This window comes from Pelobates fuscus, chromosome 8 (assembly GCF_036172605.1).
Source record: "Pelobates fuscus isolate aPelFus1 chromosome 8, aPelFus1.pri, whole genome shotgun sequence".
Lineage (NCBI taxonomy): Eukaryota > Metazoa > Chordata > Amphibia > Anura > Pelobatidae > Pelobates > Pelobates fuscus.
The window spans coordinates 68,384,316-68,625,260 of NC_086324.1; the positions used below are offsets into that span (position 1 = coordinate 68,384,316).

At 40.5% G+C, this 240,945-nt stretch overlaps 1 protein-coding gene and 1 non-coding gene across 16 annotated transcripts; one reads left to right on the forward strand and one right to left on the reverse strand.

Moving 5' to 3' along the window:
• Positions 1-60,110: 60,110 nt before the first annotated feature.
• On the reverse strand, positions 60,111-214,020 carry LRRFIP1 (LRR binding FLII interacting protein 1). 15 transcript variants are annotated; one of them, XM_063429997.1, is made up of 25 exons: positions 213,375-214,017; positions 139,051-139,137; positions 119,583-119,600; positions 117,602-117,649; positions 116,911-116,955; positions 115,919-115,969; positions 115,154-115,210; positions 114,700-114,762; positions 113,692-113,772; positions 112,549-112,593; positions 112,157-112,222; positions 111,347-111,424; positions 109,319-109,354; positions 109,008-109,133; positions 106,959-107,030; positions 106,586-106,756; positions 104,849-104,941; positions 103,477-103,569; positions 102,680-102,772; positions 102,482-102,590; positions 92,291-92,340; positions 72,156-72,222; positions 66,303-66,382; positions 61,820-61,924; positions 60,111-61,636 (listed from the first exon to the last, which is right to left on the reverse strand). In XM_063429997.1, the coding sequence occupies exons 1-25, from the start codon at positions 213,462-213,464 to the stop codon at positions 61,526-61,528; spliced, it is 1,935 nt and encodes a 644-aa protein (XP_063286067.1). In that variant the 5' UTR covers positions 213,465-214,017; the 3' UTR covers positions 60,111-61,525. The 15 variants fall into 15 exon arrangements, with proteins under 15 accessions (XP_063286067.1, XP_063286066.1, XP_063286053.1 ...); XM_063429996.1 differs by having other exon boundaries at positions 72,123-72,222; XM_063429983.1 differs by lacking the exons at positions 60,111-61,636; positions 61,820-61,924; positions 66,303-66,382; positions 72,156-72,222; positions 92,291-92,340 and adding an exon at positions 98,219-100,094 and having other exon boundaries at positions 213,375-213,552; positions 213,783-214,020.
• On the forward strand, positions 208,800-208,908 carry LOC134572127 (U6 spliceosomal RNA). Its single transcript, XR_010085240.1, has one exon. It is a non-coding gene; the product is annotated as a U6 spliceosomal RNA (small nuclear RNA).
• Positions 214,021-240,945: the final 26,925 nt, after the last annotated feature.

Below are 240,945 nucleotides of genomic sequence, written 5' to 3' on the forward strand. Positions count from 1 at the left end.
TGGATGCAATCTCTAAAAAAGAAGTTTCGTCGAACTGTTCACAAAAGGATAAAGCATGATATCTGTTGTTTCTAGTTAAGTCATGTGGGGATAGTTGTTTTGTCTCTTCTTGTCTTTTATAGAATTTCTTTGGATTTTCCCAGGAGTGTTTGGTGGTGCGCTGAGGTTTCGGAGAGTCTGGTATATAAGTGTACCTATGTGTTTTAGGTCTCACTATAAGGGGAGAATCAAGAGCGTCGTGGTGTGTGGTGTATTTGTGTTTGGCTTGGTCTCCAGCCACATTAACTAAATATATAGAAGGAAAAATCACCCCAAGAGGTCTGAGACTATTTAAAATGCCCACATCAGACACCGATAATACAAACTTCATGGAAGAATGGTATAACCACCTGGAGTTCTGTACTTTCGGTCTGATGAGAAGTCTCATAAAAGTTAAAAGTGAGAAACTCTCCACACTAGACAAAAAAATAAACACGCTAAGGGAACAACTAATCCCGTTTGGTGATACAGAAGAATTTTATAATTCATCACAAAAAAATAAAAAAAAATGTAGAAAAAATTGAAACAGACACAAAAAGGATAAAAATTCAAAAATTTAATCGAGATAGATATGACTACGCACACAAACAAGTCCGCACTTATAACATAAAAAAACCCAACACACAAAATAGATGGAAAAATGCTGAAATGCACACCAACACTAACACACGTGTAAGTCATCAATTTAGACCTAAAAGGTTTCAAAGTAAAGAATTTCACGAGAAAAAATACTCTCACAATTATAGGCACAGATCACCAATTAAATCTCCTGAAAGATACAACACGAGATATGATAAAATTCACACCAAACATCACCAAAACACTTATAAAACATGTGACACCAAACCCATTCATCCCTTAGAAAAAACTGGAGACCAAGCCAAACACAAATACACCACGACGCTCTTGATTCTCCCCTTATAGTGAGACCTAAAACACATAGGTACACTTATATACCAGACTCTCCGAAACCTCAGCGCACCACCAAACACTCCTGGGAAAATCCAAAGAAATTCTATAAAAGACAAGAAGAGACAAAACAACTATCCCCACATGACTTAACTAGAAACAACAGATATCATGCTTTATCCTTTTGTGAACAGTTCGACGAAACTTCTTTTTTAGAGATTGCATCCAACCGAGAGAGACAAACCCATCGCCTCAGCATCTCCCCTATAAAAAACCGCAAGAGAGACTTAGAGGAAGGAGGTCAGGAAAAAGACAACAAAAAAGGAAGACTAGAAAGCTTTTAAACCCAAAATCACCATCACCCCCTACAGGCATTTTCAACCTGTCTGAAAAAATATTAAATACCACAGAGATTAATATTTTAAAAAGAGGCCTCAAGTTTGCTCCAACCCGAAATTATAACTCATTTCTTACATATATAGATGTAAATAAGTTTGTTAGAAATGCCACTTTAAAACGTTTTTATCTTAGTAAATCTAATGATCACCAATCAACTAACAAATATTACAAACCTCAAAGAATACAGATGTAGTGAACTTAAGAACAAATCCACATTTTACCCCGCATATTTTAAATCTAGTGCTCTCGATATATTTGAAAAAAAGGTATGCAAAGAAATAAAAACCCTAGATACCAAACACAAAAACAACATATCAAATCTAAACAGAAGAGAAATGAAAGTCTTAAAAGATTTATATAATGATACTTCCATTGTAATCAAACCCGCCGATAAAGGCGGAGGTCTTGTAATCCAATCAAAAGATAAATATGAAACAGAAGCTTTAAGACAACTAAATGATTGTAACACATACGCTAAATTAAATAGTGACCCCACAACAGACATAAAGAATAAACTTAATGTATTTCTAAAAAAAGGTAAAGATATGGGGATCCTAAGTGATAAAGAATACCACTACATTACCAACCCATCTCCTAAGATTCCGGTTATATACTTCCTGCCAAAGATCCACAAAAACTTGAATAACCCCCCTGGCCGTCCCATTGTATCCGGCATAGGATCACCCCTCTCAAACCTTTCCGAATACATTGACATTATGTTACAACCGTATGTAAAACAAACCAAATCGTATTTAAAAGATACAATAGACCTTTTAAAAAAATTGGAAAATGTCACCTGGGAGACAGATTACACTATGATCACCTGTGATGTACAATCTCTGTATACTATTATAAAACATGACAGAGGTTGTAAAGCAATTAGATCTATTCTGGAAAGGGATGAATCCATGCCCCAAGAACATACAGAATTTTTAATAGAAGGCATAGACTTGATTTTAAAGCACAACTACTTCTGGTTCAAAGATGGTTTTTATTTGCAAAATACGGGAACAGCTATGGGTACCAGGTTTGCACCCAGTTATGCCAACCTCTATATGGCGGAGTGGGAAGACCAGTCCGTTTGGAGGGGGCATGACTGGGTGGAGTGCCTGGTATCCTACTCCCGGTACATAGATGATCTGTTTTTTATCTGGAAGGGATCTGAGAGCTCAGCCAAAGATTTTATTTCGTTTTTAAATAGGAATGAAGATGGTATTATTTTAACTGCAGATTTTAGCAATTCGATGGTTACTTTTTTAGACTTAAATATTTACATTAAGAACAATAACACACAAAAACTCATTTTAAAGATGTAAATGTGAACAACTATATAAGTACAGACAGTTGCCACAACAAGATATGGTTGGATAGCATCCCCAAAAGCCAAATTATGAGACTCAAAAGAAATTGCTCAGAGACACTAACTTTTCTGGAGCAAGCAAACACACTAAAAGAAAGTTTTACACAAAAGGGATACGATGCAAAAAATATAGACCTAACAATCAAGAAAACAGCTGCAATAGATAGAAACCAGCTAATACATAAATTAAAACCCCTGCCAAACCAGGGAAATCCAGATTTTACCCTACCAATTGTTTTAGATTACAATAATAAAAACAAACAACTGAAAAAATTTTTAACCAAGCACTGGCACTTATTGAAAGAAGATGAAATTCTGGGAAAAATAATCCCAGATAAACCGAAAATAGTATTTAGAGGTGCTCCAAATTTAAAGATGCATTTAACTAAGAATTTTACAAAGAATAGTCCAAATAAAACCAATAATTTTATGGACAACAAAGGTTTTTATAAATGCAATTGTTGCATAGCGTGCAAGAAAACTAAAAAAACAAAAAGAATGGTGACAGAATTTAAATCTAATCATACAGGCAAGAAATATAATATAAAGGACGTCATTACATGCAACAGTAAAAATGTCATTTACCTACTGGAGTGCCCGTGCGGCCTCCAGTATGTGGGCAGAACTATTAGACCCTTAAAAATAAGAATAGCAGAGCATTGTAGAAATGTCGAAAAAGGTTTAAAAACCCACTCTGTACCCACACATTTCTGCTTACATAACAATGACCCCAAGCACCTTTCTTTTACTGGTATAGCTGTAGTTAAAAAACATTGGAGGGGAGGGGATATTGTCAAAAAGATCGGCCAGATAGAAATGAAGTGGGTATACCAGCTCGACACCCTACATCCTAAAGGGCTTAATGCAGATTTTGATCTCTATAATTTTTTATGATTATATCTTTTTTTATATATATATTTTTATTAGCTCCTTTTGGTTTTTTAATCTGCCCACAGAGCTGCTTATTTTATTCTGTTTTTTATCAATACCATGTGTATTTATATTATCTCTTTATTTTATATATTTTTTTTTTTTTATTTTTTATTTTTTTTTTTTTTTCTTCATTTCATTCGATCTTTTTTACACCTATCAACACCCCTCTATATACCCACTTGTTTTGCATGTTTTTGGTTTTATATAAATACCCCTGCCTGTAAAAATATAATACAGGAGTACTTTGACCTCTAAGTTATGTTATGTATGAATTTCACTGTATGATAATATATTTTTATTTATTTATACAATATATATATTTTTTCTGTGCCTTATGCAGAATATTTATAAACTTTACGTTTTTATTGCATTTATTATAACCAATTGTAGCTCCACAAACTTTTGCTACATCATATATTGATTTATATATGTATATTATATTACCCCTGAGGCTTAAAGTACCCCACCTTTATATTGCTTTTATATTGTTTTCATACTAATGTAATTATCGTTGAAATGTAAATGCCCATAACGAATATGGCGGTTTAATACTCAGATTACTGTGCCCATATTTATTTTTTTCTATTGCAGCTATTTGCATATAGACGCTCTGGAACGCAACGCACGCTGTTTTCGGACGTTGCGTGCGTTCCACTTGAGCGTCACGATCATTCTGGCCAATATTCCGAAATGACGCACCTACCACGTCATTTCCGGTTCGACGCGGGTGCCGCGTCATCACTCTGGCGACACCTGCGTTCCACAGACACAACCCGGAAATAGAAACGAGCGTTCCAGGACAGATAATCCGGAACTAGAAAACACTACACCACAACTTTTCCTAAATTGACAGCCATATAAAAACGGATCCATGAAGGAGATGCTCCACACTTCTGAAGAAGCCCTGTGAGGCGAAACGCGTAAAGTGGACTTTTATACTTGTTATTATACTTGTTTGTTTTATATATTAAAGTACTTCTTTTATTATACTTTTTTATATATATCTTTATTATTATCACCTTCTACTCCCTGGATCCTGCATATCCCTGGTGGGGATTATACCACCTAGGCTGTCCAAACTAGAGCAGGTTACATGCTCTAGAAATTGTAAGTATAATACTTTTTTTATACTTGTTACTACTTCACCAGTACTTACTTCACCATATGCTGCCATATTTTTATCTTTGGATTTTATGATCTACGCACCACTGCACCTTGGAATATCCCTGAAGTTATACCACCATATATCCCGAGACGGGGATTGTACCGTCCAGGCGCATCACAGCTGAGCTCTGTTATAGCTCATCCCCATGTGAGTGGACTGTGTGTAGCTTTATCTGACCTTTCTTGTTTATTTACTGTATTGCACTATTATGTTTTGCTTTTTATTTTGAGGTTATCATCTATTGTCAAAATCTCCATCGACTATATGTATGTATAATTTTTTATAATTGTTTAAACCAATACCTCTAGGCGCGGTATACACTCCTCTCTTCCGATTTCTACTCTCACTTACAAGGTTTTGGGAATCCTTGTTTTGTACACTGCTGCCTGCCCACCACTTACTATAGCGAGCGCCTATTACCCTCTGCTTTGTGACCATTAACCCCTTAACCCTTAACGACGAGTGACGGACCTCGTCCGTCACCCGTTAAAATTAACCCCAGATCGCCGCAATCGCGGGGTTAATGGTGCTCCGGTCTGCCTCTGTATTAGAGGCAGACCGGGAGCACCGGATCCGGCTGTCCCAGCTCATGTGCCCGCTCTGACAGCATGTCAGAGCGGGCACATGTTCTCAGTATACTCACCTCCGCCTCCCTGCACTTCCGGGTTCACTGTGAAATGCAGCGTGACGGATCAGTGCTGATCCTGCCTCCTTGTGAAAAAAAAAAGTTAAATTAAAATCCCACCCCCCTTAACCCTTTTTAATAAAAAAATTAACCCCTTCCCTGCCAATTGATCACTGACTACAGTGATCAATTGGCAGGGATTACATTTTACTATGATCTGATTTTTATTTTTTTTTAACCCTCAGGGGTTAAATTTAATTGTATTAATTAATTTAAAAATTTTAAAATGATAAATTTAGCAAGCTGGGGAGGGTGGAAGTTAGTGGGGAATTGGGGGATTTAGTGTTAGGCTAACTAGGGGTTAACGTCAAAAAAAAGTTTTAAAATAAGCTTTTAATAAGCTTAAGGACACATGACATGTGTGACATGTCATGATTCCCTTTTATTTCAGAAGTTTGGTCCTTAAGGGGTTAAAAAGTAAAAAAAAATTAAGTTAAAAAAGTTTTAATAACGTTTAAGTAAAAAATAAAAAAAAATAAACCCTTTACCCAGTCCAAATAAAAATTAACCCCTTCCCTGCCAGTCGATCACTGCCTACAGTGATTAAAATACAGATCACAGTATTATACTGTGATCTAATTTTTTTTAACCCCTGACGATTAACTTTTATTTATTTTTTAACTAATTTAAATATTGTATAATTAAATATTTTGCTAGCTGGGGTGGGTGGGAGTTATGGGAAAATGGGGAATTTACTGTTAGTGCTGCTTACTGCTAGTTAGGGGTTAACGGTAAAAAAAAAAAGCTTAGAAAAAAGTTAAATCCGTAAAAAAAGAGTTTTACGAAAGTTTAGGAAACTTTAAAAAAATTAATAAGCAAAATAAAAGTTTAAAAAATAGTTTTAAAAAGTAAAAAAGTTTTAAAAAGTAAAAAAAAAATACATTTAATAACGCTCATTACCACTACACCTGGTACAAGCTAGCGGAAAAATGATCCCACGCTAAAGTTCAAAATATGCCTTTTGAAATACCCTGGGATGTCTTCTTTAAGAAATGGTATGGCTTTATGGGGTATTTGGATTATATAGCCTGCGAAGATGCTTGGAAATTGCACATAGGCCCAGCGTCAAAATCTGATATGGCTTGGTCTCCTATATGGCACTGTAGCTTCACGAAATAGTGCCAAAGACATTCATTGGGGGTGTCTTTACTCAGAAGACTTAGCGGAGCATAATTTGGGGGTTTTGAACTTAGTGGCACATATGAAATATACAAAATGCCCAGCAAAAATGCAATCCGTATGTAAAAAATGCCCAAAATTATTTTTTACCACATACTTTGGCATATATTGGTGGAAAAATGGGGGCATGCTAAGGCACAATATGCACCTTATGAGCTACCCTGGAGTGTCTACTTTTACAAATGGTAAGCCTTTGTGGGGTTTTTATTCACAGTCAAACTGTTATAATACCCCAAATGGAAGCATAGGCTCATTAAATCCGTCTCTCAAAACTCTACTGTGAATACTGAAAAGGGCAGGTCTTCTGTATGGCACTGTAGCTTCACGAAATAGTGCCAAAGACATACAATGGGGGTGTCCTTTTACTCAGAAGACTTAGCTGAGCATAATTTGGGGGGTTTGAACTTAGTGGCACATATGAAATATACAAAATGCCCAGCAAAAATGCAATCCGTATGTAAAAAATGCACAAAATTATTTTTTAACACATACTTTGGCATATATTGGTGAAATAATGGGGGCATGTTAAGGCACAATTTGCACCTTATGAGATACCCTGGAGTGTCTACTTTTACAAATGGTAGGCCTTTGTGTTTTTTTTTTTTTTTTAACAGTCAAACTACTATAATACCCCAAATGGAAGCATAGGCTCATTAAATCCGTCTCTCAAAATTCGACTGTGAATACTGAAAAGGACAGGTCTCCTATATGGCACTGAAGCTTCACAAAAGACATACAATGGGGGTGTCATTTTACTCAGCAGAAGTAACTGAACACATAATAAAACTTTGTACAGGAATAGCACACACCAACTTTACAAAATACACATGAGAAGTTCTTTGTTATAAGTTTGTGTGCCAAAACCCCAAAAAAATACAATTTTACTCCAATATTTAGCAGAGGTTGGCGGTGAAATGGCTACATAGAAAGTGTCAAAACAACCTTAGGTAAATAGCCTGTGGTGTCTACGTTATTTAAATATATACTTTTGTGTGGCAATTTTGTTTTATTTTATGGCTATTAAGCTTACAAGACAAACATACCAAATTCTAAAATCGCTCCACATTAAAAGTTTATTTTACTCCTTGTGCTTTGTGACCTGTAACTACCACAAAAACCTGAAAATCCCAGACACATTATATATTCTGTAAATCAGAACAACTAAATGAATTTATTTGTAATTACTTTCCTTAACCTGCAAAAACTGAAAAAAAAAAATCTAAATTTCTCTTTTTTTTTGCATTTTTCTGTATTTAATAATAAATAAGCATTTATGTATGTATATATATATATATATATATATATATATATGTTACATCAAATTAAAGCCCTTTCAGTCCTTTAAAAAACGGTATATAATATACGTCGGTGCAATAAATTAGTACAATGCAAATTGCAGTTGAACGCAAACAGCAAATAATGCAAAAAATGCCGTTGTCATTAAGTGAAAGACAAGCTTCTGAAGCAGTTGTTTTTTCTTAGCAGTCATTTACTCCCCTACTTGTGTATTCCACCATGACTATACAGATCAACCTAATGTAGTTAATATCCAGCAACCGGTTTATCTGACTTACCATAAAACTAGCCGCTTTAATTGCAAGGCTTTTAACGCACTTTTTAAATTTATTTTATTTCTGGCTCAAATATAAAAGAATTGCCAAAACCTGGCCAACTTTTCATAAAATAACACCACTTAATCTACACCAACACTAAGTGAACACAAAATATAGTAAAACTTCAACCCTTAATGTTAAAGGGACACTGCAGGTTGGAGTTCACACTTTTCAATTCAGTGTGTCTAAATCATCCATCAATTATCTAAAAAAACCAACACATTCATCTCTAAGTTCCTGTGAGTTCTTACAAATTCAGGAAGTGGCTGTAATGTCCATTTATCCACTAAGGTTTTAACAGCTATATGTGATGGTATCACATGTACATGTACTATTGCAGCTGTAAGGAAAATGCTGTAGAAGAAGGTGGATAGATGGGGAGAGCACATGGGTATATGCATTTTTAACTAAATATAAACATATTTATAAATATAAGTGGCCACTAAACCTACAAACACTTCTTGAATCAAATCAGTATAGTAGACATGAGCCCTAATACATACAATAATACATACAATAAAAACCAAAGGGGTTACTTGCACACTATATTATTGAATGCTTTCCTATTGGGATTCCGGCGACGCTGGAGGTTCTCGTGCATATCGTGAGGACTTCCAGCATTGTTTAAAATACTTAGTGTTCCAAGAACACGGAAGTCCCTCTAGTGGCTGTCTAATAGACAGCCACTAGAGGACATAACCCTGCAAGGTAATTATTGCAGTTTATAAAAACTGCAATAATTACACTTGCAGGTTTAAGGGTGGTGGGAGTTGACGTGGATGGTCATTGTGATGTGATAATAAAAAAAACATCCAGTTATTTAAATGTGCACAGGGATTTGGAATAGCGTGCAAATAACTTGTCTTCGGTCTTGAACTGGTGCCTTTAAAACAGGCTGAAACGATATCACAACAGAATTTTTCTGTAGAAAAGTTTCCGTTGCAGTGAGATCTTTATATCTGAATGTTCACTTTGGGAGTTATTCACCAATCACCAAATTTTGTGCACAGACATAATTTGGTGAAAATGTCCATATTTCGCATTTTGGATCCGGCTTGAAATCTTTTACACAGAAATGCACTATAGTGTTATGGAGATGGAAATTTTACTTTAAAATGGTACTTGAACTAATACAGACCAAAACAACAAAAAAAGTGTGAGCCAACACAGACTAAAAATCTTATCACGTTTATCGAATCAATGAATGAGTATTGTTGGAGTTACATTCCACATAGGCTGTTAACCCCTTAAGGACACATGACATGTGTGACATGTCATGATTCCCTTTTATTCCAGAAGTTTGGTCCTTAAGGGGTTAAAGTGTGAATCCAACCACCATGACCACATCAGTGGTTTGAGGTGGTCATGGTTGTAGGAGTCTGTATGTGCAGGGTTTCTGTTTGTACAACTGCACATAATGTGTTTTTAGTTTTGCTCTGTAGGCTAGGTGCGCCTCCAACAAACGTAACATTGGCAGCCCAAAACTCTGTTCCAGGCTGTCTAATGTCAATTCTGTGCATAACATGATTCTCCCCTTGCAGGCAGAGCTTGAACGGGAAGCTACATCCCCACTCCTTCCCTCTCTTCCTTCATTAAATCCTTCCACTTCACTGCCTCCTTGCATATATCTTTTGTCTTTTTCTTTCTTCTCCCTTACAGGCACAGAGCACAAGCATGTGCTCTGAGCTAACATAATGGTCCAATCACAGGCTCAATGCGAAGCTTGTGATTACTCTGCGCAATGCTCCGTGACTTCAGACAGAGGTTTGTGCTGGGAGTTTTACCAGGAGCTGGATTGCAGGTTAGTGTTAACACTTTTTTTTCCTCCAGCATTTCACTGGGGTGAGACTTATTAGTAATGATTAATAGGGCATTTAAATTTAGAGGGGAAAAGGAGGAACTCTTCCTAATTGCCCATTATAAATATATATATATTTATTTTATTTATTTTTTAAGTCTGTTGTCAGCACAATAGCAAAATTGAGTTCCAAATAAAGTTTTTGTTTTGGTTTTGGTTTTTTCCCGTTTTTACCACAAATTATAGGGGGGCCTGATGAATAGTGAAATCACTGATCTGGAACAATTGGCTCAGCAGGCTATGCTTCTAGTGTGGCTTACATCCGGGGAATTCGAATGGAGCATTAAATGTAAGGCCCAGACAGCCGACTGAACACAGAGCTGGTGCGAGGAATCTTTCTAAATGGTCCATTCTGCCTTAACATATTGCGCAGCCCGCATTCCTAACTTCACCTCACCATTCACCAAGAGCGTGCGCTCCGCGTGGGACAGCGAGAAGGAAGAAGAGCTATGTAACCAGTAACACGCTAACTATAGCTGAGAGATCCCGCACTCTCTATGTAAACACAGTCTCTCCCTCACAGCCACCCACCGGCGCGGAGCAGCTCACTTACCTACACACAGCCGCTAACCTGATCAGCCCCGGGCACGTCACACACGCAACACGTGACGCAACCTTCCCAAGGGCGCCATTTTGGACGTCTCCTATTGGTCTGCTGAGCAGCGATCGTCTCCGGTCTGACCTGCTATTGGTGTGCGGTGCAGAAGGCTCCCTCCAATCAGGCTTGCTATTGGTTCAGGGGTGCAGAAGGCTCCCTCCAATCAGGCCTGCTATTGGTTCAGGGGTGCAGAAAGCTCCCTCCAATCAGCCCTGCTATTGGTTTGGGGTGCAGAAATCCTCTTCCAATCAGCCTTGCTATTGGTTTGGGGGTGCAGAAAACCTCTCCCAATCAGGCCTGCTATTGGTTTGGGGTGCAGAAATCCTCTTCCAATCAGCCTTGCTATTGGTTTGGGGGTGCAGAAAACCTCTCCCAATCAGGCCTGCTATTGGTTTGGGGGTCATGAAAACCTCCTCCAATCAGGCCTGCTATTGGTTCAGGGGTGCAGAAACTCTCATCCCCCTCCAATCAGGCCTGCTATTGGTTTAAGGCAGGGAAAGGCAACCTTCGGCCCTACAGCACTCCAGATGTTGTGGACTACACCCCCCATAATGCTCTTACACCCATAATGCTGGCAAAGCATCATGGGAGGTGTAGTCCACAACATCTGGAGTGCCAAAGGTTGCCTATGCCTGGTTTAAGGGACTAAATATAGCAGTTATCACCCCTTACTTGCCATTAGGTTAGTTGAAGGCTGTGTTTTTACATACGGCAAAATGGTGTCTGTGTGGTGATAACATGTTGTTGTGGTGGGGGGCGCCTGTACGTATCTGTTTGCAATAACTCATCTAGTAGTAGTAATAATGTATGGAGTCGGGTAGGATGACACTGAGGGTGTATGGAAGGCCTGCAGATTGATGGGTTTACAGTGATCACATTGTGTAGGTGGATATTTAAGCGTTTAATGGTGAATAAGTTTCAGGTTATGTGCACTATTCTCCATGTCCATAGGCACCTGCTGTAATTGTATATTCTTTATCCTGGTCAAACATCTGATTATCTGCCTGCAGCATTTCACTGTTACATAGAGAAGTACATATTTTCATGTATAATTGGAGCGTCCAGGAAAACATGGCAGATCTGGCAAATTGCATGAATACAGTGGAACTGACACTATTCACTGAGAATGGTATGGAGTGCAAAGGGGATTTCAAATTAAAGCCAAATTATACAATTTAGGGGGGGGGGGGGGAATCTCCAAGTTAGCTATGTCTCTAATCGGGTTACTATTTTTCCTTAAATGGTCACTCCAACCCTTTAAAAAAAAAAAAAAAAAAAATTGTCACTTGTTCCCATTGCATTTTGTTTCTGTTAAAACTTTCCTTGAATCCAGCACTGGGCCTGGTCACCTCCATGTCTCCTCTTACATCAATACACAGTGTCCGTGGCCCAGTGAAATGTTGGGAGGTAGTGAAGGAAGAGTGCTCTACGAACAACTGTTGGTGAAGGAGAGCTCACTATAAAGTGAAAAAGGTGACTACATCTGTTGTCTGCGTGCTGATAGAATTAACATTAGGCAGCTCTGTTCTGGGCTACACGAGTCACGTGTGCTGAGGCTGTAACCATTTAAATTTGAAATTCACCTCTAGACCCTAATACAGTACTTGGTGTGTATTGTACATATAACAGGATGCCCCTCTAATGTCAAGGGCCTAAATGCCATGAGTAAGATTTTTTTTTTTAAAGCAGAGCTGTCACTGTATTAGAACTTTGCATAATCTGCAAAGACCCCCCACTGGTGACAAAATTTGCAGGGGGTCTGGTGGCCAAGGGGGGATAAATGTGAAATTTACTTACCTGAACCTTTTGCTCACAGGTGCTGACGTTATCTTCTCCTCCTGGGGCTTCGTCTCAGTATATCTTTTGGCTGGGTTGGAATTTCAGTGAAATACCAACACAATCCATATAAGTATTTCATAAAGATTTTAACTTTATGAAATACTAATTTTGCTGGGGGGGTTGACAGTGCTGTTTTAACTTACTCCCACAGCTGTAATTAATTAGTCACTGCCAGTCAGTTAGTCCAAGCACCATGTCCATTTAAGTGTTTAGAAGTGATCCTGGTGCCTGGAGTCTTTATGTGCCTTGTTTTGCTATGAAGAGCTGCACCATAGGTCCCTATATTGTCCCCTACGTTCATGCAGCCTCCCAAGCAGCATAGAAAAGGTTAAAAAAAAAAAAAAAAAACAGGTGCTGCCGTCATCTCCTCCTGGGGCTAACTGATGCTGGATGTCCTCACACTATGCATGAGGACATCCAGCATCAGCTAAAACCCCATAGGAAAGCATTGATTCAATGCTTTCCTATGGGGTTGTCCTAATGCGCTTGCCGTGCATTAGGTCACAAACATCGGGGTAGGAGAAGCGAAGGCGGAGCTTGACCCAGCACCGATGTACATTTAGGTAGGTGGATTACGGCTGTTGTTGTTTTTTTCTGCACTGCTTGGGAGGCAGCACGAATGTGGGGGGCAATATAGGGACCTATAGTGCTAGCCTGTAGTTTCCATTTAAGCTGTAGTTCGTTTGGTGACTATAGTGTCCCTTTAATAAAGCAAAAATGTATCTCACCCATACGGATGCCAGACACTACTTTTTGCACATAAAAAAAAAATCGAAATGTAAAAATTGACGACAGTTGTACTTTTGGATTTTTTTTTTAAGTTAATACACTTAATAAAACTTAATAGTTTTTAAATTATGTGTATTGATTTTTCTGGGAAAATATCGCTTTTTATCTTGCTGAGCAGCCATGTTTGGTCAGACTCTACTGTTATTTGACCAACTACTTCTCAACCTAAATTGTCTGGCTGCTGCAATTCACACATAGCAATCACTGCAGCTTATATATATACCGTATTTATCGGCGTATAACACGCACCTCATTTTTAGAAAGAAATTCCAGGAAATTTCCCCCCCTCCCATAGTATTCCCCCCCCCCTCATCCCATAGTGTTCCCCCCTCATCCCATAGTGTTCCCCCCTCATCCCATAGTGTCCCCCCCTTTCCATAGTATTCCCCCCCTCCCATAGTATTCTCCCCCCTCCCCTCCCATAGTATTCTCCCCCTTCCCCTCCCATAGTATTCTCCCCCCTCCCCTCCCATAGTATTCTCCCCCTCCCCTGCCATAGTATTCTCCCCCCCTCCCATAGTATTCTCCCCCCCTCCCCTCCCATAGTATTCTCCCCCCCCTCCCCTCCCATAGTATTCTCCCCCCCTCCCCTCCCATAGTATTCTCCCCCCCCTCCCATAGTATTCTCCCCCCTCCTCTCCCATAGTATTCTCCCCCCTCCCCTCCCATAGTATTCTCCCCCCTCCCCTCCCATAGTATTCCCCCCTCCCCTCCCATAGTATTCTCCCCCTCCCCTCCCTTAGTATTCTCCCCCCTCCCCTCCCATAGTATTCTCCCCCCCTCCCCTCCCATAGTATTCTCCCCCCTCCCCTCCCATAGTATTCTCCCCCCTCCCCTCCCATAGTATTTCCCCCCTCCCATAGTATTCTCCCCCTCCCCTCCCATAGTGTACTTCCCCCCCTCCCCTCCCCTCCCATAGTGTACTTCCCCCCCCCTCCCCTCCCATAGTGTACTTCTCCCTCCCCTCCCATAGTGTACTTCCCCCCCTCCCATAGTGTACTTCCCCCCCCCTCCCCTCCCATAGTGTACTTCCCCCCCTCCCCTCCCATAGTGTACTTCCCCCCCCCTCCCCTCCCATAGTGTACTTCCCCCCCCCCTCCCCTCCCCTCCCATAGTGTACTTCCCCTCCCATAATTACTTACCTGTCCTGAAGCGTGGGCCGGCTTCACAGCTTGCACCGCGGTACAGGAACTTTAATTTCATGTTCCGGTTTCCGGCGGGACTGAAAGGAAGTGTGCACACTATTGTGCACACTTCCTTTCAGTCCCGCCGGTAACCGGAACATGAAATTAAAGTTCCTGTACCGCGGTGCAAGCTGTGAAGCCGGCCCACGCTTCAGGACAGGTAAGTAATTATGGGATATCGGCGTATAACACGCACCCACGATTTTCCCCCTATTTTCAGGGGAAAAAAGTGCGTGTTATACGCCGATAAATACGGTACATAGTTATTAATATTTTGGGTGTTAGAATTTGGTTGCTAAACTTTTCAATTGTATACAACACATTGCTACTCTACTCCCATCCAGGCTTTGGGAAAGTGTATATTTCTTTTAAAAGGGAAAAGAAGAACAATATATATTATACAGCTTTGTTGTGAAGATTAAAAACATTTGCTGAATAGGAAGCCAGCATTGGCCTTGTCTTTGGCTCTTTCAAACGACTTATCCATAATGAGTTCCCATGATGCCACTTGTCAAGGAGTTTTATGTGTTTTAGACTTCTTACAGGCCTTAGTTGTTTTTCTCTGAATAAATGATGTTTTAATACACACAAATTGAGACATATAAATGTTCCACTTGGTTTCTTTCATAATTAATATATGTCAGAAACTAAATGCAACAGGTTTTATATATTTTTTTTTTTTTTTGCTGAATGTTTACACTTTTCACTAGTATGTAACCCTGACAAGTCCTGCCTAGATAAATTAAAATGGATCTGTCACTTTTCAGGTGTTCATAAAAATAATCTTTATGAAATACTTATCAAGACTGTTGGAATTTCAATTAAACTGAAAATTTAGGAACTACTTTGTCTTGTGGTAAAGCCTGAGGTAGACAAAAGGCAGAGCTCCACCATCAACTTTGGTCAAATCCCAGCAGTCGACACAAATGACGGCTGTGAGATTCAGGCTTTGTCTATGGAGGGTCTTGCATTATCCTCCATAGACCCCTGTTTTGTACTCTCCTGCGTGCATCAGATTACAGCAGAGGAGGGCCTGCGTCTGTTATGTGCGTGTATGTGTGCATGAGAATATTTGTTTATTTAGTAAATAATTTCCTTTGTTATCCTTATATGTGATTGCCATATTTTAGGATAGCAAATAGGGAGCAATCTACTAGACCGCTGAAAGATCAAAATTAGGAAAAGTGCTTTTACTTGATCTTTCAGATGTTTAGTAGATAACTGCCTAAATGGGTACCCTTATGTGGACAGCCATGTATAAGGATTCCAGATTAGGAAACGGATTAGCATTTTGTTGCTTTTTTGGCATCCTAATATTGGCAATCTCACATTAGGATATCAAATTATAGAGTTATCTCTTAAACAACTTAAAGTTAAAAATTAAAGGGACACTATAGTCACCAGAACAATTCTAGCTCAATTAAGCGATTTTGGTCTATAGATCGTGTCCCTGAAGCCTCACACCTTAATTCTATGCCAGTTAGGCGTCAAATGATGTTGTTTGTGCAGCTCTAGTCTCACCTCACTGCATGTAATGTGCACAGCCTTTCTAAAAAAAAATACCTCATGCCACTCCACTGGTCCCTCGTTGCAGTCCACACTACGATTGATCATTGATTCAGTTATCTTAAACCCCCCCCTCCCCCCAGTGAAGCCCTCCATTCAATTCCTTGCCACCACTGGTCAATTCTTCCATTTTATGTAACCTGCTGGAACCACTTCCCATGCCATACTTTCCCCCTCAATTTTCTAGTTTTCACAGCGATATTCCTTCAGCAATGCATCCCCAGTTACATCAGTTTCCAGTACGTACTCTGACAGTGATATCTTTTCCCAGCAGACCCCTTAAAACCACTGACTAGTAATGTGAATAACATTAATTATACTTGGCACCTGTCAAGGGGTGGGATATATTAAACAGCAAGTGAACAGTCCGTTCTTGAATTTCATGTGTTGGAAGCAGGAGAAATGGGCAAGTGAAAAGATCTTTGGCAAAGGATAAATAGTGATGGCTCAATTGGGTCAGAGCATCTCAAAAACAGCAAGTCTTGAGGGAAATGCCCAGTATGATGCAGTGTTTAGGATTTATCAAAAGTGGTGCAAGGAAGGACAACTGGTGTCAGGTTATTGGGTACCCAAGGCTCATTGATGAACGTGAGGAGTGAAGGCTAGTCTGTCTGCTCTGATCACACAGAAGAGCTACTGTAGCTCAAATGGCTGAAAAAAAATTAATGCTGGCCAAGATAGACGTGTCAGAAAAACACAGTGCCTTGCAGTTTGCTTAGCCGCAGACCTGTCCAAGTTCCCATGATGACCCCTGTCCACAGTTGAAAGCGTCTTCAATAGAGTCGTTAGCATTAAGTCCGATCCATAGAGGCCCCACCTCGCAACTTGCAGGATTTTAAGAATCTGCTGCTAATGTCTTGGTGCCAGATATCACGAGACACGTTCAGGAGCCCTACATGCTATTAGGGAGGATATTAATGCTGTGCCTGATCAGTGTATATTTCTATTGGTCTCTCCCAGCCTGAATACTCCATAAGACCAGTGTGATTAGTTAGATTTATGCCAGATTTGCCAAGTAATGTGTACACATTATCTTCATTCAAGATGCCAACAAGTCTACCGTATATACTCGAGTATAAGACGAGTTTTTCAGCACATTTTTTGTGCTGAAAAACCCCAACTCGTCTTATACTCGAGTCAATTGTCTGTATTATGGCAATTTACATTGCCATAATACAGACAAGGACCGGGGGCTGGCAGGAAGCTGTTACTTACCTTTCCTGCAGCTCCTGTCAGCTCCCTTCTCTCTCCTCCGGTTCGTGCAGCTCCCAGGTCAGCTCCCTCTGCAAGTCTCGTGAGAGCCGCGAGACTTGCAGAGGGAGCTGACCTGGGAACTGCACGGACAGGAGGAGAGAGAAGGGAGCTGACAGGAGCTGCTGTGAAGGTAAGTAACAGCTTCCTGCCAGCCCCCCTCCTACAGCCCATCCACTGGTCCACCAGGGAGTGAGAGACCCCCTCCCTGGCCAGCTAACAAGCAGGCAGGGGGGGACGAAAAAAATAAATAAAAATATAAATAATAAAATATTAATAATAATAATTAAATAATAATAAAAAAATGCCCACCCCCACCAATGCTCTCCATCACACACACACACTGCACTCATACACACACACACTGCACTCATAATATACACACTGCATTTATTCACACAAACTGCACTCATACACACACTGCATTCATACACACACACTGCATTCATTATATACACACACTGTAAATAAATATTCAATTAATATAATTTTTTTTAGGATCTAATTTTATTTAGAAATTTACCAGTAGCTGCTGCATTTCCCACCCTAGTCTTATACTCGAGTCAACAAGTTTTCCCAGTTTTTTTGGGTAAAATTAGGGGCCTCGGCTTATATTCGGGTCGGCTTATACTCGAGTATATACGGTAAATATTTTTTTAACAGGTTTACTACATTTTTAAGAAAATTAGGGCCTCCTTTCATTATTAAAGATTAGTGTGGAGTGTTAGGTACTCCCCCCCCCACCAGCACACATTTGTAGACGGAGGCCAGGTCTCTCCTAGTATCATTAGTGTTTTATTTACTTATTTATTCATGGAGAGCTAGTTGGCTCTTTCTATTTACATGCATTGTTTACCTAGTAAAACTTTACACCAGAAAGGTATAAGTGCTACAGACTGAACACTTCACAAATTGGCATTGCAGAATACAACAAGGAATTACATTTTTGGCATAGATTTGCTGTTACATTAATTTTAACATTTACTGAATCGAGCCAAGTATTGATACAGCACAGAAGGAATGAACATTTTACAGTACAGATCATTGTATCTGTGCCCCAAGATTTTACATCGTAACATACATTTTATACACTGAGACCCACAGAACTTCTAGTCATATATTTAATTATATCTGACTGCAGAGCTTACCAACATGCTTAATGTGTTTTGCAAAGTCTACATACACTCTGCACATAGCAGATACATTTTAGCAGGAGCTTATGTAGGAGAATATCCAATAAATTTTTGTTTTAATGAAATCAATACTGAATTTTTTATTATTTTCAACTGTCTTTGGTAAGAGAAATTGCGGTTCCTTTCTAGAAAACTATTAATGAATACTACTCTGTTTTCTAAGACTTGATTTCCTTACATTAGTTTAAAAGATAAATCTGGTTCCCTTAGACTGTGAGCAAAAGCTTATTTGCATTGAACTCAAGAGGCAGCGATGGCCCAGAGCACCTGACTTGCAAAGACTTCTCATTGAGCTGCATTGGGAAGTCTGCGGTTGGACAGACGCATAACATCTGGGCAGGGTTAGAAGAGGAGGGCTTGTAAAGGCAGCAGATCTGTAGCTTTTGCAAGCTGGTTTTAGATATAACTCCAATGAAAAAAATGCATAATTAAATACATGTAAGTTTTCATTTGAGATATACCTACTAAGCAGTGATTTTTATTTTGTATTTAGGCAGTGGAGTGTCCCTTTACTTTTCTCATGTGGGCGCACAAGCTAAATCCTATTCCTTCAAACTGTAGGAGCTAAATGTGTAGCAAAATGTTCTATAGAGTGTCCTATGAGATCCGTAATTTGTGCCATAATCCAGATGTATGAAATTGTCTGTAGTTGGAGACTGATTTCAAACCTACTTAACTGAAAGAGCTTCTACAGGGAATACAGACAACTGAGATGAGTTAGAACACATGATATAGCTCTGCTACTGTGATGTCATCAATTGTCATACCTGTGATCACATGTCACAATCAGACATGATAGTACCATAGCTTTACAAAGTTAATTAGGCAGCAAAAACCCATCACTTCATCAAGCCCCATTTTCCTATAGATTATCCTATACAGGGTGCACATTGGTTTCACATAATATGTATAAATCCATACAGTCCAATAGTGAAAACGGGGCAATCTTTACTACCATATAATATCCCCAGGTTACATAACTTATAAATAGTCCATAGTTGCATCAATAAAGAGTTTACAATTTAGCAGTCCCAATAAAGTGCTTACAATATTTGCAATAACATTAAAATATATATCATTGATCATACAAAAAAAAATCCATCAAGGCATTTGTGAAAAGAGATCCATCAGACAGCGATACCTGCACAAATAACAGATGTGGCAGATCTTGGCTACCCAAACGTTGAGTTTTGCCTTTTTCGATCTGTTATGACAATTTCTTTGATGGGTATTTCCAGTGGTATGCTATGGATTTGTATATTAATGTGTGACACACTTATTCTTACTTTTGGGCATAAGACTATACCATCCTTAGCATCCTTTTTTTATTTCAATATGTATACCGGTACTTATTTTAACTGGAATTTAGAAGTCCTAAATGACTAATACATAGTTCTAATTTTATTACAGACATGAGGCTTATATTATGCAATGTCTTAATTTACTTTTCACATAGCAAGAAAGGGTTAATCAATATAGGTAGAGAAAAAACAAATACAATCAAACACGATAGAAGTAGATGAACAGCCAATTAACATACAGTATCGTCTATAAATAGGATGACCCCAAATATATCTTTGGTGCTCACACGAAAGTTAAGTATTTCAGATTCTGATTTCCACTCTGCATTTTTTCTTACACTTGGCTAAATTGACATACTTTGTGATTCACTGACTTTCCCTCAATCACCGTGGAATTTTACCGCAGATAACGCAAGTTGGGAATTTAACTACACTTTCAGTGCACCACCTAGTTTGATTTTTCTCCACTCCGCTGCGTCATTTTCGGCAGCAAACAGTATTCCCCAGGTTTCCATCGTGCGCCGCAGCCTATTGATACAGGTCTGTTATTTCCTGAATAATCTTCATTACTCCTCCTTCGCTTGACGTGGTTTTCTCATGTCATGCAAAGCTCGCCCTCGGCTGGTTCTCAGTTGAAGTTTTCTCGAACTGCTCATTCTCCCTCACCTCAGCTGTTTTTCAAGTGATACATAGAGTCTATGGACATTTTCTTACCTGCTGCAATTAAATAGAGATTTACATTCACGGTTATTCTGACTTCTATACTGATAGAGGAGTATACAGTTATTATCATGTATTAAAGTAACACAGACTTTTACCAAAGAAATAAAATCTCATACTACCTCCTATTATTTAATTTACTTTATTCATATGATCGCAAACAAAGACCAGTCAATTGAGACTGGTTTTGACCCTGCTCAAACGAATAAAGCAGGTGATATAGAGTTTTATGTGAGAATCGCTTTCAAACTAATTTGGACAAATCTGTTAATAAAACGGTCTCTAAAGCCATTCTGTCTGCTCTGACATCCATGCAGGAATCGCTGACCAAATCTGTTTCTTTAGTGATTTCTTGCTTGTTACTCAAGGTCCCTCTACTCCCTTAAACATATCCTGGTTGGCTGAGGATTATCCTAAACAATTGGCTAAAGGTCTAAAAAAGTCTGGGAAGGCTACCCTGAAAATAAATTGTTGCAACGACAATCCTTTTCCATTTCCAAAATCTTCAAATATATACAGGTAGTTACCGACTTTACAAACTAATTGGTTCCGAAGCCTAGTTCATAAAGTGAGAACTAATATCCCATGGACACAATGTAATAAACATGGGTTCTGTTCCTGACCAACACATTTTCCCATTGAAAACCTAAATTATTAAGTACAAATACAAAATGAAAGCATAGCAAATACCTACATGCTGTAGGAACAGTAAAGGAATACATACCATATTGAAATCTTCATCAATCCCTCATCAATCATCCTTCTTGCCATATTTAAGGATACCAAATAAGGGAACTATCTGCTAAACAGCACCCTCATTTGGTATCTTTAAATATGGAAATCTCACATACAGGCACCAATTCAGGGAATTATCTACTAAACAGCTAAAGGATCAAAATTAAAAAAAAAGCCCTTTTCTTATTTTCAGTTGTTTAGTAGATAAATCCCTTATTTGTTATCCTTATATTAGATTGCAATATTTAAGGACACCAAATAAGGCAGCTATCTACTAAACACAGAGATACACATAATCACAGATATACAAAAACACAATCACAGACCCACACACATACACATACACACACAAACATTACATACATACACACGTTTAATAAATAAGAGGTCTATCCAGCCTCCCTACCTTGCTCTAGAAGGGATGGAGTGGATCCTCAGTCCCTGGTGGTCAGTGGTTGCTGCTGGGATCTCTGTGCTCTTCCTGTACAGGCCCCTCGCACGCCCTGTAATGACGCCAAGGCCGTGATGACACCATATCCCGACTGCCGTCTCACTGCAGGGTGAAGACCGTCAGACACAGTCAGATGCACACAGTCCCGCACACAGTCCCACACACAGTTACAGGCAGACAGTCAAACACGCAGTCACAGGCAGACAGTCACACATACACAACACACACAGTCACAGACAGTCACACACACGCAATCACAGGCAGTCACACAGGCAAACAGTGACACATACACACAGTCACAGACAGTCACACACACAATCCCAGGCAGACAGTCACACACACACACAATCCCAGGCAGACAGTCACACACACACAATCACAGGCAGACAGTCACACATACACACACGGAGTCACTCAGACAATCACAGGCAGACAGTCACACACACACACAGAGCCACTCAGACAATTACAGGCAGACAGTCACAGATAGTCACACACTTACACACACAGTCAAAGACAGTCACAATCACAGTTACACGTGGCACACACACTCACTTACAGTCAGCTTCGGCTGGAGGAGGAATGGATTCAGTCCCTCCTGTGCTGTAGTTGGGGAAGCAGGGACTCCTTCCTGATTCCCCTCTGTGTGATCAGAAAGAGGCTGCATTTAGCTCCGCCCCCGCATCTGGCTTGGCTCCGCCCCCAACTCTCTGTGCAGCCAGCTGAGCCAGGTCTCCTGCTTGCTCCCAGACCCTGCGTGTGAGCTGTGTCGGCTGCCCGGCGCTCCTGCTGCTATGGTGCCCGGTGCAGCCACACAGCTCACAGACTCCCAAGCCTGGCCAGCCCTGGTGGCACCCCCTACCTGATGGCACCCAGTGCAGACCGCACCCCCCGCCCTCCATTAGTACGCCACTGCTTCCTTCTCCTCTCTTACTTTCAAGTTTGCGTCTCTTTTTTAGCACTTTTCTTTTACTCCTTTTATTTTTACAGCTCTCAAACTCTCTTCCTTCTCCCCTTTCTTTAGCCTCAGAAAGACTACAGTACAGTCTAAACCCGTTTTACCTTTATCTTTATCTTCAGGAACTGTGTTCCTGATACTCTTCTCTCTTCTTGTCTACTTCTGGCCACAAATTCTTCTTCTTCTCTTCTTGTTTGAGCTCCAATGAACACTCCTTGGTCCAGATCCACGGACCGCTGACACAAAATGACAGTAAAACAAAATGGCGGCATGTCCAGGAAAAAGTTCATAAAGGCCGGAGTTCATAGAGTGGGAGTTCATAAAGTGAGAAATGTCTGTATGCGATTTAACCCCTTAAGACCGCAGGACGTACCATGCCGTCCTTATTTGGGCGGCTCTAAACGCCGCAGGATGGCATGGTACGTCCTGGGCGGTCTTACCCCCCATGTGGCCGGCGGCACATGGCCGCTGCAGATCGCGGTCGGGGGGCATGCCTGGCCCCCCAGGCAGCCCCCCTGTGCCTGGGGACCGCGGTCTGCAGCTTCCGATCGCAGTGACAGGCTGTCACTGCGATCGGTATTTACCATGTGTCAGCCGATTTTAAAATCGGCTGACACATGGAGCGGACGCATTTTCACTCTGCAGATTGCGGTCGGGGGACATGCCTGGCCCCCCAGGCAGTCCCCCTGCGGTCAGTGACCGCAATCTGCAGAGTATGATCGCAGGGAGAGGCTGTCTCTGCGATCTGAATGCAGAGACAGCCTCTCCCTGCGATCTGATCGCAGTGACAGCCTGTCACTGCGATCAGAGTTACTATGTGTCAGCCTATTGGCTGACCCATAGTAACTGCAGGCAGGATCCCCCTGCAGATCGCGGTGGGGGGCATGCCTGGCCACCCAGGCACTCCCCCTGTGGCCAATTACCGCGATCTGCAGGCGGTGATCACAGTGACAGCCAGTCACTGTGATCACTGATCCTGTGTGTCAGCCAGTGATGTAAAATCACTGGCTGACACTGTCTCTGCCCCTCTTCTCCCCTCTTAACCCCTTAAAGTAAAAAAAAAAAAAAATTAAAGTTAAAAATAAAATATACTTAGATCATTTATATAGAGTAAAATTTACTCATACTTACCGTAATTTTCTTTTCCTGGTCATAGGCCATGGCAGCACAACAATGGGTAGCTCCTCCCCTATCCGTAATTTAGACAGGAACTAATTAAAATTAATGGTATAAATATCCCCTCCTACCTCCTCCTCCCTCAGTCTTGTTAACAGCAATATTCCCGGGCGGGATCTATGTGCTGCCATGGCCTATGACCAGGAAAAGAAAATTACGGTAAGTATGAGTAAATTTTACTCTTTCCTGGCCATATCCATGGCAGCACAACAATGGGTAATACCCAAGCTTAAAACCAAGGGAGGGAAATAAAAACTCAGACAAAATATCATATAATGCAAGTGTATTATCACCAAAATTCACACGTGATGAACAATATAAGAGGTCAATCAATTATTTGTTGCAGAGAGAACAGATCTGCCAAATGCATCATATTTACCAGCCCTGACGTCTAAACAATAATGTCTGATAAAAGTGTTAGAAGACGACCAAGTGGCAGCCTTACAAATCAGTTCAGTAGACACTTTAGCAGCAGCTGCCCAGGAAGAGGAGAGAGAACGCGTAGAGTGCGCTTTCAAACCTATAGGAATTTCCGTATTAGACACGTTATATGACTGGATTATGGCAGAAACAATCCATCTACTGATAGAGTCTTTTGAAGCTTGCAAACCCTTCCTAGAGCCGTTGGGGACCACAAAAAGACTTTTGGAAATACGCCATTCTGAGGACCTCTGAACATAAATCCTGATACACCTCACTAAGTCGATATTCAACAAATCGGTGTCTTCTTCGTCATTCGTCTCATTAGAGCACAAGGCTGGAAGTACTATCTCTTCATTCATATGGAACTCCGAAGTAACCTTGGGACGGAATTCAGGGACAGTTCTTAGGACGACTCTGTCTTTATGAAAAATAATAAAAGGTTCTTCCGCCGAAAGAGCCTGAAGATCCGACACTCTTCTACCAGAGGCTAGAGCCACCAAGAGAACTGTTTTGATAGTGAGAAGATGACCGGTAATAGACTCCAAGGGTTCAAAAGGAACAGATTTAAGAGCCTTAAGGACCAGAGGTAAATCCCATGGGGGAGTAATAGACTTAATGGGAGGCTTAATCTTCATGACTGCAGTTATAAATCTCGCTATGTCAGAATCCAATGCCCATCTGTGATTAGTCAAAGCCGAGAGGGCTGAAACATGGACCTTTAAGGTATTATAACTCAATCCCTTATCTAAACCAGATTGTAGGAATTCTAATATATCATTGGTCGAAGGATTTAGAATATCCAAAGACCTTGAACTGGCCCATGAAGAGAATACATCCCAGATCCTGTAATAAGTTGATGAAGTGGATTTCTTCCTCGCTTGCAAAAGGGTCTCGATTACTGCTCTTGAAAACCCTTTATTCTTCAACCCTTCCCTTTCAAGTACCAAGCCATCAGAAGAAGGGATGCTGGGTTTGGATGAAGAATTGGGCCCTGTTGTAGCAGAAACGGAACAGCTGGAAGGCTCCATGGGTCTTTTGTGCACAGACTTAGAAGCAGAGGAAACCAAGGTCTGCGTGGCCAAAAAGGTGCTATTAGAATCAATGATCCTTTCTCTTGACGTAATCTCCTCAGTAGCGGAAAAATTAGAGGTTTCGGGGGAAAGGCGTAGGCTAGGTCGAATTCCCAACTGCATGTTAGTGCATCTCTTCCGATTGCTTGAGGATCTGGAACTCTCGAGAAGAAGTTCTTGACTTTTCTGTTGCGGCTTGTAGCCATCAGATCTATCTGTGGAAGGCCCCATTTCCGCACAATCTGATGGAATACTTCGGTAGATAGGCTCCACTCCCCTGGGTCTAGTCTCACCCTGCTGAGGAAATCTGCCACCGAATTCTGAATGCCCGGGAGATGCACTGCAGAGATGCCCTCCAAATTCACTTGTGCCCAGGACATTAGCGGTTTCATAATCCTCATCATTCTGCAACTCCTTGTTCCTCCTTGATGGTTTATATACGCCACTACCGTGGCATTGTCTGTTCTGATTTTGACCCAATGGTGAAGCAGCAGATGTTGGAATTGTTTCAGAGCCTTGAAAACTGCCAGAAGCTCTAGGACATTCGAAGGAGTGTTGACAGTCAAAAAGGACCATCTTCCTTGGACATAATTGTCCTGAAGATGGGCTCCCCAACCCCATTGGCTGGCGTCTGTGGTTATGATGGTCCATGGGATGTTTCCTAGAGGAAAACCTTTGAAGATAGATTTCTTCTGTGTCCACCATTTCAAGGACCTCTGCACGTGAGGAGGGATGCTTATAGGCTGAGACAGATTCCCCCCTTTGAATTGATAAAGGAAATTCCTTTGAAAAGGCCTCATCCTCCATTGGGCCCATCTCGTTAGACCTATGGTGGAAGACATTGATCCCAGGAGACTCATAGCTTTCTCTGCTGAGGAAACACTGTATGCCGACATGTCTTTGCTTTTTCTCATAATTTTCATACCTCTTTCTGGGGACAGTTGAATCAAACCTATTGCCGTGTTGAATGAAGCTCCTAGGTATATCATACTCTGAGATGGGGTCAGATTGCTTTTGGAGATGTTGATCTTCCAACCGTGCTGCTGAAGAAACTGTAAACAAAAAAGGCCGTGTTCGTTTAGAATATCTCTGTTTTCTGCAAGAATCAATATATCGTCCAGGTAATGATATATTGCTATTCCCCTTTTTCTGAGTTCTGCGATTAGAACCACTAGAACCTTTGTGAAAGTACGTGGAGCCGTGCTTAGCCCGAAAGGGAGAGCACGGAATTGAAAGTGACCTCCTTCCACTGCGAACCTGAGGAATTTTTGATGCTGGAGTGCGATGGGAATATGGAAGTACGCATCTGCCAGGTCTATCGACATGAGCCACTGACCTGGGAAAACAGCTTTCACAATGGATTGAAGGGATTCCATTTTGAACCTCCTTATGTCCAAGAACTTGTTTAACCTGCTTAAGTCGAGAATTGGCCTCCAACCTCCTGTGGATTTTTAGGTGAGAAAGATATGGGAGTAAAACCCCTGCGTCTGCTGATCCCGTGGGACTCGAACAATAATTCCATCCTCCTGAAGGGACGATATAAATTTCTTTAGAGTGGTTCTTTTTTCTATATTTCCTGGCCAATTTGTCCTTTGGAAAGAGTGAGGTGGTGGTAATCTGGCAAACTCCAGAAGATAGCCTCTTTGTATTATATCCAATACCCATCTGTCTTGAACTGAATGTATCCATCTCTCTTGGAATAGTAGTAGACGGGCACCTACTCCCCCAGATTGGCCCATGTCTTTGTCATAAAGGCTTCTTGTGGAAAGAAGAACCCCTGGATCTACCTCCTCTGCTGGAAGAATGACCTCCTCTCCAAGGAATAGATCTACCATATTCCCTACCAGGTTTATATGATCTGGTATCTCGAAAGGAGGGGTATTCTGAGTACCTTCTGGCTCGAAAGGATCCACGGGTCTTCCGGTCTTGTGGGAGAAAAGCACGTTTCCCTTCTGCAGCTCTTTTGATACAATCGTCTAGATTTTTACCAAACAGCATTTCTCCAAAAAAGGGAAGGGCACATAGGCTAGACTTCGATGATGAGTCTGCGGACCAAGATCTAAGCCACAAAGCTCTTCTGGCTGAGACTGAGAGAGCCATGTTTCTTGCTAATGCCTTCACCATATCAACCGAAGATTCCGAGGTAAAGTCGACAGCCAGTTTAATATCATTCAGCTTTTCCAACAGAGAAGATCTGCTTCTCCCATCTCTGATATCTTCTTCTAAATTTTCAATCCATATTTTCAAAGCCCTGGATACTGACGTAAGGGCTACGGCAGGATGAAAGCCAGTACCCGCTGCTACATACGCTTTTGACAGGTGCAAGTCCATCTTTTTATCCATAGGGTGCCTAAATGAGCCCGCATCATCGACTGGTAATGTGGTATGTTTGCCAGCCTAACCACCGCAGCATCCACTTTAGGGGCGTTATCCCAATTGCATGAGTCAGACTTGTCGAAAGGGTAGAGACGAGAGATTCTGCCTTGTGCTGAAAGCTTTTTATCAGTATTGGACCATTCGTCCTTAATCAATTCTTTAATGGTGTCATGCACAGGAAAGGTTGCTCTCTTTTTTCTCAAGTCAGAGAAATAACGATTGGAAGTCGACTGCTCCAAGGTTGTCACTTTCAAACTCAGGGATTTGCGGACTCTGTAGATGAGATGATCTACTTGCGCTGGCTCAAGAAAATCAGTGGGAGCTTGAGTTTCTTCTTCCTCTGAAGATAAGAAACTACCCTGATATGACTCCATATCTATGGATTCGTCTGATGAGAGGTTTTGTTGGTAGTCAGAAGGGTCATGTAACCGGGGTCTCTTGGTTCTCGTACCCGCTTCTTTAATGCCCTGAGCCACCGCTTGTTTAATGAATTGCTTAATTTCAGCTGAAGGATTAGATGTTCCAGCTGCTTCCGATAAACATTCTCCGCATAATCGTTTGCCTTCCAACGGCTTGTTATTACAGGCTTCGCATTGATTCCTTTTTGGAGACTTTCCCTTGGATGGTCTCATCATTTTCTTCCCCGTAGAACTATCATGACAGGGAAAATACCATATATTAGCTCTCTTTTAGTTTTAGTTGTTACACTTACAACATAGGAATGAAATAGACATGGCTTACCTAAAACTCTTAGAGTGTGACCTATTTTTATATCCAGAAGAGTCAGAATCCGAAGATATTGATTTTCTTTTCTCTTTCTCCATATTGAAATTATCTGGCAAAAGGAGTGATCATTAGTGCGGAAAAGGAATATATAAAAAAAAAAATGAGTATACACCTTTAAGATGTAAAGCCTACCTTAAGAGAAACCGGAATTCGTTGGAACTAATCAAACTTGCAATACCGCACAGAAGAAACCTTATTAGACCCAAAAATTCAATCAGGCAAAGACCGCAATCGAATTTGGCGCTTAAATAGGCCTATGACATCACTCGTGACGTCACTCCCTATTCGCGCATGCTCCGAACGGGGAGACCCGTAAAGTAACCTGTGCGCATGCGCGGCAACAACCCGGAAGCCGGGCTCGCTGTAATGGATGGCAATACCGGGCGCATGCGCGAATTCGGCGTGCACGTAACTAGGTCAGCGGACACGCGCGAGCCGAACGCACATGCGCAAAAGAAACTACAGGACGCCGCAAAACGGACGAAATCCCCAAAAAGTAAGTAACAATCATTCCAAGGCAGGAGGGGAAACCCACATATACAAGTATACAAAATACATTGAAAATAAAAAGTATTTGTCTGTATACATACATGTGGGCTGTCAATATGGAGAAGATAAGGATCCTTCAGGATGAAGTCTTCTTGCCACTTCCTGCTACCTCTTGGTCACTGCAGGGAATAAGATTAATTGGCATAATTTTCTCTTGCTACCCCTAGGGTCACAGCAAGTCTACCCCCGGTCACTAAGGGGGTGTCTTCAGGGGGACACCTTTGCACAGGGCCGGATACTGAAGCTTCCCAAGGAAGAGAGGCTGAACTCCCTTGGGGATAGAAGGTAAAGACCCTCAGGTAAGCCAAAAAGAAAAACTGATTATAGTCCTGAATAGACTAGGTTGGTCCTATAGGGATAGGACAGGAACAAAAAGACTGAGGGAGGAGGAGGTAGGAGGGGATATTTATACCATTAATTTTAATTAGTTCCTGTCTAAATTAGGGATAGGGGAGGAGCTACCCATTGTTGTGCTGCCATGGATATGGCCAGGAAATATATTATATATATGATCTAAGTATATATATATATATATATATATATATATATATATATATATATATATACGCAAACATTTACACATTCACTAAGTGTATTTTAATATTTATATATATAATTATATATATATATTAATATCAACATACACGTAGAAGGATATTGATTAAATATATACCTAATTATAATATTATATATATATTATAATAAAAAAATATGTAAATATGTAAAAAAAATGTAAAAAAATAATTACAAATATATATATGTGTGTAATTTCGTTCTAACTGTATTTTGATTTTATATATATATATATATATATATATATAGATATCAAAATACATGTAGAACGAAATAATATATATATGCATATACCTAAGTATATACGTATACATCACTATATGTATACCTATATATAAATAAAAATAATAGTAAAGAAATTATATACATATATATATACACACACACACGTGTATATATAATAATTTTACATATATATTTATGTAATAATTTTACATAATTAGGTCCTTTTATTAATTACAATTTGCAGGACCTGCCTAACAACCCAGGCCAAAAGTATAGGGATTTAATTTGCTAGCACTATATTTAACCCTATAACTTTCCAAGACACTATAAAACCTGTACATGGGGGGTACTGTTTTACTCGGGAGACATCGCTGAATACAAATATTTGTGTTTCAAAACCGTAAAATTTATTACAACAATGATATCGTCAGGGAAAGTGAAATTTATTGCATTTTTTGCACACAAACGGCACTTACACTGACAATATTTTTGCTGTCATACTTTTTATGTGTTCAGCAAAGTCTCCTGAGTATAACAGTACCCCTCATGTACAGGTTTTATGGTGTTTTCAAAAGTTACAGAGTCAAATATAAGGCTTGCGTTTCAGTTTTTTCACAATGAAATTCGCCAGATTGGTTACGTTAGCTTTGAGACCGTATAGTAGCCCAGAAATAAGAATTACCTCCATAATGGCATACCATTTGCAAAAGTAGACAACCCAAGGTATTGCAAATGGGGTATGTTCAGTCTTTTTTAGTAGCCACTTAGTCACAAACACTGGCCAAAATTGGCTTTCAAATTAGTTTTTTGCATTTTTCACACACAAACAAATATTAACGTTAACTTTGGCTAGTGTAATTATTTTTAAGTTAGGCGCACCCTTTTCATTTCTGTTTTCGTGTTTTATGTTACTTATATAAGGGGATTAGGGGAACTCCCCTTTTAAGGTGTGCAGCCGTTCTAAACTATATTTCTCTGTGGCTACGTAGCGCTGACTCTTCACCCTATTCCTTAAAATCTGTGGTTTGTTTACATTTTTTTTGGTTCACAACTTGTAAATTTGGCTGCGGTCTTAAGGGGTTAAAAGGCAAATTTTAGACCCTCTGCCCGAGAAGGTAAATGGGCATGAAAAGCCACTCATAGAAAGAAACCTGATACTTTAAAAAAAATTCACGTGAAAACTCTGATTCAGAGTTAATATTAAGATCCTTCAAACGAAATTCTGATGTTAAAGCCCTTAATGGACCACTATAGTGCCAGGAAAACAAACTCATTTTCCTGGCACTATAGGGTCTTTAAGTCCCCCCCGCCCTCAGGGTCCCACTCCCGCCGGGCTGAAGGGGGATGAAGGGGTTAATCACTTACCTTTCTCCAGCGCCGGCCTCCCTTGGCGCTGGGGAAATCTCCTCCCTCTTCTGACGTCAGTGCTAAATGTGCATGCGCCGCAAGAGCCGCGCAGGCATTCAATCAGTCCATAGGAAAACATTACTCAATGCTTTCCTATGGACGTCAGCGTCTTCTCACTGTGATTTTCACAGTGAGAAGCGCGGAAGTGCCTCTAGCGGCTGTCAACAAGACAGCTACTAGAAGCTGGATTAACCCATATGTAAACATAGCAGTTTCTCTGAAACTGCTATGTTTACAGCTGCAGGGTTAACCCTAGGTGGACCTGGCACCCAGACCACTTCATTTAGCTGAAGTGGTCTGGGTGCCTATAGTGGTCCTTTAATTTGTCCCATAGACAATTTTCCCTTAATGGAGTACATTTTTCAATTTTTAGACTAACAATCTACTCTTAGGTCTATTTTATCTCCTACTTGCCATGACTGCACTAATCTTTGTGTTGCTCATTGCCTTGAGTCCTATGTAGACAAAACTTTTCCTTTGAGAAATCAGTCCTTTTCTCAACTATTTATTTCCTAATGTAAACATTACCTTCTTGAATGCTCCCCCACACTAGCTAGATGGGTTAGAGCAACCATGAATATTGCAGGATTGACACATCTCAATTAGGAGGCTTTCTGTCGGACATTCTTAAAGCAGCTAAAGGGTCCTCTGGACCAGGAAAGTATTATCCCAACCAATGATTCCACCCTCTTGGTTGTTTTTGTGGTTAATTCATTGCAGTTTAATGAAGTTACAGGTTTTCATTAGTCATCTCTAATCACACCCTTCCTCGGTTGTTCTATGATTCATGAAGTTTTCTTTTTCAAATGATTCTGATTCCAAGTATTGGGGCCATCCTAATTATTTAAAAAGAAAGTCATTGCATGATGCTCCCCTCCTGTCATAAATAAAATTGATATTTTCAGGCAGAGAGGGACTATTAAAATCTAGAATTATATTGAATTTCTTTTCAAATAATTTTTATTAAAAGTTATGTTTTTGTTTTCCTAATTTTATAGAATAATAATTTGAGAACCCATCAGGCCCAGGAGCCTTATGTTTAGAAAGAGAATTTATTGCTGTTACTACCTCTTCTTCCTCAAATGATTTTTCGAGGAAGGTACATTGAAGTGGTGTTAACCTAGGTAAGGGGGCCCTCTCTAAAAAATTCTGTATCTCCTCCTCCGATGGCTGATATGTATTAGTATCTTGTCCTAGTTGATAGAGCACTGAATAGTAATTTGCCAACTCATTTGCTATATCTTGAGGGTTATATAGTTTATCATTTCTTTTAGAGACTATATAAGAAATTTTAGCTTGTAATTTTTTTTGTTTAACCTTATTAGCTAACAGTCTACCAGCTTTATTTCCCATGACATAATGTGATTGGTTTAATAGTCTCATATGTTTCCCTGTTTCTGAAAGTTGTAGATCATGTAAGGCTGACCTTATCCCCATCAATTGTGAATGTAAGCGTGAGGTAGGAGCAGCTTTATGTATGGCCTCCATCTTAATCAACTCTTGTTCTAATTTACTCATTTTCTGTGAACGTAATCTCTTTACCCGTGCTCCTTGCTGTATTAACATGCCTCTTATAACTGCCTTATGGGCTAACCATTGGGTAGTGACATTAGTCTGGCAGTTAGCGTGATTTCTAAAAAAACATCTCTACCTGAGATTGCAACTTTGGGAGGTATTCATCAGCATCTAATAAGCTATCATTTAAACGCCAAGAGCTTTTCCCCCTTATGGAAAATGACACTTTTATCTTAATGCTCAAGGGCGCGTGGTCTGACCACGTTATTGGACCTATTTGTGCACTAATTGCAAAGGGCAGGGTTTTGATATCCACCAGACATAAATCTATTCTCGTAAAAATCTTATGTACAGTTGAATAGTAAGTAAAGTCTCTCTCACTTGGGTAGAGATTACGCCAAAGATCATAATAATCAAAATCATGCAATAAAGTCCTCAGATATTTACCAAGGTGGACCGATAACTGTTTCGGTGGTTTATCCTCTACTCTTTTAATATCAAAAGAGGGGTCTGGAACACAGTTAAAATCACCGCAAATAAATATATATCCTGCCAAGTATTGTTCTATCTTTCGAAAAGCCATAGTGAAAAACGATTTTTGCTTATCATTTGGTGCATATAATGACACTATAGTTACTGATAATCCATTTAATAATCCAAACAAAATCAGCAGTCTCCCATCTTTTCTAATATATTGTTTGTCAGGAATAAAGCACCAATCGCTATGAAAATAAATTGATACCCCTTTGCTTTTAGTCGTGAACACAGAATGAAAGCTTTGAGGGTAATCTTTAATTTTAAATTTAGGTGGGTTCTTAACACACAAATGTGTCTCTTGAAGACATATCACTGCTGCATAGATTTCAACATTTCATGCTCTAACATTCTGTGTTTATGAGGGCTATTTAGACCTTTAACATTTAAAGTAAGTATAGTTAAATAATTGGCCATGATCCCAATGCAGTTATTTCTCATTGTCCTGTGTGCACTATGCAAATACAAATGCATAATATTTTTGTTAGTTCTCTAGGTAGTGGAGTGACCCAGGGAAGGGCAAGGTAACCACATTTAAAAAATAAAAAAACGAAAAAATTAAGAATAAAAATAAAAATAATAAAAAAAGAAAAAAGAAGAAAAATAAGTAAAAAAGGGGGGGGGAAACAACCTAAGTACATACACAGCGCCATACTATTCCCTAGCGCTCTACCCGAATGAAGTATAAGCAGGCAATACTTTCCCGACCTATTCCTCATCCGAGGGGCGTGTCTGCTAACTAAACGAGGTGCATGCAGCCGTTAATTATTTATTTATTTGAAGTCCCTATCCCGCTACCTCTTTAGTTATGCATAGTAACTCCCTGGCAGTTTTTTTTTTTGTTTTTTTTTAATTTTTAATTTAATTACCATTTTAAATTTAAATAGCATTATGCAGTAGCCTAAGAGAATATTTACAATCCAAATCCATCTACTATCCAAACATTATTTCCCCTAATTATCATAATTAGCAACAAATAAACAACGCCAACATCCTTATTTCCACTGATAGACATCATTAGCATCATATAACAGCGCCGTCAATATATTTCAGTACTTTGTTAACAGTTTAACTTAACTAATGCTACTAATTAACTATTCAAAGTAGCAATGATAACCCTCACTTAAGTTAGTTCAGATAGTATATTACATTGCCCATGATGTAGATTAATTTAGAAATAAACAAATATGTTTGAATGACTATCTGTTCCTGTCCAAATCTGAGATGATTAAATTGCGTATACGCAGAAGCAAATTCACACTGACACATGGAGTTCAGGTTAAAAGCACTTCGAGAAAATTTAATGGCATCTGGCAAAAAACAGGCTTGCAGGCCCTTATAAGAGCAAAATTACATCATCATTGAATATCAAGATTACAGCAAATAGACATCATTAATTGGATTAAATGTTAAGTGGTTAGTTAAATGCCCTCCCATCTGTATTAGTAATTGGCTTTAGGGATTTGAGTGACTAGTGGGGCATCCTCCCATCATGGGATGTCGTAATTTCTGACCAGGATTCAGTCGCCATTGCTCTTTAGCACGAGGCTCTTCTCGATGGGAGGGGGAATCTGGCAGCTAGCCATTTTGAGTACTTGGCACCGTTTTTGGGTAGCTAGTGATGTCAGACTCGTGATCAGGCTCAGGGTTCTTTTTATGAATAGAACATTTCATTAGGCCAGCTTTCACATGGCCTTGGCTTATACTTTGTTGCAAGTTACAGGAGATTCAATAATTCCGGGGTTAGTCATATCTTTATAGAAAATACAGTCTCTATTCATTATACTAAATGCTGTTAGCAAATTCTGTCATGTAATGTAGTTAAAATGGAGGATTTGTCATAATATGAAAGGAAAAATGGAGTTAGTACAACAATTCAATACAGGTTCAATAAAGATTTTTAATAATTCTACATCACCCATATTAGACCTTATATATATTAAACTTAATATTATAGTGTAATCATTGAATTTATAGTTCACATTATAGTGCGTAAGGTATATATACCAATTAAGTTGTTCAATGTTTACCCAAATCAACCCTGTATTTACACCTTATATCATTATTCCCATTTTATATGTATTCTATATGCATTATAATTATCATGATGAGTTCCTCCTATGCTTAAGGAGTGTTGTTTTTTTTTTTTTCCAAGCTTTTTCAAGTAACAACCTTGTTATAACACATTTTTCAAATCGTACCTTATATTTATGAAGCTTATTGTTGTGGAATACTTATCGAGTTTATAGTTCAAGATAATTTAGATAAATTAGGTATAGCCAATAGATGGCAAATAAATTCTCATATTTACCCAATTTAACATCATATTTACACATTATTCAGTTTTCCACCTTATAATCTGTGTTAATGTATTCACCAATAATTTATTTATTTTTTTATTAATGTGCATATATATACTCACGACCTTGAGTTCTTGGATACCTGGATACCTGAGATTTTGAGTTCTGTGAGTCCCAAATTATTTAAATAACCCAGGTCAGTAAGCCAAAAGTCCAAATTATAGTTAGCAGACATTTTTCATTCCTTCTTCCTCCTTGATGATCCCACCGTCTGCCATTCTTCTTGCAAAGGGTTAAAATTTAGAGTGGCTCCTGCCGTAGCTCCTGCCGTATCACATGTAATCTCTGTAGGGATTAAGTCCCACTCTTTTAGCAGCCTCATACCTTCCACCGGTTCGTTTATTCTATGTGTTCTCTCATTTCTCCAAATAAGGAGTTTAGTTGGGAAGCCCCATCGGTACTGAATGGCATTATGTCTAAGGATCTTAATTACGTTGATAAATTCTCTTCTTTTATTCATAGTTAATGCTGAGAGGTCCGCATATAATCGTATGCTGGAATATGGATCAGGTAAACCTGATATGTTCCTCGTCGCTTTAAACAGCGCTTCTTTTGACTTATACATCTGAAAATGTGCTATTACGTCACGCGGTATCTCAGAGCCCACTCTTTGTGGTTTTGGTAGTCGATGTATTCGATCCATAAGCCAATCTGACTCAGCAAGATCTGGAACCAGCAACCTGCAGAGTGTCGTAATAAATCCTGAGAGTTGATCTTTTGAGACGCTCTCTGGTACCCCACGAAAGCGGACATTACACCTCCTTGAACGATCTTCTAAATCCGCCAATTTACTCTTTAAGAACTTGCACTCATCGGTAAGAGAGGTTACCTTCTCTGTCACTTTATTCTGAGCTTGACAGATTTTATCCGAACAGATTTCTAAGCTGTTTGTTCTCTCCCCAATCTCAGCCATCTCCTTCTTTATCTCGTTAGTCACCTCTTTCAGGTCAAATTGCAGAGACACCCTGAAGCTCTGCAACATAGCGTACAATTTTTTTTCGGAAACAGGATCATCTGTGTACTGGCTGGCCTCACTCTCTTGCATCCAGTTACGGACCTGTGATGAATCTACCTCTTCATCCTCATGTGCTGCCCGTAGGCGGTCTTTTTTAACATGGCGTAGTTGATCGGTCAGTTTAGCTTGTTTAGCCGGGGCCATTTCAGCTTAGCAGCTTAGTAGCTTAAAAGCTACTTACGGGCACTTGTAGCACAGCAGGTGGCTAAACCAGTGTAATGATATTGATGTTACAAAGTTTTGGAGTCCAGTAGCCAGATCAGCAATGTTTTCTGCCAGAGGTAGCCACTCGTTACCCAGGTGGTTGAGCCCCTGAGCCTTGAGTGGCCTTCTGGTCTTAAGCAGAGATGGGAGACTGGAACAGAGAGATGATAATCGTAGTGAGGCAAGCCGAGGCCAGTGGGAAGGAGAAGCAGCAAAGTCAAAACGGTCCAAAATCAGCAACAGGTAGGAGAAACAGGAACAAGCTTGATTAGAGAGTACAGGAACCACAATAATCTGGCAAAGGTACAGAGACAGGAAGTGGCTTTTATAGGCCAAGAACCAGACACATGACCAGACACAGCTGAAGAGACTTGTCACTGATACCAATGCTTATAGAGTCAAGGTTACCAGATCTCAGGTACATTTGCAAAAGGCAGGGTGGTGTAGTGTAAGGAAGAGGTTTAGCAGCATGTAAACCAGGGTTCGAAACCCAGCAGAGTCAGTTCCTCACATTACTCCCACCTCTACAGGCGCAGCCTCTGGATGCCCTATTTCCTGGTTTAGCAGGGTACTGTGCATGGAAAGACTGAAGAAGATCAGGAGCATGAATATTGTCCGCTGGTTCCCATGATCTATCCTCTTCACCATAGCCTTTCCAAAGAACCAAATATTGAAGCTTGTTGTGGAATATCCTGGAGTCAAGAATTTTTTCCACTTCGTATTCATCTTCACCATCCACGAGGACTGGTGGTGGGGCAGGCAGGGCTCGACCAGGGAAAGTATTTTCATGAAAAGGTTTAAGCAGTGCAACGTGAAACACTGGATGTATTTTCATGGAATCTGGAAGTTGCAGACGGAAGGTGACAGCATTGATCTGAGCGATGATCTCAAAAGGTCCCATGAACTTTTGACCCAATTTATGAGAAGGAATCCTAAGTTTAAGATTCTTTGTTGACAGCCAAACCTTGTCACCATGATAAACTGGGGCCTCCTTTCTATGCCTATCAGCAGCTCTTTTGTAACATTCCTGAGCCTCCGAAAGAGTCTTCTTCAACAGTTCTTGGGAATCTCGTAAGGCGGTTAGCCGGTCAGTGACTGCAGGAATGGAAGTAGTAATTGGGAGACTCACTAGAAAGGTTGGATGGTAACCATAATTAGCAAAAAATGGGCTCAGAGAAGTGGAGCAGTGTTGGGCATTGTTATAGGCAAATTCCGCCGTGGGTAGAAAATCCAGCCAGTCATCCTGCAGGTAACTAATATAGCACCGCAAATATTGTTCTAACGTCTGGTTGGTTCGCTCAGTCTGTCCATTACTTTGTGGATGAAAAGCTGACGACAGATTTACATTAATACCTAGAATAGAACAAAATATTTCCAAAAATGAGATGTAAATTGCACTCCCCTGTCAGAAATTACTTCATCAGGCACTCCATGCAAGCGAAATATTTCCCGAATAACTAGGTCAGCAGTCTGTTTAGCTGAAGGGAGACCACGAGCTGGTATGAAATGACTCATCTTAGTTAACCGGTCCACAACAACAAGAATGGTAGTGTGTTCCTTAGAGGGAGGTAGTTCCACAATAAAGTCCATGGAAATAGATCCCCAGGGACGATGAGGAATAGGAAGAGGCTGAAGCATGCCAACAGGGGATGAGCGAGGAGTCTTATGTCTGGCACATACATCACAAGAGGACACATACTTCTTAACATCCTCATAATATTTAGGCCACCAAAAGGATCGGGTAAGTAGTTCTTGTGTCTTTCGGATTCCTGGATGACCTGCTGGTTTTGAGTCATGGTAGAGACGTAAAACGTCCAGTCGCACTGATTCTGGAACAAACAGACGTTGTTGAAAAATCCAAAACCCATTAAGCATGGTCATATGAAGATCACGAGGAGGATCACGAAAAACTGGATCATCAGCGTAGCCCTTTTTAATGCGAGACATTAGATCAGAAGGAAAGGTAACTCCTAAAAATCTACTCTCAGGCAAGATGGTGGCTTTGGTTACTGTAGTATGGAGGGGGTCAGCTATCCTAGACAAGGCATCTGCCTTGCCATTTCTGGAACCAGGGCGGTATGAAATCAAAAAATTAAACCTTGAGAAAAATAGGGACCAGCGTGCTTGTCTGGCTGACAGTCTCTTAGCTGATTGAATACATTCCAGATTTTTGTGATCTGTGAGGACAGTAATTGGATGGGTGGCTCCCTCCAAGAGATGTCTCCATTCGGCAAAGGCAGCTTTTATAGCCAAAAGTTCTTTATTCCCTATGTCATAATTTCTTTCTGCTGGTAACATCTGGCGGGAATAGAAGGCACATGGATGTAACAACATCTTAGGTCCAGTCCTTTGAGACAGTATAGCCCCAACAGCTGAATCAGAAGCATCTACCTCTACAGTAAATGGCAATTCTGGCTGAGGATGTACCAGGATAGGGGCAGATGTAAACAGAGTCTTTAATCTGGAAAATGCAGTGTCAGCCTTATTGGACCACTGAAAAGAAGTCCCTTTACGTGTAAGTTCAGTGATCGGTGTAATAACGGCAGAGAAATTCTTAAAGAAACGCCTGTAAAAATTGGCAAACCCCACAAATCTCTGAATATCTTTTTCATTCTTGGGGATGGGCCAGTCCAGCACAGCTTTAATTTTACTTGCGTCCATACTTAAACCTTTAGGAGTTATTACATATCCCAGGAATTGAATTTCTGTTTGTTCAAACTCACATTTTTCCAGTTTAATGTATAGGTGGTGGGTACGAAGGCGCTCAAGAACAATGCAGACCTGTTTTCTGTGATTTTCAAGATTATCAGAAAATATCAGGATATCATCCAAATATGCCACAACAAACTGATCCAGGAGATCCCGTAGTACATCATTGATTAGATGCTGAAAAGTTGCAGGGGCATTACAAAGCCCAAATGGCATTACTAGATATTCGTAATGTCCGTACCTGGTTCTGAAAGCTGTTTTCCATTCATCATTTGGTCTTATGCGAACCAGATTATATGCCCCCCGTAGATCAAGCTTCGTAAATATTTTAGCTGAACGAAGTCTCTCCAGAAGTTCAGGAATGAGAGGCAAGGAATAGCGGTTTTTAACAGTGATTTTATTAATGTCCCTGTAATCGACACATGGCCGTAGACTGCCATCTTTCTTTTCTACAAAGAATATAGGAGCTCCTGCTGGAGAAGTAGATGGTCGAATAAAGCCTTTGGCAAGATTTTCTTGTATGTATTCACGAAGTGCTTTCAATTCAGGCTCAGAAAGGGAGTATATACGGCCAAATGGGGTAGCAGCTCTATGGGGCAATCATAAGGCCTGTGAGGTGGAAGCTGATCAGCATTCTTCTTATCACAGACATCTGCAAAATCCCGATATTGTAGAGGAAGCTTAGTTAAGTTTGTATCAACCATTTCATTAATTGTTGTGGCAACAGTTGTTGCCTTAGAGGGTTGACAATTTATTAAGCAGTGTTCTGAAGGAAAGGACAAAGTTCTAGTCTTCCAATCAATCTGTGGGTTATGCAGAGCAAGCCAGGGTATACCCAAAATCACTGGAAACTGTGTTGAGGAAATTAGGTGGAAAGATATAGACTCATGGTGATTCACTTCCAGCATCAATTTTAAGGGCACAGTCTCATGTGTAACCGGGCCTGACGTGAGTGGAGAACCGTCTACGGTTTCCATTAACACAGGTGAAGATTTAGGGATAGACTGAATTTTATTTCCTGCTGCAAATTTGATATCCATAAAGTTTCCGCCTGCTCCAGAATCTATCATAGCTGTAGTTGAAATTTTATTATCACCATATTGCAAAGTGATAGGCACCACCAAATGAGGATGTTGAGTCATCATACCCTCTTCACCCTGAGCCAGAGAAAACAAGGGTTGTGTGACAGAATCCAGTTGGTCTGAAATCTGGGATTGGTGTTGAATCTGTGCACCCTCAGCAGTCATAGCTATTGTTCTTTTAGACTTGCTAGGGCAATTGATGGCATAATGCCCTGCACTACCACAATACAGGCATAAATTGTGAGTGCGTCGCCACTGTTTTTCTTCATTGGATAATGACCCTCTTATTAGATCTACCTGCATAGCCTCAGGTTCAGATTCTGTAGGTGTTTGTGGGGTCGGAGTAGAAATTCTTGAATAGAAAGTAGGAGTAGCACTTGGTTTAAAAGAGCCCTGTCTTTCCAATCTTCTTTCTGAAAGTCTCCGATCAATACGGATAGCCAACCGCACAAATGCATCAAACTCAACAGGAAGATCATCTTTTATAGCTTCTGAGAGACCCCTTCTGAAGTGGAACCTCTGGGCTGATTGGTTCCAAGTAGTATCAGCAACCCACTGTCTGAATTCAGCAGCATATTCAGCCACAGAGCGCCTCCCTTGATGTAAATGAAGGAGAGTGGCTTCTGCTGTGGCACAGCGATTGGGGTCATCAAAAACTAGGCACATGGCCTCAAGAAAGTATTTTAAATTTCCCAAGACTGGACTGTCCTGTTCCAGAAAAGGGGAGCCCCAAGCCAGGGCTTCATCTTTGAATAGGGAGAAAATAAATCCCACCTTCTCTCTTTCAGATGGAAAACGGTTAGGTAACATCATATAATGCAAACGGCATTGATTTAGGAAACCCCTAAATTTTTTGCGGTCTCCTCCAAATTTTTCTGGTAGAGGCAAGCGGGCATCTTGTGCAGGTGTAACAGTAGTAGCAGCAGCAGCCGCAACATCATGTGCCCTGTAGCTGGTAAGCTCACCATGCATTGATCGAACTTCATTTTGCAGTTCAGCTACCTGATCCTGCAGCACTTGAATGGTCTGTGCATTAAAAGCAACCTGCTGGGCCAATGCAGAATCTGATCCGACGGTCTCCATGAATGGGCCAGATTATTCTGTAATGATATTGATGTTACAAAGTTTTGGAGTCCAGTAGCCAGATCAGCAATGTTTTCTGCCAGAGGTAGCCACTCGTTACCCAGGTGGTTGAGCCCCTGAGCCTTGAGTGGCCTTCTGGTCTTAATCAGAGATGGGAGACTGGAACAGAGAGATGATAATCGTAGTGAGGCAAGCCGAGGTCAGTGGGAAGGAGAAGCAGCAAAGTCAAAACGGTCCAAAATCAGCAACAGGTAGGAGAAACAGGAACAAGCTTGATTAGAGAGTACAGGAACCACAATAATCTGGCAAAGGTACAGAGACAGGAAGTGGCTTTTATAGGCCAAGAACCAGACACATGACCAGACACAGCTGAAGAGACTTGTCACTGATACCAATGCTTATAGAGTCAAGGTTACCAGATCTCAGGTACATTTGCAAAAGGCAGGGTGGTGTAGTGGTAAGGAAGAGGTTTAGCAGCATGTAAACCAGGGTTCGAAACCCAGCAGAGTCAGTTCCTCACAACCAGAGAGCAAAATGCAGAAAGCTGGCATCGGCTAACGAATATCGGGTAACGGAAACTAGAAACTACCGCTACCAACCATGCTTCATCGGTTGCCAGCGAGCCGCGAGCGGAGAGCTCTCACTCCATGCGCCCGCCATGTCACCTCACGCTCACCTTACGAAACGTTTCAACTATATAAAAGATACTGGTACCATTCCCCAAGAAATGTTGGAAGCAAACATTGTGGCTCTACCTAAACCTAATAAATCACCTACACAGATTTAAAAAATGTAAGACCGATATCCCTACTTAACACGGATATTAAGCTCTACGCTTAATTAATAGCTTCATGGATTAAACACCTCCTCCCAGATCTTATCTCGGAGGAACAAGCAGGGTTTATACCTGGGAGACAGAGGATAATACCAGACATTTTGTGAACTTGGTGGAATGGGCAAACACTTCATCACAACAAGCATTAATTTTAGCATTAGACGCTGAGAAAGCTTTTGATCACTTGCATTAGGGGTATATGTCACTTACGCTTACTAAAATGGGCTTCCCATCAACTTTTCGAGCAAGTATATTAGCATTATATCAAAATCCGTCAGCAAGAGTGCTTAACACTGGCTTCTTTTCTGATAAAATAAGAATAGGTAATGGTTCTTGTCAAGGCTGTCCCCTCTCTCCTCTTATTTTTATTATATGTATGGAACCTGTAGTAAGGATTATTAAACATGATACTAGTATTAAAGGGCTGATTACACCAGGGGGCATTAAAAAAAATAGCACTGTTTGCGGATGATATTCTGCTCTTTATCAAAGATCCAGAGTCTTCCCTACCAGTACTGATCAAATTGTTAATAGAATATGGGCAGGCATCATACTATAAAAATAATGTAACTAAAACACAGGCGCTACCTATTAAATTACAACAAACCCTAATAGATAAATTGAAGTTACAATATAATTTTGATTGGCGTACCTCATTTATAAAATATTTGGGAGTTAAACTCACTAAAGCAGCTAAAAGATTAACTAAAGTAAATCATTATCCAATGCTTCAACAAATTAAAAATACAATGGCAAAATGGGAGGGTCTGGAGATTTCATGGCTGGGACGCATAAATCTCATTAAAATGATATTACCTCAGATACTATATTTTTTTAGAACATTACCTACAGCACTTTCTAACAAATTACTTAAAGCGGCACTGTCATGCCGAACTTACCTTTCCTCAATCTCTTCCTCTTCTCCCCCTCTCTCGGGATCTGTTATTCTTTTCTTCCTGTCTTCTTTAGTTTTCTTTAAAATCATAAGACAAAGTAGGGACTCTTTGCCTTATGGAGGATTCCTCCGCTTGACCAGCTCTGACCAGCGGAGGAGCAAAGTGTGCTTCATTTCCGCTGGTCAGAGCAATTTTCCCATGATCCCTAGCTTTCCTCCCAGTTCCCACAATACTTCCTGTCAGTATTGCCGAAAGTCCTGTCACTTAGACAGAACGCCGGCAAAACTGCCGAATTGCATCCTAACAGAATGAGAAGAGTTTCTCCATTGGTGTTAGGATGCAATTCGGTACTTTGTTCGTATCGGAATTTCATTCTAATGAATGAAACTCCGATCCTATTCATTGCTGTGGCTGCATCTTGCAGCCGCTTAGTAGATAACTCCCTAATTCCCACGGTATCAGGGAGCTATCTACTAAAAGGCTGAAAGACCTGAATTGGTCTTGAAGCCAAATGTACTAATACTAAGTAAAGATTACTTAGTATTAGTAAATAATATGCCCCTACTCGCTATACCGCGAGTAGGGGCATGTCTAGTAAGCAGTGGCCTGTGGCTGCTCACTGTAAAAAAAAAAAAAAACACCTAATAATCCCCCCCCCCCCTGCGCGGGGGTTAAAGATGGGGGGGACCTACTGTCCTCCCCCCTGGCCCCCACCCCTGCGCGGTGGGTGGGGGCCCTAATAAAATAATAAGGGGGGGGGACCTACTGTCCTCCCCCCCTGGCCCCCACCCCTGCGCTGTGGGTGGGGGCCCTAATAAAATAATAAGGGGGGGGGACCTACTGTCCTCCCCCCCTGGCCCCCACCCCTGCGCGGTGGGTGGGGGCCCTAATAAAATAATAAGGGGGGGGACCTACTGTCCTCCCCCCCTGGCCCCCACCCCTGCGCTGTGGGTGGGGGCCCTAATAAAATAATAAGGGGGGGGGACCTACTGTCCTCCCCCCCGGCCCCCACCCCTGCGCGGTGGGTGAGGGCCCTAATAAAATAATAAGGGGGGGGACCTACTGTCCTCCCCCCCTGGCCCCCACCCCTGCGCTGTGGGTGGGGGCCCTAATAAAATAATAAGGGGGGGGACCTACTGTCCTCCCCCCCCTGGCCCCCACCCCTGAGCGGTGGGTGGGGGCCCTAAATGAACCCCCCCCCATCAAGGTGACTAGGGGTCCCAAGCCCCTAGTCACCCCCCCCCACCCAAAACATTCTATCCCCTACCTACCCCCCTCACCCTAAAAATAGTGAGGGGGGAATAAAATAACTAACCTGTAAAAAAAAAAAATTAAACTTACCATTTGACGTCTTCTTTTTTCTAAATTCTTCTTTCTTCAGCCCCCAAAAAAGCCAAATAAAAATCCATCATACCCGTCGCACTTTAAAAAAAAAAAAAAAAAAAAACGAGCGCAAAAAAAAAATTAATCCATGTTCACCCATGGAGGGCACGCCGCGTACTGAGCTCCGCAGGGCGGGTCAAGGCTTATATAGCCTTGCCCCGCCCTGCAATTAGGCTTAGAACACACTGATTGGTTGGTTTAAGCCAATCAGAGTGCTCTGTGTCATTTTACACAGCGTGGGAAAATTCAAAAGAACTTTCCCACGCTGTGTAAAATGACAGATCACTGTGATTGGATGGTTTTCAAGCCATCCAATCACAGTGCTCTGTGTCATTTTACAAGCGTGGGGAAATTCCAAAGAACTTTCCCACGCTTGTAAAATGACACAGAGCACTGTGATAGGATGGATTTCAAGCCATCCAATCACAGTGCTCTGTGTCATTTTACAAGCGTGGGAAAATTCCAAAGAACTTTCCCAAGCTTGTAAAATTACACAGAGCACTGTGATTGGATGGCTTGAAAACCATCCTATCACAGTGCTCTGTGTCATTTTAAAAGCGTGGGAAAGTTCTTTGGAATTTTCCCACGCTTGTAAAATGACACAGAGCACTCTGATTGGCTTAAACCAACCAATCAGTGTGTTCTAAGCCTAGATATACTGCAAATCCTCATAAAAGATTTTTCTCTAAAGAACTGGGCTAATGCAGATAAAATTAAGTTATTACAAATTATGCAAGGCGATAATATTTTGTCATTTCAGACCCTAATTGATATTTTTCATATTCCATCTAGAGAAATTTTCACCTATTTGCGGATAAAAAACTTTATACATAAAAACGTGCTCAAATCGACTTCTATTTTTGCTAAAAACTTGGAAGTTATGTTTAAGTCTCAATCTATTAAAAAGAGCATGTCTGTAGCCTCATCAATGTTGGAACCCCTTAAGGAGTCGCCTTATAGATTGATCAAGACGTGGGAATTAGACTTGAAATTGCAAATTTCGTTAGATGACTGGAACTCCTCTTTAACTCGGGTTAATAAACATATCCATTGCTTGAATCTGTCAGAATGCCACTTCAAAGTTCTCTATAGATGGTATTATACTCCTGTTAGATTAGCCAAAATGTTTCACTCTGCCGAGCCAACTTGTTGGAGATGTGGAAGTCATTTAGGCACCTACATACATATTTGGTGGTCATGTCCAGTTGTTAAAGCTCTTTGGTCCTGGGCCTTTAATATTTTTGCATCTATGACCATAGATAGAATTCCGGAGAATGCTGCTGCGGCTCTTTTACATCTGAATTCGCCTTTTGATTCTCAAAAAGAGATCTGTTTTGCCATTCATTGTTTAGTCGCTGCTAAAATTATTATTGCGAGAAATTGGAAAATATCCAAGTCGTTTAATAAACGACTACTGATAGAACAAGTAAGGTACCAAATATCAATGGAACATGAGATGATCAAAAATTCGACTTTCACTTCTAGGAAAAACAATTGGTATTGTGAATGGTTAGATAAATACAGCTTACTATTTGGATAACTACCCTATAGATGGTTATCTCCCAATTTAATTCATACGAGACATATCGACATCTGTATAAATAGAGAAAGATCTCTTAAACTGAAAATAGAAGTTAATAACCCCAGTACAGGTGGAAGAGAACATATCATGATTATGCGCTCTGAGTTGGTGGATCTCTTTTTTATTTATTTTTTATTTTTTTGTTGTGTCCTATTGTTGTTTTTCTATGTATGTTAGTATTGATATGCTGGATTATAAGTGAATACGTGACTACTATTTGTGAATACGTGTTATGCATGTTAAATATAAAAGATCTATGTATTTATTTGATAGATGTGCATATAGGCTGCTAAGTATTAATTCCTGCATATTTGTTGTATGTCAAAAAAATGAAAAAATGTTTGTCTAATAAAGATTTATAAAAAAAAAAAAAAAAGGTCCCCCCCCCTTATTATTTTATTAGGGCCCCCACCCACCGCGCAGGGGTGGGGGCTGGGGGGGAGGACAGTAGGTCCCCCCCCCTTATTGTTTTATTAGGGCCCCCACCCACCGCGCAGGGGTGGGGGCCAGGGGGGAGGACAGTAGGTCCCCCCCCCCCTTATTACCATTTATGTTTTTACAGTGAGCAGCCACAGGCTGCTCACTGTTTAGTGGACATGCCCCTACTCGCGGTATAGCGAGTAGGGGCATTGGGGAGATTTTAATCTCCCTTGTGCTATTATGGGGGTCATATTGACCCCCATAGAGTGAGGGGGGGACCTGGGGGGCTTATGAAGTGGTGGGGAGCACAGCTCCCCACCGCTGCTGTCTTTACATATTACAAGGAGGGAGCTGCACGTCGGTAGCTCCCTCCTTGTAATAAACTGATCGAACAAACGAACACTGATACTCAGTGTTAGTTTGTTCGTCTGATTTTTTCTATTCATTCATTCGTCTGTCTGATGAATGAATGAATAGATGAAATTCCCGTTCGCATGTCCAGGTGTTTCACTGGGCATGTGCGGGAATCTCACAGTCTGTGTAGTGTGGGTAGATGACGTGTCCCACAGGGACTTCACCTACCCACACAAAGATGGCGGCGCCCTGAATAAAGATCGGGGCAGAAGATACAGATTTAAAAATAGGTAATCTGGGTGGCTTAGGGGCATTTGGGGGTGACTAGGGGGTCAATTGGATGTAGTGGAGGCTGGAGGGGGGTTGAAAAAAAAACGGGATTCGGCATGACAGTGCCGCTTTAAGCAAATTCAAAGTACCATTAATGCTCATATTTGGAAGAAGAAACCCCCGAGAGTGGCACGAGGGAGTTAAGGTCTTTCATATGTAAAAGGTGGTCTGGGAATGCCAGATATTAAAATATATTATAGGGCATCTTTTTTAGCAGAAGGGATTAGATTACTCAGATTGAGGAAAATCTCTCAATACCCAATTTGGCTAACATTTGAAAATGCATGTTTAGATGCAAATAATATAACATACTATTTATGGACATGCTCGGTTCCCCAGTCTCCTTTAAAACCTATGTTACAAAGTACAAAACTTACTAAGTTTATGGAAAAAAATGGTGTCCATATGCAATAAATTTTAATTTGATGTTCAAAGCTGCACCAATAACGGCATTAGCGGCCCTCTCTTTGGACCTTCAGTTGAGAAGGTGGCAAGAGAAGGGGGTAAGTGTCAGGGTACCTGTGGTCTCTACCAATCAGGACGCCTCGGAGGCGTGGTTACTGCTCTGAACAGGGTATTTAACAGAGCTTCTTTCATTAGCTCATTGCCCTGTCGTGGTTCTAGCTTGTTCTAGTCAGTGCTTGTGTATTCTATTATCCCTTTTGGTTTTGACCCGGCTTGTTTACCTTACTCTGCTTATCTCTGTTACCCTTGATTCGGCTTGTCTCTCGCTTACCTGTCTTCTGTTACCCTCGACCTCGGCTTGTCTTTGACCATTCTATACTGTACTACTTACGTTAGTCCGGCCATTCTAAGGTCCGGTATACGTATCTGGCTACTGTTTGTACTCTGCGTGTTGGATCCCTGTCCCGATCCTGACATTACGACAGGGCCAATGGATCCTGCAAGTACAAACAGTCAGCTGGCTTCTCCTGATCCTAGGTTTGAAGCCATGGATCACAGAATGGATCAGATGGCGCTTGCGCTACAGGCTCTATTATCTCGTGCCAATAACCCACCAGAGGAGATACGTAATACCCCTGTTTCTCCTGTCGGTTCAGGTCTAGAGGTAGCCACAGTGGGTGCTTCTTCTCGCATTACCCCCCCCAGTACGCTATGGTGGGGCTCCTGAGAAGTGTTGTGGTTTCTTAAACCAAATTAGTATCCACTTTGAATTGCAACCTCGCTCTTATCCTACAGATAGGGCAAAGGTAGGATTTATTATCACCCTACTTATTGAGAAAGCTCTGAGATGGGCCAACCCATTATGGGAGAACGATAACCCATTAGTTTATAACTATAACGCCTTTGTAACTGCTTTTAGAAGAACGTTTGACCCTCCAGGTAGAAAGGTTAATGCAGCCAGATTACTATTGCGTCTGAAACAGGAGAACCAAACACTGGTGGATTATGCACTAGAGTTCAGGTCTCTGGCGTCAGAAGTCAAGTGGAATGAGCAGGCGTATATGGATGTATTTTTGAATGGCTTATCTGAAGTAATCCTTGATGAGGTTGCTACCAGAGAACTCCCTGAGAATTTAGAGGATTTAATTTCGTTCATCTCTCGTATAGATGAACGTTTAAGAGAGAGACAGAACACTCGAGAGAGGAACCGGAGACCTTCTTTTAGGTTAGCCCCCGCTTTTCCAAGTCCTGACTCCACGGTATCTTTGCTTCCTGAACCTATGCAGATAGGGTATACCCGCCTCTCTGAGGAGGAAAGACAGTACAGGAGAAGAGAGGGTTTGTGTATGTATTGTGGAGCTAAGGGTCATTTACTCTCGAACTGTTCTAACCGCCCGGGAAACGCTCGCACCTAAGTCTCTCTAGAGGACAGGCCTTGGGTGTTTCTATTTTGTCCTCTACTCCTAATTATAAAGATCACAGGCTTCTGCTACCAGTTTCCTTAACTTGCGGGAGGGAAGTAGTAAGGGCTATGGCTTTGATAGATTCCGGTGCTGCTGAGAATTTTATCAACCAAGCCTTTGCTAGTAAAAACAATTTCCCATCCCAGCTAAGGGAGACACCCTTGGCCGTTGAGGCCATAGATGGTAGACCACTACTAGACCCTGTTATCTTTCGTGAGACCATACCCATTGAGTTAAATGTTGGTATCCTACACGTGGAGAATGTATCTCTTCTGCTCATTTCGTCTCCTTCCGTTCCCATAGTTCTGGGGTACCCATGGTTGAAAGCACATAACCCTATTATCGATTGGGAGTTAGGGGAGATACTCTCGTGGGGCCAGGGCTGCCAGGATCGGTGTTTGTGCAAGGTTTCTCCATTAGCTAATATTAACATACAGGAGAATCCTACTCAGTCCACAGAGAGACAAATACCAGACCTTTACCTAGACTTAAGGGCAGTGTTTGACAAGAAGAATGCCGATTCTTTGCCGCCACACAGGTCATTTGACTGTAAAATTAAGCTTCTACCCGGGACTATGCCTCCGAGGGGCCATGTATATCCTTTGTCGGTTCAGGAAAACTCGGTTCTAGAGGAGTATATTCAGGAGAATTTAGAAAAGGGATTTATCAGGAGGTCTTCTTCTCCGGCCGGGGCGGGGTTCTTTTTCATTAAGAAGAAGGATGGCACGCTGAGACCTTGTATCGATTACCGAGGCTTGAATAAAATAACTGTCAGAAATGCCTATCCTATCCCACTGATTACCGAGTTATTTGATCGTCTTAAGGGCTCCAAAATCTTCACCAAGTTAGATCTCAGAGGGGCTTACAATTTGGTGAGAATCCAGCAAGGTCACGAGTGGATGACGGCATTCAATACCCGGTATGGCCATTACGAATACACTGTTATGCCATTTGGACTATGCAATGCTCCTGCAGTATTTCAAGATTTGATTAATGAGGTACTTAGGGAGTTTCAGCATGATTGTGTTATTGTTTACCTGGACGACATACTAATACACTCTAAGGAGATTGAGACTCACCATAGACAGGTCAGAAAGGTGTTACACAAACTTCTGCAACATGGTCTATACTGCAAATTGGAGAAGTGCAGTTTTGATCAGTCTCAGGTAGACTTTCTTGGGTACGTGATTTCTGGGGAAGGTTTTAAAATGGATCCTGGTAAACTCCAATCTATTTTAGACTGGCCTTTGCCCAAAGGACTCAAGGCTATCCAAAGGTTTATTGGTTTTTCCAACTACTATAGGCGCTTCATTAAGGGTTACTCCTCTATCATTGCGCCTATTACCAATATGACCAAACAAGGGGCTGACACTAAGTTCTGGTCTGAGGAAGCTCTTGGTGCTTTTAAGACTCAAGGAACTTTTTGCCTCAGCTCCCATTCTAGTTCATCCTGATACGACTCTGCCTTTCTTGCTCGAGGTCGATGCTTCTGAGACAGGAGTTGGGGCTGTTCTGTCTCAAAGGTTAGGGGTGGATAAACCGTTACACCCTTGTGGTTTCTTCTCTAAAAAAATTTCTGGGCCTGAGAGCAGATATGACATCGGGGAGAGGGAACTGTTAGCGGTCATTAAGGCTTTAAAGGAGTGGAGACATTTACTGGAAGGGACACTACACCCTGTTACTATTCTAACGGATCATAAGAACTTGTCTTATATTGGGGAGGCGAAGCGCTTGTCCGCCAGGCAGGCTCGCTGGGCCTTGTTCCTCACTCACTTTAATTATGTACTTACGTATAGACCTGGTTCTAAGAACTCTAAAGCCGATGCATTGTCTCGTCAATATGAACCATCCACTATAACTGAACCACATCTGTCCTCCATAGTTCCTAAGGGGAATATCATCGCGAACACGAATCTCAGGATTCACTCTCCATTGCTTTCTGAGATCATGAAGTTTCAGCATTTGGCACCCAAACAGACTCCTGGGGATCGACACTTCGTTCCTGCCGCTCTCCAACTGGAGGTGCTACGCTGTCTCCATAACAGCAAGGTGGCTGGGCATCCTGGCATCCGCAAGACTTATGCGCTGGTCTCTAAAGATTTTTGGTGGCCTGACTTACGCAAGGATATTAAAGAATTCATCGGGGCATGTGAAGTTTGTACCAAGACCAAGCTACCCCATTCGCTTCCATGCGGATTTCTGCACCCTTTAGAGGTTCCTGAAAAGCCTTGGTCCTGCCTGGCAATGGACTTCATTGTTGATTTGCCTATCTCTAAAAAGCAGACTGTCATCCTCACTGTGGTAGACAGATTTACTAAAATGGCTCACTTCATTCCCTTACCTAAACTCCCATCTTCGCCCGAATTAGCGGAGATATTCGCCAGGGAGATTTTCCGTTTGCATGGGATACCTTCCCAGATTGTCTCTGACAGAGGCTCCCAATTTGTTTCCCGTTTTTGGAGATCATTCTGCTCCCAACTAGGCATCAAATTGAATTTCTCCTCTGCCTATCATCCTCAGTCCAATGGAGCTGCTGAACGCACTAACCAAAAAGTTGAACAATATTTACGTTGTTTCGTTTCAGAACACCAGGACGATTGGGTCGGTTTGATTCCTTGGGCGGAGTTTGCACATAACAATCTCATTTGTGATTCTACGCATTCTAGCCCTTTTTTCTTGAATTATGGCTTTCATCCTTCCATCCTTCCTTCGGAGTCTTCTTCTCAAGGGATACCGTCGGTGGATGTTCATGTTGCCAATTTAAGAGAGTTGTGGGATCAAACTCGACAAATCCTTCTGCACAATTCTACGCTGGTTAAAAAACACGCTGACAAACGTAGAAGGGCAGCACCGGTGTTTGTTCCAGGCGATAGAGTATGGTTAAGTACTAGAAACATTCGGTTAAAAGTGCCGTCCATGAAGTTTGCTCCTCGATATATTGGACCTTACAGGGTACTGTCTCAAATTAACCCAGTTGCGTATCGTTTAGCGTTGCCTAATGCCTTACGCATTCCTAATTCATTTCATGTTTCCTTGCTAAAACCATTAATATGTAACAGGTTCTCCTCCACGATCGCCCCTCCCCGCTCAGTTCAGGTGGAGGGTCAGGAGGAGTATGAGGTCAATTCCATCGTTGATTCTCGAATCTCCCGGGGGAAACTGCAATATCTGGTCGATTGGAAGGGTTATGGTCCTGAGGAGAGAAGTTGGGTACCTCAGGAGGAGGTGCATGCTCCCCGTCTCCGCAGGGCGTTTCACTCTCGATTCCCTTCTCGCCCTGGTGTATTCCGCCCGGTGGGCGTATCTGAGAGGGGGGGTACTGTCAGGGTACCTGTGGTCTCTACCTCCGAAAGAGGTAGAGACTTAGCTTTTCCTCCATCCAGACGGCCTGATGGCTCCCTTCCCCACGGTCTATCCGGTCATGCAAGGCCGGCCGCAAGGGAGTGACTGCCTTTTACAGCATCTAGGCAGGAAGTTGTCATCAGGACACTCCTCCGGAACGACCTGTCACTCAATTGCTGCAGGACCAATCAGGACGCCTCGGAGGCGTGGTTACTGCTCTGAACAGGGTATTTAACAGAGCTTCTTTCATTAGCTCATTGCCCTGTCGTGGTTCTAGCTTGTTCTAGTCACTCAGTGCTTGTGTATTCTATTATCCCTTTTGGTTTTGACCCGGCTTGTTTACCTTACTCTGCTTATCTCTGTTACCCTTGATTCGGCTTGTCTCTCGCTTACCTGTCTTCTGTTACCCTCGACCTCGGCTTGTCTTTGACCATTCTATACTGTACTACTTACGTTAGTCCGGCCATTCTAAGGTTCGGTATACGTATCTGGCTACTGTTTGTACTCTGCGTGTTGGATCCCTGTCCCGATCCTGACAGTAAGACAAGTAGGCAATCTAATGATTGGGCCACAAGTAAAGCTATTTCCTGATCTTCAAAAATAATTAAATTTAGAAGCTAAAGACTTGTTTGTATACTTAAGGATTAAGAATATAATAAAGGCACATATTTTGGATAATCCAGAAAATGAGGTAAATACCTTACCCACACCAGAATTTATTTTGTCACACAAATCTATTAAACCCTTTTCTTGGTGTTATAATGCACTGACGGAAAGTGCTGCACCAGATAAATTAAAATATATGATTAAATGGGAGAATTAAATTGGGCATCAATTTTCTAGGAAAGATTGGCATTTAGCTATGCTCGGTACCAAGCAAGCCTCACGTAGTTTAACGCTATGGGAGGCGTATTGTAAGGTGACAATGAGGTGGTACTTGGTACCGCACAAATTAGCACGTATGTATGCAGATTCATTAGGGTTATGTTGGAGGTGTGAGAAAGAAGCAGGTTCTATGCTGCATATTTTTTGGGGGTGTCCACATTTAAGAGTTTTGGAAACAAATTCAGAATATGATTTATGATAAGACAAAGCTTTTGATTCCACTGCATGCGGAGAAATTCGTACTTCATATTATTCCAGGGATTAATACTCATGCCCATAGAAAGGTTATTTTAAATACCCTTACGGTAGCAAAAATAGCTTTAGCAAGCAATTGGAAGCAGAAAGACATTCCCTCAGATGAGGTAGTATATGCTAAAATGAATAAGAGAAGCTCATATGGAAAGATGGCCAGTGAAGTTAATGGATGCCTTATGTTTTTCTAGCAAATGATAATGAATACTCAAATATACTATTGGGGGTAGGAAAGAAAAGGGAAACTTGGAAATTGGAACCATCTATATTAGGAAATAATATATTATGAAATAATATACAAAACATTAGTAATGAATTGTTTGAGCTTAACAAAATACATATTCTATAAACAGTAAGTTTTTTTAATGTCTTCTTCCCATTTGTCCCAAATTTATTGAAGGTTTGCAAATAAATGTGTATCTTTTCTATATGACAGTTCGTTTGCCTTATTGTCTAAAACCATGTTCAAAACGTCTTTACGTGTAGGTATATTTTTGGACTTCCAATACCAAGGTAAACATGAAGTAGCTGAGATTAGGATGGGGCCTTTTATTACTCTATCGATTCTTGTAACAGACTCCAGGAATTTCTTAAATAGCGCTAGCTTTGATGTCAAGATACTGATAGCCTGTTATATTAAATTTCTATATGTGTATTTGGAGTTCGAATGCCACCATGTGGTAAAAAGTATAATTGCAGCAACTAATATGCGAGAGAGAGAGAGAGAGAGTCTGTATGTAAATATATATGTATTTTTATTTTTACCCCTCTTATTTCACCCAATTATATATAAACATATAGTAGTGTTTTATTTATTTTGGATATTCTATGCAGGATCAAACTTATTTTGTACAAGTGTGAAAAATATTTGCACGTTAAAATATTTGTACTAATTAGTATGGCTCTGTATTTATCTATTCGTAGAGTGTTTTTGTTCTTTTTCTTTGCTAGTTAACATTTACTGGTATATGAAGCTATTCAAGTGGTGCAAACAAACACATTAGATGATGAATATTAAAATAAAAAGCTGCTCTGTAACAAGTCTCTGCATCATAATCACAATGGTAGTCTGAAGAGCCATATCAAAAATATGCATATTAACATGATGCGCATAGGAAAAAAATAAATAAATAAATAAAATAAAGATTTAACCTACTACTATCATAACAATCAGAATTCTGAGGAATGCTGAACAACCTGAGGATTTGCAGCAAATGTATAGGCTGAAATGCATCAATTTTAATATATTATATATATATATATATATATATATATATATATACACACACACACACACACAGTATCTTTTGTTGGTTTAGGCACAAGATCTTTATCTAGATTTCTATTTGCAGGTTTGGACACATTTCTAAATCTTCGTTTTCTACGTTTTTCTTCAATGGTATTTTTCTTCAATGGTGCTAAAAACGAAGTGCGGTCTGCAGTATGAAGAATCTTATGTCTGTGGCGACACAGATTTTTGAGCTTACTAAATCATGCATGCCCTTGGCACAAAATTGCAGATTTCTCAGTATGCACAGCATTTAAAGCTGAAATATTGAACATACTGCTTAAAGCACTGAATGAAGAATGCTTGCTTCATTGCCACTTCTGAAAGCATAAGTGGTCATGGACATCGGAGTAACCCTTTAACAGTGTCATTGTCAATAGACATGTGCAATTCGTTTTGGTCCGAATTAAAATTCGGCCAAATTTCGGGTAATTCGGACATTCGGGTGCTTCCAAATGTCAGACGTGCCGAATTGCCGAAGCGCCGAAATTACCGAATTTCCGAAGTGTTTTAGTGCCGAAGTGCCGGCCCCCACCCCTAATTTTTACTTAGTATTAGTAAATTTGGCTGAAAGACCAATTTAGGTCTTTCAGCCTTTTGGTAGATTATGCCCCAATACCGTGGGAATTAGGGAGTTGGGAGTTATCTACCAAGCGGCTGCAAGAGAAGTCCCGAAATGCTGGAGTTCCAAAGTTGCCGAAGTGTCCAAGTTCCAAAGTCCCGAATTTCGGAACGCCGAACCGAGCCAAATATTTTCCCCATGCACATGCCTAATTGTCAACTTGAGTGTTTTCTTTTTAGTTTCCATCGAAAACCAGAATCCCAATCCACAGATGTGTGTCTAATAAATAATTTCCACACTCCATATTTTCTTAATGACAGTTCCATTTTGTTACCAAATAGCACTATATACACAGCATTTAAACTACAGTGCCTTGCAAAAGTATTCACCCCCTTTGCATTTTTCGTGTTTTGTTGTCTCACAACCTGGAATTAATATGGATTCTTTGAGGATTTGCATCATTTAATTTACAGAACATGCCCACAACTTTGAAGTTTTTTTTTTTTTTAATTGTGAAGCAAACAACAAATAGGACAAAATAACAGAAAAAGTCAATATGCATAACTATTCACCCCCCTTAAGTCAATAATTTGTAGAGCCACCTTTTGCTGCAATCACAGCTCCAAGTCGCTTTAGATAAGTCTATGAGCTTGCCACATTTTACCACTGGGACTTTTGCCCATTCCTCCTTGCAAAACTGCTCCAGCTTCTTCAAGTTGGATGGTTTGCGCTTGTGAATAGCAATTTTTAAGTCTGACCACAGATTTTCTATTGGATTGAGGTCTGGGCTTTGAATAGGCCATTCCAACACATTTACATGTTTCCCCTTAAGCCACTCAAGTGTTGCTTTAGCAGTGTGTTTAGGGTCATTGTCCTGCTGGAAGGTGAACATCTGTCCTAGCCTCAAATCACGCACAGAGTGGTACAGGTTTTGCTCAAGATGGATTTAGCACCATCCATCTTTCCCTCAACTCTGACCAGTTTCCCAGTCCCGGCTGCTGAAAAACATCCCCACAGTATGATGCTGCCACCACCATGTTTCACTGTGATGGTATTCTTTGGGTGATGTGATGTGTTGGGTTTGCGCCAGACATAGCGTTTTCTGATTTTTTTGATGGCAGAAAAGTTCAATTTTAGCCTCATAAGACCAGAGCACCTTCCTTCATACATTTTAAGAGTCTCCCACATGCCTTTTTGCAAGCTCAAAACGTGCCATTTTGTTTTTTGCTGAAAGTAATGGCTTTCTTCTGGCCACTCAGCCATAAAGCCCAACTCTATAAAGTGTACGGCTTATTGTCGTCCTATGTACAGATACTCCAGTCTCTGCTGTGGAACTCTGCAGCTCCTCCAGGGTTACATTAGGTCTCTGTGCTGCCTCTCTGTTTAATGCCCTCCTTGCCCAGTCCGTTAGTTTTGGTTGGCGGCCTCTCTTGGCATGTTTGCTGTTGTGCCATGTTCTTTCCATTTGGTTATAATAGATTTGATGGTGCTCCTGGGGATCATTAAAGATTTGGATATTTTATTATAACCTAACCCTGACTTGTACTTCTCAACAACATTGTCCCTTACTTGTTTGGCGAGTTCCTTGGTCTTCATGGCAGTGTTTGGTTAGTGGTGCCTCTTGCTTAGGTGTTGCAGCCTCTGGGGCCTTTCAAAAAAGTTGTATAGATGTAATGACAGATCATGTGATTGCACACAGGTGGACACCATTTAACTAGTTATGTGACTTCTGAAGGTTATTGGTTGCACCAGAGCTTTTTATGGGCTTCATAATAAAGGGGGTGAATACATACGCACATACCAATTTTGTGTTTTCTATTTCTAAAAAATAGTATTATGTATATATTTTTCTCATTTCACTTTAAATTAGACTATTGTGTTCTGATCCATAACATAAAATTCAGGCTGTAATGTAACAAAATATGTTAAAAGTCAAGGGGGTGAATACTTTTGCAAGGCACTGCATGTATGACTAGTACCGTAATGAGCACCAGTTCAGGTTTTAAGGAAAAACAGATTCATGTAATTGTTTAATTATAGCAAACCCAATGAGTCAATTCACTATCTAGTTAGGCAGCATATGATGATGTAGATTTGTGTGTTGGATGCATGTTAGCCATAAGAAAATATATTCATACTCTAACCAAAATAATTGGTTTACAAACCTGTCTGTTCTGGCTTCTCTCTATTTTTAAAGCAGGTCCACTCATACTTCTCTGGCATATTTCCATCGCCCTTCAAACATGCAACTATAACCCCAATTCTAAAGAAGCCCAACCTTGACCCTAACTCCCCGTCCAACTACCGTCCTATCTCGCTACTGCCTTTTGCATCCAAGATCCTTGAGAAAGAGTTGTGTATGCGAGTTTGACAGACTTCCTCAAGTCCAACTCTCTGCTAGACCCGCTTGAGTCTGGTTTCTGTCCTAAACACTGTGGAAACGGCACTGACCAAAGTATCCAATGATCTACTCGCTGCAAAATCCCGTGGTCACTACTCTATCCTAATTCTCCTTGACCTTTCTGTGATTATCAACAGCTTCTTCTCATCCTCCGCAATATCGGTCTACAAGATACTGCTCTCTCCTGGTGCTCCTCCTACCTCTCCCAGCGCTCTTTCAGTGTTTCTTTCTTTGGCTCTTCTTCTTCTCCCAAACTCCTCTCTGTTGGTGTCCCCCAAGGTTCATGCCTTGGTCCCCTACTGTTGTCCATCTATACTGCCTCCATTGGTAAACTCATCATCTCCTTCCAATATCATTTCTATGCGGATGACACGCAAATCTACCTGTCCTCTCCTGATCTCTCCCTGTCACTCTTGACGAGCGTCTCTGACTGCCTCTCTGCTATTTCTAGCTGGATGGATGCCCACTTCCTTAAACTAAACTTGACCAAAACTGAAATTCTAGTCTTTCCGCCCTCAAGTGTTGCTACTCCTGTGTCGGTCTCCCTCCAAGTAAATGGTGTTACCATCAGCTCCACCACGCACGTTTGCTGCCTAGATGTTCTCTTTGAATCCGACCTCTCCTTCACACCTCATGTTCAGTCTATCACCAAATCCTGCCGCTTCCATCTTAAAAACATTGCGCGCATCCAACCCTACTTAAAGCCAGATGCGACTAAGGTGCTGGTTCATTCCAAGTCCTTTCTCGCCTTGACTACTGTAATCTGCTTCTCAGTGGTCTTACATGCTCCCAACCTGCGCTATAACAGTCCATAATGAATGCGGCAGCAAGGCTCATCTTCCTGTCTGCCCGCACCTCCCACGCCACACCCTTCTGTCAGTCCCTACATTGGCTGCCTGTAAGATATAGGGCTCAATTTAAAATTCTGGTTCTTGCTTTCAAATATCTACATAATGCTGCTCCAACCTGTCTATTCTCCCTAATACACAAGTATGTCCCGTGTAGGCCCTTACGCTCTGCTGATGACTTACATCTATCTTCTGTCCGTACTCCTATCTCTGATGCTCGCCTTGAAGACTTCTCGAGGGCTGCACCGTTCCTGTGGAACTCCCTTCCCTCTCCCGTTCGATGCTCACCCAGTCTCCACTCCTTAAAAAAAATCATTAAAAACCCACTTCTTCATAAAAGCGTATCAATTAAACTGTTAATAGCTCCTGACTGATTCCTCTCTTGCAACTGTCATTAGTCTAATACTATCCTTACCTTTTGTGTCACTTTACCCCACTACCTCTAGCATGTAAACTCACTGAGCAGGGCCCTTAACCCCTCTGTTCCTGTGTGTCCAACTTGTCTGGTTACAACTACATGTTTGTTCATCCATCCACTGTAAAGCACTGCGGAATTTGTTGGCACTATGTAAATATTAATATAATGAGTGTAACTGCTGCTGGAGAATACACTACTTTTTCCATAAAATCCTGATGGACAGAAGCATGCAGGGTAAGATTAAAATGAGAGGCACTTACATGATAGACTCATTCCTCACCAGGATGAGGCCCCGTTTGCAATGCAAGTGTGGTAGCTTTAGGAAATGTATTATCTATAAATAATGTAATGATGTAGATTAATTTGAGCAATTTCTATAGTCAAACTATGTAACATAAAAGTTGCCTTCCCTTGAGAAACAAAAAGCCAGATTACATTCCAAGTTTCCCGTAACGTCCACCAAGCACTTGCCTGGAGCACCTATTATTTTACTTTTTAGCATCCTGAAGATATGAATTTATGGGAAATCCCTGGGCCCCAGAATTATTAGAATTAACAGTCTTTCCTTCCCTTCTTCAATTCAAAAGCCTGTGTTCATCCATCACTGTGGAGGGAAAAATAATGCAAACACCTCAATGTTTGAGGGATTATTTTATTCAGTGAAGCAATTATCTTAAATTAACCCTGAAAGAGAATACTACCGCAATTGAAGTAATGATACAGGTGTAACAACAATCTCATCAGTCTGGCACAAGTTACATAAGGACACTTTCCCCCATAGATGAATGCAAATGGACACACAGCCCATCTTGTCACGCAGGTTTGTATTGGATTGTGATCTCCTTGCCCCAGTTAGGCTCCACTCCCCTCTACCCAAAACATAAACACACTTACACTCTCCTCACATTGTTCATCACTCATACAGGTTTATACCCCTTCTAAAATATAGAAATGTCTCTGGAAACTATGGATAGACAAAAGCGTCTTACTTGGTAAATGTCGTCCACCCACCCCTCCCAAAAACAGACTTCTTTAAATATTGTCCAAAATGCCTGTTATGTCCACCCCATGAAAATAAATAAGCAAAAACATTCTAGATGTCTAGAGAAAAACCCACAACATGGAGGATTTCCCACATGTTAAAGCGTTTGAATTCAGATCACATGTACAGTAATGATATTTGGGATGCAAAAAAAAGAATCCCAGCAACAGAAATACCTGTACTCAGGTAACGCTGGGCTCAGTACATTGTATAGGCACCTCCCATTTACTTGTAATAGTATTGTCTTTACTCAGGCACATGTTCTACTCCTGCTGTAGGCTGATGCTGTAATCCGGTCTGAGTGAACGGCCGTTGCTTTCAGACACAATGATAGGGTTGTTGCAGCAAATCATCATGCAGGGTGACAGTACATTTTATGACGTGCTCTGTGCCTATACACATTGTAACTGCCCCTGCACCCCATTGTGCTTTGATTACTGTAGACTCCGTGTAGTATGTACCAGGGTATCTGCATCAAACCATTACACATTAACTTTAATGGAATTTTTAGGTTTGGATTAACAGTGCCTTTCCAGCATTAGCTTTTTGCTTTGGAAACAACTACAAGTGTCAGCAAATATCTGAGGTGAATTGTGTCCAAAATACAAACAGGGGAGCCAGAATAGCATTGCCCATGTCACGTTATCTATGCAAGTCAGGATCCCTCTACAATCCTGGGATGCACATGGCTGAAGTCAGTATTGTAAGATATGGCTTCCTCGATGTGGTCAAACTAACCAACATTTTGTTCAAAATACCTGCATCTTCAGTGGTGCAAACTGGATACAGAGATAGAACGTCTGTTCTTTATCCTCTTTTTGACAGAGTAGGGTTTACCATGGGAGTTACAGGCAGTGAAAGATTAAGTGGAGAAATAATTGCAAAAAAAAAAAGGACAACCCCCACTGTATTCCACTGCCTCAAAGTGCTGGTTTGTGTCATACAGACAAACACACAGGTTTGGGTAGCTGGTACAGCCAGTATTCACATTATCCATATACTCTGTTTCATTGCTGAGATAGGATGGCGCTACGGTTGGCTTTCATCTTCTCCAGACGCTTGACCAAATGGCTATTGCCGACTTCAAGCTCCTCTATCTTATCCAAGGCTGTTCTGAGCTGCAATAAAAAATAGTCATAGGGTCATGGAAGATAAAAACACAAAGTCAACACAACCCGAAAAGTGATAATATTCTGGCTAACAGTAGTCATATCAAAATTGGTTTTAAAAGATTATTTGAACCATATGAATAAGTGCCTCTTTCTACTAACCTTTTCATTAAACACTCATTCAATACCCACCTCTCTCTGTAACCTCCGCTTTTCTGCTTTTAATTCATCTTCCACCTTTTCAGCATTTTCTGAGGAAGATTTGTACCGCGTCATCTGGCTTTCAAGTCTGATTATCTAAAGAAATTACATTTATTTGAACACTTTTGCATTTCCAGATCACGGAGATTACGTTTTCGCTCTACCAATATGGTTCCATAGGTTCACAATTTCTTGGAATACTAGACATATATATGATAAAAGCAGCAAGGATATTCTATTTGTGACACCTCTACATCAGCTCCATTTTTAGAACACACACTTCCATAAATCTCCACAATAGAATTTTGTAATTGTCAACATAAGTATGATGATAATATAGCGAATACGACATCAGCTGGACTGAATAAAGTGAAACAAAGCGAATATTGAATAATTTTCTCTCTCCTGGCCATTTTCCAAATTTCTTCAAAATAGCAGCAGTTACACTTGTCCTCAAAAAACATCCATTGATCCTGCCCTACTTACTAGTGACCGACCAATCTCCCTCATCCCCAAGGTTGTGGAGCGTGTTTTCCACGGTTATGTTCCTCAGCAATCTAAGCTCTATTCCATCCTCATTCTACTTAATCTCTCTGCTGTATACGGTCTATCATCATACTCCTCTAACAAACGTTGGTATTACTGGTGCTACCCTCTTATGGCTCCCATCCTTTTCTTTAGTGTCGCACTTATACAGTCTCATTCAAAAATAAATTTACACCACCCATCTCTCTTTCAGTTGGTGTACTGCAAGGCTCAGTCCTTGGAACCTTCCCTTTTCTCTCTGTACAGCACTCTCTAGCTGAACTCATATCCTCTCATGGTTTCAATGCCCATTTCTTTGCAGATGACATCCAGACCTTTTCCCCTCCACACCACAACTCGACTCTCGTATTTTCTTTTCCTGCCTTTCTAACATTTCCTCATGGATATCCTCACACTTTCTGCAAATTAACCCATCCAAAACAGAAGTACTTTATTTCCTCCGCCATCTCTTTCATCCACCCTTCCACCCTCTATTCTCTTCAATATCTTAATGATTTTTCTCTCGCCCACAGCCTTCATCCTAAGAGTCATCTTTGAATCTCCCCTCCTCTTCCAAAAACATATAGCTGCTGTTTCACCGGTCAGTTTCATCTCTTTGATATCCAGATGATCGGTCCTCTCCTCCGGTTCTGCACTGCTAAGCTCCTTATCCATTCACTCATCTTCACCAGGCTAGATTACTTCAACTTTCTGCTGTTTTTCATTCCTCAACAAACCCTCCAGCAAATTCAAAATGCAGCAGCCCACATCCTTCTCAACATGCCTGAGTCTGCTCATGCCACACTCCCTCAAAAAGTCCATTGGCTTTCAATTCGTCCACTCTCAGCTTTCAAATACTTCTCTCTTGTATACAAATCCCTCCACAACTTCCCCCCTTCCCAACTCTCCTCTCTATTGGCAGGATATTTATATTGGCAGACATTTTGTGCTAAAATAGAAATTAAAAGAGTATATTGTCAGAGTCACTCAGAACAGAGCAGACTCCATTTTGCTATCTTCAGGCAAGACAAAGACACATCATTTCTATCCTTTTTGTAACCAGCCACTGAGCCTGAGCTAAGGATTGCATTATATAAACAAGCCAAGTGATAAGCAATGAAGCAGGGGGATTGAATGCTCTGTTTAAATGTTAATAGAATATAAATAATTTTAAACACAGACACTAGTGACAGAGAAGACAAGTAATTGATTTTACTTTCTAAATTTTACAAGGTCCCATTGTAAGTAAGGGTGAAATGGAGTTTACAACTGTCAGTTTTAGAAATTACGATCAAAATCGTTGCCACAAAGACTGAGGCAAACGCTTTGAACTGACAGCAAATTTAAGTTATAGGTAGTCATTTTAGATAAGCCAAATGACGTCAAAATCGTCATCAGGAAAAGTTAACTCTTTCCTGGATAGGAAGGTTTAGTGAGGCGAGACTGCCCTCTATGGACCAAATACCTAAATTGCAATCTGCAGGTTGACCACACCTTCAGTATCCTATTGGTTATACCAACTGATGACGTACAGAGAATCTTTCCCTTTAAAAAGTTAGGACAAAGGGAAGAGAGAGGTAGTTGGAGTTTGGGCTTTCAGATTCGGACATTCAGAGAGATACATGACAGATATTCACTCTGGGACGAACACTCAAGAAACACTCCTTAACACTATTTTTACTATTACTTACATACCTCCATACAACCAATCATACACGCATTCAAGTTCCTGGGATTACCTACTCATCTGATGAGAATATCTACTTAAAGGACCACTCTAGTGCCAGGAAAACATACTCGTTTTCCTGGCTCTGGAAAGGGGAAAAGGGGTAAAACTTACCTTTTTCCAGCGCTGGGCGGGGAGATCTCTGCCTCCGATCCTGCTTTGTTCCGCCCCGTCGGCTGAATGCGCACGCGCGGCAAGAGCTGCGCGCGCATTCAGCCGGTCGCATAGGAAAGCATTTACAATGCTTTCCTATGGACGCTTGCGTGCTCTCACTGTGATTTTCACAGTGAGAATCACGCAAGCGCCTCTAGCGGCTGTCAATGAGACAGCCACTAGAGGATTTGGGGGAAGGCTTAACCCATTAATAAACATAGCAGTTTCTCCGAAATTATGCTGGTTTTATTTAATCTAAATTAAAAATCTAATAGCATGATATATGACTGGATAAATCACGGTCAGATTTCAATATTTAGAAATCTTAGTTAACTAAAGAATATATAGTTATAAACATTCCATTCTGCAGGTGGAATTAAGAATAATTATATATTAATTACGTGTTAGCATATCGATGTTTTTATCCAGGTGTATTGATTTGCTCTAAATAAGATAAGATATCTTTTTAGGCAAATTAAAATTCGGCCTATAGAATCTGGTAGATTTTTCTTATTGGATGGTTCCAGAAAGTGATTAATGAGCTGGTTTAAATGTTATTTTGATTGAAAATTACATAAGAATAGGATATTATATGCCTAGGAGTATCTAGCCAGCATTGAAAGGGTTACTCAGTTAACTGTTAGCCAATGTTTTATGGCTTTTCGCTGTGTGAAGTTTTACTTTTTGTCTGTGAAGTACCCTCATAAATCTAAAGTCTTGACAGTTGATGCTGTTAGCCATTGGAACGTGTATAGCCATTCCATTGTGTTGCATACTTACCGTATGTTATACTAAATATTCACTGATTATTATCATGCATGCTGCCTAATATTATTATTATTTTATTTGTCACACTAAATTATATCTATTTTTATAACAAATTGTATGGAATACATTTCACTTACATGATAACGATCTCTAAGATCTAAGATAATTGAAATAGTGGGCAATTCTCGACTGTTTAATATTATCATCCCATAAATATCCCCACATTATCACATCCCTAAAATCACCCACATATCCATGTGCTTCTTCTCAATTCTGCTCATTCTCACTCCTAGTCCCCTACTATTGGAACAAGCACCAACCTCTCCGGACACACACCTCTCTCATCCTTTTTGCAAACTTCTGAAGATACACTTCTTTACACAAACATTCCCTGATACTCAATAACTAAATCCTTTGGTTGGCTTCCCTCAATTAAATCTAATCTGATCCCTTCCCAATGTTCCACTCTCCCTAGCTGTGCATCTTTTATCCTGATCCTGATCTTCCCTAGCCAGAGACCAATGTGTTTTATTGAGGAAAATCTATACTAGAGCTCAGTGGAACTTTGATTGTTCTCGAATTTGTTCTAGGTAACCTTGTATGTTTAATAACTGCAATAGTTCCTTAATCTAACATGATTTTTTTTCTCTAAATATTATGCATATATATTGCTATACCGTGAAAATGTCACATGAAATGGTTTACATTTTATTTTACAATTCTTATATAATGCCCTTATCCAGAGCTCTTTACATATATTAACAATTACACAATGACTAAATAAAACCTTTTGATTCAGTAATTAAGTTGCAACTTAAGGTTTTATTTAGTCATTGTGTAATTGTTAATATATGTAAAGAGCTCTGGATAAGGGCATTATATAAGAATTGTAAAATAAATAAATAAATGTAAACCATTTCATGTGACATTTTCACAGTTTATCAATAAAGTGAAAATTGCAAATCCATTGTGCATTTAAAGGTAAAAATAGTTAACATGGAAAACTTCTCTATATCCACTATGTTAAGGTTCAGTGATTTACTAAAGTGAGAACTCCAAGTAGCCAAACTGGAAGCATAACAGACTTGAAGAATTATTCAATTTTGGCTATTTTGACATTAGTTCTGAAATTCACTTGTAATTCTCACTTTAGTGAATAACCCTGAAAGATCTGAAATGTTAGATGTTAGGTGAGGTGATTTTTATAGACTCCCCCCCCCCCCCTATTAACAAAGCAAGCTTTTTGCTTAGACTGGGCTGGAATGGAGAATTTCTACCAATTATTATTAGTCCACAACTCACATTTTGTTCAAGGGATGTTATCTCTTGTGTGGATTTGGTAAGTTTAAATTTGAGGTCGTTAATTTGTCTGTTGGCATCTCCTAGAAAGAAAAGGAAAAAAAAATAGATGAGAACTTTTTGAATTGCAAATCGCAAGATATCTTTCCTATTCTGAGCACAGGGAGTATATAAAATTATATTTCTAATCTTTATTAAAATGGCCTATTAAAAAATCACCTATTAAAAACAAAATCTAAATAAATCTACATTAGCAAATGAAGCACAAGAATTTTTCCCTAAAAGTGCACATTTTAGTTGAGCTCACAGGTCACCCATTTTGGCACCAATCTGCTCCATTTTCGACTTGACTAGCCCCTATATATATATATATATATATACACACACCCATGTGTGCCAGGCTTACAAGGTTTACACTTCTGTGGCGAAACACATTGTGTTTATTTTAATATTGCTTTTAAGAATTAAAGTAGATTTGTCTTTCGCCTATTTTATGGTGTCAGACCATTTATTATACATTTTATTATTTTCGATTACTTTTAATCTTTTTATTGTACTTTGCACATCTATACTCCTGAAATATCTACCCCACTCTATAATCCAATCCCTGGCAAAGACAGTCTCCTGGAGAACTTACTCTTCATTATATCCCAGGTAGGGATCATACCACCCATACCACCATTTGAGCAGAGTAAATGCTCAATCAAATGTGAGTAAAACTACCACATTTTGTATCAGATTTTTGGTTTGAACACAGTATGCACTATTGTCTACTTTTTGTTTTACTCTTTTATATCCATTTGGATGCTGTGGCATTAACTTCAAAACGCCACATATCCATATAGTGGGGATTGTACAGCTGTACATTCAGTGTTTGCAGCCAATTTCTTTGCCTATATTGGTTGAGTTCCTGGCGCTTCTTCACAACTATTGCATTTAATGGTTGTATTTTGGTATAGATTCTCAAAGTTAGCACAATACTAGTTGTAACAGATTATTGAAAATGACATAATTCATACATTGTTCAAGCAGAGTTGCAAGCATTTGTATATATCAGAAATAGAAAGGCAATTTTATGTGGCCTTCTGACTTTCGTTTACTTGAACTACACAAGCCAAAAACAAATCACTATTTAGTAGGTTAATTCCCGAATAAAACAAGCATGCCTATAGTTGTGTATTTTTTCATTGGGTGGTATTTATAAAAACAGCTTGTAAAAGCCGCAGTAATCCCTTTCTTCCCCTGTCCAGACCTTTTTGTGGTTGTCCAAACACAGAACTCCCAGTGCAAGCTCCATGAGAAGTCTTTGCAGATGCTCTGTGCAATTGCTGTCTCTTGAGTTTAGCTCTACGGAGCTAAAACTAGCAGGAAGTAACAGGACAAATTGTCTGACAGCCAGGGGTGTAAAATGGTAATTTATAGAAGTAACAATTTCTAGTGAAATTTGCAGTTTTGGTAAAATTAAGGGTGGATGACACTTATTACACAAAGAACGTCAGTAAGGTTAAGTGCTTTAGTTGTGTGAGCAGTGGCGTACTAAAGGGGGTGGGGTAGGGGGGTTCCACCAGGGCTGGCCAGGATTGGGGTTCCGTGAGCTGTGTGCTGCACAGGGCGTCATAGCAGCAGGGGCACCAGGCAGCCGACACAGCTCACACATGCAGAGGCTGTGAGCAGGAGCAGAAGACCTGCATGGAGAGAAAGATCAGTTGGGGGGGCGGAGCCAAGTTGGATGCGAGGGTGGAGCTAAAGGCAGCCTCTTACTGCTGCACACAGATGGGAAGCAGGAAGGAGTGCCTGCTTCCCCAACTCCAACTCGCCAGGGACTCACTGAATCCACTCCTCCTCCTCCTCCAGCCCAAGCTGACTGTAAGTGAGAGAGAGTGTGTGCCGTGTGTAACTGTGATTGTGTCTGTCTGTGTGGCTGTCTTTGACTGTGTGTGTGACTGCCTCTGATTGTCTGCCTGATTGTGTGTGTGTGTGACTGTGTGTCTGCCTGTGATTGTGTGTGACTGTGTGTATGTGTGACTGTCTACCTAGGACTGTGTGCGAGTGACTATGTGTGTGGGACTGTGTGCATCTGACGGTCTTCGCTCTGCAGTGAGCCGGCAGCCGGGACATGATGTCATCGCGGCCTCTGCGTCATTACAGGGTGCGTGAGGGACCTATGCAGGAAGAGCACAGAGATCCCAGCAGCAACCACTGACCACCAGGGACTAAGGGATCCACTCCATTCCTTCTAGAGCAGGGTAGGGAGGCTGGGTGGACCTCTTAATTATTAAACATGTGTATGTTTGTAATGTTTGTGTGTGTATGTGATTGTGTATATCTGTGGTTAAGTGTGTGTTGTGATTGTGGGTTTATGTCCCCACGCACATATATTTGTACACACAAACACAACCAACCACAGATATACACACGCAGACATACATCTATTGTGTAGATGTGTGTATATAAATGTGTGTGTGTTTAGTAGATAGCTCCCTTATTTGGTGTCCTTAAATATTGCAATCCCACAGAAGGATAGCAAACAAGGGATTTATCTACTAAACAACTGAAATTAGAGCGGCACTGTCATGCCGAACTTACCTTTCCCCAATCGCTTCCTCTTCTCTCCCTCTCTCAGGATCTGTTCTTTTCTTCATGTCTGCTCTAGTTTTCTTTAAAACATATGACAAAGTAGGAATTATTTTGTCTTATGGAGGTTTCCTACACTTGACCAGCTTTGAGCCTCTTCAGACGGTCAAAAGAATTTCCCCACAATTCTCACCTGATCTCGCAATGCTTTCTTTCACTATTCCCCAGCATCCTGTCATATAGATAGGAAGCTGGCAAAACTACCGAATTCCATCCTAACAGAATTAACAGTTTGTTAATTCGTGTTAGAATGGTATTCGGTAGTTTCTGTTCGTAACGGAATTTCATTTGAATTTTTTTATGCCATGGCTGCACAGGGACTTTGTTAGGGGGTTAGGTAGAAATGTATTTAATTTTTCTTTTGGGGGGGGGGGGAGACTAGGGGCTTGGGGACCCCTAGTCACCCCCGCCCCCCGGGATTTGGTTCTTACATTTAGAGCCCCCACCCACCACTCATGTGGGGGGGACAATAGGTCCCCACCAGCCGCTTGTGGGTGGGGGGCGGACCTATGTCTCCACCATTGTCACTAGAACCCCCACCCGCCACTCATGGGTGGGAGCCAGGGGGAGGACAATAGGTCCTCCCCCCATTGCCATTTAGGGCCAGGGGGGCAATAGACCCCCCCCCTTGCCATTTAGGGGCACAGGTGGGGGTTTGGGGGGGGGGGGGGAAGACACACTATATCCCCTCCGCTAGTTGATAGGTTGGGAGGGGGGGCTTTTTTAATAGATGTGGGGTTCACAACAGTAATCAGCCACAGGCTGCTCCCTGTTTAGGTGACATGCCTCTACTCACGGCATAGCGATTGACCCAGATAGAGTGAGGGAGGACATGTGGGGGGTTAGAAGTGGCGGGCAGCACAGCTCCCTGAGGCTTCTATTTGTACATATTACAAGGAGGGAGCTGCGAGCCGGCAGCTCCCTCCTTGCAATAAACGAATGAACACTGACATTCAGTCTTTCTTTGTTCGTTTGACATTTCTATTCATTCACTCGTCTTTCTGAGTGCCAAAAATAGGACCCGCCCTGGGTGCCAAATGCTCTAGGTACGCCCCTGTGTGTGAGTGCTCTTTTAATGTAGAGTGTGTTTATGGATAGGATAAAACAAGTGATGCAGAAGGGAAGTTTTACTATTTATGTAAGCATTTCAGGTAACAATAAAATTGTAAAAAAATAAAAATTGTAATTTACATGCTATACTCCGCTTTCCTACTGTTTGGGTGACTTTTTTTTTTTTATATTTCAATTTTTTATTTTACGAAAATGTATTACAATAGACAGTACAGGACTTAAAAAAAAAAAAAAAAAAATAGACAATAAAACAATAAATACGTTTCGACAGTTCTAGCCCTCTAAGATACTGAATCTTTTAATTTATTATCCTCTTAATTATAAATTAGACGACATACAAATTTAGTATCTTTACTTCAACTTGAGAGAACCTTAAATAGCTATCTACTGTCTATGATAAACCATGTAAACGTAAAAACAAAACAAACATAAAGTCATACTGTGCCGAGATCTATATATCCTGATAGATAATGCCTTACTATGGGGCTTGGTATATTCCCCTTTATTTTTTCCTTTTCTTCTACTTTCTCTTTTTTTGTTTTAAAGAAAATGTACGTTATTAATAGCCGAGAAGACGGCTTTATATAGAGATGCAAAATATAGAAACATTACAGCCCCAAGACGTATCAACAGTGTTAGCTCTGTAAGATGTAAAATTATTAAGACATTTTCCTGATCTGTCTATATTCATAAGTTATTTGTCACAGTAAGTTTATCATCTTTTATTCTTCTCAAAAAAAATTTTTTTTTTCTATTATTGTTCGCTACATAGTATTTAACAGTAGTGTCCAATACTCATACTGTACTAAAATCAAATAATGAATACCACTATTTTCCTTATGTAGGGCTTAACTTTTTTACCCATTCCTCCCATTGTTCTATTCTAGGATTAGTATAGTTGTCTTGTCTCAGGATTCCAATCTCCATTTTGCAATGGTTCAGGACCTGAAGTTTTATCATGTCCCAAGAGGGGGAATCAGATAATTTCCAATATCTCGCCAATGTTGCTTTAGTCTCCGTTAAGATGTGAATCACTATATCTTTTTTGCTTCTTGAAATTCTAGGCCAACCTAGATGTAATACGAAAGACTTACAGGTAAAGTCAAGATCTACTTTTATCACCTCTTGACAAAATGTTGCTACTTTATTCCATAGTTTACTTAGGTTTGGACATGACCACCAGATGTGGACATAGTCTGCTCTAGATGAGCCACATCTCCAACACTTATATTGAGAGGATGGGTACATTTTTGCCAGTTTAGTGGGGACGTAATGCCATCTATTAATGATCTTATAATGACTTTCAGATGAATTTAAGTCTTTCTTTGTTCGTTTGACATTTCTATTCATTCACTCGTCTTTCTGAGTGCCAAAAATAGGACCCGCCCTGGGTGCCAAATGCTCTAGGTCCGCCCCTGTGTGTGAGTGCTCTTTTAATGTAGAGTGTGTTTATGGATAGGATAAAACAAGTGATGCAGAAGGGAAGTTTTACTATTTATGTAAGCATTTCAGGTAACAATAAAATTGTAAAAAAATAAAAATTGTAATTTACATGCTATACTCCGCTTTCCTACTGTTTGGGTGACATTTTTTAAAACTTTTAGTCACGCCGGAAAGTCAAGACATCTCATACTGTCAAATGTCCTTACCTATATCTAATTATACCTTGGCAACAGTTGTGATCTATAAATCACAGGCCAGTGATTTGCTTACAGAGGGGTTCTGTATTAAATGCTATTCTGGGGAACAGTTCTAAAAGTGTCACCAGTAAGAACAGGTTTCAGTTTTAGGATTTAACAACCCCATAGTGTTTTACCTAAATACAATGGGATTTCTTTCTTCATTTTCACTTATGTTACAGATATTTTTCTTGGAGAACACAATAGAAATCCATACTACACCTGAACTTTCTCAGCAGAATGAGTATTCAGCAGGATACACTTTAACACAATCTTTTTCCCCTTCATTTTTAATCAGTGTTAGCTACACTTCAGACAGACAGACAGACAGGTCAGCATTTTGCATGTTAGTTAAATGCAACAATGTAAGTGTGATTCATAGACTGAAAGCACATCTGCACTATATGGCGGCAGCTCTCTGCTGCAGTTTGTCGCTCACTTTGCCCGTCGATACCATTCTCTGTATCCTCACTTTGTAGGTTTTCTGGGCTCCTGTTTCTTGGGCTCCTTTCTTCCAATTGATGCTTTAATTTCCTTATCTGGGGACAGGGAAGAAGAGAGAAGAGAGGGAAGTTTTATAGTGCTAGATGTACACAATATAAGAGGTTATGTAGCTTGATTACAACAAATGCTCGCACATGTATTCTAATGTGGGAAGTGTCAAACATGGACTAGTGCTGTGCAAAACGATCACATGCATTCTTGTGCAATTTCTTTGCACAACTGGTGCCTTTAACCCCTACCAGTCCCTAGTTAATGCAATGCCTAATATATGATTATCCCAACACAGGCAAGCAGACAGAAAACATTAACTTGGTGAGGAGGTCCAATGCCAAAAGTGAGCACTGGTCAAGATGCAGGTCTGTATTTGGATTGCATATCCCTTAGCACAGAGATAACACTTTATGAGCTTTCGCTTGCCCTTAAACTAACTTGCCCGGCTCTGATGGCTACATGTCAAAATATTACAAAATGTATTCAGACTTATTAGTCCCTCATCTTCTCTGCATGCTACATGCCTTACAAGATGGTAGTTCACTCCACCCTACCTATTTCCAAGCCCATATAGTAATGCTCCCCAAGAGGGGATGGCTCCTTTCTTGTGCCCCAACTACATACCGATCTCCCTGCTGAATGTCGATCTCAAATTATTTGCTAAAATATTAGCGCTGCACCTGCAGCCTCAATTGCCTGGCCTGGTACATGTGGGCTAGGTGGGATGGGTCAGAGGCAGGGAGACCCACAACAATACTACCAAAGTATTCAACCTGATATACACTGCCACTAGAAGTTGGGATCACTCTTATTTTGACAGATCTGGAGAAGACATTTGACAGGGTACATTGGTCTTTTTTAAAGTCCTACAGAAGATTTGACTAGGCCCTAATGTGCTACCATGGATTTCTTCCTTATACTCAAAATCCATTGCAAAAGTATGCATCAACAGCGTTTTATTTCAGCCCTTCCATATATATACATATATATATATATATATATATATATTTTTTATTTTTTTTTTAACTGTACCAGACAGGGCTCCCTGCCCCCTGTCCTATTTGTTTTAAGTTTAGAGCCCTTTTTTAACCCCTTAAGGACCAAACTTCTGGAATAAAAGGGAATCATGACATGTCACACGTCATGTGTCCTTAAGGGGTTAATGCAATAAGTAACCCAAATATTGTGGGACTGGGAGGGGAACTGGGAGGTAGCCAGTTGATGGCATAAGCAGATGTTCTATTCTTCTCCATTTCAGAACCTACAAAATTCCTCCCTTCCATAATGGAGGAATTTGATACATTTAGTTCCATTTCAAACCTTAAAATTAACTTCACAAAATCAGAGTTTCTCAAACTCACCTGTAATTATACCTTAGTTTACACTCTGAAAAACGTCCTTTAACCTTTGATGGTGTATTGGATCTATAAAATATCTAGGCACTATGATCCCTGCTGATTATTCACATTACTTTTTTCTCCGCTCCTAGTCTCTCCAGCATATCACCTGGTTTGGCAGTATTGGGGTCCTGATGAATGAATATTATTCTAAGCTTTTAATACTAACTTCAAACACTACTAATCACCATTTCACACTTTTTTTCCCAGACAAATTGGGATTGGGAATTGGATTGCAGGAATAACAAAGTAATTCTGATTTCTAAATAGAATAATCCAACACTGCATAAAAAAAACAAAAACCTTGAGATCACACTTCTGTTTTTTTCCTAGAGATAGTTTTCTACATTTCTACCTTACTTGCAGAGTGATAAATATGTAATACAGGGGGACGGGGCCTGACCGCTGAACCGAGCGGACGCAGGCAGCAACAGCTCCGGAGCAAACAGACAAAAAAAAAAAAAAAATCGCAGAATCTGCCAAAATCGATACCCAATCCGGGCCCTTAAACGCTGCTACCGAGCCGGGGACATCGAGACCTACACGTCGACACCTCAAACGCGGATACCCTGCTCGGCACCAACATGCAGCCTACGCACGTGGGAGGCATGGGAGAGATGGCCGCTCTCCCACCGCTTCCATACCCGACTGACATGCTGCTGAGCCCACGTTCCCCCCCCCTATGGACCGGCGGGGGTTATCCCGGTCCACATTCCACAGGGCCACAGGACCCTAACAGCCTCTGCGACTACCTGCATCCCTCACTCAGCTACCAGGATGGCGGCTGCAGACCAGGCCTCTAGGCCTACACCCACCCAACCTCTACTGGCGCTATAGGCAAGCGGGACCCCCCAAGAGGACCGCATAGCAGCAGCCTTCGACCATTTTTGGGCACAGCTGTGGGCCGCACTGGCTCGGACCCATGCGACTACAACGGTCTCTCCATTACCCACCACCTCGCCTGCACACAAACCGGCTCCCATACACACAACTATGCCACAGACCGGTGCGAAACAGCAGAGGAGAATGAGGGCTATGCCCAGACTCGAGGGCCGCAGACCACGCATTCAACACCGCCAGCTTGGGTCCCGACATACCATGAGACCCCCCACACACTGCCAACCGCTATCCAAGCCGAGGCAATGCACTCGGAGAGCCTACGCTCGGCCCGCGGCCAGCGGAGCTGGGAGGGTGACTCAACGCATCGGCCACCCAAGGAGCTGCACAGCCGCTACTGATACCCAGAAGGTCTTCACACCTGCATCAGGAGTACAAAGAATGACACTAGCCTACAGATCTACGTTGGGAGCGAAGAGGCCGACGTGCCGCCAAGCCCAGACCCTCTCCACTCGAGGTACTCACAGAAGACTGGGGGGCGGTGGTAGAGCCCCACCGGCTCACTTGACCGATGACACCATGGTTCCATGGGACTCTTTGGACAGCACATCGCTCCCGCCAACTATGGGAGTTGGCTGACTTTCGCTGCTGTAAGGCGGGTGGGCCTACTGCCACGCCACCACGTCTATAGATGATAGACTTACCACTGCATGCTGAACGAGGTGCACCGCACCTGCCTACTCGTGTGAATTTACTTAGGTTTTACGTTAATCCTTAAGCACTTGCTTTTCTTTTATATTCTTCCATTTAAATTTGCTTGATTTCTTCAATACTAATCCACAGTACAAAGAGTACACATTCATATCGCCTACTTTGTCATTAGGATTGTACAGTATACATCTCACCCTATTACTAGTATTTGTTATGCATTATTATTCTCTATAGCTTATTGTGACTAGTCAGGCTAGTAAGACTTATTTACATTTCGTAACTCCCGTCACTGCTATCACGCTGCCCGGCTATAACAGATACACGTGTTTTAGGGAGATGGCTCAACGACGGTTAGCCTATTTTATTCTATTTTATTCTACAAACGTTAAATGCGCATCACTTATTTGCTCAATTCCCTCTGGATGCAAACATTTCTTCTGGCCACACACTAGCTAGCCTCACTGATGTATGGCAGCCAGTATGTAAAGTTTTGATACGTTTGTTGTGCAAGAATATTTTATACTCTATTTTTGCTCCTTTGAAAAAACAGTGCATGACTTCAGTTATCTTGCAATATACAAGGTTGATGTTTATGTAAAATGCAAATCAATGCTTTATTGACGATTACGCACCAGGAAACCAAAGTATTTTCAGTTAAATTTAGATCTTAGCCACACATGACAATGACAAAGCTTGACTCCAATAGAGCGCATGTAACCAATCTATGCTATTACCCGTTTATGTATCACGCATGCAATGTTCAATTATTATTCCTATGGGGGCGGGGCCGGGCCGCCGAGCTGAGCGGTCGCAGGACAGCTCGGCTCCTGCAAACAGAGTCCCAAACGGCTTACAAACTGAGACTTTTCGCGAGAAATACTGGTGACTTACTGCGACCCTCGATGTAATCGGGCTGCCTGAGCCGGGGAGAGGCTTGCTCCCGAAGTTCTAGTCCCTCGGAGGATGGGGCCTGCTACAACTGGCGGGACCCATGCTGGCGGTGAGTGAAGCGGACGGCCGCCGCAACGCTATCCTGCCCGACGGGGCCCGACACGCGTTGACAGCCTGCCGGCCCGGTCCTGTTCCCCCCCCCCCACTGGACCGGGGGGGTGATCCCGGTCCAAGCTAAGCTAAGCTAAACCAAGCCAGATCAAACGGCCCTCCGAGACGCCACCGACATGCAGCCTGAGACCCGCGCGCAAGATGGCGGAGACCATGTGCGCAGAACATGTAACCTGGAACACAGGTCTGCCGGCAGCCATCGCTTACCCGGGCACACGGGGTTACACCAAGCTAAGACTCACACGCCCAACACTTGGCATATGCTTGACGCCAACTACCTCACCTGTGGACACCGCTGCCGAGAGGCCCGCACACCCTTCTTCTGGGCCTGGCACTCACGGGGAGGAATCCCCCCCCCACAACCTGCCATACACCCAGGGAGATGCCTGGGTCCCGGCAGAACCCTGGGCCCACGGACTTGTTGATGGGTCCAATGGCAAAAGGCGCGAGCGCCTACACAGGCCTCAGGCCAAAGACAAGCGGCCCTCGGACGCAGAGGAGCCACTGCAGGGAATAGGCGACCGCCATAGGAACAGGGGCCCTGACCATGCCTATAACTTAATCCGTCTTCGCTCAGAAACACCAGCGATTATCCGCCTGTACCAGCTGATCAGTACCTACATACTCATAAGACCACCATATCAGACCCGCTCCTATATCCCTCTCGAAAGCGCAGACCCAGACGGCCACTGAGCCGGGGGCAAGAGGCCGCAAGCCTGCACACCACCCCGGGACAAGGGAGTCACTCTCATTAACACCCGCTCTGCGGAGAGGTACAGAAGCCGGCCACTGACACGCACCGCAAGCACACCTGTAGACTTGCACCGAAACCCTGCATGCCGAGAACCACCATGGGTTGAAGGGGACTGGCTTATGGACTCACGACACCTTTCCTTTTATTTTATTTGACCCTTCACCATAAGGACTCTCTTCGGTCCACGCACTGGTCAGTCAAATTGCCGGTATTGTAAGGGACACTGCTTGGAAGCTTGATACCACCCATATCTCATTCCTTACTGTATGGTACTTTATTTTATTTTTTATGTACAGGTCTTTAACTTAAATGCGACTTCACCGTTTTAATTTTACTCTGTCTCCAGCTGCCTGGCGAGCGCGGCCCCTACTTGGTGGTTGCTCGGAGGGCATAATACCAGATATTTGTATACTGTCACTTCTAGTAGCCGAACAAGCATGATTGGATAAACATACGATTATAAGCTACTGCCATGTTATATTTGTAAAACATAAGATATGACTCCTCTGACTTGTACCTGCCTTACCTTATTTGATGTTTCGTTTATGGCATTTCATACTGTTATTTTAACTAACACAACCTTATTGTTTTAATCATTAGCTATGTGCTCCAGTTTTGCATAACCTACTGTCACCCTCTAACTACCTATCGGGATGGGCACTACTGCTAACCGTAACACGCTTTTGTTAACACTAAAAATAAAAAATGAAGCATCCCCTACCAGGAAATGTAAGATATTGTTTGCTTTGTGATATCTCTGCGACTTGTATCGGCCGTCGTGGCGATATAAGCATGATTGTTATTCTAAGCACTACAAAAATAAAGAATTCTAAAAAAAAAAAAAAAAAAATATGTAATACAGCTTAGTGTAGATCTCATTTGTGTATTCACCTCTGTTGGTGTGTATTTCTGCAATTTCTACCTCTGCACTTTGTAGATTGTTGCCCTGTACTTTTTAACCTCTAACTGCTATTTGATGGCCTTACTTGGCCAGGGGGTGGAAGGGATGGGTGACTACAAAAATACAATTAAAAATAAATTTAAAAAAAAGGTTAAAGGTTTATACATATTGTGTGCACCCGGGGTAATTTACCATGTATAGTAATTACAAAACAAAACAAAACAAAAAAAACTTCTTTAAAAAAATGATAATGTAAATTTTATCTCCCCTGATAACTATATATATATATATATAGGTAGTAATTTGTTTTCCCATCTTCCAAAAATACATAATAAAGTAAACAAAGACTATCAGGGCAAACATCTCACTCTCCTGTGACTCCCTTGCTGCATCTCTCCCCGTGGCCGACACGGTCCCTCCTCGGCACACGCCAGATTCTCATGTTCACCACTGTGGGGGGAGAGCTGGCATTCTGACCCTGTGCTGCATCTCTTCTTATCTCACCGTGGCCCACGGTTACTCCACAATTCCAGGATGTCACAGGTGTGCGCAGCAATCTCTTAAAGGGGCAGGGGACCTAATGGACAGACATCATTTAACCAATGGAGTGAGAGAGAGGTAAATCTCTCTCCCATGAAACCTAATCCCAACATGTCTCCAGTGCTCAGTTATACTGTGCTTAATGAACCTCACATGGAGCTCACAGAATTGGCTTAAATGCTACATACCCTGACCAGATAGGCGTCTACTCTTACTCAAGCCGTGCAAGAGTTACAGACGCAGGCCACTACCTCGGCCTCTAGAAATTCGTAAGCTTCTCCTGCTGCTCATCTGGTGCCCCTGCCAGAACACCATGGTGTTGCACTAGAACCCAAAGTATCACTATCTGAACATATTACAGGGGATCGATCCAAGTATCATTCCTTTATCATGTCTTGTGAACCATTATTCAATTTGAAATCCAGAACCTATTACTGCGATGCGGTTAAGGTTTGTACAGTTATTACCCTTCGTTCCAAACTTCCACAAGAATGGGTCTGTGATCTCCTACGTATTAATGATCCGAGTGTCCAAACTTGGAGTGCTTTTGTGGAAGCCATGTCTGCTACATACGATGACCCCAACAGACAAGACACTGCGCAAACTGCTATCAGAGCACTATACCAAGGCTAATGGCCAATTGAAGAGCAAATCATAGAATTCAAGCTATATGCCACTGATACACGCTGGAACGAAGTGGGTCTCATCAACCAATTTTGATTAAGGTTGTCAGTCACTAAAGGATGACTTCACCCTTTTTGGTATACTCAATACCCTAGAAGAATTAATGCAACAAGTGATTCAGTTAGACCGGTGCCTTGGATAACAATGACAAGAAAGAACAGTGACTTGTACTTCTGCATCCAGAGCCACCCCTTCTGGTTATACCCCTATGACCTTCAAGTTGGCCTAGTTCAGGGAAGGCTACCTCTTGCTGAATTTCAAAGAAAACAGGAGAGAATTTGTGTCTCTGTTGTGGAAGCTCTAATCATACAGTGAAAACCTGCCATGAGAAATCAAAAAATACCAGGGGAAAGAGGCTCTCTCTTTCCTTGCAGTGGAATGAAAACAGCTACAAGTGTCAAGCACTTCTTGCACATTCCTTATATGTACACAATAAAACCTCTCCATTGCAAATACAGCTTGTAGATGGGTCCTTTTTACAATCAGGTCCACTCACCAACCAACAGCTTTTTAGTAGAAATAGGAAAACACACAGATTTTGTCTTTCAATCTGGTCCCCTCTCTTATTTCCAGTCATCTTGGGAATCCCTTTGTTATAAGTACATGATGCAATGATTACATGGTCCACTGTTTTTTTTGTTTTGGTTTTTTTTTTTATGCTTTCTTCACCCGATGAGATAGATAACATAAAAATGGCTTCATACAAGTAAATATGAAAAAAGTCCAAGAAGTAATCCTTCCTGAAGCATACCATGAATACCAAGATGTGTTTGATAAAAAAAAAAGGGGGTAGAGATTTTACCTCCCCGCAGAATATATGATTTAGGGATGTGCATGGGAAAAATATTCGGTTTGGTATTCCAAAATTCGGGACTTCAGTTCAATTCGGCACTTCGGGTAAGTGTAGGGTTAGGTTAGGGGTGGGGTTGGTTTAGGATTAGGGCTAAGGGTAGGGTTAGGGGCATGGGCGTCCGTAAGGGGGGACAAGTCCCCCCTGGATTTTTCAGCTTGTTCTACTATTTTTCGTGTGAGATTGAAAATACAGTGCAATACCGGCGCCAGCCAGTAGGTGGCGCTGTGAATGGAGAGAGACAGGGATAGGAAGCTACATCTTATCCCTGCTTCTCTCCTGACTGAATCCACAGAGGAGCAGCACAGAGTGCAGCCAGCGGCCTATAGATCAGGGATGTGAGACATGGGGGGGCGAGATAGCCTATATATCAGGGACGTGAGACATGGGGGGGCAGCCAATAGATCAGGGAAGTGAGACATGGGGGGGCAGCCTATAGATCAGGGAAGTGAGACATGGGGGGCAGCATATAGATCAGGGAAGTGAGACATGGGGGGGCAGCATATAGATCAGGGAAGTGAGGTGAGAGGAGACAGCCTATAGATCAGGTAAGTGAGGGATGGGGGGGGGGGCAGCCTACAGGAAGGGTCAGCAAGGAACAGGAAGGTAAAGTAAGAGAAGGAGCAGAAAGGAGAACGAACAGAAATGAACAGGAAGGGACATCAAGGAGTACAAAAGATAAAGTAGGAGAAGGAGTACAAAGGAACATAAATGAGCAGGAAGGGTCAGCCAGGAGAATGAAGGGTCAGCAAGGAGCTGGAAGGTAAAGCAGCACAAAGGTAAAGTAGAAGGAGCAGAAAGGGTCAGCAAGGACCTCGAAAGGGCAGCAAGGAGCAGGGAGGGACAGAAGGAGCACAAAGGTAAAGTAGGAGAAGGAACAAAAATGAGCAGGAAGGGACATCAAGGAGCAGAAAGGGTCAGCAATGATCTGTAAGGGGCAGAAGGAGCACAAACGTAAAGTAGGAGAAGGAGCAGAAATTAGCAGGAATGGTCTGCAAGGAGAATGAAAGGTCTGCAAAGAGCAGAAAGGGACAGAAGGAGCACAAAGGTAAATTAGCAGAATTAATCAGAATGTGCACAAAGGTAAAGCAGGAGAAGGAGCAGAAAGGGCCAGCAAGGATCACAAAGGTAAAGTAGGAGAAGGAGCAGAAAGGGTCTGCAAGGAGCAGAAAGGGATCAGAAAGAGAAAGGAGCAAAAGGGTGAAAAATAAGCAGAAAGTAGCAGAAAGGTAAAGGAGCAGAAGCAGCCAAAGAGGAGAGAAGACAGTGTCAGAAGAAAAAGAAGGCGTGTCAAATGAAGGAGAAGTAAAGGAGATTGGAGCAGGAAGGACAAGTGAACTGAACCCTCCACTTTATTCTGGACACCACATCATAAGGCTTTGGTACCTGGGCCTGGCAGGGAAACTTTGGACCTACTCATCTCCCAAGGTAAAAAAAAAAAATATCAGTGTTAATGTGTTCACTTTTAGTGTCAGGAAGCAGAGTGCCGCTGGGTAGGGGTGTCGCTGAATGGCTAGAGTGGTCAGCTGGCACTCTATGCCAATCAGTAGCTCCCCATTCATAAAAAAGTAAAACATTTTTATGAACTGGGAACTAGCGATTGGCTTAGAGCGTCAACTGACCACTCTAGCCAATCTGCAGCACCCATGCCTGATGTCAATATGCACTTCCTGACACTCCGTTTTAGAAGCCGAATACCAACGAGCGACCTGGAGCTGGAGGAAGCCTTTGGAGTTAAACTATTTGAGAGTGGTTTAACCCCTTAAAGGAAAGAGAGCACCCAGGGGCTTCCTGGAATCATAGCATTTTTATTTAGATGAAGTTGTTATGGTGACCAGAATGTTCCTTTAATTTGCTTAAAGGAACACTATAGTGTCAAGAATGCAAACATGTATTCCTGACACCATAGTTGTGAAATCGCTATTCACCCTGGCTTTATGTGATAATGACTATGCCCCTTATCTTTCATGACACTGTCAAAAAGGGACCAAGCATGGATGTCATTACAATTATGCCCCCCCCCCCCGGAAAAATTCCTGCGGACGCCCATGGTTAGGGGTAGTGTAGTGTTAGGGGTACGGTTGGTTTAGAAATAGGGTTAGTTTAGGAGTAGGGTTAGGGATAGGAATTGGGTTAGGCTTACCCTACCCTAACCCTACTCAAACCCTCTCCTGTTTTTCCACTTTTCAGAAATCCGAAGCTCTTCGGCACCTCCGAAATTCGGCACTTCGGCCGAATGTTTGTTGGAAAAAAGTATGGCAGTTTACGTCCCTGTGTTGGCTATAGAGAACTCAATCACATAACCATCAAGAATAACTACCTGCTTCCTCTTATTATTCCTGAACTTGTTGTAGGTCTTTAATCTGCACGAATATATATCAAACTGGATCTAAGAGGTACTTACAATTTGAGTCCGTGAGCGTTTCTCTCTATGGTCACTACGAATATCTCTTCATGCCCTAAGCTCTGTAATGCTTTTACCTCCTTTTAACTTTCTCAACGATATATTCCATGAACTCCTTGACTCATACATGGTCATTTATTTGGATGATATATGAAATTCCTCTCCAGACCTACATACTCACCTCCTCCATGCAGGGCTTCCATCAGAAATGTTGGTGCCCCAGACAGATCCAGGTCTGGGCCCCTGTGGCCTGCCCCCATATCCACCCACAGGGCCAATCCTGCGTCCGCCCACAAGGGTGAAGTACGCGTGCATACTGAATGTGGTGTGTGTGTAGTGCATGTGGTGTGTGTCATAGTGGATGCAGATTGTACGTTTGTGTAATGTATATAGTGTTTGTGTGTATTAGATGCAGATTGTGTTTTTGTGTAGTGGATGTAGTGTAAGTATAGTGACTGCAGTGTGTGTATTGTCAGTATAGGGATTGCAGAGTGGGTATAGTGAATGTAGAGTCTGTATAGTGACAGCAGAGTGTGTATTTGTGTAGTGAATGCATAGTGTGTGTGTGTATAGGCATGTAGTCTGCGTAGTGACTGCAGTGTGTGTTTGTGTAAGGATGTAGTGTGTGTGTGTATAGTAACTAGAGTGTGCATAGTGAATGTAGTGTGTGTATTGTCTGTGTGTAGTGAATGCAGAGTGTGTGTGTCTGTGTGTTACGGCTACATGGGAATAAATATTTTTTGTGTATTGTGTGACGCATGGAGCGTTGCCATGGTAACCCGTAGCAATGCTCTGACAGCCGCGGCTCGCGATAGTTACAGACAGAGAGCTGCTGGCCAGTGAAGACCGAATGTGCTAGGACCCCTCTGCCGTGAACTGGTTGCTGGGGGCCAGCAGTGCACAAACATATAGTGTTAATCGCTACATATAAGTGCACTATGGGAATGTGGGGCCTGGGATTCCCAGAGCAGTCCGGGCCCCTCAGGACTGCTGGGCCCATAACAACCATCATGGTTGTCATGCCCTGATGGCGGCCCTGCCTCCATGTAATAGAAGTGCCGACACGTTTATGAAAATACACATTTCTCTATTTGAAACCGAATGTGTAGAATTTTTGGGTTTCATCATCAAACCAGGCAAAGTGGAGGTGGATCCCTAAGAAGTGGCCACTATTCTTACATGGCCCATACCCCAGAACAAGAAACAAATCCAACGATTCCTGGGATTTGCTCATTTTTATCGGAATTCTATCTGTAACTTCTCTTAAGTCATACAACCTCTCACTCACCTCACAAAGAAAGAGGAGAGATGGAACTGGTTCACAAAGGCAGAAGAAGCATTTGACAATCTTAAACTTCTATTCACTACTTCACCTACTTTTATTTGCCAGATTTAGATAAACCTTATTTTCTGGAAGTTGATGCATCCGACTGAGCTACGGGAGCAGTATTAACACAAAGAGACATCTCAGACTGTTACACTCCATAGCCTTCTACTCTTACAAATTGACTGACGCATAATCCAATTACGATGTAGGGGATAAGAATTATTGGTCATTAAAAAGGCAACCAAAGAATGGGAGCATCTACAGAAGGAGATAAATTCCCCATAACTATGTATACCGACCATAAAAACCTTAAATATGTCTGAACCGCCAAACGTTTCAATCCCCGTCAGCAAGGTGGGCATTTTTCTTATGTGTTTCATTTCATGTCACCTACCGTCCTGGAAAAATCAAAAGGCAGATGCTCTCTAAAATATACACTACTGACAATCAAAAATCCACATAATATTAAACCATCCTACAGAACCATTATTTTGTCAGTCTCATATCTTATAAGAGATCTAGAATACTGTAACTCCCAACAGACTTCCCACCTCATCTAAAGGTTATTCTTTGTCACATGGAAGAAACAACTCGTCTGAAGGTATTCTACCACTTTTATGATTCTTCCTTGGCTGATCATGGGGGACAAAGAAAAACACTTCAAAGTATTTATCGACAATTCTGGTGGCCCTCTCTTCAACAAAGATTATGTTGGTTCATGTACCACTTGTGCTCATGCAAAAGGTTATACATCCAAAACAGCTGGCTTACTACAACACTTACCTGTGTCCTCCAGACCCTGGAGCCAAATTACGACTGCTACTGCACCCATCTGCTATCTGATTAGAAAGACCCTCCACAGCAGAGTAAGCTTACAACTCCAAGCAACAGGATTCCACTCACAGTTCTCTTTTCATATTAAACTCTTGATTTCAGCCAAATACTCTTCCAGGAAGTCCTACATTTACACCAGTTCCAGATGTCACTACACATTTTCAACAGCTGACACACGGTTTTCCACAAACCCAACAGACTTTGCAATAAAGTCAACAATCATACAAAAAGTTGTTTGGTTATCCATGAAACATATTGTCCTGTCCAACCAAGACAAATCTTCGCATTTCCAAGCTGGTTTTGCCTGTTGTAGTATGATTATATCTGCCACACCAGTATCGTATTCATCCTTCCTTCCATGTTTCACTAATTAAACCTGCCAAAGAAAACACTTTTCCCTACCCCAAACGTACCACCATATGAAGTTCAAGAAATTATGGATTCCAAAAGATGAAGTGGGACTTTGTAATATTGCATGCTTTGGAACGTTTATGGTCCTGAGGAGAGATCCTAGGAAGAATGTTCATGCTCCATATCTTCTTAAAGCCTTTCCGTGGGGGAATGGGGGGTGGAGGAGAGCTGGCATCCTGACCCTGTGCTGCAGCAGTACAGCTCTTTGTATCTCCCTGTGGCGACTACACAAATCCAGTATGTCACGGGCCAGCGCATAAGCACTGCCGATCCCTGCTGTGCTGTGTGTGAAAACAGAAGGGGAGGACCTCGAATTGAATAATATCTTAAGTAAGTTTATTACATAATAAAGGCCTACTAATGGAGGTTATCTCCAAAACAGAATATGACTATCTAGCTGTGATGCACCCAAGGATACCTGTATACTATTTTTTGCCAAAAATCCATAAGCATGAGACTAGGCCACCAGGGAGACCTATTATCTCCGGGATAGGCTCGGTGTCAGCCCCCTTGTCGGAATATATCGATCTGTGTTTACAGCCTTTGGTTAAGAAAACTAAGGCCTATTTGCGAGACACTAGTCAGATTCTGCAAATACTGGAGGGGGTTGAGTGGAAGGATGGGGACATCCTCGTAACTGCGGATGTGTCCTCACTTTACTCAATTATTCCACACGAAAAGGGTATAGAGGCCGTTGAATTTTTCTTGGCCTCATCCAACTTATCTCCGGACCACCAAGCTTTTATTTTGGATGGTATCCACCTTATCCTGACTAACAATTATTTTCATTTTTTGGATTCATTTTATCTACAGATCCTCGGGACGGCGATGGGGACTAGGTTCGCACCCAGCTATGCGAACCTATTTATGTCCTATTGGGAGGAATCCTTTATATATGGGAACCATGGCTGGGTGCAGAGCCTGGTCACCTATCGCCGTTACATTGACGATCTGTTTTGGATCTGGAGAGGCACTACGGAAGATCTGATTACTTTTTTGGCCTACCTTAATTCGAACTCCTGGGGAATCCAGCTCACCATGGACCATAGTGATAGCCAGGTGAATTTTTTGGACTTACGTATTTTTATTTCTCAACATCAAATACACACAGAGACCTTCTTCAAGAAGGTAGACGTTAATAGTTTTATTTTTTACGACAGCTGTCACTATGGCCCCTGGTTGAATAATATTCCCAAGGGGCAGATGCTAAGACTCAAGAGGAACTGCACGAGGGAGGAAACATGTGAGGTCCAGATTAATCAACTAATGGACCAACTTACAGCTAAACATTATCCTAAGACCCTACTAGACAAGGCCCATAAAGAAATAGGAAAGATTAATAGGAAGGAGCTACTTGATAAAAATAATAAAAAGACAAGGAACAAAGGGGAGAATAAAAATAATGAAGTTTCTCTGATTTTCAACTACTCAGGGAAAAACAGGGAAATAAAAAGTATAATCAATAAGTATTGGTTCATCTTAAAAGAAGACCCCCTGTTAGAAAAAATAGTTTCAAAAAACCCCAAGATTGTCTACAGAGGGGTACCAAGCATTAAAAGTCATCTGGTAAAAAGTAGTCTGAAGCAGGAAAGCTCAAGTAGGAACTTCCTTAATCAGGATGTGGGCTTTTTTCAGTGTGGATACTGCTTGGCTTGCAGGACCACGGCAGCCCCGAAGTGTGTGAAAAAGGAATTGATGGGTGGGAATACGGAACAAGCATATTGTGTCAAACAGTTGATCACTTGCCACACTACCTATTGTATATATGTTCTTACATGCCCATGCAATATGCACTATGTCGGAAAGACCACCAGACAAGTGCATATCCGCATTGAGGAGCATATACGTAATATAAAGAAAGGCTTTAAAGAACATCCCCTCTCTTCCCATTTCATTCAGAAGCATCAGGGCGATGTCACTAAATTAAAATTCATCGGGATAGAAAGAGTGAGTAGAGACTGGAGGGGTGAAAACCTGGATAATAAATTGGCAAAACAAGAGATGAGGTGGGTGTTCAAATTAAAATCGCTGTTCCCTAGGGGCATGAATGGGGAATTTGAAGTTTGTCATTTTTTATGAAGCAATTATCCTTTATAATTTGATTTCTGTACTCCCTCCCCTTTTAATCTTCTCTGCAATCTTTCTCCTTTTTGAGTAGGTTTCTCAGATGAATATATATTGAATGAGAACCAGAAAATCTATATTGTCTATTTTTTGGGTTGATCACAATAGTGAATTAAGTAAATGCTATCCCTTTAAATTTAGGAGCAACTCAATTTATCTAACCCTATACGATAATCATTTGGTATGCAAGCATTTGGTATGTGAATGTATAGTCCACTTTCCCTTGTGAGGTAACCATCCCTTATGAAATGATTTCTGTATCTCTCCCTTTAAATTATACTTTGAATTATTTTGCAATTTCTCTCCTGTTCTGAAGTAGGTTTCAAAGATAGATGTGTTCTCAATAAGAACTGAAAGATCTATACCAGTTGGTTTAAATACGATTGTAATAACAAATAGGATGCTATTGTTTTTATGTTTATGTTTATGTTTTATGTTTGTGTGTATACTTATGCTCAAGAGCAATTGATCCTGTGCAAATATCTATTTAAATCTGATTAAGCTTATAAGACACCCATTGTGTATAGGAACATACTGAGTAATAGTATTGTATTCTAATGATCAGATGTTGCTTTTTGACTGTGTGTTTAAATAGAATCAACACCTTTTTGGTTGATAAAAGGAGTTCAGCTAGTTAGAATAATTTAAATAATTTGAATAATTTGAATAATTTAAATAATTTAAGTCCGCATATGCAGAATTGATTGCCCAGTAAACATGACCAAAATTCACGCCCCCTGGCCAATGGGAGGAGAAGGGGGAGGCTCTGTGGACTTAAAAGACTGTCTGGAACGCTCTGACGTCGTCGTCGGAAGCCTGTGGAGGCGGGCGAAACGCGTCACACGAACGTCACTGGAGGGGCGGACCCGGAAACGGTCACGTGATTGGACTGATCGGACTGCAATCAGGAAGCGTTTTTACAATATTTGTTCATGCTTTTATGTGGGTGACTCTGCGAGTCTATACCCACCACATCCCAAGTAAGGGTTTTAATTTTTTTATGTAATAAACTTACTTAAGATATTATTCAATTGGAGGTCCTCCCCTTCTGTTTTCACACACAGCACAGCAGGGATCGGCAGTGAACATATCCTTTGAAGGATTCAGCGGTGTGGGGATATCCCCTCTCCTAAAGAGCCTTGCAAACCCAGAGCCAGGGGTGATAGGGCTCTGGGACATGTGAGTTTTTTTCCCTAAGATTTCTCTAAATATATAGGAGTGTATTCAGACAGTCTGCACTATTATTTGTATTTTATATTTGCAGATTATTTTAGCGCGCTGTTTTGGTAACTATTGTCTATTTTTTGCACATTTTTTGTGTATTGTATTTTAAGTGCTGCCATAATATCTGTACGGTGTTTCTATAGCGCTCACATATTGGTTTGATTCAGCGCATAAGCACACCTAGAGAACAGCCTTTTAAAGGGCAGGAGACCTAATGGGTAGACATCAATTAACAAATGGAGTGGGAGAGGTGTGAGCCTCTCACCTATAAAATCTCAACCCAACATGTATCCAGTGCTCACTTATACTGAAGTGGTGTTAACTTCAGTGTGCCTAATTGTGCCCTGTTGAATTATCTGGAATTTGACCCTCTGCTAGTTTTATCGTCTGTGAACCTGTGCTACCTGCTCTGAACTCTGGTTTTCCCTGACTACGTGTTTGTTTATTCCTTCTGTACCTCGCTTTGGCTCATTCCTTCTACCTGGGCTGCTTCTGTCAAAACTCAAAAAAAAAAAGAAAAATTGAAAAAAAAGAAAAGAAGAAGAGAGAAAGTAAGAAAGAAAAGGAAAAAAAATGGAATTTATTTAATTTTTTTGTCCATATATTTTTTTTCACTTATATTGTGTAATTTGTTCATTATTTTTTCACTATTGTTTACTTGATATCACAGCAACTGAGTGGTGGATCCACCTGAATACGTAAGAACTCCCAGCTCCACACATATGGGGTTCATGGATTGTATATAGTTATAAATAGTCTGAGATGTGTATATATTATTATTTTTTTTTTTTTTTGCCATGTGTATTATAGATGAATTTATGGAGAGATCATCAATTTCCATTTGATAGTAACAGTGGTTCTTTTTCTACTTGCAGAAATTAGATATAGTTAGTGTATAATAAATGAATTGTGGCATATTTATACATAGATTCCTTTTTTTCTTATGCATATTTTACAAATTTTGGGGCTTTGAAACTACACTTATTTCTTAGCAAAAAACAACAACTTTACCCAATTATCAAGCGACTTATATGGTGCAATTTTATAGATATTTTGTAAGGACATTTGGATAGTAATAGATGCCACTTGTAAGTGACATAAAAGTGATATTTTAAAAAGTTTTATTAATTTTTACCTGCACCTTGCTCCCGCTCCTTGGGGCCATCATAATCTTTCCTTTTGGTTTCATTTGCTGCCAGCTGCATCACTACGGTACTCTTGCACACTCGTAAAAGTATACAATGGGGGTATATAGAAGATTCCACAAGACCAGAGGATCTTGTGAAATGGTCTTACACATGCATGGAGAGGCTATAGGTCTCTATCACACACTGCCTGTTTTCAGCAGCCATATTGAGCGACTGCAGAAAGCATATTGTAGAATGTGGTATTAGAAACTCTGCTCATTGCCACATTTTGCCTTAATAATAGAATTACATTTGGCCACTACTTTTAGTCACTTGTAAGTGTCTGTCTTTATGAAGTGCATGACAGTAACACGAGGCCAATGAAAGCCCTGGAGGAGCCCTCGAGGGGTCATGCAAGCCAGACACACAACACAACATGAGCTTCTGAGGTTTTCTGGAATTAGAGTCTTGTAAAATAGGAGTTCTGTGGCTTTATTTAATAATTTCAGTGAGGTTTATCCATCTGAATTCCTGGTGTTACCTGTAAAGCCTGAATTTGATGGCTTGCCTCGACATCTTGGACTTTCCATACATGGCCTAGGGGCAAGTGAAGCAGCTGATCTCTCACCCTACAAGTGCAAGCCATGTCATCTAGGGGAAGGGGTTATCCCAGTCCAACACAGCTTTCATTCTGGCCAAGCTCAATACAGGAAAGACTCTGTATCTCAACCTCATTGCCTGAAATGACACTTGCTAGCTTTACCCAAGATGGTGGCTGTGCACCATGTGGCAACTGCTTGAGATTTTGGCAGGTCTCATGTGAATTTTGGCAGCCTATTACAAGACTTTGATCTTTTGCTTGTTTCTTTCAGTAGGATAGAGAGGTTGAAGGAACTAATATACTCCCACAAATCTGTCAATTACCACTCATCAACCCAATAGAATCCCCAATAGAATCAGTTGCCTGGCTTCAAACATCAGGTGTATCTGTCAGTGGGCCAAAACAACTGTCTCATTTCAATCAGCGAGCACCATTAGAATTTAACCCACACCACCACCATCACCCCCTATGCAATTGTAGAAAGCCACATCAACCCTGGTCCTATCTCGAAAGCAGATCTAGGGTCAGGAATGTCTGGCCTGGATGGACTAGTGTTTATGCTTGTCCTCAAAACTGGAGGCTTAAGGGCCACTGGTGTGATCTTCCTTCCCTTTTGACATACCCAGGCACATTCATGTTGGTCCCACATTATTTGTTTTTTCCCTGTTTAAGAGAATGTATGTTAGGCTTGGCATCAGTTGAAAGCACGGGACTGGACTGTTTTAGCTCCTGATTGGTTGATACCCGTTGTAGTAATTCCCTAGCTATTCAGGCCAAACACAATTTTGCTTTGATATCCTAATCGTTTAATCTCTCTTGTTTTCTTATTGAATGCATACAACAAGAGTACTTTTTTTATTTCATCAAATTAATCACACTTCTTGGAGCCACCAGGGTTCTACCACAACATGCCTGATAAGTGCACTAAATAATTGGTGAACTAATGCTTTGAGTTTTATTGGAATTTAATATTTTGTTTAACTTGCATTGAGGTGTTTCTGCGCTCTATGATACTGAATGGTACGGAATAGTCCTTTAACTAATTAATGCTTGTACTGTGTGGCTTACCTATACCTCAGTTGCTAATCTCTTTACTTTAAATTAGGTATTTTTACTCTACCAGAGTATGACCAACTTGTTGTTTTGGCTTCAACTTATTGTCTGTAATGTACGATTCGCATATGCCTCAATACAAATCATTGACAAAAATTAAATAAATGCATCTGAAGACCTAAACACACACATTCACTAAATCCTAGCAAGTTCTTTTTCTTCCACCAACATTTGCTTCAAAACTGTCATCACATTACATATAGATGGCAATTACTTTTGTGTTAATGCATAGAGGGGACGCCAATCGGCTAGTAAAAGGAACAAATGAAGATCTACCCAACTTACTTACTATAAAAACCACCTAATTGAAATTGTTACAGTTTCTACGGTAGTCCACCTCTTATTAGTGGCCTCAAACCACATTAATAGCTAGAAAGCTTGGAAGCGTGGCTTCAAGCAACAGCTCCACGCGCTCTATTACATCCCTGCTTTTATACCAAAGCATATCGTATATTCACGTTCCCAGTGCATCTCTGTGTCATAGAGAATCATTGCATGCAACGACTCTCTAAGACAGTATCATTGGCGGATCATGGTGTTTGCCTGGTATTCACCTATGGTTCCCAATGCTTCTCTGTGGCATCACAGGAGGAGGAATGTGGGGCACCGCTGAGGGAGACTGTGCTAAACAAAAAGATCAGTTAATTTACTGAAAATATTTAGCTGTGCACACAGGTGGGGGGCCTGGAAAGAGATCGGTACCGTGATACTATAGGATTTTCTAATGCAGATTTGTATTCCAAACCGTATCACTTTAAGGATGGCAGAGCATCATAGGAGCTTAAATTGTATTACAGCAGTGGATCTGCCTACTAACTACCCACGGTTTAGAATGTTAATCTTACATTTTGGCATATGTCACAATCTAATGGTCAGAATTGCAAAGTAAATTTAAGTACATTTCAAACAGACAAATATATATATTTCCAGTTATGGACTACATTTTAATTTTTTGACTATCTTATGTGTATATTTCCTTACCCTCTGAAAGACCAGTAGCAGCTTTTGCTCTTTAAAATGGTACAGGTCATGGAATCTACCACTTCTGTAGAAATTTTCAATTTTGTAAATTTGTTATGTGTGGTATATAGGGTTTCATTTCCACGGGTTTCATTTCCACGGGTTTCATGCATGCATTGTACAATATATTTTAACAGTTTTGTACTTGTTGACTGACACATTCTACTCTGCATCAGTCACATCATCTTTACCTGGTCTAGAAAGGACTCCCTTTCATCCAGCAGCTTCTTCAACCTGATGTCTTCGAGAAAGAAGAGCAAAGGAGGAGATAGAAAAAAAAAAAAAGAGAAATATATAGAGATTTGACAAAAATAGAGAGAGAAAACACAAGGAAAACCAATTATGTGGCCACAGACATGACACATATCAGATATCAGTAACCAAACAAATATTACAATTTAAAATTTGAAAGAAAAATACAAAATTATGTTCTTCCACCTGCCTCTTTTGTAATATGTAGTAAAGGGGGAAAAAAAATCCCTCAGGAAAAGCAGTTACATAGCTAATTATCTGTCAACGGCCAACAACAATGACAAATGGATAAAGGAGGTGTAAGAAATTGTGATGGGAAATGAAAAAAATAAGGTATTCTAGACAGATGAATGGAAAGTGAGTCTGTGGAATAAACATTATATAACCACTAGCCAGAATATATGTGACTCAAGAGTCCTCAAAGCTGGCAATGCAGGTCTTGTAAAATGCACGCGTTTTCCGTTTTAGTTATAATTTGCCCAAGATGAGATCAAATTACATTTATTTATTTATTTTTTACCTAAAATGACAGATAAAAAGGAGTAGGAAGAGGCAGCAAGGAGTAGGAAGAGGTAGCAAGGAGTAGGAAGAGGGAGCAGGAAGGGTCTGCAAGGAGCAGGAAGGGTCTGCAAGGAGCAGGAGGGGTCAGCAAGGAGTAGGAAGGGTCTGCTAGGAGTAGGAAGGGGCAGCAAGGAAGGGTCTGCAAAAAGCAGGAAGGGTCTGGAAGGGGCTGCAAGAAGCTGGAAGGGGCAGAAAGAAGCAGGGAGGGCAGTAAGAAGCAGGAAGGGCCATCAAGGAGCAGGAAGGGCCATCAAGGAGCAGGAAGGGCCATCAAGGAGCAGGAAGGGCCATCAAGGAGCAGGAAGGGCCATCAAGGAGCAGGAAGGGCCATCAAGGAGCAGGAAGGGCCATCAAGGAGCAGGAAGAGCCATCAAGGAGCAGATAGGGATCAGAAAGAGAAAGGAGCAGAAGGGCGCAAAATAAGCAGAAAGTAGCAGAAAGGTAAAGGAGCAGAAGGAGCCTCAGAAGACAAAGAAAATGAGATTGGAGCACTTTATTCTGGACACCACATCATAAGGAGTTGGTACCTGGGCCTGGCAGGGAAACTTTGGACCTTCTCATCTCCCCAGGTAAAAACAAACAATATCAGTGTTAATGTGTTCACTTTTATTTACTGAGTGTCAGGAAACACAGAGGGCCGCTGGGTAGGGGTGCTGCTGATTGGCTAGATGGGTCAGCTAGCACTCTAAGCCAATCAGTAGCTCCCCATTCATAAAAACGTAAAACATTTTTATGAATCGGGAACTAGCGATTGGCTTAGAGTGTCAGCTGACCACTCTAGCCAATCAGCGGCACCCATGCCCAACGTCAATCTGCACTTCCTGACACTCTGATTCAGAAGTCGAATACCACTGAGCGACCTGGAGATCTGGAGCACAAGGAAGCCTTTGGGGGTAAACCATTTGAGAGCGGTTTCACCCCTTCAAAGAAAGAGCACCCAGGGGGCTCCCTGCATCACAGCATTTTCATTTAGATAAAGTTGTTATTGTGACCAGAATGTTCCTGTAATTTGATGAAAGGAACACTATGGTGTCAGGTTTACAAACATATATTCCTGACACCATAGTTGTGAAAACGCTATTCATCCTTGCTTTATGTGAAAATGACTATGCTCCTTCCCTTTCATGACACTGTCAAAAAGGGGCCAGGCATGGATGTCATTACAATTATGCCCCCCCCCCCCCCCGAAAAATTCCTGCGGACGTCCATGCTCAGGGTCCCCATGTTCCCCAGTGTCCCAATGTCTCAGCGTCCCCATGTCTCGGAGCTGCTGTCTGGACTCTCTGTGCAGAGCTGCTCCCCGCGGATCAGTGAGTAGAGAGAGGCAGGGAGGGAGATGCCGTAACTTCTTATCACTGCCTCTCTCCACACAAACAGCGACCCCTGCTGGCCGGCGCTGGTATTGCAGAATAATCTATGTTTATACTGAGACAGACATTTGTATTGCCGGTATTACTGCAATACCGGCATCGACTAGACAGCCTCAAATACCTGAGAAATACTTCTGAGAAATACCTGGCAACCCTAAGAAATACACGAGAAATATCTGGCAACCCTAAGAGTAGTGAGTAAAAAAAAAAAAAAAAAAAAACAATGGGCCTATTCCATGGGCCTGGGCCTGGAGCTGCAGCTCCATCAGCCCCTATGTTAATCCGGCCCTGAACATGGGCAAAATCCAGGCTACTACAAATTAATGTTTTCATTTAAAGAACCCTGAAACTGTTTTTTTTTTTGTTGCTCCAAATTAGAACATTCTGTCCCATTTGGCAAAAACAAAAAAATTAAATAATTTAAAAATGTCCAGCCCCCTTTTCACCCATATTGTATCCCCACCCCAAATTATCTAATTGTATGTTTGAAAGGTCAGGGGTTAAAAGTATTTTTACCTAGGCCGAGATCCAAATCAAATTTCAGGGCTTCACAAGGCTCAAAACTTTGGTTTTATAAAGACATCTGATGTGTGCCCTTCTCAACATTCAAAGGTCTTCTATCAAATGTAAAGACATATGTACTGAAGACTGCACGTTAAGCATCATTTAGTGCATCTATCCCTAGTTCTATAATTGTATAGAACCACCTGTGCCATAAAAATCAATAAACGTTTACCTCTTTCCAGCGCAGAGACTCCCTCCTATGTCATTTAAGAGGCATGGCCTCCTTCATGATGGCCAAATGTATAAGAAACATTTGGGACCTGATGCACATGTACAGGGAGCGCAGCATAAATAAGCAAGCTTTCCCAAAGGATTCAATGCTTTCCTATGAGCTTCCACATGACCTGACCAAGTTTTACTTGGTTAACGCTGTGGAAGCGCCTCTAGTGGCTGTCAGGAAGATTGCCACTAGAGGTGGATTTAACCCTGTAATAGACATTGCAGGTTTTTTTTTTGGTTTTTTTTAATTCTTTATTTTTGTTGTGCATTGCATTACAGAGACGTATATTTGACATTTTCAGCAGAGTAAAAAGTGTGAAACTGTACGTGTTACACATATATATTGATCTTGATTATGCACATTTTTGTTTTGTTTATCATGGGTGGGTCCCTAGTGGGCTATTAGCGTGTATGGTACATGGTATATTGGTGTTGTCTGTTCAAGCCCCGGGAGGGTGGTGCATGAGGTGCATGTTCCTAAGGCAATATAGGGGTTTACAAGTTGGTCGTTTTCGCTCATGTGTGAGCAAGTTTGGAAACCTGCGCGGGGACATTGCAGGTTTTTAGGTACTGCAGGTTAATAGAACTGACCTCTACATCCTGACCATTTCATTGAGATGAAGTTGGCTGGGTAAAGATGGGTGACTAAAGCGTTTGTCTAAGTACTTTAATATGTGTAAAGTGTGCCTTCATATTCCCAATTTATTCTACTTTTCCAAAACTAATTTTCAAATAAAATTATCACTTCCACGAGAGAGATTATAGTATAATTGTTCTTTTAATGCCATCATTCAGGAATATTTTAGATGAAAATCTGTATGAAATGAAAATAAATATTATATAAATGGGGTACCATGCACAACAGATGCAGGAAATACAAAAATGATAGTTCGCAGATATGGTTTAATCTTGGCCGAATCCATATTTAAGGATACATTGGTGAATGGATACTGAGCTCATCCATTCTTAATATTGTCTTTATATATATTGATAGAATTAAATTGACTAAGAGCAGCATCATAGAAGCTTACCGTTATTTCTGGATCAAATTGTGAAATACATCTTGATCTTGAGTGTGAGTTCACAATTTTAAAATACAGATGATTAAATTATCACTTTCAACACAACTGCTTTTATCTCCTATGAAGTACTATACCTTCCTGGTAATTGCAAATGTTTTTTTTTTTCTAAATGTAAACATTTTCTCTCCATTAGTAAAACAGCCAAGCTTCATTAGAATATATATATATATATATATATATATATATGTTCAAGTTCACATACACCCACATAAATATTATACATACACATTAATATATATATTTTACATACATTTATTCACCAGCAAAATAGAAGACCAATAAACTTCAAAACAATAAAACGTTTATTTCCATTATATACAGCTTTAAGTACGCAAACCATCTTCTCTATTTATATATTTTTAACTTTTAAATATTCCTCTTCCTTGTAGCAGCGGATTCTTTGTAACAAGCACACTGGCTATATATAAATACGTACATTTTTCATTTGAAAGCAAAGCATGTTTAATATCGAATATGTGCTTGCAGTGCACAGAGATCATTGTTGAACGAAAAAGTAAAAAAAAAAAAACTTTAAAAACAACAACAAAACTTTGTGATAGGCAGCCTCTGGCGCGGACCTGTGATCATTAAGCCAACAGTAGGAATAGCAGATACTATTTTACACACAGAATTTCTGCTCTGGAAACAGTATTTATACCATACAAAGAGATAACAAACTTAGAAAATATTTCCTGGTGTGTTACCATGTATGAGATGGTACAAATAAAGTGGTAGCGGTGTCATAATATGCACGTCAGGCTGTGTCTATAGTTCAAAATAAAACATTCTCCGTTTTAAAATAATTAAATATTCAGTGCAAGAAATATTTTGAGAAACACAGTGTACATATCGGAACATATCTCCCATCCACTATTCTTAGAACATGGAAAGTTCTAATTGAACGTTGCATAAATATTTCATGTTGGACATTTGAAAAAATAAAAACCACAGAAAAAAGAATTACCAGCACACATAGTGACTAGGTAAAAATCAGACTTGAATAATTTGAGTCTTTGGAATGTTTACGTAAGGCATAGGTTTCTAGGCTTAAATAAGTAGTTTATTGATAGATTTAACAGTCAGTGAATTTATTTCAGTTTATTTTTATTTGGGGTTTAAATGACGTGCTGTATAGTATTTTTGTTTTGTTTGATGTACTTCTGGTTTATAGGCTGATTTTTAAGAGTCTTAGCTTAGAAAGCACAGTGCTTACAGTACAGCATTCAGGTGAAGTTGATTATTTGTGAGCAAGTACATCAATAGTGTGTGTAAACATCTATGTTTAATTGGTTCCATGATGATACTACCGAACAGTGTATTAATTCTGTAAACTGAAAGCTTGTCACTGTATTGCTTTATCGTTCTTCTAAATAAAGAGTTATAAATTTAAAAAATACTTCATGTTCCCAACATGTAAAACATAAATGCTCGCAGGGGAGGGTATATTAAATCATTAATTATCCATGATTTTAAAGCGAGCATCTTAATAAAAAATAAAAAAAATCTAACTAACAAGTAATCTTAGGACAAAAAAGGGAAAAAGAGACCCGTCCTTTTTTTTTTTCCTTTTTACACAGAATACAATTGCTTTACAAAAACAGTGTGAACTAGAAATAAAATGTGCAAGAAATTAAGAAAAGCCTCAAATTAGGGAACCAAGTCTCCTTTATCTTGTATACTGGGAACAGAAATACTAATCCCAACCATCAGAGACTTAAGTAATATTTTATAAACATATTCTAAAACCGTTCCAGGGAATGTGTCTTATAAAGGAGCATAGCGATACTGCTCAATGTCCTGTAGCACAGCACCACGCACCAAGTATTTTGGGACATTACCAACTGAATCACTTTAAGATGACACTTTTACAGAACATGGGATAAACTGCATGCCAGTGACACAAAAACCATTAGAATGGGGTGCAGTCTGAAAACTGCAAGTTTTACCACGTTTGTTTATTAAGAATTTTATCTTTAGCACTTCTTGTTCTTATGGACATTTGATTCAATGATTATTTTGTAATTTAACTAGACGTGCCCCTTTCTTCATGAAGAATCATGCAGAGTAATTTATTCTACAATGATTTGAAGCTATAATTGAGCAGGATGGGGGGGGGGGGGAGATTGGTATTTGTGTGATGCAAGGCTTTTCTGCCATTTAACACCATCACACTGCAAGAGATGCGGCTACCCCTAACAGCAAAAGATGTAAGGCAGCAGTGCAATAATAACCTGTGGACGATCTCCAACTGTTTCCCAATGAGGATCTGCACTGCATGATGTGGTATAGAAATCTAAGCGTTTAGGACAGCAAACAGTCCTCCTTGTTTTTGCCTTTCCCCCTCTTTACAGTCTTTTCTGCACCATCTTCCATTCGCACATCTTCACTGCTAGATGCTCTGTCTACAGATGATCCTATTGGAGTTCTGGGCATTTCACGTTCTCCTGGGTACTTCTCATTTGGTGCTGAATGATTTTCATTTTCGTCGGAATCTTCAACTTCTTGTGAAGATTCTTCCTCACTACTTAATGATTCGCTTTGCGTCGTTTCACTTTGATTTTCATCTGTGCTCTGTGTACTATTGATTCGTTTCTTGCCATTATCATCTGGCCCTAAATCTTCATCAGGTGTGTTTTGTTTCATCCCAAAGTCCCCTAGGCCAACAGTTTCATCCTTCTTCTCCGTAGGATTCTCTGTATTGCATTTTAAATCAGGACAAAATGTGACATCTTCAGTTTCTTTTACTCCATCAGACTGATTCTGAATGCACGTCACCACGTCCCTTACATCAGAGTGTGCCTCAATCTCATCTAAATGGGCAGCTTTATCTTGTGGTGGTTGATCAGTGAGTGAGGTCTTGTCCTGATCCAAATGTTTGTCATTTACAGGAGAGTTTACAATCTCTTCTCCAGTAATTTCCTGTTCGTTTAGTTCAGCATCTACAGTTTCACTTTTTGACAAAGTTAATTGTTCGTCTGTGGTTTTCTGAATCCCAGGTATTTTCATTTCTTCTTCCTTTGGCATGTTTTCATGCTGGATTTTAGGCTCAGAATCCACTTTGTCTTTATTGTCATATTCTTTTACTGGTTCCTGTTCCACTGCTGATGATTGGCATGTGGTGGCATCTTCATCTCCTACATTTTTTTCACAGGCCTCATTGTGTCTGCTTGATGTTATGGTGTGCTCTTTAATTTCCTCTGTCAAAATATTATCCACACTATCACTCGTGGCATTTTCTTGACTCTTATTTTTGTTAGAGCCCTTAGTCTTAGTAAGATCTTCTTCATCTTGAACTGGAGGATCCTCAGGCTTACTTTCCAGAGTATTAACTACTACTTCTGGGACAATATCTCCTTCCCTGGAAGAGCTTTCCACATTACATCTGCTGCTTTCCTCCAAAGCCGACTCTTGTTGACTGCTTTGACTTTCCTTATCCCCACCTGTACACGTTTTAAAAAAGGATGCTTCCTGAAGGCCAGCAGATAGGTTAGGGGTCTGTGCAACAAAATCCAGTGCATCCTGGAATACCTCACTTCCTGTTGGACTAACATCTCTTGGATTTTGGGCTAGTTCCCCATCAACCTCCGTGACATTTACATCTACAATCATATCATCCTTACCTATATCTTCCTCCACTATTTCATCTTCACCATCACTGGTAGTTTCTTTTGAACAAATCTGAGATGCCTCCTGTTGCGGATTAGAATTAGCCTGCAAGTTATCGATTATACAATTACCACTAACCACTGTCTCTAACTCTTGACATTTAGTACTAGCCATTTCTTTGTCATTGTTTTCTTTAATGGCTTCGCCTGACGTGGCATGCAGGGATACATTTTCTGGCACATTTTCTTGTACTTCGTTATTGTCCTTCTCTGTACCAGATGTAGAACCCTGACTTGCGATAGATATCTCCTCCTTTTTCACCTCTGTTTTCTGGGTATTTCCTAAAAGACCATGGACAGATAATTGAAGGCTTACGAGAAAGCTCAACCCACCTCCCCAATATAGCTCAGAGAGAGGGACAGAAACATAAAGGAATGAATTGTTTCGGCTGTAGAAGTTCAGATGGGAAAGCAAATAGTTTAAATGCAAGAGAAATGACACCATTTGGCAAAAAGCCTAAAGGACCGCTGAAAAGAAAAAAATTCAAGCGAAGCAGATCGAGAATGCAAAGAGAACTGGAAATGGATATTGTTAATTTAGGAATTTGCAGAGAGGTTTGAAATTTTGCAGAGTAATTTAGTAATGGCTTCTTGGGCAATCAAGGGAGTTTTGTTCATGATCTGAACTGAAAATCTGCAATTCACAAATTCAGTTTTGCCTCCTATAGTAAGAAAACCTACATAGTATGTAACTCTTTGCCAGAGGACTATGACAACGTGTCCAAATACAATCCACTCAAAAATGGATGTATCAATAAGGATCAAATGATCGTGAATAGAACAACTCACAGTATTCTGGATGAACTTGAAGATGCTAAGCAATACATTCAAATTTCTATGTTTTTGATTGACCCACATATGGGTATTGTAATTTTCACAAACTTGCAATCCACACTCATGACTGGCTCGTATGTGCATGGTGATAAAACGCAGACATATCTATGCATTTCGTATAGTTACATACTTTAAGACTGAACACACATCAGGCAGCACTGTCTGAAATAGGATAAAAATACTACACAAATTCAGCTAATCCTCACATGACCTAACTTCTCATAAGTGCAAGTGAAATTAACCACTTCAGGTGTGACTGCATGGTGCTGTCATGCAACAGAAGATAATGATATATTTTACATTGTGTTGCATATTACCATTGGACATTCACACCTGCAAGAGTTAAATTCCACTTACTCTAATGGGAAGTTTTAGGTGGTGTGAGAGTTAACTCCCCTACATATATGCTTATCAAACAATTTTTTCAGACCGTGCTGCAGTGTTCAGTCCTAACAAAAGTATGTAACTATCCAAAGTGCATAGAAGTGTCTGTGGTTGGTCACCATGTGCTTGTGAGTCGGTCCCAATGAGTTTGGATTTCAAATCTTGATTCAAGCCACATAATAGGGGCCCAGAGTGTGCCAAAGGGTCACTGTGGTTTGCAATTTTGAAAATCTTTTGACACTTTATTGTCTAACTTCAACTATACTGCCGTGACAAGAGAGGTCAGTGACTGATGTGATCCTTTGACATCAGTCATTGTACAGCAGGTAGCAGCAGAGTGGCAGTCTTATATTCTGCAAATATAAGTCACTCTGTGGAGGTACAAAATGACAAGGCCGCTCCTTGCATCATAACTTACACTGTTATGGCACCTAAAAATGATTCTGTAATATTATTATATATATTTTTTAATTTTGATCTCACAGAAAGAAAAATGGTTCTGCTGAATTACTCCTAAAACAACTGCAGAAAACATTGGGTATCTGCTTATTTGGAAACATTTTAAAGGGCCACTGAAGGCACCCAAACCATCATCTCAACAAAGTAGTCTGGGTGCAAAGGCCCTTTAGTTTTAGCCTTGCAACATAAAACATTGCAGTTTTGAAGAATTTTTTATATTTTACACTAGGGTTAAACACACTTCTAGTGACTGTCTTCCTGACATCCACTAGAGGTGCTTCCCTGTGAGAACCAAGTCAACTTTGTTCTCAATCCAATGCTGCTTCTAGAGACCATTTGATTAGTGCAGAGATTGGCCATGCATGCACACTAGCTTCCCAATGCTACTAGCAAGACACAATAGAGTTAGAAATACAGGTTTGCATTCCTAATGCTATAGTGTTCCTTTAAACCTGTTCCTACCAGGAAACATATACTAGTAGATTTTCCATGAACATCTGCACAGAATGTATTTTTTGTTAGGTTGAATGAAAAACTTACACATACTCCCTCAAGCAAAAGGCAGTCAATTGAAAGAACTGCTTGTGTAAATAACACAGTCCCCTGAGAATACCTGCAATGGATATTATACATGCATACCCAGTAATTAAAAAAAAATGATGAGGATAGACTGACATCTCAACCAGTGTCAATTACAGAATGAGCACTAGGGGAGGTTCTGATCCCACAGTAAGATACCTAAGAGTTTCAGAGAAGAGAATGAATTGGGATATTTTTCTCATACATAATCTCTATAATGCAATCAAAGGAATGTTTGAATCTTTTTGGAGTGTCTCTTTAATTCTACTAACTCTTATGTTGGATTGCAGTTCCATATTCTGTAGAAGTAAATCAGCCAGAGAAGTATGCAGGATATGTGTATAGTTAAGCAGAGAGAAACTGGCTAGAGAATAAAATAGCACCACAGAGAGAATGAGAACATGATCACTTACCCAGAGATGCTCCCTTTAGAGGGGAGTCTACACAATCCTCATTAATGTGAGGTTCTAATGAGGAATCTCCATTAGGGGTGCTTCTTGCTTCTACTGCTACACCATGTTTCTACAAGATAAGCCATTTTAGAAATTAATAAATGAACAAGGGGCAAATGAATTACTTTGGCTAATAGTAGGGGCTCACGCTCACTGTACCTTTAACTCCTCTTTGAGTCGGGTCACTTCTTCCCTGAGGTCATCACGCTCGCTACGTACTGGGTCAAAAAATTCCTTTTGTCTCTCAAGAGCCTGCACTTATCCAGAGAAAGGTAGAGTGGTGGTCAGTGGAGACGAAAACATGAAAAGAGATTGGGGAAAAAGGAGCATGGGATAAGCAAAGTCAGGGACGGAAGACAGCTATAGTAGACTAGCAGTAAGTGAAAAGGAGATAAAAACCTCACATTTCAGGTCCCTAATAATACAGAAAATAGACGTACACTGCCTTAGGAGTCAGGTATAGTCATGTATATCCTCACATTGTAGCAATAATAAATGAAATCCAAGGGTTTTTAAAGATTTGGTACTTAATGATATTGATTGCACTCTAAATATTCTCTAAATATTATGGAAGAGAAGGTAGAATCCAACGTTTGAGGACATTCTGACACAGAAAGTAATGAAATATCCTCCTGAGTTTTACAATTACGCACAAAACGTCTATGACAAGTCTTGTGGTCAATGAGACAGTGAAAAAGTCTTCAAAGAATGTATTGAAGACATGGAACCTGAGATACAGTGATGTGCTGATACTAATGTGGCAATTTAAATCAAATTCATTGATATGTTTTACTTGGGATGAACGGTGGCTTGATTCAGTTTACACCCAACTATACTGATATCGAACAGTGGTCAAAACTTCTGAGAAATCACCAACAGTCAGATAAACTACAAGGTAGAACAAAATCACAGGGCTGACCTAATGAGCTACTCTTCCTGCTCGTACTTTATCCTACCCCTATTTTTTTATCCTTCCATTCTATAGTCTCCTGCAAGTCACAGATTTCACGGGCGCTCTGTTCCTGCTTCTGCTGCAACTGTCGTATCTCCTGAGGGGAGGCAGGTTGAAAAAGGAAGTCCGGAAAAATCAGGATAGAAAATAAGGGAAGACAGAAAAAAAAGAAATTAAAATAAATAAAACTTTGTGAAGAAGAGAAGTAAGAACATGAGAAGAAGCAATATCATACAGAACATAATGTATATTTCCTAGTGATGGCCAATTAACAAAGACTGCAAGGACTTCAATATCCCCTAGGTTTGCATTAAAGCACAGTGAGGCTTGGCATTATCAGACCAGTCATCGGTGGCATGTTTTGGTAGGTAGAGGTCATATTGCATCTAAAATGTCCCTGCTCTTACCAAAAGAATGAGGTGCTACAGGTCGAGAAATAAACTGCAGGGTTCACATGGCAACTTCCCCAATAAGGAGTTCGCTTTAAAGTTGTGCTTAAATGCAAGTTTAATCTTTAATAATAAGAATAAGCTGCATATGGGTCTGCTTTGCTTTTTATTATTAACAGCTAATTAAGCTGCATGGACAGGATGAGAATCTCCAGCCAATTAACAATAATAACTGCTGTGAGGTCAGGCAGTCAGTGATCGTCATTCCTTGCCACAGCCGAGGTACCTTGCTTTCTTGCAACAGGTTCATAGATTATAGCTAGGATCCCTTCTATCAAAGTTATTCACTAAAGTGAATTTCACATAGTTGACTTACAGAATTTTTTTTTTCCCAGTTCAGCTACTTTAAACTTTAACTTTAAAATTCACCCTAAAGTCTCCCTTTAACGAAAATCATACGAATTGCTTATAAAATTTAAGAAACTCCCACTTAACACCTCAATTACATTTCATACTAGAGTAGGGCATGAAGGCTCCTTACAACAGAGCATGAAGGCTCCTTACAACAGTTCATTGTAGTGGTTACGGTAATTTCAGTCTATGGTCAATATTCCCCTCTGCAATTACACTGAAAATGAAGAAATTTATTTTTTTGCATTATTTAGTGAAAGTTCACCCAACCCAGGACTACAAACAGAGCACAAATTCTTCATATATATGGCATCCACACGGCTAGTAAATAGAAGCACATTGGGCTCACTAATTAATTACTCTGCATACTGGAAAGGTAACTGGTGACTGCACAGAGTGTACACAGAAATACAAATATTGTGATGACATCGAGCAAAGAAATGTTGAATTCCTGAACCAAGGTCTATGGGTAGGCTGGAAGATTGCTGCGCTACATATGTGAACTCTGGGAAATTACAAAATTAAAACTTCTAATTTACATTTGCATCTCTAAGCAGTAAGCACTTCTTAACTCACCGTCAGCATCTCTTCCCTTTGTTGCAAAGCATCCTTCAACTCAGCCAGCTGGAAGTGGAGGACATTTTGTTCATGCTTCTGACGTTCACACTCCTGGCAGACATGAAAAAGATTGGGTTCTTAGGAGTCTGTAGGCACACCAGTTCCAACAATGGTAGCATGAAACACACAACTCTAAATCGCAAAGCTTCCATGTGAGGCACACAATCAAACAAACCAAACACATTTGTGTTATAAATATAGTATCCAATGCACATATTCTTTTTAGAAAACAGCACTGGGTACTGAGGCACTGTCCTCTCGTAATCTGTATAGTATTTCAATGGCATTCTAAGGGGAAAGGGGGCAGATAAGAGGACAGTTACTGGCCAACACCAAGTTTCCCTGGCAGAAAGTACTCTTCCACTAAAGACATTCCCATTCACTTCAAGGAGAGGATGGGCTGAGGGAAGAACATGGGTGGCACCAAGTCTCTAGCATGCTGTGCGTATTGATGACAGATGTCCAACATCCACTCGAACTAGGTAATGGCACACCAATGATGCTGCCAGAGATGGAGTTACACCTACAGCAGTTAACAGATTAATCTCGGTCTGTTCAGTTTTTCACGGCAAAAATCTCTGCAAATACAAAAACAAAGCACCACGACCAGTTCAAATGACTGAAGTAGTCATGGTAGTTGGAGAAACATTAAGTTGTGATGGTGCCTAGACTGCTACTGGAGTGTCTTTCTAGGCATTACTCTAAATCAGCGTTTCCCAATTGGGGTTCCACCGAAAGTTGTTTTTTTTTTGGGGGGGGGGGAGGGGTGGGGGGGGTTTAAATGGCCGTGGGCGGTGAGGGATCTCCCTGCTCAGCTCCCTCGCACACACAGCAGTGATGCTGGAGCCGGAGATATGACATCACTCTGCCTCCGGCATCAATAAGAGGCGCGCGAGGGAGCTGAGCAGGGAGATCACTGCTTCGTCACCACCCGCATGCCAGCCGCTCAGCAGCCCCACTGGACCCCATGGACCACTCGCCCAGCAGCCTCATGGACTCCATGCCAGCACTCCTAAAGGTAGGGGGGCTAGGTGGAGTAAAATGTAAAGAAAAAAAAATGGATGTGTGTCGGTTAGGGAGTTTGCATGTGTTTATGTGTCTGTCAAAGAGTATATGTGTGTTTGTCAGTGAGAGTGAATGTGTGCTTGTCAGTGAGTGTGTGAGAGTATGCGTTTGTCAATGAGAATGTATCTGTTCTGGTCAGTGAGAGTGCATATGTGTTTGTAGGTGTGTCTGAGTGTGTGTATCTGTGTGTCAAGGTTTGTGTATGTTCCAACGTGTTTGTATGTGCCGGTGTGTATATGTCACTGTGTGTATATTTGTGAGTCAAGATGTGTGTGTCAGTGTGTATCTGAGTGTGTGTGTGTGTGTGTGTGTATCAGATACATACACACACACACACACACACACACACATAGATAGATACACACACTGGCACATACAAACACAGACATACACACACTGGCACATACAAACACAGACATACACACTTTGAAACATAGATACACACACCTTGACACACACTGGCACATAACAAAAAGGCACAATTTTTATTTTTTTTCCGGAGGAGGGGGGAGGGGGGAGGGGGTGTTCCACGATGTTGATACACTATGTCAAAGGGTTCCACGGGAAAAATTAATTGGGAACCCCATCTCTAAATATAAAGCCAATTCGTCAATGCATTTCTCTGCTCACTTTATGTTTATCGTCATACTGGCGTCGGGACTCCGCAAGCTCCTCTTCAAGTTCCAGCAAAACCTCCCTTAATGTGTCCACTTGGTACATAAAAGAGGTCTTCTCATTGTCCAGCTGGGCATTTGTTACCATGGACCTCTTATACTTTTCCTCTACCTCTGCCAGAGAATCCTGAAAAAAATTGGCAATTTGTTTAAAGAAAAAAAAAAAAATACACAAAAACACATTGTTTATGAATCAATCCAGGTTATCCAGAGTATAATTCAGAGCTAAGTCTTCTGCACACCTATGAGAGCGTGAATGAGGTAAATTAGCCTCTAAAGTGCTCGGACAAAACCAGGCACATGGTTAGTGTCACACCACAAACTGGTACCTTCATCTCCTTTAGCCCTTGCATGTATCGTCCTTCTACATCATCAATCTGTTCCTTTAACTCACTGATCTCCTGACAAAAGGATACAAGTGGACACAAATGAAGTGACAGATCATAAATTGGCAACAAGTTTCTTGTTCTCTAAGTGCCACAAAGTTAAGGAAGCTCTCAAGTTACTGCAACAACTCTATATTCACAGTGAAAGCATTTCACATTTTCTTTTGTTGGATGCACCACCTGCTTGATAGTAAATATTTAAACTGCTGTCATCCCTGGATCAAGAGGGGTGTTAGACCTTTGGCTGTGACATAACTTTAGATTCAGGAATTATAATTACTGGGATAATTTTTTAAGAAACATTTTTTTTTGATAATCTAATTAAAAATGAAGAAAGAGCATCACTTAAGTCAAATGAGTCACCAACAAGGATTACCAAAGAGTAGGTATATGATTCATTCTACTAGTATAATGCATGCAATGGTAGGTAGCTTTACATTTATCAGAGAAATATATTTAGAAAAATACACAATTTTAAAGGACTTCAGATTTGCTGAATTGCTAGTTTAGGGGTTAACCAAAAGTCCTCTTGTTCTTATTTAATGAAAGTGTATTTTTTAAAAGAAACCAACACTTTCATGCATTACATTACATCAACCCGCCTGTCAACCCACAAAGCCGGAATTGTTTTCAGTTCACTCTCTTTGAACAACCATTGATGCAGTAATTAGTGTTTCTCATAGAGAAGCAATGGATTTAATGCTTGTCTAGAAGAAGCATTCTACTGGCAGAGTGCAGCTATTGCTGTGCATGCACAATAGGTCCCCAACGCATTCTAAATATATCTCCTGGGGATGTATTGGAGCTGCAGCATGGAGAGACTGTTTCAACACTGGATTATAAGCAGGTTTACATTTTTTCTATTTTTTTTTTAATTAAAAACTAGGGGAAGTGGGTAAATCTAAAATGAAAAATAAACATTCCAACATTAAAGAAAAATATATCTATTTTTGATGCTGGAGTCTTGCTTTAATGTTCTGATAAATAATGTAAACTTAGCTTACATTATTTTAGTGTGACTTCATGTTTACTGTAGCACCAAATGATCTGTGCTCAGAAAAGAAAGAGTGATAGGTAAACCAAAATGTATTTAAAAAAACAATAAATACACACAAACCCCACACATATACCTAAGTCTTGTTTTACATGAGCATACACCTGCTTCCTTGAGACAAGACAAATAAAAGACCATTTTAAAGAAGCAGTGCCTGGATAAAAGAGGAAGTGAAAAATAAAATAAAAAATAGGTTCTTGTAGAAATAACAGGAGAGAATTGCACAGGCAAAACATGTCCTATTCTGTGTTCAAATGTCCCACAGGCAGCTTATCTGATAGATTATGTTTTAACAAAAGAGACGTAATGACAATTATGCAAATAAAAACATGCCACAAGGTCACGTTAGATTTACGAACTTTCTTAGCACTATCCTACAAATTTAAACACATCTTTTCAATCAGAAGATTCTGATAGTAACGTCTAAGATAGGAACTACCAATGTTCCTCTATAATGCGAAGCAGTCTTGGTTTGTGACCCAAAAGGCAAATCTTTTAAGTTAGCAAACAATCACAGAGGCTATAGAACACCAAAATGTTGGGGGGTCAGGCATGAGTTTTTTCATCAAGTTCTCATTTAATTTTAAAATATGCAGTTGGCTCTAGTATGCCAATCGATTCATTAAAGGCAAAATCAGCACATATGGCCCGTTATTGAATACATACAATTATTAGATGTAAGTCAAATATCCAAACCATAGGCACTGGTTTCAGCCTACTGGGTCACATATTGTGGCTCTGGATTATTTATTTATTTATTTAAATCACAGCTTGCACACAACCTCAAGAAAGTGTTGAAGAAATGTTCAGGAAAAGTCACAATATTATTTTATATCACAACTGCTACACATACACCTTCGCACACTTACATCAATTTGTATTTAAGGCCAATAAATAAGCAGAGTGGTGTTTAGAGTTTAACATATTTATACACCCACCTTTATCTCTCTGATTGATGCTTCTGTGTCCACAGATATGGAAGTGTCTCCGCTGCCCCTACGGGAGGATGTGCCACCGAGAGAGGCAAGGGTGGCGGCAGACAAACTTGACACAGGACGGGACCCCTGTAATTTGCAAAAAGGAAGGTGAGTAAATGGAATGACTGTTTAACTGCAGTTTGCCTCCTCGCTTTGGCATAAGAGGCCACCAATAGCATACCATATACCAAATCACAGAAAAAGGGTATGCCTTCTGAAAATACTGTATTCTTAAAGATCTAAAATAGCAAGTACAAAGCCAGTCTTATTACCTTTTCTGAGAAGTCTTTTTCTGGTCTTTCTTCCACCTAAAGAGAAGAGACAAAAATAAATACATTTAAAAAAATGATGTAGAAAACCTACATTTGCAGTGGTGTAGTTTCAGGCTTTACCACAAGAGGTCACCTGTAATGTTTGAGAGCGAGAAAAACCTGTTCAGTGAAGAAACCCATGTTATGAGTACCTATTTAGAGAACAAATATTGTTGGCGGTACTTGTGTAGAAACAGTTTAAGATCCATTAAATTAGTCAACAGAATGCTTCAATTGAATTTTCATATTGCAGGGTCCATCACATGCTCCCTCCTTGGACTTTTGGTATGGAGACATCTCCCAAGTGTCCCTGTAGGGATTTACTGCCACAGGTAGACACAGAGTGAAACACTTGGTCTCCAACAGATTCTGGAGACTTGCCAAAAATTAAAAAAATGGGGAGCATTTGCATTAGTCCTCAATATATGGGGAATTGAACTCCAATTCAGAAATCAGTAAGGAGAGATCCTATGACAAAAAATAAATAAAAAAAATGTACGGTATATCTTTATTTTCAGACACTATAATTCAGAAGGCCAATTACTCAAAAGGCCTGAATGTTCTGTAATTTTCAGAGGACTTTAAATACCTCACAATATCCCAAATCTCTCTGGATGTTAGCCAGTGAACCCTGCGCCTAACATTCCCCAGCCTTTTAATCCCTTCCATCTAGTCTTTCTTAATGGAACACAGGTATGTTTAATGGCATTTTTAAACATTTAAAATAAACACTTGTGTGAAGACCCACAAGTATACAGAGTGGTCTAGATATACATCATAATCATTGATGTCACACAGCATGGCCCACTCCTCCTATTCTGTAATCCAAATTATTAGCTCTTCAATCATAAGGAGAGAATAAATTGAGCAATCTTGTTCTTCCAGAAATCTCAAGAACACATTCCAAGCACCATAAGGACGTGCCAATAAACAGTAAGGAAAAGCCGTGGAATGCACAAACACACTAGAAACCTAAATGTAATTTTATCCTCAATAAATTATAAGACTGTAGACCACCCCTGGGATTTTCTCTCTTCTACAGAGATTTCTGTGTTTGGTTAAATTAATTTACTATTTAAAAGAACACTGCAATCGCCATAACCACTATAACATGATGTAGTGGTTATAGTGCCAGGAGTGCTGTGGCAATGTCCAAAAGGTAAATAGTGAAACCATTTTAGTATGATTTGACATGTCTCTAGATTGTAAGCTCATTTGAGCAGGGTCCTCAACTAACTATTGTTCCTGCTACATTTTGTTATTGAATCACTTGGTAAATTCCCTTCTTATTGTAAAGCGCTGCGGAATAAGTTAGCGCTATATAAATAATAACAACAATAATGTAATTTGGGTCCTGCTGGGCACCTGCAGCTGCAGAACCTGCTTCCATTCTTCTCCTGCAGGAAAATCCAGTCAGAGCTATAGAAAGCAGGCAGATGCTGAACCGCCCTAATTTTTTTGTAAAATTAGAGTTAAAAAATAAAATAAAAATCACCTAAAAGGAGCTATATAATTCGGGCTGTTACAGAAATTACCTCTTCAAGTGTAGAAAATCAATATGAGGGCAATAATTAACAGAGTATAGTCATTCTTAAATCCCAACAAAATACAAAACACTGTACAGAGGGAAGACACACACGACGCTTGCGGTGTTACACCACAAGTACAAAGATAATGGTTAATGGATGAAAAGCAGGGATGATTCTGCTGCCACTAGTCCAAAACTAAATGTGTATAAATACAATGGATATTACTAGCAGATAGGCTTGGGTTTAACTGTAAAAATCGTATCACAGTCCATGTATTAACACACAGACACTCACTAATACACACCTTCCTCTATAGATTTTATTTTCTAAGGGGAAGGGAAACAAATAATATAAGAAAAATAGCTGCATACATGTCACAGGGTTAGTTTACACAATTGGAAAATAGACAGTTGTAACATGAAAATGGGTATAACAGGCGTAGAATAGCAAGGATCCTCACCACAGGGCTGGCACGGGCAGAACTGGCACGAGAAGAGGCACGAGATCCAGAGCCCAGGTAATAACTGTACTCCGAGGGCTTACCAAGGCAGGCAAAAGAGAAAGACAGACACAGCAATAAGTGGAGAAGAAAAGTTTTAAGGAAAGCCATGTTATAGAAATAAAAACAATGGAACATGTTTAAAGGGTTAACCTCACTGGGAGATCAGCAGCACAGAATAAATCACTAATGACCTACAGCACTAAAGGGATCATCTCACAAATTTTGATCTCCCTCCTCCACATTCACACAGACGGCAAAAATCCCACTGTCAGGAAAATCATAAAAATAGCCTCGAGTGGTTATTAGGAATTTGATTGAACTATTTAAGCAATCTCAGATTTAGGGTTGGTGGTACCGAAGAGGGCTGTAGATTGGCAAAGAGCATTTAATGTATTTGTATATTTATAGATTATACTGCAGGATGTGCTTGACAGAATTGGGTAGGATTTAAATGCTTTAGGTCATGATTGTCTGAACTGCAGATATGGTTAGCGGTTCTAGAACAACACCTGGCAGTATTATATCGTGTGGCATATTAATGGCCAGGAACATAAATTGTGACTCTTGTGTAGGGTTTCTGAAAAAAGGTAAGTGGCAGAGGACTTAACATACACTTCACAGTCTAGCAGAGATTGTTAAATGTGGTCCAGAGACCACTCTCTCATCACGCAATAGATGCTAGGATGTATCCAGGTAATAGCACATTGGGACCTACATCTTTACTAAAGGAGAATAATAAAGACGAGCAAAAAAGGAAACAAATCTCACAGGTCGAGAGCTGGATGAACTGTAACGACGACTGCCACTTGTTATGCCCTCATCATATAAAGAACCCTGTCAGCAGAGAGCAAAAGAAAAGAGTAAACTATGTTTAGGAACAGAGAGACAGCATTGGGGGTAGAATGTTAGAGTACAGGAAAAGGTGGGTAAACCATTTAAGGGGTACAGTGAGAGAAAGTAGGCATTGCAAGGATACCAGAACAAAGAGGGTTTGCAATAGATAGAGATGTGTTTAGAAAAAAGAGATGGTGAAGTTTGGGTACAGGGAAAGGGACAGGTGTATGGGTGCAGGATATGTTTTAAGAATAAGGAAGAGAAAATGGCAAAATCAGGATATACTGAAATGATGATAATTTGAGTGAAATACTGAGGGGACCCACCCTCTGAGACCTGGAAGGCAGAGTGTTGCAGTTGAGAAGAGAAGGCTGCAAAAAGGAAAGAGATAGTTTAGAGGAGTTGAAAAAAGCAAACTAGTTTTAAAAGCAATAATGTTAGATGTTTGTAGCATTTTGGCTAATGTGCCTATGTTATATAGCATTGTTGAATAGTAGCTAAGAGTATGGATAATGCTTAAAGACTTTAGAGCAGGGGTTCTCAACCCAGTCCTCAAGGACCCCCTACCAGTCCAGGATTTAGGGATTACCTGGGTGTGTCTAAGGTGTTTAGAAAAAGAAGAAAAAAAAAAAACACCTTAGACACACACAGGTAATCTCTAAATCCTGGACTGGTAGAGGGTCCTTAAGGACTGGGTTGAGAACCCCTGCTTTAGAGCAACCTTGCTTCCTTCTCTGACACTAGAAGAGTTAAGGAATTCATACAGGTTATCATTTTTCAGTTCTTTTGCTTCAACATGGGTGGATGGCCATAAGGTAGAACCCTAGCTGTTTTAGAACCCAACATCCTCAATGTTCAGTCAGTCTTAAGGGTGGAAAAACATAAAGAGAGCTGTAGTTTTGCACAGTACACAACACCTTCAACTAAGTCTCCTCAATTTATGGTAGCTCTGACTCCAACTCCTAATATTGTATATAGGTATAATTATACTACAATTACCATATTACAATGTACTGTATTTGCTGATGTATGAGATGGCACATTATTTTGTGGGTCGTATTATCCAACAAATACAGACCTGAACCTACATTACAGTTTGAAACTTCTGGGTGTTAACTTATACGCCAGCACATATGGTACATTCAGTTGGAGTTCATAAATATTTACCAACTTAACTCCAGTAATCCAATAATTGACTGACTCCATGAGTGTGACTCTGAATCTATGGCGCTGGTTTTACAACAGCTGGAAGTCTTTATTTCATTTAGCTCTAATATAGAGCTTGCAGGTTCAATACACTGTTCATCTAAAGTGTAACAATAGTCAGGGTGCACTGTGTTTAGAACACTATGCTTCTATCGGAGACTCACGTGCGCTGTGTATCTGCCACGTTACACTGGTTAAACAATAACAATACAAAAGTCAAATGTGAATAAGAAATAGTTTGAGAAAAGGAGACTATGACAGACCCGGCTTCCATTGTGCATAGCCTGCTGTGGCTTCGAGGACTGTGGAACACTGGCCAGGCTTGGATCAGAGGAATAAGCACTCTGTATACAAGATGAGACATGAAGAATTAAGAAGGACAAAAGCAAAGAGGAAAAGCTCAACACGCACACACACAGATCAATTCACTGCAATATGATCAGCTTTAATAAATACAAACACACTACAAAAATCACTAAAGCATTTTTATTGTACAGGTGCATTTTGTCAATATATGAATTGGGAAAATGAGGACTTGTGAAAGGCTAAGTAATGCTGTTCCAAGTCAGAATACAGTTTAGTTTTAAAAAATAATAAGTTTATTATAAATAATAATAATAATAAATCCCAGTGCTGCCCAGGGAAAAACCAAAACAAAACCGGTCCTAGACGTTCACTATCAGAATTCCTCCTACTATTCAACGTACCAACTGAAGACCCTGAAACTACATCAGTAAAATAAATATGTCCAATGTCACAATGTTTATTCAGAGAAAGAAAAAAATATATATTTTATTAATGAAGAGATGTAGTCACTGAACTGGGAAGTTCAGTAAGTAAATGGTACTGCACATTTTAAGCCATATATAACAGATCTGGGGAATCCGTTGGGTTGATGCGTTTCAATTTATTATTTTGGCATAAAATGTGCAATCCCGAGATTAGACTAGACCTAGATTCATAGTAATAAACCAACCACAGGTAGCGAGAAGTAAAACCATGAACCCATGATTATATGTGGAAATAATGGTCAGACCATAACAGGCAGAGTAACAGAAACTGTTGCTTGTGGCTAATCTATATTCATTTAAGAATATAACCTCCCCATATAGGGCAGTATAAATTACCGTTATTGTTTTTAAGTATTTCGCACCAGAAGCCAATTAATAGGTGCACAGCTTTACATGCACATGCGGCACAGATAAGGTGACCACATCACCAATTTTAAAAAAACAGGCGCGCTTATAAACTAAACTGCACGCAGGACCAACCATCGCCTCATCTCGAGGAGTTGCCCGGGAGGACTGGTAGATTTCTCCACTACCATTGGAGCCCTGATCAGAGAAAATTTAAAAATAAAAGAAATAAATATAAACAAACAAAAAAACATAACTGATGTAAGCTTGGTGGGGCAGGAAGTTTTTTTAAAGTAACATGCAGTGCCCCCCTAATCACAAGCCTTGTACTGCATGACCACTCACTTAAGAGATATAGATATCTCAAGATGTGGCCTACAATTCACTCATCTAGACAGTGGCATGGGATTTTGAATCATTAAAAAAGTATTTGAATCGCCCATTTGCCAATTATAATCCATAAATTAGATAGGAATTCAAAGTACACAGGCAATCTATGTACATAGCTTCCCCACCTCCACTGTTACCAAACACCCAACCCAAGTGTGTGGCTGCTAAATACTATGACCCAAAGAAGCTCTCTACTGACCCTGCTGGATTTCCTATACTGAGCCACTCCGAGCAATTCTTCTTCATAACCATTGGTCTGTCAGAGAAAGAAAAGTTAAAACAAACAAGAGCTAACCGATTTTTATACACACCAAAAAAAAAACCAATACAAATAAAGATTACAAGAGGAGACCTGCGAGAATGTATGTTTATATGTACACATATCCATATACATGGGCACAAGCTGGGAGAATGGGAGATTACCAACACTTGGTTATAAAGAACTTCATAATGGGCAATTCTATTAGTAGCACTCAAATAGGGTATTCACTAAACTGAGAATTGTGGAGAACTGAAATTTCAATTTAAACTCCAAAATAGAGAACCTGGACAAATGTACGCTTTTAGGGCCCAAGGCATTTAACTCTCATCTCAAATTTTTACAATTCAGAGTTTATGAATAACCAAGAAAGGCTTAATGCTTTAAAATGGAAACAAAGACATAGCTTACTACGGAGTATGTCCTGCGACATTCTCAAACAGGAAGCAGCAACTCAAGCAGATATGGAGAACAGGGTGTGCCCTTGTTCTAACATTAGACAAGATGGCATCTTGTTAACATGTGTGGGACGGACAACAGTAGCTGGATGTTTAAATCTTTCCAATTTCTTAAGCAGGAGAACTACTGTGCAGAACACAGGCCTAAATGCATTGGCAATCTTCTGCCACCAAGATATTGACATTTCGAACACAAAGAGGATGCATGCTACAAAGAGTAATCTCGATCTCCATGCAAGATACTGACCCGCAGACTGCTTCTGCTACCTACAGACATAATATCATCTTCATCGGACGCCTTTAGAAAAAGAGAGAGAGAGAGAGAGAGAGAAAGATAAAGAGAGAGAGAGAGAGAGATGGGAGAAAGGAGAGAAAAAGACTGAGCAACTTGTAGACCATCATTGTTAACTGGGCAATTGCTCCCATAGATGCCCGTGATATATTCCATAGACTTTTTTCCTTTGCCAAGGTTTCACTTTAGTGCTCACTTTAACCCCTTAAGGACACATGACATGTGTGACAAGTCATAATTCCCTTTTATTCCAGAAGTTTGGTTCTTAAGGGGTTAAATCACTCTGCATTAGCCATTGTAAAATCAAAAACACTATGTTTCCTAGTTATCGACATTTAGTTTAATATTATCAGGTCCGCTGGGACATTATTAAAAATGACCCATGTACCTACTCTACAAGAATAATTCTCTACTCCGTTACCAGAAAAAAAAGAGATCTTCACTAAAAAATATTTAGGGCAAAAACATGCACAATGACAACATAGCTAGCTGTGAGAATTATGCCAAATTCTGAATTCCAGACGATTTGTCATTTAGTGAATAATACAGTGTGTGTCAATCTGCTCAGTATAAAATGGTGCCTACCCTACCAATCATTTTACATGAACGAGTCAGTTATAGTCTACTTTGTTGTTTTTCCTTCTGGTTAGCCCATCAAATTCTGGTTGACCAAGTTTAAGGCAGTTATATCACTGCATTCAAAAACATGTGTCTAGCTGTTGTTCCAGATTTGTGAAAGTCCTGCACATTTTGGATAACATAACGTGTGTGGCAGAGTTTTATTATTATGATGATGATGATTTTAGGCACAAGTTTAAAAACTAGCATGGGAGAGCCGTAGTAGGTCATCATCACAGATTTATGTATTTTTAATTTGGCTTCTTGCATGCAGCACTGACAAGTGCTAGAGGTTCTGCTGGTGGCCAAGTGTGGTGGGACAGACTGACCTGAGGATTTCTCCGTATTCTGTTTGAGTATCGTTCACTGTCTTCCTGGAAATGCAGCGTGGGGACAAGAGAAAGTCATGAAGCAGCTGAAAGCGAGGTAAGAAGTAGGGAATCCACAAAATACACAAGGGTTTGGGAAAAACAGGAATAGGAAGGTGTGCGAGAGGGCAGGTAGAGGAAAAGCCAATTACATTCCACTAGAGCAGGGTTTGGCAACCTTTGGCACTCCATATGTCATGGACTATCACCTGTGATGCCCAAGCATTGTGGTTGTAAGAGCATTATGGAAGATTTAGTCCACAGCATCTGGAGTGCCGTATTTCACCTACCTCTGCTCTAGACCAATAAAGTCTAAAATTTGGCACTAAAGCTGCTCAGAGGAGATAAAGTCCACAGCATGTGCAGTGCCAGGAGTTACCGCTCAATGGTTTAAACTCATTCGCACAATAATGTGGTCTAGAGACACCTGAAAAAACACAAACTATTTACTCAGCCAACCAAAAACACACATTCCAACCAGCTAAGTAGCTTGGCCCATAACCATCTAAACAAAAGACACAATTCACACTTCATCCATGCGCATGATATTGGCAGAGTGCAAACTAATCCAGCCCTCACATATAGCCCCCTCCCTGAGACATACAAAAATGCCTGCAAGATTTATAGGGTTAGATTATGGGAAGTCTCATACCATCCACTGCTCAATGTCCCCCCACTTGGCATCCAGACCATAATATTTCTGCAAGAAGAAGAGGAAAAAAAAAAAAAAGAGAGAGAGCGAGAGGGAAAAAAAAAGGAAGAGAACATCAGAGAGAGACAGAGAAAATTTAAACACAGAAAGAAAGCATCTGACTTGAGAATGTATACAGAATTAAAAGGGGAGATCCATGGATGTAGAGCAATGAACAATGTAGAACAAGTTATCACATCATATTAAGGGGTCATACTAAAGATAAAAACTAAAACTAGAATATTTAGCACTCTTTCTTTAGTTATTAAAGGGACACTATAGTCACCAGAGCCACTACAGCCTAATGTTTACAGGAAGTGTTTAGAAAGGCAATGTAAGTCACATGCAAGGAGGGGTTCCTAAGGTTACATAAACATAGTAATTTAACTCCCAATTGCCAGAGATTTTTTTTTACTGATACTGCAGGGATACCAAAACTGCTTCATTGAGCTAAAAGTTGTTTTGGTGACTTTAGTGTCCCTTTAATAACTAAAGAAAGAGTGCTAAATATTCTAGTTTTAGTTTTTAGTTTTTATCTTTAGTATGACCCCTTAACATAACTATACTTAACATAATCATGCTATAAATTGACCATGCAATAGTATTAGGACTGATTGAAAGGGTGTATAGTAACCTACAAAACTTCAAGTCATGCAGAGAACAAATGTCAATCAACATAAAGTCACACAATAAAAATAACGTGTAAATGTGCATTCAGAAATAACAACTTTATGGTAAACCCTACCACTTGAAGCTAAAAATTTACAGTTTGAATGGAAGGAAGGACATTTGGACAGGAGATTTCAAACAGCAACATCATGGGCTCTGAGATGGAAGCAGTAGAACTTCATATACACTCAAACTAGATTTCCCTCAAAGAACACAGAAAGTCAAACATGATTAGGCAAATGGGAAAGCAGAATAGTCTGATAGTGATACAAAGCTGCCAAGAAACTCAAAGTGGTCTCATTTCCACATGTGGAGTTCTCAACAACAAGATTTAACCAAAGAGTAGATGTTTTAAGGTTTTCAATACATTTTTATTTTGTTCTCAAATTAGAACTAAGCCTTATAGCCAATTTAAATTTGTTAAGATTGTTTTTTTCCCCCAAGCTTAACTTTGAAGTAGATCTTCAAGACGTTCAGACGTTTCATGAATTCCTTAACAGGATGGGTTTTAACAAATGTTAGAACAGCATAAAACATCCTGGCGTTTTGGTGGGAGCATGGTTGAATCCTTGCTCTCACTAGGAAGTCCCAGGCATCAATGATGAGAGAGCACTGCATACAGCACTTCAAATCCTTTGTGGATCGCACTCAGCTGACAGGTGCTCAAGGAAAACCTGCAGGGTCTCCCCGCATGCCCCATATGCCGACTGATCAGTGCAGGGCTTTGTTAACTGCCCAACAACGATCATATTGCAGTCAGCTGGGAAAGCATGCCGAAATTTCAACATTACAGGGAAATTTCCCTGTCATGCAAAAAATCAGCCAGTAGATGGCAGTATCAGTACTATTAACATAGGGTTTCCTTAGCATATACTCTTACTTTACACTAACCCTATAATAGGATTATGGATAGTGTAGGGGCGTGGTTATGGTAGGTATTAGGTTACAGTTAGTCTAAGCATAGGGTTAGGGGTAGAGCTGGTATAGAAATTGGTGTGGGTGGGGGGGGGAGTGGGGGTGTATAAGGTTAGCATTACCTACCAAATATGTATTTAGATCTTAGACACATGATGCATTTAGAAATCAGAACTGATATGTGAATCTATTTTGAGTTATTTTTCCAGTAGCACTTGATGTGTAACACACACACACACACACACACCACAGGCTGACTCAATAGCCAGTTATAGTTAGTCAACACAACTCGTATAGGGCAACGACAAACCCAACATAAAAAAACAACAACTTGCAAACAGAAGGAGGACACACCTACCTTCTGAACCTGGTAGATCTGCAAGAGGAAAATAAAAAGCAAGTGATGATAAAGTAAAGTACAGGTAACACAGAGAAGACAAATATGTTACTTTAGTGAATGGTTGAAGATGGTGCTTTGTAATGGGTTTGGATTAGTAGTCTTCTGAAACGCAAGGTTTTCTCCCTTGACGTGGAATAATGAATTTGATGTACGGATCTCTCTCGCTCTTCTTTTTCTTAATGCACGTTCATTAAATCTCTAAGAATCTTTACTCTATAATCATTGCCCTGAGAATGGACTTGGTTGCGCTTTCATATATTCCATTCCAAAGGCATTTTAAGATTCACGTTTCACATGCTTTGAACACTTGGCCGTCTATAGTACATACATTGTTAAAGCAAGTGAACATAGAGGAAGGTACATTTTTTTACTTTCAAAACGGTTCACCATATGAATTGATTTTCCAAATTAAATTCACTTTTTGTACATCTGTGTTAAATACACAGTGAATGGGGGTGATCCAGCAGTAAATGGTTAAAAAACATCAGACAAGCCTCGAGTGCGAAATCCAACATGTTTGAGATTGGCAGTTTCTGGTGTTCAATTCCAGTCAAAATGGCATGTGATGGAGCCTGTATACAAAACCTCCCCCAGCATTTAAAAGGAGAGGATACAGAAAGAGTTTCTGACAAAGCAGCTACAGTGGCATTGGCACAATGTCAATTTCCAAACACAGGCTACCTGTCCTTTAATCTCAGCTACAGAGATGGTGCCCCCACCTTGAGGCCCGAGACAGATGAATCCATACAGAAGAGGAGGTTGTGGAATCCTTGCGCATAACCCCTGAAATAGATCAGCTCACTTTTTTCCCCCCAATGCAGCAGGGATATTGTATTTATTTACTTTAAACTTAAAGAAGTTACAATTAACAGAAAGTATTCATATGAACTTGGCATCATTAAAACATCAGTGTCATTCAAGTGCCAAAGAAAAAAAAATAAAATTAAATTAAATAAAAAAAGATTCATAGGGTACAGCAGTGGGCCCACATGGTTTGTTCAGGGGGACTTTGTATTAAAGGGGGCTCTGCCAAGCTGAGAATCATGGGGTTGCCATCCACAAAACTCTGAGGGCAGGAATCCCAACACCCCAAACTCTAACCTGACTGGTACCCATTTTTTTTTCCAACTTGACTACAATTATTAATAGAGCACCACTAACTACACACAAGCCCTTTCTAACAAATACCTTTAGAAACACATTCTTTAAAACAGCAGCATTTTGTATGTATGGAATTATTGTGAATGTTCCCCATTTTCTCCTACTTATTTTCTCAAGTGGGAACGTCAAACACCTAGATGCTGTGGATTCCGATTCCTAGAATTCTATGCTCAGCTGAACTGAATCAATGTTGGCTACCTATGATCTAGATATTTATAAGACTTGTTTCTGCTGCCTCTGCAAAGTGCTATAGCTAGAGAGTTTGTCATATCTATGGCACAGATTCAGCGTTCCACAGAGACAAGTTGTCTGACGAGACTCCTACACACAATGATTCTCTATCGGGAGGTTATTAATTAGACCCACACTTTCTTGATCCAAATGTGTTTTTGTCATAAGATGAAAGAGATGAGAGTAAACCGTATAAAATGTTATATTTTATATAAAACGGGAGTGTTGTTTAATTTTCTTTACAACACTTAAAAAGATGGTCCAGATTATGGGGTTAATTACAATCCAAAGACCGTATTCTATCACATTTTCTAAATTTCAGAAATGAGTGCAAGCAAGCTTTTTGTAGGTAAACTCCCAATTAATACATGCATGGAAAAAAAAATCATGCATATAATTAGGAGTATATCTACTAAACAGTGATTTCTTTTTTGTTCATATGGGCAGTGGAGTGTTCTTTAATGTGATCTCTCAAGCTTAAATGCTTAAAATAGTGTATAGTGTTTTGATCTGATAATGCAAAACTGTTGGCGAAAAATATTAGAATTGCGAGACTGATCGCCTGCAATATTCTGTACAATCACAAGAATATAACTGAAGAGTTAATCAGGCTACCATATATGGCAGTACCAACAACCTTCCTCTCTAGTTCTGGAATATGTTTTGATTGCCAACTTCAGGAAGAAAAAAATAGTTACAATAAAAAGTAGTGGAGGACGCTGGATTGAAATCATGCCCTAAAGACAATAGATCATCTGTAAATGAATGAATGAATAAATATTCTACATGGAGACCTCCCCAACTGCATTCATAGTATGCATCAGCTCTGCTTACAGTCTTGGTCTATTTAAGTTATGAAAACAAAATATATACACACTGTTTGCATCATTAACTAGTGACTAAGACATGGACTAAATCTTTGTATTCGGCATGTGGAAGTTGTGGTATGACATAATACAGGAATGTTCTTGAAACCACCCTGATTGAAACCAATACATTGTTACTGTGAAAGGAACACGTTAAAGAAGCACTAACTTTAAAACATATTGTTTACCTTAGATCTGCCCCTTACTTGTTTAGACACAGAGTCTCAACTTTGTTGCAAGTTTTCTTTTCTTTTTTTTTTTTTTAAAGCCAATTATCTGTAATGCAGTGCCAGGGCAGTCCTTCTGTGAGAACAGTCACAATGCTTTCTGTCCAATTCAATACTTTTCACACAGAAGTACTGAATTCTTACAAAGTCATGATATTGCGTCTAAAATCAAAAGTCTTAAACAGAAAGTGTATTTAGTGGCTGTCTGCATTCTCAGCCACATGTAAATATTGCCATTTCCCTCAAATGGCAATGTGTCACATTGCCAGAGAAAATAGGCAGCAGCCATGAACCAAAACCACTACATTAAGATATAGCGTGGTTGGTGAAGTTCAGCATACTGTCCACAGATGAGATATATAGTGTATATATTTTACAAAAGACAAATTACCGGTACTAGATTCTGCAATTACAACAAATAGTTAAGTCCATGGAAAGGCAGCTAAACAGATCTGAAACTTTTTTTGCAGAAACTAGGATTACTGGATGTGGGACTTGGCGCATGTTACCACTGTCAAAATTTACTGCCACATAAACACGCAGATATACCTTTCCTAGCTTTGCAACTCTGATTTTTTTTTTTTAATTTATTTTTTTTAGATGAAACACTGGGTTCTAAGAAAAGGACTTGCCAATTAAAAGGGGGAAACTTGGGATATATACCTCACAGTAGCTGGAGTACCGAAAAGATATTTAAATGTAGCATAAAAGAGAACTGGCAACCACTGATGGAACAAAACAACATGTTTGTTAGCCACCTGAAGAACACGCTGGCACAAAGGAGGCACAGTAAATGTTGAAACGGAGAAGGAGGAGGTTTTAATATACGTTTTTAAGGAAGTGATAGGCCTAAACTCAAGCCAAAAGCCTTTCCCTCCATTATCCATGGCTAATATCAGACAGACAGAAGAACAAGGTGCAGGTACAGCAACCCTACAAAAAGACCAGGCCAATTTTACATTTTGTGATGTGGAGGACATCGTGGGAGTTTGGAGACAGGTCTGAATCTAATAAGATATCCTATAGTGGTGATCAGTCTGGTCTAAATGAAATGTTTCGATAGAACACTATAGCTACGAACAATAATTTGAGCCCATAGGCAGCAAGACCATGCTAAAGCTGCAGATGAATAAAAATAAATACAAAATATACAAAATTTCAGGTAATGTTTTAGCTCTGTTAAATGCTAAAAGCTTTGCAGAACCCTACATGTCACATATTAAAATAAAAGTACTGACATGGTTATTTGCTAAACAAAATTTGGTCAGGAATTACCTATTTTAGGCTACAATACCACACAAGGAATAATGGCAGACATGAAGATTTGCAAGTAAAATCTAAAATGGAACCAATTTTAAAAGAAATGACACTCCACAGTCCAAATAAAAAAATTATACAGGGATGTGGAGATTATGTACACACATTACTGAACACAAATACACACACCAGTTAAGCCATAAGACTTGCTTTTCCCACCAAATCTCACTTTAACAGTGCTCTCACTACTGCAAGGGATTCTGGGTAGGCATATGCAAATGAGCTCAACAAAGAATACGCATACATACATTTGTATATTATATTTGGATTAGCCATATTAGTCCAGTAGACAAGATGCCAAAATACACACACACACACACAAGATCACTATTTAACCCCTTCAGGACCGGCCTGTTTTTGCGATGTTTGTACGTTAAGGACCAGAGCAGTTTTAACACTTTTGTGGTGTTTGTGTTTAGCTGTAATTTTCCGCTCTCTCATTTACGGTTCCCATACAAGTTATATATTGTTTTTTTCAGGACAAAAGGGGCTTTCTTTACATACCATTATTTGTATTATGTCCAATATTGTATTTAAAAAAAATAATAAAATATGGTGAAAAATTTAAAAAAAAAAAACATGTTTTTGGACTTTTACTTGAAAAATCTTTTACTTATCTACAAAAGCTAATGAAAAAAACTGCTAAATTGATTCAAAATTTTGTCCCGAGTTTAAAAACACCCAGTGTTTACATGCTTTATTGCTTTTTTTTGCAAGTTATAGGCCTATAAATACAAGTAGGAAATTGCTGTTTCAATATATATATATTTTAAATGTATCAATAGTGACCTAGTTATCTGTCATAAATCCCCGAAACACACCTAACATGTACATATTTTTTTAAAGTAGACAACCCAGGGTATTCAAAATTGGGTATGTCCATTTTTTTTTAGTAGCCACTTAGTCACAAACACTGGCCAAAGTTAGCATTTATATTTGTTTGTGTGTTAAAAATGCAAGAAACGCTAACTTTGGCCGGTGTTTGTGACTAAGTGGCTACTAAAAAAGGCTGAACATACCCCATTTGCAATACCTTGGGTTGTCTTCTTTTGCAAATGGTATGCCATCATGGGGCTAATTCTCATTCCTTGGCTACCATACGCTCTCAAAGGCAACCTAACCAATCCGACAAATTTCAATAAAAAAAAAAAAGTAAAATCAAGCCTTATATTTGACCCTGTAACTTTCACAAACACTATAAAACCTCTACATGGGGGGTACTGTTATACTCAGGAGACTTCGCTGAACACAAATATTAGTGTATCAGAACAGTAAAATGTATCACAGCAATAATATCCTCAGTGAAAGTGCAGTTTGTGTGTGAAAAATGCAAAAAACTTCACTTTCACTGACAATATCATCGCTGTGATATGTTTTACTGTTTTGAAACACTAATATTTGTGTTCAGCGAAGTCTCCCGAGTAAAACAGTACCCCCATGTACAGGTTTTAGGGTGTCATAGAAAGTTACAGGGTTAAACACAGTGCTAGCAAATTAAATTATCTGGACTTTCGGCCTGGGTTGGCAGGCAGGTCCCTCAAATTGCAATCATTAAAATTACTTAATTAGGTAAAAATATTACATAAATACACATGTAGAATTTTAATATATATACATATTTATATATTTGACGTCTACGTGTATATTTATGAAATTATTTATGTAATTATGTATATGGACATATGTATATTTCGTATTGTTTTTATTTATTTATACATAGATATATATCATTACATTCTAAGTATATTTTGATATAAATATATATATATATATATATATATATATATCAAAATACTGTTAGAATAAAATTGCATATATAAATATTTTTATAATTATTAAAAATTATTTTTATTTTTTGTTATTTATTTTTATTAACATATTATTTGTATTTTATAATAATATATATATACCATATATATAGCAATTATATATATATTGTATATATTCGTGTGTAATTTAAATATAAGTGTATTTTTATATTAATATACGTATATATAAATATAAAAATACACTTAATATGACATTATATATATGATACATATACATATATTATATATAGATATAATACATGTATATATATCATATATATATATATATATATATATATATATATATATATATATATATATACACACATATTGTTTATTTATTTTTACACTGATTTTACACTATTTTTTTTTTACTTTATTTTTTGGATTTTTCACTTGCAGGGAGACTGCCTGTCAGCACAGACAGTCCCCCTGCAGGCAGATACACAGACACCTATTGCGGTCATGTGATCGAGTGATCGAGTGATCACATGGCCGTGGGGTCCTGATCTGCCGAGGGGGGACTGCCCGGGCAGACAGGCAACCCCCCTGGACCGGGTGGAGCACTGATCGCCGCCGTGGGACCGACGGCGATCAGGTAAGTAGCCCCAGACCGTTATGACGGTCCTGAACCGTCAGCGGTCCTGAAAGGGTTAATAGATATATCCCCAATAAAAACATGCATGCATTTAATTATACATATTTTAAATTGGGGTATAACCAAGTCTTGTCTAAAGCCTATAGTCAAGCTCTTCCCTACTAACCCCACCCAGATTTTCTGTGGTTGTCCAGTCACAGACTTCACAATGCAACTCAATAAGAAGTCTTTGCAAGGTACTCTAAGCATTTGCGGCCTCCTGAGTTTAGCTTCACTGAGCTAACAAAACCAGGAAGTAACCGGAACGGTTGTCTGCTTGAAAGCCAGGAGGGTGTAAGCAGCTTAATTTATAAAAGTGCCAATTTCTATTGAAGTCTGCACCTTTGTAAAATGAAACATACTCTCTTCACATATAGAGCACTTCAGCAAGGTAAAATGCTTTAGGTGTCTGAAGCTTTCCTTTAACCCTTTAAGGACTGGACTGTTTTTGCGATGTTGTACATTTGCGACCAGGCCTCTTTTTACACTTTTGTGGTGTTTGTGTTTAGCTGTAATTTTCCGCTCTCATTTACTGTTCATATACAAATTATATATTGTTTTTTTCAGGACAAAACGGCTTGCTTTACATACCATTATTTATATAATCTCATGTAATTTAATAAAAAAAAAAATATGAAAATGTAAAAAAAAAAAAATACATGTTTTTTTACTTTTACTTGAGAAATCTTTTACTCATCTACAAAAGCGAATAAATAAAACGGCTAAATAGATTCTAAATTTTGTCCTGAGTTTTAACCCATTAAGGACTGAGCCAAATGTACAAGTTGTGAACAAAAACAAAACGTAAACAAAACCTGGCATTTGCGCTATATGTCTGTCCAACCGTAATTTACCTCTTTCATATTAAATGCACCCCCCCTTATTATATATCATTTTATTCAGGGGAAACAGGGCTTTCATTTAATATAAAAAAAAATTAGCTATGAAACATAATTTAATATGAAAAAAATGGGAGAAAATAAGATTTTTTTTATTTTTTTCGTTCTACATGACATTTTAACTGTCAATGTCATAATACTGTTTGCTTTTACTGCAATAAAATACACATATTTGTATTCAGAAAAGTCTCACGTGTAAAACAGTACCCCCTATGTACAGGTTTTATGGTGTTTTGGGAAGTTACAGAGTCAAATATAGCACGTTACATTTGAAATTCGCCAGATTGGTTACGTTGCCTTTGAGACTGTATAGTAGCCCAGGAATTAAATTTACACCCATAATGGCATACCATTTGCATTAGTAGACAACCCAGGGTATTGCAAATGGGGTATGTCCAGTCTTTTTTAGTAGCCATTTGGTCACAAACACTGGCCAAAGTTAGTGTTAGTATTTGTTTGTGTGAAAAATGCAAAAAACGCCAATTTTGGCCAGTGTTTGTGACTAAGTGGCTACTAAAAAAGACTGGACATACCCCATTTGCAATACCTTGGGTTGTCTACTATTGCAAATGGTATGCCATCATAGGGGTAATTTTCATTCTTGGGCAACCATAGGGTCACAAAGGCAACGTAAGCAATCTGGCGAATTTTAATGTGAAAAAAATGAAACACAAGCCTTATATTTGACGCTGTAACTTTTGAAAACACCATAAAACCTGTACATGAGGGGTACTGTTGTACTCGGGAGACTTCGCTGAACACAAATATTTGTGTTTCAAAACAGTAAAAAGTAGGGGGCAGAGCCTAGCATCTAACCTGAGCGGTCGCATCTCCCTTGAGCTCCGGGTAATCGGACCTGAAATACGCGCAAAACCTGCTAAAATCAACCCTGCGGGACCCCAGACCAACCCGGACCACAATGGGACGCAAGACCAAGAAACAAAGGGCCGATAAACCTACCCTAGGTATGACCATCGGAGACATGTGGCGGCAAGCACATGGCGCCTCGCTAGACAAGATGGCGTCCTACCCCGACACCAGCTCCGATTTCTCGGATGATCACACCCTGGGGGATGGAGACCTCCTCATGCAGGAACCACACAGACCAAGAGTGACCCCAACACTAACCCCGACCGAGAAGGCCTCATCGCCAGTAACTTAAGCCGACATGCAAGAGCTGCTGGCGGGCCTCCGACGGGATATACACGCGGACGTTACCGCACTCCGCACCGACCTCCAGGGCCTGACAGGCCGCATGGGAGCTCTGGAAACAGACTCCCACAACACAATGCAACAAGTAACTCACTTGCAAACGGAACTGCAATCATTGCAGGAACACCATGCCGACCTGGAACAAAAGGTCACATCCATGGAGGACGCCAGACGGGCCACAAACCTAAAGGTTAGAGGGGTAGCAGAGACAGTGCCTGACGCGGAATTACCGCACTTTGTGAATCTTGCCCCTGAAACAAGCAAAATCAATGATAATTGAGAACTCTTTCAGGATCACTAAACCCATCAGAGCCCCTGTCGAGGCGCCTAGGGACTTGATTATATGCTTTCAGACAAGACAAGACAAAACTGCAGTGTTGAACGCCTTACGGGGACACTCATCCTTCGAGTTTGAAAACTCTTCCCTCACCTTCTTTGCAGACTTGTCAGGGGACACACTGAAGTGGCGAAAATCATTACAGCCTCTCACAACGCTGCTTCGTACACACACCATCACCTACCGGTGGAGACTGGCCCAAAAGCTGATGATCACCCACGAGAGGGCTTCGTACACGATCCACAAGCTAGAAGAAGCAGCCGCGATCCTGGGGAAACTGGGACTCCCTCCCGACGCAATCTCCAAGGCCAAGTACCACCTGGAGAACACTCCACACAACTGGGACCCGGCGACCATCACCACCTTCATACCCCGGGGGACCCAGGGGACTACGTATGCCTCGGTCACAACCTGAGGGCACAGGACAGAGACGACAATGCAGACTGCCCGCAGCAGGGGACAGACCGCACACCACTTGCTCCCAAAACGCGGTCAGGACAATCAAAGGGTAGCCGTATACCGACTGCCCGACATAAGTTTAACATATATGTTGTTTAATGTCTAAATATGTTAATGTCGTGCTTAGTTGTTTTTATTTAAATATTTAGTTCACTACTCATACACCCGCCGCTAACCCACGGCTTCAAGGGACCCACACCGGCCTGCAACGGTCAGCTGGTTGCTGATAACCACAGACAGAAACATATAGCCTTCCCCACACGCTGACAGGCTCTTCATGTATGCACCAGCTTAATACGTATCTTTCCTTTCATAACACTGTATAAATATATATTTCACTTTGCACCTAGCGGTGACACCGCCTCGCAGACGGATTTACCTTTATGCCTACTTATAGAGGAGTATGACCCCCAAGCAGTTCCTTTACACCCGGTTGAAAAAAACATCACTTTAACGTGCCTACACATACTTTTATATAATCTAGCGGTATTAGTCAGAATTTAACTTGCACCTAGACACAGGCGCCTAATATATACCCTCTTATCCTAACTATACGACTGTACAGATCCCCATGATATACTAAGCTATAGTAATATGCCTACTTTGTTCTCATCCTGTTTTTAATCTTTTTATACCTCATAGCCACTCGATGTCTGCACTACCACACAGCACAACACTCCCTGTCAATACCTCTTTAAAATATTCAGCGCTCGCTTAGGAGTCTTTTATATATAAATTTTAGAGCTTCATGCTTCTTGCCTAATTAGTCTTCCAAACTAACTACCATGTAGCATGTCTACCTCACTATATTTGTTATTTTATTTTATCTTTAATATTTCTATTTCTGCAAAACTCAGAATAAGCGAACATGCACTCATCACTCTCTTATGTTATCTTGTTTTGACGGCGAACCACTTTTTACTTAAAAATGTGCAAGTCTTCCTCATGCCATACTCATGTTATATTGTTTTTATGTATTCGCGCTTGAGACTGCTGTTATGGCACTTCGAGCTCTGTTGTACTCACCTGCACGACAAAAATAAAGAATAAAAAAAAAAAAAACAGTAAAAAGTATTGCAGCAATAATATTGTCCGTGTAAGTGCTGTTTGTGTGTGAAAAATGCAAAAAATGTCACTTTTACTGGCGATATCATCGTTGTAATAAATTTTACTGTTTTGAAACACTAATATTTGTGTTAAGCGAAGTCTCCCGAGTAAAACATTACCCCCCATGTACAGGTTTTATGGTGTCTTGGAAAGTTATAGGGTTAAATATAGTGCTAGCAAATTAAATTCCCTATACTTTCGGCATGGGTTGTCAGGCAGGTCCCGCTAATTGTAATTAATTAGGATACCTAATTATGTAAAAATATTACATAAATATATATATATATTGATATATACGTATATATTTATGTATATAGATATATATATTATTTCGTTCTACGTGTATTTTGATATAAATATATATTAATATCACAATGTAGTTAGAACAAAATAACACATCTATATATTTTTTAATTATTTATTTTTAATTATTTTTTAAATTTTATATTTTTTAAATTTTTTTTATATTATCTATAAATATATATATAATAATTATATATATATATATTTAATCAGTATCAGTCTACGTGTAATTTGAAATTAATATATATATTAATAGTAAAATACACCTAGACAGTGTATGTTTTTATATATATATATATATATATATATATATATATATATATATATATATATAAAATATGATCTAAGTATATAATTTTTTTTTTTACACCGATTTAACTTTTTTTTTTTATTTGATTTCAGCCAGCAGGGGGACTAACTGTAATTACAGTTAGTCCCCCTGCTGGCAATGCAGCAACCAGCTATCCCGGCCATGTGATTGTGAGGTCCTCGCAAGGACCTCACTCTCACATGGCTGGGGGGGCTGCTGGAGGGCGGACGTGCCGTGGGGGGCTCCCTGGGAGTCCCCCCAACCGTGATCGCCGGCGTGAGATCGCCGGCGACCGGTTAAGTAAGAAAAAAACGGAGGGCGTACAATTACGCCCGGCAGCATTTAGAGCCGCTTTAAAAAGGACGTAATTGTACGCCCTTCGGTCTTAAGGGGTTAAAATACCCAGTGTTTACATGCTTTTTTGCAAGTTATAGGGCTATAGGTACAAGTAGGATATTGCGGTTTCAAAACATACATTTTTTCAAATTTATCAATAGTGAAATTGTAACATTATTATCTGTCAAAAATCTCTGAATACCACCCCACATGTACATATTTTTTTAAAGTAGACAACCCAGGGTATTCAATATAGGGTATGTCCAGTCTTTTTTAGTAGCCACCTAGTCGCAAACACTGGCCAAAGTTAGCGTTCAGATTTGTTTGTGTGTGAAAAAAGTAAAAAACTAAATAGAACGCTAATTTTGTCCAGTGTTTGTGACTAAGTGGCTACTAAAAAAAGACTGGACATACCCCATTTGCAATACCTTGGGTTGTTTTCTTTTGCAAATGGTATGCCATCATGGGGGTAATTCTCATTCCTAGGCTACCATACGCTCTCAAAGGCAACGTAACCAACCTGGCAATTTTCAATGTAAAAATATTTGACCCATATATTTGACCCTGTAACTTTCAAAAACGCAATATAATCTGTACATGGGGGCTACTGTTATACTCGGGAGACTTTGATGAACACAAATATTAGTGTTTCAAAACAGGAAAACGTACAACAATATCATCAGTAAAAGTGCTGTTTGTGTGTGAAAAATGCAAAAAAAAGTCACTTTCACTGACAATATCATCGCTGTGATAGGTTTTACTGTTTTGAATCACTAATATTTGTGTTCAGTGAAGTCTCCCGAGTAAAACGGTACCCCCCATGTACAGGTTTTAGGGTGTCATAGAAAGTTACAGGGTAAAATACAGTGCTAGCAAATTAAATTATATGGAATTTCGGCCTGGGTTGGCAGGCAGGTCCCTCAAATTGCAATTAATAAAATTACTAAATTACTTAATTATGTAAAAATATTACATAAATACGCATGTAGAATTTAAATATATATGCATATTTATATATTTGAAGTCTACGTGTATATTTATATAATTTTGTATATGGACATATGTATATTTCGTATTATTTTTATTTATTTACATATACATAGATATACAATTTCATTCTAAGTGTATTTTAATTTAAACATATATAGTTTAATATCAAAATACAGTTAGAATAAAATTTCATATAGATATGTAATTTTTTTTAAATTTTTATTTTTTTTTTAATTTAATTTACTTATTATTTGTATTTTATAATATATAATATATATTATATATATACACACGTGTGTAATTTAATTATAAGTTGTTTTTTTTATATTAATATATGTACATATTACGTAATATAAAAATACACTTAAAGAATTTGAAAAATGGAAAATCTCCCTAGGGAGATTTAGAGCTGGCAAAGGAGAGTTTAGACAACTATAGTGAGTGAACACATATAAATCCTAGTAGATATGGAGTATATATAGGAGGGAGTGAGAAGCAAAAAATGCTCCCCTGTACCAATTATAGTGCCCTTGTAAAGAAAAAAATGAGAGATGTCTTTATTAAAAATCTTAATAGCAAGGGATCACTAGATTAAATTCCCCCTAAATGGCCGATAATAATATATACAGTTACCGTAAAGAATATTGCCAGGGGTAGAGAAGATTCCCTCCAAATATAAGAGTGTAGGCAGTAAGAGAGAGAGACAGGAGTGGAAGTTAGATATAATGTTTCTATCTAAAAAGCCTGAAAAAGGTAAATGTATCTATCAATGCCGCTACTCCTTCTCATAGCTCATATCCAGTAGTATTGTACTAGTAAGTGGTCTGAAACAGCTTCTTGGGGGGGTCTAAGAAGAAACACCTCTAAGCTAGCCCCTAGTATCCTGTAACACATTCAAGGGTGTTCTAACTACAGCTGGATACAGGCGATAAAATTGCTGCCTAGTCTTGAATGATGGGTCTTGCAATCTTTGCTGGACCAAACCCAGGAAGTCCTTCTAGTTGCGGTCAGACTGACAGCCAGTAGAGGTAGTCATAAGCAGCAGTGTAAACACTAAAAATTTTCAGAAAAAGCAGTATTTACACTGCCGACCCTGCAGGGACAGGCTACATTCCCCAGTGGTTCTGTGACTATAGTTTCCTTTAATCTGTTTATATACCAGATTTGTAAACCCCCAAGCTTTCAAGTTTAATTTAGAGAATGCTGCAACAATTTTCTTTTTCTTATACCAGATGCCAGAAATAAAGGGTGAGAAAGGAATGTGAAACTGCACCTGGAATGTAGCTCACAAAAGATCATTTTTTCACACCACTGCCTTTAAACTAACACAATAGATTACATGGGTTACTCTTTAATCCCAAAATACACTTAGATGTCGTGGTTTATTTAATAACAGTATAAGACTGGTCTGTGCAGCTTCAGCTGTGCCGTTTGTCAGAGAAGGAAGACTTGAGACAGGAAGAAAAACACAGACAGGTGACTGTCTCCCTCCCCTGTGTGTGTGTGTGTGTGTGTGTTTACACAGGGATTCCGCTAATGATTTAAGCTCTTTAGATGCATGTGAGAGCAGGCACAGAATGTAAACAGCCGAAACAAAAAATAAATAAAAAAAATCAGACATCTCACAGAAAGGCATAGTGATATGTCCATCTATTTAACATATGTCGATCACAAGTCATCATATGAGAAACTGGTCAATAACAAAATAGCAAGGAGAGTAACACGAGATATGAAAAATTTGCTGTAAACAACATACACTAAATTGTAAAATATTTAAACTCCAAAGCTGCTGCTAAGGATGAATTCATTACAAAACAAAAAGGGTTAAGTTAAATATGCTCAATAAACAAAAGAATGCACACCAACTATTATTACTTCATATAAATAAAGAATAATCCTTATTACTTAAAAGATATCCCTCGAGAAAGGCACGGTTTTGGTGCCAAAACGTTGGGGGTTCCTTTTTTGACACATGTCCATTTCTGGTAGGCTATATGTAAATTATAGGCAGCTGATTTTGTGTTGAAGCCTTTTTCACATCTATGGCTATGTCTAATGTGACTATTGTATATGCATTGATTCTTGAAGTAATAAAGATTATTCTTCATACCTAGTAATAGTTGGTGTGCATTCCTTTTTTTTTTATTGATGCTTATGACATTTAGGGAAGTGTCTCTTTAAGGTTGCAGTTATTGTAACATATTCTCTGTGGATGTATATTTTGTAATAAATTAAATATGCTACCTAGCTTCAGGTTGATTGGCACATTAACCAATTATGCCTGCTACAAATTTGTCTGAATGATAGGAGATATGGGTCAAAATGGTTTGTTTGCAGACAAAAAATGCTTTGTGACAACAACACAGTCAAGCAGTTAAAATATTGTGCCTAAATAAACCCTATGAAGATTTCTACAAAGGATAATAAAAAAAGTACTATGTCACTTTTGCGAAAAAGCAGCGATGGCCTACTTTGCTTCTAATGGCGTGGCTGAAACCACCAGCTAATTTTGAGCATCTGGCTTTAATAATTAAAGGGACACTATAGTCACCCACTTCAGCTCAATTAAGTGGTCTGGGTACAATGTCCCTCAGGTTTTAACCCTTCACATATAAACATAGCAGTTTCAGAGAAACTGCTATGTTTACGTAGCAGGGTTAATCCAACCTCTAGTGGCTGTCTTCCTGTCAGCTGCTAGAAACGCTTCTGCGAAGCTGGATGCGAAATGCGCATCCAGTGTGCAGAACGTCCATAGGAAAGCATTAAGAAATGCTGTCCTATGGACTGTTAGAATGCGCGCACGGCTCTTGCGGCTCCACTCTGGAGTTGACGTCGGCAGGGGAGGAGAGGTCACCAGCGCCGAGGGAGTCCGGCGCTAGATTAAGGTAAGCTGCTTCAGTGCCACGGGAGGGGGATACTGAGGGTGAGGGTCCCCCAAGGATTATATAGTGTCAGGAAAATGAGTTTGTTCTCCTGACACTATAGTGATCCTTTAAATGCTACCACTCCAAAAATCCTCTGATCTCCGTCAACTGAAAAATGTTCCTAAACCTGTAGTACAAAAGGTTTACTAAACTCTTCTATCAGGTTTCCTGGCAACAGAACATTGCATTGTTCTTTAATGGGTCATCACAAGTAGTGAGGTCTAATCAAACTAGCCACAAGAGCTCTCAATGCAGTCTAGGTTAAGGACATTGATAATGCAATCAAAGTATAAACTCCACCTTCTGGGTCAGTAATGCAGTGGAAAGAAAATAGCATGAGGACAGATTGTACAACGCATGCAGAAATTAAAAAAACAAGCAAAACATAAGTGATTGCAAAGGATAAATTGGCCTTCATTTGCTTTATTTATTTAAGAGCATATCAGTATGCTCGTTAGTTTGGAAACAGTGAAACAGACTTCTGAAATACCCCAGCTGTACCAGTCTCTTACTTACCAGTGATATATATAATGACATATGAGCAGCAACTTACAAACTAGAAGAAAGGAAAAAACTCTGTACAGCAAGAAACGTGCTGGTCGCATTGTATATATTGTTGTAAAGTCCAGCAATGTTGCAATCTAGACCAGTACTTACAAGATATATGAAATTAGATCTAATGATAAACTGCTTTAAAAACCGCATTTTCCTTCAAATGCAATTTCCTTTATTGCTGGGTTATTGTGATTTATGAGCAATTATTGTGACAAAACCGTCTTCCCAGGGGCTATTCTCCTCCACAGTTCAAGAATCCGTACTTTAAATTGGCGAATACCGACCACCCCCCTGGCTCATTAAGTACAAAGTAAACTACAAGAACCAAGTGCTCTCTCTGTGTGGCCGCCGTTCTTATAACCGAACAACACGTGGTGGAAAAACCGGTGGGCATCTTGTCGCACGAAAGCAGGCAGCGGGACTTGGTCGTCGAGTGTCTGCAACTCTGAAGCAGACACTCAACGACGTGTTCACCAGTAAAACTATGCAAATGCCTGCTTCTGTTCGCGGCAAGCCAGGAGAGTGATGTTTGGTACGTTTGTTCGTACGGACCTCACGAACAAACGCTACCAATGAGCCAGGGGAACAGTTCACCCTTTCTTGTGTTTTGGAACTCACGAACATGACCGATGACTACCTCTAAAACTGTGGAACTATTTTGGGCAGAAGCCTCGTGAGCAGTCGGTCAAATATTCACCCCAGTGGCGATTTGGCTGTGTTCGTAGAATCATAGCACTATTTGGACAGCTTGGGCGCTCAGATCTATAGACGGTGTTAAATATGTATTTTGGGGTGTTTTCTGTAAATTGTCGTTTTTGCTTAGTCATAGTGACATGGCATTTTGGGGACATTTTGTAGGTATGTTTATCGGAGTGTAAGGGGTGTGTTTTCTGTGTCCTTGTACTGTATATAAGCAGGCCATTGTGCCTGGATTAAGCAGATTCGTTTTACCCTTCATGAAGTCTAGGCTCATGTTTGGGGACTTGGGAGCTATAATCACTACTGCACTTGGGAGATTCTGAATGGATATATTCAGCTGGAGTACAAGGGATCCGTTACAATTATAATATACTTTCATATTGATCTTATAGTTTGAATTATCTGGTGTTCACCAGGCATTATAGGGAATTACAGTTTATTGTATTGTTAATGATGCTTGGAGTTTTGCTTTAAATACACCAGATGCAGATCTAGAGATTCTGGCTTAAATTGAACCAGCATTCTTAGAAGTATTTGGATGATAAATTCAACTTTCGATAGATATAGATTTAATCCATCACTGTGACAATAAAAAAATAAAATAAATAATTTCTAAAAAAAAAATCACTCCCTTCTGCCAGGAATAGATTGGGCTGCTGGTCTTCACATCATACCGCTTATAAATCCTGGCACATGGATGCCCACTGAAGGTTGCAGGATGCTGCAGGGTCACTTAGAGAAAATGTCAACAATTATACTATACCTATGCTCACAGTATAATGCTATAACTAAAAAGAAAAAAAAATGTAAACAACAACTTTACAACTATACATTATATGGCAATTTAACGATCACATTTTATATGTGTAGTTTATTATAAAGTCACATCATGCTTAGTTTGTCTGACAGATACATTTTAAAGCCATATAACCACCAGCAGCTGTGTTCTACTTGTACCTGTGAAAAGCAAAAAAGAAGTGAGAGAAAAGGAAGCTAGAGGAACACTCTATAAGAGGTTAACCCATAGGCAAAAATCATTTTAAACAAACAAGAAATGAGTGTCTTATACATAAAATATAACTTTTATTAGTTCTATTAAAATTGGTGCGTTAAACAGGGATAAAATATCCAATTGTCAAATATATGTGAACCAATATTTCAATATGATAATATACCAATGTCAACTATTTAGTAAGGGTAAAAATAGATCCCATTATAGGATATTCTTAAACCTTATCCAATAACTCGAAAAAACACACATGCATCTGAATTACCTCTAGGGTCAGGTATAGTGTGTAAAAATCTGGACTTTCTGATGCAAAATTAAGACACATAAGAAATAGGAAATTCTGAAAGATTAAATAACCATAAGTTCGATCTCAAAAGGTTAAATATTAACAAAATTGGGTGGTTCTGTTCAAAAGTTTTCAGAAACCTATTCCCAGATGTATGTGCAAAACTTTGTTTTGCAATCCACAGTGGTCGAGACAGATATCTATTGCTAAATAGTTTGTGCAAAAATAGTTTCAATGTTGCATTGTTACCCGTCAGTAAACCAATGCAATGTAGCTAAAATGTAGCCTCTAAATAGAAACAGACATCCCTTCTTAATAGTATCAGATAGGGGTTACCAAATATCAAAGATTGTTAATAAAGTATCTGCCTAAAGAGGTACAATCAAACCACCTCTGTGGATCGAAAAGACCGTAATTGCTATGGGGACAATAGAATGGCTTATCAATATCTAATGGATATCGGAGTATAGCTAGATCGCTAAAGATATAAAAGAAAAGCCTTTATCGTCTGGGTATAGCAATAACGGTTAAGAAGTGTGTAACTCAGGGCATGAGATAGATATAATAAAAGATTCCAATAGTAAATGTCTCTGTAGCTCAAAAATCCCCGAGTGCCCCTGACGCGCGTTTCGCCCACAACTCATCAGAGGGGCATATTGGTATATTATCATATTGAAATATTGGTTCACATATATTTGACAATTGGATATTTTATCCCTGTTTAACACACCAATTTAAATAGAACTAATAAAAGTTATATTTTATGTATAGGACACTCATTTCTTGTTTGTTTAATACTTGTACCTGTGCACGTGTGCGAGAGCACACAATTGTGGAAGATCCTGCAAGATTCTACATCTTCCGCATTCTCAAAAGAGATGTTACAGACAACTATTGTACATTGCGCTCATAAGGATGTTACTCTCAAAATTGAAAGATATGGCATGTGAAAGTTTAACTCTTCCTTCTGCCACGTTGTGCTAAAAATCAGCACACGTTTTGCAAGACGTTTTTTGAATGAGAATCTACTGACGCTCTAGGCCAATCTGTGGCATCCAGATTCCAGCCTCGTACAAAAGCAGGAGAGGTGCAGAGCTAATCAGCACTGGATTCAACACTTTGGGGTAATACCGTTCGTTATGGTTATTTACATTAGTTTTATTATTGTTTTTGCACTCAACTGTCAATGATAATTGCAATAAATAGTTCAGAAAACATCTCTAAAACTGAAATGACAGCGCCACTTTAAACTTAAAATCTATTCTATTATCAAAAATTACAACTCCACTATCAATTTTCATTTAATTTGGCAGCTGTACCACAATACAATATTAGTCTTTTTAAATTTTGTTGCTGTAATATTTAACGTACACAATGTTTCAAAATGATGAATCTATGGTAAGAATGATACTGAAAGGGGAAAGTACCACTTTAACACCTCAATGGTCACAACTGAATCATGTATATCCCTCTTGCCGTCTATATCTCAAAGCCCACTGCTGTGAATCTCTAAGCAGTTTTGCGAGTAACAGTCACAAAATGAATGCTCCTAAAATATAATAAATAATTAACAGGCCCCACACTCTTGCTGCTAAGAGATATTGTAAGAGTATAACATATGATTCAAATTCAGACTAAATTGTGAGATTGCATAATGTGTAGCCAGTGTTGATATAGAATTGTAATAGTTTTATTAATTTCTAGTCCTTAGCATTACTACATACGGTTTCTCGAATTAGGTAGATGTTCATACCTCTTTTTGTTGCCTTTCCAACTCCTTCATGCGGATCTCTCTTGCTTCTGCTCGCGCAGCTCTTTTGGCCGCCAACCGCGCTTCTGCCTGTGAAGGGAACAGGATAAAAATTAGATCGGAGGCAAAGCAAATGCACAGAGCCCCCCAAAAAACAAATAGGCCTTATTATTTAGTAATCGGTTAGAATCCAATAGCAGCCAATGAAGATTAAACTTTTTTTTTTCTTCTTTAAAATAGGCAAACATGAACAGTATGTGAAAGTGTGAAAGTCAATTACTTTCTCATATCCATTAAACTGAATTTACGATGGTTATTAGACTTGTGCAAAAACTCATTTGAGAGGATTAATCTGAATCAAAATCCCTTTAATTCACAACCAAACTAATCACTTTACCCGTGAGATTTACCTGTGAAGTCTTATTCATTGATCTGTTTGGCTGTGGATTAAAATGATTTTGATTGGGACAAACCGTCTCAAGCTTATTTTTGCTCATATTCAATTGTTGCCACTGGTAATAAAGATGACGCTAGTATCATCTGGAGCCTTGGTTTTGATACCAAACTAGTTATTTTTGCAGACACTGGGATTTAAGATAAATTACCTTCATTTTGGAAATTCAGGCAGCTAATCTGAGAAATGTTTACTATTGGAACGATAACCATATATCTAAAGCAGGCTGAAAAATGTTTACATTCAGCAACTAAAGTAGGATTAAGTTCTACAGAAAATGGAAAGTAACACGTGAAAGACAAAAAAGATAGACAGCGACATTTTTTTTTAAAGTACGTAATCCTCCTGACACAGTAAGACATTACAGGCAAGCTTCTCTCCATTTTCAGTAATGTTATTCTCTTTCTGTAAACGTTCCCCCCCCCCCCCCCCCCAACATGACAGGGCAAATTTGAAAGAGTTGCTACAACAGTACAATTGCAGCAAAAATAAAGAGTGCATACACAAAAATATTTTTTTCCATGACATAACGAACAGTAAACGGTTAAAGCACTGGCCTATTAAAGGGACACTATAGTCACTAGAAAAAACACAGCATATTGTGATTATTCTGGTGAGTGTAATCATTCCCTTCAGGTTTTTTTGTGCAGTAAACACTGTAACACTGTCTTTTTGGGGGGGAAATGCAGTGTTTACATTACAGCCTGGTGATAACTCTACTAGCCACTCATCAGATGGCTGCTAGAGTTGCTTCCCGGGACAGTGCTGCATTGTGCGACATTCAGTCTGAGTGGAGACACTGTACTTCTCTCATTGAGATACATTGATTCAATGCATCTCTATGAGGAGATGCTGATTGGCCAGGGCTAGGTTTGGCTTGTGCTGGCTCTGCCCCTGATCTGCCTCCTTGTCAGTCTCAGCCAATCCTACAGGGAAGCATTGTGATTGGATCAGGCCACCACTTCTGATTATGTCAGAGAAAGTTCATAGGCAGAGGCAGCAGCTTCAGACTTGAACACAAGTAAGCTTTTACTATCTTTAGGGAGGCAAAGGGGGCTAGATAGTGGTTTTAACACTATAGGGTCAGGAATACATGTTTGTGTTCCTGACCCTATAGTGTTCCTTTAATTTATACAATCTTTTGTATCTCCATTTTTGTAACAAAAATAAGATGGTGTTTGTGAGGGGGCAAAATTACATAATTAGATTTCTTTGAATATCAGCAAGACATGCTACAATAAGGCATTTTCAATTAAAGGGACACTCCAGGCACCCACTTTTGCCCATTGGAGTGGTCTGGGTGCCCACTCCCATCACACTTAACCCTGCAATTGTAATTATTGCAGGTTTTATATCAGACAGCCACTAGAGGGACTTCTGGGTTCTTAAAACATTCCAATTCTAATTATTTCAATCACTCATTAGCAAGTCTCTAATCGCTACAGTAAGACAGTTAGCCAAGTGGGAAAATACCTGACTTATCCTATGAAAACACCAGTAGCAAGCCCAGTAAATATACAAATGTACATGGTTATTCACTAAAGTGAGAATTCAAAGTGAATTACAAATTTAAGGTCAGAATAGTCAAACAATAAAAAAAAGTCACCAAGTCAAATATGCTTTCAGTTCAAATACTCTGGCCTTACATTTGACACGCTTTGAATTCTCACTTTTTTAAATAACCCAGTAATATTGGGAATTGTCAGGAATTCATGGTAAACTTTATCTTTATGACCAAAATGGCCTAGAATTTGAAACTCAAATTTAATTTCTTACAATTCATACTTTAGTTGTGAGTAGTTAAAAGGAATTTTATATACGATTTATAGTACTGCATTTCTTCATGGGAAATACAATATTTGCAATGTTTGCAAAAAGGGTTTCATATTGTTTAGAAAGAAAATACCTTACATTTTATAGGGGATTTTTCTGCTATTTGTGTAATATAGACAGGTTTTAGGTCTTTCTACCAAGACAGTGTCTCCTAAGCCAAATGTTAGGGAGATTCCTGCTCTGCAAGTGTACAATGCGGATGATTGTGATAGGGATCTCCATATCAGAGTTGATTTTTTGAGTTTAGATTTTTATGTCAACAGACCAACAGACCATCATTGCTCCTTTCTAGTCTAAATCTACATTCCATGCCATGGTGCAAATCAGGGCTTTAACGCCGGAGGACAAGAAGGAACATTCTTACGTTTATGTTCCTGTAGGACTTGAACCCTGCTGGTACTGGATAGACCCAAGTATAGAGGCTTTCATCTGTAGCCTGAGGACATGACTGGAATACATTTCCAAGTCAGAAATGCTATCAGTTTGGCTACCTTGGCCTTAAATGCCGTAGAGTAGCGCAGTGCAAACCATTCAGTGAGCAGAGTGTAATGTTCTCTTTTGCTGACAAATTCTTTTTATATCTGGTTTAATTGTTGACAATTGTATTTGCATTTCTGCAGTTGGGTCGATTTCAATACTTTGTTTTTGTTGCAGATTAAAGCGAGAATCCAGTTTCACATAAGTATGTGCTGGTGAATGGCAACAGAACTCTGGGTATTCTTTGCATAAATCCCCCAAAAAGCAATAAAAGAAACTTCTTTACATTTTTGGCTTAGTTGACTGTCAGAAGTTATATTGATCATATTCTCAAAATCTACATCAGGAAAATTGGCTGGCTTGTCTTTTATGAATGGATTTCAAACCCAGTCATTATTGTTTTCATTCAAGAATGGAAAATACTGATTAATAGATGTGATTAAATGGTGAAGATGATCCACAATTTCATTGTGAATTTCATCTTCAAGCTCCATTTCTGATTATTCAAGAAAATCCTTAAGAGCTGGCAAAGCGTTCAAATTATTTTGCTCAACAGATTAGGTCCCAAACTGCAGCTTACGAGACCGTGAAAATATTTTCTCTTGCATTAAAAATATTAGTGTTTTTTCCTTGGAGTGATAAACATACGTCATTTAATTTAGTGAATATGTCTGCAAGATATGCCACTTTGGATAACCACAGAGTTTTTGTTAAGGGATCACTATATTGCCAGGAAAATAAACTCTTTTCCTGGAACTATAGTGTTAACAGGTCCCCCCCACCCTCATAGCCCCCCTCCCGCCGGACTCTAGGGGGAGGAAGGGGTTAAAGGTTTACCTTTCTCCAGCGCCGGACTTCCTCGGCGCTGGGGACTCTCCTCCCTCTTCCGCCGAATGCGCATTCTCAATGCTTTCCTATGGACGCTTGCGTCTTCTCACTGTGAAAATCACAGTGAGAAGCACAGAGGCGCCTCTAGCGGCTGTCAATGAGACAGCCACTAGAGGCTTTATTAACCCTAATGTAAACATAGCAGTTTCTTTGAAACTGCTATGTTTACAGCAGGCAGGGTTAACCCTAGATGGACCTGGCACCAAGACCACTTCATTGAGCTGAAGTGGTCTGGGTGCCTATAGTGGTCCTTTAATCGATCAGATAAGCCAAATGTATGACCCTGGAAATATGCAAACGACTCTTGATGCAATTCAAACATTGTAACAAGGACTTTACCTTGTGATAACCAATGGACTTCTGAATGCAAAAGCAGAGCAGAGTGATGACTACCCATATCTTCACATAGAATTTTAAATACAGCACAGTTTTAAGTGAGATTGCTACCAGTGCATGTCTGTGAAGAACACAGTGAGAACTGGTGCTGTTTTTTGCTACATTTCTTATTCGTGTCACAGCGCCTGCCACTTTCACAACCATTGCTTTGGCCCCATCACTGCACACATCTACACATTTGTCCTAATTTTTACTGTGTGCGTTCGTGAACTTCTGGATACAGTTAAAGATGTTCTTCTCACCAGTGGTATGAGTTTTCAAAGTTTCACAAGAAGCAAGTCTTCAATATCTGTTTGTCAAAATTATATCTAACAAAAACCAACAACATTGAAAGTCCTGCAACATCTGGGGACTGGTATAATTGCAGTGACTACCCATCACATTGATGCAGTCTAGGAATTAGTTCAGTATGGAGGTCATCAGCAAGATCATGAATACGGCACAAAACTGTGTTGTTGGAAAGTGGCACAGCTTCAATTTTTTTACGCAACTTCTCACTTAAAATACATGACACTATTTATTTTGCACATGGCTTTATTATAGATTATCCAATTGTCTGTGCTTCTCCTGCAAGTGCTATGCGGTTACTGACACTGTAAGAAGCCTCTGTGGCTTTTTCATTAGCACTTTGACATTTTTTGCTCATAAATGGTTTACTCTTCTGATACTCCTTTAGCTTTCGCTTAAAAAAGTCAATGTCTTTATCTTTGTACTCTGTGTGGTTTTGCTCAAAATGACGACATAATTTAGCAGGTGCTAATGGACTGTTTGGCCATATTTTATTGCAAAGTACGCATTGTGCAACCTTCATTTCTGGCACTTCTGGAATCCAAATGACAAGTAGCTACCATCATAATTTTCTTTGTTTGAGAAGAAGATTGGCTAGCATTGTGTGCGCTTTTCTTTGGGAGAGGGCCAGGCGGCTTGCCCTGTGTGCCGCCGAGTGCTAGGACCCTCCCGTCTGCCCGGGGAGAGAACCAGTACAGTCTGCAGCTCTGTCTCACTATATTCCATACACACACTACATCCCTTTCCCACACCTGTCATTACATACACACACACACACATATATATATATATATATATATATATATACATATATACACACACACACACACACACACAGTGGAGCTACCATCAGCCACCTACTCTACATGGATGACATCAAGCTGTATGCCAACATTAACTCATTGATCCACCTAACTAGGATATACAGCAAGGACATCGGAATGTAATTTGGACTAGTGCAAAATGTGCAAATGGATAATGGCAAAAGGTGGTAAGATGATCAGGACATAAGGAGTTGAAGTTCCAGAAATGCATGGCAACCATGAGGAAGAGGCAAGGAGGATAGCAACCTCCAAAGAGTCAGACAGGTCCTGAAGTCCGAGCTCACTGGCAAGAACAAGATCCAAGCCATCAACACATACACCATACCAGTCATCAGGTACCCAGCTGGAATAATAACCTGGTCAAGAGAAGAACTGGTCACCATGAAAGACCAGAAACCTACTCACTATGAATGGAGGATTCCACCCGAAATCCAGTACCCAGAGACTGTACACCAGCCGGAAGGAAGGAGGTCGGGGCCTGATGAGTGTCAAGGGCACAGTCCTGGATGAAACACACAGAGCATCCACAAGTACATCACGAAGTTGGCTCCCAAAGATGAACTGCTAAGGGAATGCCTGAGACTTCAACAGATCGAGGAAGTAGAAAAAGAGGAGGTTCCTTGGCAAGACAAACCTCTCCATCAGGTGTTCCACCGGCAGATAGTGGATGCGGCTCACATGACAAAATCCTACCAGTGGTTGGAAAAGGCAGGACTGAAAGACAGCACTGAGGCACTAATCCTAGCAGCATAGGAACAGGCACTCAGCACCAGATCAATAGAAGCTGGAGTCTACCACACCAGGTAAGATCCAAGGTGCAGACTATGCAAAGAGGCCTCTGAGACAGTCCAGCACCTAGTAGCCAGATGCAAGATGTTAGCAGGAGCAGCATACACAGAGAGACAGAACCAAGTTGCTGGGATTGTGTACCGAAGTATCTGCACATAATATGGATTGGACTTGCCTAAGTCCAGATGGGAGATACCACAAAGGTTAGTTGAGAATGACCGGGCTAAAATCCTGTGGAACTTCCAGACAGACAAGCAAGTGCTGGCAAACCAACCCAGCATTGTGCTGATAGACAAAGAACGGAAGACTGCAGTCGTGGTGGATGTGGCAATACCCAGTGACTATAAGATGAGGTAGAAGGAACATGAGAAGGTGGAGAAATACCAAGGACTGAAAGAAGAACTAGAAAGGATGTGGATAGTGAGGACAGTAGTAGTCCCAGATGTGATAGGAGCACTCGGGGCTGTGACTCCCAAGTTGGGGGAGTAGCTTCAACAGATTCCAGGTGGGACATCTGAGATCGCTGTCCAGAAGAGTGCAGTTCTATGAACAGCTAAGATACTGTGCAATGGTAGAGGACCCGAGAAGGAGGAATAAACATACCACCCAGGAGGGGTGTGAAATTTATATATATATATATATATATATATATATATATATATATATATATATATATACACATATACATATACTGCAAACACAGATTAAAAGGAATCCATGTTTAAAATGGAATGAGGCAAAAATGTGATTCTTTGTTAAACTAATTTGCATATGCCCACCCAGAATCCATTGCGGTTGCAACATCGCTGCAGTTTTGGGATTTCTGTGGGAAAAGCAAGTCTTATGGCTTGACTGGTGTGCAGATTTTTGTTTAACATAGTATTAACTATCCACAGACTTCAGGTGGAAGGGGTTTTCAATCACAATTTTTCCCCACCATAACCTTTTTGGATTTTGCTTCCCAAGCACTACCAAGCCTCAATAAGCAAACCAGTAACCAACCTCATGCTGATGATTTGCATTAACAATGAAACAGATGTCCATGAGTGGTTCACTGGTTTTGCATCTTTTCCTAAATTGTGTTCCAAGCAGTTGTATACTGCAAACACAGATTAAAAGGAATCCATGTTTAAAATGGAATGAGGCAAAAATGTGAGTCTTTGTTAAACTAATTTGCATATGCCAACCCAGAATCCTTTGCGGTTGCAACATCGCTGCAGTTTTGGGATTTCTGTGGGAAAAGCAAGTCTTATGGCTTGTCTGGTGTGCAGATTATTGTTTAACATTGTATTATATATATATATATATATATATACATACATACATACATACACACACACCAAAAATGTCTCAGTTCACAAATGTATCTAAAAAAAATTGTCATTTCTGGTGGTTAAAAACAATGCACTGTGAAGCCCTGTGCTTGCTACATGCATCATGTTTTTTTGCTGCAGAGTTTTTCAAGCATGGCATTGTCCTTAATGATGATCATCTGCCTTTATACCTAACTGATCAATGGAAGTTTGCGAAGCCCCTGTGAAATGATAGATAGCTGAGGTCGGTATGGGGAGCAAGGAGAGGAGGAAAAGGTGTGCCATGTCTGAGAGAAACCACCCCCCACCACCACTTGCTTTTGCAGTATAGGAAGGAAGAGGGCTAACATGACATCACATTTCATTAACACCGGAAACCTCTGTGGAGAAGTGAATCAATGACAAACACAGGAACGTGCACCCACACATGCTTACAGATATAGAACATGCACAAGCATACAGAAATATAGCAATCAACTTTTTCTTTTCCTACAAGCAAGTAAGGAGCAGAGCATACATAGGACAAAACGCTTATGGTGGGATTTAGGTAGTCTGAGCATCATGGGAAATAAGGGCCAAAAAAAAAATTCCTGTGCCAAAGTTAGAAATCACTGGTACAAAAACACACACACGAGTATGAAAGCTAGTACGATGACACATGGATAATACAAGTTTTAACATAGCTGAAGATGTGACATCTTCTATAGGGGGGAAAAAAATAAAAATACCTGCTCACTTTTAAATTTTTACTTAAGACATTTTTTTTTTTTTAAAGGGCATAAAATGTACACACTCTAAAAGATAAAGATATGGTTTGCCTCTGATCCAAGAATACTGCCCTAGATCACGTATTAGAGCACCAGCACAACTTTCTTAGAGATAAGATTTGAGTGCACACTTTCTGCATGAATATAATACAATAACAATACTTTTCACAAATGTACTTGACACTGCCTACCTATGACACTAGGTAGCTAGCTACATATGTCACTTTCGTTATCAAAGTTCTATGTTTGACTGCACATGCCAATTTGTTTAAAAGCTGGCTGTAGTGGTTATGATGCCGGCAGTAACACCATTTAATGGTTTGATCTTTTACCTGGGAACTGCCAGACGCTACTTCCCTCCTCCACTAGCTGCTTGGGAACTTCCAGATGGAGGAAAGATGTCGCACCTGGAGGACCCTATGTAAGAAATCAAACGATTAAACAGTAGGACTTCTTACAATTAATGGGGTTGCGTCAGGGACACTCACGGCAACCTAACCACTACAGTTCACTTAGAATGCAAAGCCCAGCACTCCAGGGCTTAGCTCATGAGAGCCATCAACGTTCCTGTTTGGTGGCACTCGGTAAACCCCAAGTAGTTAGACCATACAAAAATATCTTAACTACTCACAATTGGACAGGGCCATGCACTCCTGGCACAAAGGCCACTATAGCTTGCTGTAGTGGTTATGGTGCTTGGAATGTTCCTTTAAAAATGTAAATGAGATAAGATATAATAAGAAAAATGAGATTGCAAAACCTTAAAAAAATAAAATAAAATAAAAAATAGAACTTATTTCCTGCATTACAATAAAGACAGGAGTTCTCAAGCTTAGTTTAGCTTCCATGTAATAAGCAATCTAGTCAAATCTAACTGCTTCCATGTCAGAGGTGTTTGTTAAAACAGACCTGCACACACCCTGTTAAAATGCACTTTAAATTAGTTTTATTTTTTCCATGATGTAACAAACAGTAATTGGTTAAAGCACTGGCCTTTTAAAGGGACACTATCGTCACCAGAACAACTACAGCTTATTGTATTTGTTCTGGTGAGTATAATAAATTTCAGTTTTTTTGCAGTAAACCTTTTTTTTCCCCCACAGAAAATGCAGTGTTTACATTACAGCCTAGGAATGCCTCCACTGGCCACTCCTCTGATGGCTACTAGAGATGCTTCCTTGTGCAGCACTGACATTCAGTGTCTCCACCCTCTGCATGGACACATTGAACTTTCCTCATAGAGATGCATTGATTATTGATTCTATGAGGGAATGCTGATTGGCCAGAGCTGTGTTTGGCTTGTGTTGGCACGGTCTCTGATCTGCCTCCTTGACAGTCTCAGCCAATCCAATGCTTTCCTATGGGAAAGCATTGTGATTGTCTCAGATCACCACTTCTGATGTCAGCAAGCAGGCATATCAGGGGCAGTCAGCACCAGCAGACTGGAATAAAGGTAAGAATATAAGTATTTGAACCCTTCGACTTAGTACTTGGTGGCAAGACCCTTGTTGGCAATCACAGAGGTCAGACATTTCTTGTAGTTGGCCACCAGGTTTGCACACATCTCAGGAGGGATTTTGTCCCACTCCTCTTTGCAAATCCTCTCCAAGTCATTAAGGTTTTGAGGCTGACGTTTGCTAACTCGAGCCTTCAGCTCCCTCCACAGATTTTCTATGGGATTAGGATCTAATACTACTATTGCAAAAGGTATGCCATCAAAGGTGTAATTCTCATCCCTGGGCTACCTTACGGTCTCAAAGGCAACGTAACCAATCTGGCAAATTTCAATGTGAAAAAAAAATGAAAAATGTAACATGCTATATTTGACCCTGTAACTTCCCAAAACACCATAAAACCTGTACATAGGGGGTCCGGTTTTACATGTAAGACATCTCTGAATACAAATATGTGTATTTTATTGCAGTAAAAGCAAAAAGCAAACATTCACAGTTAAAATGTCACGTTAAACTAAAACAAAATTTCTTATTTTTCCCCCCCATTTTTTATTTTATTCATATTAAATGTTTCATAGCTATATATATGATGTTAAATGAAAGTCCTGTTTCCCCAGAATAAAATTATATATAATTATTGTGGGTGCACTTAATATAATAGAGGTGAATTGCGGTTGAACAGACATAGTCAAATTCCAGGTTTTGATCACAATGTGTACACACACACACACACACACACAACGCTGCATTCACAAAAACACTATCCATAAATGCATGCTTGCATTCAAACACCAATACTGCATTAAAAAGTCAATACCACATACAAACAAACCATACTTCATAGAAAACATGAAAATCCAATCAAGTGTAAGCGCTATGAAAATAATGTATCACTCAGTTAAGATGCACTGTACCCCAGTGACACAAACAAGTATACACAAATATAAACCATATTACCATAAAAGCGCGCTAAAACTGGTGATTACAAATCTGCAAATGAACCAAAGATAATATAGTGCAGACTACCTGAATGATATAGTGAGTGTTGGAGAATGATGAAAAAAAAAAAAAAAAAAAAAAACCTCACATGGACCAGAGACCCCTGGCTCTGGGTTTGCTCCACTTGAAAGGGAAAATCCCACACTGTATGGATAAAATCTGTATGAGGTGTTAGTTCTCTGTTTAGCAAGTGTATTGTCAAGATCTTCCCCTCTTCAATTCCTATTAACCTTTTCAATCCCAAGGAACTGTAGTTTAGTGGGATCTCCTTGGTGCTTAATTCAAAATGTGAAGATAAGGAAGGGGTGCTCCCTAAAAACCTTTTTTGATATTCCGTAGGTGTTCTTCAAAGCGGATATGTGTCTGTCTAGTAATTTTGCCTACATATTGTTTCTTACAAGGACAAGTAAGGACATAGATGCAGTTAGTAGTATGACAGGATATTGGGATTAAAAGGGTTAATAGGAATTGGAGAGGGGAAGATCTTGACAAACTTGCTAAACAAGAAATGAGGTGGGTGCTTAAGCTAAAATCGTTATTTTGAGATTTGTCACTCTTTGATTTCTATTGTCCTCACCATGGGTCCACTCTAGAAGTCTTCAAGACGTATATTAATTTGGATGGAATTTAACATGTATGTATTTATTGTTTTTTCCTTCTTTTCTCCTTTTTAAGAACAAGAAAAGTATGCCTGTATAACTTTTTGCCAATTTTGTATATATATGTAGTGCTTATACTTTATGTTCCTTGACACAATATGAGGCGGCCTTATGGATAGACATCACACTGCGATTTTGCTGTTGCTTTAACCCCTTAAGGACTGAGCCAAATGTACACGTTGTGATCAAAACAAAACGTAAACACAAACTTGAATTTGCACTATATGTCTGTTCAGGCGTAATTTGCCTCTTTCATATTATGTGCACCCACACTTATTATATATCATTTTATTCAGGGGAAACAGGGCTTTCACTTAACATCAAATATTTAGGTATAAAAGAATTTAATATAAATAAAATATTTTTTTTAAAATGGGAGAAAACAGGAATTGTTTTAAAAAAATGTTTAGTTCTACGTGAAATTCTAACTGTGAATGTCATAATACAGTTTGCTTTTAGTGCAATAAAATGCACATATTTGTATTCAGCGATGTCTCACGTGTAAAACAGTACCCCCTATGTAAAGGTTTTATGGTGTTTTGGGAAGTTACAGGGTCAAATATAGCATGTTACATTTTTTTGTTTTTTTCACATTGAAATTCGCCAGATTGGTCATGTTGCCTTTGAGAGCGTGTGGTAGCCCAGGAATGAGAATTACCCCCATGATGACAACCATTTGCAAAAGTAGACAACGCAAGGTATTGTAAATGGGGTATGTCCAGTCTTCTTTTGTAGATGTATACATGCTTTTATGTGGGCTCTATCAGCTCTATTTTTTTTTTTCATAATAAACTGTTGAAGATGCTATTCAATTAGGGGTTCCTGCCTCTCTGTCCTATATCACACAGAATCGCTTGATTACAGAGAACACATCATACAGATTTTATCCATACAGTGTGGGATTTTCCCTCTCGTGGAACCTTGCAAACCCAGAGCCATGGGTGATAGGGCTCTGGTCCATGTGAGTTATTTTCCCTCATTCGCCAGAACTCAATATATCATTCAGATAGTCTGCACTATATTATCTTTTGTTCATTTGCAGATTTGTAATCACCAGTTTTAGAACGCTTTTATAGTAACATTGTTCATAGAAAACATGGTTACAGTCACACACACACACAGACACTGCTCAGTGCTACATACAACCCTGCAAGCATGGTAAAATGGTAAAGTCCAGCTGTCAAAGCATTGTTGGAGATGCACGACACATAGTGATCTAACTTCTGGTCAGGCTTGCAATAGGGGCCCCCAAAAAGTTACTGCATCAGGTCCCTTTCTACTTTAGTTCTGCCACTGTGTTGGGGTGGAGGGTGTTACTGCATGCCAGAAAGTTGGCAGGGGGCAGGGTTCAGGGGGCCCAGGCAAATGCTTGCCAAGGATCCGATCCTAAAGATGGCCCGGATTCCCATATCATATTGACAGCCTCTAGTGGCTGGCTGTCAATATGATAGGACCACTGCACCCAGCCCCCTTCATTCAGATGTAGTGGTCTGGGTGACTATAGTGTTCCTTTAGATATATTCAATACACAAGAGGAGCTTTATTGGGTAAAAATGTTCTAATAGCTTTACATGATGAGAAAATAAATAAATTAAAAAAATAAAATGTGCTTTTAAAAACTTTACTTGCATGTATATTTTGTTAGTTATGAGTTTTCTGCTGAATATGTAATTTACATATTGTCACAGAAGCAGTTAAAACAGGATGGAAATTCCCTGAAGAGAGGTTAAATAATTTTTTTATATTATGGTTTCTTAGACAAAAATCTCTTTTATGCAGTCACTCATAGTGGGTACCTTGTGGCTAAAGGTACAGTGAGCTCCAATTTTTGTACAAAAATAAATAATTAAAATGTGATTCAATATTAACAATTTCTCTTGTACTATAAGGCAAGTAAACACACACACACACATGCATACTTTTTCCCCCTGAAGCAGAAAGAAAACAAAACATTGTGGGAAATGACAGATTGACTTCAGGTCCTAACATTCCCAGTCCAATTTTGTTGTAAATAGATTTTTTTTTTTTTTTTTTTTTAACAAACCCAGAAGCAAGAGCTTTGTGAACATGCTTAGAAAGCAAGGCCAAATATTTTATTTTTACAGTGCATGAAACTACAGTGTCCAGTTAAATAGTGATACATTTTAAATGTGGTCTCTAATAAGACTATGGTGAACACCATGTTTATTACGCACATAGAGCTTCATTTAGTTCTGTTCCACCAACTGTAAATATAAAACTTCATTCTCACAAAGGTTTGTATCAATGAACCCGCCACATAAACATTTCTCACCACAACAAATGTTGCTCATAATTTTGTAGACTGAAAGAATAAATGTTAATAAATATATTTTGGTGGGGGGGAGGGTTCCCCAATTTTTTTTTTTTTTTAATTGGGTATCCAGTTAAAAATACATATCACAGTACATCTTGTCCCCTTCTTCCACAAGGCCAAAGCTATGACTGAGGTATCCAGGTGCCTCCAGAATGCAAAACGCCCGACTCGAGTCTGACGCTATATGGACTACTTGCCCATATACAGTTCCACCATATATGGAGATAGGCTCCCTCCACCACAATCTAGATGCACCATGAAACAAATGTGAGATTCTTACTTGTATCAAATGCCAATGAAACAATACTTTGTGTACATTTTTAAAGTGATTTGTAAATTTTGTGAAACTTGAGTTAGCCAATATAATTTGTTTCCAATCAACAACCGTAAACATCGTGCCCAATTCCAGCTCCCACTTACATTGGCCGGGTTATCTAAGAGTGTTGGGTCCATTTGTTAGAGGCATGTGCACATTTCCAAAGTATCAAGGAAATGTTGGATTGGGAGGTGCTTGAAAAATCTTGGGGTGGCACCCCATGTATGATATTTAATATGTTGAAATTAATAAACCATCATAGAGGTCTGCAATGTTAGCGATATACATAGTTACATAGCTGAAAATAGACTTGCATCCATCATGTTCAGCCTCTCTCACATATGTTTTTGCTGTTGATCCAAAAGAAGGCAAAAAAAAAAAAAATTGTCTGAAGCACAGAAAAAAATCCTTCTTGACGCCAAAATAGCAGTCAGATGTCTCCTTGGATCAAGCAGCTATTACCTCACTAATTAGAAATTATATCCCTGTATGTTATGTTTTTGCAAGTATTTATCCAATTGCAGTTTAAACAACTGTATGGACTTTTGTGCCAAGATGACAAGTACAAATCTGGCATCCAGTTCCTCAATGTTTGAACTGGGACTACTCTAGAGAAACCTGACAGATGGCACCTTCTTTGATAATTTATGCCACAGCCAGAGAGCATGCTGTGTTGTGGTCAAGTGTCTGTTCATGAATTGGGTTACATTTAGGCCATATAATGTATGCAACTCATTGAGGATACTGCCACTAAATATACACTTACTGTTTATATTGAGAAGCTGAGCAATAGAATAGTGTTTGTAACAAAGTTGCTGCTTGTGAATATAATGTTAAATTTGGGATGCCCATTCTACTACCCTGTTTTGATCTATACAGGACAGGTAGTGTGACTCTTGTTTTTGTTTGCATTGATAATACCATATGTATGTTGTATGTAGTGATGTCCCGAACAGTTCGCCGGGAACTGTTCGCCGGGAAACATAGCGTGTTTGCGGTCGCGAACACGCGCGATGTTCAGTCCGCCCCCTATTCGTCATCACTGAGTAAACTTTGGCCCTGTACCTCACAGTCAGCAGACACATTCCAGCCAATCAGCAGCAGACCCTCCCTCCCAGACCCTCCCACCTCCATGACGAATAGGGGGCGGACCGAACATCGCGCGTGTTCGCGGTCTATGTTCGCCAGCGAACGGTTTCCGGCGAACTGTTCGGGACATCACTAGTTGTATACAATACAAGTGGGAAACTAAAATGGGCACAGATGAATATATTTTTAACATTAAAAATGTCCATGCTCCATTAAAAAAATTACTACCCCTCTACCCCCACCTCCCCCTTTTTGATTTTTAAATAAAAAGAAGCATTTGGCATCATCATGCTGTGTGCAATAACACTGCAAGTGAAAACCTTAATTTTTTTAATTCAATTTTTGAAGACCCTAGGCATGGTTTTGGACAAACAAACATTGTCATTTCTCAAAAAACATGTTTTACATTGTCAAACTTGGGGTCTGGTTGTACATACTGAAGCTAACATTACAAATAAATATGGAAACAAATACATTTAAAACAGGCCCACCTTTTATAAATATATGGTATCCTATGCAAGACATGCATCAATTTCCTGAACTCTGCAAGGTCACCTTACCTGAATATTTACTTAATATCAAAATGCCAGGGAGATTGTATTGAATACTGATTTTGTCTGAACTATTGTCATTTACCTCGTGTACCTTATTAACAGCACAATAAAAGTTCGAACACATAAAACGCCAGAGAGGTCTGTTGTAGCACATTCCAGAAACATTAAATAGGTGACACCAGTGAAAGGTAAAATGCAGACCACTTTAGTACTCTTTGAATATGGGGGAGGGAGAGATTTATATTATATTATTTTTGCTGACCCATGCTTTTGTCGGTTTAACCTTGCCCACAATTCCTTTGACCATTTTTCCATAGCATCAGAGACAGATATAACTGCTTTCTGTGCCAAGAGCCTGGCACACACGCTACTTCCTGTGTCACTGTAATTGTGACATGGAGTTTTCAGTAAAGATAATAAGGCAGACCGACAATTTCAGTCATGGAGTCATAAGACATACTGCACAAGCAGGTTAATGCTGAACGTAATCTGCAGCGCTTAACAGATAAACTTGTAATACTTTATAGACTGCCTTATAAGGCAGGAGACACTGCTCAAAGCACAACCAGTCTCCAGGGCAGGGGTTAAATGTCGTCTTTTACAACATATACTTTGAAACAAAGGTAAATAAATAATGTGGATGAATCTCACACTGAATGCACAATAAGGTCCAGAAATTACTGCCAGTTATCAGCATTTGATATAACCCTTAGGAAGTCACAGACTACCACTGGGTTTGCCGTATACACCATGTTTTCCTGGGTACATATCACTTCTTCACACTGACAGGGCAGGTCAAGAAAACAAAAGCTGATCTGCAATATGCAGGATTTGTGCAGGGCAGACAATAAATCAAATAAAAGGATCATCACAAAACATTGATAAACGGAATTTCCTGCTGAAGCATGTGAATGGCGCATATTACAGGGGCAGCACTTTTCCTGTACTGTCGATCAGCAAGAGGAGGTGACAGGTGTCCAAAAACAAACAAAACACAACACATAGGGCATCTGGCAACCTGTCACTGAGACCTGGATTACAAGACACAGCCAACGTTCTTACCACATTCTGTGCTTCCTGGCTCAGACAGTCTGAGATATCCTGTATCTCCATGGCTTCCTCTGGGTACTTATCTCATTCACACCAACCAAAGTTTGGATTCCACCTTCTCCAACAAACAAGACTTCCCTAAGGTCATGTGCTTAGCTGGGGGTTTAATCCTAGGCTCTCTCAAGTCTGTCATTAGCTGGCGTCAGCTGTGCAGGAGGAGGGAGGGGGGAAAGCCTTGTTCTGTTCCCTTCCAGACTCAACCTGAGTAGGAGTGGTGAAGGCAGGCTCATAGGTGAGTCACTGACCAAGCAGCCATGCAGGCCTGACACGCACACACTGGCTGGACAGGTAGATGACCTGGCTTGCTGCCTAAGTGCACAGACTCTGCAGGGAGGTGCAGGAACTGTAACTCATGCAACAGTTTCCTCTGTGTGACTCAGCTCCCACCCCTTTCATTAGAGAGTTTACATCACACCTCCCAGGGAGTCTGCACAGCCTTATAATAACAGGCTATGCCTGTACACTGTCAGAACACACTGCTAGTGGCTGCACAGTGCATGAGGCTGGACTTTTTTTTGTATTTATTTTTTTAAACAGATGCACTGTATCATCATTACCTCTCAGTTTACAAAGATCTGTCCACTGTTGCAACACATTTGGAATCTTGGGCTGGTATATAGAACTATGTGAGACTTAGAGTTTGCACATCCACCATGTTTTCCTGTAAACATTCCACCTGCACATGCTCCCAAGCAGTGCATGGAAAGTTCTGCCCTGTTTGTATGTAGGATGTAAATGCTGCAAGAGGGTAATACGTTGCAGGTGGGCATTCCCTCTAATGGCCATTGGAGTAACTAAATAACCTCCATTTGTTTAAATATACATAGGGATTTGGGAAAGAGCACAGGTAACTTTTGTCTTTTTGGTTTTTACTGTATGTATTGGGCGGATGTGTACTATGGTCGTTGCTGCCTCTCAAGCGTAATGGGAGTAAGCACAGGACTTGTTTTAGTTTTTTTTGTATTTGTATTCACTCTTTGTATCACACAGCTATGTTACAATCCTGCTTCCCATCCTCTGTGTTCCATATTAAGGGTTAATAACCATGTAGGGGTGTACTGTATATACTCGAGTATAAGCCGAGTTTTTCAGCACATTTTTTGTGCTGAAAAACCCCAACTCGGCTTATACTCCAATCAGTGTCTGTATTATGGCAATTTATATTGCCATAATACAGACTGGGGGCTGGCAGCGAGCGCTTACCTCTCCTGCAGCTCCTGTCAGCTCCCTTCTCCTCCGCGCCGGTCCGTTCAGCACCTCTGTCAGCTCCCAGTGTAAGTCTCGCGAGAGCTGCGGGGTCATTACACTGTGAGCTGACAGAGGAGCTGCACGGACCGGCGCGGAGGAGGAGGGAGCTGACAGGAGCTGCAGGAGGTAAGTAAACTCTCAGCCAGCCCCCTCCCCCCACTGAACTACCAATGCCACTGGACCCCCAGGGAGTGAGAGCCCCCCTCCCTGCCATGTATCAAGCAGGGAGGGGGGATGGAAAAAATAAATACATAATATTAAAAATAATAATAATTACAACAAATAACAATATAACAAAAAAAATTAAAATAATAATAAAATAAATCATAATATAACAAAAAATGATTAAAACAATAATTAATAAAATAACAATAATCAAAATGCCCACCCCCCACCAACACATACACAAACACACACTGCATCACACACACTCACACTTCATTCATATACACACACTGCATTCATACACACACACTGGACTCACACTGCACTCATACACACACACTGGACTCACACTGCACTCATACACACACACTGCATGCATACACACACACTGCATTCATTATATACACACACTGTAAATAAATATTCAATTAATATAACTTTTTTAGGATCTAATTTTATTCAGAAATTTACCAGTAGCTGCTGCATTTCCCACCCTAGTCTTATACTCGAGTCAATAAGTTTTCCCAGTTTTTTGGGGTAAAATTAGGGGCCTCGGCTTATATTCAGGTCGGCTTATACTCGAGTATATACGGTATATAAAAAAATACCCCTCTCTGTCTCAGAGATATCTTTGCCAGAAGCTCAAGGAAGCAAGATGAATAGTTGGTGTAGGAACCACCTGTCAGCTCTCACTCACCTTGTCGATCTGCCGATGCTAGGATCGGGTAGACTGCCTCAGGGACGCCGGCCACTGTGTGCCCGCCCCTTTTTATGACGTTGCGCACGTGTGCCGTCGTCAGGAGAGCTCTATGCAATAGAGCTCAGCACACATGTACCTTTCGAGGGTGTGGCTATGCTAACCACGCCCCCAACCATAGAAAAGTACCCAGTCTGCCCAGAGCACAATGCCCTGTTGTGGTTCCTAGTGTCACAAGTGTCTCTTTAGCGTGTTTCTGTGTCCTTTGTGATAGTTCTTTGGTTTTGACCCGGCTTGCTCTCAACCTGTTCTGTTTTCTGGCTCCCTTGACTCGGCCTATTGTGAATTTCTGGCTTCTCTTGACATTCCTTTAGTTTTATTCTTTATTCCGACCATTCTAAGGACTGGTTCAGGGACATTCCTTCTGTCTCTATTTTCTCCTGGTGGGTTTACACTCAGCGTGTTGGGTTGTATATTAAGAGGTTTGCCTTGACGTGGCAGGTGAGCATGGCCATTGGAGTAATGAAATAACTTTCATTTGTTTAAATATACGTAGGGATTTGGGAAAGAGCGCAAGAAACCTTTTTTTTTTTTTTTCCCCCTTTGGTTTTTGCTGCAAAATATGAACTATGCATATTGCAATTCAGCACTTTTTCATCCATTGCCCATCTGCATCTAGGATTGTTGTGTCCTTGAAAACTTGCTGGATTATATGTCTGTTATATGTGCACTGTACGCGCGCGACATCACCAGTACAGCTCACTGCAGCGATTGCGTTACAAAAAATATTAGCGCAGTGTCATTGGTTGATGTCATACCTAATTTTGAGCGATTTGCCAAATATAGCGTTTCTCCTGTCCTATCTGCGGCAGCTCGACTAATGCACATCTGCGTTGGCCCATCAGTTTTTAGGCATCGTTGACAATCTGAGAGGGTTGGAGGTGGTTTAGCATGGCCCTCTCATTGTCACCCAAAATATTTCCCCTCCACATTAAAGGGACACTATAGTCACCTGAACAACTTTAACTTAATGAAGCAGTTTTGGTGTATAGAACATGCCCCTGCAGCCTCACTGCTCAAACCTCTGCCATTTAGGAGTTAAATCCCTTTGTTTATGAACCCTAGTCACACCTCCCTGCATGTGACTTGCACAGCCTTCCATAAACACTTCCTGTAAAGAGAGCCCTAGTTAGGCTTCCTTTATTGCAAGTTCTGTTTAATTAAGATTGTCTTATCCCCTGCTATGTTAATAGCTTGCTAGACCCTGCAAGAGCCTCCTGTATGTGATTAAAGTTCAATTTAGAGATTGCGATACAATTATTTAAGGTAAATTACATCTGTTTGAAAGGGAAACCAGTTTTTTTTTTCATGCAGGCTCTGTCAATCATAGCCAGGGGAGGTGTGGCTAGGGCTGCATAAACAGAAACAAAGTGACTTAACTCCTAAATGACAGTGAATTGAGCAGTGAAATTGCAGGGGAATGATCTATACACTAAAACAGCTTTATTTAGCTAAAGTAATTTAGGTGACTATAGTGTTCCTTTAACTGTACTGCAGCAAAGGGACATGGGAAACCCACCGTTTTAAGTCAAACCATTCGAAAATGGTTTTGACATTATCTTGGGAGACAGAGCTCACAGACTATTTACACCATAACCTCTACAATAAACTTTAGGGGGCTTGGGGCTTACTGTGCCGTTTTAAGATAACATGGAAAAACATCCGTTTTATACATCACTGTAGTGCATGCTATTATGAGGTAACAGCAAATATGTTTAGTTTTTGCAGTCTACTGACTTATAAACTACATTGCATTGTACACCCTCTGTTTTATAGACTATCTATAATACAGATACACTGTGCTTTGTTCTATAAATACAGCATTCTCTAATTATTATTATTTGATGTTTCATTAATTAAAAAAAAAAAAAATCACAGATTTCCTTTTTAAAGTGACTCTCTTCCCTCAAAACAACTTCATCTCAGTGAAGTTGTTTTAAGGTCTGGAGTGCCTGGGCATCACGGGTCATGATGGTTGTCACCAGCCCAGTGGTCCTGGGGAAGCCTGGACTGCTCGGGGCAGGGCCACCATTGGGTGAGTATAACTGTACGGGCCCAGTCCCTATACCCCTAGTGTACATATATACTGTGATTATTGATATATATATATATACATTTCAGGTGAGGTGTTTAAATAGTACTATTTAGGATTTAAAATCTCTGTTTAGTTAATAAGCGAGTGCACTGGTTTGTATATATTTTTTATATATATATATATATATATATATATATATGCAGTTGCAGGCCCTGCTGGCTTCCATAGTAAATAGGGGGCCCATCAGATTTCTTGTCCATCCAGCAGCATCCTCTCGCGATCTCCGGAAGCACGCATGCTGGACTCGCAAAACGGGAGTGGAGCTTCTTCTTTCTGCCAAAGGTGGAAATGGAGTCTGGTTCCCCCTCTTCAGCATAAAAGCATTCAGACTCCTTTAATGACCCCCTTCCCTTCCCACAGGTAAGCAGCAAAGAGGGGAGAAAAATATTTTACTTTTGTTTTTGCCTCCATTTTTCATGAACTCAAATATCTAAGATTTTTTCTATGTACACAAAAGATCTATTTCTCTGAAATATTGTTCACAAATCGGTGTTAGTGAGCACTTCTCCTTTGCTGAGATAATCCATCCACCTCACAGGTGTGGCATATCAAGATGCTGAAAAGGAAGCATGATTATTGCAGAGGTGTGCCTTAGGCTGGCCACAATAAAAGGCCACTCTAAAATGTGCAGTTGTAACGTATTGGGGGAATCCAGGAGGGTTTGAAAACCAGTATCTGATGTGACCATCATTTGGCTCACGCAGTGCAACACATCTCCTTTGCATAGAGTTGATCAGGTTGTTGATTGTGGAATGTTGGTCCACTCCTCTTCAATGGCCGTGCGAAGTTGCTGGATATTGGCAGCACCTGGAACACGATGTTGTATACACTGATCCAGAGCATCTCAAACATGCTCAATAGGTGACATGTCCGTTAATTATGCTGGCCATAGAAGAACTGGAATGTTTTCAGCTTCCAGGAATTGTGTACAGATCCTTGCAACATGGGGCCGTGCATTATCATGGTCGTGGCTGAATGGCACAACAATGGGCCTCAGGATCTCGTCACGGTATCTCTGTGCATTCAAAATGCCATCAAAAAAATGCACCTGTGAGGGGGCGGAGCCTGACCTGCGAGCTGTGCGGACGCGTCTGCCATGAGCTCCCGCCGAGAGGGCACAAACCGGGGCAAAAGCAGTGGCTTCCCAGCCCAAAACTACTCAGGGGTACATCCTCCACGTCGGGGGTACCCTCCGGAACCAACGCTGCCACCCCGGAGCCCGTCGAGGCCAGGAACACGGAGACACAAATGCGGCCTACTGCGGCTGAAGCCAGGGAGAGGCGGGCGCTCTCCTCGGCACGAGAGCCCTTCAGCGACTACCCTCCGAGCTACCCCCCCCCACCCCCCACTGAACCGGCGGGGGGTATCCCGGTCCACCCCAAACACAACGGCCAGGCAGGAGACCTGGCCACAAGCCATATTGGGGTATCTGAACCACGAGGCAAAGCCAAGATGGCCGCCCAGCACACGCGCAGACCATCAAGCCACCCAGGTCCCCTATGGAGGCATTCGACAGCCTATGCGCAAGCTTCAAGGATACCCTGCTGAGCAGAGGAGCGACCTACCGCCAAGCAGAGTTACTAATAGCCAAGTGGATATGACCAGCAGCACGGCGCAGCTATTATAAGCAGACGCCACGAGCATCCAAAATGGCTGTCCGACAATACAGGTACCAGCGGGCCCAGAGACAGAAAATGGCGGCAGGCATGCTGGGCGCACGCTCCCACCTGCAAATCAAACCACCCGGGATTACAAAGCAAATGACGCAAACCAATACCTCACCTCTCCACCACCTCGGCATCCAGCGCAGAAAGAACCGACTATACGCAAAAATACATGCAACACCACAGACCTCGAGGCAACGTACCCCACGAGATAATGCTGGACCCAGCTCCAGAAGCGACACCAGCAAGCCAAGGGGCGACAATGGTGAGACAGAGAGGGACAACATCCGGGACTTACCAGCACTAGGTATAGGCTGAGGCACCCATTATGCCGCCCTACACAGGCATCCTTCACCTGGACTGCGCCGAGCCCTCTTAAAAGACAAAGCATCCGGACCCAGATGCCTCATACATTCCCCACGCAGACTATAAACCCATACCATTTACCTGTGATCAACATGATCTCAATGGCTACGCTTGTTCCTAGCAGTTTAGCACTTAGTAATTCTCAGTTGTGCCACAGGGCAACCCTGTACAGAGAGATTAGTGATGTTAACCGACCCTTCTCTTCCTGGACATTTGTGGGTACTTGAGACTGACTATACGAAGGGGGTGAGAAATTAATTAGATGGCATGAACGCTCTCCTCCTCAACGAAGCATTGTTCTATGCCCTTATAGCCTAGCATGTTTCATAACTAAGTGCCACTCTCAAACATATTGTTTAACATTTAATTTTCTCTTCTTGGTATTTTTATAAGCCTGTTTCACAAGCCTGTTTTATAAGCCTGTTTTATACTTTGTCCAAGCTTTTAAGTTTACTGCGATGGACTTTACCGCAATACAGTGCCCCACACTAGACACTCACAAGTTTAGCCTGCTTACCCTATTGTCACTTTTTGGTTTAATCGTTTCCCAATGCCAGCAACATGGCATAGTGCTACACCAAGAATATAAAAGTGGCTGCAGCCTTATGGTAGTAACCTTTAAAATTTAATATATCTGTTTCGATAAGCGACATAACAGAAAAAAAAAAGTGGCATTACTGTACAAGGAAGTGTATTTATCAGATGCAAATGTTGTATTAACCCCATTTTGTGAACAAACCGTACATTATCCTTTTCTCTTCTGTATCCCATCTCATATGCCGCAATAAAACAAAGATTGACAAAAAAATGCACCTGTGTTTGTTGTCCATAACATACACCTACCCATACGATGAGCCACTTGATCCACAACGTTAACATCAGCAAACCGCTCACCCAAACAACGCCATACATGCCATCTACCATGTACAGTGAAAACTGGGTGTCATGGTTCTGATCAGGTCAGACAAGAGACTTTTGCTGGGGTTGACTTCAGGTAGGTTGAGTTATTAGACATGGTTAGACAAAGGTAACAATAAGAATAACAAGAGAAAGAGGGAAAAGGTATAAAAAAGACAAAGGGAGAAAGCAGAACCTAGAAACAGAATTACAGGTGAGTATGAAAATAGAAGTTTAGGCAATATTCCCCAAAATAGGTTTACAAGAGACAGGGAAACAATTGGATAAAACTAAACCGGAATATAAAGGATAAAGTAAAACAGGTTATGGCAGCAATTGAGGTGATCAGCCTCTTTGGTTTCTAATCAGAACTGCAGTTTTAGGGTGTTTGAGGATACTTGCAAATAATAAGCATGTCTATAATATCCAGGCAGGTTGGGAGGAAATCAATATGAAAACAAAGGCCAGTATAGAAATAAAGCAGGGGGTTTGGATGAATCAGCATGGTTAAAGGTAAGCAAGAGTGGAGTAGGTCTTCTTTAGAAAGAGCCAGGAGCAGAAGACATGTCAGGTTTCAGAACACAACTTCTCTCACAATGTAAAGGCAGTTTGATTTTAGTCGGGGGTGGCCTTCTATAGCAGATATAAATCATGCTTTGCAGGCAGTACACACGATCCATGGGGCCCCGGTGCGAAAATGTATCCGTCCGTCAACCCTCCCCCCCCCCCCCCCCCCCCCGGCACTTACTCTGCGCGGGCCAGGGCCGCAACACATGGTGTCGGGTACCTGGTCGCAGGGCTGCTACCGGGGTATGTACGCCAGTGTATGCAGATACAGATACACTTAAAGGATCGCTATAGGCACTCAGTTCACTTCAACTCAATGAAGTGGTCTGGGTGCCAGGTCCCTCTAGTTTTAACCCTGCAGCTGAAATTGCTATGTTTCACTGAGGGTTAATCCAGCCTCTAGTAGCTGTCTCACTGACAGCCGCTAGAGGCGCTTCCGCGATTCTCACTGTGAAAATCACAGTGAGACGATGACGCTGGACGTCCATAGGAAAGTATTGAGTAATGCTTTCCTCTGGGCGGTTTGAATGTGCGTGTTCACATGCGCATTCGGAGCTGAAAGGCAGATCGGGGCAGAGAGATCCCCAGCGCCAAGGGAGCCCAGCGCTGGAGAAAGGTAAGTGCTGAAGGGGTTTTAACAACACACACACTCTCTCACGAACAGACGCATACACACCAGCTAAGAGACACACACATTTACTGACAGACACACACTCAGTGACAGACATACATACACTTTCACTGACAAACACACACAAACTAACACACAACACACAGTAACACACACGGTAGCACACACACACAAAAACTAACACACTCACTAGCAGACACACACTCAGTAAAAAAATTAATCCCCCAGCCTCCCTACCTTTGGGAGTGCTGAGGGGATTCCAGATTTCCCTGGGGTCCAGTGGAGCTGCTGGGCGGCCAGTCCTGCAGGTGGCGAGGGAGCACTGATCCTCCTATTCAGCTCCCTTGCGCGCTGCTTACTGATGCCGGAGCCGGAGTGACGTCATATTCCGGCTCCGGCATCACTGTGGTGCGCGAGGGAGCTGGGCATAGAGCACTCAGCGGATAATGCTCCCTCGCGCGCCTGCCCGCCCGGTGACACCACTGCCAGCCTCAGGGGGGCCCTGAGGTGGCCAGCTCCTGGCCCCCCCGGGAGAAGAGGCTGCCAAACTGGCATACATAACCAGTTTGCAGGGCGGCCGGGCCCCCCTGGTCACAGCTGTGAACCCTGCGACCGCAGTATGTACGCCAGTGTATGCAGGTGAGAGAGACTGAGGTGGCAAGTGGCTAGGGAGGCTACCAGTGGCTAGTAGTGGCTAGGGAGGCTAGTGGTGAAAACTGGAACTGTATGAAACAAAACAGAAGAAATGAAACATGTTCCTGGTTGTTAGGATAGGATCACCGGACTCATCCGTGAAGAGAACACCTCTCCAAAGCTCCAGAAGCCATTGAATTTGAGCGTTTGCCCACTCAAGTTGGTTACGACAACGAACTGCAGTCAGGTCGAGACCCTGATAAGGACAACGAGCATGCAGATGAGCTGCCCTGAGACGGTTTCTGAGAGTTTGTGCAGAAATTCTTTGGTTATGCAAACCGATTGTTGCAGAAGCTGTCCAAGTGGCTGGTCTCAGACGATCTTGGAGGTGAAGATGCTGGATGTGGAGGTCCTGGGCTGGTGTGGTTACCCATGGTCTGTGGTTGTAAGGCTGGTTGGATGTACTGCCAATTTTTCTGAAACGCCTTTGGAGATGGCTTATGGTAGAGAAATGAACATTCACTTCACGGGTAACAGCTCTGATGGACATTCCTGCCGTCAGCGTGCCAATTGCACGCTCCCTCAAAACTTGCGACATCTGTGCTGTGTGATTAAACTGCCCATTTTAGAGTGGCCTTCTTTTGTGGCCAGCCTAAGGCACACCTCTGCAATAATCGTACTGTCTAATTAGCATCTTGATATGCCACACCTGTGGGGTGGATGGATTATATCCGCAAAGGAGAAGTGCTCACTAACACAGATTTAGACCGATTTATGAACAATATTTGAGTGAAATAGACCTTTTGTATACATAGAAAAAGTCTTAGATCTTTGAGTTCAGCTCATTAAAAATGGCGGCAAAAACAAAAGTGTTGCGTTTAGAATTTTGCTCAGTGTGTGTGTGTGTGTGTGTGTGTGTGTGTGTGTATATATATATATATTTTTTACATTAAAAAAGAAAATGCTTCCTTCCCAAAAAGTCCCTATTGTACACCAGAAATGAATTATACATCCACTACACACACACAGCACAAACTACACATACCTCACACAAATAAACACACTGCATCCACTTTACTTTACTCAAGGGTGGGCAGATTCGGGGAAGAGCCCTGTAGGCCCAGGCCTTGAGCTGTGTAAGGGGCCCCAAAATATCTAATGACCGCCCAGATTACTAATAAGAATTTATGCAGCTAAAATGTAAATTAGAACAAGAGAATGTATCTCATTCACACATACTGATATCTAAACACATTTATTGTAATTTAAAGACACATTATTGGGGGTATTATTGCTGTGAAGCTTTGTTATATACTGTGTGATGCACATATCCTTGCACTCCGATCTGTTTTTTTTGTTTTTTAAGGAACCCTCAACACATACACACAGCACTTCAGCTTTATGTGTATGTCAGTATATACTTATTTCAATAGCCGTTTATAAATTTACAGACTTTCTATTTGAAATCTGCACCAGACGTAAATGAATTTTAACTGTGACAAGCAAATCATTCCCGTTAATTTCTGACCACACAAATCGATCAATCCCGGATTTACGTAATTCATTCAGGTGTACATTAACATGAATTTGATTTATTAATTGCAGGTGAAATTTATTTGTTTAAGGGTAGTAGGAGTTGGCACCCAGACCACTCCAATGGGCAGAAGTGGTTTGGGTGCCTGGAGTGTCCCTTTAATAAATAATTGCAAAAAAAACTAATTCACAGCCGGGGAAGTTATGTTCTGCGTCCGTTAGCTCCACAGAGTAAAGAGAAGTGGAAGGAGCACTCTGCTAGGGCACGCCTGCCTTCTCTCCATGTCTGTGGACTCCCAGCTAGCCTACATTGATGAAAGGAAAACTTGAGACTCAAAATAAGAGGCTTTGTCATTTCCCTGGCACAAGAAAAAGGGGAGGGGCTTGCAAAGACTGCAGACAAGAGATCTGCAGCTTTTGCAAGTCATTTTTATATATATCAACCAGAGGAAAAGATGCATAAGTAAATGCATGCATGTTTTCATTGGGAGAATATCTACTAAATAATTGTATTTATTTTTTTGTTTGAACAATGGAGTATTCCTTTAAATCTAGCCCTCTATTATTTATGCATATCTATTTCATCCCATGTTGAACGTACTGTTCCCTCAATCACATTTTATGCCAGGTTTTGACTGGTATTTGTGCAGTTTGGGAGACTGGCAGACGTTTCTGAGTCATGTTGGGTTTTTTTAAGTGCCAGGTAAGAATGCATGCATACTGTTCTTTGTAATATGCTCAAAATACATATGCCAGCAGTAACACCCTTTATCTTCCTGGTTTCTGGAGTTTGTCAAAGCCTGGCGTAAATGGGATGCAGACAATCCTCAGAGTTTTGTCTATTTATAAACCTTTCAGAGTCAGGCACGGGGTGGTTGATGACTGCCACAGACACACCCGCTTCCTAGTTATTTTTATACATGCTGTTTTTTGTTTCTTTTAATTGGCTTGGAAACAGACAGGGGAAAAAATTAACAGCGATTCCATACACACACAAAAAAATCATAGGCAAAAAAAAAAAAAAGAATAATAAAAGTGAATGATAGAAACTAATCATTGTGGTAAAGAGCTATACATCAAACAATGCAACATAAACCTAGTCAGTTAGGTCATTAATGACAGAACAGACTGTCGGAAACCAATAACTTTGTGTTTTCATTTTGTCTATTTCGGCCTAAAATTTAAATTATCTTTGAATTATTATTATTATTTATAAAGTCCCAAAGTATTTATCAGCGTATATACTATTCCTCACAATTGTAATCTTTTTTTTTTTTCTGCGAGAACGTTGTTGATATTTTAATGTCTTATGAGGTAAAGCGGGCCCTGCTTAAAATAGCTCACAATCTTCTAATACAGTATTTTAATATCTTGCATTCATTAGTGTTGTATAATACTTGTTTAACTTGCTATATATGTAGTGTTAATGCCTGCAGAATATGACTAAACCCTAACATTTTCTTGGTAAAAGCAGCTCTGTCACACTTCCCCCAAAATATAAGATTTCATAAAGATACAATCTTTATGAAATCCTTACATTGAGTGTTTTTGAATTTCACTGACATGTCAGCGCAGTCAAAAGATATCAGATGACAAAGTCGGGACTTTGCAGTCAAGTTTTGACATTTCCCCCTGCCTTCACTAGTGACAGCTGTGAGGAAGAAGGCATTACCTATGGCGACTCCTGCAGTTTTGTTAGAAATTCAGCACTTTCAGACTAAGCACCAGGAGCTGAAGAGGAGCCACCATACCGACATGGCATCTGCCGCAAGGGACAGCATCAGGTAAATAGAACAATGCATGCTTTCCCTGGGCCACCACAGTGCAAGCGTGAAAGTCAACATGGGTGTGTTTGTAAATTATGCAAAGACCCCAGGAGGTGACAGAGGTTCTTCAAATCTTGTATGCTTGCATTCAAACACTAACAGCACACACAAACACACCCCTACATTTACACAAACATACTCCATACAAAAACATTCTTACATTCAAACACACAAACAGTACTAAATACAACCCTGCAAGCATGGAAAAATGGTAGAGCCCCAGTTGGGTGGGGGGCAGAGTCCAGGGGGCCCAAGCAAATGCTTTCCCAGGATCCAATCAATATTAAAGATGGCCCTGGCACAGGCCTTGCCTGTACCACGGTGTCTGATCCTGTGAGTACTTTCTTAGATTGTCGAAAATGTATTTAACCCCTTAAGGACACATGACATGTGTGACATGTCATGATTCCCTTTTATTCCAGAAGTTTGGTCCTTAAAGGGTTAGAACCAGTTACCCAGAACTGGTAATATTAGATTGCATTCAAGTCATCCTACCTGCTGTCACAAGAAAATCAGTTCTGGAATGCTGGATACAATTTTATATTTTTGTCATTTATTCTGCACGGACTAGTTGGAATCAAAGAAAAACTTATATATATATATATATTGTATTTATTTTTTTTAAATTGGGCAACCGTTTATCAGTTCCTTATAACTAACACTAAAATAAAAAAGAAGCATTATTTTTTTTTTTAAAATTGGCATTTATATCAATGCCTCAAGAATGTCAACCTCCGTGGTTTTATTTTGACCTATATGTTGGGCTAGCCAGATTACTTGCAAATGCATAGCTAAAATGTTGATTCTATTTTATTTTATTGACTTCCTCAGTCTAGTATTCTGCATCTATGGATGGGGAATTCTATGACAACACATTTGAATGAGAAATAAACGAACATGTGACATCATACAAATATGTGTGCTCAGTAATTCTCTTCTAGAAAGCAGGAGGGGGGGATCAAGATTGGCTGAGGACCTTCAGCCATGTCTGAGACATCAAGGAAAATAAACTTGCAGAGTTTAGTGTTTTTAAACATGTTATTTGCATAATGCATTCAAATCTGCATGATAGCTGCATGCAGGAATGTCCCTTTAACAGGTTGATTACAGAACCGGGTCCATAGCTGCGTTTGGTGATGTCATTAGCGCCCATATAAGGCCAGGTTAGGAGTTGTGTATAAACATGATTGAAATTAGCTCAGAGCCGCCAGCAAGGCATGGGAGAGATTACATTGGCACTCATCCACTAAATTTAACTCCCAGACTACCAAAGAAACCTGTCAATTATGAAATTGTTCCTTCATTTGGAGGAAATGCAGATAATTAAAGGGACACTCCAAAACCCCCCAAAAAATAAATTATTTTCTATACCCCAATGAAAACAAGCTTGCATTTGATTACGCATAATTTTGATTGGGGAATTTCAAAAAACGTTTGCAAAAACTGCAGATCTCTTGTTTGAAGTCATTGCAAGCCCTCCCCTTCTAACTCTGCCCAGATCTCTGTAGCTGTCCAATCACAGACCTCCCAATGCAGCTCAATGAGAAGTCTGGCGCTCTGGGCAATTACTGCCTCTTGAATTTAGTTACACTTTGCCAAACAACCATTAAGTAACAGGACCTGTGATCTTGATTGACAGTTAGGGGTTTGTAACAAGGTTAATTTATAAAAGTAACAATTTCTATTTAAATCTGCACTTTATGTAAAATAAAACAAAGAGGACACACTCAGGGCCAGCCTTAGGGGTGTGCGAGCTGTGCCGCCGCACAGGGCGCCATGGTGCAGGGGGCGCCCTGCGGCCGCATAGCTCACACGGCATGTCTGTTAGCCGCAATGCTAACAAGACATTTGCCTTGGGCGGCATTTTCCAGGGGGCGGCAAAAAAAGCCGCCCCCAAATGCCCAAGGCAAATGTCTTGTTAGCCTTGCGGCTAACAGACACGCCTGGCTGCTGGGCGGTCGGGCGGCGCTGGCGGGCGGCTGGCGAGGGAGCACTTCCTCTGAGCTGTATGCTCAGCTCCCTCGCGCGCCGCAGAGTGAGGCTGGGAGCCGGAATATGACGTCATATTCCGGCTCCCAGCCTCACTCTGCAGCGCGCGAGGGAGCTGAGCATACAGCTCAGAGGAAGTGCTCCCTCGCCAGCCGCCCGCCCAGCCCAGCAGCCACTGGACCACCAGGGAGGAAGAGATACCCCCCAGCATTCCCAAAGGTAAGGAGGCTGGGGGGGGTCTAAATAAATGTAAAAAAATGTGTTAATGTGGGTGAGTGTGTGTGTATGTTAATGTGTCTGTGTGTGTATGTTAGTGTGTGTCTGTTAGTGTGTGTTAGTGTGTGTGTGTGTGTGTGTGTGTTAGTGTGTGTGTGTATGTTAGTGTGTGTGTGTTAGTGTGTGTGTGTGTGTGTGTGTGTGTGTGTGTCTGTTAGTGTGTGTTAGTGTGTGTGTGTGTGTGTGTGTGTGTTAGTGTGTGTGTGTGTTAGTGTGTGTGTGTGTTAGTGTGTGTGTGTGTTAGTGTGTGTGTGTATGTTAGTGTGTGTGTGTGTGTGTGTGTGTGTGTGTTAGTGTGTGTGTGTGTGTGTATGTTAGTGTGTGTGTGTGTGTGTATGTTAGTGTGTGTGTGTGTGTGTGTGTGTGTGTATGTTAGTGTTAGTGTGTGTTAGTGTGTGTGTGTGTGTGTGACTGTCTGCGTGTGTGTGTGACAGGGTGTGTGGGAAGGGGTAAGGAGCGGGGGACGGGAAGGGGGGGCGCTGTGAAGATTTTTTGCACAGGGCGCCCAAATGCCTAAGGCCGGCCCTGGACACACTCGTCACAATTCAAGCACTTCAAGTGCACGTGTTAACCAATTACTGCACATGATGTATGTTAGGAATTGTGGGATGATGCATGTTGGGAATTGTGGGATGATGCACATGATGCATGATGTGTATTGTGGTAAGAGGAAAAAAAAACTAAATAAATCTGCAATAATATTACAAATTTACAATGGATGGCAACTTGGGTTGTATAAATGGAATCTTATTTCCCATAATGTGGCACCATTTCATTTTTTTCATGACCGGTACAGTTTACTCTATACTTCCCTTTGAAGTAGGAATCTCAGAAAACAAAAATAATTAATGGATGCAAATCTGCTTCTTTCATCTGGGCTTTATAGAGGCACTCACACATAGGTTATAGAATATAAGACATATTAATATTTTATTAAAACATAATTTTATTTTGAACTTCAAAGGGGCCATTTAAGGACTGTATATTATGACTACATCACATTGCAGTGGTTATGGTACAAGGACTTTTAGGGTGCTGAGCCTTATCAAACCTTTTTAAAACCCCTATTTTTTTTTAAAAAAAAAATTTAAACCCTAGAAGGCAAAAGTAGAAACCTGTCCTTTTTGTCAATATACTGTACAGAGAACCCATTCACGTTACAGTCCTAAATGTAAAAGGAAAAGTGTTATTAGCACCTTACATTATTATTGTGGCTCTGCCTCAATGATGACGTCAGTGCACACCCATCATTTAATTGCCCTGCGATTTAAGACCTGTGCTGTGAGTGTGTGCGTACAAAGAAATGTTAACCAATCGCCTCAGAGTGCAACAATTGCTTTTTGTAAAAAGCCTAGTTTAAAATTATCTAATAGAAAAAAAATAATACATAAAACATTAAATTATTTTATGGTATAATAAAATGCATGTAATAAAGGATTACTTCAACTCCACTTCTATTTTAAAATTTTGTACATACTGAGATCTATAAGTCTGGAACATTAGGCTACCTAACGTGTATTCTGTGCATATTTTGCGTGTGTCAAAACCAGACATTTTGAGCTTTTTTATAATATATCACAAGTGAACAACTTATAAAGTTATGGGAGCGCTATAACAAGAGGGTTATCTTACCCTTTTTGTAATGTGGATAAATGGGAACTCACTACAGCAGCATATGAAAAATAAAATACAATGTACAGTGCAGATGGTAATAACACCAGGTGAAATGAGAAACAAGGTTATGGTTCACTCACATGGAATGGAGCCTGAATATGTTGCACTCTTAAAGGCAGCACTCCACCTTGCTACAGGGAGAATATTCCACTTTCAGGGCAAAAACTGAAAACTGATAATCGTGCAATATGCTTTTTTACAGGGTATAGGTGAGGTAAACGGTTAAGCTCACCTTAATTAGAGCCTTATGGATCCCTGACTCTAAAGTTTAAAGGCATGGTGTCACTTTGTGGGGTGACACTACACCAACTGCAAACCTGGAACCTGGATACAAGTAACACTGCCATATGTGCTTGAATAACCGTTTATACAATCACATAGAAAATATAAAAACAATAAAAAGTGCACTTAACAGAATATTAATCTGTTAAAAATCTGCCAAAACATATTTTGCTGGTTCAGCTTCTTCAGTTAGCAATAAATGTCCAGATAAACAGTCTCATTTTTAAGCGATCGTGTCAAATATTCCAGAGCCTGCAAGGTAAAGCATTTGTGTCCCCGCCTCCCTCTACCAATGCTTGTTTTTTTGTTTTTGTTTTTTTATTTCACCCAATCTCCATCCCTTGGCTGGCTCAGAGTGCATGCATGAGCTCTGAGCTGGCGAAACAGCCCAATCAGTCTTCTGTATGAGAAGCCATTGATTGGACCATCCTGGCTGACTTTGGGTGTAGGTGGCTTTAATGCTAAATATTGTTGGGAACCTAGTGAATAGTGCCCAGTCGTGCCTTTTACATAGAACATATATGCTTTAAAAATAGGAATGGAGTAACCTTTTAATAAAATAGCTATATACTTTTTAAAAGACATAACAGAGCAGCACAAATCATGTGTATGGGATACACTTTCCATCTTTGTTATTAGTGCTCTACAGTAGCAGGAAACCGATCATTATAATAACAATACAAATGGCGGAAAGGGAAAAAAGGAACAATATATACAGTCGCAGAATTCTAAGTAAACAGGGAGATGGCTTTAGTCATCAATGGAGTTCTATGGGGTCAATTTGCTAGCTTTTTTGCTAAGGTAAATCATTAAATGAATAATATTCAGAAGTCCGCTGCTGTTCTGTGCTATTTATTAGTTCATCTAATAGACTAACTTTGGAGCATAGCTAAAATATGCACACATTTTTTCATTTTTTTTATTTTTAATGTTTCTTTTGTTTCTGGTCGGATGTATAGGTATACACACTTAGTAAACAGAACTAAAGCTCTACCTTAAATGGTATCCTATTAATGCCACACACTCACCCATATCTGAATTAGGTAAGAGTACATGTATTAAATTAGCCAAAAACAAAATATATACAAATAAGGTAAAAATGAGGTTCCAGCACGCGATTTCGCCACAACCATTACAGTGAGGCTACTATATTCACTAGGGACGATGCTTATCTCACCTATATTGATGTTAATAATCAAATTAGATCAAATGTTAACCTTATTTTTAGCTATTTTGTTGTTGGCTAATTTAATACATGTATATTTTTACCTAGCTCAGAAATCGGTGGGTGTGGGGCATTAATGAGGTTCCCTTAAAGACACCGCTTTAGAGTCTGTTGACATAGTTTATACACCTATACCTCAGACACTTAGTATTCACTATTTAGAAGATGCACACCCTTGCCTGTGTGAACTTTAAATTACTATTTTCTTACCTATACTGTGACATTTAGTCACTGACCCTTTGACCCTGTTATTGATATATTTATATCAATGACCTTTCTGTATATATTTTTAGGTCTGATGCAATGTTTTTAGGTCAATGCAATGTTTCTCATAGGAAAACATTGAGAGGCTAATACGCATGCACGGCAAAACAAGCTGTGCCATCAAATGGTGTCTATGAGAACATCTGATTGAAATTGTGGTTGAAAGCAAGAAGAGAAGAAACTGCCTATAATGTGTAATCTAAAATATAACTTTAATAGTGAACGAAATACAAAGTGATCATTTCACACATTTGCTCTTAATATGTCTAGACATTTGCATAGAAAGGCATAAAGAGATAATATGCAGAAATGTAAGATTTAAAACAGACAAACAGCATCTAAAAACCGGAGATGTTGTTTGAAATGTCTGCTGTTACAGTGTATCCACTGTTACAGTGTATCAAGAGTACTCTGAGTTTTGTCAGGCTCTAAAATAGAGATTATCTGCGGCTGTAGTACATACGAAGTATTTTGTTACAAATGATACTACATGAAAGTTTAACATCGAAATGATGTAGCAAAAGATACTGTCTAGTGTAGTTATCAGATACAAGCTGCAGTCTAGGAATTGTTAGGAATTGTCAGACTAACAATGAGAGTTGTGCAGATTGTAATATGAGGGAGATTACAACCTGAGAAAGCACCTCCTTTAAGGGTAGCTGATTGTATATAACCCCAATATAGATATAGAAAGAAGAAATAAAGATCTAACTGTGCCTTCAAGGGCACCTGCCAGGTGGAGGAGCTGACTACAAGCGGTAGAGAGGAGGGAAAGAGAAACACCTGCCCAGTTTATGATCTTATGCCCACCCCCTCTAACCATAAGATTAATTGAAGATATAATTTCTTTAAATGTAGAAAACACAACAGAATGACCCGAGTGCATATAATTTAGTGTTTAGCAAAAAGTTGCAATTTATTACTTGTTAAATTGTTGATTTAGAGTGTGAAGCCTAATAGACTTTGTTTGTTTTCTTATTAAAATATGGGCTTCAGGAACAATCTCCAGGTAGATTGTGTTATTTCCCTTTGCAATCCTTATCCCTTTATAGCCACTTTTATGCATATATTCTAAAATTATAAGATACGTGCTGCTCTTCCTACATATTGAGAGTAACAAGCAGGTCAGATAAAATACTTTAAAGAAACACTATAATGTTAGGAATACAAACATATATTTCTAACGCTATGGGGCCTTCTAACCATTCAGATTATTGAGCCCCCCTATGCAAGGGTTAAAATTGTATAAAATTGTATTTTACATGCTGCTCTTCCAGTGGCTGACCAGGTCTCCTTGGCTAAGTACATTAATCTTGAGCTCAACCAATGCAATGCTTTACCATAGGAAAACATTTGGAGGCTAGTGCGAATTCCCAGCAAAACGCTCAGCTGCACCAATCAGCATCTCCTTATAGAGAAGCACTGAGTGTTCACTGTTTCCATTCACATTGTGGAGACGTTGACATAGGTCCTGCAAACATTGCAGGACCTAACGCAGAAAGCCCCTCTGAAGTCTGAGTAACTTCCACTAGAGGTTTCACTAGATAGCCTATAGGCAACAAAACTACTACATTAAGCTGTAGTGGTTCTGAAGACTATAGTGTCCCTTTAAGGGAACAGTTAATGAAATACTTTAATATGTTCTGTTTGGTTCTGTAGTAACAACCGCTTCTGTTTGCGCGTAGTTACATATTAATAAAGATTCTAAAAAGATTCTGGTGCAAGTTCAAGCTTTCGCAAAACTCTCCAATGTTTAATTTTAATGTATTAGAATTCATGCATTGGACACTGTACACGTTTCTTATTTGTTTATTGATTTCTATTTTTTTTACAGAAATATCCGTGCTGTTCTTCCTACAATAACAAGACTGTGGAACATATGGAACTTTGTTAAGAAAAATTACTTTTGCACATTCTATATATATTTTTATATGCTAATGTCTTTACTGGAATTTTATACCAAACAAAATTGTATACACTGCTATATCAAACTCCAAATATGTATACCACTACACCTAGCCAATTTGATACGCACCTTCACGCCACCTACAAGTCTGCCACCCATCCATGGCTGTTTCCCTTGAAATCAACCATTCATGACTCCTTGATTCATTCTTGAGTCAGCTATTTCTCTGCTTAGTCTATTTAAAACAAATAACACTCCAAGCACAATAACCACAACAGCACATTCTAGTGGTTAAGTGCCAGGAGTGCCATGGCCCCCCTTCACTGAAAGTAGTCAAGAAGTTTAACGCCCTTCCTGGCGTCTTCTGGTGATGCTTAGCTCCTAACTAGGAGCTCCTGACTTTGTGGCTGAAGTAGTGAATGAGGTAAGGAACATGTGGCGGACCTCGGGGTAAAAAGTAAAACTGTACTGTGCACTATAGTGGTTATGGTGTTTGGAGTTTTCTTTTATTTGATAGGTTTTCTTTGGTGTTTATTGTCCACTGATATATCATATTTGTACTATTTCTGCCATGCATCCATTTTCTTTGAAGATTCCAATAAAAATTATATATAACAGAATTCTTGAGGCTTCCTGCTTATACTTCAATCTGTGTATACTGATTACCCCACCCCCTTTGCTCATTCTTATTTTTAACTCTGAAATGTCCTAGTTTCTTTTTTTTTCTATATAATTATTTCACTTTTTTTAATTTTTATTTTTTTTAATTTTTTTACTTTTATAAATTCAGTCAAGAAATGGCATCCATGGTTGTTCACTATACACACTGCATCTAATACACACAAACACTACATCCACTACATAATCACACACTCTGAATCTAATACACACAAACATTACATACATTACACAAACGTACAACCTGCATTCACTACACACAGTCCACATCCACTATACACACACCACATTCCTTGTGGGCAGTGCATGGGTAAATATAGGAGCGGCCCTGTGGGTGGACTTGGGAACCCAGACCTTGAGCTCTGTCAGCAGCCCCAAACTTTCCGATGGTAGCCCTGGAGATGAGTGAGATATAATTCATGCAAAGGCATATACAAGGAATTATCAGTCAGCCCGGGTGGCTGCAAATATAAAGCTTATATGTCTTCATGTGTATGTCAAGGTGTGTGTGTGTGTCTGTGTATCAGTGTGTGCATGTGTCAGTATATGCATCTGTGTATGTCTGTGTGTCAGTATATGCATCTGTGTGTGTGTGTGTGTTCACCTGTGAGTCAGTATGTGCACGTGTGTGTGTGTGCATCTGTGTTTGTATGTGTATGTGTGTATGTGTCAGCGTGTTTATATGCATGTATCTGTCTGTTAATGTGTATAGTATCTCACCCCTCACATTTTTGTAAATATTTTATTACGGTATATCTTTTCATGTGACAACACTGAAGAAATTACATTCTGCTACAATGTAAAGTAGTAAGTGTACAGCCTGTATAACAGTGTAAATTTGCGGTCCCCTCAAAATAACTCAACACACAGCAATTAATGTCCAAATTGGGCTCAAAGTGTCAATATTTTGTGTGGCCACCATTATTTTCCATCACTGCCCAGTGGCGTACATACCGGGGTCGCGACTGCGACCGGGCCCGGTCCACCAGGGCCCCGATTTGTACCCACTGGGCCAGCCTCTTCTCCTGGGGGGCCCAGGAGCCGGCCACCTCAGGGACCCCCGAGGCAGGCCCTGGTGGCACCCGGCTGGCAGGCGCGCGAGGGAGCACTCTCCCTTGAGTGCTTCCTCTTCAGCTCCCTCGCGCTCCGCACTAATACCGGAGCCGGAAGATGACGTCATCTTCCGGCTCCGGTTTCAGTACGTGGCGCGCGAGGAAGCTGAAGAGGAAGCACTCAGGGGAGAATGCTCCCTCGCGCGCCCGCCATCCTGCCTGCCTGCCGGGTGACACCACTGGACCCCAGGGAATCCCCTCAGCACTCCCACAGGTAAGGAGGCTGGGGGGATTACATTATTTTTTTAAAACAGGTGTGTGTGTTAGTGTGAGTGTGTGTGTTAGTGTTAGAGTGTGTGTGTTTTAGTGTTAGTGTGTCAATGAGTGTGTTTCTGTGTGAGTATGTTACTGAGTGTGCTTGTGTGCGTCTGTTAGTGAGTTTGTGTTTTGTAAGTGTGTATGTATGTCTGTCACTGAGTGTGTGTCTGTCAGTAAATGTGTGTGTCTGTTAGCTAGTGTGTACACACACTCTGTTCATGAGAGAGTGTGTGTGTGTGTGTCTTAAGCACTTACCTTTCTCCAGCGCCGGACTCCCTTGGTGCTGGGGATCTCTCCGCCCCGATCCGCCTCTCAGCTCCGAATGCGCATGCGTGGCAAGAGCCACGTGGGCATTCAAACCGCCCATAGGAAAGCATTACGACGTTCAGCATCTTCTCACTGGGATTTTCACAGTGAGAATCGCGGAAGCTCCTCTAGCGGCTGTCAATGAGATAGCTACTAGAGGCTGGATTAACCCTCAGTGAAACATAGCAGTTTCTCTGAAACTGCTATGTTTTAAGCTGCAGGGTGAAAATTAGAGAGACCTGGCACCCAGACCACTTCACTGAGGTACTGAGGTGATGTGATCTGGGTGTCTGTAGTGGTCCTTTAAGTGTATGTGTTTATGCATGCACTGGCGTACATACTGCAGTCACAGGGGTCGCAGCCCTGCGACCAGGTGCCCGCCATGTGTTGTGGTCCCAGCCCGCGCAGAGTAAGCGTGCGCGGGGGGGGACCCACGGATCAGTTTTCGCACTGGGGCCCCATGGGTTGTGTGTACGCCACTGTCACTGCCTTAACCCTCATGGGCATGGAGTTCACCAGAGCTTCACAGGTTGCCACTGGAGTTCTCTTCCACTCCTCCATGATGACATCATGGAGCTTGTGCATGTTAGAGACCTTGCACTCCCCCACCTTCTGTTTGAGCATGCCCCACAGGTGCTCAATAGGGTTTAGGTCTGGATACATGCTTGGCCAGTCCATCACCTTTACCTTCAGCTTCTTTAGCAAGGCAGTGGTCGTCTTGGAGGTGTGTTTGGGGTCGTTATCATGTTGGAATACTGCCCTGCGGCCCAGTCTCCGAAAGGAGGGGATAATACTCTGCTTCAGTATGTTATAGTACATGTTGGCATTTATGGCTCCCATAATGAACTGTAGCTCCCCAGTGCTGGCAGCACTCATGCAGGCCCAGACCACCATGCTTGACTGTAGGCAAAACACATTTGTCTTTGTACTCCTCACGTGGCTGCTGCCACACACGCTTTACTCCATCTGAACCAAATAAGTTTATCTTGGTCTCAATGGATCACATGACATGGTTCCAGTAATCCATGTCCTTCGTCTGCTTGTCTTTAGCAAACTGCGGGCTTTCTTGTGCATCATCTTTAGAATAGGCTTCCTTCTGGGACGACAGCCATGCAGACCAATTTGATGCAGTGTGCAGCGTATGGTCTGAGCACTGACGGGCTGACCCCCTACCCCTTCAACCTCTGCAGCAATGTTCGCAGCACTCATACGTCTATTTCCCAAAGATAACCTCTGGATATGACGCTGAGCACGTGCACTCAACTTCTTTGGGTGACCGTGGTGAGGCCTGTTCTGAGTGGAACCTGTCCTCTGAAACCGCTGTATGGTCTTGCCCACCATGCTGCAGCTCAGCTTTATGGTCTTGGAAGTCTTCTTATCGCCTAGCCAGGCTTCCCCAAACTCCGGCCCTCCAGATCTTGCTGAACTAAAACTCCCATGATTCTCAGCCTATCTAGTTAAATTATAGGATCATGGGAGTTGTAGTTCAGCAACATCTGGAGGGCCAGAGTTTGGAGAAGCCTGGCCTAGGCCATCTTTATGTAGAGCAACAATTCTTTTTTCAGATCCTCAGAGAGTTCTTTGCCATGAGGTGCCATGTTGAACTTCCAGTGACCAGTATGAGAGAGTGTGAGAGCGATAACACCAAATTTAACACACCTGCTCCCCATTCAGACCTTGTAACACTAACGAGTCACATGACACCGGGGAGGGAAAATGGCCAATTGGGCCTAATTTGGACATGTCCACTTAGGGGTGTACTCACTTTTGTTGCCAACGGTTTAGACATTAATGGCTGTGTGTTGAGTTATTTTGAGAGGACAGCAAATTTACACTATTATACAGGCTGTACACTTACTACTTTACATTGTAGCAGAGTGTCATTTCTTCAGTGTTGTCACATGAAAAGATATAATAACATATTTACAAAAATGTGAGGGGTGTACTCACTTTTGTGAGATACTGTATATACATCTGTGTAAGTATGTATGTGGCAGTGTATGTTTGTATATGCATACATCAAAGCAATCAAACACAAACACACTTCTGCAATCTAACCTCCAAAATGATATACAAACACACCCCTTCACTCAAACACTAATACTACACACAAATGTACAGTCACATCTAAAAGCCAACATTACATCCAAACACACCCTGCATTCAAACGCAAACATTGCTTACACACACACTCCCCTGTATTAATACACTAAAATGATCTACAAGCACCCCTTCAAACAAACACCCGCATTTAAAAGCCAACGCTACATACAAACACACCCCTGCATTTAGTCGCAAACAATACACACAAATACGCCACTGCATTCCAATGGCAATAATACATACAAATACCCCCTTACATGACAAATAGGCGATACAAAACATGCTTACATACAAACACTGCTCACAAAAACAATCCTGCAAAGATGGGCAAATGGTAGATCCCCAGCTGGCATATCATCATTGAGGTTGTATGACCGATGGGGTTTCACCTTTTTGGGCACTAGAGGGGGGTCCAAAAAACTTTACTGCACCAGGGCTCTCTCTACATTAGTTCCACCACTGTGTGTGAGGTTACACTTACTAGCTAACTCAACAGCCTGTCCAAAACCGTTACCAATCTTTCTTTACAGAGTTCTTTTCGTTCAAAAGTGTGTACTTTTAACTTTATTCTTTTTTTGGGAAAGAGCCATTTCATGTTGAGTCTCCTTATATTTTTAGGCATTCATAAATAGCTCAAAATTATTCGGTGCCTTATTTGGTGTGAATTACAAACCTTTAGATAGAAATGCTGAGACTATTACTGAATTTATCTTGAATACCTCTTGGGTACCCACCAGAGGCAAATTTAGCCTGAATGTTTTAAAAGCTCTATAACCTCTATAACTTGTTTTCACGTTATTTAAAATAAAAAAAATTGGGGGGGGGGGGTGGGGGGGAATTCCTGCACCTCACACCTGAACAATCTGCTGGGCAACAATGACTACCCCAGAGCTCACAGCCTATCATAGAAATCCAAGGCTTGACAGATAAAAAGATCTCTTTTGAATGTTCCAAGATGCTGCAGAGGGGTGGGACGTTAGGTGCATGAGCATTGTTTACATGGGGAAGAGATGGCAGCAGGATCCACTATGGGAAAAAGGCATGCTGGTAGAGGCAGTGTTATTCTCTGGTCAATCTTCTGCTGGGAAACCTTGGGTCCTGGCATTCATGTTGGTGTTACTTTGGCATGTACCACCTACCTAGAGATTGTTGCAGACAACGTACAACCCTTCATGGAAATGGTGTTCCCTGATGGCAATGGCTTCTTTTGGCAGGATAATGCACCCTGCCATTGTGCAAAAATTGGTCAGGAGCAATTGTTGGTTTGAGAAACATGAAACGAGCTCAAGGTGTTGTCTTGGCCTCCAAATTCCATTTGAGCATCTGATGTGCTGGAACAACAAATCCACCTTCCAGCTTGCATGACTTAAAGGATGATGCTGCTAAAGCCTTGGTGCAAAATACCACAGGACACATTCAACGGTCTTGTGGTGTCCATGCCTTAATGCATCAAAGCTGTTTTAGCAGTATGAGGGGGAACTACAATATATTAGGCAGGTGGCTTTACAGTGCTGAACAGTGTTGCAACCAGAACCACTACAGCTTTGTGTAGTGATTATGGGCGATATAGCCTGTCCCTGCAGGGTCAGCAATGTTGAAGTTGACTTTTCTGAGAACAACTAGATGGACTTCATGGGTTCAGTCCTACAAAGATTTCAGGACTGCTGTTTGTCTCCACGTTCTGTGAAGGTAAAAGGTGTGTGTGAGTGGGGGGGGAGGGGGGTGATGATCTAAATGCATGTTTGTATTCCTAATGTTACAGTGGCCGTTTAAACAACAGAGAACACTACTTTTTAACTCACTGCACCATAACAACTACAATGAGCTATAGTGGTTATGTGTGCTTGGAGTTTTCCTTTAAAATATATTGTTTGAAACATCAAACTCTTTATAACATTATTGCTCAATGTAATTGGTTAAAACCAGCTATCATTCAAGTTAAACATATATTTTACACTGTGCATCTTTTTTATTTCCTCTTCCTGCTTTGCTTTTTGACTGTTTGCAACTCTCTACCCCCCTCTAGTGACTTATTTTGTTTGTGGAAGCTTCCTGCCTTGTACATTATCACATATTTTTAATTTTATAACTACTGCTTTAAAACGTAAATACATTAGTAACATTAAATGATGCTACAATGAGTGATTACATTTGTAAATAGATACAAAAGTAAACATGTACCCTAGTCAATACTCTAAGCACCTTGTATAGATTTGTGTCTATCCAACCCTGTGTTTTTTGTTTTTTTAATGTACTCTTGTGATTGAGTAGCTCAAGACTATGTCTCCAGAGGGGACGTCTGTCCTTATAGGTGTAGAGACGCCTGTGTATCAACCCATGTTGGTACAGTACAGAGAGATCGTGGGTAGTTCCCTAACCGGGGACGGGGGGTAACCAGATACAATAGGGAACAAAGAAGAACAGGTGTGTGAGCAGTTATAGTGCAACTTGTGTACTCTGACTTACAACTGCTGTTCAGTGCCTGTGTGTTGCATATATACAAGCCCTATAACGTCCTATAACCTTTTTGGTTTTTTGTTTTTTTTTGGGGGGGGGGGGGGGGGGAGTTGCACAAAATACCCTATAGCATGGTCTTCACCTAGGTAACGTGGTAAAGCACATAACCTTGTACAGTGGTTCGTGTGGGTCCCTAGCCTATCATAAGTGGGTTCTACTCTGCTATGTCTATATGGTGTATTTGTCCACCTTGTACAATAGCTAATCTTGGCGTATGAGGGATTTAATTATCAATCAAAAAGTAACTATGTGTGTGTCTTGGCGTGAGTGAGTGCATTCTATACTTGTGGTCATTAGAGACCCAAAGAAGTCCCTAGCCATAGGTGTGATCATGGAGTTTATTTTCTTGCTCTCTTCCAGTCCGGTTGGCGTCTTAGGGAGCGCTGCCTGGTATCCGCCATTTCGGGGATTTAGATGCCCCAACTGCTTAGGGTGCGGATGTCCTCCTCCAGTGTGTTTATTGAAGTAGCTTTGCTGTTGCGCTGAATTATCAATTTTGTAGGGAACCCACATCTGTACATAATGTGCTGATCTCGCAAAATGCTAGTGATGGGAGTGAAAGTATTTCTCTTCCTCAGGGTGAGAGCTGAAATGTCTGCGAAAATCTTGGCAGTGCGGTATTTGGCAGGTAGATCCGTCTTTGTCCTGCTGGACTTTAGGACTATTTCTTTAATGTGGTAAAAATGCATCTTTAAGATGATATCCCTTGGTAGATCTTGCGGCAGGAATGATGGTTTGGCAACCCGGTGTATCCGGTCCATGAGCACCATGTCTAGGGGTACATTGGGGACTTTTATATGAAATAATTCTGTGATGTGAGCTTGGAGCTCTTGTGCTCTTATCTCCTCAGGTACCCCCCTGCCCTGGAGGTTACTACGCCGTGACCGGTCCTCGATGTTGGTCAGTTTGGATTTGTAACTCCACCTGAGCTCTCAGCTCTCTCACCTGAGAAGTCAGTGCGTTGTGGGCTTCCGTGTGTTCCGCCATTTTGTTTTCCAGCGTGGAGGTGCGGGTGCCCAGCTCCTGGATGTCGCTGCAGAGGTCACAGAAGAGCTGCTAGATTTGCAGTTTAGCTGCCATTGTATGGAGCATGTTTTGCACTATTTCACTGGTGAGTGGTGTGCTTGGAGAGGGAAGCCCGTGTTAGCTCTCGGTCGGTATAGCCGCCATCTTGGCTGTTTTCGTGTAGCAGCGCCGGTCTTGAGTGGCCGGATTTGACTCCAAAAAAGTTGTAGTTGTCTGTTTTGTCCGCATTCCGTTTACCCTTGTGGTGGGACATTATGCGTAAGGGGCGATTTTTTTTATTTTTTTTTTATGGAGCAAGCATCACATGCGACTGTTCTCAGTCCGCTCCAGGACACGCCCCCTCATTAATACTGCATTTTAAAACAATGCTGGGTGCTAATAATATGGAAAGGGATGAATAAATTATATGTAACATTTCTGACACCAATGTTATATAGACTATTAATTCAAAGATAACTCTAAACAAATGTATGCAAATGTTCGGCTTAGCATTAATTTGTTAAAGGAACACTCTGGGTACCATAAAAACGTAACCAAAATGCCCTGGCGCTCTCTTACCTTAAGGGGTTAAACTGTACACAAATGGCTTAACCCCAAAGGTTGCTCTCTAGCGCATGATCTGCCTGTTCCCAGTGGCATCCAGTTTCCCAAATTCAGTCTATGCTTTCTTTTGAGCGGTATTTGGTCTCATAATCGAGTTCCACCTTGGGTGTTCCTCGGAAAGTGATTCTAGTGGCTGTCAGGAAGACAGCCACTAGAGGAGTGTTTAACCCTGTAAACATTGGAGTTTCTACAAAATGTTTTAAACCGCAGGGTCAAAACTTCAGAGCCAATGCACCCAAACTACTTTATTGAAATAAAGTGGTCTGGGTGACTTTAGTGGTCCTTTAAGCCTCTTCGGCAACTTATAATTTGATTATTGTTAACGTGATAACAGGTAAAATCCCAATCACAACTTTCCAAAGTTTTCAACAAATTTCTGGCTTTATAGGCTCAGCAAAAAAACTGCCATGTGTCTTATTACACCAGATCAGACACAGTAATCAATTCATTATTCATTTATCAGATTCAACAGCCACAATGGTGTGATACACCTTTATTAACAAAATGAGAGAGAACACTGGGCATGAGCAAAACTAACATTATATTCACTTCCCCATACTAGATTACAAAACCTGATACACATAATTCCTATTTGATTAATTAAAGTAAAAGAAGTACTAAGAAGCACTGCTAAAACAATAATATAACAGAACTAAGAACACAACAAATACACATGTCCAAAATGTTTTTTGCGGTGAACATGTTTTAAAGGGACACAATAGTCACCAGAACAACAACAGCTTATTGTAGATGTTCTGGTGAGTATAATCATTCCCTTCAGGCTTTTTGCAGTAAACACTGACTTTTTAGAGAAAATGCAGTGTTTACATTACAGCATAGTAATAACTCCACTGGCAACTCATCAGAATGCTATAGTTGCTTCCTGGGACAGTGCTGCGCACTATGCAGAAATGCCATTCAGTGTCTCCACCCTCTGCATGGAAACACTGAACTTTCCTCATAGAGATGCATTGATTCAATGCATCTCTATGAGGAGAAGCTGATTGATCAGAGCTGGGTTTGACTTGTGCTGGCTCTGCCCCTAATCTGCCTCCTTGACAGTCTCAGCCAATCCTTTGGGAAAGCATTGTGATTTGCTCAAACCACCACTTCTGATGATGTCAGCGAAGCAGGCAGATCAGAGGCAGAAGCTCTTTGAATATAAGTAAGATTTTGCTATATTTAGGGAGGTAAGGGGGCCCTAGGGGTGGGCTACATGGTGGGTTTAACACTATAGGGTAAGGAATACATGTTTGTGTTCTTGAGCCTATAGTGTTTCTTTAAGATATGCAATGGGCTATTGTCACACCAGTCACCCGTTAACCTCACTACTGTGATGAAATCACAAAACCTGGAATAGCACAATTTTTCGATTGTGTTGAAAATGCACAACACTGGATGAAGTTCAGAATCTGTTATAACAGTTAACAAAAACAAACAAGGGATTGGTTGTGAAGTCTTAAAGTAACACTCTAGCTTTATATATATATATATATATATATATATATATATATATATATATATAATGCTGGAGTGTTCTATAGCCGATTAAAATTTCTGGGCCTCCTTTTTCTCACAAAATGATGATGATGAGATGATCTCCTCACTACGGTCCGTGGAAGGGTGCAAACAAGGAGCTTTGTGAAAGGGCTGCTTTTTCTCGAATTGACAGACAAAAGAGACAAGCTGAAGTGCTTTAGTGGTTTGAAGTGCTACACTAAGTAAGTTACTCAGTATTCTCTGGGTTTTTGTATTTAAAAAAAACAAAGAGACCTAAATAAGCAAACAGATACACATGCAATCAGAGAATAAGAACCATATATTTATTATTTAGTAACCTATATGACTGTAAGTATACATCCATGAAAAGGCTTCATCAATTAGTAAAAGGTTCATACATATGGCTTCTACCAAATAACTGTGCCTAAGAGATATCGGATGTGGACCAAGGCAAGGAATGTGAAATAAATAACTAGGTCATGGGTCACAAACACTCACACTTTAGCAAGCAGACAGTGTACAAAGCCAACTATACAATGCAACATATCAAAAACACCAACAATGTTCCACAGTCTGTCTATGATCAGATATTTACATCCTTTGTAAATATGCCGCAGTTTTAGTTTTGCCAGGGCCACAATCAATGATCACTTAAGGACCCCACCATGGTGTAGAAACATTGGCCCACCACACTGCCTCCCCACCTTGTCTTCATTAGTCGAACCACAGCAGAGATCCTGGAAAAACCCCAGTATTTTTCATATGTGTGAAATTGATTGAGACTAAGCAGGGAGACTGCGGCAATGTCTCTTTGCTCCATAATCACTACCGTGGGCTGTAGTAGTTTTGGTGCTTAGTGTGACACAGCAGGCTCCTGTCTGACCATGATAAAACATGCCTTCCCATACATTTGGAACAAAATGGAAGCATCCAAATAGCAAATTATATTTCTATCTACCATACTTGTTCCTTGAAGGCAATAAATACTACAACAGCCAATACACAGCCTTTCCTGTACTAAGGGGGCTGGTTTCATATGATATCTGAGCTTGTCATGGCATCACAAGTAATGCTCTCCTCAATGACATCAACAAGGCAGGGACACAGCTGAATATTGGCCTGAGATCACATTACTCATTAGTCCGAGGTCAGCAGCTGTCAGTGCTCAAAAGTATATGCCAGGTGCCCTGGGGCTAATTACTTCTCACTAGTAGAATAATAAATAATTACATCTCTGTCACAAGCCCGTGTTCAGTTTACAACTCATGCAGTAATGATACTATCAGGATTTTCAGGAAGAACATACAGAGTTTTATATAAAGTGAAAATTGGTAGTTATACTAAATTAATTTCAGATCTTAGGCCTAAGTAGCCAAATTGAAAGTATAGCTGAAATTTTCCAGTTTGGCTATTTTGGCTTCAAAAGTTAAAATTCCCTTTGAATTCATGAAAATTCTCACTTATTTTCTCACATATTTCATTCTATAAATAAAGATCTCAATGTGTTCAAAAAATGCATGCATGTGGTTTTGTACTAGCATCTCTCTTGAGGAAAACAGCTAAATATAAGTAAATATTTCATGTGTAAAAATGTAAAATATAATTAAAAAAATGAGTGATAAATCGTGCCTCTTGCAAGACACAAAGTATCGCGTGATTGGAACATCTCAAATTAAACTAAAATCACCCAGATCACAGTGGCCCTGTCATTCTAACCCTGCAATGTAGAACATTGCATTTTTTTTTTTTAAAAGAAACTGCATAGCTTACACTACAGGGTTAAATTCCGCTGCACTGACTCAGTAACTATTGATCACGTGACTCTGAAGCCCACAGGAAAACACTAATTACAATGCAATGCTTGCTCGCCACACATGCGCATTAGGTCCCCACTGCTCCTCTAAGAGAAGCACATGATTGGACCATCGCAGAGTGGGTCATGCCTCCTTGATGATGTCGCGAGAGGCGGATAGGTGAGCAGCACTGAAGGAGCGTTGACTCTGGAAAAAGATAAGTATATCATTTAAATTATTAATTTATATGACAAATGTGCTGAGGGGGGAGCTCTACATTTAACTAGGGACTGGCCCACTATAGTATTATCAATACAGGTTTGTTAAAGTTATAGTGTTCCTTTAAACACACAGGTGTAACAAATGGCAAATATAATTCTAACATACTAATGGGTGCAACAGTGCAGCAAAAACTATTTCTAAACACACCAACACAAAAAAGTGACATCTGAACGTGCTATGTTACAATATTGGGAAAAATACCTTATAGGCAATATAATGTTTTTACAATGTTGTTTAACTTAAAAAAGACCTAGGAAAGGAAAACAGAGATTGTACGTTTGAAACACAGGGATCTATTGATTGAATACTTAATCTACAGCAAATTCAGGCACTTTGATATGGTTCAATTTGCTTCAGTCAGACTGAAAACATTCCTCTGAGGTTCACTTTATTTTAATGTCAACAGAATTGAAACTGCATTGAACTAAATGTGTTTTGTTTTTAGCACATGGCTGCAGTGAGATTTATTTAATTTGTTTTAATATTTTTGCTTTCTTTGAGTCTACCTTTACTGTGTGTTTTACATGTAATAAAACTGTAACAGGATCCAGATTCCTGTTCCCTAGCTTTGGATCAAGACTTGAACCTGCTACTGCATCTGTCTCTTCTCTGTGACTTTGTCTTATGTATTTTTCTACGCTTGGCACTTTAGCTCAACAAAGTGGTTTGGGTGCCAGGTCCCCCTAGTTTTAACCCTGCAGCTGAAAACATAGCAGTTTTTTTACACTGCAGGGTTAGTCCAGCTTCTAGTGGCTGTCTCCCTGACAGCCGCTAGAGGCACTTCCGCGATTCTCAGTGAGAAAATCACATTGAACTCACGCAGCTTGAGTACAGGTCCCCAAAGGAAAGCATTGAGTAATGCTTTCCTATGGGCGGTATGAATGCCCAAGCGGCTCTGGCCGCGCATGCGCAATCGGCTCCACTCGGGAGCTGACGTCGGCAGGTGGAGGAGAAGCCACCAGCGCCGAGGGAGCCTGGAGCTGGATTAAGGTACGTGGCTGAAGGGGTTTTAACCCCTTCATCCCAGCGGGAGGGGGGAACCTAATAACCCTATAGTGCCAGAAAAACCTAATAACCCTATAGTGCCAGAATTTATCTCAATCTGTAGCCTATGTGAATCTTGTAATTTTATGCAAAGTTATTCAATTTTAAATTGTATCAGCATTGAACTAATGCCCTGACAAAGATTACTGCATAAAGTTTGTATCTTATTAAATAAATCCCAAACAGACAGAAAGACAAGTTACCAATTTCAAAGGTTCAGTAAAGTCAATTTACATACAGTGCACTAAGTTCTTGGCCACTATAATGCAAAACGTGACTACTCAAAGAAATCTAATAAAAATACAGTAGATACAATTATAATATTTAATATGCTTTTGCTCTATTTGAGCTAGTCTACATTTTTTTCCTGTAGTCACACGTTATTAATATATTTACATACTAATTATTATTTAACTTTTTAAATATTATTTTAATATATTTATGTTACATTTATTTTACATTGTTATACTGTCAGTGTGTGTGTATGCATGTATGTGGTGCTTCATTTCATTTTAATAGAGACTTAAGTACAATAGTCATTCTGAATAGAATAGTATAACTGTCTGGGTCTCAGCTCTTATATTTTTAATTTGTGTTCCATATTTATAACCCAAAGGGTCAAAACGAAAGTCGGGGGGGCGTGGCCAACTGCAGAGAGTAATGGACGCATAGATCCGAGCTCCGGCAAGCAGGGTCGTTAATCCACAAGCATCCGACAATATAGGGCACGAAATCATCGTAAAATATCACTATGGCACAGCAGAAGACCAAGAAGAATGCCGGCAAAGCCGAAAAAATGAATTTTTTTGGTAGTAAAAACTATACAGAGCCGGACACCCAACGAGCAACGATGCAAGATGGCGACGCCAGCAAAGACGGCCTCGAGGCACAGGGACACACAGAGAACGCCCTGGACCAGGATAAAATAACTAAAACTTTCTTGCAAGCAGCGCTGGAAGAACAATCACAGAAATTGATTACGAACTGGCAACACTCAGTGGACTCCTTGAGAAAAGATGTCCAAGAACTGGGGAAACGCACTTCACATGTGGAATCCAAAATGGAGACCTTTGCCACTGCTCACAATGATCTGGCCTCCCACGTAGAGAAACTGGAAAAAAAGCTGGAGGCAACAGAGGTCAAACTCACAGACCTTGAAGACAGGGCACGTAGGAACAATTTGCGCCTACGAGGAGTCCCCGAGAATATAACACCAGAAAATCTACAAGCATACGCAAGAGGCCTGTTCAAGGCCTACGCGCCGGATATACCGGCCGACATGATGTTAATAGACAGAATTCACCGCCTACCCAGACCGAAGTTCCTGCCAGACACAGCACCGAGAGATGTGCTATTACGTGCACATTACTTTCATATTAAAGAATTAATTTTGAAAGCCAGCCGCAACAATGGAACGCCGCCGGTGGACTATCCGGACATCAAGATATTTGCGGACATATCAGCCTCCACTCTACGCAGACGGAAAGACTTTTCCCAGGTCGCGGACATACTGAGGGCGCAAGGATTACGCTTTCGTTGGGGATACCCGACGAAGATGCTGGTCACCAAGGGAGGAACCTTACACAGCTTCGCTTCACCAGAAGAGGGCCTCCGCAAACTACGAGCATGGGGACTGATAGAGCACTTACCGGGGCCCACGGTAAACCCGACAGACCGACTGCCGCTGGAGTGGAAGCCTGCTTCACCGCGGCGAGGAGAGATCTAATCCGCAAGTATTCTGCATCATACTCATTTCTACAGCCAGACAGCACTATGTTTAAAATCTTCCGGGACTATAATACCCACTGTTTAGTTGTAAACTTTGATGCTCTAATGTTTTATAATTTTGCTCCATATGTTCCCTCTTTGCACTGATATATGTTAATGTAAAAAGATAGATAACATGTGCTTCATGATAGGTTAACATTAGCACCACAGTGACTACAGGCAGATAGGCTATCATTCTACCTGCACCCCAAAGTCACATGCTATGATAGAAGAGCAAACTGACAAAATATCTCCAGTTCTCCCCACGTTGGGGACGAGAATTCTAATGAACAAAATGTGTAGATAGCTAAATAAAGGCGGGAAACTTAGCTGACAAATAAGGCGTTGGAATGCAAGGGGACTTAAGTATCACACAGAATAAGAGACACCAGGGCATAGATAGGAGTGTATATATATACAAGGTACAGAATATGATTTTCCAGCAAATATGATATGTATGCTTATGATGTGAACAGACTGGTATAACCCTCAGACGGAATAAGGTTGTGAAGACCACTAGAGCCCAATATAGATCCCCAGCATTACATATCACTGGCACCAGGCCCAACAAGACGAAGGGACAATAATTTCATATAGAGGCTCTTCCTCAACGCCCTAACAAACGCATAGATAGACCCAAAGCCACTAACTGGAACCACCAGTTCCTTACCCCATGGTACTACATATCAGTACCCAGCCTCCCCTAGGGGAGTTTTGTATATATCCCACCCTTACCCTTTCCTCAGTTATAACCCTTCCTACAGTTCTAAAATGGCCCAGTTGGCCGAAATTGATACATTGCAACTGGGAAAAGCCTTGTTTCCCATCAACAACCCTAACAAACCACCAAAAGAAACAGACATTGTTTTACCAAAGAAAAACACAAAACCTCATGCCCTGTTGTAGGCCACGAGCTCCGCACCACAGGGGGCCACGCATATATGCAATAAAACAAAACCCCAAAACCAGTGAACATACCCGAGTCCAGATGTTATACGGCACAAGCGCCCTCATAATATACTCCACTTAGTATGAAAATTCAGACACTCAATGCAAGGGGACTTAACACGCCGCACAAAAGGAGGTTGCTTCTTAAATCCATGAAACAAGATCTCATAGACGTAATGTGTGTGCAAGAAACCCATTTCAAGCATAACAGGGTCCCGGAATTCGGTCAGAAGGACTACCCGTCCCAATACCACACAACACATTCCTCTAAATCACGGGGGGTATCCTTTTTTTTTCATAAGTCACTCACCTTTGAACTGCTACAAATTAAGAAAGATACGCACGGCAGGTATATTATAATACATTGCATCATCAATACGACCACATATACACTGGTAGGAGTATACAGCCCCAATTCAAACCAAAGAAACTTCTTACTTAAGGTCCTTAATAAAATCCCATCCCCACAAAGGGCATCAACAATACTGTGTGGAGACATCAACCATGTCATGCATCCGCTTGCTGATACATCGCTAAACCCTAATGCACCCAGGGCCAAATATCTACTAAAACAATGTAAAGCAATCTCTAAGTTAACATCGGACCACAACCTTTATGATGTGTGGAGAATACAACACCCCACCGAAAAAGGATACACGTACTTTTCCCAAGTACACAAGTCATTTTCCAGAATTGACATGATCCTAGTTACCAATGCCATACTGCAAAAGGTCAAGCACAGCGAGATAGGGGACATAATATGGTCCGACCACGCCCCAACCTCCATAACCCTTCAGTCCACTATAGACCACAGAGGTAGGGCCCCTTGGAGACTGAATGATGCACTAATACAAAATGAAAAGTTCGGTCTACAACTCAATAAAGAACTCCAGGAGTACTTCCATAACAATTCGCTCCCAGAGCTCACACCCATAACTACATGGCAGGCGCACAAAGCAGTAATTAGGGGTTCGCTCATTAGTAGAGCGACCTATCTCAAAAAAGCTAGAGAATCCAAATACCGAGACTTATTAAAAACATTACAGGAGAAACAGTCCACCCAAATTATAACGCCCTCACCAGACAATCTGCTGGAAATTGATAAAACTACCAAATTAATCAATGAAATACTAGTGGAGGACACAGCTCATGCCCTCCAAAAACTAAAACTAGGCCACTATACGCAGGGAAACAAAGCTGGGAAAGCATTAGCATCCTTGCTCAGACAAAAGCAATCCCACTCTAAAATAGCATATATGCACACTAAAGCAGGGGGTAGGACGTACCACCCGCAAGAAATTCTAGCGGAAATGGCAGAGTTCTATACCTCCCTATACAATTTGAAACAGGACCCCCTAACACATCAACCAAATGATATAGAGATACAAAACTTCTTATCGCGGATAAAGTTACCCACACTATCCCTAGAACAACAACACACACTAAATGAACCGATAACCATAACTGAAATTCAACAAGTTATTAAATCACTACCACACGGCAAATCGCCGGGGCCGGACGGCTTCACCAACTCCTATTATAAAAAATTTAGCGCTACCCTAGGCCCACATTTGGTGGAATCGTTCAACCAGATACTTGCCACAGGAATCATGCCACAGGACATGCTGATGGCAAACATAGTAACTCTGCCCAAACCAGGAAAGCCACCAAACAAGCCACAGAACCTCCGCCCTATATCATTACTCAACACAGACACAAAAATCTTGGCTAAACTCTTTGCCAATCGAATGGCATCTGTGATCCCTAAGATCATCAGAAATGACCAAGTGGGCTTTGTTAGCGGAAGGCAAGGGGCAGATGGTACACGAAAACTGTATGACCTACTATACTCCAAGCAACAAAAGAGGGGTCCTTGTGTGCACCTGTCACTAGACGCAGAAAAAGCGTTTGACAGGTTGCACTGGGACTTCCTCAAGGCAGTACTGAACAAATTCCAATTCCCGAATAAATTGCTCAATCTAATATCAGCACTATACTCCGTACCCTCAGCTAGAGTAACAAACGGCGGATTTGCGTCACAGCCATTCCAGATAACAAACGGCACGCGACAAGGCTGTCCGTTATCCCCAATTCTATATATCCTGGCGTTGGAACCGTTATTACAAGCAATAAGGGAAGATAAACAAATAACAGGTATCTCAAAAGGAGATGAGGAATATAAAATTACTGCATTCGCAGATGACATAATGCTATCACTAACCAACCCAATGGTGTCAATGCCAGCCTTCCACAAATTATTAGGAACTTATAGCGCATGTTCGTACTATAAATTGAACGTTACAAAGACCCAAGCCATGTGCTTCCACACTTCAGTTGACTTAGAAAAAAACCTTCAACATTCATTTCACTTTGAGTGGAGGCAAGACCACAGAAAATATTTAAGGCCAACCATCTCCCTCTGTTCCATACGATTAAACACCAAATAATGAACTGGAAAAATAAATATGTATCATGGACAGGTAGAATAGCCGCAGTAAAAATGCTGATACTACCCAAACTGCAATACCTGTTTAGAACCATCCCCATGCCTCTTCCAGCCACTTATCTAAAAGAAATCCAAAGTGTCCTTGGCAAGTTCATCTGGGCCAATAAGCGACCTAGAGTGGCAGCATCCACGTTATATCAACCCCAACAGAAAGGAGGTATGGGTATCCCGAACATAGAGCATTATTACAGGGCGGCACTCGTCACCCCCCTAGTGACAGCCTTTCGGTCCCATTCCTCACCTCCACAATGGGTACAAATAGAAGCGGCTCATACCGAGGGATTTGAAATCGCCACTATAGCAGGGATAAACAAACGATTCAGGCGAAAATTCCCACATATGTGTTCTACGACATCTCTAACACTGAAAGAATGGGACAAATACATGAAAATTGCTAACCCAAATGATGGGATACTCCCATTCATGTTGCTCAGATCCTTTGAATTATTAATTCCACATATCAACATCAAAGGGTGGCATGACAAGGGGCTAAAATTCACCCATCAAATAATAAAAGAAGGGGACCCCACTCCCTATCCAAAACTAAGACAGGACTTCAATCTCCCAAACAACGCGGAATTTGCATATAGACAAATAATCTCATGGATTTCAAAACATACAATGACCAAACATGCTTCACTACCAATTGACAAAATACGGGAGATAGAACTATTATGCCAAACCACGAAGACATCCGTGGGTATAATGTCCAGAATCTACCATAGTTATCAACCACATATAGAGTTGCGCAAATTGACCTTTATAAGGAAATGGGAGCAAGATATAGGTAGGCAGATACCGGACGTAGAGTGGAAGAGGATCTTTACGGCCAATAGACAATTCTCTCTATGTACCGCTCACACGGAAATTTTTTTAAAAAATGCTATATAGATGGCCCATAGTTCGAGCCAAAATGAAGGTCATAGACCCTAAACATTCGGGGGCATGCTGGAGATGTGGGCATGCCGTGGGAGACGTTTGGCACATGTGGTGGAGCTGCCCAGATATCGCAAAACTCTGGGATTCCGCTAAAGCACTCATACAAAATGTTGGGGGCATAAAGATCCCACTCTCACCAGAAATTTTCCTATTACAGCACTTCCCACTGGAAATATCCAAAACACATAGGTATCTTATCTTCCATGTAACAGTAACCATTATTTCAGCTATCGCCAAGGCATGGCTTAAGAAGGAGGCACCTCTCATAGAAACCTGTATGGAACACCTAGACCTGACACGCATTTACGAATGCAAAACTAGGGCTTTTCAAACCCCCAAAAGATTCTGGGTGGAAGCGTGGGAATTATGGGATGACTACAAGACCCTCCAGGCCGGAGGCCAAAGCATGGGCAGTGAGAGACAAACCACGACACCCTAAATTTCGCCCAACAACAACAACAGAGACAAGGCTAAACCAATGGGAACAACAGACCCCCCCCTTCCAAGTTTCCCCCCTCCTCCCCTCCTCGCCAACCCTTCCCCGCCTAACCATTTATCCTAAGTTACACCTATAGCACGACTATTCAATATAAAATTGGTACAAACTGACAGTGGGAAAACAACAAACCCGACAGAGTTGAAACTCCCAATACCGACCATAAGAATGACATGAGGTACTATGGACCTGAAATATACCACAAGAATATGGGATATAAATATCACGAAATCTACTATCAGCTGTATATGTTCAGTCACAATTCTGTACAATGCTGAAAATTTAAATTGTATATACTGTCTTTGTACCATATAAACTGTAAATAAAAAAAATAAAAATTTTTAAAAAAAAACGAAAGTCGGGCAACTAGAATATGAGGTCAATTTACTAATCTCTGAAACAGTGACTTCTGTGAATTTTGCTTCACGATAGCAGTTAACTAAGAATTCAGTCTAATTGCCAAAACAAAATTAAATGGTTTATTTACGTAATTAGTTTTTCAGGATAAGGCAATCACTTCCAAAGGAACTTCTTTACCAATTTGCATCAATTGTGAAAATAGTTTGAACTCAGAAAAGACGATTTAAGCACCTCGGATTGTTCCTTTATCTGCTGCACTAATGAGGTTTTTATAATTACATTGTATTGAAAATAGAGTAAAATTAGCAGTTGACCTCTACAATACCTCAGGGATCTGTACTTGGACCCATTCTCAATAATATTTTTATTAGTGATATTGCAGAAGGTCCTGATAGTAAGGTATGTATTTTTGCTGATGATACTAAGATATGTAACAGGGTTGATGTTCCAGGAGGGATAAGCCAAATGGCTAATGATTTAGGTAAACTAGAAAAATGGTCAGAGCGATGGCAACTGACATTTAATGTGGATAAGTGCAAGATAATGCATCTTGGACGTAAAAACCCAAGGGCAGAGTACAGAATATTTGATAGAGTCCTAACCTCAGCATCTGAGGAAAGGGATTTAGGAGAAATGATTTAAGATGACTTAAAGGTAGGCAGACAATGTAATAGAGCGGCAGGAAATGCTAGCAAAATGCTTGGTTGTATGGGGAGAGGTATTAGCAGTAGAAAGAGGGAAGTGCTCATGCCATTGTACAGAACACTGGTGAGACCTCACTTGGAGTATTGTACGCAATACTGGAGACCGTATCTCCAGAAGGATATTGGTACTTTAGAGAGAGTTCAGAGAAGGGCTACTAAACTGGTTCATTGATTGCAGGATAAAACTTACCAGGAAAGGTTAAAGGATCTTAACATGCATAGCTTGGAGGAAAGCCGCGACAGGGGGGATATGATAGAAACATTTAAATACATAAAGGGAATCAACACAGTAAAGGAGGAGACTATATTTAAAAGAAGAAAAACTACAACAAGAGGACATAGTCTTAAATTAGAGGGGAAAAGGTTTAAAAATAATACCCGGAAGTATTACTTTACTGAGAGGGTAGTGGATGCATGGAATAGCCTTCCAGCTGAAGTGGTAAAGGTTAACACCGTAAAGGAGTTTAAGCATGCGTGGCATAGGCATAAGGCTATCTTATGAGATAAGGCCAGGGACTAATGAAAGTATTTAGAAAATTGGGCAGACTAGATGGACCGAATAGTTCTTATCTGCCGTCACATTCTATGTTTCTATGTTTCTAATAAAAAGCTTACCAAGAGAAGTAATTTGCTGTCTGAATACAAATTGTTTTAATTATTTCTGTACCTGTGTTTTCTCAGTATTGCTTATTCAACCATAATCTGTTGTGCACCACCTCCATATCTCAAGTTGGTCTTTGGACACTGCACTTTACAAAAGGCCACAACACAAAAAATGCATACATAGGAAAGCATTGGAAGGCTATTGCGCATGTGCGGCAATATGCTGCGTCAATCAGCATCTCATCATAGAAATGCACTGAATCACTGTCTCTCTGAAAAGGCAATGTTTACATTGAAAAGCCTGCAGGGACTAAAAACACCAGAAGCTTTAGTGGTTATGGTGACTGTAGTGTTCCCCTTTAAGTCATCATGCTGTCAGTATAAATGCAAAAAACACAAACCTTTCCACCCACAATACATACAGAAACACATACCCTCACACTGACAATACACATTCACAGGAGCATATATGTTCACATTGACAATATACATACACAGAAACACATGAACTCATTACACAAACACTACACAAACACAGAAACACATATGTTCTTACCCTGACAATACACACATGAGGAAACACATGCCCTCACACTTACAATATACACACAGAAACACGTGCCCTGATGCTGACACACAAATAAACAAGTCCTTTTATGTGATAATACATGCAGAAACACATACCCTTACACTGACAATACGCACAGAAACACATACTCTTGTAGTCATCAACATCCAAGATTACCTAATTAACAAACTGACCGCCCAAATTAGAAACACTGAAAAAAAATTCCAAAAGATTTGGCAGCCCTGGGAGACCTACATAGACGACTGAAAAACACACTCTATGGCATGGGTTCTCAAACTCCAGCCCCCCAGATGTTGCTGAACTACAACTCCCATGATTCTCTGGCTATCTATAAATTCAAAGAATCATGGGAGTTGTAGTTCAGCAACATCTGGGGGGCCGGAGTTAGAGGACCCATGCTCTATATGGGATAGGGGGGAGGTCCAGCACGCTCCCGGGGGGAGGCCACCGTGGACTGAGCACACGTAAACGGAAGTCTGCAAGGATATAGAACTGTCATGTAACACCATTGCTGATCACAATGCGGAGCCCCCCTCGAGACACACAGTAGACACAACCTTAAAACATTTATGCATTAAGGGAAAAAAGAAAACCATTTGTTGCTTTACATGGAGAGTACATGCAAGACTACAAACACCAAGACCTCCTGATCCAAACAGCCTGAGTCTGCAAAGCCACACACCACCCTGTGTATCTTCCTCCTCCCCACTTCTCAATCATTATTTCCAGCTCCGCTCTCTCCCTTATTTTATTCCTACTATTCCAACTTCTTCAGAGGAACACGTGTGCTAGGGAATTTCACAGGTCTTTATGCCTTTCAAAAATAACTTGAAAAGAAGTTTGTGTTAATAGCACCAAAAGGCGGTACCCATCCTACCCCTATGGATTATAACTAACTACATTGTTCCTTTTTGGCTTTTTGGCATTGTACCAGTATACCCTTTTGCGCAAGTTAAAATTTACCACATTTGTGACGGTTGGAGCACAGGAAACAGACGTGATTCAAATAAAGTCATGTATGCAGGAATTAAGAGATGAAAGAAGTATATGTAACGCTGTATATACTTGTACTTATGTCTACCAAAATGTACAATAAGCAATGTCTGGATAATCTGTGTACTGACTGTCATTCTAAATAAAGAATAAAAAAAAAAAAAAGAAACACACAATAAACACAGAAACACATACCATTACACTAAAAATATACACATGTACAAACACATGCCCTCACTCTCATATAACATACAGAAAAAACATGTCCTCAAACTGACATTTTACACTTATTATTTTCTTAACATGGAATTTTTTTTTTTGTCAATCTTTCTTTTATTAAGGCATGTAGAATGTGGTACAGAAGAGAAATTGGGGGAAACATTCGAGAGATTTACAGCATAGGGTTGATACATCAATCAGAGAGTAGATAATGTTTCCAGAATTGCGATGCCTCATTTTTAAAATTTTGTTGTTAAACTTTAGTTTGTAAATACAGGCTATGGACCATAAGATCCGATTGGTAAGTCGCAAAATTATTATAACCGGACATCTGGAGAAACCCGGTTAGACATTATACTCACAATTTAGGATTAACAGAACAAGCTTAACTTAAGGGGTACAAAATAAAGTAAACAATGTCAAGGTGGTGAACAATATAGATGATATACACGGCTTAATAGCGCAGATTCTTGGCAGTAACAGGCTAATAATTGGTCTAGTAAAACATGGGTAAAAACACGCTGGGAATTCGCGCCAGGCTTAATAACAGGAAAATCTTAAGGATCATCATGAGGATAGTTATCTGAGCCCAAGAGTGTTACAGAATAAGAGACAGCAGAGTGGCATGCATAGCGGTAACGTGAACGGCAATACCATAAGCACTTATTATATTGTAAAAAGCACCGTAAGGCTAATTTGTACAGTGTAAAGAGACAGGTAAAACATCGTGCTGTGTGAGTTCCTTGCTTGTCTACAGCAGCATCGGCTGAGCAGAGATATGACAGTATGCGATTAGCTGAGAATTTACTCTCTGAGCTGCCACTAAGTAAGAGCTGTACATACTAGGTAGCAGGAGACAGTGTAAAACTAAAATGATATGGTACATTTCAATTATAGACATGCAAATATATATAATAACTGTAGCATACTGGTTCGGGTAATCCTTTAGTGCGTCTCGTTAGTACCACTGCACATTTTATCACACTTAAAAACGAACAAAGCTCACTGCTCTATGCCAGTTTATATGGCCACTATGTTTGCTAAGACAGAGCTAGATTACGTACTGTATCATGCTAATATGTGTTAGTAGACGCTTAAAAGTCTATAGTTCGGTTGGTCAAACTGCGGTTTCTGCGTCGCGGGCTGGATTGTTAGATGGGGGCCGCAACCTGCAGGTTCCTGGATTACCTCACCCGATGCCCGTTCTGGCAGCTCTGCTTGCGTGACTGGGCAAACATGGGTCGCGCCAGCTCCCTCTGGGTAGTATTGCCGGCAGCGACTGCAGATGGGTCAGCGAGGAATGGAAGTGGTTGCTGCAGGGGACTTCTCCCTTCCTCCGGGCATAGTGTGGGGTTGGCACCTTGTGTCCACAGACTCGGTTGCCTCTTGGGGACGGGTCTTTCCCATGGTGGGCGCTGAGGGTCCTGGTGGTCATCCGCCGCCTGCGGCGGGCGGCTCTCCGGCGATGTGGTCGGTGTATAGGAGGGAGTCTCCTAACGTACCCCTGCCCGGGTGGGTGTACCGCCCGTCGGTGCGTGGCGGTTGTTCCTGGGGTCTGCCCACTCTGCCTCTCAGTTTGGGGCTGCTTCGCCTCTTCCATGCATTTAGAGGTTTGGTGTGCCATCCGCTCCTCCAACATCTTCCAAAACCGGTTGAGCAGAGCGTCAAGCCGCTCATGCAGAGGCTGGGTGAAGGCTTGTTCCATAATTGGGCCTGCTGCCGCCATTTTAGGTGCGGTCGCTTGGTCTCGCGTTTCGCGCTCTCGGCTGTTCTCACCCATTATGCTTAGTTCAGGCTTCGGGTACACGCTTGTGTGGACCAGGATAACCCCCGCTGGTCCTGGGGAGGGGGTTGGAAGGCCCGATGCTGCGGGTGCTGCTTGTTTTGGCGGGTCGGGAGAGCGGCCGTCTCTCCCATCCCCCATGCGTGGTAGGCCCCAAGTTCCCGGCCCGGTTTCTCGTACAGGCTTGTAAGGTGTCATTCTTTGCCCCAGCTTGCATAGTGCCGGTTGCTGTGTTGGCAGGACCGATTCAGGCAAGATTTCTTCTGTTTGTCGCCCAAAATCGGGCCCAGGCTCGGGAGCTCGCAGAAAGCGTGTCTGCTCAGCATCCCGGTCAGGCCCCGCCCCCCCTTAACATGGAATTTTAGGGATTTGATTTTGGGACATTTAGGTAAAAAAAAAACTAAACTTAAAAATAGCTGAGCTGGAGATTTTCTCCAGTTCATTTATTCTGGCTTAAATTTGAAATTCTCTGTTACATTTCTGACAATTCTCAGTTTAGCAGATCATCCTGACAAAATTAATTTATTCACATTAATATTGTAATCTGCACTTTGACCGCACACATTTACAAACTCTTACATTCATGTCGGAGACTATGGCTGATTTAGGGGTGATATGTATTAAGTAGAATATATCCGGAAGCAGGGGCGTATTCAGAACCTAGTCTCTGGAGGGGCACTGGTAGATTATTTAAAGTAACAATCCAGGCACAATAACCATTACAGCTCTATGTAGTGGTTATGGTGTTAGAAGTGCCATGGTGCCCTCCCAAAATAAGTAGTCAACCCGTTTTAGAACAGTTTGACAACTTACCTGGAGTCTGCTAGGATAGAGGCAGCAGTGTGTGAGGGAGAGAGAGAGGCACAGTGTGTCTGTGTGAGGGGCACAGTTTGTGTGTGAGGGGTAAAGTGTGTGGGCTGGCAATATATGGGGTGCAGTGTGTGGATGTGAAAAGTATTCTGTGTGGGTCTAGGAGAATCTTTATATGCCAGGCAAAAATAAGAAGGGAGGGGAGGATCTTTCTCAATCCCTGGTGATCCCAGTGGTGAGTGAACTCCAGCCTGCAGTTTCTGGGCTAGAGTCCACGCTTGCGAGACCCAAAGCATTGCCATTAAAACCGTAGCAATGCTCCGTGCTCACGAGAGAAGGACCCAGAGGAGCTGCAGGCTGAGCTCCCAGGTCCTCTCTCTTTCCCATGCCGGCTGCTAGCAAAGTGCCTGTGGGCCGGAGGGAAGATCTCTGATCTCTACTCCGGTCCGTGAAGGCACATAAACATTTAATGGGTCAATATCTAAATTTTATTGCAGCCCTAAAAAAATGCATTTTCATTGCTCCAAACTTTGTGTGGTGCATGGAATGCATATAGAATATTGTGGCAACATTAGCCAGTCACACTCTAAGCTGGCATACAGGATGACAACCACTGTTGGCTATTCAAACATGCACAGTGCCTTTATGAATCCAGCTGTGCATCTCCATATCAAATAGAATTATCAGTTATACATAATCAGGGCTGCTTTGAAGTGGTCTGGGTGCCTATAGTCTCCCTTTAAGGACAGCATGTGTGCTATGCTGTCCTTAAGGAGGCGATCCCAAACGCCACCAGGCAGCAGGGTATCCAGCCACATACCCTGTACTTACCTAGACTTGGGATCCGCTGCGATCCTGATCCGAGATTCTGCCTGACAACCCACGCATGGGGGTGTTTTTGTAAAAAAAAAAAAAATATGCCCAACAAACCAATCTGGCAAATTTCAATGCGCAAAAATGGAAAAGTGGAAAGCCCTATATTTGACCCTGTAAGTTTCCAAAACCCCATAAAACCTGTACATGTGGAGTACCCCTGTACTTGTGAGACATTGCTGAATACAAATATGAATACAAATATGTGTATTTTATTAATTAAAATGTCATATCAAACTAGGAAACATAAAATTTCCTATTTTCTCAAAATGTTTAGATTTTATTCATATTAAATTATGTTTCATATATAAATATTAGATGTGAAATGAAAGCCCTGTTTCTCCAGAACAAAATGATATATGATAAGTGTGGGTGCACTTAATATGAAAGAGGTAAATTATGGTTGAACAACATACATTGTACAGCGCTATGGAATTTGATGGCGCTATATAAATAATAAAATAATAATAATAATAATAATAATAATAAATATTTAGCTCAAATTCCAGGTTTTGTTTTGATTAGAACATAAAGGGTTTAAAGGGTTAAATAAAAAAAAGTGGTTCCCTTGTGGTCAGTGGGAGAGTAAATAGTCTGTACCTCCTCCTGGTGGCTCCGTCCTTAAGGCGTTAATTTCACTCATTTATTTGGTTTAAACGGTTACTAAAACCAAAGTGAGTGTTTTAATAAACAACCATAGAGAGATGAAGGCTTAATAATGTGTCATCCTCCAGTTTATGGCAGTTTCCTAGCTTCTATGATGCTAAACCAATATTGTGTCACTTTTAGTTGAACTGCTATAGTGGTAGATATTACTCATGCCTCCCTCAGACTACATATGGCACACATGATGACAAAGAGAGTCATAAAGTAATGTTCCGAGAATATTCACAGTAACACTTTGCTATGGAATTTCTTTGCTTTCCGTTATATTTTCTAGAAAAGTTACAGAATGAAAAGTAAACAAAAAAAAAAAAAACCTCAGTCCTGAGCAAAGACTGCTTTAAGCATCAAAATGTCGGCAAGTAAAAAGGTATGTAAAAGAAACGTGAAAGAAGCTGAGGACAGCTCAGTCACCAGAGACACACTGACAGAGAGGCCCAGCTGTCTCTATCAGTACATGCCAGACATAGTTTAGTGCCAAGCCTCTACTTATTTACCTTATTTGTCCACGAGCCCTAAAGGACAGTGGGGGCAGGAGACCATCATATTAACTAGGATCACAAAACCAATCCCACCTCCCCCACAGTTATGGATGACCCAGCTTCATACAGGCCACAAATTTGAACACTCAAAGCAGGCTTCAAGAATATTTAGGCCTCATGTGATTGTAGAAACCAATTAAGTAAAGTCTTGTGACATTAAGGACTATGTTACACTGGTATAACCTGTAACATTTAAAATTATAATTTTTTTAATTAATTTAAGGCAGTTTTCTTGTCATAATTGTGAAAATAACTTAACAGGTACATTTCTAATTGCAGTTGGAGTCATTCAGATCACTGGCTGATACAAAAAGGCACATTTACTCAGTCCGGTTATACAGTCAATCCAGGACCTGTAGTGAATTGAAGAAGAATTGCAAAATGTAGGCCAAAGTAGCAAAACTGGAAAAATATGAATTAATGCTTAAAATGTGAGCTTTCCTAGTCAGTTCCTGAAAATTCCAGACTTTGTGAATCACTTTGTATAGATTTAATGAAGACACAATTGCAGAGTTTATCTGTAAACTGTGAATTGCAGGGTATTCACAAGAGAATTTTAACATTTTAAAGGGACACTCCACTGCCCAAATACAAAATAAATAATAATCACTCTTTAGTAGATACACCACAAATTAAAACATGCATGCATTTAATTACATATTTTCTTATTGCTGGTATATATAAAAACAGCTAGCAAAACCTAAAAATCTCTTGTCTGCTGCCTTTGTAAGCACTCCCCACCTAACCCCGCCCATCTTATTGTGGCTGTCCAATCACAGACTTCGCAATGCAGCTCAATGAGAAGTCTTTGCAAGGGAGGTTCTCTGAGCAATTGCTTCCTTTTGAGTTCAGCTTCACTGGGCTAACCATTCAAGGAAGTAACAGGACAAGTTGTTTGAATTACAGCCAAAGGGGTGTTACCAAATTAATTTTAAAAAGTGTCAATTTCTACAGAAATCTGCTTACTGCAAAATGAAAAAAAAAGAGGACATACTTTTCACTCATAAAGCTTTTCAACAAGTTAAAGTGCCTTAGGGTTCTGGGGTGTCCCTTTAAGACAAATAGTGAAAATGGAAAAAATCTCCAACACCTTACATTTTAATTTACCTGGTGAATTCCTGAAAGTTCACAGTTTAGTGAACAATCCTATTACTTTTACATCTTTCTGAAATTTATGTTCTCGTCCAATAACATAATAAATAACAGGGTTATCTGTTTGATATTCAAAGTGAATTTAAAATTTAAGGCCAAAGTAGCTAAACTGGAAACAGAACGTATGCAAGGATTTTTGGCTACCTAGGAAACACTTTTGCATAGAGGAGTAACAAAGGAATACGATGATTATTATTTTGGAACTTATTAATATTCATCGATAAAACACAATACTATGCAATGTATTGCTTTGGAGCGTTGGGTTTTCTACATTTAATTTACTTGACATTAAAACTCACAGTAATGTGCAGTACGTATTATTTTTCGTAGAGCAGCACAGCATTAAAACTCACAGTAATGTGCAGTACGTATATGTGTATCACATAGCTCCTCCACAATAAAATTCACATTCACGTGCATAGTAGTGTATCACAGCTCCACGGTTACAAAACAGGCTAATGTGCATTTTGTATAACAGTATCACAGAGCTCCACTGGAGTGGTATGCTAACCAGGAAGCACTACGTGTCACATGACAGGCAGCAGAGGCGGTGCCACACAGGAGATACCTGCTCAGTAGAATTAAACCGTCACTGTCACCACCCCGCGCCTGACTTTCATAGATTCTGAGCAAAGCTACAGTGTCAATCCCGGCAGCCGTCACCAGCTGCAGAGAATTGGCTCTGTGTATGGAGGATCCCGCAGTGTCGCGGATTCTTCACAGACGCCAATGCTGGATTCCATGAGCGAGCGTATAGCAATAACATTGGATCCTGAAGAGGATCCGCCGGAACAAGATGGCTGTGCCCAAGTAAGTAAATCCCACCTTTATCTGCGCACCCTAGCCAGGAATTAACAACACCCTAGTCCAAGCATCAGTACACAGCATATGTGTGTGTGTGTCTGTGCATGAATATGTGTGTGAATGTGAGTCTGTGTGAGTAAGTTTGTGTATATGACTGTGAATGAAAATTCTCTGGTGGTCTGTAGTTGAGTGCGTAGTCTGCACCCAACCTGATGCAGGCCCTTTTAATGGCTCCTTCTGACTCTCTGTAAGTTCCAGAAGCTCTGCTCTGACTCCCTCAGAATGACGAGGGAAGAATTAATACGGTCTGCACCAGGAGGAGGTACAGGCTATTTACTCCACCACGGACAACTAGGGAATCATTTTTTTATTTTTTCTTTAAAGGAACACTATAGGATGAGGACAACAAACGTGCATTCATGATCCTATAGATGACATTCCCCCATTAAATAGGGTTAAATCTCACCTTTATTCCAGCACCGCACGGATCCATCCACGCTGGCTCCGCGCCCTCCCCGCCTCCTTGGCTGAGATCATCAGAATTGACCAATGTGTTCCCATAGGAAAGCAATGGGAGCCTAATGCGCACGCACAGCAAAATGTAGCGCTCACCAGTCAACATTTTTTTATAGACATGTACTGAGTCAATGCATCTCTAAGAGAAATGTTCTGTGTCTCCATGCAGAGCATATTGTGCAGCACTGACCCAGGAAGCACTTCTAATGACCGTCTGAGTGACTGCCACTGAAGGTGACCCTATGTTGTAATGTAAACACTGCCTCTTCTCTGAGCTCCAGGGAATTTACTCTGTCTATGGAGGATCCCACAGTGTTGCAAATCCTTCACAGACTCTAATGCTGTATTCCATGTGCAAGTGTACAGCAGTGACATCAGCTCCTGGAACTAAAGAGCTCACCAGTACAACTACAATAAGCTGTATTTGTTCTGGTGACTATAGTGTCCCTTTAATATATTGCTAATCCGGCAATATATTGAATACAAATTAACTTTTCATGGGGATCAGCAGTATCCTTATGTACTGTGCCCTCCCTGCAAGGGCACCCTAAGGTGGCCTCCTGTGCTGCCTTAAAGTAGTACCAACCCCGACTGGAAAAAATAAACACTGTGCGTACAGGTTGGCTACCAATTCTCACTTTAGTAAATAACCCTGTGAGACTTCTAACAAGCAAATAAATCTAAGCTTGGGTTAGTTTCCTTTTCAAATTTTTCAGCGTTAATCACTAAATCCAAATGCCCCAGTCTGGATTATCAAAAAAAAAAAATCTGGTTCTAAAATCCAGATGTTCTTAAGGTTTACCAATGTCTTGGATTTTGCAGTACATCCTCCTAATTATATTGCACATAGATTGCATGAAGATTCAGCCTGTCCATTTGCAACTGAATGGCTAAAACTCAGAACCAATTGTTGCACTTGTGCAACCAAATTCACAAATACAGTCATAATTAGACAGAAATGGCAGCTGCTTGAATGCAAATTTGGTTTGGTGCAGATAGCTGACAATTCTTATAGAAGCTATTATAAGAAAAAGCTGTCATGAGTTCCATTTATTTTATACATTTATTATTTTCACCATTTGCCCAGAGTCTGCCTACTCTGTCAGTGGGAAAATATGGATGGTATCTGTTGGTTCATGTGCAAAAAGCATGTGAATTTATTTTGTGAATCAACCTTCTACCATATTTATTCAGAGTACATTTAGTTTCAATTTGATATTTTCTAAATTTGTATTTAATGTATATTTTTATATAATGCATTTTACATAGGATTTGCACACACAAATTATGGAATAAAGCAAATGGTGCCAATTGAGATGTGCTCTTTCAGTTAAAATAAAAATCAACTGGACTAACTTTGTATTTATGAGAATTGCAAATTCATTTAAAATTTGTTTATAATAGTTGAATATTTCTGACCTGATCTGCGTTCAGACTCATACCTCCCATCATTGGTCCTGAGTAGGGGCATCACCCATCACCAGTGGCATGACTCATGTCACCGGCGACGCAAATAATGGACAGTTCAACACAGAAAATTCACTAAAGCATACTGATTGAGAATGCTCAGTGCCCAAAATAGCATTATCTTAGAAAGAAAATACTTATAGCCAATTGGCAACCTACTGGCTGTCAACTTGCATGCATCAGCTTGGCATGGAAAGAGCTGACACATCATCAATGTCAATAATGTCCCTCATGTGACAATGGCATGCCACTCTAGATGCAATGTGCACCATTACTAAACCCCCAGTAGCCATCTCCCTTCACATGCAGTATTTTTAGAAAGAAAAGGTATGCAGGGCTGGACTGGGAAAAACAATTGGCCTAGGCATTTTCTAGTTAGAGAGGTCCAGTGGGAGTGAGTGAATCCAGAGAGTTGAAAGTGAACATGTTAGTTCAAGGCTAATCCATGGCAACCTATGCACAGAGCCATGCTGGAGAATTCTTGCATGGGAAAAAGGCCTTGTGTTTGTTCTTCACAATGCAAGTAAATTTAATGACATGCTTTTACTGCATTTGCTTGTGGTTGTCTGTTGTCTTTGGTGTCTCTATAAGGGGAATACCAAAGGACAAAAGGGCCAGGAAAGAGTATTGTTCATTAGTATTTTGGCTGCTTGTGGGATTGCGTGTACGTAGAGCGAGTTGTTTGTAGTGTGGTGTTTTGCATGAGTAGGTCAGCTTCAGTTGTGTGGTGTTTTATGCTGTGTGGATAGGGGCTGTAGTGTGCATTTCTAGGGCTGTAGAGAGAGAGAGAGTGTGTGTGTGTAGGTGCTGTAGTGTATAGAGAACATATTGTGATTTATAGGGGATGTAGCAAGTACGTGCACAGGGGCTGTAGTGTATGTATGTGTCTATAGGGTGCGTAGTGAATGTGTAGGGCCTGTAGTGTGTATGTATAGATGATGCCATACATGTTATACTTCCACTAGAGAAGGACTTAACCCGGCAAGGTAATTATTGCAGTTTATAAAAACTGCAATAATTACACTTGCAGGGTTAAGGCTGATGGGAGTTGGCACCCAAGCCACTCTAATGGGCAGAAGTGGTCTAGGTGCCTGGAGGGTCCCTTTAATGTTGTATTGTGTATACACATAGGATAAAAAGAATGCTGTTTCTGTCATTTGAAAAACAACACACACACACACACATATATATATAAATATATATATATATATATATATATATATATATATAATATATATATATATATATATATAGTGCTCGCTTCGGCAGGACATATACTAAAATTGTAACAATACAGAGAAGATTAGCATGGGCCCTGCGCAAGGATTTTAAATTCAAATTCGTGAAGCTTTCCATATTTAAAAACAAAAAACAAAAAAAAAATATAGACTATGTATTGGAGCTCGTAAAGAAAAAGTCTTAAATTACAGTGGAACAAACACATAGCACAAATGCTAGATTTTGTTTTGACAACAGCTTTAGTTCTTAGGAGGTTAACCCCTTAACGCCGTTATGGCGTACCATGCCGTCACGCATTAAATGGGCTTTAAAGCCGTTGCGACGGCATGGTACGCCGTAACGGCTTAAGCCCCCAAGAAGAGAGGTGTACTTACCTCCGCCGCGATCCTCTTCTGGGGGGCTGCCTGAGAGCCCAGGCAGTCCCCTTCCGGCAAATGAGGCCCCCGGGGGCCATGTGATCGCTCTCAAAGAGCGATCACATGGCCTCCTATAGCTGGCTGTGGATCTGCCAGCAGGGGGACTGTCTGAAATATCAGACAGTCCCCCTGCTGGTAGGAGGTGTAAAAAAAATAAATTAGACATGTGTAAAAATAAAATAAATATATGGTCCTGATGAAAGCTCCATGAGGAGCTGAAACGTTGACGTACTGAACTGAATAAAAGAAAACTTGTATCACTGAGAATTCCTGGAGTGCCGGTATTTTTGTGGATATTTATATATATAATATGTATATATATTATATATATATAATATATATACAAATTATATATATGTAACGTCATACAAAGTGTATTTTAATATTAATATAAGTACATATATTAATATTAAAATACACTTAGAATGATGTTACATATATATATATATATTATATATGTATATATATTATATATATAATAGATGTACATATATATATATTATATATAAATACGTATAATTAAAATAATAAATAAATAAAATAATAAAATAAATAAATAAAATATTGAAACAAAATTTAATATAAATTATATATGCATATGTAATTTCATTCTAACTGTATTTTGTTATTAATATATATATATCGGTAACAAAATACACTTAGAATGACATTCTATATATATCTATCTATATATAAAATACAAAAAACCGCAAATATATATATATAGATAAATACATATAATTACATAAAAGATTACATTAGTATACGCGTAGAATTTAAATACCTATAAATGCATATATATTAAAATTCTACGTGTATATTTAAATAATCTTTTAACGTAATTATGTGATTTGATTAATTAAAATTTGATTGACATGCCTGACAACACAGGGAGAAAGTGCAGAGAATTTAATTCGCAAGCACTATATTTGACCCTGTAACTCTCCAAGACACCATAAAACCTGTACATAGGGGGTACTGTTTTACTCGGGAGACTTCGCTGAACTCAAATATTAGTGTTTCAAACTGGTAAATTGTATTACAACGATGATATTTTAAGTAAAAGTTAAGTTTTTCGCATTTTTTACAAGCGAACGGCACTTTTATGGTCTATATTATTGTTGTAATATGTTTTACTGTTTTAAAACACTAATATTTGTGTTTAGTGAAGTCTCCCGAGAATAACAGTACCCCCCATGTACAGGTTTTATGGTGTTTTGGAAAGCTAGAGAGTCACATATAAGGCTTGCATTTCATTTTTTTCACATTGAAATTTGCCAGATTGGTTATGTTGCCTTTGAGAGCGTATGGTAGCCCAGGAATGAGAATTACCCCCATGATGGCATACCATTTGCAAAAGTAGACAACCCGAGATATTGCAAGTGGGGTATGTCCAGTCTTTCTTAGTAGCCACTTAGTCACAAACACTGGCCAAATATTCGTTTTTTGCTTTTTTCACACAAAAACAAATATGAACGCTAACTTTGGCCAGTGTTTGTGACTAAGTGGCTACTAAAAAAGACTAAACATACCCCACTTTCAATACCATGGCTTGTCTACTTTTTCAAATGCTATGCCATTATGGGGGTAATGCTCATTCCTGGCTACCACACCGTCTCAAAGGTAACATTACTAATCTGGAAAATTTCAATTTGAAAATGGAATGTTCTATATTTGACCCTGTAACTTTCCAAAACAACATAAAACCTGTTAACGGAGGGTACTGTTGTACTCGTGAGACATTGCTGATTACAAATCTGTGCATTTTTTTGCAGTAAAACCTAACAGTGTTATGACATTCACAGTTAAAATGTCAGACGGAAAAGCACATTTTAAAAAAAATCTAATTTTCTCACATTTTTTTTAATTTTATTCATAATAAATTATGTTCCATATATGAATAGTTAATGATAGATTAAAGCCCTGTTTCTCCTGAACAAAATGATATATAATAAGTGTGGGTGCATATAATTTGAAAGAGGGGAACTACGGGTGAACAGACTAATAGCGCAAATTCCAGTTTTTGTTTACGTTTTGTTTTGATCAGAACGTGCACTATTGACTCCGTCCTGAAGGGGTTAATAATAGGACCAAAACAGACAGAAATATAACTATTTTGTCTGTGAAGCACAAACTGTATGCTTGATTAGCATTGCATATCAGTTGTTATATGTAAGCACATACAAAAAAAAAATCACTTAAAATCATGTTGCGCCAAACAGTGGCAATTAGGAAGTAGATGTCCGTACACATTGGGACATTTTATAATTGGGCCATCAGTGCCTACAAGTAGCTAAAAAGGTGTTGATTCCCAGAATTCCTTGCAGCTGTCTTAGCCAGCTCAACTCAAGGGGAAACCTAGAGTATTAACCTACATTTTTGTGGGGCCCAAATTTGGCAATACAAAGCAAAAACTACTGCATTTTGCATTGACCCTAGCAGGGTTCAAGGTGGTCGTGAACAAGGCTCGGTTTACTCTGGCTGAATTCTATAAAGTCTGCATATTTCAGATCCACACAATTTACAAACCTACTCATACCTTACTGAAGAGAATATACTTTAAAATGTATATAAACACAAACATAATTTTTTTTAAATTATTATTATATTATTTTAAATATATGAAATTATTCACTCTGTGGTTTAAAAAACTATGTGAAAGTATGTAAATAAACATTTTGCATATCTTGCTGGGATAGAGGGGGTTAAGGACAGGAAATACCACTAGATTTCTCGCTTATTGCTCCTGGGAAACTAAATATCACTGGGGAGTATAAGAACTTTCAATATATAAAAATTCCCATTTTTATTGCGCCAATGTACCACCCTTAACCCTTTAAAGTATGCAGAGAACTAAGAGCAGGAGATGACTTTTTTTGGTTGTTTTTTTCCCTTCTCTAATAAGAAGACACCTATAATTTTTTTTTTTTTTTTTTTTATTATCCATAAATAAATAAATACGGAGCAAAGCAAATCTCAAAACATTAAATAGCAAGCCATAATTACTACTTATAATTTTAACCGAAATGATGCACGTTGTTGTTTTAGATCCCAATAAGATCAGGGCAAGTTCTAAATTTGTTTTTATCTGCGTCCAACATTCTACAAATATTTCCTAACCCCTTTCTCCACATACCAATACCGATAAAATACCAGCTGTGTCTGGCATAGAATACAGGTATGTCATAGGGCAGGATTGCAGAATTGCTCTATATCTGTTTGCTGACGATAAAGATAGCTTTTTGAAAGGTATGCACAGAGTGTTTATTCTCTGAGGCCACCTGCCCTGACCCACTGCTGAGACCAGAGCTGGTATTACAGATATAGCTATTTTAGGCTCTGTCACTGCACACTGGATTCTGGCTTACTATTCCTAATACATTGGCTTTGGGGGACACATATAACACAGTATTGCAGCCATGTACAGTCAAAAGTTAGGTTTCATATTAGATGAGGTTATTTAAAAAAAAAAAAAGTGGAGAATTTTCAAATGAATGACAGCTTTAAAGCTAAAAAAAACCCACTTCTAGATGTTTCTCCTCAAATGTTACTTTAGCTTAAAATATACAGTTATCTGATTCTCAGTTAACCCCTAGTGTCTTTTAGTATTACCAATTTAAGAATCATAAATAAACATTATCATATTACAATAGTTTCTCTATGTGCATTGAATAATACTCTGTAGAACGTTTAGTCAGAATTTAAACTGCATTTACTGCTGTAGATATAGAACTAGGTCTACCCCTGGCAAGTCAATAGTTAATATTCACAATACCTAGTTTACTGTTTTGTAATTCTATCAGGCAGTTCAGTGGTTAACAATGATTGTCTTAAGAGAAGAGTGACTGCTTGGGACATCTGAGTTCCTTATAGCAACACCAAGTGACATGACAGCTGGGACTCTTATCATGCTAAGGACAGAAGCATGTGACAGCCAGCCCAAGAGCTCTCCCATTGCTGCCTACATGTTGTATTGCATATGGCCTTTTAACCATCTGTGTGCCAGCAAGACCTTGTTGCAGGGACTCTTGGCTCTGAAATGGTTAAGCTGTATGAAACAATACATACAAAGCAGTTTTAAGGATATAAGATTAGCAGCTGGTACGACTTCTCCTCACACACACAATCTCTCCAGCTCTTAGCAGTGTGTTTTGCTTAGATGTAAAAACTCACCTCCCGAGCTATTTGATTCAAGGCTTGGTCCTCAGCAGACAATCCTTCCCTGTTAGGGTGCCTTTTCCTCCCAGGCCCCTGGGTGCCCATTTTCCTTGCTGTAGTGGGTGAGGTGGGGATGCTTGCTCAGTCCAGTTTTCTCAGGCAGGCTAGTCCAGATTAATCCAAAATTCTTTTCCTAGAGGTGGTGGGATGGCAAGGACAGAACTGAGCTCTTAGATAATGTGTGAGAGCACCCTATGGCTACTACCTCGTGTGATATGCTTGTCTCCTCCTTAGAGACTGCACCTACCCTTGGCTCCTGGATGCAGCACTGCAGTCTATGCTGCAATGCCTGCTCCCTTTGTTAAATGTAACCCTCCCCTCCAACTGGACCATGTGCCTTCTGGTTTCCAGGATTTAGGGTACCTGTCTCTGGGATCTACGCGTGTCTCTCCTTTCTGTCCTTGCCAGTAGAGTCCTCCTCTGTCCCTGCTGATGCTGAGTATGTAATAACGAGCTTTGGTAGGAGGCTCCAATTGGGATTCCCTTATCAATGTGTGACTGGAACACACTCCTGATACAATGTAACTCTCACTGTTGTGCCAGACATGCAGGCAGTTTAATGCTCTTGGATGGCAAGAGGAAATGGGTCAGACGTTCTTCCTCTATGCAGGGTACACCCCTCACTTCCCTCCCTCCTCTCTCTCTCTCTTACTGTCTCTCTCGACCATGCCTCTTCTCCCCCAAAGCTCTGCAGTTCACATCATAGACATTCAATGACAATGAGTGACATATCCAGTGTTACAAAAGTCCCAAAACACAGAATGCTCTTAAAACAGAGTGAATTGATCCAATAAATACATTACAGATATTGTGTGTGTCATTTGAATTAAACTATGTTCTGTAATAACATATTGTATAGCTTGGTGGAAAGGACGAGCAGGGGGATATGTTAGAAACATTTAAATACATAAAGGGATTCAACACAGTAAAGGGGGAGACTATATTTCAAAGAAGAAAAACTACCACAACAAGAGGACATAGTCTAAAATTAGAGGGGCAAAGGTTTAAAAATAATATCAAGAAGTATTACTTTACTGAGAGGGTAGTGGATGCATGGAATAGCCTTCCAGCGCAAGTTGTAATGGGTAACACAGTAAAGGAGTTTAACCCCTTAAGGATTGGACTGTTTTTGCGATGTTGTACATTTGCGACCAGGCCTCTTTTTACACTTTTGTGGTGTTTGTGTTTAGCTGTAATTTTCCGCTCTCTCATTTACTGTTCCTATACAAATTATATATTGTTTTTTTCAGGACAAAAAAAGCTTTCTTTACATACCATTATTTATATAATCTCATGTAATTTAATTTAAAAAAACAAACAAATATGATGAAAAATTAAAAAAAATACGTTTTTTTTTTTACTTTTACTTGAAAAATATTTTACTCATCTACAAAAGCGAATAAAAAAAACTGCTAAATAGATTCAAAATTTTGTCCTGAGTTTTAAAATACCCAGTGTTTACATGCTTTTTTGCTTTTTTTTGCAAGTTATAGGGTTATAGGTACAAGTAGGATATTGCGGTTTCGAAACATACATTTTTTTCAAATTTATCAATAGTGACATTGTAACACTATTATCTGTCAAAAGTCTCTGAATAACACCCCACATGTACATATTTTTTTTAAAGTAGACAACCCGGGGTATTCAATATAGGGTATGTCCAGTCTTTTTTAGTAGCCACCTAGTCGCAAACACTGGCCAAAGTTAGCGTTCATATTTGTTTTCTGTGTGAAAAAAGTAAAAAACTAAATTGAACGCTAATTTTGGCCAGTGTTTGTGACTAAGTGGCTACTAAAAAAGACTGGACATACCCCATTTGCAATACCTTGGGTTGTCTTCTTTTGCAAATGGCATGCCATCATGGGGGTAATTCTCATTCCTGGGCTACCATTCGCTCTCAAAGGCAACGTAACCAACCTGGCCATTTTCAATGTAAAAATATTTGACCAATATATTTGACCCTGTAACTTTCAAAAACGCTATAAAATCTGTACATGGGGGGTACTGTTATACTCGGGAGACTTTCCTGAACACAAATATTAGTGTTTCAAAACAGGAAAACATATCACAACAATTATATCATCACTAAAAGTGCTGTTTGTGTGTGAAAAATGCGGGAAAAAAAAGTCACTTTCACTGACAATATCATCGCTGTGATAGGTTTTACTGTTTTGAATCACTAATATTTGTGTTCATTGAAGTCTCCCGAGTAAAACGGTACCCCCCCATGTACAGGTTTTAGGGTGTCATAGAAAGTTACAGGGTAAAATACAGTGCTGGCAAGTTAAATTCTCTGGAATTTCGGCCTGGGTTGGCAGGCAGGTCCCTCAAATTGCAATTAATAAAATTACTTCATTATATAAAAATATTACATAAATATGCACGTAGAATTTAAATATATATGAATATTTATATATTTGAAGTCTACGTGTATATTTATATAATTATTTATGTAATTTTGTATTTGGACATATGTATATTTCGTATTATTTTTATTTATTTATACATACATAGATAGATATACAATTTAATTCTAAGTGTATTTTTGATGTAAATATATATATATATTTTAATATCAAAATACAGTTAGAATAAAATTTCATATAGATATGTAATTTTTTTACATTTTTATTATTTTTAATTTATTTAATTTAATTTACTTATTATTTGTATTTTATAATAATATATATACAATATATATAGTTATTATATATATTATATATATATACGTGTGTAATTTAATTATAAGTGTATTTTTATATTAATATATGTACATATTAATATAAAAATACACTTAGTATGACATTATATATATGATATATAGACATATATTATATAAGTATAATATATGTCTATATATCATATATATACACACATATATAATAATTTTTAGTTTTATTAACACGTACCTTTATTTATTTTTTCTGATTTTACACTAGCAGGGAGACTGCCTGTCAGCACAGACAGTCCCCCTGCAGGCAGACACATGGACACCTATTGTGGCCATGTGATCGCCCTGTTTAGCGATCACATGGCCCCAGGGGCCCTAATCCGCCATGGGGAGACTGTCTGGGCTGCAGGCAGTCTCCCCACACCGGGAGCACGGCAGATCGCCGCCGGGGGAACGACGGCGATCGGGTAAGTACATTGCACCGTTAGGACGGTTCAGGACCGTCATCGGTCGGCAATGCAAAAATGCCGATGACGGTCCTGAACCGTCCTCGGTCGCTAAGGGGTTAAAGGGACACTATAGTCACCTGAACAACTTCAGCTTAATGAGGTTGTTCAGGTGAGAACTATAGCTCCCTGCAGCCTCTCTCATGTAAACACAGTATTTTCTGAGAAAATACAGTGTTAACATTAAAAGCTAGGAACACCTCCAGTTGCAGTCACTCAGAGTGAACCTGAGGGACTTCGGAGTTGATGGACGCCTCCATCCACTCAGATCTGCTGTCAGCAGAGCACAGGGCAGCACTGTGCACAGCATCCTGTGATTCAGTATCTCCTCCCTCTGCATGCAGACACTGAGCTTTCCTCATAGAGATTCATTAATTCAATTCATCTCTATGAGGAGATGCTGATTGGCCAGGGCTGTGTTTGAATCATGCTGGCTCTGCCCCTGATCTGCCTCTATGTCAGTCTCAGCCAATCCTATGGGGAAGCACTGTGATTGGATCAGGCTACCACATGTCAGCAAACTGCTTGTTTTTCTGAGTCTAACAGCATGCAGATTTACAGCTTTAGGCTTGAATACAGTAAGATTTTTACTATATTTATGGAGGCATGAGGGGCCCAAGGGGGCTAGATGGTGGTGTTAACACTATAGGGTCAGGAATACATGTTTATGTTCCTGACCTATAGTGATCCTTTAAGCGTTGCGTGGGATAGGCATAAGGCTATCCTAGATATTAGATAAGACCAGGGACTAATAATAGTATTTTTAAAAATTGGCAAAATGTGGCAGACTAGATGGGCGGAATGGTTCTTATCTGACGTCACATTCTATGTTTTTATGTTGCTTTGTACACGGATTGGCTTTTAGATTTAAAAGTTTCATTACCAATCTTGTATAGGTCACAAAATGTGTTCGCTAAACATCAAAATATAATGAACAAAATTATAAACGCAACACTTTTGTTTTTGCCCCCCATTTTTCATGAGCTGAACTCAAAGAACTAAGACTTTTTCTATGTACACAAAAGGCCTATTTTTTCTCAAATATTGTTCACAAATTGGTCTAAATCTTCTCCTTTGTCGAGATAATCCATCCACCTCACAGGTGTGGCATATCAAGATGCTGATTAGGCAGCATGACTATTGCAAAGGTGTGCCTTAGGCTGGCCACAATAAAAGTCCACTCTAAAATGTGCACTCAGCACAATGCCACAGATGTCGCAAGTTTTGAGAGACTGCAGTTGGCATGCTGACTGCAGGAATGTCCACCAGAGCTGTTGCCCGTGAATTGAATGTTAATTTCTCTACCATAAGTCGTCTCCAAAGGCGTTTCAGAGAATTTGACAGTACATCCAACCGGCCTCACAACCACAGACCACGTGTAACCACACCAGCCCAGGACCTCCACATCCAGCATCTTCACCTCCAAGATCGTCTGAGACCAACCACCCGGACAGCTGCTACAACAATCGGTTTGCATAATAAAAGAATTTCTGCACAAACTGTCAGAAACCGTCTCAAGGAAGCTCATCTGCATTCTCATCGTCCTCATCGGGGTCTCAACCTGACTGAAGTTTGTCATCGTAACCGACTTCAGTAGGCAAATGCTCACATTCGGTGGCATCTGGCACTTTGGAGAGGTGTTCTCTTCATGGATAATTCCCGGTTTACACTGTACAGGGCAGATGGCAGACTGTGTGTTTGGCATCTTGTGGGTGAGCGGTTTGCTGATGTCAACGTTGTGGATCGAGTGGCCCATGGTGGCGGTGGGGTTATGGTATGGGCAGACATATGTTATGGACAATGAACACAGGTGCATTTTATTGATGGAATTTTGAATGCACAGAAATACAGTGACAAGATCCTGAGGCCCATTGTTGTGCCATTTATCCACGACCATCACCTCATGTTGCAGCATGATAATGCACAGCCCCATGTTGCAAGCATCTGTACACAATTCCTGGAAGCTGAAAACATCCCAGTTCTTGCATGGCCAGCATACTCATCGGACATGTCACCCATTGAGCATGTTTGGGATGCTCTGAATCGGCGTATACAACACCGTGTTCCAGGTCCTGCCAATATCCCCCCCCCCCCCCCCCCACCAGAACCTCCCAATACAGTAAAACTGCAAAACTGTCTAATCAGCATCGTGATATGCCACACCTGTGAGGTGGATGGATTATCTCTGCAAAGGAGAAGTACTCACTAACACAGATTTAGACAGATTTGTGAACAATAAAAAAAAAAAGAGGCCTTTTGTGTACATAGAAAAGTCTTAGATCTTTGAGTTCAGCTCATAAAAAATTGAGTCAATTTCCAAAACTGGAAATATAGCAAATCTAGAAATATTTCTAGTTCAGCTGTTACAGACTAAGGTGTAATTTTTTAGTGGCCAAAAAATATGCTGCCACTTTAGAAATAATTGAACAGTAATTTGTTCTTGTTTTGTAAGATTTTTCCATGCACTATATTTCTGTCTTTGTCCATGATGAAGGAACAGTCTAAGTACCATAACCACTCCCACTGTATTGGCACAAAGAGTGCCCTGTTGCCGCTCCTCCCACCTCCTTTTAAAGGGTCAAAACATTTTTAAAGGGTTTGACTTCTTACTTGGGGTCTATTGGGTGCCGCTATTATTGTAGTAAGAATTTCTGTTTGCTCTGCTGTGCTAAGGTCATTGGCTGATGGAAATGGGCATGATGATCACTCACGGACAGCTGTTTTATTGTTCATGCAACTCATCAGCATGAGGTTGATTACTGGTTTGCTTATTGAGGCTTGGCGTTACTTGCAGTGGTTCTTTTCAATATGCCCAACCAGCAGGGCCGGCGCTTCCTATAAGGCGAACTAGGCAGCCGCCTAGGGCGCCATATAGGAGGGGGCGCCCTGCGCCCCCATCGCTAGCCCTTTAAATGTTGCAGCCGCCTGAGCGCTCTATAGAGAGCGCTCAGGCGACTGCCGCACTGCCTCACCTCCCCTGTAGCGTGGCCGAGCTCCTCTCCGGTCCGCGACCCGGCCGGACTAACAGGAAGTGCACACTCAGTCCGGCCGGGTACAGGAAACACAAGCTCCTGTACCGCGGACCGTAGAGGAGCTCGGCCACGCTATAGGGGAGGTGAGGTTAGGAGGAGAACTGGGGAGGGGGAGGGTAAGGAGAACTGGGGGAGGCGAGGGGAGGTGGGGTAAGAAGAACTGGGGGGGTAAGAAGAATGAGGGGAGGGGAGGGGGGTAAGAAGAAGAGGGAGGGGGAGTAAGAAGAGGGATGGGGGAGTAAGAAGAAGATGGGTGGGGGGAGTAAGAAGAAAGGGGGAGGGGGAGTAGGAAGAAGACAAGTGGAGGGGGGAGTAAGAGGAAGAGGGGAGGGGGGAGTAAGAAGAAAGAGGGGAGGGGGAGTAAGAAGAAGACAAGTGGAGGGGGGGAGTAAGAAGAAGAGAGGTTGGGGGAGTAAGAAGAAGAGGGGAGGGGGGAGTAAGAAGAGAGGTGTGGGAGTAAGAAGAAGAGGGGAGGGGGGAGTAAGAAGAAAGGGGGAGGGGGAGTAAGAAGAAGACAAGTGGAGGGGGGAATAAGAAGAAGAGGGGAGGGGGGAGTAAGAAGAAAGAGGGGAGTGGGAGTAAGAAGAAGACAAGTGGAGGGGGGGAGTAAGAAGAAGAGGGGTTGGGGGGAGTAAGAAGAAGAGGGGAGGGGGGAGTAAGAAGAGGGGTGAGGGGGTAAGAAGAAGAGGGGAGGGGGGAGTAAGAAGAAAGGGGGGAGTAAGAAGAAAGGGGGAGGGGGAGTAAGAAGAAGACAAGTGGAGGGGGAGTAAGAAGAAGAGGGGTGGGGGAGTAAGAAGAAGAAGGGAGGGGGAGTAAGAAGAAAGGAGGGGAGTAAGAAGAAAGGGGGAGGGGGAGTAAGAAGAAGACAAGTGGAGGGGGGGAATAAGAATAAATGGGGAGGGGGGAGTAAGAAGAAAGAGGGGAGGGGGAGTAAGAAGACGACAAGTGGAGGGGGGGAGTAAGAAGAAGAGGGGAGGGGGGAGTAAGAAGAAGAGGGGAGGGGGGAATAAGAAGAAAGGGGAAGGGGATGAGGATGAGGAGAAGGGGAGGTGAGGAAAACACAGGGAGGGTTGGTGGGTGTGAGAAGAGACCCCCAGGGGAGGGTGGGGGGAGAGGAGAGACCACTAAGGGGCAGGGGAGAGCTCTAGGGGACAGAAGGGAGAGCTCTTTCACACTACACGCACACACACAATGCATCCCTATACATACACAGAAACACACAATGCATCCCTTACACACACATGCAAACACACCCACACACACTGCTTCTCTTACATACACACAGAAACAATGCATTTCTTACACACACTCAATGCACACACTTACAGACACACACCTTGCATCCCTTATGCATACAAACACAGATTCAAACAATGGCTCCCTTACAGACAACCACAAACACACACTGCTTCCACTACACACAAACACACTGCATCACTTACACAAACTGGTATGCCTATACACTACATTCCATAAGCACACACATTAGATCCTCTACAATAACACATAACACATGCCCTACACACCAAACTCCCTGTGAGCGAATTTAATGGGTGGAACATATAGGTGGACTTATGGGTGGGCCTTATGGGCATACTCACCGTCAGGCCCTGGGGCCCAGACCTTGAGCTGTGTAAGGGGCCTCAAAAAATGGAGCTGCTTCCTGTTCTCCCAGAACATTGAATTTTGTGACCGCAGTTACAAACAGCCTCCAGAGATCCAGTTCTACACCAGACCAGTGGAGCCAGACTGCAGCTAGAGCCCAAAATCCTTGCACCGGCCCTGCCAACCAGAATCCCTTGCAGTAGTAACAGCACTGCAAATGTGAGATTTCTGTGTTAAAAGCAAGTCTTATGGCTTGACTGGTATGACTATCCACTGACATCAGGTGGAAGGGGGTTTCAAGCAATCAATCAATATATATATATATATATATACACACACACTATATGGACAAATGTATTGGGGGACACATCTTAATTTTTGAAATCCATTGCCATAGGTGCATAAAGTCAAGCACCTAGCCATGCAGTCTGCATCTGCAAACATTTGTGAAAAAAAATTAAGTGCTCAGTTAATTTATGAGTGGTACTGTGATAGGATGCAACCTTTGCAATAAGTCTGTTTGTAAAATGTCATCCCAGCTAGATCTTCCACTGTAAACTGTAAGTGTTATTATTAGAAAGTGGAAGCATTGAGGAATAGCCACAAGACCACATAAAAGCACAGAGGGGGGATCACCAAGTGCTGAGGCACAGGGTGCGTAAATATATACAGAGTAAAACAAGTAAGTATGGAGCTAAAAATGATTTTACTAAAATTGATATACAAAGCTGCACATTGTGGGTAAAAGTCATCAAGAGTTCTCATATTCTCTGTCAGTGTGCTGTAGGAGTTATTAAAGGGATAATAACTATTATAACTTATATTATAACTCAGCTCATGATAACCCAGCAACCGCGCACCTGTCCTGAAGTTATAGTGGGCTGTGAATGACGGGCTGCGACCACGGTAGTTACGCCACTGCATTAACATTAGTCAGGTGCCAGTAGCTGCTACTAGTGTGCTCTCCCTGTGCTAATAGCAAGCCTCCATTCAGAGGCAGCTGGCTCTGCTGTCCAAATGGCAACTCAATGGGAGGCGCCTGAAATTCCTTCCTTAAAGACACTAGGCATGTGCAAAAACCATTGAAGCAAGGCATATTTCAAGAAAGCTTCTGCAAACATCTACCAATGAGGGGGAATGTGCTTGCAGTACTGAAATCTATTACAGAATTAAAGAGACACAAATGTTTTTCCGTATTTTTTAGATTACCTCCCTCTTCTCTAAAAAAAAAAGAATCTTAGTGTTTATAACTATTGCAAATAATTTTTTCCCCACATAAAAACTGGTGCGGCACTGCTCCAACAGCCCCTGTGGACAAGCTTCCACTGGTGCACTGTAGGGGTTATAATGCCCGGAATGCCTTGGAGTCCTCCCAAGATAAATAATCAGATCGTTTGCCAACAGTTTGATATCTTAGCTGGTGTCCAGGTAAAGATGTGCAGGATATGAAATGGTATATGTTCTCTTTGTAATGACACAAGAGAGCAAAAACATTTTTGAGGTCTGAGCGGGGATCTGCTTGAGATGCTTCGAATGGATTTGCTCGAGTGAGGAGTTAGGAACCACCTCTATCATAAAAGTGACAGTTCCTTGGTTTGTAGTTTCTCACAAACCTGAGCAGTATTTTGAAATCAGACAGTCTGAACTTCGTGTTTTTGAAAGCCTGGCAGTATCGCCAGACAATGCATACTGAACTACTCATTGGCATGGACAGTCACTGCCACGTTTGTGGAACCAATATGAGAGGTTTTGTTGCTGTGGGTAATGGCACATTATATTAAAAGGACACTACAGTCACCAAAGCAGCTTTAGTTTAATGAAGCTGTTTTGGTGTATAGATCATGCCCCTGCAGTCTCACATCTCAACTTTCTGCCATTGGAGTTAAATCACTATGTTTATACAGGGCTAGTCACACACCCCTGCAATTGACTTACACAGCCTTCCTAAACACTTCCTGAAATATAACTTAGATATTTTAGGCTCCAAAATTGCACAATTTGTTTAATCTAGAATGTTTTATCTCCTGCTCTGTTAATAGCCTCCTACATTATGAAGGTGCATCCTGCGTGTGATTATAGTTCATTTTACAGAGCAGGAGATAGAAACATCTAAAACAAGTTGATATCTGATTGAAAATGAAACTTTTTTTCCTGCAGATTGTGTTAGTCACAGTCAGGGGAGGTGTGGCTAGTGCTGCATGGACAGAAAGTAAAGTTAATTAACTCCTAAATGGTAGAGAATTGAGCAGTGAGACTGCAGGGGCATGATCTATATACACTCAAACTACTTCATTAAGGTTATGTTCTTTTGATGCCTATAGTACTTCTTTAACCCTTTAAGACCTGAGGGCGTACAATTTCGTCCTTTTTTAAGCGGCTCTAAATGCCGCCGGGCGTAATTGTACGCCCTCCGTTTTTTTTTTTACTTACGCCGGCGATCGCGGTTGGGGGGACTCCCAAGGAGCCCCCCGGGGCACATCCGCCCTCCAGGAGCCCTCCCGGCCATGTGAGAGTGAGGTCCTTGCGGGGACCTCACAATCACATGGCCGGGATAGCTGGCTCAGGCATTGCCAGCAGGGGGACTAACTGTAATGGCAGTTAGTCCCCCTGCTGGCTGAAATCAAATTAAAAAAAAGTAAAATAAGTGTAAAAAAAAAACAATTATATACTTAGATCATATCTATATATTATATAGATATGATCTAAGTATATGTACACACATATACATACACACACATACACTGTCTAGGTGTATTTTACTATTAATATATATATATATTATATATATATATATATATTAATTTCAAATTACACATAGACTGATACTGATTAAATATATATATATTTTTTGTTATATATATATTTATATATAATATAAGAAAAAAATATGTAAATACGTAAACAAATAAAATTAAAAAAATTATTAAAAAGAAATAATTAAAAAATATATAGATGTGTGTTATTTCGTTCTAACTGTATTGTGATATTAATATATATATATTTATATCAAAATACACATAGAACGAAATAATATATATATCTATATACATAAATATATACGTATATATCACTGTATATATACCTATATATAAATAAAAATATAAAAAATTATATATTTATATACATATATAAACACATATGTATATATATACATATATTAATTCTACACATATATTTCTGTATCATTTTTACATAATTAGGTATCCTAATTAATTACAACTAGCGGGACCTGCCTGAAAACCCATGCCGAAAGTATAGGGAATTTAATTTGCTAGCACTATATTTAACCCTATAACTTTCCAAGACACCATAAAACCTATACATGGGGGGTACTGTTCTACTCGGGAGACTTCGCTGAACACAAATATTAGTGTTTCAAATCAGTAAAATGTATTACAACGATGATATCGCCAGTAAAAGAGAAGTTTTTTGCATTTTTCACGCACAAACAACACTTACACGGACGATATTATTGCTGCAATACTTTTTACTGTAACTTCCCAAAACACCATAAAACCTGTACATAGGGGGTACTGTTTTACACGTGAGACTTTGCTGAATACAAATATGTGTATTTTATTGCAGTAAAAGCAAACAGTATTATGACATTGACAGTTAAAATGTCATGTAGAACTAAAAAAATAACAACATTTCTTATTTTCTCCCATTTTTTTCATATTAAATTATGTTTCATAACTAAATATTTGATATTAAATGAAAGCCCTGTTTCCCCTGAATAAAATTATATATAATAAGGGGGTGCATTTAATATGAAAGAGGTGAATTATGGTTGGACAGACATATAGCGCAAATGCCAGGTTTTGTTTACGTTTTGTTTTGATCACAACTTGTACATTTGGCTGCGGTCTTAAGGGGTTAATGAGAATCCATTTGAAAATCAGGAGACTGGAGCCACTAAAACAAGCATATGATCAGCACAAATACTCAGTTACTTTGGGTCATTTAAAAGATGCTCATTTAGCATTTTCAGGTATAATGTGTGCAGTAAAAGCATTCCTCACACCATTATCCCACGAAAAGCAACATATGCCTTTAGCTCATGGCAGTTTATCTCAAATTCCGATCTAACCATCGGCATATCATAGCAAAACTGAGATTTGGGAGATTTTGTCTTCCATTACCCACCTTATGACCAATGTAGCCCCCTCTCCATGTTTTCAGTTGATACCCATTGTACAGCGCTACGGAATTTGCTGGTGCTATATAAATATTTTTTTCAAATAATAATATAAGAGTTCTGGTGTTTATATGCAAATTAAGTCATGCTTCTGTTCTCAAATGATTGAGGTTAGCGCTGGAATAAAAATGTCTGATGCCGGTATTTCTTCATAAAACTGAGAGCAGAGGGGACCTGACAGCTGAATTTCATCAGTGAGTCCGAAATCTCCCAGCTGGAAAAGGAGCAAAGTTTGCTTCTATTCCATTTGTTTTGGCCTACATTGAGCAGTTCGATTGTCAATTTACTGTCTTGCTTTTATGGGACATTAAAGGAAATAAGTAAAATTGACACAAAAAAAGTACATTGATAAACATACAATGGAACGTGTGTGGAAGCAAATTGAGGGGAAAGGAAGAAAAAAGTTTGGGTGGTAGAGGGTTTCTTTTTTTATTATATTTATTTATTTATTTTTGATCTGTATATTTTATTTAGAACTTACTGCTATCAATGAAGAAAAGAAAGAAATGATTTGGGCTGCCCTTTAGAGGACAAATAGTGTGCAGAAATCTTTCTGCATACCCATCAAATTCCAATTGTGGAAAATGTTTACAAAATTCTTTCAATTTGTATTTGGCCCCAGTGAGGTTCTACACATCTGCTTCTTCCTGTTTATTCTCACAAGGATGTGGTTTACCTGGCACATATTTTTCAAACATCTACTTTATGCTGAGACATATCTCACCTTTTGTCTGACTTCCTCATATTAATGATAACCCTGAGAATAATACCCACTATCCTTAAAGGGACATAGTCACCAGAACAACTACAGCTTATTGTATTTGTTCTGGTGAGTATAATCATTCCCTTCAGGCTTTTTGCTGTAAACACTGGGTTTACATTACAGCCTAGGGACACCTCCAGTGGCCACTCCTCAGTTGGCTGCTAGAGGAGCGTCCTGGGGCAGTGCTGCACAATGTGCAGTACTGCCATTCAGTGTCTCCACCATCTGCATGGTATATTCCTCAATGAGAAGCATTGATTCAGGCAGGTCAGGGACAGAGCTGGCAGCTGCAGACTTTAATACAAGTAAGATTTTACTATATTTAGAGAGGCAAGGCAGGGCCAGGGGGCTAGATGGTGGTTTTAACACTATAGGGTCAGGAATACATGTTTGTGTTCCTTCTTTAATTGAATCCCCACTATGCTAAACACCTCTTAGTATCAAACTAGCCTCATCCATGGTCTTGTATGTGTCACGTATTCATCTGTACATAAAAATGTGATTCATGGTATTTACTGTTCTGACAGGAAAAGTTGTGCCGAGCAACATTATTTCCTGATAGGAAAAGTTGTGCCAAGCAGCAATCAATCCACAGGAGGGTTTGTGCTGAGCAGCAATCATGCAAATAGGAACCTGCTAACTGCCTTTGGGGTCAAAGGCCGGTTACAACCAATCAGATCCACAGGCAGGGTATTTAGGCCCAGTTCTCCTCTTGCTCTGTGCCCTGTCGTTGTTTCCCTTGTGGTTGTCCGAGAGCGCGTTATTGATTCTGGTTATTCTGGTTATTTGACTTTGGCATTGTTTTTGACTTCCCTGCTTTCTGGCATCCCTGACCCCTGGCTTTTCCTTATTGTTGTGATTCTTTCTGTATCCCTTGACCTCGGCTATTCCTGACTATTCTTTGGCACGTTAGTCCGGCCATTCTAAGGTCTGGTATACGTTACCTATCAGTCCTCTGTGTTTCACAATACTACATGCTGGATCATACTGTAATCCTGACAGTATGTCTGATAGACTTTTGATTGCAACATTTTGTAATTAAGTAATTTTAATCATTCTTCACATCCCCACAAATATATGGCACATATACATAAGCCACACAACCCACCTTCAATATTCAAAATAACAATTTCTAATTTCTCTGGACAGGAATGAAGATTAAAATATAGTTAGATAACATAAAAATAATAATAATAATGATGGTATTCACAGATAGGAGGGGCAAGTATTTAGAAAGAGTGGGGTGGGTAAATAAGGCATTTGTTGTTTTTTTACAGTTTGAAAATGATAAAAGTGATGTTTAAAAGTATAGGATTGTGGCACAACCAAGATGGCCGCCCGGCATGCACATAGAGAGCGGAGCACCCGCGCCCAGCTACCCAGGTCCCCCCGGAGACATTTGACCGGCTCTGCATACTCATCAGGGATACTCTGCATAGCAGAGGAGCTAGTCGCCACCAAACAGAAAGAACGGTGACCTCGTGGATACAGCCTGCAGCACGACGCAACTATTACAGGCAGATACCACAAGCATCCAAGATGGCCGTCAGGCAACGAAGATACCGACGGGCCCTAAGAAGGAGAACGGCACCATGTCTACCGGGCGCGCACTTCCACCCGCGACTTAAACCACATGGGAATACAAAACAAGCAACGCAACAGAATAACACAACCGAACAAAATCCCGACATGCCGCGCAGCAGGAATCGATTTTACTCAAAGAACATCGCCACACAAGTACCTGTGCAGCAATGCCCACAGCAAAAGGTCAACATACCAGCAGCACCAAAGGCCTCACAATGGCGACGTGGGGAAACACATCCACTGCCCCAACGACAGGCGACCCAGACACCTGGAACCGAAACAGGGCATGGGAGCACCCCAACCAAGAACGCAATGCAAAGGGTCCACATGATGCTGACATTTCCCCAGCTGGGTATAGGCTGAGGGGGAATTAGGCGACGGGGAAGGCCCAGCAGACCTTGCTCGCACCCCTTCCTCACCATTAAGGACGCTTTCCAGTTCCTTTTGCAGCCTCCACAGCTTGATCTCCACAAGACCCAACACAGGCCTGTGTATCCCTTTATGCCTGACACTTTTCTTCTCCTGCTATTACTATGCTAGTTATCTGCTATGTATATACAGATCATCCTCTAACCTAGCTTGTTTCACACTATGACTTATGTTTTATATTATAGGATGTGCCACTAAACATATAGTTGCTTTCTGATTCTGTCAAGCATGACATATTAAGACACCAACAATGTATTGCACCTCCTAGTATACACTGAGCTACATCCTGCACTTACTGCTAATCTTAAACAACAAGAGGCACATCATAACGTACACTCTCCACGCAGACCACACACAGGCACACAATGTCCTGCTTACTGTACCTGTATGGCTAATGCCCTCTGTTGTACCATCCACCAGGGCTACTAATTTACCTACAATACCTACTATGTTTATGTTTTTTCAGCCACATTATTTTAATCCACTCAGGTCGCCTATATCTAAAATGACTGCTTGGTTTACTCGTAATCACTATGTTAGGTTTAACTGCTTAGCTAGCTACAATACCTTAAATATAAAAAAAAATAATTGTGCTGTCTGTATTACTTGTTTACTTAAGCCTTATGCCTTAACTTTCCATGACCTGCTGTCACTCTTCTCATAAATCACACTGTCACCTCTTGGTATAGGCCTAGATTCTCCGCAGTACCACTCCTCACTTATCAGACGAACAACATAGCTAACACCACAAGCACCGTTTGCTCCCAGTGGTTTCGCATGTCAGTGAAGATCAGGGTAAAATCATATACGAGCCTGAACACTCTGTCATTAATCCACCTAACTCACACACACTTAACGCTTAAACATGAACCATCTATCGCTTAAACTTGAAACGTAATATGTAAGTTAGATCTCACCTGAGAATCGCATTATACAAAAAATGTGCTATCTACTCAAATGCTTCTAATTGTCACGCTATGTTCATTCCAATGTTTGTCATTACCGTTGGGGCATTGACGAAACAACTGTAATTCACATGCACGAAAAAAAAAAAGAAGAAGAAAAAAAAAAAAGTAGAGGATTGTGATAGTATTGATATTGTTAGCCGTTCATCAAAAGCCGTTACCATGTCAATAAATATCAAACATTAGCCTGTAGTTTCCAGCATGGTCATTATTGCCAAACATATGACAGAAATGAAAATATTAAGAAAATAAATTACTAGTTGCATTTTCAAAGAACTTTGTAAAGTGCATTTATTTGAGCTTTTAAGACCATCTTCTTAATATGAAAAATATGATCATTTACCACTCTCTTATTAGCCAGGGGTTTCTGCCAAATGAATTGCTTCTCGCTGGATGTTTTTTGTTTATCATACACTTCTCAGTAAACTCTAGAGAATGACGTGCGTTCAATGCCACAAGGTCAACTTTTTCTGAGATGCTGCATATCATAGCACTGCCAAAGTTTCTTGGGTCACATGTCTTCCCCATTCCAAAGCTTTACTGAACAGTAATTAAACCTCGTGACCAAGTCTGGATACTGCGTATATTGAGAGACAGTTTCTTTATTTGCTATTTTGCTATTTACATTAATGAGCTGTGAAACCATAATTGGCTACTGACTTTACAAAAGAAATGCAAAGTCAGCCTGGTAGGTTTTTCATGTCCAACGCTGCAGACAACACAAACAAAAGCAGGTAATTGTTCCCCAAGGAAGAGAGCGTGGGCGTTCCTGACCAATGCCCTGTCCTCCCCTGTATGTTGTTCACATGTGTTCACAGTGTAAATATAAATGGGAATTGTGTAACTAGTGGACAGATTTTTTTTTGGTTTTACCCCAAAATTTGATTAAGCCGTCTTCTTTCAAACAGTTAGTCACACTTGTAGAAATGTTATGCAGGAAGGTTAGAAATAGACAACAACACAAATTTAGATCTGATTAACCAAGCTCACAAGATCATCAAGCCTATGTTCCTATATCTTAAGTAAGAAAATGTAATGTTCTTATATCATGTTTTTTATTACGCTAATTTAGCCCATTATACATAAGACAATAAGGACAATTATTTATGACATAATATGACTGCTATGCTTTAACTTAAGTTAAAGGGTCACTACAAGCACCATTACAACTACAGCAAACTATAGCTGTTATGGGGCCATGAGTGCCCTGGTGCTCTCCCATTGTAAGGAGTCAAAATATTTTTGAATGGTTTGACTTTTTACATGGGGTCCATCAGGCATGGCTTCCCACCTATATTATAGCTCAGTGAGAGCCGGAAACTCTTGTCACTGAGTTAAGCCCAACAGTGCACGGCTTAGCTCATTGGCTGAGAATGATCATCTGGTACTCTCAGCCAATGTGCAAGTTTGGCACCGCAGTGCTTAGGTTAGGACAGCTAACAGTAGAAAAGAGGGGAGCACCACCCGGTGGACCCAATTAAGAAGTCAAACCACAACAAATAAACATATTTTGTGTTGAAACATGATCTCTCCGAAAGTCTGTGCCCAAGACAAACATTTTGCAAAGTCTTCCCTGTGATTCCTAGGTGATATACACCAGTACGTTTTGAATTTGTTTTGCCTCAAAAATAGTCTCTTTGTGAGGAAATCTAGAAGCAGTGTCCAAAAACGTATTCATACATGCTTTTCTGAATGGTCAAATGCTTCCAGTTGGCGACAGGACAGGTCAATCTGATGGCCCCTCGAGGCAGACCTGGTGCTAAATGGCTATGGCAAGGAAGGTTTGTGCCAAGTCATTACACTCATGTCATTGAGACTCAATAACATAGAGATTTCACATACATAAGAAACAAAACTTATTTCAGCTTATATGATATGGATAATTTCTGCTGTATATTTAAAAGGTGTCGTTAAAATTACTAGAGATGTAATACAGTGGTAACATGGGCATTATTAATAATACATTTCTCTATTGATCAATTTTGGACACAGTTGGAAAAAGATTGCTACTTTTTTAATTCTTTAAGGTACTTATTTATATGGACATCTTCAGGCTCAGCCACAATATTAATGGATCCTGGAAGCCTCTAATGGATGCTACACCCTGTACAGACAAATCGCACCCATCTGGGGGTCCCTTCACCTTAACTGGTTGGGAAATGTGAAAGAGATTGAAATAAGAATTGTACATGCATTTTGGGATTGACATGAGAAGATAGGACATTGTTTAAAAGGTAAGAAGAATTGAACATGGAGTTAGATATCGTTTTTAATTAATATAATAATTATTTTGTGTGTGTTTGCTTGTGTAATTTGTATGAATGAAGGCTCTGATCCAAATATTTAAGGGATACAATTGTTTCTCATATTTTTTTAATGCTGAGGTTGTTCTGGGCTAATTGAGGACATTTCCCTTGTGTCCCACATCTGAGGACACGAGTTACCAAACCCTGGATACGTCCGGAGGAGGTTGGGCAAACCTGGGATTTTTTCCTGAGTAGGCCTCAAAAAGGTACGTTGAATCGCCAAAATAATTATTAACCCCAAGTCCCATATTCTGGGGTTGGCCTGAGACTCAGCTATGCAAACAGTTTACCCTCTATTGGTTGCAGACCTCGTGTAATGGCTCCTGTAAGCTTTTGTCAGTTCAGAGCATTGGTGCGGGTTACTACAGAAACTCTATGATGCTATGAGTCCATAGCTTGCGAGAGCCATGACCTAAGGTCTGCAACTGGCAGAGGATCTCCACACTGCACAATCAGGGATAGGAATGGTGCCCCCTTTCCTACCCCAAGGTTTTTAGAGGGAGGGGGAAATTTACTGTTCTGTTAAGTTAAATCATTTTTTATTTATATATATATATATATATATATATATATATACACAATGCAATACATGCACAGACTGTCAGGGTATTTATATCGGCAGACATTTTGTGCTATGATAGAAATACAAAGTGTATATTCTGAAGTCATTGCTAAACAGACCAGACTCCATTTTGTTATTCTCAAGTTAACAAAGACACAAAATTCTATCTTTTCTCTAAAAACTGACTGCTTTGCCCAAGCTGAATGGAATGTGTATATAAACAACAAAGAGATAAGACATTGAGAACGGGGGATGGACAGACTGTATAAATTCTATTCCCAGACTTAGGTGACAGAGAGGATTAAATAATTACATTTTACTTTCGATATTGTACAACGTCCCATTATAGTTTAAGGTGAAACTTAGTTCACAAACTATCAATTTTAGGAATTATAGCAGAATTTGCAGACGCATAGTCTGAAGAAATTCTCTTGATCTGACAGAAGATTTGAGTTACGGCCATCATAAAGATAACGTAAATGAAGTCAAAAATAGCCACCAGGAAAAGTTAACTCTTTCCTGGATAGGTATGTGTAGTGGAACAATACTGCCATCTAGAGTCTGAATATTAAATTGGTTACCTAGAAGGGAACCACACCCCACATTTGTGATTGGCTATCACCTAAGGAATTTTTCCCTTTAAAAAGTTAAGACAAGGGAAGAGTGAGGAGATTCGAAATTCAAGGATTGAAGAGAGGCATTACAACACTCTCGGGAGATTCAGAGAGATCCAGGCAGAATCGGGCGACCAGAGTAACCAAGAAACTCTCACACTCCATGCAGAGAAAGAGATCTATGACATTTAGCTACCTGAGGATATCTGATGAGAAAATATCTACATAACTGGTAAATATACAGACATTTAATTAATTAATTTAAATTAATTAAAATTAATAGCATGATATATGACTGGATAAATCATGTTTGATTTCATATTTAGAAATCGTAATTATTAAAGAATATATATATGGTTATAGCACCCCATCTGCAGCTGGGAGTAATATAGCCATTAATGTATTTGTGTGATTAATATCACGTTAGCATATCATGACCATTTATCCAGCTGTATTGATTGGCTCTAAAATAAGATAAAATATCTATTTAGACAAATTAATTAAAATATCAGTTAATATAACATAACAGATTTCTCTCATTGGATAAAATCAAGGAAATGGTTGATGACTGGTTAAATGTTATTTATTTAATATTACATAGGAGTAGATCTTAACTATTTAGGAGGTCTAGCCAGCATTGAAAGGGTTACTCTGCCAGCTAAAGTTTTTTTTTTCTACAACTTCACACTGCAACTCTAAGGAATGCTCTGTCTCCCCTTGAAACTTTCCTTCTCTGTGAAGAAAGGGTCGTAAATCAATCTTGACACCTAATGTGTAGATTCTAAACTACGTCTTAGTCATTAGGAGATGTTTTTAATTACCATATTGTATTGCATATTAATGTTATACTGAAATTCCATTGATTATTATCATGCATGTTACTCATCATTATTATTTAAATTGTTAAGAAATAAAAATTATCTATTTTTATAACAATTTGTGAATTAATTATATGGTTTACATTATCACTTATAACGATAACGATTAGGGATCTGAGAATTGAAAATCGTGGGCAATTCTCATCTGTTTACAATTATTATCCCATAAATATCCCCACAAGACACGCACTGCATCCCCAGTTCACACACACTACATCCCCTACATAAACACACTGCAACCCATACACACACACACACACACACACTGCATCTACTGCACGCACACTACCCCCGCACTGTTTGTCTGTGCCTATGTGTACCTGCATGTGGATACCTATTGATACCGGAGAAACTGACGGAAGCGAAGCACAGAGAGATGGACACAGGTTTCTTCAGGAAGGAAGAGATTCTTTATTGGATCACCGATCGGGACTCAGAGGGACTAGTGTCACCAAAATACAACAAGTTCTGAGCCCCGGACAATAGTGCAGGCTCCTTATATAGGCACATAACTCCTCCCATATTAAGCTCCACCCGCACATTCTCTTGACCAATAAACACAAATAAGAATTAACTTCCTGCTTGACCGCATGGCCTGTCCAGCACAATGGAGGAGGGGAATACTACATCCTGTATTCTTGCACATGCTCCGTACACTACTGATCGTATCTTGCCTCGTGCAACCAACTGATCGATACGTCAGCATATGCACGTACACATGCCACGTGGTAATCTCGGCCTACTAAATTTATTTTTACCGAGATTCCACCACATTCCCCCCTTTGATGCCTCTTGATATTTTACAATTACTTGAGGCATCACTTAACCTTAGTTTGCATACACCGCAAGTTACCTTGAACCAGACCAGACTTAACTTATGATGTGAATCTTCAACATTCATCTTCCTGCATTGGTTCTCCCTGATCTAGAGCCTTATATTTATAAATTGCCATTATCTGTGCAGCAGCCTTCCTCTCTGCTATATTTTCTATCAGACTTTGCACAGACCTAACTACTAAGGGTATAAGACACGGTAGGAGTAGACACAACATTAAAATCAGTAGGACTCCACCTACCACTGCCTTAAGCCCTCCAAACCACTCATACCAGCTACCAAACCAACTACTTGGATTGTACCCTTTCCATACCTGAGTAGGCACATGCGCTAGTTTAACCATATGGCTAGTAAGCTCAGCTATTGCTTGCCCTTCGTCATCTATTTGAAGACAGCAATTGCTCAGGTTAAACTTCCCACATACACCTCCCTCTACTGCCAAAAGGTAATCCAAGGCTAATCTATTTTGGTAGACTGCTGTCCTCATCCTGGTATTATGCTTCGCTAGAAGATTGAGCGCTTGTGATGTCTCGTTAGTGATAATCTCAACCACCGCCTGTAATCTTATAATACGGTTGAGCATATAAATAGGGGTTCTATAACCAAAGGTACCATCTTCTGCCCACGTGGCTGGCCCATAGTAATCTATAATACGCTGGGGAGGCCATTCATCATCTTCCCAGGCGCCTATCTCTATGGGTCCCCTTTTCTTCCTATGATTCACATCATACACGTTAACACCTAAAGTCTCACCTGTTTCAATAGGTAACAAGAAGAAGGATGGTTTGAGCATACCCAACACACATGCCCCTTCCCAGTCCTGTGGCAACTCCGAATAGGCTTTCTTACCACAGATCCAGTACAAATTTGCTGGGGCTCTCCAGGTAGATGTGATGGATAGATCAAACCACACATCCTTTAAATTGGCGTATCTAGCAAACGGGTTAGATGGTTCTGAGACATTTGAAGCCGACCACCAAGTTGTATTCTTAGTATCATCATCCTAAGCTTTTTGCCCTAGACAAGTTAATTCTCCTACAGAAGTATTATACATTATTCCTTACCTTGCTATGCAAACATAACCTATGATGGAGGTCTTTAATCTCCACTCAGATTTACCTCTAACACTCATATGATAATCGGCTTGTGTAGATATTAATTGGTCAACTGCCTCAGAACCGGACATTACCTCCTTTGCTTCCCAAGGCCATTGGTCTCCCATGTTAGTACCTCCACACACATAGCAGTTGGTAACATTAAGACTACCGGCAATACTTTCAGCTAAATCGATGAACAGGTTCTTAGCATTATGGGGGATCTTATTATCTATGCTCATCTCTTCATAAAAGGAATGGTATACTTGATGAGTCTGGGAGGATACCGTATCAGTCTCTATCCCTATAAACAATACTGTCCCAGGATCTAAACCCGTCCCGTATATTTGAAACCCAAATAAATTGCCATACTTGTCTAAGAACTTGTCGGGATTATTTATAAGTATATGGACTGGGTTGCATTCCATAGACTTACAATATGGGCTAGTAGGCAACTTAGTCACTATCATGTCCTTGTCTACTGTCTGTCCCCAAGTTGCCCACCCCACACAAGACCAATATGGGCAAAAGTTATATTCTCTATTTGGGCATCTAGGACTCACATATTTATTTTTACTACTGGGACAAATATATTTATCGTTAGACCCATACGTCCTCTCCCATCTAAGATCCCCACATACATTCCACGGCTTTCTACCACTTGATATCGCCTTACATGCATCAAATAGCAGAACACCCGAAGAATATACGGATTCTAACACCGTCTTATTAATTAGGGTCCCCTGAGGATCTCCATTCCTGAGAGTCAACCAAATTGTACGAGGTTGATACTCCGGACTGAAGCACTTAGGTTCTCCTACTCCTAAATGGCACACACTATATTCTATATTAAGGTATCTACATCTTGATACATCTCCTTTACACTCGTATTGTGAATGCCAAATTAGGGTTTGGGAAATATGGTTACCTGTTCTCGTAGTCTTAATGCATACCTCACAGCTAGGAGTGTCGGTACCTCTACCTTCCTGAATATAAAAACACACATAAATAAACACTATCAAAAACACATCTTTCGCCGTCATCCTCAGTCTTCGTCCGTGCGAAGGCACCTCAGCTTCCAGGATGTAAGGGCTGCAGGGAATGGAGTTCTGCTCGTCTTCACAGGAGTCCCTTCGAGACTTTCCCTGGCTTATACACTATATGTTGGTGAGCGGACAGGCTTTATTATGGCCGTCTAAACACTCACTTCACCAAATCCCTGTAACAATAAAATTTATAATCCACAAGGTTCCTCGTTACTCCGACTGAGTAGTGCGTTTTAACCGGATCTTGCAGGGATTCTCTGGATCTGCTGTAACTTGCCAAGAATCGACTGCTGCTGGTTTAACCCTGGAGTGATGTATCCACGGAGTCACTTCGGCTACTTTTATCGCTGTAGGGGTAGACAAAAGAACAACATAAGGACCTCTCCACTTGGGCCCTAACTGTACATTATTCCACTCTTTAATCCACACTTGGTCTCCTGGATGGTAACTATGAACAGGGGGATAAATATTCACAGGTAATCTATCTTGTACCCATTTCTGTACCTCCTCCATAGTCTTACCCAACTCTACAACCTGCTGCCGGGTAATTCCTTCTCCCAACTGACTCAAATCCCCCCTTAAGTTACCAAGTACGGGAGGTGGTCGCCCATACATGATTTCAAAAGGAGAGAGGCCCATCCTTCTGGTAGGGGTACTGCGGATTCGCAATAGAGCTATGGGTAAGAGAACGTTCCACTTAAGTTGGGTTTCCTGACACATTTTAGCCAACTGGTTCTTAATAGTTCTATTCATTCTCTCTACCTTACCAGAACTCTGGGGTCTATATGCAGTATGAAGCCTCCACTTTATACCAAGCATATGAGTCAGTTGTTGTAGGCACTGGTGAACAAAAGCTGGACCATTGTCCGATCCTATAGAGCAGGGTAGTCCATATCGGGGTATTATTTCTCGTAACAGGAATCTCACAACTTCTCCTGCTTTCTCTGTACGAGTAGGACATGCTTCTACCCAGCCTGAATAGGTGCACACAATTACCAGCAGGTAACGATTTCCACCCGACTTAGGCATCACTGTAAAGTCTATTTGTAAATCGGACATGGGGAGTCCCCCCATAAACTGGACTCCTGGTGGCTTTACTGGTCCTTGTCTTGCATTATTTTTAGCACATGTTACACATCTTCGCACAATGGCCTGAGTCAAGTTGGACAATCTTGGTATGTAGAAATGTTTTCTGAGAGATTCTTCTGTACTGTCTCTCCCAGAATGTGTCCCGTTGTGATAGTTTTGGACAATTTCTACCGCTAGTGATGCTGGTATGACTATTCTTCCATCTTCTAGCTGATACCACTTGTTCTCCAAGTACTTTCCTGGTTCAGTCTTTAACCACTCCTCTTCTTGAGCTGTATAAACTGGAGTCCATTGAGACAGTGGAGTTGGTATAAGAGCAGCTATATGCCCTACATACTCCTGTCTTCCTGATTCAGCGGCACGCTTAGCTGTACTGTCTGCCATCCGATTTCCCTTGGTTACATCACCATCTCCTCTCAGATGCGCTCGACAATGTATGATACCGACTTCTTTCGGCTCCCACACTGCTTCCAATAGTTGTAGGATTTCAGCTGCATACTTGATTTCTTTGCCTTCTGAATTCAGTAGTCCTCTTTCTTTATACAAAGCTCCGTGGGCATGAGTGGTTAAAAACGCATACTTGGAGTCCGTGTAGATGTTCACTCTTAAACCTTCAGCCAATTGTAACGCTCGTGTCAGTGCTATCAATTCTGCCTTTTGTGCTGATGTTCCTTTCGCCAGTGGCCGAGCTTCTATCACCTTGTCTATTGTTGTTACTGCATATCCTGCATAGCGGATCCCTTCTTTCACATAACTACTGCCGTCGGTGTAATATTGAACATCGGGGTTCTGGATGGGAAAATCACGAAGATCTGGTCTACTTGAAAATACTTCATCCATTACTTCCAAACAATCATGTTGACTTTCAGTAGGTTGTGGCAAAAGGGTAGCTGGATTTAAGGTAATTACAGTCTCTAAATGCACTCTTGGGTTTTCACACAACATTGCTTGATACTTGGTCATACGACTATTACTAAACCAATGATTTCCTTTGTAATCCAACAACGTCTGTACTGCATGTGGGACTCGTACATAAAGTTCTTGACCCAGAGTGAGTTTATCGGCTTCAGCTACTAGCAGGGCGGCTGCAGCTACTGCTCTTAGACAAGGTGGAAGTCCGCTGGCCACTGCATCCAGTTGCTTAGACATATAGGCAACAGGTCTTTGCCATGATCCCAAGTACTGTGTCAATACTCCCACAGCCATTCTTCTTTGCTCATGTACATACAGGTAGAATGGTCGTGTGTGATCAGGTAGACCTAATGCTGGGGCACTCATCAAAGCCTTCTTCACATCTTCAAATGCCGTTTGCTGTTCTTGAGTCCATAAGAAGGGGTCGTGCTCTGTACCTTTGATAGCTGCATACAGAGGTTTTGCCAGTATCGCGTAGCTGGGAATCCATATCCTACAGAAGCCTGCTGCCCCCAAGAATTCTCGCACTTGTCTTCTATTCTTGGGTATCGGTATTTGGCACACAGCTTCTTTTCTCTCTGGCCCCATAATTCTTTGACCTTCAGAGATATGGAATCCCAGATATTTGACAGTTGGCAAACACAACTGAGCCTTCTTTCTAGACACCTTGTATCCTGCCTTCCAGAGAATGTGTAGTAGATCGTGCGTTGCTTGCTGACATATTTCTTTTGTAACTGCTGCTATCAACAAGTCATCTACATACTGTAACAATACACACTCTCCTGGGACGGACTCGAAATCCAGTAGATCTTGACTTAGAGCTGAACCAAATAGGGTAGGTGAATTTTTAAACCCTTGGGGCAGTCTTGTCCAGGTCATTTGGCGTTTTGAGCCCGTTACAGCGTTCTCCCATTGGAAAGCGAAAATACATTGACTTTCTGCGGCAATTCGGAGGCAAAAGAAGGCATCTTTGAGGTCTAAGACTGTAAAGTAAGTAGCCCCGCCCGGAATTAAAGCAAGCAGGTTATATGGATTGGGTACAACTGGATGTATACTAACAACCGCATCATTGACTGCTCTCAAGTCCTGCACAGGTCGATACTCATCTGTACCGGGCTTTTGAACAGGCAGCAATGGGGTGTTCCAGGGGGAAGTACAGAATTTTAGGATACCATACCGTATGAACTTATCCAGATAAGATTGGATGTTCTTCTTAGCCTTCTGCGGGATGTGATATTGTCTTAGGCTCACTGGATAAACCCCAAGTTTTAGTTCGATTTTAATAGGTGGAATATTGCGGGCCAGTCCTGGTGGGTTGTTCTCTGCCCAAACTCCTGGTATGTTGAATAAGGATTCATCACTCCTAGGGTTTTGGATAGTCAACGCTGTATAAAGTCGCCACTCTTCTTCCTTTGGTACGGATAAAGTCATAATACCTGAAGGTCCATTAAACTTTAAAGATGTTGTTCCATTTGGTAGGAACGTAATCTGCGCTTGTAATTTAGATAGCATATCCCGTCCCAGCAATTGGACTGGACATTCAGGCATATAAAGGAATTGATGTTTTACTACGTGGCCTCCCAATGTACAGAGTCGACTTTTAAGAACCGGTTTTTCAGCACTTCTTCCAGTTGCTCCTATCACAGTAATAGTCCTTCCAGATGGAGGAGCAACTAGATTAGTCACCACCGAATGTTCAGCACCAGTGTCGATCATGAACGCACTCCTTTTTCCCCCTATTGATACATCGACCATAGGCTCCGCTCGACCAAGGGGGATGGAGCCCGGTCGGTATCAATAGTCCTCCATGACCGTGTCAGCCAATCCTACAAAGTCCCTGCCTTCTCTATCGCGGGACCTTTGCGCTGCTGGGAAATACCTATCTTCCCTAACACTTCCTCTGTTCCCATTGCTCCCTCTATTACCATTACTCCCTCCGGGGCCTCCTCTACCTCTTGCTCTGCCTCTAAAGTTTCCGTAACCTGCCCTGGGTTGGTCTCTCTCGTACTGCTCTCTTTGTGGACATTCGTTCCTCCAATGCCCTTCTTCCTTGCAATACGCGCATTGATTCCTACTCAAAGGCTCCCTATTCCATCTACTATCGCCTCTATCTGGGCCCTGTCTATCTACGCCTGCGATCGCTACCGCTAGCATATCAGCCTTTTTACGCATCTTGCGCTCTTCCTCTTTCTTACTTTCTGTTTCCCTATTCATATACACCTTATTCGCTACCTCCATTAGTTGGGTGATGGACATACCTGCAAACCCTTCTAACTTCTGTAGCTTGCGCTTAATATCTCCGTAAGCTTGGCTGACAAAGGCGGAGTTCACCATTCGGGAATTATCTGCGTCTTCCGGATTAAAGGGGGTATACAAGCGGTATGCCTCCAATAATCGGTCATAAAAGACACTGGGCGCTTCATCACTTTTCTGAATC

Bases quoted from the DNA above. Each gene is read 5' to 3' on its own strand.
- LRRFIP1 (XM_063429983.1), bottom strand. From the start codon at position 213,464: ATGGGCACCCAGGGGCCTGGGAGGAAAAGGCACCCTAACAGGGAAGGA. The intron at 116,956-117,601 runs GTATGAGACTTC...CTGCATTTCCAG, and splicing joins GGGACATTGAGCAGTGGATG to GAAGACAGTGAACGATACTC. The intron at 100,095-102,481 runs GTAAGTGATCAT...ATGGTCTTTTAG, and splicing joins TCTAAAGGGAGCATCTCTGG to GAAATACCCAGAAAACAGAG.